Source organism: Crotalus tigris, unplaced genomic scaffold, assembly GCF_016545835.1.
Source record: "Crotalus tigris isolate CLP2741 ecotype Arizona unplaced genomic scaffold, ASM1654583v1 scf7180000018101.4720394464:4744507, whole genome shotgun sequence".
NCBI classification, from domain to species: Eukaryota; Metazoa; Chordata; class Lepidosauria; order Squamata; family Viperidae; genus Crotalus; species Crotalus tigris.
In genome coordinates, this window is record NW_024096823.1 from 858,130 (window position 1) to 1,113,996 (window position 255,867).

Genomic DNA, 255,867 nt, shown 5'->3' on the forward strand with positions numbered 1-255,867 from the left:
AACAACCAACCAAGGATGCTTCAGCTCTATTTATGCCATTGGGGGAATATGTTTTTTAAGCGACCAAAAGGAAATAGGAGAATACAGAAATCCTTGTATACTATTGGATGGGAAAATGGTTCTTGAGACATCTGAGAGAAATATACTCTAAGGAGTTGCTTTGGATAAAACCATATAGATCAGACTTCCCTAATCTTTGTGGATATCTTGGACTTTAACTCCTTAGCCATCATGGCTTAAATGTAGGCTTAAGAGCAGCCCTGATGTCTAGTCAAACGGCCAAGTAGCTGTGAATTCTGAGACTTGTATTCCATATTTTTTGGAGATCATCAAGCTTGGGAAATGCACTTTTCCTATGGGAAATTCTCACATAAAAGCTGTGGTCCCCTGCCATCATAGCAATTTCCAACAAAATTCTAAATACCTTGGGAATTTCAATGGAAAAGTATTGAGATATCAATCTCTTTCCCAATGCCTGTCCCTATATTTTCAGAATAATAGAGTTGGAAGTGACCTTGGAGGCCATCTAATCCAACCCCCTGCTCAAGCAGGAAACCCTATACCATTTCAGACAAATGACTGTCAAATTTCTTCTTAAAAAACTCCAGTGTTAGAGCACCCACAATTTCCGGAGGCAAGTCATTCCCCTGATTATTTTCACTGTCGGGAAATTTCTCCTTAGTTCTAGATGGAGTCTCTCCTTGACAAGTTTCCATCTGTTACTTCTCGCCTGCCTCCAGGTGCCTTTTTAATTTTTTTTTAAAAGTTGCCACAGAACATATTCCAATGCCAAAAGGCAGGTTTTTAATTATAAATTTTATAAAAATAGTTTATCCTTTTACACAGGTGTCCATTCTGTCTGTTGACTCACAATAGTGCATGATTAGAGCATAGTGCTTGCAATCAGATATCCATTCAAATTGTAATCTTTTTGGTAAACTGTCTATGAGAAAATTTGTCATTACATTGTTGCTGATTTCACGTACTAAGCCAGTTGTATGAAGCAGCTGATCGTAATTTTTTTCCCCCACATCACTTGAAATGTCTATGGAGATTCTCAGTTATCCAGGTCACTGTTATCCCAAAGATGCTTTTTCACGAGGCAACTAGACTTTCTTGTTTTTCTCTGAAGACTTTTCGCTTCTTGTCCAAGAAGCTTCTTCAGCTCTGACTGGATGGTGGGGAATGGAAAGATTTATACTCCTTGCAGACAGCTGGTCATTTGCATTCTTTTAGTGAGTCATTAGTGCTACCGGGAGGGTTATCTGTGTCTTTAGGATCACCTGAGTAGTGCAAATGTGTGTGGAGCTTTCTTGGAACTGTTGAAAGGACTGTGTTGTAGACTGGAGATAGATGATGTCATATCCCTCCCCCTCTGTTGAGAAAGGGTGTTCAATTTTGACACAGATGGCTTCTTTGACCCCTCTTTCAAACTAGCAGCTGTCTCTGAGACCTGAGGAGAGCAAATCCATCAGGACAAAAATCAGCAGTCCATCTGCATTTAAAAGACAAATCCACTCTTTTGAAGACAGCAAAATCCACATTTTGGACAAAGAGGACCGCTGGTTTGAAAGAAGAGTCAAAGAGGCCATCTGTGTCAAAATTGAACAGGCCTTTGTCAACAGAGGGGGAGGGATATGACATCATCTATCTCCAATTTACAGCACAGTCCTTTTAACAGTTCCAAAAAGGCTCCATACACATTTGCACTATTTAGGTGACCCCGAAGACACAAATAAGCCTCCAGGTAACACTAATGACTCCCTAAAAGAATGCAAATGACCAGCCGTCTGCAAGGAGTATAAATCTTTCCATTCCCCCCCATCCAGTCAGAGCTGAAGAAGCTTCTAGGATGAGAAGCAAAACATCTTCAAAGAAAAACAAGGAAGTCCAGTTGCCTCATGAAAAAGCATCTTTGGTATCACTTGAAACATCACTCTGACTGTAACAATAAATAATACAGGACATTCATCTTTCGCTACAGTAATTAAAAACTAAACATGGCTTTTTAGAATAATAGTCATAACATAATCATATTCTCTATCCATTTGTGTGGTGTACCTATTTTAGATAAGATACCTTTTTTTGTCATTTTTTACTGTGGTCACACTGGCACACATTAAAAATGAAATTCTGTTCCCTGCTCTCAAAAGTGTACACATACATAACACATACATAACACCAACAATGGTGAAAAAAGTAAGGTTCTACATTTAGGCAAGAAAAACCAAATGTACAGGTATAGTATAGGGGGTATCTTGCTCAATAGTAGCAACTGTGAGAGGGACCTCGGAGTCTTAGAGGACAATCACTTAAATATGAGCCAGCAGTGTGCTGCAGCTGCGAAGAAGGCCAACACAGTGCTGGGCTGCATTAACAGGGATAGAATGAAGATCACGTGAAGTATTAATACCACTTTACAATGCCTTGGTAAGGCCACACTTGGAATACTGCATCCAGTTTTGGTCACCACGATGTAAAAAAGATGTTGAGACTCTAGAAAGAGTACAGAGAAGAGCAACAAAGATGATTAGGGGACTGGAGGCTAAAACATATAAGGAACGGTTGCTGGAATTGGGTATGTCTAGTTTAACGAAGAGAAGGACAAGGGGGGACATGATAGCAGTATTCCAATATCTCAGGGGCTGCCATAAAGAAGAGGGAATTAAGCTATTTTCCAAAGCACCTGAAGGCAGGACAAGAAGCAACGGGTGGAAACTAATCCAGGAGAGAAGCAACCTAGAACTAAGGAGAAACTTCCTGACAGTGAGAACAATTAACCAGTGGAACAACCTGCCTCCAGAAGCGGTGAATGCTCCAACACTGGAAGTTTTTAAGAAGAGACTGGACAGCCATTTGTCCGAAATGGTGTAGGGTTTCCTGCCTGAGCAGGGGGTTGGACTAGATGACCTCCAAGATCCCTTCCATCATCATCATCATCATCATTATTGACATGCTACATACATACATATGTATATACTTAACCCTTACATATAAATGAATACAAATGTTAATCACTGTCCATCTTGAATACATAGCGGAAAGAAGAAACTTGAGAGTTCACAAGGTTAATACTGTATGGAACAAAATTGTGACTGAATCTGGATGTTCTACTTCGGATACCATGGAGCCTCCTCCCAGAAGGTAAGAAGGAAAACAGGTTGTGAAGAGGATGTATAGTGTCCCAGACAATCCTGCGGACCCTGCTCAAGCAATGCTTATATGCTATGTATGCTATGTCCTGGATAGAAGAGTTTTATGAAAGAGTTTTATGCATATGTCTATGTACCTGAATTTTTCAATACAGAGGGATTCCAGTTATACAGAAAATGAGCTAAAACCTGGGAGAAAGTCATTGAATCAGAGCCATAATTGGCCCTGTGCTCAGTTCCCCTGATCAGCCTCCTCCAAACTGGTGTCCTCCGGATTGGCTGCAACTACATCTCCCAAATACTACAATGGTTGAGAAACCAGGGAGTTGTAAAGGAAGCATTTGTGGCACTACTACGTAGGATATCTAGCTTCTAAAACAGACATTAGCCTAGCCTACACTTCTCCTTCCCTTAACACACAATACAGTAGTCATCTTGGAGCTGAGAAACCCAAGTTTAGGCTTGTTACACATCTATGGAAATTCTCAGTCATCCAGGTCATGGTTGTCCCAAAGGCGCTTTTTCAAGAGGCAACTGGACTTTCTTGTTTTTCTTTGAAGACGTTCCACTTCTCATCCAAGAACCTTCTTCAGCTCTGACAGATGGTGGGGAGTGGAAAGATTTATACTCTTTGCAGCTGGCTGGTCATTTGCATTCTTTCAGCTAGTCCTTAGTGCTACCTGGAGGTTTATCTGTGTCTTCAGGGTCACCTGAGTAGTGCAAATGTGTGTGCAGCCTTCTTGGAACTGCTGAAAGGTCTGTGTTGTAGACTAGAGATAATTAGTGTTTCTCAACCTTGACAATTTTAAGGCATGTGGACTTCAACTCCCAGAATTCCACAGCCAGCAATGCTGGCTGTGGAATTCTGGGAGTTGAAGTCCACATGCCTTAAAATTGTCAAGGTTGAGAAACACTGAGATAGATGATATCGTATTCCCTCCCCCTCTATTGAGACAGGGCTTGTTACTTGTGAGAGTGTGCATATCTGCAGCTGGAGTAAGTTGGCCAAATAGCTCAGAATTATCAGCTAGGACTGATAACAGGTCTCCAAATTCTCAGGTAGGCTGTTTCCTTGTCTTGCTTTCTGAAATCCCCAGAACACAGGGGATGTGACCCGGGTGTCTTCCACACACAGTGTTCTGTAGCAGAGCCATTATCCTTCCCCAGATGTAGAAAATAGAAAAGCTTTTAAAATGTGAGGAAGAATGAGATGAAAATGCGCAATATTATTATAGTGCTGAAGTTTTCCTTTGATCAGAACTCTGTTTATCAAGATGGGAAGGGACCCATGTCCAACCCTAATCAGCCTTTCAGACCAGCTGAATTCTTTCTCAGGGTCATCTGTGCTTCTAGCTAATTAACTGGTTCTACAAAGCTAAACAACTACATATTCTAGACATGGGTAACCAAGATACAATATATGGGAGGTGGATTGTCCCCTATTGATAATACTGTACTGCTGTGTTTTTTATGATACCCGCCCTCCAAATTCTAATCTTGTAAACATACAACATATTAAACACATCCATCTAAGTGGGTTTTAAGGTTTGCTGATAACTACCTCCAAATCTTATTCTGCCTGCCTCCCACAAGCATCATTCACATGTGTATCTAAACCTGAAAGGATGTCCTTGGCCTATATAGTTGATGTCCCAGCCTAGGATATCTCAAATTCTCCCCTTGCGGTTTGCAGGGGAGTTGTTTTTCTAGGATGAATGCAGCTGTCTTGTGGGAGGTGGGTTTTTTTCCTTACAGTGTCCCAGAAATATAGGAATAAAGGCAGATCTAGAAGAGGTTCATTTTGTCCTTCTTTGACTGCATTCATTGCCTCCCTCCCATTTGCTTATGGTCACTAGCTGACAGGAGTCAGTCCCATCCCACACGCTGGAGCTTGCCAAGTCCTTCCCACCTGGGCCTGGAGGAGAGACACCAAAGCGGGCAAGCTGAGTTTACATACCTAGACCAGGTGCTGCTGGAAAATAGATGGGGTTCCACAGCTTTCTCCTTTGGCTTTTTATGCTGGGACAGCAAAGTAGGTCAATGGATGCACTGAGTAAAAACCGTAGCTGTGTCTCCTATGGATCCAATGCTCTGACTGAGGGACTGGAGCACCTTCATGGCTTAATCTTGGAAGATGGCCGCAATGGCACAATCCAGTGTCCTCACAACCAGTGCTGTTTTGGCATCTGGGAACTGAACCAAGGACAACTTCAAGCCAAGATGCAAGGTGAGGACAAACGGAAGATGGAACTGGGGAGTCTTCCCTGGGGAGTGAGGGTGAAATGGAAGCAGAATATCAGCAAACACATTGTGAGTTTTCTGTTTCTGGCTAACAAAGGGCAGTGGGATATTTTTTTTTTTTTAAATGTAAGAATATGTGAGTTAGGGAAATAATTCTGACATGCTCCTGTTCAAAAGTATGAATTTCATCAAAAATCTTTTATATTTTTGCCATAAAGCAAGAGATCATAAAATACATGCTATGTTCTTCAAGTAAGGTTCTCCAGCTTAAAATTTTACTAACCAATCTTGCTAACCCAGGTTGAAAATGGAGATTAAGTGTAGAAAGCAAAACTAAAGATGCAACTGTTATTTCTGTGGTTCTTTGTCTGACATGCATCATATTTAAAGACACTGTATGTGTGGATATGGCTTCTAAGGACTGATCTGTGCATTTTGGTCAACTGATGTCTCATCAGCTGAATGGCTGAACTATACTTCCTGTTGGAGTATAGGAAGTAAAGACATGAAATTTGGAGTTGCCTCAGTGAAATGTATGTTCTTCCCTTGAAATTTGTAGTCATCAAGTATTCACTTACCTTTGTAAGTGCATGCCAAAAACAAATGGAGCCTTTTCCATTGATAGATTTATGCTTCTGGTTGCTTAAACTTGCCTTCTCTAAAAGTAAGAAATAGAGTGGGTTATAAATGGACCTTGTATCTCGTAGCTGGGCGCACTTCATTATCTTTCATCTCAGGTACTGAAGTTTCTTATTAAGTGGAACATCAATCATGTTTTATTAAACATAGTGATATTATTTGGAGAGATTGTTATATTTCTATTCGTGATGAAAGGAACTCACTTTGGCAGGACTTTTGTCTGTTTCATTTTCTCCTTATAACAACCTTTGAAGGTAAAGTAGGCTAAGAAAATAATCCCTAGTAGTTGGCTGAGGTCCACTCAATTAGTTTCATAGCTGAGTGAGGATTTGAATCTGCTTCTCTTAAGTTTCTATTCTTTTGACCGCTATCACCCAGGTATCAGCCACTCTAATAATATTTAGCTTTACTTCTTTGAAGGTAAGACAGATCAGGAAATAGAAAAGGGGTGTTTGTAACTCTAGAAATGTGTTCCCCAATAAGCATGCTGAAGCATAATTCTCAACCAAAACCAGCTGTGAACTTGGGGAATTATATACCAAAATATCTGCAAAACAGCAGACAGAAGAAGGACTCCAGGTTTGTGAGGTCTTTAAAAAAAATCCCCAACTTTATATCCTTAAGATTCACTACTTAGGTCTTAAGTGTTTGACTAGTAGTTCACTGAGCAAATGTGCATTGACATGAACAATGGGACAAACAAAGATAAACGTATTAAACAACAAGCATGGGTATTTGCTCTATTGGATGTAGAGTAAATGCGTTAATCGGAAATCTCTCACAGTAGTGAGAGCAAAATTCTCAGCCTTTTCATCCATTTACTCCTTCCTGATTTTCCTCCTCCCCTGAATCTTCCCTCCCCCACCCGCAATGAGATTCTCTTCATTTCAACAACCAGCAAAATATTTTTGAGTTAAAACTGAAAGGCCAGTCGCTTTCACATCTTCTGCAAGTCGTCTAGAGCAGTGCTTTTCAACCAGTGGTACAGGTACCACCTGTGGTACATTGGCACCTGGCAGGTGGTATGCAACCATCCTAGAAAAGTGATAGCGGGGGAGGAGAATGAGCTGAACCGGTGGCAGCACCCCACAAGCCTGAATGAGGGATGGCTGGAGCTGCAGGGCTGTCAGGGTTCAGCGGAAGCACCAGGATCAGCGCCAGGCTCCAGCTGGAGTTCAGCGCTGATCCTGGAGCTTCTGCTGAGCCTAGAAGAAGCACCGATCAGCTGGAATGTTGCAGCATCTCCAGGGTCTTGTGATTTACATTCAGATTCTTATGATGGTCACAGTGTCCCAGGGTCATGTGAAGTGACCAAAACCTGCTGCAACCACCCAGCAGATGAGGGGAATAAAAACCAAATACCCCCCCACCCCACCCCCGCTGCCAATCCTCAACAGAAATGCTCACAACAATGAAAACCTTGGACCAGGATGAAGAGCACGGCCGGCAGGCAGGCAGGTATCTTGCTCGGCTGTGGCTTGGGGGGCACTTTTTTCAGTGCATTGTAACTTTGAACAGTCACTAAGCAAACTGTTGTAAGTCGAGGACTACCTGTACTTCATCACTTTTTTCCTTTTGGGGGGGGGGTCATCAAGTTTTTGACACCTTGCTAGGCGACTGGTGGTACTCGGATGTTGCCATATCCTGAAAGTGGTACAATGGATGAAAAGGTTGAAAAGCCCTGATCTAGAAATCTGCCCAGTACATTCCAGCCTATTTTTGGCCCCTCCCTGCCTGAGAAAAAACTGCAAACTGGCTCTTCTTACAAAGATATCCAGAGCTCTCTCACTTCTCCACACTGAAGCACTCCTAGGAGCTGCAGTTACCATGGAGAGCAGCGAGGAAGATAAGGTCAGAATGCGCACTATGCAAGTGTGTAGCAAAAACACCAGTCCTACTTTCCTTGTCTAACAGCCACACTTAACACTGGGCTACCAGAGGCTGGAAGGGGTGGGGGGGAGAGAGTTTAGCATTTCCTGATCTTCCCGTTTAAAGGCCCATACTTTATTTTCTATCATGGGATTCCTTTTGCCAATTAGGCTAGGATTCCCCAAGGAAAGCTAAGTCTGATGCCACACAATGCTTCCAGAGGAGCAGGGAGTTAAGGAGAGCATCTGGTTTGAAGGAAACAGGGATACTAACAGAGGTCAAGGTCATCTGAAGAGGTCTGAGAGGGCAAGGCATTTTTGGTTGGAAAACTTTTGGTTCTCCGCTGATTGATTCCATAGACCAGGGGTAGGCAGCCTTGGCTCTTTTATGACTCGTGGACTTCAACTCCCAGAATTCCTGAGCCAGCCTAGCTCAGCATGGAAACCTCTCCCTTTCCCCTCAGCATGGCTGGCTCAGGAATTCTGGGAGTTGAAGTCCACGAGTCATAAAAGAGCCAAGGTTGCCTACCCCTGGTCTAGAGAAATGGATCTATTGTTTTCTGGCCAGATCTGTTGGGACTATGACTCTCGTAATTGCCCATCCAGAATAATCACAATTGGGATGACTAATATCAATGCATATGGATATGACTACATTGTGGAAGGCTGATCTTTTGATTTATTTATTAGATTTGGCTTTCATTCAGGAGCTCAAGAGGGCATGCACAGTACTCCCGCCTTCTATTTTTTTCTGGATATTTGGGAAGGATCCCAGATTCCAAGAGGATAGCTTTGGGGATGCGGAGGAATGAATTGTGGAAATCGGATCTTAAACATTAGCATTTGCAGTTGATTCTTGATTCTGCTCAGACAGCCAAACTCAGATCCGGGCAGAACCGCGGACTCCCTGAAGTGGCCTTGAATGTAATTTCTTTCTCTCCCTCTCTCCTTTGCAGTCTCAGTAGAAGGTTTTTTTTTTCTGGCTTTAAAATAAAAATACAGTAATGAACCAGCTATAGCATAGTTGTAAGGAATAAAATCCAATCCTACCCATATTTAATGCGAATGTTGCGGCAGTCCTGTTTTACGACCTTGCAGATCTGAAGGATTCCTTTTAATGTGAAACTGGGCCTCCAGCATCCTACATCTATGATCATCCTCTCTCCCGTGTTTCTGGTGTGTTACTGATGTGACTCTTTCCATGTTTCTGATGGTGGGATGAACTAAGGCAGTGTTTCCCAAACTTGACAATTTTAAGGCATGTGGACTTCAGCTCCCAGAATTCCACAGCCAGCGTTGCTGGCTGTGGAATTCTGGGAGTTGAAGTCCTCATGCCTTAAAATTGTCAAGTTTGGGAAACACTGAACTAAGGGATACTCCCAGATGTGGAAAGGGGAGACAGTCATAATAAGTCTGTGCATTGTTCATTTTTATCCTCCTTGACGGACAGCACAAAAGGGAAAGAAGCAGTGGGGGAATAGAGAAAAGTAACAAAGTAGAAGAAAAAGCTGGTGTTCGGACCTCTCTGCCATAAATTTCCATGAATGAAATTCACAATTGTACATCTCGATGCTTTATCAGAATTCTCCCAAAGATTCTGTGTTTGTGTGTGTGTGTGTGTGTGTGTGTGTCTTATCAATCTAGATATATTAATTATATTTTTAAGAGTGTGTTCCACAAATACAAAAATGGGAATAATAACATGACTGTCTACAACTTGTACAACAGATTCAGTCTTGTTTAGCAGTTTTCTAATTATAATATATGGTATGCTATTTATTACACTGTTATTTTATTACTTTGCTGTTTGTATATTGTTCTTATTGCTATTTTGGATGTCTGTAACCTACTCAGAGTTGGGCATGATTGCAGTGGCATATTAACCCAGTTTTTGACTCCTGGAGACTGCCTGGGCTAGTCCCTGCAGTTTTCCTGGCGAGGTTTTCCAGAAGTGGTTTGTCATTGCCTCTTCCTTAGGATTGAGACAGATTGGCCCCAGATTACCCAGGGCCAATTAAATCCCATACAGTCTTTGCTATGGAATGGTTTGTCCCCAGAAGTTGTGGATGCTCCAACACTGGAGGCTTTTAAGAAGAGATTGGACAAGCAATTGTCTGAAATGATATAGAGCAGGGGTGTCAAACTCAATTCCATTGAGGGCCACATCAGCATTGCGGTTGCCCTCAGAGGGCCGGGTGGGTGTGACCTACTGGGTGGGCGTGGATGGAGTAGGTATGGCCTACTGGGTGGGCGTGGCCAACTCTACATCGTTTGCGTCAAGGGTGCCTGTGGGGGTCTGGGCAGGAGTGGGACAGATCTGAGGGTCTCTAGCAGAAGGGGGTGGGACCAGGACAAGTGCCAAGGCATGGTCCACTGGAGGAGCCTCACTGTTCCTCTCAGGCCATGCGGGGGGGGGGGGTTTGGTGGTGGTGCGAGCTGCCCGGAGCCCTTGGCAGCAGAGGTCAAACACCCAGCCTGGCCCTCGAGCACCCGAGGCACCAAGCCTAGTCCCACTTCCCCAAGGGGCGCCCAGGTGCACTTACCTCCTCCTCAAGGCTGCTGCTGCTGCTGTGCTTGCTCTCCTTAGCCAGGTGGCTCATGATGGGTACGAGGGCAAAGTCAGAGGGAGCCCATTCCCTCTCCATGGGAGGAGATCCGGCTTTGTATCCAAAGCTTCCTTAGCAATAGAATGGCAGACCCCCAGGATAGGCCAGGAAGAGGGGGCAAGGGGATGGTGAAAGGGCAGCAGGGCAGGACTAAGGTAGGACTTCCCTCAGACCCTCCCTCTCTTTTCCTTCCTTCTTTCCTAAGTACAGAGTGGTGGGAAAATATTTGAGATGAGGGAGGAAGAGAAACAGGCAAGAAACGCAGCTGGGGAGGTGTCGCCCTTGGTGAGGAATGAAGAAATTCACCATCGCCTGGAAGTGGCCAGCTGCGATGGTGCATGTCTTCATTCCTCACAAAGGTGATACCTCCCCAGCAGGCACCCAGGGGACGGGGGCGACATGGCAGGGGCTGGTTCCTCACTGTTTCCAGATGGCCTTGTGGAGCTAAGACTGAATGCGTTTCAGCATAGATGGCCACCATAAAATTGTACATTGGGTCCCGGCCAGCCTGGAGCAGGGCCAAGGCAATGGGGGCCGTTCCCTCACTGTTTCCAGGATGGCTTCACCGGCCACATGAAACCACTTCGCGGGCCACATCTGGCCCCCGGGCCTTGTGTTTGACATATCTGGTATAGAGCAAGGGTAGGCAACCTTGGCTCTTTTATGACTCGTGGACTTCAACTCCCAGAATTCCTGAGCCAGCATGGCTCAGCTTGGAAACCTCTCCCTTTTCCCTCAGCATGGCTGGCTCAGGAATTCTGGGAGTTGAAGTCCACGAATCATAAAAGAGCCAAGGCTGCATACCTCTGCATAGGGTTTCCTGCTTGAGCAGGGGGTTGGACTAGAAGACCTTCAAGGTCCCTTCCAACTCTGTTATTCTATTCTGTTCTGTTTTCCTTTCCAACACTTGCCAGGTAAGATTTCATCTTTGCAGAGAAGGTTTCATGAACATTGTCCTCCTGAATTCCCTCCTCTCCTCACTTCCTTCTCCACCCCATTTCGGTCCTCTCCAAACCAGGTTGCTGGATTAATGAAAAGGAAGCCTGTGATTCTCCAGCTTGTGAGTTTCATTCTTCGGCTGCCATCACCTTGTCCTGTAGGTGCCGCTCTGATCTGTGTAATGCTAACATCAGCTACGCCAAGCCTGGAAACAGACCGGGTAAGAAATCAGAGGTCAGGAAGGAAGTGCTGAGTGGGATGGGCTGGGGAAGGATGGTGGTGGTGGGGGGTGGATTTATGGGTCACACACAGCAGAAAATTAAGGTGGCAGGAAAATTAAGGATATAAGAATCCTCATGCCCACCCCCACCCCCCACCCCCTAGTATTATGCAGAAGCTCTTTCACATTTCTTTCTTCTTCCTGTTTTTATCTATTCTTCTCCTTGCCCTGCAAATCTTGAGAGTTTTTGGTTTTTTCCTTTCCGCAAGCTCACCAAGAGACGCAGAGCTTGCTTTCAGTGGATAGGTGGTGGGAGAGGAGGGAGGACAGCTGTCTTTGTCTGAGAAGTGCACTTAACTCAGGAGAGACCTTGAGGATGCCGAGAAAGCCCATGCCAGGTCTCTGAGTCAGGCTGATAACTGCATGCCCAAAAGAGGGGGATCTGCCTGGTTAGTCTCAGGAGAGGCTTCAGGTGCAAGGGAGGATTGTTGCTCCCAAACAAAAGAGTACAGAGAAGAGCAACAAAGATGACCAGGGGACTGGAGGATAAAACATATAAGGAACAGCTGCTGGAATTGGGTATGTCTCATTTAATGAAGAGAAGGACGAGAGGGGACATGATAGCAGTGTTCCAATATCTCAGGGGTTGCCACAAAGAAGAGGGAGTCAAGCTATTCTCCAAAGCGCCTGAAGGCAAGACAAGAAGCAACGGATGGAAACTAATCAAGGAGAGAAGCAACCTAGCACTAAGGAGAAACTTCCTGACAGTTAGAACAATCAACCAGTGGAACAACCTGCCTCCAGAAGCTGTGAATGCTCCAACACTGGAAGTTTTTAAGAAGAGACTGGACAGCCATTTGTCCAAAATGGTATAGGGTTTTCTGCCTGAGCAGGGGGTTGGACTAGATGACCTCCAAGGTCCCTTCCAACTTTTATGATTATGATTTTGATTAAAATCTCCTCTTAAAGAAATGTGCTAAGCCCATTTGAGGCTTTTGGGTTGGCTAACATGGAAGAGATGGCATGGATTTGATTTATTTGGTTCTCCATTTCTGGAAATAAAATGGCATCTCCTGGTGGACAAGAAAGGAGCAAATGTTGTTGTTTTTGAGTTTCTGCAGCCGTAAAACACTGTAGTCCACTTTAGAGATACAATAATAAGATGCAGATTATTTCTAATTTCTTAATTTACAGCTACAAATGTCAAGGGTAAAAAAGGACATTGAGTTTTGAGCTTCAAGAGTGCAACAGTTTGAATGCTGTCTTACATTTAAAAAGAAGGATACAAATATGTTAACCAGTTTAACATATTTAGTTATGTTCATTTAAAAGCACCTGGATATATCGTTCAGTATATGTTCTCATTTTCCTTATATACAGCTAGTCCTCAACTTATAACCCCGAACTGAGTCCAAAATTTCTGTTGCTAAGTTTGAGGCAGTTGTTAAGTGAATTTTGCTCCATTTTACAACCTTCCTCGCCACAACGGTTAAGTGAATGACTAAGTTAGTCACATGGCTGTTAAGTGAATCTGGCTTCCCCATTGACTTTGCTTGTCAGAAGTTCGCAAAATGACCACATGACCCCGGGACACAGCAACCATCATAAATATGAGTCACTTGCCAAGCATCTGAATTTGGATCATGTGACCATGGGAAGACCGTGCAATGATCTTAAGTCTTTTTCAGTGCTGTTGTAACTTTGAATGGTCACTCAATGAACTGTTGTAAATCAAGGACTATTCTTTTCTCCTTGAAGGATACACGGGGAACGACCCTCTTGAGATAGAGAAGACCTACCAATAAAACTGTTTGTTTGCAAAACGAAATATACCTGGACAAAGAATAGGCCATGTAGTCCTATTTATAGGATGGTGGGGCCTTTTGAGGCAAGAACAAGAGACAAGGCATTAATATAAATGGGAGTAAATTCATTCATGCACACAGAGAAGAGCAACAAAGATGATTAGGGGACTGGAGGCTAAAACATATGAGGAATTGATTATGTCTAGTTTAATGAAGAGAAGGACGAGGGGGGACATGATAGCAGTGTTCCAATATCTCAGGGGCTGCCACAAAGAGGGAGTCAAGCTATTCTCCAAGGCGCCTGAAGGCAGGACGAGAAGCAATGGATGGAAATTGATCAAGGAGAGAAGCAACCTAGAACTAAGGAGAAACTTCCTGACAGTTAGAACAATTAACCAGTGGAACAACCTGCCTCCAAAAGCAGTGGATGCTCCAACACTGGAAATTTTTAAGAAGAGACTGGACAGCCAGAATTTCAGACAGTCTGAAATGGTATAGGGTTTCATGCCTGAGCAGGGGGTTGGACTCGATGACCTCCAAGGTCCCTTCCAACTTATTATTATTATTATTATTATTATTATTATTACTACTACTACTACTATTATTATTCAGCTTTCTCCAACCTGCTGCTCTCTGTTAGTTATGCTGACTGGAAGTTGCAGTCCCAACACCTCTAGAGGTGTTGGGACTGCAACTACGTTTAGACTTTTCACTTGGGATGACACTGAAGGGGTTAAATTTCATAGAAGAGTTTGGGAAGTCTGTATATTAAAAAGATGACTATCGTGATCTGGCAACCTAAGAATTCTATTCTGTATCTTCTCAAAGCCAACTTATCAGAGATTCTATGACATCCCCCATTCTCCCTCTCTCCTTTCTATCTTGTCTTGTGAATTAAAGACCCTTCCTATATTTGCGGGTAATGTTTCTTGCAGTTTTTAATTTGACACAGAGCCTGATCCAACTGAAAGATAAGAGGGAGGCTAGCAAAGAATGAAAGGGAAGTAGCCGCTCCTAAACTCTTGAGGAACATTTTCACTCTCTTCTTCTTGTTCCCTCCCCACAAGCTCCATCAGCCCTGTGCTTCTGAAGATGCTTCTCCTCGGCTGATAAACAACCTCCAACCATCCTTGACAGTCCCCCACCCTGATATTTAAATTGTTTAAATTGGGAATTATGATTCCAAAATCATTAAGTAGAACAGCAATTAAAATGGAGCTCCAGCTTGGACTTTCTCCTTATCCTTTGGGCTTTGCATCAAAGCCTACAAGAAGAAGGAATATTAATCTCTCGCTTCAGTATTCTGTAGCCTAAGAGTTGTCTATCATTCACTTTCTTGGTAGCTGAGCACATTTCAAGAAAAAAAAAAGAGAGAACTAGATTCTGTAATCAAAAGTCCTTATAGTTTCTATGTCCCCTTTTACAAAAACATACTCCCCACTCGGCTGCTTTACCATCTCTCCAACTGCTCACACACAAACACACCCTCACCCTCACCTTCTATAGTGTTGCAATGCCATATTATGGCCTTCAAACATTCAAGAACCTATGGGGAGGACATAGGAATGTTGGCTGCAGAGAGGAGAAGGAATGGGCTGGTTCTTATAGGGAGGGAAATGTCCTTTCCCCCTTGCTTTAATTTTAATTAAAACTTCAGAGGAAAGGGCTAGGAGAGGGTGAGAAGAAGCCGATACGGAGGATGGGCAGAGAGGTTGGAGATGGGCATGCAGAGGCCCATAGGCACATGGAGATGTGGAGGAGCGCCCAAGACTTAGAGCCAAAAAAATATGTACAGCTGTTGCATGGGAAATAGGTTGCAAGAGATGCTCTCCTTCTCTGAAACCTGAAATGTTCTCCACCCCTTCTCCCTTTATAATATGACATCTGTGATCTCCTGTTTTATCTCTGCAGCTGAGTCCTTGTCTAGTCCCCTCAGGATTGTCTGGATCGCCGTCACCTGCCTACTGATCCTCCTATGTTTCTCAGCATTTCTAGGTATTGCAATTTCAAGAAAAGTATTTTAAGAGTTGGCTACGCAAAAGCCCCTGAATCTGAGATAGGAAAAGTGAAGAAAAGCTGCCCTGCTATCTGGGACACCCCTGGAAAATGGCAACACATTTAGATGATGTACTTCCATTATATTGAAAAACATAAAACACTGAGCAAACCCGTAGGGCAGTGGTTCTCAACCTTTTTAATGCCGCGACCCCCAACCGGTCGTAAGTCGAGGACTACTCAACCGGTCGTAAGTTGAGGACTACTCAACCGGTCGTAAGTCGAGGACTACTCAACCCGTGCAGCACCGTTTGCAGAATGGGACTTTTGGCGGGCTTAGCAGGGCAGAGACAGCCTGGACAATTCCTATTGGCTTTTGAAAGCCAATAGAATTAGACTCTATTCAAGAGAGTCTATTCTATTGGCTTTCAAAAGCCAATAGAATAAAAGGGAGTAGCACAGCTAAGGGGGGAAAAAATGGCGGACTGCGTTGTTTGGCGACCCCCGTGAAATGGTCGTTCGACCCCAAATGGGGTCCCGACCCACAGGTTGAGAACCACTGCCATAGGGTGAAATTTGGGTGCACACTAGCAAAACCAAAGTACCCACTGCTGAGTGCCTCTCCTCTCCTCCTGGCCACTCCCTTTTACAGGTAGTCCTTGCCTTACGGCCAAAATTTATGTTGCTAAGTGAGACGTTAAGTGCATTTTGCCACATTTTACAACCTTTCTGGCCACAGTTGTTAAGTGAATCACTGCGGCTGTTAAGTTAGTAACACGGTTATTAAGTGAATCTGGCTGCCCCCCCCCCATTGATTTTTGCTTGTCAGAAAATTACAAAAGAGGGTCACATCATCCCAGGACACTGCAACCATCCATAAATCTGAGTCAGTTGCCAAGCATCCAGATTTTGATCGTGTGACCGTGGGGATGCTGTACGGTTGTAAATGTGAAAAACGGTCATACCGTAAGTCACTTTTTTCAGTGATGTTGTAACTTTGGTCCCTGAATGAACTGTTGTAAATTGAGAGTTACCTGTATAAAATTCACACAGGAGATTCCATTGGCCTTGCTCTTGCTCTTGGTAGTGATGATGTATGGTAGTTCTAAGGCAGGGGTCCCTAACCTGTCGGCTGCAGCCAACTAGTGGGCTGTGAGGGGTTTGCAACTGGGACGCAGAAATGGCTGGAGAGTGCGCAGGCAGGCACGTGCATCCTCACTTGCGTGAGCAGTAAACAAGCATGCACGTGCTTTTAAGTGAGCAGCAGGCGTGCGTGCACACCACTAGTGCAAATGGAGCTGGGCATGCATGCGCTTACTGGCCGCTCATACGGAACCATCCCTTCTCTCCCCCACCGGTCCACAAACCCAGAAATGTTGGGGAACTCTGTTCTAAGGGAAAGAAGCCGGCAAATGACCAAAGTGGCAATGATATGAAAAGTAGAATCTTGCTCAAGGACCCGTCAGAATCTGCTGCCCAAGCTGCAAAGATATGTCCACATCACTACACCCTTGTCTTAAGATTGTATTATATTAGAGAATTATATAATCATAATTATAACCTGCATTATCATGAATATATACGATTGTTTGCAAGAAAATACACATTTTAAAACAGAACCATGTGGCAGCCCTCCTTTTGGGCATACAGTGTAAAATTTGCATTCAGTCATGGAACGCCTGTTGGGCATGCAGAAGATCCCTGATTCAAGTTTCAGTCTACTCAAGTAGAGTTGAAAAAAAACCCGATGAGCATGTTGGAGACCTGTTGCCAATCAGTGCTGACACCACTGGGCTAAATGGACCAGTGATCCGATTCAATCTAAAACAGGGCTACCAAGAATTGGGATGCAAAAAATCTGGATGACAACTAGGAAACCGTTCGGTTGTTCAATGGGTTTTTCTAATCAAAATTTGATAGCACAACATAAGGGAGTTTCTTATATGCTCGTGGACAGATGGTACAGCTTCTCTGCCCTGTATTTTTACTTTTCCCTTGAATAGCAAAAAACAATTTTTTTTTCAAATAGGTTACAATATGCCTAATTTAGGAAGAATATAACATTGAAGTATATCATTGAGGGGAGAATCTCTTTATGTGACCTTTTAGTTCTAAGGCATTGGAAAGTTCATGCAGTGCTACTAAGACCAAAAGAAACTGGAGAACTCAACAAGGTAACTACAGGCTCAGAACTAAAGGATGAGAAAAAACTGCCCAGGCTAGAGGTTCCAGATCTTCAATTCATTCAGGTATGATTCAATTTGGGAGGAATCCAAGCTGCTAGGCCTATCAAATCCACTGCAAAAAAAACAGATGACCACTACATGGCAGGCATTGGAATTTCTGTCTCTCTCTGCTGCCATCTAGAGGTCACCTGGAACTCAGCAGGCCATATGTGGTAGTCCTGCCATAATTTGCTTTTTTTCTCTATCTTAATGGCAATGTCAAGATGGCAGCTGTTTGGGGGGCCTGCAATTCCAAATAAAGCAGTGCCACATTTTGACAACTAAAAAAACTAATCCGGCGCCAAATTATGAAGCTCTAAGAACAGGTGCTACTGACCAGAGCGTGATGCTTGCCAGTACAGGCAGTCCTTGACTTATGACCGCAATTGAAACCAACATTTATGTTGCTAAGTGAGACAGCTGTTAAGTGGGTTTTGCCCCGTTTTACGATCTTTCTCACCATAGTTGTTAAGTGAATCACTGCCATTGTTTTGTAAAGGGGTTATTAAGTGAATCTGGCTTCCTGGTTGACTTTGCTTGTCACAAGGTCGCAAAAGGTGATCACGTGACCCTGGAGAGCTGTAACCGTCATATAAATATGAGTCAGTTGCCAAGCGTCTGAATTTTAGTCACATGACCACGGGGGGGGGTGCCGTAATGGTTGCAAGTGTGAAAAACGGTCATAAGTCCCTTTTTTTAGTGCCATTGTAACTTTGAACAGTCACTAAATCAGTGGTAGTCAACCTTGGCTCTTTTATGACTCGTGGACTGGCTCGGGAATTCTGGGAGTTGAAGTCCACAAGTCATAAAAGAGCCAAGGTTGACTACCCCTGCACTAAATGAACTGTTGTAAATTGAGGACTACCTGTACTTAATTCTAAAAGTGTTGTGAGTAACAGAATTAGAGAACCTATCTCCCAACCAGCATGTAATAGTTTAGTCTTTCCTCCAGTACTATCTACTCTTTCGTCCTCTATTCCAGATTTGGGTGAAAACTAGTTTGGAATCTCTAAGCAAATGCAGATAATTATTTGCTGTAGGTCTGAGAAGATTTCAGTTATATCAATGAAAAAAACTAATTCCCAGATTAAGCCTAGAACAGAGGTCCCCAATCTCAGTTCTGTGGACCAGCGCCGGGCCATGGCATGCCAGCAACCAGTCCACACAAACAAGCAGAGCCCCATCCACAGGATGCAGGCAGCACACAAAACCATGCACTCTCTGGTCCGTGGAAAAACCTCTTGCCGTGGAACCGGTCCCTGGTGCCAAAAAGGTTGGGGACCTCTGGCCTAGAAGATGTAAGCACAAATGGTCTCTCATATTTCCTATCAAACCATGTATACATTAGAAAATTTACTTCAATATGTTGTCTGCCCAACTCCTGTGGACTCTGGTTGATATAAAAAAAAATAGAAGGTTTTATACACATATAAAAATATAAAAACTACTAAAAATATTTGGGGACACATGAAATTGTTTTTTCTGATTTCCCAAGGAATAAGAGATATTCCAACCATTTCTCAAGGAAGAATTTCCCTTAGCAATAATAGCATCATGGATAAAGGGACCCTGATACAGAAGTTGCTTCCTGAAGTCTTCACCTGGCATTTAATTGACATTTGGAAAGCTAGAAGCTTCGGTTTGCTAGAGACACGATAGTCCAGTGAAAGACAGGGCATTCACCCACGCATTTGCTACATCTCAATTGAAGGAGTGCAAGAACACCAAACCCTACAAATGGGAAGTTTTTCAAAAAAAAAATTTCTCTTTTGGAATGATTCCTAAATCATGTTTATATCAGATGGATGAGGCAGTAGAAGAGGCTTTACAAATCCAGTTTTTTTCTGCCCAGGTGTGTAATCTTCTGCAACACCTTTAAATATTTCACTAGAGTTGGCAGATCGTGTTGGATCTAATAAAAAAGAAAAGCTAATCACCCATACTTGAAGATTGCCTATCTTGCCTTAGTTCCCCCCACCAATAAAAAGTAACCCGGATATTATACTGGTAAATGTCAAAAGAGTTAATGCCACTTTACCAATACCCTCTAAAATTCCTGAGAAACCATTCATCTGAAAGTTTTAAAAAAGCATCCAAATAGGATCTTATTGCCAAAAATCTGATAACGTATCACTAAAAAGATGCTTTAGGCCAGTGTTTCTCAACCTTGACAATTTTAAGGCATGTGGACTTCAACTCCCAGAATTCCACAGCCAGCTGTGGAATTCTAGGAGTTGAAGTCCACATGCCTTAAAATTGTCAAGGTTGAGAAACACTGCTTTAGGCGGTAGACAAATATAAACATTTATATAAATAAAAAAATATAGACAGATAAATATATATATATATAAAGTTTTCCTCTATGTCAGAGAAGTATCCATACCTCCACTCTCTAGGATTCATCTGAGCACCTTTTTTTAATGTAAATTGGAAGTACCAGAGCATCTTTGCATTACAAGTAGTCCTCAACTTACGACCACAATTTGAGCACAAAAATTCTGTGGCTGAGACATTTGTTAATTGAGTTTTGTCCCATGTTGTTAAGTGAATCACTGCAGTGGATAAGCTGGCAACCTGGTTGTTAAGTGAATCTGGGTTCCCCATTGACTTTGCTTGTTAGAACGTCACAAAAGGCGATCACGTGACCCCAGGACACTGTAGCCGTGATAAATATGAGACAGTTGCCAAGTGCCTGAATTTTGATCACGTGACCCTGGGGATGCTGCAACAGTCGTAAGTGTAAAAAAACAGACATGTCACTTTTTTCAGTGCTGTTGTAACTTTGAACAGTCACTAAATGAGCCATTGTAAGTCAAGGACTATCTGTATCAGCTGGAAGCTAGCTTTATCTAGAAGAGGGAGGTCCAACCTTGGCAACTTTAAGACCTGTGGACTTTAACTCCCAGAATTCCCCAACCAGCATAGGGAATATCATAGCAGTAGGCAACCTTGACTCTTTTATGACTCGTGGACTTCAACTCCCAGAATTCCTGAGCCAGCATAGCTGGGAGTTGAAGTCCACGGAGTCATAAAAGAGCCAAGGTTGCCTACCCCTGTCATAGGGGATAGAAAATAAAATCAGTGTGCAAAGAGTTTGTATTTTCTTGGTACAGTTGAAAAACAACAGTCTCCTATCTAAAGCATTGCTAGGAACTTAACTGATCCTTTTCTCTATTTTTTTTTGGGGGGGGGGGGGAACAGCTTCTCCACGAAGGGCAACTTTCTCAACTGTGGCAAGGAACCTTCGGCCAGCAACCTGTGGCCATCAAGGCATTTCCTCCTTTGTGCCACCAACAATTTGCATCTGAGTGGGCCGTGTACAGCCTCCCGTTGATGAACCATGAAAATGTGGCACGCCTTGTGACTGCTGGATATGGGGGACCAAGTGAAGAACAAGGTGGTCTCCTGGTACTGACGCTGTACCCATTGGTAAGAGTCATGGGCAAGAATGAGTGAAAGTGATTGAGGTTAGATGTTAAAAAATAAAAGTAGCCTTGGATATGTCTGCATGCAGAGAGCTAGTTTGGTCTAGTGCAGGGGTAGGCAACCTTGGCTCTTTTATGACTTGTGGACTTCAACTCCCAAAATTCCTAAGCCAGCCATGCTGAGGGGAAAGGGAGCACTTCCAAGCTGAGCCATGCTGGCTCAGGAATTCTGGGAGTTGAAGTCCATGAGTCATAAAAGAGCCAAGGTTGCCTACCCCTGGTCTAGTGGATAAGGCACCAGACTAGAAAGAGGGAGACTGGGAGTTCTAGTCCCACCTTAGCCATGAAAGCCAGCTGGGTGATTTTAGGCCAGTCACTCTTTCTCAACCCAACCAACTTCACAGGGTTGTTGTTGTGGGGAAAATAGGAGGAGAGAGATATATTTGATTGTTCACTCCCTTGAGTAATTTGCAAAAAGAATAAAAGTGGGATACAAATAAATAAATAGAATAAGTAAAAATTAAACATGCCAGCTTTCACCAGTGTATACCAAGGCATACTTTCTAGCCTGTAATATATTCCTGTCATTACAATCACAGCACAATCAAGAATAGATGGATAGTGCTAAATTGACTGCTTTGATTAAAGAAAAGAATACAATTAATTTTGTTTCTACTTGGAAAGCGCTTTTGGGCTTTGTGCTTGAGGTAGAAAAAAAATGAAACTTTGATTCTGCTGATTAGATAGGTTTGTTGTTGTAATATATAGGCTGGTATGAATTATTATGTAAAAGTAAAAAGTCGAGGTTATATGTTATTATCTTATTCTAGAGCACCAAATGGAGTCAGAAGTAAATGCTTTTTTTTTCTTTTTCCCTTTATCCTATATTTTTTCCTCTTCCCCCTTTTCTCCCTTTTTACTATTATTTTTATTTTTCTTTGTATCTCTGTATATTTTGATAAACTAATACAGAAAATAAAAATATGTGCATTTTGAAAATAAACAAGAAAACAGTTAAGCTTCAAAAAAAAAGAATAGAAGGATAGTTTACTTTTTGCCGTGGATGTTACAGGTGTGGAATCTGTAGGCGTAAATTCAACTTTTTTGGATTCTCAGATTGCTGGGGGTGTTTTGTGACAAAGAGTACATTTCTACATCTTAAGGCTTTGCTGAAGTATTATGAAACAGAATTTGTTTTTCAGCTCTATTTCCAAATTATGTCATATAGTAGAGTGGGATGATGGGGATGTGAAGGAATTGTTAATTGCTAAACCAACTTAAGTAGGCAGCAGTATGATATTACAATAATACATTTAATAAGTAAATAAGATATGAAAATCTGAGCCATCCCCCCCAATGCTTAATTAGAACCAGATGGTCATGGTTTGCAGTTCCTCTCCCTACAATCCAGGAACTTCCATTCCTATTCATTCTTCAATAGCAATATCCCTCAGACTTCATAGTGCTTTACAGCCCTCTCTAAGCGGTTTACAGAGTTAGTATATGGCCCCCAACAACTTGGTTTTTACTGACCTCAGAAGGATGGAAGGATGAGTCAACCTTGAACTGGTCAGGATCGAACTCCTGGCAGTGAGCTGAATTAGCCTGCAGTACTGCATAATATAAACAAATAACCCTAGAGTCAAATAAAATAAACTTAGTCAATATCTAAGGAGCTGCCCTAAAGAAGAAGGGATCAACCTATTCTCCAAAGCACCTGAAGGTAGGACAAGAAGCAATAGATGGAAACTAATCAAGGAGAGAAACAACTTGGAACTAAGGAGAAATTTCCTTAGAACAATTAATCAGTGGGAAAATGTGCCTTCAGAAGTTGTAGGTGCTCCAACACTGCAAGCACCTACATCTTAAAGAGATTGGACAACCATTTGTCTGAAATGGTATAGGGCAGGGGTAGGCAACCTCAGCTCTTTTATGACTCGTGGACTTCAACTTCTGGGAGTTGAAGTCCACGAGTCATAAACGAGCCGAGGTTGCCTACCCCTGGTATAGGGTTTCTTGCCTGAGCAGGGGGTTGGACCAGAAGACTTCCAAAGTCCCTTTCAACTCTGCTATTCTGTTATTCTGTAAATCTATGTCTATAACAATGATATCCTCAACTGCAATTAATACTGATAGAATTTCTAGTTTTCTCTTTTTATCCTCAATACTTTAAGCTTTCTAGATAACAGTATGGGGAGCTGTGGTGGCACAATGATTATAATACAGTACTGCAGGCTACTTCTGCTGACTGCCAGGGGCCAACAATTTGGCAGTTTGAGTCTCACTGGCTCAAGATTGATTCAGCCTTCCATCCTTTCGAGGTTGGTAAAATGAGGACTCGGATTGTTGGAGGCAATAGGCTGACTCTGTAAACCACTTAGACAAGACTGGTAAAGCACTGTGAAGCGATATGTAAATCTAAGTGTTGTTGCTATTGCTATTTATAAATTTTAAGCGTAATACATAACTATTGCTGCACTGAAGTCTGCATTGAAATAATACAACGTATCAAGATTTATAACATTAGAATAATGGACAAGAAGCAACGGGTGGAAACTACCGTAATCAAGGAGAGAAGCAACCTAGAACTAACAAGAAACTTCCTGACAGTGAGAACAATTAACCAGTGGAACAACCTGCTTCCAGAAGCTGCGAATGCTCCAACACTGGAAGTTTTTAAGACGAGATTGGACAGTCATTTGTCTGAAATGGTATAGGGTTTCCTGCCTGAGCAAGGGAGTTGGACTAGATGTCCTCCAGGGTCCCTTCCAACTTTATTATTATTATAAACATTATTATTATTAAAAAGAAGAAAAACTGGGCATCAAAGGAGCCTATTATCCAAAATTATTCTGCCAGTTTGCTTAATCCAGATACATCCTTCACCATAGCCATTAAAAGATGAATGCTGAGGTCAACAATCTTGTGTTTGGGCCTAAACTGAGTTAGTTGCATTTTCTTGAAAGGGATCCCTACGGAACTTCCTCAGCCAGCACATTTGTTCCTGGGAGATCAGCATCCGGCTTGGATCATCCCTTGCCAGTGGCCTTGCTTTCTTACATGAGGAGAAATGGAAGGAAGGTAGGACACCAAGAATATCCAACAGGAAGCCACAGAATGATCTGTGTCCTGCAGACTTCCTGATGGACCACTGAGGCACCATCAGGGGATGGAGCTGACTGTGTATCATCTACAGGTAGTATCCCATCTGCAGGGTATCCCCATTGTCAAACCCACCCAGATGACGGAACTACCAAGATGTTAGTACAAGTAGTCCTCAACAACCTGTATTGAAAAGGTATTGAAAAAAGTGACTTGTGACTGTTTTTCACACTTATAACCCCTGCAGCATCCCCACAGTCACCTGAGGAAAATTCAGATTCTTGACAACTGACGCATATTTATGACAGTTGCGGTGTCTTGGGGGTGATGGGATCCCCTTTTGTAACCTTCTGACAAGCAAAGTCAATGGGGAATCCAGTTTCACTTAACAATCCTGTTACCAACTTAACAACTGCAGTAATTCACTTAACAACTGTGGCAAGAAAGGTCATAAAATGGGGCAAAATCCACTTAATAACTGTCTTGCTTAGCAACATAAATGTTGGGCTCAATTATCGTTGTAAGTTAAGGACTACCTGTGTTTATAAAATCCTCAATTCAATACGTAAATGTTTATATTCGACTGAGGATTTCATAATGAAAGAGGGAACAGCAACTGCAGGGAAGAGCTCTTTTTTCATATATTACTCGGGGGGGTGTCACGGGAGAAGGAACAAATAAGAAAACAGCAATTTTATAATAAGAAATAAGCCAAGAGCACAGGTACAGTATAGGTCAGTGGTGGCGAACCTATGGCACGCGTGCCACAGGCGGCACTCAGAGTCCTCTTATTATTATTATAAACCATGAGATGGCAACCGTCCCTCTTCAACCAGCCGCCCGCTAACTCGGCGAGGTCCCACATAGCTGGATGCATCCCAGCACCCATGCACTCACTGGCCTCTGTGTGCAGGGCCCGATGGTGTCAGGCAGCAGCCGCCCCGGCTTCACCTTGCCCTGTGACAATGGCACCCCCGCCCTGCCTCACCTTGCCTTGCCTCACCTCACCCCACAGGATGAGCCTCCTGCCCACCGCCCCACTTGCCAGAGACCCCCTGGATCTCCCCCAACCCTGCCCGGCCCCCACAGGCATCCCTCCCCACCAGCAACATTGAGGTGATCATTGAGGCCCACCTTGGCCACACCCACCCAATCTGTTATGACCACCACAGCCACGCCCATCCAGTGGGCCACACCCACCTGGCAATAAATAAGTGGATTTGGGGTTGCAGTTTGGGCACTCGGTCTCTAAAAGGTTCGCCATCACTGGTATAGGTAATCCTTGATTTAAAACCACAAATCCCCTGCCTGATGTCTTTTAAGTGGAAATATCTGGGCTTGAACCTTATGAATGGAAAATACCTGTCCTTCAGTTGTTAACCTATTTAAGCTCTTTTTAGCTTGATTCTGCTGACATACCACAGCAGAGGCCCCCAACCTTTTGGGCACCAGGGACCGGTTCCATGGAGAGAGGTTTTTCTGCAGACCGGAGGGGGCGTGGTTTCATGTGCTGCCTGCATCCCGCAGATGGCGCTTCGCTTATTTGCATGGCCTGGTTTTCTGGCATGCCGTGGCCCGGGACCGGTCCACGGACCAGGGATTGGGGACCCCTGTACTACAGTATGCCATAATCTGGTTTATGAAATTTTTCCTTACTAAGCGATACTAGGCATTATAGATTTTAACCAAACTTTCTTCACCATGCAGTTTCTTCTCATGATTCAGTAAGCCGTGTTTAAACAAACAATGGTGTGATGGGTGAATCCAGTCTTCCTTTCTCCACTCTAACTGCCCTCTTTGTGGTTTAATAAGGTGGCACATGATTAAGGTGACAACTTTGTTGAAACTTGTTATTCTTCCATGATGTCAGGCCTGCATAAACCTGGGGTGGCCCATCGTGACCTAAGTAGCCAGAATGTGTTGGTGCGAGAAGACAGGACTTGCGTCATAACTGATTTTGGCCTTGCCATGACACTCCCTCTGCGACACCAGCAGTCAGGAAAAGATCCTGCAGAAGCCATCATGCACAAGGTACCATAGATGACATAGGAAATTCAAAAGAGGTGCAAATTGTTTAAAATGTGATCAATAGTTCTTTTTAAATGAATATACTTACATTGAACTTCAAGCTCCAGGCATCTAATATAAAAAACCTCATAAAATGATAACAATCATCACAACACGGTTCAGTCAGTAATGACAACAAGAGATTATCCTATGATATTTATTCCAGTAGAGATGCAGAACCAGCATGTCTGATTCCAGCACCTTATTTGAGATATCACCGTGTCTTGGTAGTATCATATAGTATTTAGACTTACCTACTGCTTCACAGTGCTTTACAACCCTCTCTCAGAGGTTTACAGAGTCAGGATACTGCCCCCAACAATCTGGGTCCTCATTTTACGGACCTCGGAAGAATGAAAGGCTGAGTCAACCTTGAGTCCTCTCAGGATCGAACTGCTGGAAGTTGGCAGAGTCAGCCTGCAATACTACATTCTAACTACTGCACCACTATGGTAGTCTCTTTCTTCTCCCTCCCTCCCTCCCTCTCTCATATTGTAACTGTTTTGAGATGGACTATATAAAATTTGGGCATAACAAGTACTTGCTCCAAGCAGGCATTATACATAAACTGCCCGCATCTTTCATTGGCATTTTCTCTAGGCAGGAGCTCAACGCTACATAGCTCCCGAAATTTTGGACGAGAACCTGAATCTGCAGGATGTGGGCTCTTCACTGAGACAAGCTGATGTCTATTCCCTGGCACTGGTACTGTGGGAGATCCTGATGAGATGCTCTGCGCTTTTCCCAGGTAAACCATCATGGAATTCCATAAATCCCAGCCTGCATGGCCAAAGGCCTTGGCTGAGAATTAGAGGAGCTGATGTCCAGTCGGTTTGCCTTTGCAACCATTAAATTGCCAAGGTCCCTTCCAAAGAATGCTGGGAAATGTAGCTTGATGAGAATTCTCAGCTCCCACAATGGGCTGGCTGTAAGGAAAAGACTAAACTGGAACCTGCTGTTTGTGCCAAAAGCAATTGTGATTTACTTAGAAGAGAAACCCTGTCCAACATTTTAGGGAAAGATAAACTTGTGCTGCACAACAGATGGAGGGAGCCACTATAAGTGCAAGCTGGAAGAAAGTATGCAAACTATCATTGCCCATATCTCTTTATTCTTATTGTTAGTTATCGTGTATAGAAAGGTGGGATGTGTGTGTGTGTGTGTGTGTGTGTGTGTTTAAATTTTCTATTATAGTAAAAACAATATAGTCATGGAGAAAATGTATCTATAAACACATAATCAGTAAAAAAAAAAACCTCCTACAAGGATATATTTATGAGGATAACAGGAATTAAGTCCAACTTGAGATTTTCTCTATGTCATGGTAAAGTATATTCTTAATTTCGAAAGACCACGGATGAATGCAGAACTGTCCTTTGAAGAACAGAGAGGATGAACTCCTTCCTTCTTTATTCTTGGAAAGCTCAGAATGCCAAACTTTTCTCTATTAAACTAGTAGTAAAGCAACTTAAAAACAAGGTTCTAAGTATGGAGCTTCATTTGAATCATTCCCCCAGTGTTAGATTTCTTCTCTTACTTCTTGCCATACCATTGCATCATAGTCTATCCCTTTTTGGTATCATTATGGTGATTATTATTACTCTGCTGCTTTGCATGTACCTTGAGAGCTTCTGCACTGGAGACAAATTCTTTGTGTGCCCAATCACACGGCCCATAAAGAATTCTATATCCTATTCTATTCTATTCTATTCTGTTTTGTTTTATTTTCTGTTCTGTTCTATTCTATTCTATTCTATTCTATTCTATTCTATTCTATTCTATTCTATTCTATTCTATTCTATTCTATTCTATTCTATTCTATTCTATTCTATTCTATTCTATTCTATTCTATTCTATTCTATTCTATTCTATTTTCTATTCTATTCTATTCTATTCTATTCTATTCTATTCTATTCTATTCTATTCTATTCCATTCCATTCCATTCATTTTCTATTCTATTCTATTCTATTCTATTCTATTCTATTCTATTTTCTATTCTATTCTATTCTATTCACATGGAAATAGACACATATAGTTTATATATAGTACAAAATCATGGCTTGTTCAGCCATACTTTTTAGAGTACAGCACAATTCCTGGATCCAAACAATACAGTAACCATATACCATGCTTTACCAAGAATGAGATTGGGCAGCATGATGTTTGAACCCAACCTTAGAGTCTTAAGAGATAAGGTTGCAGGGAAAGGGAGGCAACAGACAAAGGAAAATCGAGGGCCTTTTGCTGTTTACCTTTTAATTGTTTCTACTGTACAGCCAAGCAGTGCAACCGGCAAAGGGAGATTTAAATCTCCTGCAAATTTTACTCTGCTAAGCAGCAGAAAAACAGTTCTCCCTATCATCTTTTAGCTTCATGTTTTTTTTAAATTTAAACTTAATTAAACTTAATTCATTCTACCCACCTTAAAGTTAGCAAGTTTGCAAACCCTTGTTTTAGCTGCTCAGTCAAATAACGAGAAAGTAGCAGAGAAATAAGGCGGCAGGTCCAGAGTGGGTAATTCTTGGGCAGATGGGCGTGAGAGATTGTGGGGAGGTTGGGAAAGAAAAAGATTGGAAAGGAGACCTAAACAATCAAGAAACAGAAGGCTATTCAGTTGGCAGCTTATCTTGTAAACAGCAGCTTAGTCCAGGTGGCCAGGAAACAGGGGGAGAAAGCATTGCAAAGCCTTCAAAGAGACTCTGCCTGAACGTATTCACTTCCACCGAGGGGGGGGAAATTCCTCTCACAGTTTCCCAGGTTCTGTACTTACCCAAGGTTAACATTAAATATACCTTACAGGTAGTCCTCGACTTACGACCCCAATGGAACCCCAACTTTTTGTTGCTAAGTGAGACAGTTGTTAAGTAAATTTTGCTCCATTTTACGACCTTTCTTGCCATGGTTGTTAAGTGAATCTGGCTTCCCTCCATTGACTTTCCCGCTCAGAAGGTCACAAAACGTGATCACGTGACCCCGGGACACTGCGACTGTCATAAATAGGAACCTGTTGCCAAGCGTTTGAATTTGGATCACGCGGCCGGGGGGACGCCGCAACGGTTGTAAGTGTGAAAAAAAGTCATAAGTCTCTTTTTTTCAGTGCCATTGTCATTTCAAACAGTCCCTAAATAAACTGTTGTAAATTGAGGACTAACCTGTACTAACATCTTGGCAGTTGAGTCATCTGGGTGGGTTTGACAATGGGGATACCCATTGGATTGGATACTCCTCGTCCGTTTTGAAACACAAGACTTATTCAGTGTTTCCCACCTTTCCTCGTGACTTATGGACATCATTTTACTATGTTCGCTTAAAAACTGTTTATTTCCGTTTTTGTAAGCTTGGGCTTGTGTAATGCATAGTAATAGTCAGTTACTTTCTGTCTTCTAATGGCTTCTTTTTCAATCTTCTTCCATTTTTCCAAACATCGTGTCTTCTTCAAAGACAGTTGCAGCTTCATTATGTGCCTTAAATAAATAAACTTTAGCTTCATTGTCGGTATAAGGGCAGACTATCCTTGTACTCCATAATGGGATCCTACACGGAGGACATAATACTCAATAAGTTTTAATTGTTCTTTTGGGGTTTATTCAATCCCTACAGTACTAATGATATCCAATTTTCCTAATATGAAAGATAGGGTTGATTCTTTTCTCTCAAAAGGTGAGAAAAGTTTTAACTTTGACTGGTGATTTTTTTTTCTCCTCCAGAAATGAGAATGTACAAACATCTGCTCATTTCTTCCAGGTAGTTTTGGATGAGCCTTTACCCTCCCCGAACTCTGAAATCACATCTGATACGATTCCGATTCCGTTTGAGTGGCCTAAATAAGATGTAGCCTCAGTGGAAATTGAGGTCTTTTTTTTTCTTGGTGTTTTTTTTTTAGGATCAATTCAATTATTACTACTTCCAGTAAAAAAAAATTATTCATTTATTACAGGCTGTTCATAATTTTCTGTATTGCATAAGCTATCACAATGGGGGGGGGGTGAGTAGGAGTCGCTCTTTGCTAATAAAGGATCTAGCAGTCAAACTGAGTTTTTATTTGTATCTGAATCCAGAACTCACCCCTGTGATTGTATCGCAAGTTACCCCTAACAAGTTTTGATTTCACAAATCTAGTACAGTGAGGATAAATGCATCTCCTTTGTTGTTTTGAGTGCATGTGCCTTTTGAGTGCAGTTGTGATGAGCCCCAAGGCCAAGGGTAGGCAACCTGGGGTGTTTTATGACTCGTGGACTTCAACTTCAGGAATTCTGGAAGATGAAGTCCACAAGTCATAGAAGAGCCAAGGTTACCTACCCCTGCCCAAGGCAAACCCCTCAAACTGACTGTCCCATGGTGAGAGACCTCAGGACTCTTGCTCCAACCTCTACTATTGAGTAGGAGCAGCAGAAGCGGGGGGGGGGGAGGGATGTCCTAAAGCTCCTGTTTTTCTGCTATGGCTCCAGTAGCAGGTCTGAGTCCATAGTTATCTCCCCCCACCCACCACCCACCCCAGCTTCTCAGTCTCTCTTCCTAACTGAGAAGAGGTACAGAGGAGTTTGGAGATGGCCTTGAAGAAGGGCCATTTTGTAAACATCAAGTTGGCCCAGATTTGGGATGCAGGCGGGAAGAAAAAGTCAAGCTAGTTGCACCTGGCTAATATAAAAAAGGAAAGAGAGACTCTCATTCAAGTTTTCAAAATTTGATTAGCATGCCCTGTAGTAATAATAATAATAATACTGTAGAGTTCCATTAGTTCACACAGTGTCTGTTTCCTGACGGGGTCTTCCTGAAAAAAGCTGATAAGATGAGGCTACAGTGCTGGTGTAGCCAACTGAGGGGACAGCTGGCTGTGGGGGAGCAGCGGTTTCTCTTCCTTCCCTCCCTCCCTCCCTCCCTGCTACTTGCCTGCTGCAGCTCCTATCAAGCCCCCAGGCAGTGTTTGTTTGTTTTTTGCAAGATTTAAGGCAAAAGGACAGGAGGAGCGAGGTCGAGATCCAGAGCCCCTTGCTGGCAGCCTCCAAGATGCAATCACCCTTGCCTTCGCTATTTGCCTATCCCTGGTGTGCAAGTTTAAAAAGATTTTTAAAGCCTATTTTTGAGGAGTCCTTGGCGCTCTCTAAGCTTGGTTTTCTGGCAGATGTTTCGTTATGCAAACTGGGTAACATCATCGGTGTTGATGGTGTTACCTGATTGGGATAATTAAACATCTGCAAGGAAACAGCCAAGCTCAGAGGGCACCAAAGGACCCCTCATTTCAACCCTGAGCTACAAATATTCTCGCCAAGCCTATTTTTGTTTACTAACCGGAATCGTACCCTGTTGTTCTGATCAATCAAGAGACACAGTTCCGTGGTCCTGCGCTTCTTCACAAAGGCAACCAATCTACAAATGGGTGGGGTAGCCAAAAGGCTGCTGCTATCTGGTATCTTCCATTCCCACCCATCTCCATAATCTCCCTTTGAAGGGGCACGAGAGGATCTGACTTCTGCCCTTTATCATAGTCTCCACCAGTTGCGCTAATAACTGAGATCAGTTTAACATGCTGAAGTCATGAAAAGTCAAACAGCCACCCCCTTGCCTGTTTGAAGCACCACACTGCAGCTTGGTCTGATTTCGGATAGTTGTTCCTGTTTTGTTCCAGAAGGACGAATTTCGCCTACCTTGGAAAGTCAGTTGCGCCAAAATATAAACAGGGAGGGTGAGCCTACAGTCGTGATAATGGTGTGGGGTATGCTGCCATCTGATGGCAATTGAGGAGCACATCCTGCCCTTGATCAACAACAAACGCTAACATGTTCAGCTTGAAAGAATTAAAGCAGAACTGTTGACTGCCGGGGTGGGATTATATGATCTTAGTCCTAGTGAACTCAGCCTCCTTCTGCTTCCTCTCCTCTTTCCCTTCTTTAGACTTTCCCTTTTAAATCACTCGAGACAAAAGGCTTCTGTTGCTTTGAGACATCATTTCCCCCAGTACTGTGACTCATCTCTGTACAATGAGAAGCAGTCATTGATGGAGCAGCATGAGCAAGAGCAGCTCAACCTCCCTGGGCATCAGTCAGGCCCCCAGTCTCCTAGCAAGACCCACTGCTAAAGAGAAAAAGATTGCTGAAGGAGGAAAATATTGCATTGTCCAAGTCAATACGTTGGAGCTTCTATCCAGGGAATGGGCAGTGTCCTCCAAGCAGAAGTTTTTTTCTCTCTTAAAGAGTAGAGGCTGGATTGGAATACACTAGCTGAGCATGTGTTACTGAGAGGCCACTAACATTTAATAGAAGTATGCGTCCGCAATACAAAAGTTTTTATCCCTCTACACCAGTGGTTCTCAACCTTTGTAATGCCGCAACCCCCAACCGGTCGTAAGTTGAGGACTACTCAACCGGTCATAAGTCAAGGACTACTCAACCCGTGCAGCACCGTTTGCAGAATGGGACTTTTGGCGGGCTCAGCAGGGCAGAGACAGCCTAGACAATTCCTATTGGCTTTTGAAAGCCAATAGAATTAGACTCTACTCAAGAGAGTCTATTCTATTGGCTTTCAAAAGCCAATAGAATAAAAGGGAGTAGCACAGTTAAGGAAAAGGGGGAAAAAATGGCGGATTGCATTGTTTGGCGACCCCCGTGAAATGGTCGTTCGACCCCAAATGGGGTCCCGACCCACAGGTTGAGAACCACTGCTCTACACAGCACTGTTGCTCAACCTTGTCAACTTTCAGATATGTGGACTTCAACTCCCAGAATTCCCCAGTCAGCATACTGGAAGTTTAATTCCTGAAGTTTTAAAATTGACAAGGTTGAGAAACATTGCTTGCTCTACAGCAGGCATGTCAAACTCGCAACATCATGTGATGTCGCACGACTTATCGGAGCTTTTTTGCCATTGCTGGCAATGGGGTGGGCACGGCTCAGGTATGATGAAACCGGCCTGCGGGGTGGCAGTTTGACATTCCTGCTCTACAGGTAGACCAAAGAACTACACATTTTTTGAGATTAAGGACCATCTTTGCCCTCAGCAATAAATGCAAGGCTTAACCCTTAAAAGCTGACAGGATGAAAACAGGCAGCAACACACTAAAGATTCCTTTTGCTTTAATGACTCCTATGAATCGCTTTCTCTTGCTAATACTGTATTCAGTACAACAAGCCTAAAAGGATAGCTGATCTGTGCAGGAAAGCCTTTCCTTCTGTGAACCGACTCAATGGGTGTCAATGACCATTAATATCAGGGCAACGTCCTGGGTCTACCTTTATAGGTAGTCCTCAACTTACAACAGTTCATTTAGTGGCCATTCTAAGTTACAATGGTTTCACACTGACGACTGTTGCAGCATCCCCACAGTAAGGTGACCAAAATTCGGACGCTTGGCAACTGGTTCATATTTATGATGGTTGCACTGTCTTGGGGAGGTCATGTGATCCCCTTTTGCGACCTTTGGGCAAGCAAAGTCAGTGGGGAAGCCAGATTCACTTAACAACCATGCTACTAACTTGGTCACTCACTTCACAGCTGTGGCAAGAAAGATTGTAAAATGGAGCAAAATTCACTTAACAACTCACCAAAAATTCACAGCTGTTTCGTTTAACAACTGAAATTTTGGGCTCAGTTGTGGTAAGTCAGGAGTCTTCAAACTTGGCCCTTTTATGACTTGTGGACTTCAAGTCCCAGAATTCTGTGCCTGGCTGAGGAATTCTGGGACTTGAAGTCCACAAATCATAAAAGGGCCAAGTTTGAAGACTCCTGTCATAAGTGAAGGACTACCTGTACTAACAGATTGGGACTCTGAGCCCAGGGACAATCACTTGGAAATGAAACTTTGTTATGGAATGGGTACTGTGAAGTGTGAAAAAGTCAACTGAAGCAATACTTTGCTGTTCCTGCACTAGATATGTTTGGCACAAACACACAAGCCCTGCTTTAGTAAGACAGCCCATTTTTGTCTCTTCAGAGAACAGCGTTCCTGCATTCCAGCTTGCCTATGAAGCAGAATTAGGTAACAGTCCTACATACAGTGAACTGCGAAGGTTGGTTGTTGAGGAAAGAAGAAGACCAATTGTCCCACCAGCTTGGACAAGATTTGGGCAAGTATGTTAAGCCACAACATACATAGGCTTGAATATGGGGCAGTAGGCTTTAGATAACATGTTGGAAGCCACGCTCCTAAAGAGGATGGACCAGGAGTTGATTTTAAGAAATATAATGGGTCCCTTAAATCCTGCAAGGCTAAGGGAACACAGCTTGTGCCTTAGCCCTGCCCCTCTGCCAAAAAAAGAAAAAAGGAGAGAACATTGGTTGAAAAGTTGGCCCTGTCAGTTCTGGAGGCCACAGATAGAATGCCTGTATTTAACTCTTGGGCAATATTTTTCCTGAGAAGCTGAGGAGAACAAAAATGCTGCATGGCTGCTGGAGATTTGAGGGCAAGAGCCCTGAGGCCCTTTGGCTCTTGTGGCAGCACAACAAAACCTTGGACCCAGTCTAGATGCAGTAAAAGTAATGGAAGGGATTAATATATGCTTCTAACATCTGGGATTTTAGTACAGGCCTCTTTAAGAACCTATGATACTCTAAGGCAGGGATGGGGAACTATGGCCATTTTATGACTTGTGGACTTCAACTTCCAAAATTCTTGAGCCAGGATCAAGCTCTTACGAGAACTTTAATGGAATTTTAAGTGAAAGGCAAGAGGGGAGCTCAGTAGACAGAACCATATTTTTTTAAGGACAGCAAGAGTTGAATCTGGATCCACTGGTAGAACTCTTGAGTATTTTACATTAGTTCATTAAGAATTTAATTTCCTATTTATTAGTGGCAAGAGAAACAAAATAACTCCCTAGTCCCGTGCTAAAAATAGTTGAAATAGAAAGAGCTTGGAGAAACCAACAGAGATTTTGCTTTGAAAGGAGGGCTCTTGTACACTCAACGAAACTCTAGTTTCAGAATTGTATGTCTCTTTGCAGCAGGGTGGATGTCAAGGTTCTCTTTCAAAAATTAGCTTCCTCAAGTGCAAAGTCTGCCTCACTATGAAATCAGGATTCATTTGTATTAGAGATGGGGGTCTTACTAGAATGATTAGGCGCAAAAGCCTTGTCAAAATTCCTTATTCCAGATACAGGATGAGGGGTGTCATTCCTTATTTGCACCCCAGGTCCCCTCTCCTGCAACAGCTTTTGCCATGCCTTTCAGATACATAGGATTCCCAGGGTTTCATCAGCACTGGCTGGGAAGGATGCAAACAGAGGTTCGGAACATTCTAGGCGCAGGAATTCTGGGAGTTGAAGTCCACGAGTCATAAAAGAGCCAAGGTTGACTACCCCTGTTCTAGAACAGTGGTTCTCAACCTGTGGGTTGAGACCCCATTTGGGGTCGAACGACCATTTCACGGGGGTTGCCAAACAACGCAGTCCGCCATCTTTTCCCCCTTTTCCTTAGCTGTGCTACTCCCTTTTATTCTATTGACTTTTGAAAGCCAATAGAATAGACTCTCTTGAATAGAGTCTAATTCTATTGGCTTTCAAAAGCCAATAGGAATTGTCCAGGCTATCTCTGCCCTGCTGAGCCCGCCAAAAGTCCTATTCTGCAAATAGTGCTACAAGTTGTCTGCAGCGAAGGTGAGCTGTCTGGAAGCTTCCACCCCTCCCTGCTGAGCAACTACTAAAAATGTAAGTAAAAGAGGGCCAGGGGTGGGAGGTGGGAGACCGGCGGGCATAGGGAGGGTTGCTGGTGTGCGTGGGGCCCGGCGGGTGCCTTACCTCCCTTGGGCTGGGCCAGCTGGTGGCCCAGCCGGTGGTCGGCCTGCGCCGTCTCTGCCGCTTGCCAGCTACGCCTCGGCCGGCACAGGGGGAGGCACCACGGATGCGTGGTGCTCCCGGGCAGGGAAAGTCCTCAACTTACGACCGGTTGGGTAGTCCTCAACTTACGACTGGTTGGGTAGTCCTTGACTTACGACCGGTTGGGGGTCGCGGCATTAAAAAGGTTGAGAACCACTGTTCTAGAATAAGATGTTAATAAGGGAGGAAGTTAAATTTGAGACAACAGTGTGTGGCAGCAGCCAAAAAAGCCAATGCAATCCTAGGCTGCATTAATAGATAGAATCAAGACCCCATGAAGTATTAGTATTGCTTTATAAAGCCTTAATAAGACCACACTTGGAATACTGCATCCAGTTTTGGTCGCCACAATGTAAGAAAGATGTTGAGGCTTTGGAAAGAGTGCAGGGAAGAGCAACAAAGATGATTAGAGGGCTGGAGGCTAAAACATATGAAGAATGGTTGCAGGAATTGGGCCTATCTAGTCTAGTGGAAAGAAAGACTAGAGGAGACATGATAGCAGTATTCCAGTATTTGAGAGGCTGCCATAAAGAGGAGGGGTTCAACCTATTTTCTGAAGCACCAGAAGGCAAGACAAGAAAAAAATAGATGAAAACTAATCAAGGAAAGAAGCAATCTAGAACTAAGGAGAAATTTCCTAACGGTGAGAACGGCTTGCTTTCAGAAGTTGCAGGTGCTCCATAACTGGAGTCTTTTAAGAAGAGACTGGACAGCCATTTGTCTGAAATGGTGTAGGGTTTCCTGCTCTGGGTTGCACTGGAAGACCTCCAAGGTCCCTTCTAACTCTGCTATTTATGTTCTAAATCTTTTAGTAGGAGTTCCTGTTGTCTCTTCTTCACAATTGCTGTTCCACCTTCTCTCTCCTGTCCCCCAGGTAGCTATTTCCTTGCAAGAGCTCCTGGAAGACTGTTGGGACCCTGAACCAGAGGCTCGTCTGCAAGCCGAGTGTGCCCTGCAAAGGCTGCAAAGGCTAGGCATTGAGGATCTGGTGAAAGAGTGCTGAGGTCAAAGCATTTTAGGCTTTCCACTCAGATTTGCTTGGACATTTTTGCTTAGAAGAACTTTATGTTTGGCTGAGAACAGCAAGAGGCCTTTAAGAGAAGTCCATCCAGGTCCATTTTCTCAATAGGACCCTACTGGGACATTGTCAGTGTGGATGCATTTTTGTAAGTGCTGTCTACTAAATCAACTTGATTTGCATTTGTTAACTACTGTTAGGGGGGAGACCTATACCAAACCTTTGTAGGAAGTCAGCATTCCCCCCTCCCCAGAGAATGAAATATTTTGGCAGATATTAAAAGAGGCAGAATATTATATTTCCCCAAAGGAATAATGGAGAAAAATCTTAAAAGGCAGAAACCAGTCCCCCTACCCCAAGTGGAAATTCAGGAAACCAGCTCTTTAGAAATGCAGATTTGGGGCACACCATTCATAAGCAAAATGCCTTCAGCCTCCACAGCTCATGGGATTAAGAATTTACATTCCCCCACCCAAAATCTAAAGAACATGACCTTTAGGACGTAATAGGATTAATCCTAAACCCTCTTCAGACTGAGCAAAAGACACAAAAGCCCACCTCATTGCACAACCCAGAAACATTTTCACTTCAAAGTCTCAGAGCCCTATAAAGATCCATCCACTCTCAACTCCATTGGGCAGCTGTCCCAGAACCACATGCTGCTGGTGGTTCTGCTCATCAATAAATTGGAATCAATTTCTAGGCAGTCTCCATTTTTATTTCCAGCATCTTAGCCTCCATTTTATTTACCCCCAGCTTGGAACTGGATCTGATGGGTTTTTTTTCAACACCTTTGACCCTGGAATTTTCATAATTTCAGTTCCTCTTTTTGGAACCTTAAGCACCCTTTCTTCAAAAAATAACTCCCAGTGAACCCAATGGGACATTTCTGAATACGTACTATTTGCATGGTTTACAGCATGGGTTGCCCGGATGCAAAAATTAGTTTTAAGTGAAGAATTCAGATTCCTAAGAAAGATTCTTATCTGGAATCGCTGAGAATTATGGAGGTGCAGTCCAACACATCTAAAAGTCATACAGTTGGAAAAGATTTATTCTCTTCCACTGGAAAAAAAAATTCATTCTTCTGCCTGCCTCCAGCTCAATGCCTCTACACCTTCTTTTTACAATATTTTTTTACAAAAGTTTTGTTCAAGATTGTTTAGGATTATATGTCCTAACTGATAGAGGGACTGTCATTAACTTGATGCATTTTTGGTCTGATGGGCTGTCCAGTCTATGCCTGTTTTAAAAGGAGAGAAGGAAAGAAGAGGGTCTTTAAGCAGACCATCCAGAGGGAGATTGGGAGGGAATCAAATCACCTGGTCACCTCTTATATTTGTACTATATCTGTAAATCTTTTTTCTTTCACCCAGGTTTATAAAGAAGCACATTCAGGCATGTTTATTTCTTAATTCTTTTGTTGTTTGGGGATTTTTTTTTCTTTTTTGCCATGTATTCTTTTGTGGTTCCTTCTCTTTTCTTTCCTATTTTATCTAGCTTTTGTATTAAAAATAAAAACTTCAGCCAAGACTGGTTTTAGTTTATTTTTATCTCTCCAGAATGTAATCTGAGGTCAGTGTTGAACAAATATATCACTAGTAATCTAAGGTTTACATTGATTTAAAACAAGCATATCCCTCGCTGCCATTAAGATGCTCACAAGAAGACAACAACATAAGTGTGTCAATTTTAACACGAAAACCGTAATAAAAACAATCATGAAAAACAAAAAAACCCCATTTTTAAAAAATAAAAATTAGGAAATTTATGACATTCACAATTTGATAAATCAGTCGGTGAAAGAGTGGTAGGAAGGGGATGAAGGAATTCCTCCGTGAACCTGTCCTCATTCCAGATATTTTGGGACTACCAGTTCCATAATTCCTAGCCAGGTTTAGGGAATACACTAAGTTGGGAGTGTTTTTCCATATCCTAGTTGAAGACAAGAGAGCCAATGGAATGGAGAGGTTCATGTATTCAAGATGGGATGGGGAGACACGTTTAACCAACTGAGGTTACTCAACAGGGCAGCTGTGATGGAGCCTTTGAGAATCCAGAGATAAAGAGAGAATAAACAAAATGAACAGAATTCAAATATCTAACAGGGGCAGGCAACTTTGGCTTTTATGACTCGTGGACTTCAACTCCCAGAATTCCTGAGCCATTGCCTACTCCTGATCTAGCAGATTTAACGAGAGGACACACCCAGTACAGGTAGTCCTCAACTTACAACAGTTCATTAAGTGACCTTTTGAAATTACAAAGGCACTTAAAAATGTAACTTATGAACGTTTTTCACACGACCTTTGTAGCATCCCCATGGTCCCATGATCAAAACTCAGATGCTTGGCAATTGGTTCATATTTATGACGGTTGCAATGTTCCGGGGTCATGGGATTATCTTTTGCCACCCATTGCCAAGCAAAATCAAATGGGGAGGCCAGATTCTCCTTAACAACGGTGTTACTCACTTAAGAACTTCAGTAATGCACTTTAACAACAGTGGCGAGAAAGGTTGCAAAATGGGACAAAACTCACTCAACAACTGTCTCGCTTAGCAACAGAAACGTTGGGCTCAATTGTAGTCGTAAGTCGAGGACTATCTGCAGTGTGTCGAGGGTACAATGTAGAGCATCCATCTAGCTGTAAACCCAGCATGGCGTTTTTGTTGTAAACCTTGCAGTAACCAAATGTGCAAGATAGATGGCAGCTCTGGGAGTTTGAGGCACTAGCATATGGGGCTGGATTACCTTGACTTAAAGTACGCTTTTGAGATAAGGCAGCAGGCAACGTGTGTGTGTGTGTGTGTGTGTGTGTGTGTGTGTGTGTGTGTGTGTGTGTGTGTGTTATTGTCAGGATGATGGCAGAGGCAGAGCCACAAAGTAGTTATGTCATTCGTACAAGTCTGTTCCATCTAGCAGTCACAATTACAATAAACATGCCAAAGGAAAATTTATTTCCCCAGAGACGGCACTACAACACTGTGAAATTCAATTGCTTTGGCGATAAGATCTTATGCAGTGCATCTGTTTTCTTTCTTTACCTCGCCTAATAAGGTAAAGAACCAGCCTGGATCACATAGGAGAGTTGAATAAGGATGGACAGAGTTCAGATCTCCCTGTATCCAACAGACTCGGATGACCTTCCCTTGATCGCCTTCCCCTCACAAACGGAATCGCCACACATTCAACTTCTAGGAAGGAGACTGAGGAGATACGAGAAAGTAAAAGATTCCCTGTGAGCTGTTTCAAGACCGCAGGATGAAAGCAAAAATAAAGAGCACAAGATTCAGCTGCTCAGCTTTTGTTCTCCTTTTGACCTTCAGCTGTCAAACAGAATTGCATTCTTGCCATCTCATCAGAAGAGAAAAGGCCGGATTTGTTACTATATCGTGCACCAAGCTGCTTGGCCGGATGCCAACAGCCACCAGAAATGTAAGGCCTCTGTCCTTGACGCAGATGCTTACATATACAGACTCTGCTCTTCGTACTGGAGCCCCAGATCTTCTTTATATAGCCGGAGAGAGAGGAGTGAATCACTGTTAGAAACAAACCTGTGTTATTCTGACACAAGCGGTATTTTGAATATTTTTAGGGAATATACGAACATGCACCGATTATATGGATAGTGAGTTACGAGAAGCATTTTTGGTACACATATTCACAGAATATGGAATCCTACATATTATTTTTGTAAAAAAACATTTTTAAAAGCTGTAAGTGTAATACCATACAATGAAATCATTTTTTTAAAAAAAAGATAAAAATAGAATAAAAATGAAGTAAAAACTAGAATCGTTAAAAATAGAACAATCCGGGGAGGAAATAATGACTGGAAAAGCTGACGTTTAAAAAAAAACCTGTGTTTTTAGGATATCTAAAGCACTTTAGATCCAATTTTGGTATAGTGGTTAAGGCACAAGGCTAGAAACCAGGAGACAGCAAGTTCTAGTCCCACTTTAGCACAAAACCAGCTGAATGACCTTGGGCCGGTCACTTTCTCTCAGCCCTAGGAAGCAGGCAAGGGCAAACCACATCTGAAAAATCTTGCCAAGAAAACATCAGGGATTAGTCGAGACGGTTGCCAAGACACTGACTGAAAGGCATACATACACATACACATAAGCAGCCTAGACTTACCTCTGACCGAGACAGCATACAGGTTCATTAAATACATTTTTATATATATATACAAATCACATTAAGCCAAATCCAGAGCAGGCCATTTTCTGACTGATCCAAGTGAACTCTGTCTCTGTTCTCCAGGGTAAGTAGAGATCAGAAACAGACCGAATCTGCCATCTACAGCAGTTTCACCATTGCGTAATGGTAGAAATAAGCCCAAATAGAGCATATTTTTTACATTAGCTCTAAATGACATTTGTCATTAAAGTCATCTCCCCCCCCCCAAAGTATATTCATTGCTCCTTTCTCTATCCCTCCTCCCCCTCCCTATATTCAGTCTAATAATATGGGGCAAGGAAATAGATACTCTCCTTGGATCACATTGCTGCAAGGAGAAAAAGGCGTGGATGTCATGTTGGTAGCAGGCTCCATTCCTTAACGCTGGCCAAGGTTTCAGAATGCTGTGGGGCTAAAAATAGATTTTTTGCTCCAGGATTTGTAGGAGGCAAATATAACACTTTACCTCATTGGATTTTCAAGGATTCTCCGAGATCAGAATTAAATCAGAAAAAAAAAACAAAGCCTTGAACTACATCTAAGGGATACATTTGAACAACTAGATTCTTAGTTTTAAAAATGGGAGGCATATGGAGATGATCACAAAGCACAGGATGCAGGATGCAGAAGGGAAACTGGAATCCAAATTGCTCTTCCGAAGCCACATGCATGAAAAAAGGGGTAGTATTTGATCACCTAGTCAAGCCCCTATTTTTGAAACCAGTAACTATCTCAGCAGATGTGCCATTCTTGGGCCCCAATCATAAACTGCTTCACTTTATTTATTATCTAGGTGCCTTTCAGCCTGTGTTGACTCGCGGCAACTTCCTGCTGGTCAGGTCCTTGCAGTTTTCTGGGTAAGATTTCAGAAGTGGCTTGCCCTTGTTTGATTCCTCTCTCTGAGAGACAGAGAGAGAGAGAGAAAGAGAGAAACAGGCCCAATGTCACTCAACAGGCTTTGTGCCTCAGGCAGGACAAGCATTCACAGTTTCCTGGTTTCCAGTGCCTTAACTATGATACCAAACGGTCTCTATTTATTTACCGTATTGATTAACACGCCCCAGTCCCAAAGGTCTCCTGGCCACGAACAACATCTAACAGAAAAAAAAAAACATTGTAATTAAATCTAAATCAGTATTAAAAATAAAAATTAAATATGAAAGAAAAAACAAAGAAACCCAATATAGGCACCCACTGGCAAGTAAATGCATATGAGAATAAAGCAGCATTAACTTGTCTCTCACACCCCACAAACTACAAGGTTAAAATAGGGAACTTTCAGCAGGTCTTCTCTTGATTTGTCTGGATGGACAAATATTGCCTGCTGTACAGTATCCCACCACACATCATTTCATTCAGCTTCTCATAGGATAGTGAATTCACCAAATGTAAAACTGTGGTTTGTTTAATTGTAGTTTATGAAATAAACCACAACTGGCTCCAATCGTGCAACACAATAAATCCTAAACTATGATTTTTAAATCTCAGTGCTTTGGCTAATCAGATGCACAACTAAGCCACAAACAAGCAAGGAAACTGGGTCATGGCTTAGCCCTGATGGTAAAATCAGTCTATGTTATATTGTAATTATGCTTTCAGAGCTTATATACTTTAATATGTTTGGTCTAGAACTGCCTTTCTTAACCTTTTTATCCTAGAGCAGTGTTTCTCAATAACTTTTTAAGAAGTGTGGATTTCAACTCCTCTTGAAGGCTAGGGAATTCTGGGAATTGAAGTCCACACATATTAAAGTTGCTAGGCTGAGAAAAATGCCCTAGACTAGAGGAACTGCTGGAATAATTGTCAGGTCTCAGAAAACACTTGCATAAAAATCACAAAATATGCAATTTCACCAGAGAATTCACTTCTAACCTACATACTCTGTGTTTTATAATCTTTACAACAGCAATAAAGCAGCAGATGAGCATATGAGTCACAGCACATACAATTTTTACCAAGGTGAGCTTTTTGCATTGCACAGTCCATGAAGTTCAAGAAGCAGTGTTTATTTTTTTCCATCATGAGAGTTTGCAGAACCGCTAGAGACCCTTGCAAATCCCAGTTGAGAAAGCCAGGGTTAGAGGGTCACAACTAGTTTGGGCTTGTTTTCTCCGTCATTTACTGACTTACAGTATTTCATCCATCCTTCAGGGAGCAACTTTACCCATTACAAAGAAACCTAATTCACACAAGGCATTAAACTAAAATGTGCTTTGCTTGTGCCCAAGTTAATATATGGTTATAAACCATGTTTTAAGACTTAATGTGCTAGGTCAGTGGTTCTTAACCTGGGCGATATTGCCCCCCAGGGGGCGATTTCATTTTTCAGGGGGGCAATGGAACGAAAAGGGACGATGCGGGGGCAAAGGAACGAGAAGGGGGCAATGTGGGGGTGACGGAGTGAGAAGTTTTGGGGACACTTTTGAGACTTTTTCGTACAGTTAATCACTGTATATCTGTCATACAAAAATATCAGATCACCCGCTATTAATGGATTGAATTGTGATTTCAAATGTTCCTCCAGCTAGCTTCAGTACAGAATGCCATACATATGTGAATATGCATTGCTTATCTTCATGTGCATTGCGCAGCAGCCTCTACCCATACAGTGGCGCGCCATTGGTCAGAATGGGCAGTAATGGAGGGGGGAGCGCTTCTTTTGAAACATTGCATGCTGAGTGGCTGTCCCCTGTGACATCAGCTGTAATGTCAATGTAACTGTTGAAACTAGCTTTATCGACGTCCACGTGTGTTTTTCTAGTGTTCCAGTGGAGTCAAAAATTTAATTTGCCGGTAGTGCCTTTCATTTTGAAGACCTCTCAACATGGCCGAGAAGAGGAAGCGTCACCAATATTTGACGGAATACCTAAAATTGGGATTCATTCCATCTCCCTCCAACGTATAGCTTCCATTTTGTCATCTTTGTGAGAAAACATTTTCAAATGAAGCAATGAAGCCTTCCCGACTGAAAGACCATTTGGTAAGAATTCATTCAGATAAAGTCGACAAACTGGCATCGTTTTTCCAATCCTTAAAGGCCAAGTTTGAGGGTCACAGCACTGTTGGGAAGTTATTTGGAAAACTCATTTGTTCCTATGAAGTATCTTTGTTGATAGCAAAATGTGGCAAACCTCACACTATCGGAGAAACGCTGATTTTACCAGCAGTGAAACAGATTGTTGCCACCATGTTGGGGCCCAGCGCAAGCACTATCACGCAATCGATTCCTTTGAGCAATGACACCATATCAAAAAGAATTGATGAAATGGCTGCTGATGTGGAAGAAAGGCTTATTGACACCTTGAAAAACACAGAATTTGTGATGCAGATTGACGAGTCAACGATTCGTGAAAATGAAGCCTTGTTATTGGCTTATGTCCGTTTCATCTTAGTTCCTGCATTGTGGTTTGTTCTTATGCCATTTTTATATTTCTTTTTGCATCTTAAATTTCACTTGTAATTCAATCATTAAATGTTACTGTTTTTCTTTTCGGGCATTTCACTTTCTTGCAATTGAATTTTGTTTTCAGTGGTCATTACATTTAAGTGTCTTGAATAAATAAGATAATAATGAAATACATGTATCACGAAGTTTGGGAATAAAGTGACGGGTGGCACCAAAATTTTTCACACAGTTGAGATATGGGAAAAAGACTGGAAATAAATTATTTGCATCGATATGTCCTAATGACAATTTTAAAGAAAACAAAAAAAGTGTTTGGATAAATTGAAGAATTATTTCCTATGTTGTGATTGAGAGGTTATGTTGGGAGAGGGGGCGATGACAACTTCCTCATTGGCTCAAGGGGCGATTTGTTCAAAAAGGTTAAGAACCACTGTGCTGGGTGAATCCAGTCAGTTGGGACTGCTGCAATAAGCTATGGTTAAAGAAAGTATGGTGCAATTCAATGTGTGGACAGAGGCATAGAAAGCAACCTCTTCCCTCTTCAAAATCAAGCAGAAATCCCCTCTTATGCTTATAGCAGTGGAGAACTATGTACCCTTTCTGACTTGTGGACTTCAACTCCCAGAATTCCTGAGCCAGCAAGAAAGTCAAGATGGCTGGCTCAGGAATTCTGGGAGTTGAAGTCCATAAGTCATAAAGGGGGCATAGTTCCCCACCCCTGGCTTACAGGAAGGAGAACTGGCTTCAAATAGGCAATGATCTTTAGAAAACCATCTTCTGGCCCCTAGCTCAAGTTTTATACACATCTACTCAGAAATAAGTCAGACAGGAGTCAAATGTGTATCTAGGATTTGGAGAGATAAGAATGGTTTATAATGTATCCATGCTTGCTCATCTCGTCAGCCTGATTGTACACTGTGCGGTGTATAGAAATCTATTTATTTCCTTAGGCTTAGGAACAGCTAAAGAAAAGCTTGTAACCACTTATGATTTTCCTTCTGCAGAAGCCTAGCCTTACATGTCTTATTCCACTCCTAGCGTTACTTCTCCTGCCTATTATTTCATTGCTACATCTAACTTCAGGCTTCATTATATTGTAATACCTAAGAGCTCTCTGCTCTCTTCTTTTCTTTTTTCTATAAATTAAATAAAAAATAGGCAACATTTATATGCTTCTTTCAGAATTATGCAAAGGTGCTTGTCTATTTAACTATAATATACATTGGATAAAATGCTCACAATGGGGGAAAAATGACTTACTAAGCTCTTGGGTTTTCAAGGAAGCATCCCATAACATTTTCTAACACAGTGGTTCTCAACCTTTTTAATGCTGCGACCCCCAACTGGTCGTAAGTCAAGGACTAAACCGGTTGTAAGTCTAGGTCTAAACCGGTCGTAAGTCGAGGTCTACCCAACCGGTCATAAGTCGAGGACTTTCCCTGCCCGGGAGCGCCGCACATGCGTGGTGCCGCCCCCTGCGCCAGCCGAGATGTAGCTGGCAAGCGGCAGAGACGGAGCAGGCCGACCACCGGCTGGGCCACCAGCTGGCCTAGCCCAAAGGAGGTAAGGCACCTGCCAAAAAAGGGGGAAAAAATGGCGGACAGCCTTGCTTGGCGACCCCCGTGAAATGGTCGATCGACCCCAAATGGGGTTCCGATCCATAGGTTGAGAACCGCTGTTCTAACAAATAGCTAGATTCTGTTGGTGCACATTATCCTCAATCAATCACCACAGAGCCTTAGTCCCAACAAGTCCATCAATAACTTTAACACCCCCTCTCCTTCATATTTTTATCTGTCATTGCCTGATCAGCAAAGCAAGACTGGATCTAGGAGTTGCCATTTTAATTTTCCATTAACAGTATTGCAGGACACAATGGACAATTAAGCTGGTAAATTCCAAATTTAACAACCGCTAGTAGAAGGGGCCTTTAGGGAATTATTTGGCATGACACGTGTCCAGGTATACATGTGCACACTCAAAGAGCGGACTATATGTTGCTGATGTTGGTTGTGGAGAAAAATAGATCTTCTATTGTGCTTAGATTTAGCCATATACTTAGTTCTAATAATAAGCTCTCCACTTGCTTGCCAAGAGCTTCTGAAATCTGGAGTTAGCACTGCCAGAGGAAAAAGGGGGAATAACCTGTGGGGTTTTTTTTTTTTTTTTCCATTTTTTGGATGAGTCCATTTACTTCTGGTCATGTTCTGCAGACATCAGCTTCCCTGTTGTTATTTATTTCTTCATATTGTTTGTAGTCTATGCTAGTTCTAAGACCCTGGACAATTTACAACATCCCATGTTATATACGTGATGTGTGTGTGTGTGTGTGTGTGTGTGTGCGTAAATTTTTAGTGTATCTAAAAGGCTAGGATTTTGTTCAAGGTAAGTTAATACTATTAATGTTATCATGCACTGTGTGGCTTTAAATTACAAGAAGGCATTTTATTAATCTTTGGGGAATTTACCATTGGCATACTCATTTAGTTTAATGAGTGGAAATGTCAGCTTTCTATGTGGAATAAAATTGGCCCAATAAAAAAAAATTTGGTTGCTTGTAAAAGATTGAATTATTTTTAAGAAGTTGTCAAACAAGGTGGAAAAATTTACATTTCGAGTTTAATATGGATATTGACTTGAAACAAATTAAAGTTGAAATTTTGTCGGTGAAAGATTACTTTTAATTTACCTTTAAGTTAAACCCAATTTAATAAATAGATCTGATTAACCTCATACTGTAGGTCTATCTTTACATCTGACCAATACATAATAATAATACCTCCAAATCACAAAACATTGGCTTTATTCTTATTCTTCTCCTCTGCAGTTTGAATATGAAGTATAAAAGAGATTTTCATAGACATCCCAGCCTTTGAACAACCCAAGGAACTGAAACAGCAAAGTTTCGCTGTCGGGCAAGCTTCCACTCCAGCCGCCTTTCTTTCCTCTCGCTTCGCTTCTTTTTAACCTCACACCCCACCTTCTGAAAGGGAAGGCAAAAGGCTTGCTCACCCTCTTGTGAAAGATGGCCTCCCTGTTTATGCGTCTCCCACATCACCATCAGTTTCCACACCACACAGTCTGACCCAACCAATCAAGCCACACTCTGGCTGTGGTGCTCCGGCGCATCATGGCTCCTAGAGCAGGTGTAGGCAACCTTGGCTCTTTTATGACTTATGGACTTCAACTCCAGAATATATGGGTTGTGTGTATATATGGTATGTATACATATATGGTATGTGTACACACACACACACACACACACGCATGATGTACATAATATACTATAAAGACATAATTAAAAAAACCCAACAGATTAATGTAAAATACCTCATCATTACTCTTCCAAAGTCCATTGGAATAAAATGGCTTTCATAGTCTGATCAAAAGGAAGCCATATTAAGATCATCAGGTCTTCCTCCTGAAACAGTATGTTTAAGGTTGTGGCTTAAATTATTTGATTTACATACGGTCTTTCTTTTACATTTTGTCAACTACTGTACTTAGTTTTAATCAACAGTTGGGTAGAAGAAGGTTGTGCCTGGATGCTAGACCACTGTTTCTTAAACTTTGCTCTCAGGACTACTTCCCACGTTTAAAAATTATGGAGAATTCCCAAAGAGCTTCTGTTTTTATGAGTTATATTTATATGTATTTACCCTATTAACACATGTATAGATTACTGAATAACATAAAAATAGCAATAATAAACCCCTTAGAATCAGGGCAGGCAACCTTGACTCTTTTATGATCCATGGACTTCAACTCCCAGAATTCCTAAGCCAGCCATGCTGAGGGGAAAGGGAGAGGTTTCCAAGCTGAGCCATAGTGGCTCAGGAATTCTGGGAGTTGAAGTCCACGAGTCATAAAAGAGCCAAGGTTGCCTACCCTGCCTTAGATAATAACACGAATAAGAAATATTCATGAAAAAGCCCTATAAACAAATAATAATAAGTGGCATTGTTTTAAATTTTTGCAAATTTCTTCAATATCTGGCAAGTAGTTTTGGTTTTGTGGGCACACACACACCACCGCCCCGGTATCTTGGGGGGATCCTCAAGGTTCCTCGGATCACATTTAAGAACCTCCGGACTATAGAAAAGCACCCTGGAAAGGCGGCAGTGACAAACCACCTTACTCAAGACAACGACAGGGACCTCCCCGCTAATGTTTAGAAAAGCAATTAATGCAAGTGAGGCCACAATGGCTCTGGTTTCCCCTCCGGCCACATCCGTCAGTTGGCGTTTGCAGTTTCAAACCTCTGCATTTCATACAAAGCTCTTTTCCCGCTCACTTGTAACTTCTACCCCAAGATTTGAATGGAAATAAAAGGAATGCCAATTCACTGGAAAACTTTAAACCGGACCACATCTGTTTATTGCAGCAAAACTATCAACAATTCCTTCCTTTCGCGGTTCTTTCCTCCAACTTCAAGCTAAGCGAGGAAGGCAGGGTGATGGAAACGCGATGTCTGATGGACATCGCTTCCAACCAATGGAAAGTTTGAAAAGGAGCGCGCTGAGCCAATGGGACTGAGAAATTTGGAGATGGTGTCAGGTGCAAAGGGATCCAGGAAGTGATAGTTGGAGCAATTAAGAGAGTGCCGCTGCTGCTGCTGGGAGAGGCGCTGAAGGTAGTTAACTCTTCTTTGAATGGGATTGTTTGGGGTCATCTTCTTTTCTGAAGGAAAATGGGTATTGTTTCCCCTGTGGGTGTGGACATAAGGGACGGCACATTTAGTGATGGTTAGTATAAACCACCTTTTATTTAAGCTACTTGCTGGGTTTTCAAGACGTAGATCCATAAACTAATTGCATGCATGGATTCACTTTGTACCTCTTGAGAATCCAGGGAGCGCCTTAAATAAAAGGTAGTTGAGACTGAAATGAGTTGGTGTGATTTTACCACCACGTAAATATAACTGGGAACGGATCTTGCACTCTTAAATGGAAATGCAATTTTCAGGACATCTTTGCCAAGGTTAATTCCACCTCAGTTCATATGCTGATCCAGTTAGATTTACCCAATTTAATGGGATTAATGGGAATTGTCACACCCAGAAAATGAAGTGTTGGCAGTCCAGTGCCTTTTTAGAAAGTAAAATTGGAGTTTTAGAGCCGTGTTTTTCAAACTTGGCAATATTAAGATGTGTGGACTTCAATTTCCAGAATTCCCCAGCAAAAGTACAGGTTATTAATCATCATAAGCACATTAGTATTTCAGAGCATTAACTAATAATCCTGGTGATGGGCATTTAGTAATCCATGCAGATGTGTGAGGCTTCAAGTTACTATCTAATACAGTAGTTTCATTCTAAAAGTGAAATTTTAACTGATGGCTTTTAGTTCACTTATCATCCCTTAGAGCAGAGACGGGGAACAATGGCCACTTCATGACTCATGCTGGGAGTTGAAGTCCACAGGTCATAAATGGGCCATAGTTCCCTATTTTAGTACAGGCCTCTTTAAGAATCTATGATTATCATAGATTCTTAAAGAGGCCTGTAGTAAAATCCCAGATGTTAGAAGCAGATTCCTTCTTGAGTTTATGTAGCCAAAATGATGTGAAGGAGGAAGAATCTTAGAGAAGCCTAAAAGCAGTAAAGTTACAAAAAGTGTTGGGAAACCCACTCCCACCTTGCTTGAGCATGTTCAGCAAATGCAGAATCTGGTTGACTGTTGGGGGCTGCTGAAAATTGAGAGGAGGATGACAGGGAACAGCCTGGGAGTGGGTGGGCCCAGCTGGCTGAGTTTTAACAGGCATACTATACACTATCACGTGTTGTTTCTAGTTCCTCTTGCTGTTTAATGTCAACAGTGTATGTATATCCTGTGTAAAAGAGTATAGGGAGTCTGTGTTGGGCAAATAAGAGTAAGATATGAGAGAGTGGAAAAATAAAGGAGATGTTAAAATTACACAATGAAGTCTGCAGAATCATAAATTGGAAGAGGCCATAAAGTGCTAGATTTCCAATTAAAGCACCCCTATGAAAGCTGAATAGCCTCTGCTTGAAGACTTCCAATGAAGGACGTCTCCTTAGCCATCTGGATATTTAGGCCCACTGTCAAACTGTTCTTATTGATAGATTTTATTTTTCCCACGACATTCAAACAAAATCTACTTTTCTATAGCTTAATGCAATTGTTTATGAACCTGAATTCTGGACCAATGGAGAATAAGTCTTACCTTCTGTGAAATCTTTTCAGGTATTTGATGCTATTATATTCCTTTTTCCTTCATAGGTTTTACTTTCCAGTCTTCTAATCATCCTTGTTTCCCTTGTCTGAGCTTGTCTTGTCTGCATCTTTTTAAAATATAGAACTAGTAATGTGCAGTTACTCCAAGTGGGGTCTGACCAATCAAATTATTATTTCTTGTAATATTTTTACCTGAAATTGCATTGGCTTTTTTTTCTAGCCACACAGTAGTTGATTTACAATGAGTTGCCAGTCACTATTCCAAGATTATATATAACCTTCTGCTGTAGACATTATGACAAAAAGTTTCCTCAGTTCTCATAGAATGGGCAGTTTTATATTTTTCCTTACATTAAATAATGTAGTCCAACACTTGTGCAGATTATGGAAATTGAGTCAATGATACTAATTACAATAATAGTCATTTGTGTAGGAAAAATTCTGATTCAATTTTTTCTAAAATCCCACATTTCTATCTGATCAATTCTGTGTGTGGGGGGGGGGGGAGGAAGAAATACAGAATTATAGCCTCATTAGTTTAATTATATAGTCTTTGTACTGATTGCCAGGTAACCTCCTTTATGGTCTACAAATTTCAGCTGAATTCTATACCTCTTGTTTGATACCTTCTCAATCAGAGTAAAGCTGGAAGGGACTTTGGAGGTCTTCTAGTCCAACACCCTGCTCAAGCAGGAGACCCTATACATTTCAGACAAGTGACTGTCCAATCTCTTCTTAAAAACCTCCAGTGATGAAGCATCCACCACTTCTGATTGCAAGCTATTTCCCTGGTTAATTGTCCTCACTGTTAGGAAGTTTCTCCTTAATTACAGATTGCTTCTCTCCTTGATTAGTTTCCTCATTCCATTCTCATTTGCTCAAGTATTCTTATTGTAGGCATGTGTGCTAGTTTTGTATAAGCATTTCAGAACTTCCTTAGTTTTGTGGACCTGATTGATCAAAATATGACTGTTTCTGATCTACAAAGACTCAACCTGATATTGGAAGACTCAGTGTTAGTTATTAGCCATAGCAGGAAAAGAAACTATAATTAATACAAATACTTTTTCAGCATACTGCAGAGTATATTATACCATCCATAAGAAAGAGTTGGCTGCTTTGTTCTAGCACAGTGGTTCTCAACCTTTTTAATGCCACGAACCCCAACCGGTCGTAAGTCGAGGACTACTCAACCAGTCGTAAGTCGAGGACTACTCAACTGGTGCACCACCATTTGCAGAATGGGACTTTTGGTGGGTTCAGCAGGGCAGAGACAGCCTGGACAATTCCTATTGGCTTTTGAAAGCCAATAGAATTAGACTCTACTCAAGAGAGTCTATTCTATTGGCTTTCAAAAGCCAATAGAATAAAAGGGAGTAGCACAGCTAAGGAAAAGGGGAAAAAAATGGCGGACTGCGTTGTTTGGCGACCCCCATGAAATGGTCGTTCGACCCCAAATGGGGTCCCGACCCACAGGTTGAGAACCACTGTTCTAGCATATGAAACAGGGATGAGAATAATCTGTAGTTTGGATCCTAGGTATTCCCAGGTTTTGGGAAATGGTTAAAATGTCACAATCTGATGCCTTCTGTTAGTTAAATTTTTGTACAGGGGTCAAAGCTTTGCTGGGTTTGTAAATTCTGAAATACCCAACCAGTAATTCTTGAAATTGTCTTTCCAGTGCTGCTGAAAGGCATATGTTGAGGAAGGGACTCTTAAGAATGGTTCAGATAAGAATTACTAACAAATGCAACAACTGTCCTTCCCACAAGAGATATACTTAGCTCTAGTAGCTTTTTCTGTTGCAGGTTCTAGATAGGGCTTTCTAAACTTGCCAATGGAATGCTGGCTGGGGATTTCTGGGAGTTGAAGTCCACAAGTCTTAAAGTTGCCAAGTTTGGCTAGCCCTGCTCTAGACTATAAAATAACCTAGTGTTAAGTTGAGGCTGTTTTCCCTGTTACAGAGAGGAGGGAGCTTAAAACACTTATTTTTACAACAACCCTTAAAAAAACATAGTGCTAGTTTGTAATTAGGATTATGATATCTAGGCTGCAAACATCCAGATTATCACACTAGACAGCAGCAAAGAGCTTTTGCCATCTGGATTTTTTTCAGCCCTCTTTCTTTCATTATATACAGGTAGACCTCAAGTCACAACCATTTGAGTAGGATGGTATAAGGCTCCTGCCTTGAGCAGGGAGTTGGACTGGTAAACCTCTGAGGTCCCTCCAGCCCCTATGAATCTATGATTCTAGGTTTCTATGATTCTATGAATATTATTAATTTGTATGCAATCAAGAGTTGTGATGATGGTGATGATGATGATGATAATAATAATAATAATAATAAAGTTGGAAGGGACCTTGGAGGTCATCTAGTCTAACCCCCTGCTCAGACAGGAAACCCTATACTATTTCAGATAAATGGCTGTCCAATCTCTTCTTAAAAACTTCCAGTGTTGGAGCATTCACTGGTTAATTTTTCTAACTGTCAGGAAGTTTCTCCTTAGTTCTAAGTTGCTTCTCTCCTTGATCAGTTTCCATCTGTTGCTTCTTGTCCTGCCTTCAGGGGCCTTGGAAAATAGCTTGACTCCCTCTTCTTTGTGGCAGCCCCGGAGATATTAGAACACTGCTATTATGTGCCCCCTCGTCCTTCTCTTCGTTAAACTAGACATACCCAATTCCAGCAGCCTGAAATTGATGAGAAAAGTGGTTTATAGATGTGATTAATAAACATTTCAGAGCCAAATCAAACCCAAAAGCTTACAGTGTCTTACAGAGCCTTCAATTCAGAACAAGCATGAGCATATTAGCTAAAATAAAATAGTTTGTATACTAGGCATTTCCCTTGTTAATACCCTGCCTTAAGGAAGCCTATCTTCTCATTCTCTCCACATACTTGTGGCATCATGAAGGGATACCGTTAGTTTTAATAATGGTGAAAGAGCTATTGAGATGATGTACAGTAAAGCCTTTTTTCACCGCTATAGATTTGCTTCTTCCTTACCTGCAAATAATTAATTGCCTGACTTGCAGCATTTGGGGGTTTGTGCACAAAGTCCACGGGTGTCAAACTCGTCACGTGACGTGTTGCAATGTATCACATCTTTTTTTGCATTGGCAGAGCTGGGGTGGGCGCGGCCTCCATATGATGCGACCAGCCCATAGGCTGGCAATTTGATACCCCTGATATAGTCATTCAGAGTCCAAATGTCTGCAATGGAAGCAGTGCAAATGTTCATGGAGAAGAAATGTATACATTAACAATGACCATTTCAGAGTGGATAGTCTTATTTCAGTGCAAAGATTGCTAGTGAGGGAATCATCCTGCCTATGAGAATGACGATGTGCCCGAATGGCATTTGCAGTCAGTTTATCCCTATAGCGAGGCTTAAGTAAGGAGTCTGCATATGAAGCAAATTGTAATGGAAGATCTAAATATATTTGGCAGGAAAATTGTTAACCTCTTTGGATTCAGTAAGTGAAAAAATGTGGGGCTTTTATCCTGCTTCAGTCTAATGCAGAGTAATTTATGTAGCTTTCTTGGCCAGGTTTCAGTCATGTATTCTTTTAGTTTAATTGCAATAACAAAATTGATTTGCTTTGATGGAGATGTATTGGTCGATCCATGTTCCCATCATTTGGACTTGGAACATTAAGACCTTAAAACTGGAGGATGCTAATTCTATTTTGTCTTTTTAAATGTTGTACGTATACATGGATGGGATTAGAAATAAAAGCTACAATATTTACTCTGGAATTGTTAGGGCATTGTTAAAAGAAGGTAGTATTTTGTATTTAAATCATTACAGGGATACCTTAAGGAGTTCATGGCCAGAAGCAATTGAAATAATGTATTTCTTGCCCTCAACGTTCAACCCAATATTAAATGTTTTAATCTCATTTAGATGACACACCAATATTAGGATTTCTAAAATGTGTTTTTTTAAAAAAAAGAAAGAAAAAGAAAACAAAAGTCTGTATATATGCTAAAGAAATAATGTTTCAGGCCCTCTGAGATGAAAAAGGATGCGGGTGAGAAAAAAACAAAAGGTAATAGTTCCTGCTCAGGGAAAAATATGATAGAATGCAGTGATGGCAAACCTTTTAGAGACCAAGTGCCCAAAAACTGGCCTCACCCCCGCTCCACCCCCTTGCCCTGCCCCTGCCTCTGCCCCCACTCCACCCCCATCCCCCACCCCGCCTGCCTGCAGGGCCACTCACCCCCTCCAGGGCCCGCCGCAGATTGCCCAGGCAGCCCAGCAGCGCTATGGCGGTCATGCCCTCTGCCCACGTCCTGCAGCATCAACTGTGCATGATGGGGTGTGAGGGCAGAGTCTTGTCTATGCTGCCTGGCTGCCATGTCCTTGGCTGCGCTACTCCGCATAGGCCACACTCAGGGGCGGGGCGACTCTCCTTCAGGGGGATTGCTGGAGAGGAGGGGGTCACGGGGGGAGGTGAGGCTGGGGCAACGGCACATGTGCCCACAGAGAGGGCTCCAAGTGCCGCCGCTGGCACCCGTGCCATAGGTTCGCCACCACTGATACAATGTGTTTAGAAAGAAAAAAATGGTAACAAACATAGTCAAAGAATAAGGAATGGATTGGAAAGAGGCAGAGAAAATCTAGAGTATTTGTGTAGAAATAAAACGAATTGTTTTCAAAGTGAATGAAAATGGCTAAGGAAGGAACCTTTAGCAGAGGCAATGAAATTAAAAACAAAAGTGCTGAACTTATTTTATTTAAGTAATTATTTTATATCTGGCCTTTCATTCACCGTCAATGTATAATCTCCAGGGGGTCTTCCTTCTCTTTTTTCCCACACAATAATAATTCTGTGAGGAAAGTTGAGAGAGACCCAAATTAAATATAGTGAGAGGAGGGAATGTTGGATGATGTATTTTAGAAATAAGTTTGAGAGTGATAGTGAGATGCCGAAAAGCAGAATTGAAATGTACACTGTAAATGTTTGGGTTTGAGGAAAAAGTTACTTGAAACAAATCTTGGTGCTGTGAATTTGTTGAGCAAGGCTGCAGATGTAGATAGAAAAATGTTCATTGTGTGTATGGAACGGCTTGTGCACATAATTTAAAATGTCGATGAAGGATGCCACAATTGTTCTCCTGTACTAAACGGTAGGAAAGAAGAGTGTATCCTGTAAGCAGAGTTTAATCAATGTTCTTGGCAAGGTGTTTGGCAGAAAGGGTTCAAGAGGTAACGATGAACAAAGTGTGGGAAGCGTTCTGCAGCTTTATGCCAGAAAGTTTGCAGACTTTCTGATTGTGAGACATAAAGTTTATTACATGTTTTTGTTTTGGTTCAGAGAAAACATATACTAAAATGGGTAGACTTGAATTATGGAATACACAAAACAGTTGAAAATGGAATATGGATTACAAAATAAGATAAGATAACCTTTATTGTCATTTTTTTACTGTGGGCACAACGGCACATATCAAAAATGAAATTTAGTTGCCCGCTCTCAAAGTGAAACGCATACATGACACACACCTAAACATATTGTGTACAACATATGTATAGACCCACACCCCTACATATACGTAGCAAATAAATATTAAATACTGTCCATCTTGAATATATAACAGAAGGAAGAAGCTTGAGAGTTCACAAGGTTAATGCTGTATGGAATGAAACTCTGGCTGAATCTGGATGTTCTGCTACGGATGCCACGCAGCCTCCTCCCAGAAAGTAACAAGGAAAACAGGTCGTGAAGAGGATATGTAGTGTCCCAGATAATCTTACGGACCCTGCTCAAGCAACGCTTCTGTGCTATGCCCTGGATGGGAGGGAGGGAACTGTCAATGATATTTTCAGCCATTTTTACCACTCTCTGCACTGCCTTCCTGTCTGAAGCAGTGATGCCTCCAAACCAGACTGTGATGCTGGGTCTGACTGAAAAAGGGGTGAATAATTGCCATTTATACATAATTGGCCAACCCGAGAGCAAGTGGATGAATTTCTATATCTTGGTGGACTCTGGACAAATATAGGAAAATGTCAGTGGGGGAGGCTAGACCTGCTTAACAACTGCAGCAATTCGCTTAACAAATATGGCTAAAAAAAAAAAAACATAAATCGGGCATGACTCACTTAGCCGCCTTACTTAGCCGTTGTGGCTATAAGCTGAGGACTGCCTGTATATTAAGGTAAGTGTGAAAACTGAGAAAATTATGATTGAAGGAGAGAGTTTAAAGTTTAAAGAGCAAAAGGCAATGTGATGCATATACTTAGTGGTTTCAAGGACAGAAAAGGAGAAAAGGCTATAATGAGGGGTGTTTGTAAACTATGTTTAGCTTGCTCTTTTCTGTTATCTCCTGTCTTTAATTTCTTTCGCTGGCTAGGACTTGATATTTTTCTGCACTTTGCATAACATGATTGATCTCAAAAGGGGATAAAACATGGGTAGATTTGAGTTTCTCAAAATTCAAAGTTTCTTTTTTTATAATTCTTCAAATCTATTGAGAGTTTGCTACGAAGCATGAATATTAGAAAATTTCATCTCATATTTTTTTAAAACTGCTTTCTTGTATTTGGGTGCATTTTTCTCTCCTGCTGTTAAGGATATTGTTTAAATTGGTATGAGTAAGAACTACAAATGCTAAAAAAAAAAAAAAAAATGAAAAAATATGTCAAAGAATCCTGAAATTCACACTGTGCTGTTTCTCCAAATTACGCTTTCCCATTAGATTCTTGATTAGTACTCCTTGCTGAATTTATACATCATGTTTTTCTACTGGGGTTGGGGTGGGAGGAGGTTCTTAATGAGATGTGTGGAATCAACTACAATTGTTTATAACTCATGATCTGTGGTTTGACTTTATAAATGGAACAGGTCGCTATAATTTGTTCAAAACCGTGATGAAAACAAACTGTGTATATCTAAAATATCTGCCACATGCAACCTAACCCTAGAGAAAGATTGAACGGAAAACGGCTTCATTGCATCTTTTCACCTGAGCTGGTTTGGGCAGTACTGATGGCCTCCTGATTTTATACTGTTGGTCTTACCTTTGTCTTCTCCCCTCAATTGGCAGATTGTTCTCTTGTGAAGGACCATGTGGGATCCCAATGCAGGTAAAAAGGGAAGGAGATTTAAGGGGATTTTGCTAGGATACTTCTCTAAAAGCACATTTTGAGTACAGAATGTCATTGCCTATTAAATCTTTCTGGGCAAGTAGTTGGCCTCGTGACTGGAGGCTTTAATGGAGACCAGCATTTGGCAGCTACGCATAAAGGTTTGGAATGCAAGCTCTTTGCTGAATTAATACATTTGTTGCCATGGTCTCTCTCTCTCCCCCCTTCTCCCCTCCAACCTCCGTAATATCTTAAATGCCATTTTGTTGATGTCTCCTACATTGGCAATGTAACAGCATTAGCACACTGGTGGCAAAAGTCTTGCAAATTTCCTGTGGAAAGGAAATCTGTCCAGAAGCAAGTTTGCAGGCATTTATGGCCGGTGGCAATTAACTTCAGCCAGCCCACTTCCTGCAACCGAATTAGTCTGTCTCCAGTAATCTGTGGAAGAACTTCCTGTGTGTTTTCCTTACCGCTGCCTGCCAGATACTCTTCTCTACATTGTCTGAGTGCTTTGTTCGTTCACCATTAGCTCATTTGGATTTTTCCTTTTAAGAGACACGCTTAAGGTTGAAATGCACACACACAGAGGAATCCTTTGTCCGTAGTCTCCCAGACTTGCACCCTGAATTTGCCCTAAGAGATGGAACCTGAGATAACCTCATTTGCTAAAGGCGACTTGCTTTCAGATTCGGTTATTTTTGGATAAATTCTATTTATTAAAAAAAACACCCAAACCAAAGCATCTTTATGATGTTGCTCAAAGAGCAAAAGAATTTGCAATTGCTGTTGGGGGAGAATCTGCTGGATTGAGAGGTTTTATGCTCACCACTGAGCCTACTGTAAAACTGTGGGAAAATAGGAGCTGGTGCTATTTGCATCCATCACGAGTTGAGGGCGATACTAGCCTTTCCCAGTCTGCTCTTAATCCAAATGTACTGGGGTTTCCCACAGTGTTCCGATGATGTCACGGAATAAACCAGTTTGAGATTAGCAGCATCTGGATGTAGCAGTTTAGGAAGGAATTGAGCTTTGTCTTGAATATTTGTTTTTCCAAAGCTACAAAATGCATTCTACAAAGATAGCTATAGCTGGATATGTTTCATCAAGTAGCAGATCTATTGTTTCTTCTCACCTTCCATTTTAGGGCAGCCAGGTGCCTTCCCTGGAGCAGCCCATCCCTCCAACCCTTCTTGCCCAGGGGGCTTCAATCCTGCATACCCTCCTCCGGTGAACCCTGCGTTCCCTCCAGCACCTATGCCTGCTGGCCCCTGCCCTGTTCCCCCAGGAGGGATCCCAGGGCAACCTGCCTATTTACCAGGCCATCCTATTCAGCCCCCATATCCTGGTCATCAGCCTATCCTGCCTGGTGGTCCTTTGCCTCTACCTGTTCCTGGGATGCCCGGAGGAATAGGAGTCAATCCTCTGCTGCCTGGGGCTGCTGCTGTGGGCACCTGTGTGATGGACAAGAAAGCTGCTAAAAAGATGAAAAAGAAGATGAAGAAGGCACACAAGATGCACAAACCACACAAACACCACAAGGAGCATGGAAAGGTCAGTAGAAGAGTGGGATGGCTCTACAGTTAGTTGAGCCCAAACTTTCTGTTGCTAAGTGAGACAGTTTTTGAGTGAGCTTTGCCCCATTTTATGACCTTTCTTGCCACAGTTGTTAAGTGAATCATGGCAGTTATGTTAGTAACACAGTTGTAAAGTGAATCTGACTTCCCCATTGACTTTGCTTGTCAGAAGTTTGCAAAAGGTGGCTCACATGACCTTAGGACACTGCAACCGTCGTAAAGATGCCAAGCATCTGAATTTTGATCACGTGACCCTGGGGATGCTGCGACGGTCATAAGTGTGAAAAACGATCATGCCACTTTTTTCAGGGCCATTGTAACTTCAAACGGTCACTAAATGAATTGTCGTGGACTATATTAGGAATTATAATTGATTTCCAACTGCTGCCAGAGAATGTCTTTGTCACAAATGAAGGGTCATTGTATCTTCCATTTTCTGAAAATCACGAAGGCTATTTGATTGGGATCCATATTTAGAATCTAGGATTAGCTCCTTGGCTCCTTGTTTTTGTTGCTGTTGTTAGTGGTGGTGGAGGAGGAGGAACAGAGAAACGTGTTGTTTTGGGGATAGGGAGAGGGGAAGCGCTGCTCAATGAGGTTTGATTCCCAATGTGCACTGTAGCTATGCATGAAGGAATGCTTCAGAAATAGTCAATGTACCAATTAGCATAGAAGTGACAATCTGAAACAGAGACTGCTTTTGTTGTTCTGGCTGTGTTCTAAACAACTGATCAACACCATTGGTGTTGGCTGAAGAGAGAGCTCCCCGTGCAATTATCAGTATTTGGATTGGGTAGGGCAGCTATTCATGTCTTATTGATTGGTGTCCCTTGTTCCACATCTAATAACCAGAGACATGCATAGGGCAATCTTGAAAAACCCACATTATATTTTACTTGATATCGACCACCCATTTTCTCCCAAGCACTCTTCTACAATCAAAGGACTACAGTTTTGCTTTTTGAAAAAATTAAATCAAATTAATGTCATATGATTAGGTTCACTCATCAGATCCACAGAACCAGGACGGAATGCAAATACATCTTCTAAAGTTCTCTTTTAAAGCTGTACTTTCCGGGTTGGTCTGCACTATAAAACTAGAAAAGGAATAACACTTCATTCTAGAAAACAAAAATTAAACAGTTATGTTATTTATTAATAATTAGCAGAGAAGACACCTAGAATGAATTATCTGGCTAAAAATAATGAATGATCTGATCAGATCTAGATAAGAACTCAGGTCTGCGCCTACACCTTAGAGATAACAATAGTGAAACATCAGTATTTTTTCTGCTCTTATGGTATACATAAATTGCTATCCGACTGCCCTGTTTAAAGTCACCCAGACTTTTTTTTTAAGAGAGTGATGGGCTTGGACATTATTTGCTGGACCTCTGTGAGAAATGTTCGAGATATCCGGAGGATCAAATTGCTCAGATTTGCTTGGAGTTTGCCAGCAGCTGGGCATCTCCTAGTGAGATTATTGAAATCTTGCCTAATTTAAGGTTATCTAGGAGGAGTTTATATCTGGATGAGGAAAAAGGCTCAGGCATAATCCCAGCCAGACAAGTGCCAGGAACCTTCCAAAACCAACTTGTGAGGCCTCCTGGAGTCGTGGCTCCTGCTTGAACAGGTGGCAGCTGCAGCTAGAAGGGCTTTTGCCCACTTATACCAGTGACAGCCTTTCCTGGATTGGGTGGTCTGCTCATCGCAGTCTCATAAAGCAGTGGTTCTTAACCTTATTGAATGAATCGCCCCTTGAGCCAATGAGGAAGTTGTCATCGCCCCCTCCCCCAGCATAACCTCTCAATCACAACATAGGAAATAATTCTTCAATTTATGCAAACACTTTTTTTGTTTTCTTTAAAATTGTCATCAGGACATACCGATGCAAATAATTTATTTCCAGTCTTTTCCCCACACCTCCCATATTCTGGCTAATGGCGCACCACTGTATGGGTAGAGGCTGCTGCGCAACGCGCATAAAGATAAGCGATGTGTATTCACATATGTATGGCGTTCTGTACTGAAGCCGGCTGGAGGAACATTTGAAAACACAATTCAATCAACTAATAGCAAGCGACCTGATGTTTTTGTACGACAGATATACAGCGATTCACTGTACGAAAAAGTCTCAAAAAGTGTCCCCAAAACTTCTCGCTCCATCACCCCCATATCACCCCCTTTTCGTTCTTTTGCCCCCGTGTCGCCCCTTTTCCTTCCATCGCCCCCCCTGAAAAATGAAATCGCCACCTGGGGGGCAATATCGCCCAGGTTAAGAACCACTGTCATAAAGTTTAGTCGCCTTCCAAATTGGACTATTGTAATACACTGTAAATGGATATGAAGATCACTTGGAAGTAGATCCAGAATGCCTCATTTGAAGTAGTGATGGAAACCTCTAGGTTCTGCTAGACCTCTGTTTTGAGAATACCTCTGTTTTGAGAACTACGCTAACCACCCAGGTGCAAGTTAAGATCCTGGCTGTCACTTTTAAAGCCTTATATTGCTTTCAGCCTCAATTGTCTAAAAGGACTTTCTCCCAGTGGCTCCCACCTGTCTAGTCAGATCTGAAAGAGAAAGGGTCTCTCCAGGTCCATCCTCCAAGGCAGCGGTTCTCAACCTATGGGTCGCGACCCCATTTGGGGTCGATCGACCATTTTTCGGGGGTCGCCAAAGAAGGCAATCTGCCATTTTCTCCCCTCAGGGGGCGGCGCTGCGCATGCGCACCGTGCATGGGGGCGCTGCCGTGCATGCGCACCACGCCGCACATGCGCAGAATGTTTGTGTGACGGGGGGCGCCGTCACACAAACGTTGAGAACCACTGCTCCAAGGAAAGATATAATTGTTATTGAGACCACAGGGATCTTTCTCAGTCACGGTCTGCTTCTTTGAAACAGCATTCCACCCCTGCCCCAGGTTAGACTGGGTAGATCCAAGAACATCAACAAGCTGTGGATCTGATTTTTCAAGGGCCTCCAGATTCAGAACAGATGGAGAGCATTGCTCAGCTAGGCTTATCAATCATCCACCAGCAGTACTTCCATCTTACCAGGATTAAACCTCTATTAATTTACCTTAGGCACCGATTTAGAACAGCCGTTGCAATTTGTACCTACTGTAGATTAGATGCAAAGAAGAAAAAAAGTTGGATATTACGTTCATATTGATAACACTTAAGGTTGCATCCCTGTATCATATCCCTTTGGTTATTTCTGCAGACGGAAATGATTTGGCTAGTACTGGCTTATAGATCTCTAGTAAAGTTGGAAAAAAATGAAGATAAAGGATATGAAATATATGTAGGACTGGCAGAAGAGATCTTGTGGGACAAAGAAAAAAAAAGCAAGGAATAGACACAATCCAGAGTATATGTGAAATAGGCTTCACCATCACCAAACTGTTTCCTAATACTTTGCTTCTTATACCACTGTGAAACTGTGCTTTATTCTTTTGCCATTCTGTTAAGCTGTCCAGAAATCATATTGTTGGATGGCCATATAAAAAATTGAATTCAGTTCCACAAGTACGACTGAGACTTTGCAAAATAGCTTCCTACTCTATTCAGCATTAATGTGACTTTCAGAATTGACAAGGAATTAATGGATTTTTTAAAAAAAAAAATAGATTTTTTATTATTTTTATAAACTCATGCTGGCAAACATGACTTATACTCCCCGCCCTCCTTCTATTTTCCCCAGAACAATCTGTGAGTTGGGCTGAAGGGAGTGACTAACCCAAAGTCACCCGGCCAGCTTTTATGCCTAAAGCAGGATTACAGCTCACAGTCTCCTGGTTTCTGGCTTGGTGCCTTAACCACTAAAAGAAACTTTTTAAATTTTTTCCCTTGCAACCTTTGCTTGTCAAATAAAGCCCTACTTCTAATGTGTAAAGAGTGAGCTGTTGATGTTCAAATGCTCATCCTCTAGATGTCTAGAACAGGGGTAGGCAACCTTTTATGACTCGTGGACTTCAACTCCCAGAATTCCTGAGCCAGCATGGCTCAGCTTGGAAGCCTCTCCCTTTCCCCTCAGCATGGCTGGCTCAGGAATTCTGGGAGTTGGAGTCCACGAGTCATAAAAGAGCCAAGGTTGCCTACCCCTGCTCTAGAATGTGGTAGTAGCGGTGGCCATTAGAAGGGAGAAATGTTATATAAAACAGCAAACTTGTGGTATATGAAAATAATTTTAGCTGTTCTGTGTCATAATTATCCACACTTCACAATCGAAAACTGCCTCTTTTTTTTTTCAGCATTCCTCCTCCTCCTCCTCTTCGAGCAGCAGTGACTCTGACTGACATGTCTCTCTACTTTCCAGCTGCATCCCTTTTCCACCATGGCTGATCCTTACACTGCTCTTCCTGCATCCAGAAAAAGTCCACTAGATTGGTTATTAGATAAAATCTGATCTCCAAGATGGCCGGGTCTCAAGCTTATCCCTAGGAGTGGTGCTGCTGATTAACCAGCCTGTTGTGATCAACTGCTAGGGAGAGTAGGCCACTATTGGGCTCCAGAACAGTATATCTGCACCTGTTGGCAGTTGTGATTAAATTTCTGCAGCCAATCAAATCATCTCCTGGCAGTCTGAATGTTTTATTGGGAACCAATCAAATGATTATTTTGAGGTTGGTTGGGAGGTCCAAATCCACCCAAGTGCTTTTAAAAATTATCATTCACCAAAGTAGTTCTTGAATGTTCATCTGGTGCCTGGAAAAAGGACAAAAAAAAAAGGAGAAATTGCTCAATATTATAACTGCATTTGAAAAGTGTTGCTGATTTAATATAAACTAGAATAATTCGCTTTTTTTAAAGAAATCACAAAATGTGCTGAATCAGGGATAAGGGCATAACTGTATGCATGCAGAAATTTATTATGAGATTTCCTTCTCTCTGTCACTAGGAAATATACATACGTTCATGTATTTATGGCATATTTTAGAAAACTTAAATGCTCCAGCATACAATCATTTTTGGTGGCTCATGGTATGCTTCACTGAAACACTTTGTTCATGGCTGCAACCTTAGTTTTGCCTGAAGTTTGTATTTAGTTTGTGATAGCAGCAGTGGTGGGATTCAGCTGGTTCGCACCACTTCAGCACAACCGGCAGCTAATTTTTTTTGTTGCCCAGGCCCAGAATGGACTTCCAGAAGCGGCATCCACACAGAAAACTGGTTGTTCATATATTTGAATCCCACCACTGGATAGCAGTATCTTAGTAAATTACTCCAGGGTTTTGAATGATTGTACTACATACATATTGCATAATATGTTCCAAATGTCTGTATTTGGAAAAAGGATTTTTCTCATCAGTTCGACACTGCTGATGCCCCGTTTAAACTGGCTGCTTATATAATACCTAGATACGTTTCTAAAATGAAAGGAGAAGTTTGTAGCTAGCCACTTTTTAAAGAGAACCAACCACAACCACATCTTTATCCAGCCTGGCACCACTTGAGATCTCCATGGGGCTTCAAAAGCCCCTCCAGAAGTACCCACCAAAATATAGCATTTAATGGGACAGAAAAGAACATAAAATATTTTGGGAGTGACTTTAGTAATTGTGTTAATAATCAGGTTTAAGTAGCGGAATTAGTATGTAAATTAAATCAGTTTTTATTGTGTACATTACAGCTCAGTTTGCATCTTGTAATGCATGTCAGTTAAAGACTAAACAAAAATTTCACAACTATCATTCCTGAAAATTGTGTACCCCTAAGTTGCATAATGCCCACAGGGTTGAACTAAAAGTATCATGTTTTGTTAGAAATGTTGTATTCTGTTTCATAGGTTCTTTTTCTGGCCAGTGACAATAATTACAAGTCTGATTTTTGCTTATCCCAAATATATTCCAAATTGCTTCTGCCTTGATAAAAGATTTTGGCCTTAATGCTGGCCTGAATTGTAGTGTGTTGCTTTATATGTACAAAATAAAACTCCAGAAAAGAATCAAAATCAAATTAGTGTTTGTAAAACGTATCTTAACAAATGCTCTTCTGTTCTTGGCTTGAAGTTCATGTCAATGCCCTTTTGGCATTACCTTCCAGAATGCAATTAAACCAAGGAATATGGATTGTGTGAAGTCATAATAAAGCTGGAAGGGACCTTGGAGGTCGTCTAGTCCAACCCCCTGCTCAAGCAGGAGATCAGCTTCCCCCTTTGACTTCACAAATGGCAAAAATGTCACCCCAGGATGCTGCACCCTATGGCATGTACATGCTGCTTGGCAAGAGTGTGGATTTTGATCATGGAGATCCTGCAAAAGTGTACGGATCAGTTACAAACCACTTTTTTCAGCACTGTCGTAACTTTGTAAAAAAAACGGTCACGGGTTGACAACAACATATCCTTGTTTTCTCCAGCAGGATGGCTGTAGAGTCCACTGGATGGGTTCCATGACAGCCTTCCCACCCGACAGACTAGGTCAAAACTTTGGCCACACCCTTCCTTTGGGCGTGACTCCAGTTTTGACTTAGTCTCGAAGCCTGTTAGCAGCAAAGAATTTAGCTCCTGACTTAATTCTAGAATTAGAGATAAAATCCTCCTCTCTCTCTGCCAAATTGCAAATCGGCCAAAAGAACTCACAGAGAGTCGATCTCAACTTCTGGCTCGGAGCTCCGAGCATCTGGCAGATCTCCGTTCCCTGAGGGCGTCTTTCCGAGGAGTGGTGAGAGTATCCCACAAAAAAAAATTTTTTTTTCCTTTTTTGAACAACGAGCCTGAGTTGCGGGAAGCAGCTGAATTATTTGGGAGCGCTCGCTGCGCTCTCTCTCTGATCAGCTGGAGCGCGCAAGGCTCCGGGCTCCAAAGACCGTTAGAGCCGCGGCACTACCGACGGCACTACAGGGAGGCGAAAAAATCGCCAGATAATGGCAGACAATCCCCTTGGTCCACGGCCGTCCTTTTAGCCTGCGGTGCGCGAGAATCGCTTGGGAAAGCCGTGGCATTTCCGGAGGGCCCAACACGAAGATTTGCGCCCTTTTCTGGCCACTCCACAACTTACCTCAGCCGGCAGAGCGACCGTTGGGGCGAAAATTCGCCATTTTGAACCTCGTTCTTCTTTGACAGTTTTAGTTGGAAGGCGTGGCCTTCAGTTTAGACGCCATTTTGGGTGTACTACTTGTAACCTCCATTTTAGGTGGGCCATCCACTCGGAGGTATTCCCAACCATTTATACATTTTACAATATAAAAAGAAGAGAGAGAGAGGGATAGAGAAGAAGAGTGAGAGATAGCTTATGCTTACACCCTGTGGCCTGTTTTAACAGCCACATATTGGGGAATAAATATTCACTACGCCAACAAGCGATACTTCTAATAACCCTGGGCCATTGCAATTGCCCTTGGTGAAGGAGAGGGAGGAAAATTTGAATTGTTCCAATGTTCCTTAGGGTGACCTTTAGTCACTGCCCCACAGGATCCTTCCTTCCAAAGGAACCTGTTTGTCCGGCCATTGTTTTCTGTGCAGAATAAGCCTTGCAGGCTTCAATTATCTGCAACTGATCTGCGTGCAGTTTGTTCCCCACTCTAGGTATTGCCTACTCGGGGTACCTGGCCACAATGGCAGACAATGTCTCGCATTCAGCTATGCAGGGTCCCCAACTGCCCCCCCCACAACAACAAAAACACAGATCCTCAGAATCTGAAGTGGGGGGGAAGAAGAAGGCCAAAACAAAGCACCTTACCCAAAAGGGACCATCCAAAACAGCTGAGCGAGAGGCCTCGAGGAGACATTTGGCTCTAGAAAGACAATTTGCCAGGGCCCAGAGAACCAGTTCCAATGGGGCAAACATGGTTTCCCCTGCCCCATTGGTGGCCCCTATTCCAGAACCTACTTCCCAGGAAGTACTTAGATCTTGGTCTCCTCTGGGGGAAACCGAACAGATGGATTCCTCCCACTCATCTTCACCAGCATCCTCACCAGCCCATACTCCCACTGTGGCGGCTTCTATGGACAGAGCTCAGGAGGACATATGGTCTGCCCAATTTCCCAGTTTATGGCCTCTAAAGGTCAAGTAGTCTTTCAACCATCCCTTAAGGGACGAAACAAGGCTCCGGCTACAAATATTTCTGAGACCTCCTCTCAAATAGGAGAGGGAGAATCATTAGACCTGGACATGACTGACATGCCCCTTTCGGAGGATGAGGGGACCGCTCCTGAGCAGACAACAAGCTCTGGCCTCTTTGACCCAGCTCTTCTCAAATCACTTTTAATAAAGGCAGTCTCTACGGTCAATCTGACCTCAGTTCAGGAGGAAAATCCTTCCACAAGTAAGGAGGCAAACTCCCTTTTTGCCAAAAAAGTAGCACAGGACAAGTACATTCCTTGTCCCGAGTTTTTCTGCACCTCGGTAGAGAAGCAATGGTTTTCCCTAGCAACGCCACCTACACCGAACAGTGTGGAAAGGAAGCTATTCAATGTGTCTCCTTCCTTTTCCGACATGCTAGATGTCCCCACAGTAGATAGTCCCCTGATTTCATTATTCTCCACTTCTGCGATTCCAGGAGACATGGCGGAGGCCTTGAAACCAGAGGAAAAGAAATTTGAGCACTCCCTCCGTCGTTCCCACATGGCCGCAGCCTGGACGGCCAAGGTGGCAACTTCCTCGTCATTCTTCGCCAGGGCCTGTATTATGTGGCTTCGCGAGCTGCAAACCACTGTACCTCCTGATCAGGTCAGAACTCACCAAACTTTGGCCAAGATACTGGCTGCCTCACAATTTATGGCTGACGCCTCACTTCACGCAACCAAGTATGCAGCAAGGTCAATTGCGGCCCCAGTAGCCTCTCGCAGACTACTGTGGCTCAAAAATTGGAAAACAGACCTAAAGGCCAAGTGGCATCTATCGACCTCCAAGTACAGTGGGTCACTTTTGTTTGGATCCATTTTGGATCCACATGTAAGTGAGAGCAGGGACAAGAGAAAGATTCTAGTCCACCCATCAAAGAAACTGGATAGGAGAGGCACTCAAGAATTCCGGAGACAAGGTTTCTGCCCAGGAAACTCCTGGGACTGGAGACAGCCCTTTCGATCAGGGCAATCCTGGGACTGGTCTAGAGGCTCACGATCCTTCTATTCAAGACAGGATCGTTCCCAGGATCGCCCAAACATGGGAGACAGAGGCCAATTCCAATCCAGGCGTCCCTTCAGAGGATCGGGAGGCCGACCCTTTAAACGTTCCAAGTGACGCCAGACAAGACACTCCCATAGGGGGTCAGTTAGGGAACTTCACCGAGGTCTGGGAGCACACCACTACCGACGCCTGGGTATTGGAAACAATCAGGCATGGCCTGACCTTAAAGTTTTACTCTCCCCCACCAAACCGCTTCATCAAGCGCCCCATTTCCAGAAAGACATTCAAAGCAAGGTTGGTAACCTCGGCCATTGCACACCTTTTGTCAATTCAGGCCATAGAAAGGGTACCAAAGGAAGAGGAAAGGAAAGGATTCTACTCCATCCTCTTTGTGATCCCAAAGACATCAGGAGGGTGGAGGGCGATACTGGACCTAAAGGGTCTGAATTATTATGTAACCTATAAGAGGTTCAAAATGCAGTCCCTAAAGTCCATCCTAGCCAGTATCAGGAAGGGAGACCTCCTATCCTCAATAGATCTCACGGAGGCGTACCTGCATATTCCCATCCATCCCAAATACCGCAAATTCCTCAGATTTACCTATGCACACCGGCATTATCAGTACAGGGCTCTACCCTTTGGACTCTCCTCAGCTCCAAGGGTATTTACCAAGATTCTAGCAGTCATAGTGGCCCATCTCAGGTTGATGCCGGTGCACGTACAGTTTTATCTGGACGACATTTTGATTCAATCCAGCTCACATGAGCAAGCAAAATTAGATCTTCAGACCACAATTCGCATCCTGCAGGATCACGGATTCTCAGTCAATTTCGAAAAGAGCCATCTCACTCCCACAAGGAGGCTTCAGCATCTGGGAGCGGTGATAGATTCATCCCAGTGCAGGGTATATCTTTCCCAGGAGCGTCGAAGCAGCATCTCGAAGCTGGTTCATCAGGTTCAGAGAGACAAGAGAGTGCCTTTGTTGCAGCTCTCGAAGCTCCTGGGGAAAATGATATCTTGCATGGGAATTGTTCCATGGGCAAGACTCCACTCAAGGGAGTTGCAGTGGTTCCTCCTCCCTTATCAGAGGAGGAACCTCAGTACCTCCAGCAGGAGGGTCTTGGTACCAAATCACTTACTGAGGTCCCTGAATTGGTGGATATCACCCACGATGCTCAAGGGAAACATATTCAGGGAGCCGACCCGGGTCACGCTCATGACAGATGCGAGTCTATTCGGATGGGGAGCCCATCTGGGAACTCAGATAGCTCAGGGCCAGTGGAAACAATCGGACCTCACTCACAGCATCAATTGGCTGGAACTTTGGGCCATCCATCTGGCTATACGTCAATTCTCCCACCTAGTGACGCGAAGACACGTTCTCGTTCTAACCGACAACGTGGCAGCAAAGGCCCATGTCAGCAAGGAGAGAGGAACACGATCCATGGAACTGATGTAGGAAGCATCAGCTCTAGCTCGGTGGGCGGAAGCAAATTTGGATTCCATCAGAGCGGAACACATCTCAGGGGAGGCAAATCTCCAGGCAGACTCCCTGAGCAGAGCCAAGGTGGACCACTCGGAATGGCGTCTGGATCCGGCTCTGTTCGAGGAGATCTCCCGGAGGTTCGGGCGACCGCACCTGGACCTATTTGCCACTCCGAAGAACACGCAACTACCCAGGTTCTTCTCCAGATTCCCGACTCCGGGATCGGAGGGAATGGATGCTCTCAGGTGTCGGTGGCCGGCGCAACTCCTGTACGCCTTTCCACCACTCCCATTGATACCGGCAACCATACGCAAGTTGATCCTGGAAGGTGCAGAAGTACTCTTGATTGCTTCACACTGGCCACGGCGTCCGTGGTTTGCCGACCTTGTGGATCTCTCAATATCACCCCCGTGGAAGATTCCCCGGGACCGAGTAATACTCAGTCAGGGCAAGCTATTACATCCAGACCCTCAGTGGCTGCAACTAGCCGTTTGGCATTTGAGCGGCAAAGTTTAGCCATGCAATCCTATTCCTCAGGGGTGATATCGATCATTCAAGCATCAAGACGGCCTTCGACAAACAGGATCTACGACGCTACATGGAAGGGGTTCTGTAGGTGGTGTTCTCTACATCACCTAGATCCAATTTCAGTGACTATTCCCAATATCTTAGACTACCTGTTAGAAGGACTTAATAAAGGCCTATCAGTCAACACCATTCGTAGACAGGTAGCGGCCCTCTCAACTGTCCTTTCCTGTGACAACTTAACTTCTCTGTCGCAACATCCGGCGATTAGCGCCTTTCTAAAGGGAGCAGTCAATACTAAACCTCCTGTTATACACAGGTATCCTTCCTGGAACCTGCCTAAAGTTCTTCAAGCCTTGACATCAGCCCCATTTGAGCCTCTTGACTCATGTTCTCTCCATCAGCTATCCTTAAAGGTAGCCTTTCTAGTTGCTATCACTTCAGCGCGAAGAATCTCGGAACTGGCAGCATTATCGGTCAGGAAAGATCTCTGTACCTTCTTCAAGGACAAGGTGGTCCTCAGGCTGGACCCTGCATTCATTCCGAAGGTAAACAGCATCTTCCACAGATCTCAGGAACTGACTCTTCCTGATTTCTGTCCAAATCCCAAACACAGGCTAGAACATAGATGGCACAAACTGGACGTGAGTAGAGCGCTGTGTTACTACGTAAAGCGCACTTCGTCTTTCCGTAAGTCGGAAGCTCTATTTGTTTCCTTCCAACCATCAACTATGGGGAAGAAGGTTTCATCTTCTACCATAGTAGGTGGATCAGAGCTTGTATAGCCCAAGCCTATGTCTCTCAGGCAATTCCAGTGCCCCCATACGTGACTGCTCATTCAACATGCAGCGCGGCCACATCAGCAGCATGGTCCACACAAGCCTCGGTGGAAGAGATTTGTAAGGCCGCAAATTGGTCTTCTCCCTCCGTATTCGTTAAGCATTACCGCTTAGACTCCTTTGCTGCAGCGGATGCTGCCTTTGGTAGAAGAGTGCTACAGCAAATTGTCTCTGCTCAGGATCCAGTGGCCTAGACACTCCCTCCCAGGGGGACATGAGGGCTTTGGTATGTCCCATCCAGTGGACTCTACAGCCATCCTGCTGGAGAAGGGGCGTTGTCTTACCTGAACGCCTTTTCTCAGCAGGATGATGTAGAGTCCACACCCCCCCATGTATTAGGTCTAGGCAGGTATCGAACGAGGAGCTGCTATATAGAATTCAACAAACAACTTTCGCCTCAGTCAAAACTGGAGTCACGCCCAAAGGAAGGGTGTGGCCAAAGTTTTGACCTAGTCTGTCGGGCAGGAAGGCTGTCATGGAACCCATCCAGTGTACTCTACATCATCCTGTTGAGAAAAGGCGTTCAGGTAAGACAACGCCCCTTTTCAGCTGTTAGTGGCTGTTAGGAAGGAAAGCAGCAATGTCATCAGAACAGCTATAATTTTCACTCTCTCTTGGAATACGTGGGGCTTTTAAAAAAATAAAATATATCGAACCTATCGAAGGGCTTAACACACCATTTTACTGCTTTTATTTTTCACACACACTTCCAGGTCACACCATTGTGGTTTGGAGTTTGTGCTTCTGAAATTTTACATCTGTTTTGGAAAAACTCTGGGGTCTTAAAAAGGGCTTGAGCCCCTGTGTAGCTCAAGGACTAAAAGCTGCACACTCTTTAATGAAAGGAACTCAATACATTGAAAAAAAAATTAAAAGAGGGAGAAGTTACGCTTTTTTAAATATTCTAGCATCTGTCTTCTTTTGGGTAGAAGGTAATGATTTGTCTATTTGTCAGCATGTTGCATCTTGTTTTGCAAAAAGACAAAAAAATATAAAAGACTCCTTTGATGGAGGCCTGGAAATAAAATTACTGATTACTTCTAATTAAATACATTATTTTATTTTCTTGGAATGGTTACTTTTTTCCAAAGTCATCTGGCCTTCATAAACAGACCACACAACTATTTAGCATTAAGCAAAGTAAAATTGTTCTTAAACTGAAATTGTTCCTAAGCAATTACGTACAGAATTTTTAATCCTCCCAAAATGTCTACAAAGGAAAAAGGGGAGCAGAGACAATGAAGAAGCCAAATTCGGTATACAAGCCAAATTCCTAGGTCTTACTACAGAGGGGGAAAATATCTTGTCTTATTGTAAATGCAGCCTTCTTGTTTAGGCCAAAGAGATTTTAAATCAATACTCCACTGGCAGGAAAAAAAATTACTTTTGAAATACAATCATTTTAGTCCCTGTTTTCGTCCTCCAAAATATTTTTCTTTTTAAAGAGGAAGTGTGGAGGTGGTGGTAGGAAGAGAAAAACCTAGAAGCTAGGACATGTGCACCATGCAAATATGCACAAAATATTTAAGGCAGCCATAAAAGCTATTTGAAATGCCAATATTATGCTAAGAGTATTGAAAGTACAATTTAACTGCGGTGGGGCTAAAAAATGCCCCAAAATATAGACTCTATTTTGGGGGGGGGGTGTTACATTTCTAGCAAGAAATTTCTGGGATAATTTTGGGAATAGCTTTTTTTCTAATGCCTTGTTGGCAACATGAATTTCCATCTGTAGCAAGGATGCTTGGATGATGCTTAAGCAGATTCCTAAACACTCAATGCTTGTACTAGGGGAAAGTTAGTCTAGCATTGATCTTTAATCATAGGGTTGGAATGCTCTCATGTGCTACCACCTTTGTGATCACAGCTTTTCTATTTTGCTGGTAGTGATCTGTCTGCAGGTCATTCCCAGTGAAAAGACTTATATTCAGAAGAAAGCAACTGTCCTCTTGACCATCAAATTCAATGACAGCTTGCTAGTGCAAAGGAGTGTACTGGTTGAGCAGTCAATTCTACCACATTGTCCACTTTTGCTAGAGGAACAGTCATGCTTCTATTGTTGACCCCCTTTCCAGCTTAGCTCATGAGGCATGCTTGTGGCACTGCCTCCTCAAGAAACACCAAGCCTCCAGTGGACACCACTCTGTCCCTTTCTTGACCAGCAGACCTTTCTCTGGTCTTCCCTCTGATTATCCTTCTAGCTGCTGCTTTAATTTTTCTAGTCGTGGCTTTGAGAATTTTTTTTTTAATGGCAGGTAGAGGATATCCTGAGGGATAATGCAAGGAGAAAGAGTGGATGGGAAGAAACTGCCAAGTATAAATCTATACTTAAAAGAAATTGGCTGTATTTAATATGTCTCCTAGCAAAAATATCACAGCAGTGTTTGCAGTAGCTGTAATGCAAATACAACATCACTTAATTGGAACAATTAATTTGTAGAAGTAATAAGCAAGGGGGGGAAATGTCCATTTTAAAGTGCAAAGGGGGAGCTGAAATGAAAAGCATTTGGCCTATCTCTATCCATAGGGTGATGGTGAAGAAAGAACTTACTAATTCTTATTTTGCATCTTTTTTCTCAAAAGGAAAATTGAGCTGGTTGTTGTTACACACCTGGGGAATGAGGAAACTGCAGATTGGAACTGGCAAGGAGAGGCTAACAATGAATTTAACTAATTTAAATGATTTCTCTCAGGTCAGATGGACTGCAGAAACATTGTCAAGTAATCTTTGAGAACCTCTGTAGAAATGATGAAGTTCCAGAAGACTTAAAGAATAGACAGCTAAAGAGAGATATGACAATAGTCTTCAAATATCAGGTGGGATATCGTACCAAAGGAATGAACTTATAGTCTTATCTTAGAAACAGGCCCAGACAAATGAATTAAAAGGAAGTTTTAATGGAAGGAAGGAAGTTCAAGCTAAACACCTGAAGGAAATCCTGACTATACATGCTGTCAGTCAGTGGAACACATGAAGTGGTGAGTTCTTCCTTCACTAGAGATTTTCAAACAAGCTGGCTGGTCAACACCTGCCAGAGAAATGCGGGTGGATTCTGCAGTGAGCACTCTAGGGTTCTGTGACATCCTTCTGTAATCCACAGAGGGAGGGAGGGAGGGAGGGAGGGAGGAAGGAAGGAAGGAAGGAAGGAAGGAAGGAAGGAAGGAAGGAAGGAAGGAAGGAAGCATCACACCTGTCCAATCTCGGAGCTAGCAAAAATTGACTCAAAAAGCTGCCCTGACATCTTTTGAAGTTGAACTTAAAAGCTGATTGAAATTATTGTGAAGAAATCTGAACAACTAAAGAATCTCTAATTTGAGTTCATAAGTAACCAATACAGACTCCAGTAGGGGACCATTTCAGATTTAGGTTTATGGGTGCAGGACAAATTCAGCAAAGGAACATAAAAATAAGGCACTTAAACACTGTATGATTTTCCTTGGATTTAGCTTTATGTAAGAGCATAGCTGGGAGCCATAGAGCACTCAGGAGATTATTTATGGTTTAGAGATCTGTTAGTCTAGAATGTCCTCTTCATGAATAGTAGAAAGCTAGTATAGCTTTTGCACTCTTGTCAGCCTTTTCAGCGACTGATCTAATTTATTCCCTTCATGATCCAAAGGAACGGAAAGTCGTTCCAAGATATTTAAAGGACCAGCTCTATTAAATTTCCTTGTTTTTGCCAAGAGTGTTTGAGGCTCTGGACCGCTTCTGAAGAAACCGTGACCTTCCTTTTGGATTAGCTTTGCCTCATCACAGTAGGTTGCTATAGTCCTCCAATGCTATGCAAGTGGCCAAAGGGATAGCTGCACCATTGGCATAAAAGAACATGGCTCTCTGTGCACTACCCCAGCGCAGCAGGGCGAAATATACCCTTTGCTCAAATTGGAACTGTAACAAACAATCGCTAAAGCCAAGTGCAATCTGACCCCTGGGGATTTGGAAAAAAGGTGGCAGCATCTACAAAATATACTGTACAATAACAGGCAAGGAGACATTTTTGTGCAGCTTCATAATTAGTAGTACTGCAGCAGTCTCCATCCTATGGAGGAATAGGGGTGCATTTGAACATCTGTGCTTGTTAATTTCCCAGTTTGAACCAGCATGTTTGCATCTTTATGTGGACCTTTTTGCTGAGGTTATTACATTGGTAAAACAAGGTTTCTGAAACAGACTTGCCCAAAGTATATTAGTTTCCATGGGCTGTGCTGAACTCGAAAAATAAGGCTTATTTAAAAACAAGGTGCAGAAAACAAAAAGGAAGCAGAAATGGAGAAGAAAAGAAACTTAACTGTATTAAGCTTGAAATAGTATATTTTCACTGAGGTTCATCACTCTTGTATCTAATTTAATTCTGCAGATTTTTTAAAAAAAATATACGTCATATCAGAATGTGTTATTCTATTTCCTTCCTTCAAAACAGGAGCTTCTACAAAGGAGATGATCCAGTCAAAATAAACACTTCTTACTGCTTGTCATCAGAAGCATATTTGCAATACAAATTGTATAACCCCTCTTCCTGAAGCCTACAATTACAATGATTTCTAAATTTATTTATTGTTCAACTTGTTGCCAATTCCACAAACGATGGCTAATTAAGATTGGTTTTATGAATCCTGATATACTATTACTATTAATAATGGTTTGTCCTGGGTTAATACTGTTGCAATTTGTATGAATTGTTAGAATGACCACCACTGCAAACACTGTTTGGTTTTGAAGTTTAATAAATTTAAAAACAGAACCTTGACATTGGCTACTCAACCTAAGGGGTTTCCACATATGGACGTGGTTGCTTCTATGGCCAACAGGGCTTCAAACTTACTCCATGGTCTCAAACTGCTTGGTTTCACATTTGGTATCTTACCTTCTAACCTGTGAAGCCTTTTTGCATGTTAGATTCATGATGCTTTTATATAACTGTCCTCTCCATCTCCAGCTCGTTTTTTCTATCTCTTTGTATATGTTTGACAGGTGGCAAAAAGGCTTGGCAGAATGTAAAGAGAGCAATCAGAGAATAGTATACAACTGTGAAGCAAAGACTAGGAAAGCAGAGAGTTGTGAAGCCTTAGCCCACTGCCAGTTCAAAATTGTCAACATGTTAATTACAATGTACTGGGATGAATCATATGCTGCTGTTTGCTTTAGGCTGACATTTTGCTTTTATAATCCAATAGTTGGATAACTATAATTACAGAAATGACTCCACAGATCCTCAATCTGATCCATTACTCATTTATATGTGTGTGTGTGTGTGTGTGTGTGTGTGTGTATCCATCCATCCGCTCCCTGCTTGTTTTATTTATAGATAAAACAGAGGTTTTTTTTCCTTTGTGCCTTGCTTAGTTTTTCTCACCAAAAAACCTCAATAAATACAAATGTCATGGATAGTTCATTTATATAGCCAGATTATGAATTATGGAAATATTTATATTTTAAATATATTTTGAATCCAAAGATTTAGTGAGCAATATTAGAAGACAGATGATGAAATAGTTTAGCAATAAATTTCCTGCTTAATTAAGTTTGTAAAAAAGCTGCTTGCCTATTTTACTAAGTTAAAATTATTTAGAAGACCAAGTAAGTACAATTAGCTTTTCTTGATGGAAAAAATATAGCGGGTTTGCACTAAACAGTATTAGTCCCTTCTGAAGAATTAATTTATGGCAGGCTGGATTGACAGCCTCACAGTGTTAAAACCGAAAGTCACCTGATGGTTTATTTACATGACCAGGTGCTCTCCTTATTTACCCTACGTTTGGCTACCTGGAGGCTGTGGCAAGGATATCACAACATAGGTTGAAAATGGAATTTTTATCCTTGTTTATTTTTATTATTGGGGGGGAGGCAGACGGGATTGATTTTATAAATAGACTATAAAACCTGTTAAAAACAACCTATTTTTAGTAGATGCGTTGTCTTTTAAAGCAGAAAATTGTTTCACCATAATTTGAAGCTTGGCCCTAAATTGTAGTGGTGGGTGTGCCGGGGAGTGTAAGAAAGTGTTGGTGAACTGCATTTGGCTTGTCAACTGCACTTATCTCACCTCACGTTATTTGTTGCTAGCCAGTCTTTTACTGTGTGTGTGTGTGTGTGTGTGTGTGTGTGTGTGTGTGTAATAAACAGCATCCATTCTCACAGATATGTGTGAGTAGCCAGATTATTAAAACCCTTTTTTGGGGGGTAGGATAATGGCCTTTGTGGACTTACTTGCAGAATCTAATTTAAAAGTTTATCTGGATGAAAAGGTCTGCTATGTTTCCAAACTGACTGACCTAAATGTTTAACTACTGGGCTCTATAGCTTTGTATTGTAACCTCAGCAGGTGTTTAAGAATCCTGATGCAGTCCTAGGTAATTAGTAAACAAGAAAAAAAAAGGCAACGTCTGATTAAAAAAAAAAAAGCTACAGAGCTCACTGAAAGACTGAGAGGCCTTGTTTCAAATCTACAGTAACTCTGAAGATCAAAAGCACCTAGACTTTTGGCCTTCATTTTGTGGATTGCTTTGCAGTCTGACAGGTATGCCTGCCTTCCTAACCACACTTGCTATTATCCAGAACACTTTGTCACAATTTCCTTTTGCTTCCCTCCGGAAAAAGGGGGAAAAACCTGTTGTGAGTAGAAACATTACAACGAAACTGTAGTTATTGTATGGATGCTGAACTGGAAAAGCTAATATTAGCTGAACGGGAAGCTAATATTATATATAATAGTTGTGGCAAGATTATTGTATATACAAAGATGAAAGAATAACAAAATACACCCAGTTAGAAGTCTGGATCATAACAGTAACAGAGCTCATATGGAAATGGCAGTGCTGACCATTTTGGTCAGGGGAAAAATAATATTTTTTAAAAAATACAGACCTTGTATGGATTTAGGTTGAAAGAAGACTGAATTGATTATTTACGGATTTGAGGATAAAAAGGTTTAAAGAGAAAGGGGAAGGATTAAGATGGCAATTACTTGTTGCAAAGAAGAATGGAAGTCATAATTCTATTCTTTTGCTCCTTTTTCGCTGTTTCCTTTTTTCCTGTTTTCTGTCTTTTTTATGTTTTAATATTTTATCCTTTTTTTGCACTAAAAATTCCAATATTTTTTAAACAAAAGGCTAGAAATACTTTACAATAGTAGCAGCTTGTTTGGGCCTCCTGGTTTTTATATATCTATCTTTTCACAATGCCAACAAACCTTTCCCAGCCCTTTTATTCAGGTTATGTTGAAACCTGGGAACTGTGGCTGAACTGGTCCCTGTTCCACAGCGTACTCAAGCTTTGACAGATCTGGGGGTGGTATGTGTGAGGGAGGAAGGACTGGGGAAAGACACTGCCACTATTAGCAAGGCTTTTTCTGCCCTTAATTTCTGTAATGCACAACACATTACAAAGCAGATAACCAGAGAAGCAAAATGGTGGGATACTCCAGTTGCTACAACCATGCGAGTTTGATTCAAGCAGCGTGCAGAGCCACAAATTGGTATGATTAGTTTTGACTTTGCTGTTTGCAAGTGGTTCTCACTATGAGAAGCCAGATATTGCTATAGTTACCCTATAGATCAGTGAGGGCGAACCTTTTAGAGACTGAGTGCCCAAAAACTGGCCCCGCCCCTGCTCCACCTCCCTGCTCCGCCCCTGGTCTGCCCCCCATCCCCCACCCCGCCTGCCCACAGGACCACTCACCGCCTCCAGGGCCTGCCGCAGATCGCCCAGGCAGCCCAGCAGCACTATGGCGGCCACACCTTCTGCCCGCGTCCTGCAGCTTCAACTGCATGATGGGGTGCGAGGGCAGAGTCTTGTCTATGCTGCCTGGCTGCCATGTCCTTGGCTGCGCTGCTCCATGTGGGCCACGCTCGAGGGCGACTCTCCTTTAGGGGGGCTGCTGGAGAGGAGGGGGTCGGGGGGGGGAGGCAAGGCTGGAGCAACGGCATGTGTGCCCACAGAGAGGGCTCCAAGTGCCGTCTCTGGCAGCCATGCCATAGGTTCGCCACCACTGCTATAGATTTAAGCAACTTTAATACTTATTTCCACTCCATTAAGAACTGTAATTCTGGCAGACCTAAGAATCTTTGACAGATTTAACATTCTTGTCAAACTATGATTCCCAAGCCAAGATATGGTAGCTACACTGCAATCCACACAGTCTCTAATTGCTACATTTTCTTCTTTCTGACATGTCCTACTTTCTCCCCCAAGAACCAAGCTCAGGAAATTACCAAATATGGATTCTAAGCAAATCTTTAACATACAGATACATGTAGTTGTAGTTGCATATTTTGTCTTATGTTACCCCCCTCTGGCCTAGCAACAGTTCTTATTTTGAGGCATGACAAGCATCCACATGTCTTACCAAATTGTGCTTTGATTAAATCATTGTTTGATGAAAAAGTGATAGTGACTGAGTTTGTAGTTCATGCTAAATCAAGTTTTTATATATCTTAATTTTGTAGCGCAATATGGAAATGTGTATGTAGATGATTTATATCTAATCTCCAATCTCCTAGACGGGTCGCTAATTAAGTGGAATGAATGAATAAAATTCCAATGTTTTGAAGACCAGGCAAAATACCAAATCATAGTTAAATGTTCAGAAATCATGGGTTTTCTACTGGAGACAAAGATTTTGCCAGCAGTGTGAATTCTTCCACTAGTTATGGATCTGAAATGGAGTCTTAGAGTGATTTAACCTGAATACTACAGAAATCCATTTACCCTATGACGACAAATAAAAATATTGATAAAACAATGTAATAGACTCCTAGCATTGTTTCTTTCCATACCTATTGTATATTTTCAGTTGTTCAGAAGAGGCTTTGCTCAGAATACACCAATGATCTTCTGAATTTAATGAGAAACAATAACTCCTTGGTAATCATTAGTAGTAAAATGAAATCCTAAAAACAATAAATCATTTTTTTTTCAGGAAAGATGTGGCTATCTAGTTAAACATTTGGAATCTAATACAATACAATGAATTGATTTCAGTAAATCTAAATCTTAATTATGTGAGCTTTTTTACTGTGATACGTTATTATGTCATTTATATTTTATTAACATTCCTTTTGTGGAGCGTTAATATTAAAAAAGTCCAGATTTGGTCATACATTATGTGAACCAGCCAGCATAGTTTGCAAAATGTCAGCTTATATTTTGTGCCAAGATCCAGCCTGAAATATTAATAAAAATGATTAAATTATGTGTAAAATATTTCTTTCTTTCTTTCTTTTTCTTTCTTTTTTATTTCACTGTACAAGTAACTCTAGATGGCTTATAAGTAAAAATCCTCCCAAAAATATAAAAATGTCAATATAAACTTATACAAAGTTAAAAAGATATCCTTAAGCCACCACCCTAGATTTGCCATAAATCCATGGGAGAAATTAAAAAATCAAGTCCAAAGAATGTGATTTCTTGGCAGTATTCTAGCACTTAACCATTGTTAATTCCACAGCCCATGTGATAGTCTCTTTTCTCAAAATTAGCCAAAATCTGGATTCACATTTTATGCTAAACCATGAGGGTTGTTTTTTTATTAGTAAACTAATTGTGGCTTATTTAACAGATCATGGTTAACCAAACACTGACTTAGCTCATGATGATCCCAATCCATGCTTGATGATTACAGATAGAAACTTAATTACAAATACCTTGAAACACAACTTCCTTTCCCTGTATTTATAGGTAATTGCTTTTAGACCCCTTCCATTTACACAGATTTGACCTCTTTTGAAACAGAGGTGCTGAAAAAAAGGAGGATCAATGCAATGTCCTTGAATAGCTGAATGTTCCTGTGAGAATAAATTAGCAAGCTTGAACATCACAGACACTGCAGCAATAATATGTGAAAGTTAACACCTGTTAAAATAAGGGAAGCTGTTCACACCCAACCTCCTCCTCATTTTATGCCATTTCCACTTCGCTCCATGGTTTTTAGACACCCAATGCTTGCTTCACAGGTTCCATGCATGCAGGCAACATTTATTTTGAAAACTAAACAAATACATTAGCATAGGTAAATATGCCGGAAAGATTACTTTGTTAACTTTGCCCATTTAACTTATTCTGCATAATGAAAGCTCATTCTATGCTATCCCAAATAACCTAAAATTAAGTGCACCCTGCTGCTAAAAAAAAAAAAGGCAAGTTATAGACTTCTTCTTTTTGTACCATATCCGCTATCGGATGTTGGCGATCATGTTGGCGGTCCTGTTTTTATCAGCAGCTGCACAAAAAAGTGCTGCTGAGTTTTGTCCAAACCAGTCCCTTAGATTTTGAAGCCACGATGTTCTTCTTCTGCCTGGACCTCGTTTGCCTTCAATCTTTCCCTGGGGGATTAAATGGAGTATGCTGTATTTTTCTGGGTGTCGCATCACATGTCCCAAATATTCTAATTTTCATTTTTTAATTGTTTTGATGATTTCCCTTGGCTTTCCCAGGCGGCTTATCACCTCATTTCTGATCTTGTCAACCGAGCTTATACGTAACAGCCGCCTGTAAATCCACATTTCAAATGCTTCTAGTCTCTTCAGGTGGCCTTCTATCAGAGACCAACTCTCTACTCCATAGAGCAGGATAGAAAAAATATAGCATCTGACAAGCCTGATTTTCAGTCTTAGGCTTATGTTGTGACTGCAGAAGACCTAAGTTAAAGACTAACAGACTAGAAATGCTGTAGCCTTGCAGATATTTACAGAACAAGTCTTAGCAGCCTTGGAAGGTGTTTTTACAGTATAGGTAGAACAGTGTATGTAACCACTATATAGCTGGGTCATTTATTTTGAACCAATGAATGCTTGATCCATCCTCTCTGTAGTGTATGAAATATGTGTATAAACTGCTTCACAGGTTTTGATGTTACCACTTAAAAAAAAAATCTGGAATTTTGAAGCACGCTTTAATTTGGAGACTATTAAACTTATGGAAACTTATTTTGCCATGTTATATTTCAAACATTGACCGATTATTAATCCCAAGCCCTTTAGTGGGCCACATTTTAAAAAAGTTACCAGTATAACTTAAGTCAAGGTGGGGACGGGGGAGGTAAATGTTTTGAACAGATTTATGTTTTTTCACAGGGCACTCCCAGTTTTTGTTTTCTGCTCCTATAAGGCAATCCCAGATATCTTCATCGAATCAAACGTGCTTGTAATAGAGCTTCTTCCTAGGTAAAGTATGCCATATCTTTCTCAGTCTTCAAGCAAAACAATTTCTTGTAAATGGACCTACACGAGGACACGTTGCCATAGAATACGACTTAGCAGAACCTCAGCTTTAACTCTCCGTCCCTACAATGCCTCTTAAGACTTTTGAGTTACTCTTCCTGTCAAGAATTATTGGTAAGAACAGGAGAGAGAGTAAAAAAACCCACTAAGGAACTTTTCTGGGGTGTGGCGCGCTCTGTCTCCGATTCCAATGCCTGTAAGAGGGTCGTATTTCGATGTTGGTCCTAGGTCGCTGCTGATTGTTCCGTCAAAGTTAACAAGAACAACTGAAAGCGAGCTGGATGTTTCTGCTCCCCCTTGGAAGACTAACAGGGCAGCAATTTTGGAAACCGCAGTATTACTATAGATACGCTGTTGACAAATAGATGGCTACCCGCTTTTTTTCCTATCCCTTTCCTCCTGCAGCGATTCTCCATAGTTCGTCAGTCGAACCACGCTGCTTTTGGAAGACTATACAGCAGTTCGCCTGAAGGGGGTATCTTGCACACTCCCCGCCATTGAAGACGCTCTATCCGGTGTCTCAGGCCCGCCTATCATAGCCTCCGCTCTATGATCCAAATTACAACGGCAATTGGCAGAGCCGCGCTGGCCCCGCTCTCTCTCTTGTTCTAGCGCGCAAGAGGTCCGCACGGGGGAGGGATCTTATTATTTCCGGGTCAAGGCGGGGTTGAAATCGCCCCGCTCTCCGCCTCCCCCTCCCAGACCCGCCGAGGCCGCCGCCGCAAGAGCAGCTGCCGCAGCCCCTTCCCGCTGCCCTTGCCCTCCTCCCGCCGCCGCCATCCCACCCGCCCACCCCGGCTCTCTCCTCCTCCTCCCCTCCCCCTGTCCCGCTCCCTCCGCCCGCCCCGGAGACCCACGCATCACCCGCCCTCCCTCCTCCCGCTCCCCCATCCCATCCCCTCCCCCCCGCCCGAACGAGTCAGTGAGCGAGAGAGCGAGCGGACGTGCGAGGCCTGGCCTGGCCAGCTATCCCGCCAGGTAAGGTTTCCTACTGACCCTGGATTAGTGTTGACCCTCCCCCCTCTTTCCAATCCTCGGCCTCGAGTAGTTTCACTTTTCCGTCAGCCCTCTTTCCCAAACCCGGCCTGGTCACTAAGTAAGCTGGGGGATACGCGTGCGGCCTACTGGGGCCTAATCCGGCCCGACTGCGTGTGTGAGGCGCGGTAGGGGGAGGGGCGGCCGCGTTCGTGCGGCCACCTGCGTATTGGAGTGGGGCCCGCGCGATCAGCCCTATGCTGGGGGGGGCGCTGCTGGGGAGGCCGGGGGGGGGGCGCGCGCGCTGTTGCTGCGTCACATTGGGCGGGATCTAGGCCCGGGCCGCGCGAGGGACGGTCGGAGGGAGGGGGGAGGAAGGAGAGAGAGGGAAAGGGAGGGGCGGAGTTTATGCGTTGGGAGGGGAGGGGGGGAAGGCGAGGCGAGGCGAGGCTGACGCTAACGCGCTTGGCTCTGAGTCGGAGAATGGAGGCGGCCCCGCTGGCGGGCGGATCTCTTGGAACAGGCGGAGGGAGCGGGGAAGGGAGCAGCACAGTTGCGTCTTGTGCAATTTCAAAGCGCCTCCCGCCAGCGATACAGCGTCCTCTTTAATGTTAACTCTGATTCTCTTTTAGCCCTTCTCAGGTCGCTTGGGGAGGAAAGTCGCTACACTATAAAGAACTTTGCTTCAAGGATTTTTGTTTTTAAAACCGAGTAGGGTTTAGATTAAAATAAGTGGGATTGTTTCCCCCCCCCCCGCCCCGGACACTGGACTCATTTAGGAGTAGTCAAGCATACTTTTTTTGTATATACTGCTCAAAAAAATAAAGGGAACACAAACGTATAGGATCCTATACGTTTGTGTTCCCTTTATTTTTTTGAGCAGTATATATATATATATATAAATTGAGATTGGTAATACGGAAGGTGGAATAGGCTGAAATATTATGTCTATTAGGCCTTATACTCAAATTTTGCCAGTTTACCCTGTTTTTTTTTTTTTTAAGTAGAGAAGGCAGCCGGATCTCTTAGAATAATAATAAAATTCTCTTGATAGAAACTAAACAATGATTGGAAATTTAATAGAAACTGTTGAGAGATTAAACTATGGGTTAAGGTTTTTAAAATACAATTAATTGTAAACAAAGCAGATTTCCTTTATGAGCATCAGATTTATTAATCCAGTGTGTTAAATTGTTGATGTAGACAAAAATCCTTGTGAGCTACATGAATGACATAAATAAGGATTTGGGAGAGTGTTGCATAATACACATTTAAAGATAAAGAGATTTATGTGCATTTGTGGCAGATAAAAGTGAAATCATGGTCTTTTATTCTATTCATGGTATATTTTTATCCATGCTGTCAGCAAAAAAAAAAATACTTAATCCGATTCTTAATTCTTTACAATGAAAAACAATTTCTGACATGGTCTATTCTTCTATATTCTTAATACTTATTATTTATTTATTTATTTATTTTTGATGTCTTCAAAACTGTGTGGCGTCCTGGCAACTGCCTGAGCTAGTCCTTGCAGTTTTCTTGGCAAGGTTTTTCAAAAGTGATTTGCCTTTGCCTACTTTCTAGGGCTGAGAATGAGTGACTGACCCAAAGTCACCCAGCTGTATTTTGTGCTAAGGTGTGACTATAACTCACTGTCTCCCAATTTCTCGCCTGATGCCTTAATAATACACCACATACACCAAACTGATTCTCTTTAATACTGATATATATCTTGAGCAAGTAATTTTTGACATTAATTAAAAAAAACTGCATGTATTATAACTTCCTGCAGTCCTGAATAGCATAAGAAAAACATTGCACATGCTCAGAAATTATTTAATAGATTCAAGATTGACGTTCTTGGTTCTTAAAGTTGGATATGATATAAAAGGTGATTTAAGCGTTGCATACTGATACAGTTGGTCAACCAGGCTCTACACTGAAGATTTAAATAGTTTTATTTCAATATTGTTAATGCAGAAATTGCCAGAAGAGCTAGTAATTAATGGAGAAAATCTTTGGTTTGTTGTGAAACTGAAAATGACAATTGATCTCTATCTAGTCTATCACAATTGGGAAGGGGGGGTTCTGGGAGTGAATAGAAAATCAAATTGTTCAAGGGGGGGGTCTATTTAGTTCATGGCTTGAGTATTTCAAGCACCAGACTATAATCCATATTTCTGGTAAACATGAACTTTCAATTTACCGAATAGTATCTAAATACTTTGTGAATAAACACATAGGAGATGGAAATTTATCTTAGAGTATCCACTCTTATGAGAAAGCACCTGGAAATCTATAGGTATAGAGGTTACTTTGTCCCATTCTCTCCTGTCAAACTGATGTTACTGTGAGTACATAATGCTAAGACATGTACATTATCTATAATTTGTGAACAGGAAAGGCAATGCAATTCAGGCATTAATCTCAAAGGACTCCAATGAGCTTTGACACATTGCATACTCAACCAAGCTAACGTCCAGAAAGGATTAAAATGGACACAAATTTGCATCTCTTTTTCTTTCCTTCTGGCAATGTTTTAATATTTCTTTTCCATTGCAAATAGCAAAGGGCCGTAATTATTTTTTTCCTTTGCTCAGTTGTGGCAAAGTTACAATATAAAAGGGGAGAAACCCCTACATTTCTTGGTGTACTTCCTCTGAAGCTACATTTTAAAAACTGATGTTTTCAAATAATATATTAAAAACAGTAGAAATGGTTCCAGTGAAGTGGTGGGTGATGAGATGGTATTTTTCTATTACAGTGCGGTTTTTTCTCTCCCAGCGACCAAAGATTTGACCACTGACTAAGCCTGACCTAACTGAACACAACTCAAGATGGACACCGGCGTAATTGAAGGAGGTTTAAATGTCACACTTACCATCCGCCTACTTATGCATGGGAAGGTACTTGCAGCTTTCCATGTTCTTTGTCTTGGCGTAAAACTAGGTCACAGTAAATGCCTTGGAAAACCCAGTTGTCTGATCAGATTAAAACATCTGCTTGCTCTTGGCATGCCATATATTGCTCTCTTAACCCCTAAGAAGGCAAACTAGAATTTAACTGGATTAAATATTTCTTCAAAATGCTGATTTAAATCTTTCTGTACAATTATTTCAATCCGAGCTTTGAGATTATCAAATTAAACTTAAACAATCAAGTTCCTCTTGTTAATTGTAAAAATAAATTTTTTTTGTTTGAAAAATGTAGAACTTATAAGCATGTTTGGGAACTTGTGGTTATGGGCATTTCTTAAATTATTGAAAAATATAACTTTTTATGTTTGCTGTTTCAGGAGGTTGGAAGCATCATTGGGAAGGTATGTGACACAATTTAATTTGTATTTTCTTACATATATTTGAATTGGTAATAGTTTTGACAAGCTTTTTCTTTTCCCCCCCCCCTCTGCATAGAAAGGAGAGTCTGTAAAGAAGATGCGTGAAGAGGTACGTTTCAAAGGATAAAAGTAGGAAAACAAAATGGACTTAATAATTATGGCAATATGGGCCTCCTTAACTAAGCATCATCAGTAATTACGTGGTTGTTCTTGCACTATACCTGTTTTGTTTTAACTGAATGTTGTTTCCAGATAAACATATTTGGAGTAGGAAACTTTATGGGGGAAATGGTGAAGCGAACCATAGGTTAAACCCACAAGGAGACTACACAGTCCAAACCTTAGCTTGCTTACTTAAAAAGGAATCCCAGAAACCTGAGTGCAATACTAAGAAGTGGTGCATTATTGTCTAGCAATTCATTTTTTTTTCTTTTTAGAGTGGTGCACGGATTAACATCTCAGAAGGGAACTGCCCAGAACGGATTATCACTCTTGCTGGACCCACTAATGCCATCTTCAAAGCTTTTGCTATGATTATTGATAAACTGGAAGAGGTGTGTGAATTTAATTAGATGATCCTTGATGGGTTGAGGATATGACCATTATGGTATTTTGAGTAATGAACATGAAGCTGTTTTGAGTAGGTTTAATGCTGGAGATATTTTTTTCTTTGGACCCACAATTTTTATGAAGTATTTTTTTTAAATGATAGATTTTGTTTCTTCTTCAAAAATAATGAATTAGGATCCTAAGCTGAGCAGATTCCCATTATAAGATGATGGTATTATTCAAAAAGAGAAGAAGCCTCAGTTTGATTGCACCTTTCTGACTAACAAATTTAATTAACGGACGTACACTTTTGTGAGCTGCAGCTCACTTCATAAGGTGTAGCACTTATAAATTTTGAGAAAACATGTTAGCTGGAGAAAATGCTATTGGACTTTCCTGATCCTACCGTAGACTAACGGCTCTCATCTTACAATATACTCAAAGGGGGAAAGAAGTTAATTAGTTTCCCCACACAATCCCCTGAGTTCTTAAAAAAAAATATCTGGGCGGCTCTGATATAATATAGATATATGTTTTGAAGAATAGCTTCAATTGCTCTTCAAAGCGTTGCTTCTACTTGGAGAAATCAGAAATGTGACAAATCTGTACTATGGATTTTCAATTTATTACATTTTTATCCTATCACATACATGTATACGTATATAGTTATATATAACTGACAAGAGGCAGCAATCATAGCTAATACTCTGGCCTCCTATTTTTCTCACAATAACAACCCTGTGAAGTGGATTGGGCTAAGAGAATAACAGACCTAAAGTCACCTAGCTATCTTCTATGCTTATCAGCACCTTAAGCCAGCACCTTAACTACTTCATCAAACCGGCTCTCTGAAATTATAGCCACTTGTGAGATTTTCCTCAATTCTGTCACATAAACTGCTCTGGTCTCAATAAAATAGACAAAAAGAGTAATAGTTCTTCGTAAATTTCGGTTGATGCTTCTGCCTGAGCTGCCTCAGAGTATAGAACAGGCTTGCACAACATACGGCCAGTAGCCTTATGGGTCTGCTATTAAAAAAAAGTCAATAAATTTGCTGCTGCAGCAGATGTGCTGCTTAGCACCTCCAGGCCTCTCCAGTACTGCTGCTGCTGCTTTGCTGTAGCTGATTGATTTTATAGCCCGTAGTGATTTTTACTTTGTCAGAGTACCCCTTTTCTGGCTACAAATTGTGCATGCCTGGTACAGAGTGGATTTGCACAAGTTAGAATAACAGTAATAATAAATAAGCTATCTGTCCATTTCTTCCAATGTCAGGATAAATGGAGCGAGCATTTGCTTTTGCTTCCTCTTAAACGGAAATAAATGAGCAGTCTGCTATAGTCCTGCAGTGCCTTTTTCCACCGCAACAGTGGATGGGAACATTTTCATCTCCACCCTGGATACATTTACTCTTAGCTTTGGAATTTTAGCTTGCTTAGCAGAAAACTGCTATAGCTATTGAGTTTAGTTTTTTAGATAGTGCAGGTGTCTATATCATGACTGAAGTTTCACAGATAAAAATATTAGCACAGTAAGCAGGGTTTTGTGTCTGATAACTGATCATTTTTGAGATGGATAGGAAGACTGGCCTGTTATAGAACTGACATTAAGCCTATATTTTCATATTACGAGTTGTTTCCCTATTACAATGTGTGAAGTAAAGATAATTTGCTTGTAATATGCTGAATAAGAACTTGATTCTATATATGTTGGAAGACATTTTGTATTCTTACGTACTGTAAGGAAAAATATGGGAGGAATTTCTTAAGATGGCCCAAGAATCAAAGAGCATGTATTTATCTTAGAAGTTCCCTTGTTAGGAACATTGTTAGTAATCTATTGAGGACATGATGCAGGAGAGTTTAGTTTTTTGAAACAGGAGTTGCAGAGTGTTCCAACAAAGTCTTCAGTTGAAACTTTGCTTATTTGAAGTTTGTTAACCTCTGTTTACAGGATATCAGCAGCTCAATGACTAATAGTACAGCTTCTAGCAGGCCCCCTGTTACTTTAAGACTCGTGGTACCTGCCAGCCAATGTGGTTCTCTTATTGGGAAAGGAGGCTGCAAAATCAAAGAAATAAGAGAGGTGGGTACTCAATTCTGCTAGGATTGTGAGATAGTTTACTCCTTGTTCTGTGGAAAAAATACATTCTTGTTATTTCATCTTTTGCCAAATGCAGTAAACATGAATGTTACTCATTGACTGCACCATTTTGCTTAATATTGTATAGTATATTTATATTTAATGCTCATGAAACTGATACTAGAGGATGGCTGAACCAAGTTCACTAATTTCTTTTTAGAAAGCTACTTTCTCATTCTGTTTATCTCTAGCAATAAGTTGGTGTTAAATAAAATAATAGCTTAACAGAAGAGTTATGCTGACATTCCTCTCACCCCACTACTTTGCTTAAAGAAATTAAGTACATGGCTGTGTAGATTGAAGCCTAGAACTATCGAATCATTGGTTGTAATTTCATTTTATCAGGGTGTTACCCCGGATAAAAATGTAAATGACTTGATTCTAAGAGTTGTAGATATTATCCTTTCAAAACCAGGAAAGTTCTTTTACTTTAGAATTGGGTAATTTAGTAGTAAGTTTTATTCCTACCATTCTGGAAAAGTTATGAATGTGCATGGTTTTCTATTCTTGTGCATCTTTTTGAAGTTGAGTTAGGTCTATAAATAATCTTGTCCCCAACAATTGATGTTGATCTTTGCCAAATTATTTTAACTATAGTATTCATGTATGCCACATTGCAATCATCCTTGCTTAACATCAGGTTAAAATCTACAGCTGCCTAATATTAGTTCAACGCTATTGCTGTATAGAGTATGTCAAAAATAGTAGTGCAGAAAAAAAAGTGGGAATAACTCATTCACTGTTAGAGTCATCCTGGAATACTAATTAGTTTTCAAAAGTGAAAACTTTTTTTAAAAAAATAGGACTCTGAATATTATACTGGAACTGTTCTACAATTTTCCTGCAACAATAACTTCCAATAAATTTGTATCTTTCCTATTAATTACTATCTTTGGAGGGGAAAAAGTATAAGCCATATAAATCATGAAACAAAATACCTGATTTTTTATTTTCAATCTTAAGAGCACAGGGGCTCAGGTCCAAGTGGCAGGAGACATGTTACCCAACTCTACTGAAAGAGCGATCACCATTGCTGGGATTCCACAGTCCATCATCGAGTGTGTCAAACAGATCTGTGTGGTCATGCTGGAGGTAATCTTTATTTTTATAAAGGCTTAACACTTACACATAGTAGAAGGCAGAAGAAGAGCGAAGAGGACAAAGGCATTACCTAGTGGCTAGTTGATTTCTTTATTTTGAGCAGCTGATAAAAAGATTCTCATGCTGTCAGCTGAATTGCTATTTTATTTTTGCTTCATAAAATGCAGCAATAAAGTTTCATGAAGGAGAAAGCACGTATTTCTTTTCTAGTAGCAGGATGACTCGTGTAAACGGTGCTTAAAATGTCATTTAGGCAAAGTGTTTTTAAAGGGATCATAACTGTTAAAAGACCATTTTGATTGGTTCGTTGTCTTGACTAGCCAGAAAGCTGAACTGCCTCTTCAATTATCGCACATACCTCCAGGGGAATGTGAAAAAAATATGCTAAATCAATGCTATGTTTCTCAATAAAAGTTTTTCTTATCATCACAGTTCTATGTCATTTGTCTTCATTTTGTAGAAATATTTTATTTGCTTCTAGATTTCCTATTTGTCCTGTTTTAAACTATAGCATTTCTGAGAGATCCTTGGTGCTCTCTGAGCTTGCTTGTTTCCTTGTGGATGTTTCATTATCCAAATTAGGTAACATTATCAGTGCATGTAGCATTTCTGTTTTTATACTTGTACCTGTTGGAGGAGGTGACTCTTGCCTGAGAACTTATGCCACAAGGAACCTGCTTTCAGGCAGCAAGAGCATTTTTTCTTTTGCAGAAGACTCATGTGACTACTGCTCAGTGACAAATCAAAGAATTGGAGAAGCCATAGATAGAGAGCGAGCTATCTAGTTCAGCCTGTTATTTAAGTATTCTGGCAGACACTCGAGTGTCTCTAAGAAGTCCCTATTGATTAACCATGTTTTCCCTTTGACTCTTTGTAATCTAGTCTCCCCCAAAGGGTGTCACCATCCCCTATCGACCCAAGCCATCCAGTTCTCCTGTCATCTTTGCAGGCGGTCAGGTAAGGCCATTCCTCTTGTTGGGCATGGGTGAGGGCAAAACAGCAGTAGCCTACCAAGCTTCAACACTGCCAGCACACATCAAACTACTCTGCATGCTTATCACCTGTGCTGCCCATCTGGCCAGCACAGTGCTATCTCTGCTGCTTTGGTTTTGTTCTTTGGAGGCTGCTCTCAAATGTTCACAAAACTCTGGTCTCTTTGGGAAATCAACGTAGTCAGCACTGTGGTTTGCAGGATTTTGTTGGCATTTATTATCCAATCCGAGCATAAGACTGTTTGCAATCTCTTTTCCCCCGGCCCCTCAATTTTGAGTCAACGTTCGAATTAGTGATTATTAATAGACTTATTAATTCTGCAGAACCATAGTTCAAAAGCAGCAGGGGCTGAATTCAAGTGGGCGGACATTGGGAGAGTTGTGTCCTAGAGGGCTGAGAAAGCGAGGAGGAGATGCTGGTTGATGCCACCGTACCTTTGAGCTCAAATTCGGGAATATCTGGGAAATTACTTCTTTTTTTAAAACTTTTTTCATCCTTTTAAAAGGAATCGAGTGCCACTTTCTTTTTAATTGCATATGAAGGAGTAGCTGTGGCTAGTTTAAAAAATACATCAAATGATTTGGGGGTACAATGATTTTATTCTGCTTTCAAGCACACAGGAATATGAGGCACAAATATGTTCATTTTCTGATAAATTGTTATGGCCAGTGCAGGACTTCAGTCTCTCAGCTGGCTGGAATCCTATGACTAGTTAAGCATTTTCAGTGACATTCACTTGGCGGACTGCAAGTGGTCAGATATTTTAGCTGGACTTGAAGATCCTTCCGATCATTTTAGATAGATTTGGTTTGAGGTTGAAGCATGCACTTTGGAAAAGCGGGTCTCTCAGAATTGTGTGTCCCCGGAAAGGCTCTTGAGTATGTGGAGTTGGGACATATTTAAGCACAGTGCCTCAAGGCCTACTTTTAAGCTTACTTTTTTTTTTAAAGGGCTGCATTAAATTTCAGATGGTTCAGAGAAGGATTGGGTGAAGTGGACTAAGAGATTGTCAAGATAAGCAGTGATGGCACTGGGAAGTAGATTTCAGTCAGCAGCAGAAATTTAGAGGCAGCAGCTGGACAGGCCTGGCTGCAGCGTACCCCAGTGCTTATACATTCACATGCTACTTACATTGGGATATCTTGCTGGGGGAAAGGTGCTGTCGTGATCTTGTTCTTGCCTCAATCCCTCCCTCCCTCTTTCTTCCTTGCCCCATTCATATTACCTACCTTCCAGAAGCTCTTGACAGCTTGCTAAGCAATTAATTGGCAGTGCAAAGGCACTTGGGAGGTTACTGAAGATACTTGAAGTAGGTCACTTGCATCCTAGAAAGTTGATCTTGTGGCAGAGTAGGCCTGTTAATGTCATTAGAATAAAACACTTTGTATTCATGTAACCCCCCCTCCCTCTGTCCCTGAAGAAGGTAGTTGGGGTTTGCACTCAGGGAAATCTCACATTGTCTTTGCTACTGAGTAAGAGTCAAGAGTAAGCCAGCATCTGCCTAGTAGAGGTTAACCCTTGATCAGAGTAAGTTTTATGTGACTTTGGTGTTAGCAAAAGGTTTCGGATTGACAGCCCTGGAGACTGAAGTCCTCTATTTATCCACAGGACAGGTACAGCAGCGGCAGTGCAAGCTACCCCCACACCGCCCCATCAATGTGCCTCAACTCTGACCTGGAGGGACCACCTCAAGAGGTGAGAGGGGAGTTCAGTCTCCATGGCCCATTCAATCCTTGGCCTCTTTGAGACTGCCAACAAGGGTGGCAAGATTGGTGGTGGCGGCTTGTGCTGTGAACTCCTGTTCATTGGGAATTGGATTAAGGCCACCGAAGAGTATCTGGCAGGCCGGTAGGCAGACCTGCAGGTGGTAACTGCTTGACCAATTCCAACCAGGGCCATATTTCTCCCCCACGCCCTACCAGCGAGAGATAAGTTCTTCCAAAGCTTCACTTAGTGTTAAGCGAGTCCTCACACAGTGACTGCCTTGCTGGGTTGCTTCAGTAGGGTTATTCCTAGAATCATCGTGTTTGGCTGGCTGCTGCTTTCTCCTTATTCTTCCAGATGTATTTCTGCCATCCAGTGCCTGACTGTAGTAGTCCACTATAGAATTTTAAAAGAGTATGGAGTGGGATGGGGATGAACACCCAGCTGGTTCCTTTTAGCCGTTAAAACAGTTGGAGGTATAGGAAGTAATTAAGCTTCCCTTTGAGTCTAGAATGCAGAATGCGTAGGGCAGGAGGGCTTATATCACAGTCTAGTCCTCTGCTAAACAACCATTCTTCACCAACAACCAGCTGTTAATACTAATCATTTTTATGGTGGGCAACACTTTCCCTTCAAACACTATATACACCTAGCAAAAACAAGGAGCCCCTTTAAGAGACCTGTTTTCAGGCTCCCCACCAACAATTCTCCCCTCAGCTTTCTGGCTTCCTGGCTAGTTGAACTCTTATCTGTCACTGGGTGGCTGTCCAATGGTTTTTAATAGGACTGTTTTCCTCCTTTTTGTAGGCCTATACCATTCAAGGACAGTATGCCATTCCACAGCCAGATGTAAGTTTTGTTTACACTTCTTGTCTTGAAATCACCCACTTCTCCCTCCAAAATTTCTCCGTGCTTTCTCAACAAGCCACTTTAGAAGTCTGTTTTAATTTGAAATCACAATCCAACCTAAAATGAGCCTCAAATTTTGTTCAGCAGTTCTTTATGTAATCAACCGTAAACCTCTCCTCCTTTTTCTGTGTCCTGTGACACACACTTCCCCAGCAAAACTTGGTACTCTATCCAAGTTCCAGTCTCTGTCCCACCATTTGATATCAGATCCCACAAACAAACAAAACAAAACTCCATGGTATACTGTCATTGTGGTTCTTAGTAAATGGCATAGGGCATTGGGTGTAGTGCACTTCCTGGTGGTGGAGGGGAAGCTAGCCTCAGACTTGAGCTTTCATCTCTAAACATGATGGCCAGCACATCATGTAGTCACTACAGGTGTCGTTACAAGGTGACGGGCTTTTGCTTGGGATGCCTTTTCTTGGCACACTTTCTGCTAATAATAAAACCACTAGGTGTCTTCACTTGATGTGAAAGGACTCCCCCCCCCACTGTCCTTTACTAATACCTTCTGGTGTGTGAGATAGTTGTAGTACTTCTCATGGAAGGGCACATAGGAATTGATCTCTGCTCATAGCAGGCTTAGAGAAGAAAGGGTGGGGCTGGGATGAGTTAGTCTAAGACCAAGAGCTAGTAATTTGCACTGTTTAAGATTGGGGAGAGCATCTGACTCCATTCTGGTCACTCATGATATACCTCTCCCCTCCAAACGCTTGACAGAGTCCTGCATGGTGTGGTCCCAAGCACCACTGCAAATCAGTCTCTGTGTTATTTTGCCTGTTTGTGCTTTGTCTCCTGGTGTTTGTCACAATTCACTGCAGATGCCTTCTGTTGAGCCAGGGGTTTTTGAGATGGGTGTTGGCTTCACACCCCATGGTGCTTTTCTACTGTCTGTACCCATCTCTGCTCAGGGAAGCGCTTGCTCCTCAATCCAGTTTTTCTCCTGAACTCCCCTATCCCAAGGGGGGGGCAGCACCTCATGCTCAGCTTGCAGGGTCTGTTTTTCTTTAAACTGTGCTAAACAAGTAAGTGCAAAATTCCTAATATCCATCTTTCTCTCTCTCTTTCTAGCTGACCAAGCTGCATCAGTTGGCAATGCAACAGTCACACTTTCCAATGTCTCATGGCAACACTGGATTCAGTGGTATGAAAATGTTGTTCTTTATTACATAAGCTAGCAGTCCAAGAATCTCCACTTAACCTTTTAAAATGATCGCCTTAAGCTCATTCTTTCACTTAAAAAAAAAAAAGACCCAGAGGTACCAATCTTGAAAAACAGTTGACTGTTACTGTCCTCAAGAACAAAAACATTGTGTTGATTTTAAAGAGAATGTTGATGCTGCTTCCTCCTCTTTTGGCCCTTTCAATAACATTGCCAGTTGCATCTTGCCTTCCAATTACTATGGTAGAAATAGTTGTGCCAAGTTGTATAAAAGTTTGCCTTGTTGCTGAAAGTCTGATAGGACTTCGGCTAGGACCACCAAACTTACTGTCCCTTGTATTTTGACAGGCGTTGAATCCAGCTCTCCAGATGTGAAAGGCTATTGGGGTAATGACTGAAAAAAAAACTAGTTACTCTGTTGTGTATGTTCATAACGGTAGGGGAGACTTTCCCAGTTACCAAATTCTGCTAACTGCATTATAGTGCAGGGGGGAAAGCCTCCAGCACATGATACAGGTGCAAAATCATATTTGATCATTTTTTTCCTTCTGTAAAATAAAGGCGTGCTGGAACCTATATTGGAGAGCAGATAATAGTATGAATAAGTTTATTCTCTTTTCACGAGCTGTTTGCTAGCAAAGATAGCAGGGCAGCTACAAATATCCACACAATTATATTGAGTCAATAAACATAAAAATGGCATTATATACAAGCTTCTTGAACAGTACAGATGGCACTGCTGTTTGTTTATTTGCTCAGGCTTCTGTGCAGTTCCAGTCAAAAACAACTGAGATATGGCCTCTGTCCAATTATATAAAGTAAAAACCACAATAACAAGATAAAGTGAATAATAACAGGCCACAATACAAAATACAGCACCAAGATTGCAACCACTTAAGAGGTGCCCTCATGGATCATTCGCCAGTCCCTTTGAAGAAGGCGGAACTTAATGGCCTTCCAGAATCCTAGCAGCATTCTGATAAGGAGTATGGTATTCCAGAGAAGGGATTCGGTGACGGAAAAGGCCTACATCCATGGGCCCTGGGGACAATAGTCCATCAGGTCCCAAAGAAGCCCTCTTTTCCTTATCAGATGGGTAGATATCAGAGGAAGTAAGAAGTCTCTTTTGAGAGTGTTTGTGCCATGAGGCAGCAATAATTTCATGTACAACTAAAATGTATGCTGATGAACATGAGTGTTTGCTTTGGGTCTGTATTTATTACAACTTGTTGGAAAGTATATAAAGGATAATAATTGGTTTTTTCGTTGTTTGTTCATAGGAAGAGATGGTATTACTACTTTGGTTTGCTCTATCTAGCCAAGTACAAACATTCATTCTTGTCTCTTTTATAATCAGAGTTTACAGAGGGGGGGGGGGCTTAAGTTTAACGTTTTGTTCATCCTCTGCTTGAACACTTCAATATTGTAATTTTTTCAGCAGCAAATGATAGCCTGATTGCTCTGGCATTTCAGTTTTGTGCTGTGCTGATTGTCTCAACTTTAAACTTGTTTTGATCTCTTTCTATATGTTAGCAGGTTTGGATGCATCAGCTCAGACTACTTCTCATGAACTCACCATTCCAAATGATGTAAGTATTTTTCAAACATGCCCACTTGGGATAAACCTCTCTTATTCTGGATTGTCGTGAGATACTGTTTCAGAAATTCCATTTCAGGGAAATTATGATTGGGCTATAATCTAGATAGCTGTTCTATTTTAAGTTTAGGGCATAGTTAGAGTTGGGAAGTAGGCATTTAAATTACATATCCTTGACTTAACAGCCACAATGGGGCCAGAATATCCATTGCTGAGCCATGTCCAATTTTACAACAATTTTTTATTTTTTTTGCCACAGTGGTTAAATGAATCACTGCAGTGGTTTAAGTGAATCTGGCTTCCCCCATTGACTTTGCTTGTTGGAAGCTGGCTGGGAAGGTTGCAAGTGGCGATCACGTGACTTCAGGATGCCTGCAACCATCGTGAATACCTGCTGGTTGCCAAGCAACTGAATTTTGATCATGTAATAATTGTGATGCTACAAGGGTCATAAATATGAGGACTTTTTCAGTACGATTGTAATCTCAAACAGTCTCTAAAGGAATGCTTTTAAGTCAAGGGCTACCTGTACATGAGTGATGACACCAAAGCGTCTAAGTCTAAGAGTCTTTAAGGCGTCTCTTAAGATTACGATCCTGTAACTGAAAAGGAAAGGAACAATTACGCTTTCTCTTTGTAGTCCTTTAAAACAAGCACTGCAACTTAGAATATTAAGAACATTCTTTACAGATTAAAATGTGGATTAATGATTAGTTTGAAGGGCATTAACAATGTCCTTCTGAGAAGAAGCCTTTAGCGTACAAAAATACTGAGAACTGTGTCCCATCTCAAAATTAATGCAGCTGAGAACCTTTCAAAAGAATATGGATCATGCGCACCAAATGCTGAGCTGTTTACCTTGCAGTTTGACTATTAACATTCCAGAGTGCCATTAAACAGCAAATGTTGAGTATGTGCTGCATTGAAAGACTTGCTTTAAGTCCCAATACATTTATGTTTTGCTTACTCAAGTTAACTGAACCTCTTGTAGTGACATTTTTTTGTTTTATAAAGCAGGTGCTATAACCCATGAATAATGTTGATATATGGCCCAATTTGATAGAAGGTGGACTTTCTCCCCAATTGCCATAATTTTACTTTACGTTATAGAGCATATAATGGTGCAAAACAGATATAAAATTGACAGCATTTACTCTCGCTCTGCCAAGAGTGAAATGACAATTACAGATTTTAAACTGCTTTTCCTAAGGAAAGTTACGATTCTTTGGTAATATGGGAATACTGTGCCCACTGTAAAAGATAAAGTTGTTTGTCTAATTAGGTTAATACTACAGGACAATCTTGTTCATTTGAATTCACGTATGCTTAATATGCCCATTGAAAAATCAATTTAAGAAAAGGTCTTTTAACAATAGTGAAGCTTCGTGATAGAGAACAGCATTTACATAGTTTCTAGACATCAGCCTCACCCAAGGCTGGAAGGAAAACAACAGTACAAAAGCATATTTTTGACATTTCTGACTGCAGTTTGATTAAGACTTTATTTTCTTTGTTTCTTAGCTGATTGGCTGTATCATTGGGCGTCAAGGCGCCAAGATCAATGAGATTCGCCAGATGTCTGGGGCGCAGATCAAAATTGCCAATCCAGTGGAAGGATCTACTGACAGGCAGGTTACTATAACTGGATCTGCAGCCAGCATTAGCCTGGCTCAATATCTAATTAATGTCAGGTAAGTTTTTAGCATGTTGCTTATTAATGCATGTCTTAGATGATAAAAGAAACATAATTTTTTTTATAAAAAAAAAAACCTTTTAAAAAGATGAAAAGTTCCCAATTAACCCTCTTCTCCCCCCACTCCCTGTGCAGAAGTAGTGCAAAACTTGCTGTTTGGTGCACAGGAGCTACCTCATCTTTGCAGATGTATGGGCTAAGGTTGGGAAGGTATTGAAGTTCTTGTAGGTGAAGGAGAGAAATAAGACATGCAATACACCCTTCACTGCACTCTAGACCTTGGGCTTTCTTCTTTTTAAAGGCAAACTAAACTTGGAATCATATTGCTTTTTCAAAAAGGTGCTTAGTTGGGTACCTAAATGAATATATTATGTCTTTTATCAAGAAAAAGGTAGGGGTAGTTTGCCCCAGGAATGTGACTTTGTCTACTGTCACTGCTCCTGCAGTTAGTTCCAAATATGCTTTTGCTTGCAGTGAAGTTCAATAATGGCTGCAGTTGGGCTCTGCAGCAAGCAGTGGCAGCTTCTGGGACTCAGGTCTTACAATCCCCAACTGGCAAGTAGCCTTTACCACACAATCTTGTGAGGCAAAATCCAAATTATCAGCTTAATGGAAAGTAATAGCTTCAGTAATTAAAACTCCATACCCAAACAGCTGGTATTCTATGTCTTGCCATCTAGGCTATGACTGAAATATCCATTGTAAGAACGTAAGCTAATGTTAAGAATCTACAGTTTAGTTTCAGGGCTGCTACAGAATAGCAAACAAATATATTCCAGATGTGAAGTTGCTGACGTTTTTAAAACTACCCAAAAGTCTCAATGTCTTTGAACAGAAGTGGCCATTTTGGGATGCCCAGGAAACTCTTGTTTCAGTTTAGTAGCTAAATGTTAACATAGGATCCACCGTTGGAGTGAATATTTTTTTCACTCATTACTATGAAACCTTCTAAACTTCTTCTCATTAAAGGCTCTCGTGCTCTCCCCCAATTAAATTTCTGCCAGAACTGTAATGTAATGTGGTGGTGGTGGTGATGCTAGCAACTGCAAAAATACGTTTTCTTAAGTGGCTTAATGACACTTGCAAATGGCAGCGTGGAATCAAAGGGATAATAATGCCTTCAAACTGAACTCAGGGACTTGGAATGTTTTGACATAGTGCTTAAAAAGAAATACTGTATGGGAAATAACTAGAAATAAAGTGCTACATATATAATTACGATCCTTAACAGTTGCCCTCTAAATTGTGTGTCTTATTTTGAGTTGCTCAGCCTGTTTGCAAAATGTATTCGTTTTGGCTGATCTGGTATTAAGTCCAGTTGCCTCGTGAAAAAGCATCTTTCAGAAAATTACGACCTGGATGATGGAGAATCTCCATAGACATTTGCCTCTCTTAACCAATGAAGTGTCTCAATTTATCAATAAAGAATGAATTCTATTGGTAGAGTAAGGGAAAGAAAACACATCCAGAACATAAGCTGCAATTCTGGATGAAATTAAACTTGTGAATCCTGTTTTCTAGGGAAGCACAAAGTTGCTTTAAGGCCTAAATGAGTAACATGGTTTAAAATGTCAGAGCAGCCTACAATGCATGGAGCTATTTCTGACAAAAATAAAATAAGCCCTCCCATTGGAGTTTGATTTTCTGAAATCCATTGTTTTAAACGGCCTCTCCAAAATAAGTGATTTTCTTTTAATTAATATGGAGAAAACTTAATACTGAATTCCTGGAGTTCAGTTAAGACTTCCCAGTTGGTATAGCACCATTTCATAGAACTCAGCGCAGTGTTAATGTTGGTTTTGCTACTTCAGAGAGATACTTGAATACTGCAGTCGGTATTAAATATGAAGTAACAATTGGGACGGGAAGAAAAAGAGAAGAATGCTGGAAGATCTTTTGTGACTAAACACTGACCACATTGCTTAATAGTTTTCTGTACGTTCAAAGGGTGGTATGTGGTTTAGTATTAAATAACAAAATGGCCACTTCTGAAGTCAATCTAGGTTGGAATTATTCCTAATGGGATTAGGGCTTGGGACCTTGGTACATCTAGAGAATGTTGAGATTCCCTGGCAGCCAGCATTCTCTCCCCATCCCATCTTTCTTCTGGCTATGCTATTTCCAAACCTTTCCAGACTAGGTTCATGCTATTTAAGCTGTTTTGTGTCCTGTGCTTTTTGTGTGGTGTTCCCATCCACCCACCCGTATTTTTGTTCCTTTTTTCCTCTGTTACAGTTTAGAAAGCGCTAAACCCTCCTCCCAGGCAGCCTCCGTCACGATCCCCGACCACCTCAGCATCAACCTCTCTCAACCCTCCACCCCTTCTTCTTCTTCCTCCTCCACCACCACCCCCTCGCTTGCGACAGCGGGGGTCTCCGACGCACCCTCCAGCCTCCCCAACCCTCTTCCGACCGCCCCCTGTGTCTCCAGTCTGCTTGGCATGAAACCCGTCCCTCTCCTGGCTCTAAATGTTGTGTCTGCTGCTAAGGGTGCCTCCACCACCTCAGCTGTGCCATGTGTTACTAACAAACTGAAAACGGAAAAACAGAGATTCTCTCCCTACTGAGAGTCTGCTTGTGGCCTTAGAGGAACAGCAGATTGTTTTTCAGCAATGGGGAATCCTGTAGAGGAGACTTGGAAGAGATTTTTTTTTTTTTTAAACTTCACAACAAAAATGAGCTTGTGATTCTTTAGAATGGAGTTCCTTTTTGCTGCCGATCTCCACTAGTTCAAAGACAATTGAGCAAGTGTATTAATCCGTTTTGGAGTCCAGTAGTAATCTTGATTATTATATAGCTTGTAGCTGTTGCTTTAGTAGATTTTGTTTGCATTGTTACATGAAAAAAAGGTGGGTGGGCGAGGGTTGGGTGGGTATGGAATTCTAGCATTTGTTAATAAAACTATTCATTTTGTGATACCTTGGTTTAAGCTGTTACAAAGAGGCTACTTTGGTCAAACCTGTCTCAATGTCTGTCTTGTAATAAAGCTATCACAGTGAGAATGTGCACAGATGTGCCTGAATTGGATCCAGATTATATAACTGCAAGCTGGTGGATATCACGTTGCACACCCAGGCTAAAAGTCTAAATAGATGTCAGTTATTGTCCTTAGAATAGTTTTCCTCAACCTGATAGGCCCCCCCCCCCATTGACCAAAATCTCAGTCATCCCTGTCTGCTGCTGTATTGTCTTGGGGTAGATGGAAATTTTAATAGAAAATATATCTCACACTAGAAAAGGCTTTCCTGGAGTGAAATGAAATGTTTAAATTCTGTGCTTGGGAAGCTGTAACCGTTCAGTATACAATTGCGAAGCTGCCAACTGAAGGCAGGGAGTAAGCCTTGCACACTGTGCTTCCATTCAGGCTATGGTTTATCCATGACAATTCCTAGCTAGCATGGATACATTCAACTGCTTGGTGGAAATGTGACACATTTCTTTGAGCATACAGTATGTCCTAATAGTTTTCTAGAGATTGCCCTAGGTCTCTGAAAAACGGCAAGTGCTTCAGATGCCTGGCTTTCTCCACATCCAGTACTATGTTATCACTAAGGAGATAAAGAGATCTTGGATCAGCAAGCATACTGTAAACAGCTTTAATAGTGCTGCAAGTCCAGCCTACTTTTGCTATATATTCTAAAAGTGAAATAAAAGAACTAATCCTCAAGTTGATAGATGAGTAGCCCAGAGCTATAGTTTAAAAATCTCATTATTATTATTATTGATGAAAATATTAGCTTGTGTATAGTCTCTTTTAAAAGATGCTCCTTAGGCTATGTGGTTTGTCTTGAAAGCGAGTCTTCTGCCAAAGCTAGCCAGTTGGCTTCTCTTGTCCCAACAACCTCTTCTAGTTTTAAAGACCAGGTAGTCACCTGTTTCCCACTAATAACGGCTTTTTGGAAACAGAAGGCAGACAAATAGGATAATGTAATAAAAAGCAGCACTCTTGTGTTTATCCTGGTGCTTGTATTATTTCCCCATCTGAATCAGAATAACTTGATCTTTAGCCTGGGATTGCTGCATGAACATTGCAGTTCTTCCCCCCCCCCCCAAAAAGGGAGTGTTTATTAATTTTCAAAGAGTCGAGGTAACACTGAATAAGAAAGGTAACTGTTAAAAATGATAAGAATTGTGTGCTTATCTTTTGTATTAAAATTGGAACAAGTTTGAAATGGTAATTAGATTATGGGCTATATAATTTTGGACTTTGCATTCAGGGATGTGGAGGGTCTAATCTGATCCTATTGTGAGTTATTGTGAGGGATGAGATGGCCATTAACTGGCTGACTTATGCAGTTCTGTCAAATCTTTTTTCTTTTAATAGTAGGAGTCTTTTTTAGTAATTGTTTCTGCAGTTTGACTTTCACAATTGTAACTTTTTTTAAAAAAAATCTGTTCTGCTGTAGTGTAATCACATCAAGTAAAAATTGTCCACTCTTAACCAAGCTTATGGATTGGCCGTCTGTTTCATAGTGTCTTGTAGAGACTGACTTTGTGACCAATGAGATGGTGATGTGTTGTCCAGAAGCTATTTGTTATATTGCACAAACACTAGTTCTCAATAATAACCACATAAAATTCACAGTATTGGGAAATAGATATCCGTACTTGACTTCTAAATATATATATATCTGCATTTGACTTCATTTTTTTTAAAAAAATGAAGATTACATCCATATCCACCTTTACAACTTTTCCAATCTTTAATGCTATTAGTTTTATGATGCGGCAGGAAAATAATGTTCCTCTGTCAAATTATATTAAGGCAGACACACATTGTGTGCAAAAATTACAGATTTTAAAATATTTGGCTTCATTTATAGTGGGGAAAAATCAGTAGCAGGTCTTTTTTCTGGGTTTGGGTTATGACCCCAAAGTTGCTTATTTCACAGAAATTACAAGATGACTACCTATAGAATCTTAATTCTTTATAACCTGTTATTCCTAGGTTATGACTTGTTCATAGTAGTGATTTATCAAATTCAATTTGATTTGAATTTGTCTCAACTTTTTGGGATGTGGAATCATACTCGTGTCTGCAAGGTACAGCTACACAATGAGGGCCAAGTAGCAGAGGCTATTTGAGGTTCATTTTTCAATATTTCAAGTTCACACATAAATCACCTGTTCTATATCTTGAAGGTCAGAGCACACAAACAAGAGGAGATTGGCTGTTTTTCAACACACCATAGCAAAACCCACCCTTGTCCCCAGTCCTTTACAATATAGGAGTCAAGAAAAAGTGATTGCTCTTATCACTGTGCTAAAAAAAAGCCACACTGTATTAATGCATAAGCCATTAATGGTGGTGTGCAATGAGCACTTAACTTTTTAGAAAAGAGAAGAAAGAAATTCCCAGTGCTTGTGCCAGAATATATTTTGGGGTGGGTAAAAAAGGGTAAACCAGCTGAGCTCAGATGTGACACTCTTCTTTTTCATTTTGTGAGATAGCCTTCCCCCATGATTATACTTCAGGAATTTGTACTTCCGTAGATCAGCTTAGGAAGGCTGCTCTGTAAAAACAACACAAAAATAACTTGGATGTACTCAAACCTCTTCCTGTATTTAGTTAGCACGAGCCATTCTTTGCCCTTGTTTCAGTGGATCTTACTTGGAATTCTATTTTTTGCTGGATTATCCTTTTATGTGGTCAGACCAGCCATCTCCAACCTTGGTATCCTTCAAATGCATGAATCTCAGCTACCAAGAAGTCTTAACTGTTACTGTAGGGAAAACTGCCTTGGGCCATTCTATTAATAAAGGACTGGGAATTTCCAGCTATTCAGTAGTATATACAGAGTCTTAATGTTATCATTCTGGCCTGATTTGTGGCAAAGACCCATGCAGCTGAGCCTTACCCGCTTGGGTTGCCTAACCCTTGTCCTGTTGATTTGGGTGCAGCTTGTCAGTGAGTCTTTCAGTCAGTAAGTTAGTCTTCGTTAGAGAATCTCCTTCCTAAAAGGTAAGTTTGTATAGCATGGCTTCTGCTTAAATATAACAGACCTCAGGCCCTAGATTTCAAGTGGTTGAAGACTAATGTTTTTTTTTTCTTTTGTAATAAAATAGTTTCATGGGCATTCAGGTTTTTTTAATGTAACTTTACTAGTAAAATCTCTCTATGTGTGTATATATATATAAATGGGCTTCTGATTTAAGGGCTTCTGATTTTTACAAGCAAAGAACAATTTAATTTAGAATAATTTATATTTTTTTTAACAGCAGGGGAAAAAAAACTTGCTGTAAACATCAGACAGCTGTAAAAGTTGTGTAATTTTGTTTGAATTGTATAACATTTAATAGTTTGAAAAACGAGCCTGGTGAAGAACAAAAAATTTCTCATAGGGGCTTCTAAATCAAAACCATTTCTGACAGCTTTTGATGATTTGACTTGTTCAATCTGATCTTGCCTAAATACCTGAACATGCCTAAACTAAGCATTATAGACAATAACCAGGAGACCATGAGTTCTAGTCCCAGCTTAGGCATGAAAGCTGGCTGGGTGACCCTGGCCCAGTCCCTCTCCCTCAGCCCAACTTGCCTCACAGGATTGTGGCAGAATAGGTGAGAGGATTAGGTATGTTTGCTGCCTTGATTTATTTATAAAAATAATAAAGGCAGGATAAAAAAACGAGCTAAAAATTGGCAACTGAGTCACAGTTTAATGGCAGTATGTTTGCATGTGCTAATAGCAGAAGATACTACTATGCCTGCTTCTAAAAAAACTGGTGAGCCTGAATTCTGGTGACTGTTTTGGCTAGTATGCACACGTGCAGAAGGTGCTGAATATTTAAGACTTACTGGAAGCCATGCTTGATACGGGGATGAATGTATAAAAGCTGCAGTAAAGCCTGACTGACTTTCCTTTTGGGTATCTTAAGTGAACTACAAGGTATTCAAGGTTGATATATGCGTGTTTGTAGCTGCTTCTGTATTAAGTACCATATGCTAAATACAGCTTTTCTATAAACAGCATACTTTTTATGGTTATGTTATAAAGTGGAATTTGGACATGTGTCAAAATCTGGTTCTTAAGTTTGTCTACGTTTGTTAAAAGTTACTTTAACTTTTGTTTCCATCATAGGCTTTCTTCGGAGACTGGTGGAATGGGAAGCAGCTAGGACAATGCCACCACCTCACTCATTACCCCTTTCTGCCGTTCATCCCCATGATCCATCTGTGTAGTTTTTGAGCAGTCAGCAATTCCAGGTTTTAACTAGTTTGTAAATTTTCAGTTCTACATGCTTTACCCATCCATTCATGATTTTTTTTAATTGCAGCATTTTAATTCCTTTTCTCTGTTCAGCTGTTAAAATGCTGATTCATATTTTAGTTTAAGCTTCTTCCCCTTTCTTGGCTCATGAAGTTTTTCTGTTATGTCATGAAATGTAAGAGTGGAATTAATACATTTCAGTTTAGTTCTGTAATGTCAGAAATTTTTCAAAAAAATAAAAAGATGGACTGGAGTTTTTTTCCTTGTGAATAGAAATGTGTGGTGGTCTTGAGTCTTTATCGCTGGTCTTTATTATTTCTTTGGACTTCTGAATAGCACGTCAGAAAAGCACCTTAGTATGGATTGCCAAGTTGTGGCCTTCATGAGTGAGGGAGAGGAATGCTGTAACCAGAAAAAAGAATAATTTTTCCCATATTGAGAGGTGAATTGGGAGGAGGCAGTTGGTCTTCAAATGCAGACAGCTATGCTGCAGGTTAGAGTTAGGGTTAAACCTAAATAATGGTTAACCCTTCTGTGATTTGAGAGGATTGCAGGCAGTCCTTGACTTACAACGACAATGGAGCCCAAAATTTCCATTGCTAAGCAAGACGGTTGTTTAAGTTGTGCCACATTTTACAACCTTTTTCGCCACAATTATTAAGCCAATCACCGTACTTGTTGAGCGAATCATTTGGTTAAATGAATCTTTTTTCCTCCATTGAATTTTGCTTTTTGGAAGCCAGCTGGGAAAGGTTACAAATGGTGATCCCACGATCCCCGGGACAGTGCAGCTTTCATAAATACATGCCAGTTGTCACGCGTCTGAATTCTGATCACGTGATCATAGGGATACTGTGACGGACGTAAGCGTGAAAACTGGTCATAGGTCACTTTTCAGTGCTTCTATAATTTCGAACGGTCACTGATTATTGTAAGTTGAGGACTATCTATAAAAGATATGAAACAGTTATTAAGTTTCTCTTATACTGTATTTTAAAAAAAAAAGCTTGTGTACGGTTCCCTGAATGTTATATCATAGTGGCATAATCTTTACATGTGTGGTCCCAAAATGCTGGGGGTAGTGCTTGAGTGCCTTTTAAGTTTCTTACTGAAGTCAAGGTTTCTTTTATATAAGATACAAGCTGAGAAAACAAATTGGGTGTAGGATACAGTCCTCATTACCTTTGTTTCCCAAGAGTGACCACGTATTTTAAAGCAGGGGGTCTTCAAACTTGGCCCTTTTATGACTTGTGGACTTCAACCCCCAGAATTCCTCAGTCAGCATGCCTGGCTGAGGAATTCTGGGAGTTGAAGTCCACAAGTCATAAAAGGGCCAAGTTTGAAGACCCTTGTTTTAGAATGTAAGTATTATAATCGAACAGATGGAGGCAAACTGTAACCCTCCAACTTTTTTGAATTTAAATTCCTATCAAGAAAAGTCAGTAGCAAAAAACTATGGACATTTCTGAAAATGACCTATCAGTTTTGCAAAATATATGTAGTATACTTATCTGATTGTTTTGGCATAAACCAGATTAGTGAAGTGCATATTTTTGAAAAGTTTGCCTGTAGCCTACATTTCTTCAGTGTTTTTGAGAAGCTCTCAAACTGCAGGATTAAACAAAACACAGTACTTCTCAAGATACAAGAAAATAAGTTAATTATGAAAAATTTGCATTATTATTACTCAAGTTACATTTTTATGAGAGATAAAACTATAGTTCTGCTTCCTCACAACATCACTCTGCCAAGTGTTGGGCTACATGAATATGCAAAACTTGCAGAAGTTGCACAAAACCTATTGTGTAAATCATGTAAAAATTTTAACCAGATATTAAGAACGTTTAAGTCAGCATTGGGCTTCTGTTGGTCCTCTACCAATGAGACAATTGGCAAGATCCTCCTCTTGCAGTTCTGCAAAAGACTTTATGGTGACATGACAACAAGTAGCTCTTCTTTTGATTTTCTCAAACTAGTACTCTATATCACCATTACATTTCAAACAGTAGTCTGTCCAACAGTAACTGGAGCTCTCTGCTTTTTTGCTGGTGTTTGGTTAATGGAGCAAGGAAAGCTGTAGCAATTGTTGGAAAGAGTTAGATGTAGATACTGGAGCTAAACTCAAGTGTTTAATATTTTAGTTGTAAGTTGTATTTTACTTTCCTGAAATACATTTGTATTTGCAAGATACAGGTTTTGCACTAGGAAACATTCAGATCTTACCTATTTGGACAGATGTAAAAAATAGTGATACTCAGTGGAACTGTCCTTAATATGTTACTTTGTGACATTGAACAAATTTAATAAATAAAAATAAATATCAGCAGAAGACCCATCCCATCTGGAGGCCTTAAAATATGCTTAAGACCTGCTCTGCTTTTGACCTAGCTAAAAGGAGAGGGAAGCTAGCTAGTTTCAGTTGCCGGCAATTACACTAAACAGGTGAGTAAATGAAGGCTGCCTACACCCCTACAGCAACTCTTCAAAAGGACTACATTTAGGCTGTTTGATTTTCTATCTCCCTGCTCTTAACTACACAGTTTGTGAGAAATAGCTAGATGCAGTAGCTAAGTTTCCTAATGTCTTCAAAATAAAACAGCAGCAACTGCCATTACAAATGACTGTTAACAACTTGATTTCTTGCGGTTATGGAGACAACCTTGAAATCACATTACAAATCTAACAAGATTGGAATGGCAATTGCCTTGGGTTGTAGCAAAAATTGTGTACACTTGTATAGAACTCTTTTAATAGTTTGACGTTACAACTCAAATTTTCTGCACTCTGGGCATTTGCTTGCAAAGGCTAAGCAATTCTATTATCAGAACAATATTATACCATATATGCCGGCGTACAAGGTGACCCGGCGTATAAGACGACCCCTGTCTTTATCGCCGGGCCGCATTCCTAGAACGTCGTCTTATATGCCGGAAACTACCAGTATTTCCGGCGTATAAGACGACTCAGTGTATAAGACGACCCCTGTCTTTGGCGCCGATTTCAGCGCTTGCGGAAGTCGCCTTATACGCTGGCATTTACGGTATTGTATATCAGTTGAGCCAAGAGTACTATAGTGTAGTCTGTGCAATAAGGAAGCACTTGTTTTAAACTATATTAACTTTAACTTAGTATATTTCAGAAACCAAGTAGCTTTAGCAAACATGGGGGCTCAACAGCATCCAGAAATCCCTTTAACCCTAGCGAACTCCAGAGTGTGTCTGGATGTTTTAAAAATACTTTTGTTAGTAAAATATATTGAAGACCTATACTCATATTTGCACTTAGGTGTTTAGGCTGTAGCAGGGGAGACATTTGGGTGTTAATTAGTGTAATTTTCTCTTGTTTGCTTGCTGGTGGAGATAAAGAAACTGCAGAAATCCAACAATAGTCATTTACAATTATATTAAACTTCTTTGGCTTCTGAATTTTTAGTAGGCATTACACATTCCCTTTCAAACACACTTTTGTGCATCCTTAAGGAATAGAAATGTCCTTAAGAGCAATTTAATAAATGAAAGCTGGAATCCTTAGAATGGGGAGCTCTGGTCACGTTGAGAAAATAGATGTAAAGAGGGGGGCATGTTTCAGATTTACTCTCGCATACACACTATATTGCATTTGGAAGTACAAACAAAACGAAGGGCTATATTATGCCAACACTGAATACAAAATGGTCTTTAATTGAAATCCGCAGCGCCATTATTCATCTAAGCAATGTTAGTTCCATACAGTTATGATCTATCTTACAAGGGTAGATGTTAAAAACAAGAATAGGGAACGCACAGATCCAAAGTGGTAGGAAGTATGGCTATATCTAAGGGATTGAAGACTTGCCTTCCACAGGAAGAATGACAAACTGAGCTGGGAGAGGTCAAAGTGTCTTTAACATCATGCTTGCTGCATATGTGCAGCGTTTCTACAGAGGCTTTATGCTGGCAAGGGAATGAATACAGCCATAAGGAGCCTGAACAGAAACCCTGGATTTTACAACAGATTTAAGTGTGTTAACAAAGGACAGAATCATTTTAACCTGCTCTAAAAAAAACTATAACATCTGCCAGGAGTTTGGCTTTCAGTGAGGGAGAGAGTTTGTAAGAAGTGTTATTTCCCTTTCATTTCCTATTTTTGAGAGTTTTGATTTGCAGATTGGGAGACCTGTTTTTGGTATATTAATTTTTACAGTTGGAAAATCAAGTCCAGTGTTGATTTTTTTTCTTAACCACATTTTTCCAAACATAACTTTTCTTAGCAGGGCTATCTGAAGCACCAGTATTTGACTTCATAAATTTGGAGCATGTTGCCCACAATTGAATTACAGCTCCATTTTACAGAGGCAGGCTGCGAATTCCAGAGGCTACCAGTTGGGCAAGATTGGTTTAACCCATTCCCAAGGTGGCTCACCCTCACATAAAGGAGTCGGTAACCGCAATAAACTTTTACATAATTGTGGCTTCTACTGGCTGTACATGAAATATAAAAATGCTAATTTATCAGCACTGAAATTGGCCAGCGATAGGAGATACATTCTGCAGGACTTGATATATATTTACAAGGGTTTGATGCGGAATTCTGGTTTTAATTTTGCTTGAGATTTCTACCCACATTTGAGCTTTCTCACTACTGTTACCTTACCAAATGACCTTGCGTGGATCAAATCAAAAGGGCTACCTGATGTAAAACTGAGCTGCAATAAGAATCCAATTGCCCTGGCCTATTTGTTCAGGCTAATCACTTTTGGCTTCAGTCTATCAAGTTCATAAGACACCTAAGGAAGAGAGGATGGAAAACGACATCTCTTTTCATCATTTCCACAGAAGTGTCATTTGTGACTGAAAATCTAAGGATGAATTGATCTGTAAAGCTGTTGAATGAATCTAGTTGTGTTTTCTGAGTGCAAGAAAGAAGGACCACACCAGTTGTGTTAATTCTTGCAAGTATACTAGCTAGCCATATCTATCTTTCCCTCACCCTCCCCCAGCTGTATATTCAGGGTGAAATGGAGTCTTTGATGCATGTCCAGCCGTTGTCTCTAATTTAATTTGCCACATTTGTAACTAGGGGAAGCCAAACATATATGGTGAAAAGTGCACAGGGCTTCTTTCTCAATTGTTTTGTAGCACGGGCACAAAAACATTGGGTGTCTGATTGAAACAAATAGAAAAATGCCTATCATGCTGAAGTGGTGGGAAACTAATTTTTTTTTTTTTTTGCCTAACTCCTGTCATGCTGTTAAAAGTATTTTTAAGAAGTATCCGCAAGAAACATTAAATATAGTCAGCAGAGGGCCCTTTTAATTTTGATTAGAACTTGCCTCAAAATTACACTTGATGCTGTAGTCTTGCCAAGAAGACATCGGATAACAATGCTTGGAAGACAGGCTGTTTTCTCTAGCCACAAGATCTTTTGGGTAGATGTACAGGGAGCACAAAATGACCCATGCTGACCCCTTCTGCACAAAGGAAATTGAAACGGGAAGCTCTTAAATTATGTGAAAATTCTTACATTTTCCAAACTTAAACCACCTGTTTGAGCTAGTCAGCAGGGAGGCACAAGGACGTACGGTGGTGTTGAACCTGGTTCTTTCTAACTTTCACGAGTTTGATAAATTTCTTCAGTCAAGAATTTCTATTTGAAAGGTTAGAGAAGCAGTTAGACCTGCAATTTCACATCTTCACATTCTCCCGGAGTCTTAAATCTTTATTCTCCTGCTTCTAAGGTTATTACCATTTAGCTGGTGGAGCTCCTGTAGAGCTAGGAAGCTGGAATTTGATTTTAGTATTGCCCAGAGGAGGACAGCCGTGGACAGAGGAGTGTCTGCCTCTGTCCACTAGAGCTAGAGAACATTGGTGTGCTACTGAATGTGAATTCACTGGGAGCTGCCAGTCGCCAAAGATTCATTTGTTGGCTTGGCTATATTTCTTGCTTTTCAGCAGGTGGCATCCTTTGCCTGATCTTGTTTGGGTTCAGAAGCTAAGCAGGCAGAGATCTGGTTAGTATTTGGATGGATGCTCTCCAGGAAACCCCCGGACTCTCAAAATGGGAAGCTGAAAAACATCATGGAAAAAAGCACTGACAAATGCTTCTCTACAGCAGCCTTTTGGCACCAGGGACCAGCTTCCTGGAAGACAATTTTTTCCACGACTGGGAGAGGGGGAGGAGGAATACACAACGTAGATCCCTCACATGCACAGTTTATTGTAGGGTTTGCGTTCCTGTAAGAATCTAAGGCAGGGGTTCTCAACCTTGGCAACTTTAAGATTTGTGGACTTCAACTCCCAGAATTCCTCAGCCAGCAAAGCTTTGATGGCTGAGGAATTCTGGGAGTTGAAGTCCACAAGTCTTAAAGTTGCCAAGGTTGAGAACCCCTGATCTAATGCCTAATGATCTGAGGTAGAGCTGAGGCATTGATGCTAGCGCTGGAGAGCAGCTGCAAATACAGGCAGTCCTCCACTTATGACTATAATTGAGCCCAACATTTCTGTTGCTAAGTGAAACATTGGTTAAATGAATTTTGTCCCATTTTATGCCCTTTCTTTGCCACAGTCGTTAGGCGAATCACTGCCATTGTTAAATTAGTAACACTGTTGTTAAGTGAATTTGGCTTCCCCATTGACTTTGCTTGCACGATGGTTGCAAAAGGGGATCACCTGGCCCCGGGATGTGGCAACCGTCAATGGTATGAACCGGTTGCCAAGCATCTGAATTTTGATCATGGGGCCATAGGGATGCTGCAGTGGTCATAAGAGTGAAAAACTGTCATAAATCACTTTTTTTCAGTGCCATTGTAACTTTGAATGGTCACTAAATGAACTGTTGTAAGTCGAGGACTACCTGTACAGATGAAGCTTTGCCTGCTCACCAGCCGCTCATCTCCAGATGTGCGGCCTGGTTCCTAACAGGCCACCGACCAGGACCGGTCCTTGGCCCAGGAGTTGAGGACCCCTGCTCCAGACTGCTCTCCAGCAATCAAGCCTAGCTTAGAGTAATAGCATTTAGACTTATATACCACTTCACAGTGCTTTTACAGCAGTTTACAGAGTGAGCCTATTGCCCCCAACAACCTGGGTCCTCATTTTACGGACCTTGGAAGGATGAAAGGCTGAGTCAACCTTGAGCCGCTGAGATTCGAACTGCCGGCAGTTTGCAGTCAGCAGAATTAGCCCGCAATACTACATTCTAACCACTGCACCACCAACAGCTCTTATAGGTAGTCCTCACTTACTGTGTCCTGTTTAACGACTGAAGCAATGACGGTGTTGAAAAAGTAATATTGTGACCGGCCGTGACTCGGATGACCACTGCGCATCCCACAAGTCACGGCAATTATCATTTGCGTGCTTCACGGCCAGCCTGCAGCAAAATTGCAAGTTGCGATCGTGCAATATTTTGCTTAAGGAGTGCAGGTGATTTGCTTAACAGCTGGAGTGGAAGTGGCCTTGTAGGTTCTGCACAGTCACGTGATGTTTTGCTTAAGGACCTTTTCACTTAGCCACTGAGTTGCTGGTTGTGAATGTGTTCTTTAAGTCAGGACTGCCATATAGAAAAGGCAAAAGTTCAAGTTGAACTTTTAAGTTGTTCTTTTAGTAACTAGTTAGTGGCTTTTTGGAAAAGGTCCAAAGCACAGGATTCACAGTAAGGACCCAGGCCTGGATGACTTGAACAGAGAATATTTCCACTAGTCCTTTGTTCGAGGGTTATTGTTGCTATGTGATGGTTATGTGGATCTTTGCAGCCCAGCTACCATCCTCTTACTCTGGTCTGTGAAGTCCTAAAGGAACAGGCCAAGTAATTTCTCTGCCAGTTAGACTTGACAGTCTGCATTCACTCCCTATTTACATGCCCTGCTTCACAGATGCTTGACTTGTAATAGCCTATGAACACTGCTGCTCCAATTATTGCAAGGGCTGGCTTTTTAAAGGGGGCTAGCATGTTCTTTTTGGTGTGTCTTCTGCCAGGTTACCCCATTTTTCTTAAGCTAAAGAAATTAAAAGCATTTAAGAATTTTGACTGCCTTTCTTCCCTTATTGAGAAAAATCCATGCTTGGAGGACAAGGCAGCCATCTAGGATCAGAAAACTGATAGTCTACCCTCCACTTTCCAGCTAAGAAAATGTAATCAGAATTTCATAAAGGTTCAAGCACGTCCCTCGTGCTGTGCATTCCTCCCCAACTCAGGGTTAAACAGTTACAGTTTTCCCCTGAATTAGTAGTAGAATTTCTTTCAAGTCTCCATATAGTTAGGCTGCATTTCCTTGCTACCATGTAATGGTTATTCAGATATGGTAGCCCTGAGAATAAATTCTGCATCAAAAGTTTGCACCAGTTTTTAGTGTTAAGCAGGAATGCAACGGCTGCACAAAATTTAGCGACACCCTTGAACTTCTACCATGCCTTTAAGGTTATGAAAAGAGTATGTTGGTATCATCCTTAGCCTAGTGAAGGTGTGGATTATTTCAGGATTAAATGGAGGCTCAAACAAGAGGAAAAAAAATATATTGCAGAGGCCAAAAGATGATCTCCAAAATGAGTGTGAAACCTGATTAGTATTTGAATAGGAGTCCACCAGAGTATAGGCTAGTCTGGAAAGTAAAACGTTTATAGACTCCCAGAAGACAATGGCAAAGGATTTCTCTTTTGTTGCCAAAAAAACCAACTACCCAACCGTACACAGATGTAACTAAGAAGCTGCCATGAGTCAAGCTTGACATGGAGGAGACTTTTTTAAAACAAAAACAAAAAAAACCAGTGGTAACTGCATAAATAGAGTTTGAGAGCCTGCCCTGATGACCAGGGGAGATGTCCGCACACATCTCCCAATATTGCAGAAGTTAATTCAGTAATAATGTCTGACTTGGCAGCAGGTCCAAGGCAGGATTTCTTGAGTTATAAAACTGCTTTACAGTATACGGTTTGCCAGTACTCTGCTTGACCTAGCACCATCAAACCTTGATGGGCAAATTATTCAGATACAATTTTCCCAGGAAAAAAAATGCAACTTTTTGTTCGGGAAGGGGTTGTTACCAGAAATATGGAACCCTATTTCTAATTGCCTATGTGAAACATAGGCAATTAGCCCTACACCAAGCTTGTGTGTGATTGCAGTACATTCTCCCCCAGGGTTACTGAAGATCCTCATCTATGAGAAAGGAGCACCTGTGGCTATATATGGATACATAAGCATCAAACACGCTGCAAGAACAGCATCTTGAGCACCTAAGGCTTGGCCCCTTTGAACTGGAAAGGACTAGCACCAGGGCACCTGAGGGTTGAATGCAATCCAACACATTCCTGCCAGAGGCAACAGGAACACCCAATATCATAGGTAGACAGCCAATTGCCCCTCATAAGATTTCCTTTTGACAATAGTTTTTGAGAACCTCTCTTTCCAGCACATGCTGGCTGGTTGCAATGGGGAAAGAGTTGTATTGGTTCCAACATTTTTATTTTTTTATTTTTGGCTGCTGTGCCCCTTTTCCTGCAAGTCTTCCACTGGGAGAAAAAAATATTTCTGAATAAGTTTATGCCCACACTTGCTTTTAGCCTGGCCCTGACCGAGACCAGGGGTAGGCAACCTTGGCTCTTTTAGGACTGGTGGACTTCAACTCCCAGAATTCCTGAGCCAGCATGGCTCAGCTTGGAAACCTCTCCCTTTCCCCTCAGCATGGCTGGCTCAGGAATTCTGGGAGTTGAAGTCCACGAGTCATAAAAGAGCCAAGGTTGCCTACCCCTGCACTAGACTCTCACATCCCTGGGGTTTTAACCAAACACCTCTAAAGCAACAAATGAACTGAAAAGGGAGCAATAACACAACATGATTCTCCAAGCCAAGTTTTTTCACCTGAGAAACCAAGAGGACCGGCTGGTTTGGTTTGGTTTTTTCCACACAAGTGTACATTCAAGCAACTCCCCTTTCTCTTTTTAGGCAGGGTGGCAGCTCAACATCAACAGGTCACAAATGTCACCAATCCCACTTCCTGCCCCTTATGCGCTCCCTCTCCTTCCCCCCCTCCCTGGCTTCCTCCCTCAGATGGGAACACACACAATAAGTGCAAATGTAAACATTTCTCATAATAAATAAATAAATAAAATAAATAAATAAACCGAGCACAAAAAAGTGCAGTGCATCTTGGTGCCAGCAGAGAGCAGAAGGGGGCCGCTTTCCCATCTCAACCAAAGGAGTGGGCCTTCTCAAAGGTAGGAAAGCCTGTGTGTGTTTGTGTGTGTGTGTGTGTGTGTGTGTGAGAGTTTGTGTATGTGTGTTTTGTGTGTGTGTGTGTCTGCCGAATGACTGGACGTGGAGAAGGTGAGGATGATGTATTGGGAAGAGACACGGGGGCCTGGGAGGGAGTTGAGGCCTTTAGTCTTGTTGTTGCTTCTGAGAACAGCTACAAGGTGATGGAAATGGCTCCTTTCCAAGCTGCCCATTGGGACAATGGTTCCGTGCTGACTATGGCCCAAACAGGCATCAAGTCCATCTCAGAGACAGTCTGCTTAAGCACTCAGGACCTTCGGGTGGCGATGTACATCATCCAGTCAAGAGGTAGAGCTGGGACCTGCAGCCTCCTGGCGCACCGTTGTCATTTTCCACTGGTAGATGAAAGCACGGTTTCTTAGCCTGAGCCGCCTCTCTCTCTCTCTCTCTCTCTCTCTCTCTCTCTCTCTCTCTCTCTCTCTCTCTCTCTCTCTCTCTCTCTCTCGTCTCTTCATCCCTTGGGTTCTGATGGCCATCAGGCCTGGCTGATCTTCTGCTGCTGAATTCCCAAACCATTCGGGACTTTGGAGGAAGCAAAGTGGAAGGAATCAGTGCCTTCCTGTGCGTCGAGCAAGTGGTGAGCTGTGAGGCCAGTGGCCGCCCAAGGGGAGAGTCTGTTCAGTTGCTGCCTCCATTCCAGCTGTCCAGCATTGAAAGCAGTGAGCCCTGATAATAAGGTGAGACCCTCGATCCCCCCCCCCAAACTGGTCAGAGAAAATGTGGGAGCAGGAACTGAGGAGAGGAATGAGGTGTGCTGGCTCTCTTTCCAGAGATTATGAGATAATATAGATTTATATAGAGCTTTATAATTATTTATATAAATATCTGGGGAGAAGGTGGTGGTGGTGGTGCAGGGTGGCCGAGAAGGGAGGAGGGAACTGTACAACCTGGGAAAGGAAACCCCAAGCAGTGGAGATCACAAATTCGGTATGTCTGGAAGTCTCTGCACTTCCCCACTGCCTGAATTGTCCAGTTCGGCACTATCGCAGTCCGAGTCTTCATAGGCTGCAGGATCCTAGAAAGAGATGAAGTAAGTGAGGAAAGGTAGAGCCAGAAGAGAGGGAGAGAGGGGGGGGGGGAGGGACCCTGGCAGAAAACCTTAGATCACATCTGGTCATGGATTTCAATGGCAAGGCATGTTTTAAAAAGTGCCTTATGACCATTTTTCACACTTAATGACCATTGCAGCATCCTCTTGGTAATGTGATCAAAATCCAGATGCTTGGACTCATATTTATGATGGTTAAGATCCACTTAAGAACCATGTTACTAACTTATCAACTGTAGTGATTCACTTAACTGCGCTAAGAAAATGGGGCAAAATTTTCTTAACAAATGTTTCACTTTGCCACAGAAAGTTTGAGCTCAGTGCTGGTCATAAGCCTGTAAATCTGTTTTTGCTGCTTGCCCACGCATAGGTGCAGTGGTGGGATTCAAATAGGTGAGCAACCGGTTCTCTGTGTGGATGCCGCTTCCGGAAATCCATTCTGGACCTGGGCAACAAAAAATTAGCTACCAGTTCTCCCAAAATGGTGTAAACTGGCTGAATCCCATCAGTGCATAGATGCTATTTGATCCATTTCCCCATCATAGGGAAGGAAGAACGGGGTCTTCAAACAAATGCAAGGTCTTCCATAGAAGAAAAAGGTTGGAAATTTATCCCTCAATGATTTGTGTATGTTCTTTGAAGCTTTGAGGGGTAAGAACCAGATTCTTAAAGCCTCAGAACAAAAGCCAATACGTTCCGGATGTTGTGAGTGCAGGCAGACAAGTTATGGCTTTAGGCCAGTGGTTCTCAACCTTTTTAATGCCGCGACCCCCAACCAGTCGTAAGTTGAGGACTACTCAACTGGTCGTAAGTCGAGGATTACTCAACTGGTGCAGCACCGTTTGCAGAATGGGAATTTTGACGGGCTCAGCAGGGCAGAGACAGCCTGGACAATTCCTATTGGCTTTTGAAAGCCAATAGAATTAGACTCTATTCAAGAGAGTCTATTCTATTGGCTTTCAAAAGCCAATAGAATAAAAGGGAGTAGCATAGCTAAGGAAAAGGGGGACAAAAATGGCGGGCTGGGTTGTTTGGCGACCCCTGTGAAATGGTCGTTCCACCCCAAATGGGGTCCCGACCCACAGGTTGAGAACCGCTGCTTTAGGCACTATTGGTACAAGTTGAATGTAATAGTTAAATGATGCTGAACCAACTTGAACGGTTCTCTTCCGAAGCCCCTTCCTCATAAGTGGACACCACTGGTGGTAAGTCTGTGCTTGGGGGCAGGGGTAGGCAACCTTGGCTCTTTTGTGACTTGTGGACTTCAATTCCCAGAATTCCTGAGCCAGCATGGCTGGCTCAGGAATTCTGGGAGTTGAAGTCCACGAGTCACAAAAGAGCCAAGGTTGCCTATCCCTGGCTTGGGGGGAATGTGAGAGACTCCTAGTCCTGAGAGAGAAGGGTTAACATTCACTCAGTACCCACCTCTCCAGCATTCTGCTCAGCACTGAGCTGCCGTTTCACAAGCTGAATGGCGGCTTCCTTTTCAGACAACCCATCAGAGTTCCCCAGAATGTCGTCGTCTGAGCGCTCAGCATCCAGGCGTTCGTCTGTATTGGTACTGGGCACATCAGGGGTGCCGCCACTGTGGGAAGCTGTGGTGCCCTCACTGCCAGTGCCCTCCTCACCATCACCATCTGAGAAATTCTCGGAGCTGAAGGTGGAGAGAGATTGCCGTTTGCTCCTAGCCTGAGGCCACCTAGGGAAGAGAGCGAAAGAAGAAAAAAAACTCCAGTCAGCCTAAAAGAGAAGGAAGCAAGAAGACGACACTCAGGAAGGAACCTGGGTTCCAGATGGAACCAGCACACTTGGTACCCACAAGCTTCGAGAGATGCAACAGCAGGACAAGAAGAAAGTCTCCCAAATTGTCTCCAGATCCAATCTGCCCTTTCCCATCAAACCATCCATCCCTGACTCCCTTGTGTTTCTTGACTTAAAATATGTCACACGTCCTTCTCCACCCAGGAACCTGAGATTATAAAACTGATCATTCTGGAGAGCATGAAGTTAGCGAGAATGTAGCTAGAGCAATAATGTCCCCATGGAAACAGAAGGAAATGTGCTTTGTTGATTACAGAAAGGCCTTTGTGCTGATCATGTCAAACTATGGGATATCCTCTGGAAAATGGGAAACCCAGAATACCTTCCTGTGAAATTTAAGGCAAGAATCCACAGTTCAGACTACTGGCTCCAGGTCAGCAAAAGAGCGAGTGCATTCTCTTGCTTCATTTAACCTATACCATATGCTGAATATATACTGAGAGAAGCTGGATTGGAAAAAGATAAGCATGGTTTTATAATTGGAAGAAGAAACATCAATAACTTGCTCTACGCCAGGGGTCTTCAAACTTGGCCCTTTTATGACTTGTGGACTTCAACTCCTAGAATTCTTCAGCCAGGCACCCTGGCTGAGGAATTCTGGGAGTTGAAGTACACAAGTCATAAAAGGGCCAAGTTTGAAGACCCCTGCTCTATGCTGATGACATTCCAGTGGAAACGGCAAATGATCTGGAAGCTCTCATAATGAAAGTCAAGTTATACTCTGAAAAGAATGGGACTGTGATTAATATCAAGAAGACCCAAGTTCATGATAACAGTATAGCAGCCAGATTTAGAACTGACAATTAAGATACTGAAGTGGTGGATAGTTCCTGTTTTGAGACCGTCAAGAGTAAAGGAAGCCACAGTCGAGTACTGTACTACAGGGCTTTTCAACCAGTGGTACGGGTACCACCTGTGGTACATTAGCACCTGGCAGGTGGTACGCGACCATCCTAGAAAAGTGGTAGCAGGGAAGGGGAGGGGAATGAGCTGAACCGGTGGCAGCACCGTACAAGCCTGAGCGAGAGATGGCTGGAGCTGCAGGGCTGTCAAAAGAAGTGCCAATCAGCTGGAATGTTGCAGCCTCAGTGCTGAGCCCAAAAGAAGCACCAATCAGCTGGAATGTTGCAGCCTCTCCAGGGTCTTGTGATTTACATTCAGATGCTTGGCAACTGATTCATATTTATGACAGTCACAGTATCCCAGGGTCATGTGAAGTGACCAAAACCTGCTGCAACCACCAGCAGACGGGGGGAATAAAAATCAAACACCCCCCCACCCCTGCTGCCAATCCTCAACAGGAATGCTCACAACAATAAAAACCTTGGACAGGAGGAAGAGCGCGGCCGGGTGGGCGGGCAGGTGTCTTGCTTGGCTGTGGCTTGGGGGGCCCTTTTTTCAGTGCCATTGTAACTTCGAACAGTCACTAAGCGAACTGTTGTAAGTCGAGGACTACCTGTTACTTTACCACTTTTTTCCTTTTTTTTTTTTTTTTTTTTTGGTCATCAAGTTTTTGACACCTTGCTAGGCGACTGGTGGTACTCGGATGTTGCCGTATCCTGAAAGTGGTACAATGGGTGAAAAGGTTGAAAAGCCCTGCTGTACTACACTACTAGCAATTGGCAGAGTAGCAGTGAAAGCCCTAGAAATGGTATTCACTTGCTGTGATTTGTCTAAATTTATAAATATCACTGCTTCTAGGCAACTTTTTTTTTCTGTGACAGCCTATGAAAGCAAAAGTTAGACTTTAAAGAAGCAGGATAGAAAGTATATTGATGCTTTTGGTGTTGGAAAAGGCTCTTGGGAACACCATGGATAGCCAAGACAAACAAATGGATCATGGGGGGGGGAGGAATCAAACCAGGATTTTCAATTGAGGCACAAATGATCAAGCTCAAATTATAATATTATGCAAAGAGCTAGATCTCTTGGGAGATGCATAATTCTGGAAACAGCAGAAGGAAAGATAACAGGAAGACAAACAGCAAAGTGGATGGATTAAATTAGTTTCCAATGGCAATTGGATAACTTAAAAGCCAGGCTGGAAACAGATCGTCCTGGAGAAAGTCTATCTATGTCAGGGGTCTTCAAACTTGGCCCTTTTATGACTTGTGGACTTCAATTCCCAGAATTCCTCAGCCAGGCATGCTGGCTGAAGAATTCTGGGAGTTGAAGTCCACAAGTCATAAAAGGGTCAAGTTTGAAGACCCCTGATCTATGTGATCACCAAATGCTGACACTGACTTGATGGTACATAGTCAATCAAAAGGGGGGAGGGGGGGTCTGGAGTTGGGAACTAAATGGAAGTGAGGAAGGAGGCAAAAGAAGATGTGGAAGACCCATATCACCTTCTCTATACCCTCAAGTCACTCCTCGCCAGGAAAACAGTTGGGGTGAAGATATAAGCTTTCTCCATCTTGGTGGTCATTCCAATCTGCTGGACAGGCAGCAGGTGGGAAGAATACTCTACATCCTTTTTTCATGATTAGAGGTAGAAACACCAAAGTAGAAGCACATAACAATAAACAATCTCTTGCATATCCCTGTTTAGAACATAAGACATAGAATAATAGAATTGGAAGGAACCTTGGAGGTCTTCTAGTCCAACCTCCTGCTCGAGTAGGAGACCCTATGCCATTTCAGACAAATGGCTGTCCAGTCTCTTTTTGAAAGCTTCCAGTGATGGAGCACTCATAACTTCTGAAAGCAAGCTATTCCATTGGTTGATTGCTCTCACAGTTAGGAAAATACTCCTTAGTTCTGGGTTGCTTCTCTCCTTGGTTAGTTTCCATCCATTATTTTCTTGTCTTGCCTTTTGGTGCTTTGGAAAATAGTTTGATCCCCCTCCCCATCTTTGTAGGAGCCCCTCAAATATATCTTGTCTCCCCTAGTCCTTCTTTTCACTAGTCTAGACATACTCGGTTCCTGCAACCGTTCTTCATATATTTTAGCCTCCAGCTCCCTAATCATTCTTGTTGCTCTTTTCTGCACTCTTTCTAGAGTCACAACATCTTTTTTTATATTGTGGTGACCAGAATTGGATGCAGTACTCCAAGTGTGGTTTTACTGAGGTTTGTACTAGCACTTCATGTGATGTTGATTCTATTCCTCTATTAATGCAGCCTAGGATTTTATTTTTTTTTGCTGCTGCTGCCACACATTGTTGGGTCATATTTAACTGATTATCTACTAACACTCCAAGATTCTTCTCACAGTTACTGGCATTAACTAAGTTTCACCTAATCTGTACCTATACAGTTGGTTTTTCTTGCCTATGTGTAAAACCTTACTTGTATCTATGCTGAATTTCATTTTGTTAAATAGGGCCCAGCTTCAAGTCTGTCAAGGATCCTGAGCTTGTCTTCTGGGGTGTTGGCTATTCCTGCCAGCTTAGGGACATCTGCAAGTTTGATGAGTTCTCCTTCTATTCCCTCATCTGGATCATTTATGAAGATATTGAAGAATTCTGTTCATCCCTCTTTTCATTCAACACTTTCTCTCTCATTCTGGTATTCATAATCCTAAACAATTGGCTCATTTCACCACTGCTGCCTACTCAGCACTGCTACTCAGAAGGCATTCCAAAGCATTTACAAATCTCCTTCTTGCAATGATTCTAAGTAAGCAATTTATTTTACTTCTTCGTAGACCACTTTTCTTCCATGATGAAGCTCAACAAGATGTGTGGAGTTATCAGGCAGACTCTTACAATCCCACAGATGTCTCTTCAATACAGCAATACTGAGAAATCTGTCGTCTCATTCTGTTTCCTGGGTTCCAGCAGTTTTTACAGGTGGCAGTTTTTATAACCACCATGACCCTCCCTTTATTTTACTGATCCTCAAATCATTATATTGTGCCACTGAAATTTGATGGCAATACTGACGTTTTTCTGAGATATTTTTAGGCATTGTTAAACTAAAGGAAAAGAGATATGCACTTATCTTTCCTCTTAAATCTCTGATCCACTCTCAAGACATAAATAAGAGATGAAAATTTTCCATTCTACTCCACTCATTGATCCCCAAATCCTTGGAGACTGAGTCCTAAATCAGGCAAATCCTCACCTTTGCCGGAGAGGGAGCTCAACTTCACTGTCCACTTCGCCCTCTTCTTCCTCTGAGGAGATACCACGTTTCTAAGTCAAGATGAATGAAATAAAAAGAAACTGGGTCAGAATTTGTCAACTTTTCAAAACTGGAAACAGCCGTAGCAAGGATCCTTCATTGTTGCAGGATATAATAACACAAGCTTGACGCTGCCAGAGTTTTCATCTCTGACATTTTACAATGAATAGAATCAGAATGGGGTTATTTTGAGTTTCTTTTCCATGCTTTCCCCATTTCCCAAGACTGAGTTTTTATTTTCCCTCAGCAGATCCAGTTTTGCTGTCAGGTTTATTTCTGTATTACTTTTATAGCATTATAACTTTAATAAAGGTGGATGAAAACTAACCAAACTGTGCTGTTTGCCATCGTTCGCTCCCTAGAGACTAAAATGGACGATCTGAAACTTGAGCTGGCCATGAACAAGGAGTGTATATCGGAGATGGTGACTCTTTGAGAGCTGTATGCAACGAAATTTCATTTTGATTTATGTGATTGGTGTGCATTCAAAGTGACAATAAAGTTATTATTATTGTTATTATGGATCATCGCACAGTCAGCCAGATGTTCAGACTGGATTTGGTATTTTGTCTACCTATCGAGTCCTTACTCAGGATCTGGGATAGGCAGATGTGGATGTTTGATGGTATTACAGGTATCGTCGCAGGATGGAAGCAGTTCCTAGTAAGGCCGCCTTTTGCAATTGACTAATAGCGAATTTGTCAATGCCAATGGTGTTCAAGTGGTGCTCCAGTTGTTTCGGGATTGCACCCAAGGTGCCTATTACTATTGGTACTACCCTTGCTTGCCTTTGCCACTGTCTTTCTATTTCTATTTGTAGGTCTTTGTATTTTGTTATCTTCTCCAGTTCTTTCTCGTCTATTTTGCTGTCTCCAGCACTGCCACGTCCACTTTCCAAACTTTTTTGGCTTTCTTATAGACAATTGTTTATTATTATTATTATTATTATTATTATTATTATTATTATTACCTAATCACCAACAAAGGTTTGACCTTTTTATCAACACATATATTTTACTCTGACTTTAAGACAAGCCCTGCTGAGAAATGAATGGTCCAGTGAGATTAATAATGGTGCCAAACAGGCCCACCTGTCTCCTATCTTGAACAGGTGATTTGGGTATTCAAGGCCTCTAAACAGGGAGAGTCCAGGGAATAGTGCCTGCAATCAGCCTGTGAGCCTATTTCATTTCGTTTATGCTTCTAATTGAGGAAATGGTTCAGATGGTAGAAAAGAACTGAATTTAGCCAGCCTCACAAACTGCCTTAAAATTGATCAAGAAACCAAATGTGTTTTTTCAGAAGTACTGAAGTTCCAAAACCCCAAGTCTGAAACGGTTCTTTTCCTCTAGCACATTAGCTTGCTATTTCAAGTTTGGTTTGGTTTGGTTACACACTATAATGCCATAAACCACAGGGGGCACAGAATTTTTCATCTTGTGACTCCTGAATTAAAGATGGATATACAGGAAATTGAGATAGAAATAGGGACATGGGCAGATCATAACCCTATAAAAGCGACATGGAAAGGAGTACAAAAAAACCCATGATGGATTTTAAATCAATCTATATTAAAATATAAAGAATTTATAGACTTGGCCAAAAAAGAAATGGAATTCTTCTTTAAAGAAAATAAAGAAGACACATCACTACAAAATGTATGGGATACAGCTAAAGCGTATTTTGGAGGCACAGCTATAACGTATATGGCAAAGAAAAACAAACAGAGAAGACAACAATATTTATTATTAAAAGAAGAATTTAGAAAGTTAGAGACAGAATTACAACAAAACCCACAGAATTTTTCATCTTGGCCTGGCTTAAAAAATAGAGGATGAGTTCCATGACTGGAGGGAAGACTTGTCTTCCCCCTGTGGCTGCTCTGATGTTCAAAGATGAAAAAACAGGATGAGGAAGGGTGGGAGAACATCCTCCTTTTACAGGAAGTACAGGGAGAGTAGCAGGAACTTGATAACTTCAAAAAGGGAGAGGTTTGCATCCCCCTTAGATTCTTCAGTTTCTAGGTAGCAAAAATAAATACATACACTGGGAGCATAAATGACAAGACAGCAGAGAGAGGAGGATGAAAATAAATAAAATCGAGGAAAAAAAGGAGGAGGAGGAAGAGGAAAAAATTTGGAGTTGTGAATTGTAGTCGTTGGCAAATGTTGAGATATTCATTAAAAACTGGGAGAAACAGAAAAAGATCTTGAAATGAAAAGGAAAGCCATTGTGAAATGAGAACTTGAACTGTAAAGGACTTGGAAATGTAAAAAAACCACAACTGCCTGGTAACCCATCTGTTTCTAGGATCATTTCATAGTGTATAATTTTGCTTTTGGACAGTCTGGGGTTGGATGAAATTAAGCACTTTCTTCTTCACCAATCTCAACTCTTCTCAAGGTCTAAGACCAGTCATAGACTACTGAAAATATAACTGCCTTCTACAAAACCCACAGTCTGCTTGGTAAAAAGTTCTGAGCTCTGGGACATCTTCCAGGGGCGGCTGCTCTGTCCACTTCTTTGGGGTCCTTTCGAGGCAGGAGATAGACTTTCCCTCGGCATCACTTGTGAGAGTTTTGGGATTGATTTATTTTTTTAGAAACTGCTCTACAGTTCTAGTTCTTCTTCTTCTTCTTCTTCTTCTTCTTCTTCTTCTTCTTCTTCTTCTTCTTCTTCTTCTTCTTCTTCTTCTTCTTCTTCTTCTTCTTCTTCTTCTTCTTCTTCTTCTTCTTCTTCTTCTTCTTCTTCTTCTTCTTCTTCTTCTTCTTCTTCTTCTTCTTCTTCTTCTTCTTCTTCTTCTTCTTCTTCTTCTTCTTCTTCTTCTTCTTCATCATGACATGGTTAGGTTTTATACCGTTGGCCAACTAGGATGGAAACTGGTACCGAACGTTGCTTAAGAACCACCCAGAGTTGCTGGGAGTTGGGTGGCATATAAATTTAATAAATCATAATCAAGAGATGCGATAAGCTGAACCAGCAAGGAAATAAAACAATATCCTATCCTGCTCTAATGTTGTGCATTGGAGAGGAAAGGGCCAAGGCAGTCCATAAAAGCTGGAGAAGGGCTTTCACCTTGGCAGTTGTTTACCTGTTGCACTCCGTTTCTTTCTTGCTTGTGGTATTATCAGAGGAAGAAAAGGAGAAGGCAGCCATAGCCAGCATTTCTACAGGCTTTTCAGATCACAGTGACTGTTGCCTGCCCTTAAACCCATTTTCTTCCGGTTGGGAAAGGAAAAAGAGGAAGAAGAGTGGAAAGAAAAAAACATGCCTACCTGGCTGCGGGTAACAGCCGCCCGGTACAACATGGCTGCTGGTGTGAGGTGCTGAGGCTGCTGTGGGGCCCCTGAGCGGTTACCCTTGCCCTGTTCCCGTTCTGCGTCTTCTCCGGGCTGCAGCCTTGCTTTCCCTGGTGGCCCCACTGCCCCCTGTCGAGAAGAGGGCGAGTCGGGGCTGCTGGAACAAGGCACCGAGGCAGTGTCTTCGCTGGGTGTCTCACTGCGAGGCTGCTCTGCTGGTGGGGATTCTGGCCCCGCCGCCCCCTTGCGGCCCTCGGCTCCCAACGTGGTGGAAATGAGGTCAGGGCTGGAAGACGACATTTTGCGCAGCAGCAGGTCATGCTGGAGCCCTCGGAGGGCCGTGCAGGGCTCCAGGCGCTTGGCTCCTCCGGGATCGGCCAGCTCCCCACAGCTGCCCCGTGTGCTGACCTTACGGTAGCGTGACTTAGCACGGCGGCTGCGCCCGGGGGACGGGGGCCCTTTCTGGCACAAGGGGATGGCGAGCTGAGGCAGGCTGGGGTCCAAGATGACCTCTGTCTTTAGAATGTCTGGCCTGCAGAAGCAAAACAGAGTTAGCCGAGTAATCTCGATGCCAAGAAGGGAGAGGGTACTGTAATTTTAATCTAACCCTTTAAGCCAGGGATAGGCAACCTTGGCTCTTTTATGACTCATGGACTTCAACTCCCAGAATTCCTGAGCCAGCATGGCTCAGCTTGGAAACTCTCCCTTTCCCTTCAGCATGTATGGCTCAGGAATTCTGGGAGTTGAAGTCCACAAGTCATAAAAGAGCCAAGGTTGCCTACCCCGGCTTTAAGCAATTGGCTCCTGTGTTGCTGTTCCTGAGGCTGCTTCCCCCCTCCCACTTTTGCAGTTTTGCTGTTGCTACTGCTTTGCTGTCTTAGATTAGATTATTAATTTTCTTGAAAGAAAGTAACGAGCAAACTGGAATATCTGAAATATAGAAACATATTCAAGTAACCCTCACTTAACAACTGGTTGCTTAACAAACTTTTGAAGTTATGACAGACCCCCCAAAAGTTATTTATGACCTGTCCTTGAAGTTACAACTGCTGCACAGATTCCAGGTGTTCATAGGATTGCATTTTGGCAACTGGGATTTACATTTATGCTTGCGGTGTCCTGTGCTCCTATGACTGCAATTTTTGCAACTTTTTTGCTGGTTTCCATCATCTTAATCATCTCTAAAACTGTCATAAAACTGAGTCAGGTCACATGGTGATCTGCTTAATGATCACAGTAACTGTCAACCAAAATTCCGGTCTCAATTGTGGTCGTTAAGTAAGGACTGGCTCTACTCTTACAGTACGTGAATTAGTCATCACATGATTACGCCTATTAACAAGATTAATTTATATTGCTGCCCATCTCATCTAAGTGATCAAGGACGGCTCACATAAATAAAAACAACAACAGTTGGAAATAAAATAAAATAAAAGCTATCAAAGCAATCTAAGTAATTTGCAGGAGATTGCAATAAATTACTAATCATGCCATCAACTAGCAGGCTTGGTATCACCACAAAATGCTGAATGTTTGGAAGCAAACTAAATACAACAAAGAGGATGGACAGGAAAAAATACCTAATGAGACTGGTATGTCCCATTTTTCTTCTACGTGGGAGCTGAAGTTGGGCTAAACCAGTGTTTCTCAACCTTGACAATTTTAAGGCATGTGGACTTCAACTCCCAGAATTCCACAGCCAGCGTTGCTGGCTGTGGAATTCTGGGAGTTGAAGTCCACATGCCTTAAAATTGTCAAGGTTGAGAAACACTGGGCTAAACAGACACCTAGGTTCTGTGCCCAATACTTACATTTTCTTTCCACATTGGCTCACATTATGCTACTACACATAATGGTCATTGTTAAATCGTTCCTGCAAAGGCCTTTCTCTGCAGTAGTTCACCTTTTGCTGTGTGGAGAGAGCTTTTGTGGCACATTCCTCTTCTTGATCAGCTTCTCCACTGTGTTGCCATGTAGGAGACTCCGGGATGGATGGTGCTTAAAAAGTCCAGGGTATTTCTTCTCTAACGCTTGCTCTCGCCTAGGAGAAGGATGCAAAGACTGAAAACTCAGGAGGACACAGAGGGGGAAAAAAAATCCAAAATTAATACTAGTCGCTTGGATAACGGGGTTTCTGAGGGTCTTTTGGGACAGGAAAACAGGATGTCAGGGTCCCCAAAGAATAATAAGAATAATCAGATAAAATACCAGAAAGCAACTTTAACTCGACGACTGATTGAGTGGTTGATTGATTCAACGCCATTCAAAGAAACCCATACATTTCTATTTGTAGAGGATGAAGGATAACCTGACTTTAAGGTGTGTTTGGATTTTAATTCCCCTTTTTAATTATTGCTGGTTCTTGGATTCTACCTGATATGGAGGGGGTGCCAAGTTGAGAAAGGCTGGGTAGAACTTTCTGCAACTTGTTTTTATCCAGGGCAAATAGTTCCTTCCTTCCCAATGCAAATAGTTGCAGGAGTTTGGGTGGGTACCTTCCTCTTCCCTTATTCTGTGTTCCTTGCCTTATGGCAGTGTTTCCCAAACTTGACAATTTTAAGGCATGTGGACTTCAACTCCCAGAATTCCACAGCCAGCAACGCTGGCTGTGGAATTCTGGGAGTTGAAGTCCTCATGCCTTAAAATTGTCAAGTTTGGGAAACACTGCCTTATGGGATAAAATGGTGCCCCAAGTAGAAGGTGTGGTGTTGATATTTGAGATCCAGCAAACAGGTCATGGGGTGAAGGGGAGGGTCAAGAGAGAGAGCTGGTAGGCCGAGGCTCTCTTACTGAATCTTTCCACTCTTGCTCAGTTAAAAATATATACCTTTAGGAAAAGTTAGCTCCAAAGCTTAGCAGCCTTCCCGGACTTCTGTAATCTTACCGAAGCAGCTCTTTCTCCTTCAGCTCCAACTGCAACATAAGGGAATTGAGCTCCATATAAAGGTTGTTGGCCCGTTCCAGTTTACGTTCGTAGTGCTCCCGGATATCCAGGGCATGCCTGCAGCAGGAGAGGAGAGCAAAGAAATCTTTCAAACATATAAACAGTCGTGATTTTGTTATTTATCTATCTGGTTGAGCTCAAGCTTATCCTCTCACAACTTTTATATGGGGATCATCTTATCCTCACACAACTCTGTGAGGTTGAATGGGCTAAGAGTGACTGGTCAAAAGTCACCAAGGAGCTGAAAGGTTCCCCCCAGCTTTGATCCACCTCAATCACTACATTAGATTCGATAGCATACACAGGTTCTGGCTGCTATGGACTGGAGAATGAAAACAGCGTTGTGGCGCCAGGCTGCAAGCTCCGCCCCTTTTGGAATGGGCGGAGCTTGTAACACAGGGCTCTGACAGTGCTTTCAGAGGCTGCTGTTCATTTGACAGTCCCTTGCAGGACATCAGTCCAGGTATAAGAAACTAGAGACAGTTTCTGAGATGCTTAATAGCAAAGACTCAGGTGAACTCAGAAAATTACAGGTCCTAGCATCTTTGGTATTTGATGGAACATCGCTGCAGGTTTAAGAGTCCTTAAAAAAAGAGGAAGATGCGTTTAGCAGACGTAGATACATTTATGAACTCAGATCTGTTTTATGTCTCGGTTTTCCAACTCTAAGTTTATTCTGTTCTATTTCTTCATTGTTCTTTCCTTAAAACGACAACACAAGAAATGTACTCTTGTTTTTTTAAAAAAAGATGCTTCTTAAAAGACACATTTTTGCAAGCAAGTTTGACAAATGCAAATGCATTTTTCACTATATGTATTTTCATATGCATTTTCTTCATTATCTACATTTTTTCTTAGGATTTATTTTTCTTAAACTCTGGAATACATTCCATAACATGTAAATGTCAAACAGTTGCATTCTGGTTCGCATATAGGTTTGGGAAAAGGAAAAAAAAAGTTTCAATTGAAATGCGAATTCAATTAATTTACCCATAAGATTAAGCCCAATTCAATTTACAGATAACGGCCATTAGTTTTAATAAAAGGAACGGTAGTGAAATAAAAGACGGGAGGAATTGTCAAGATTTTTGCTTCAATTATGAGGAATACAAAATTGCTTTGCTGATGGGGAACCCCCTCTCCCCCCCCAAAAATATTGGTATTTTCAGCATGCCAGCAGATGCAAGGAATATACGTCATTATGTATAAAATTATTATGACAGGTGGCAGCAGTCAGCCATTCCTGGCTCTGCGTGAAAGTGTCAAGTCTAGAGTGGGAGGTTGAAGAGTGACAAATCTCATTTTTAGTACCACTAGGAAAAGAACAGAGACATGTCCATATGGCCTCCAGAAGTGCAACTCAGCTCAACTTCACCTTTTGTTTATAAATACATATATAGGTATAGAATCTTCTCTCCATGCTTTAATGGTTTCATATTAGCCTTACCTGAGCTCTTCTCGCCGTCGGTGAATTAACTCCTCTTCCAAACGGTGTAGACATGTCCCCTCTGATTTGATCTTTTCAAAATGGAGCTTCACTTCTTCTCGCCATTCGGCCTGGGGAAGGAAAAGAGAGCTCCATAAATTCATTTCCTGAATCCTTCTGGCTCCAAGCCTAGAGAACAGAAAACTGTTTACAATGATGCTGCTCTTGTAGATTATGACACCCAATGCGTGGTATCCGTTCCATAATGTGAATAAGAAAAGGTGGAGCTATTCAACCCTCAGCAAAAGATGCATTTGTTTGTGAAAAGTTGTGGTACAATTTCAGAGATTAGTTTCATCTAGTTTGTTTTTATACTATTGTTCGTAACTGCATTGTAAACTACTTTATAACGTGAAAAGAGGTCCATACATTTTTAACGCAATTTAGTACTAATTTTGCCAAGGAAGCCCACCTGGGATTTGAAGTAGGTTTCTTGCGGTGTGGACAGCACATCAGCAGAGGCAATGTCAAGGTGCAGTAGGATCTGCCGGAAGGATGGACGATTCCGAGGTTTGCTATTCCTGATGAAGGAAGACAGAATACACTGAGGGGAAAGCACACAGTGCGGATTCATAGCTTGTTGGGTGGTATGGTTGGGCCAAGAGCAGGGAAACACAAATTCAGGTCCACCTTTAACAATGAAAGCTCATTTGATGTAGTTGTGAGTAACAAAGATGACCCTGAAGAGATACATCATGGGAACTGTGTCCTAGTCCAGGGGTAGGCAGCCTTGGCTCTTTTATGACTCCTGGACTTCAACTCCCAGAATTCCTGCCATGCTGAGGGGAAAGGGAGAGTTTCCAAGCTGAGCCATGGCTGGCTCAGGAATTCTGGGAGTTGAAGTCCACGAGTCATAAAAGAGCCAGGGTTGCCTACCCCTGTCCTAGGCAAAAGGGGATGAAGTGTTTTTAAGTCCAGAAGAATGAGCTGACATTTGGAAATGGCTCAGGCAAACCCCTTCCTGATGCACTGGAGTAGAAGAAGAGGGAAGAGACACAACACAATCCGATTTGCAAGATTCTGTTATTATGGTCAATCTCAATATAAGTAATTTTAGGCTTGCTGTGGAGTTGATTTCCAGGTCTTGTCTTCCTACTGAGGCGGACACTTGGTATATTGCAAACAAATACTACTTGTGGACTCTTCTGATAAAGTGTAGGTACCTTCTGGGAGGAGGCTCCATGGTATCTGAAGCAGAACATCCAGATTCAGCCACAGTTTTGTTCCATACAGCATAAACCTTGTGAACTCTCAAGCTTCCTCCTTCCGTTATATATTCAAGATGGACAGTGTTTAATATTCATATGTTATGTATATGTAGGGGTATAGGTCTATACACCTGTTGTATATAGTATGTATGTTGTGTACATTATGTTTAGGTGTATGTCATTATGTGTTCACTTTGAGAGCAGGCAACTAAATTTCATTTTTGATGTGTGTCGTTGTGCCCACAGTAAAAAAATGATAATAAAGGTTAACTTATCTATCTTATCTTATCTAATCAATGTTTATTGTCTAGTCCTATTTAAGGAGGCCATTCCATATAAGCACAAAAAAGTATCATCTGGATCTCTGCAGGACCAAGGCAAATAAATAAGATTGGAGGATACTCGGGTCTCAGTTTTCTGGATCTTATATTATCTAAATAGCCCGAAAAGTGCTTTCCTTCTTTAAAGGTTTATTTTCTGAGTTTTAAAATTTATTTAGTTGGGTTTTTAACTATTTTTTTTTTTAAAAAAAAGTGAAACAAGGTTGCCTTTTTTCTTCCCCCCTTTTTCCTATCCCCCCATAGTGTAATGTAATTTTTTAAAAAACTTTCCTTTCCTTTCCTTTCCTTTCCTTTCCTTTCCTTTTCTTTCCTTTCCTTCTTTCCTTTAAAAAAAAACACAGCCAGATGCAGGATTTTCTATTCCTTCAAGCTGTAGCTTGAGCAGGGGCTGGCCCTGGGCTAATTCTTCCTCCCACAGTCTATCCCAAGTTGCTGAGAGGTGATAGAACTTGAGAACTCACCAGCACTGCCTCAGGAGGATCTTGAAGCCATCTGGGCAACTGGTAGGCACAGGTAGATGGAAGCTATTACTCCAGAGTATATATCTGGAGTATATTCCTAGGGAGCCCCAGATGTGGAAAGCAATATTAATATGTAAAGGCTGATAGAAATGTTCCTGTATGGTAAATACCCCATGAGGTTGTAATGGTGAATAAGATAGACTTCAATCTATTGTTGTCTTCTGGGAGGATGCTCCGTGGTATCCGAAGCAGAACAGCCAGATTCAGCCACAGTTTTGTTCCATACAGTATAAACCTTGTGAACTCTCAAGCTTCCTCCTTCTGTTATATATTCAAGATGGACAGTGTTTAATATTTATATGTTATGTATATGTAGAAGTGTAGGTCTATACATCTGTTGTATATAGTATGTATGTTATATATAGTATGTTTAGGTGTGTGTCATGTATGTGTTCACTTTGAGAGCGGGCAACTAAATTTCATTTTTGATGTGTGTCGTTGTGCCCACAGTAAAAAATGACAATAAAGGTTATCTTATCTATCTTACCTTATCTAATCAATGTTTATTGTCTAGACCTATTTAAGGAGGCCATTCCATATATGCACAAAAAAGTATCATCTGGATCTCTGCAGGACCAAGGCAAATAAATAAAATTGGAGGATACTTGGGTCTCAGTTTTCTGGATCTTATATTATCTAAATAGCCCGAAAAGTGCTTTCCTGCTTTAAAGGTTTATTTTCTGAGTTTTGAAATTTATTTAGTTGGGTTTTTAACTGTTATTTTTTCAAAAAAAAAAAATGAAACAAGGTTGCCTTTTTTCTTCCCCCCTTTTTTCTATCCCCCCATAGTGTAATGTAATTTTTAAAAAAACTTTCCTTTCCTTTCCTTTCCTTTCCTTTCCTTTCCTTTCCTTTCCTTTAAAAAAAAACACAGCCAGATGCAGGATTTTCTATTCCTTCAAGCTGTAGCTTGAGCAGGGGCTGGCCCTGGGCTAATTCTTCCTCCCACAGTCTATCCCAAGTTGCTGAGAGGTGATAGAACTTGAGAACTCACCAGCACTGCCTCAGGAGGATCTTGAAGCCATCTGGGCAACTGGTAGGCACAGGTAGATGGAGGCTATTACTGCCCACTCCCCAGATGATGGCTGAGGAGTCCACATCCTTGTAGGGAATCTCTCCAGTCAGCAACTCCCAGAGAACGACCCCAAAGGACCTGGGAAGAGATGAATGAAAAATCAACTGAGTGGAGGAAGCTCTGGCATGAACAAATATTCTCAGAGGGCTTCCCCCTTTATACTCTTCCCAAACAGGATCTCTACCTGGGGGCATATACAGATGAGACTAGGAGTAATAGACAAATAGATGTGGACAGCACAAGATAAATCTGTGCATGAATAGGCATCTGTTTCTAGACCTTGGTGGGAGTTGTAGTCCAACACGCCTTTGTTTGGGCATGTGTAATGTGGATGATAGAAGCCAGAGCCCAGCACATCTGGCGGGCACTGGGTTGTCCCTATGCTTCGGCCACCCACTCAGACCTTCCCCAGTCTCTCCACTGCATCTCTTTTGGATTTTAGCTCCCCTTACCAGATGTCAACCTTCTCAGAAACAGGCTCATTCCGAATCACTTCAGGGGCCATCCAGGCCACGGTGCCAGCAAAAGACATCTTGGTGCTCTTGTCACTGAGCTCTTTGGAGGTGCCAAAGTCGGAGATCTTCACCACATCATCATATGTGATCAGCATGCTAGGGGAGAAGAAAAGAAAGGGAGTCCAGGGCTCCTTCTGAGATACACCCAGAGGCAAAGTGCCATCAGTTAAGGGAGATAATACATGAATATTATATGGAATACTCCTCCATGGAGTAATAATAATTTATTAAATTTATATTGTGCCTGGCTCTTAGAGACTTGGGCAATATGTTCCTTGGAGGTAGCAGATAACTTTGCCACAAAGGTTCTTAATTTGTATGGTGGCATTTTAAAGGAATCTACAGGTAGTGTATTGTTTACTTCTTTAACCTATATCTTATTGAATGGTTCATAAAGCATTATTGTTTTCCTCAGTTATTTACAACTTTGTTGGAGTATCTGAACAACCCCAATTTTACCTCCTTGTCCCCAAGCAATTCTGCTGTGTCTTATTCCTAAAACAAGATTTATGCAAATTTCTCCTACTGCCCCTAAACCGGGGGTCCCCAACCCCTAGTCTGTGGACCAGTACCGGTCCACGGCATGCCAGCAACCAGGCACAAACAAGCAAAGCCCCATCGTGGAATGCAGGCAGCACACAAAACCATACACTCTCTGGTCTGTGGAAAAACCTCTCTCCACAGAACTGGTCCCTGATGCCCAAAAGGTTGGGGACCTCTGCCCTAGACTACAAAACACCTGGAAATCACAAAACACCAAGAGAGACCAAAAAGGACAAGGCATGGTTACAGCCCCCGCTCTTCTTATTTCCTCTGCTCAGCTCTGAGTGAGTAAAGGATGCCCTCCTCCACCTGGACAGACAGCACTGCAGCCGTTGACCTCCACCCAGCTTTTCGATTGATGGTGAGGGAATGCAATGCCCTCCTTGGCAACCATATTTAATTATGGGAGGGGATTGCTCACATCTGTTCTTTGCCTTACAGGTAATCCTCAAGTTACGACCACAACTGAACACAGAATTTATGTTGGTAGGTGACAGTTGTTATGGAATTTTCCCCATTTTATGACCTTTAATGACACACAGTTAAGTGAATCACTGCAGTTGTTAAATTAGTAACATGGCTGTTAAGTGAATCTGGCTTTCCCATCGACTTTGTCAGAAGGTCTCAAAAGGTGATTGTATGACTCCAGGACACTGCAACCATCATAAATATGAGTCAGTTGCCAAGCGTCTGAAGTCTGATCACGTGACCCTGGGGATGCTGCAACGGTTGTGTGAAAAACACTTTTTTCAGTGCCGCTGTAATTTCAAACAGTCGTTAAATGAACTGTTGTAAGTCAAGGACTACCTGACATTTTGTCACCTTCACCATTGTCTTCCCTGAAGTCTAATTTACATGGTAAATCTCCTTGGAGATAAGCATTATTTTGTTTGCTTATTTAGGAAACACCACCCTCCACCCTCAATCTACCAGAGGTGCAAAAACCATTACAAGAAAGGGTTGATGACCCTGCATTGTACTCAGGCATGAAAAAGAGTTGTGGATTAAACCAGTGACCAAGAGGCAGAGCAGACTACCAAGGCTTCCCCTTAACTGTAACATTTGGAGAAAGGTTTTGAACTTTCAAAAGTGAGAGCTTTTGTTTCAGCAGAAGAAAAAATAATATGCCGCCTTGCCCTCAATAATCCCGAGTTTCTTGCCATTGCCTGCCTGGCAAGTTAGTTTCCTGGAACTATTTAGCTTCCCTTCTTACTTGGGTGACTTCAGGTCTCGGTGGATGATCTTATGCAAGTGCAGGTAGTTCATGCCACCAGCGATGCCCATGGACCAGTCCACCAACAGCGAGGGGGTAACTTTGCGTCCAGCACGTAGCACCTCATAGAGTTGGCCCTGGGCACAGAATTCCATGATGATGCAGTAACAGGGAGCCTGGGTGCACACACCCCTGCAAGGAGCGAGAAAGGACAGGGAACACCAAAATGAGGATCGTCTACGAAGGACCAGCAGGACATTTAACAGTAGTGGAGAAATAACACCAAATCCTGCAAAGCTTAGCATGCTCTTTGAAGAGATTTTGTGAATGATGATCTCTGGGGAGACAAAGAGCCAGGATTCCCTTCTGCCTTGTGTCCTAGCAAGAAAGCCTAATGTTCAATATGTGGGAAGGGCTGCTGTTGTTCAGGGACAAGGCAAAAGCTGTCCCTAGTGCCACCGCATTACTTGTGGAAAATTAGGATGTTGCACATCTTCCTCTCATTGTAAAGGGAAAGACCATCATTTCTGTTCCCCACACAATGCTCCCATTTCCCCCCCCCCAAATTATTCAGCATTCTGTGGTCCAGAACTTTTTGTTGTTATTGTTGCAACTCAACAGTGTGTTGGGGGGGGGGTGTCCCTCTGCAGTCTTCATTATGGATTGAACCATTGAAAATATAAACATTCATTCACCTATTGTAGAAGGCACAGGAATGATCTTGAAGGACAGGAGGAAGAGACCCTACCAAGGCCATGGCCAGATAAGAGGGGCTTGAGTCTGCCCCCAGGAACTTGAGAAATGTCTCAAACAAGCCCCATCCCTAGTTCACATGACGATAAAGAGAGGAAGCACATTCAAACAATCAATTGGTTTCCTTGTCTATCTTGTAGGATTGACAACGATATATGAATATATGAATTGCAGTGATGGCGAACCTTTTAGAGACCAAGTGCCCAACCCCCCACCGCCCTCGCCCCACGTCCACTCACCACCTCCACGGCCTGCCGCAGATCGCCCAGGTGGCCCAGCAGCCCCATGGTAACCACGCCCTCTGCCCGCACCTCACAGCATCATCTGCACGTGACGGGGCATGAGGGCGGAGCCTTGTCCCCACTGCCCGGCTGCCATGTCCTGCATGGGCCACACCCAGGGGCGACTCTCCTCCAAGGGGGCTGTTGGTGAGGAGGGGTGTGTGGGGGAAGGCAGGGCTAGGGCGATGGCGCACATACCCAGAGAGAGGGCTCTGAGTGCCGTCTCTGGCATGCGTGCCATAGGTTCGCCACCACTGGACTCTAGGAATATGAAATGCCATTACTAGATAGATACTCTTATCTATTCCATATTTGGTGACCACAAGATATTTGGGTCTACAATTCTTAAAAGGAGAATAAGTTTGACATAGAGTTTGAGGAATGAGTATAAAAATTGAGAGAATGTGAGTTTTAGTTCTGTGTTAGGCAAAAAGCCAAGTGGATGACCCTGGGCCAGTCACTATCTCAGCCCCAGGAAGCAGGCAATGGCACTTCTAAAATCCAGAAAAAAAAAAAACTGCAGGAACTTGTTTAGGAAGTCATCAAGAGTCAACACACACTCAAAGGCACACAGACTATCTTAGAAACAGCTAGCAGTTAGGAAATGTAAGAATTATAACCCAATGTATCTGGAAATAATTTTGCTGGTTCTACAAGATAGGAATTATGGGAGTTGTAATTCCAACATTTGAAATAGCATTACTTATTTTATACAGTATTACTGTCCTGTTTCTTTCCAGCAAGAATCAGCTAAGGTCACACTGGATTCCAAAGAAATGTGGCAGAGCCAAGATGAAACCTAATTGTGATGCAATGAGCATTACAATTCAATTTACATTTGCTCATTATAGTTAATATGATTACTTTTTGAGTATCCAATAATCTTCTCCTCCCATGTGAAAAATTACAACTAGGTGGCAACATCTAAGGAGAGGCTGAGTACAGCATCCAAGATCTTGTCTCAGAATTGGCCCTGATGTAAAGGGCTAGTACTAGGAAGTTGTGGTTCCAGAAAAGACATTATAACAGTGATGGTGAGCCTATGACATGTGTGTCAAAGATAACATGCCACAACATTTTTGATGATACGTCAGCATCCACCATCACCTGACAAGCACTCTCAAAAACATGCACCATCCTTGTACAATTTTGGGGAGGCTGCAAAGGTTGTGCAAGAATGGGGTGTGCTCTCACATAGCCTCCAAGCCTTCTGGAATTTGTGCAAGAGGGCCATGTTCTCTCAGGGCCTCCTGACCCTCTGAAAATCATGCATGTTTTTGCACAGTTTTTGGAGGCTGCAGAAGCGTATTCTCCAAAGCTATTTCAAGAACAAAGGCCTCATGCAACTGGAGCAGCCTTGAGTTGGCTGCGGAGGCCTATCCACAGAAAGAGAACATAGTCTAAAGGTAGGTGGCAGATGGTAGGTCCTGGAGAGTGCTGGGCTGTGAGGGCAATCACACCCTTCCCCAACATTTAGGTATCTTGGGAAATGGTACAAGGCAGCCTTTTTGAGTGGCAGTGGTGGTGCTAGGGCAGTGTTTCCCAAACTTGACAATTTTAAGGCATGAGGACTTCAACTCCCAGAATTCCACAACAAGCGTTGCTGGCTGTGGAATTCTGGGAGTTGAAGTCCACATGCCTTAAAATTGTCAAGTTTGGGAAACACGGTGCTAGGGTGAAGTCAAGGCCTGGTTCTCTACTTCAGGCCTAGCCTCAGTGTGTTGCCAGAAACGCAGCTAATCAACTGCTGTGTGCTGTATGTGTGGATGGGTGAAGGAGAGGAAGTAAGTTATGGTGCTTGGCAAAGACATTTGCCCTGTCCAACTATCCTCAGGAAGACTTCATTCTTAAGAAAGGCAGTGCCATCTCCCTCTTGCCAATGCTGACCCACTCACTTGAAAGTGATGATGTTGGGATGCTTGAGCTTTCGCAAATGTTTGATATCCGTCTCCTTCAGGACTCGCACCTTCTTGACTGCAACTTCCTCCCCGTGGAAACGTCCCAGGAAGACAGCTCCTTGGGCCCCACTGCCTACCCATTGCAAGTCCATGATCTCTTCAAAGGGTACCTCCCATGGGTCTGTATAGAGAGGAAAAGAAAGTGGTAGCCATGGGTTGTTCAGAGGAAAGCAGACTTTTCACCCACAGGGCAAAAATTCCTGCATAATGTCCTCCAGGAACAACTGAAGTTATGCATATTGCAGGAACACTGCAAATATGAACACTGCAAAGACATGGCATTCAATAAGCTGAGAATGCATTTTAAAAAAAATAATGCCAATTAAGCTTCTAGTCCTTGCTAGCATAAAGAGGACTTGTAATAACAACAACAACAGCAACACTGCTTGGATTTGCACATATAACTATGCAACTACATTACAAAATCTCAGCATCTAGATTTTTGGAAAGAACTTGATGTAAGAATTGCCAGCTGTGATTTCACACAGTTGTGTATATAATAACAGCAATATAATTTTATATGCCATCCAACTCCTATTGACTCTGGTATGACACTCTGGTAATGCAACTTCTTGTTTGGAGAAAGGGAAGAAATGATTTCTAATGATGATAGGGTGGAATAATCAGTCTAGCATCTCGCTGCCCATGCCCTTATAGCATCAGTCACATTTTCATACGGATGGTTCCATTTATTTTGGGTGCCATAAAAAGGGACCAGAAGAAAATAAATAAGCAGGAAATTCAAGAGTTAACTCAAAATTTGAATAATATTCTGCATTCCTCCATGTTTTTTTTCAAGAGGGAAAAACTATATGAAGGGCATTCAGTCATGATACGTATCTCTGAAGTATTTGCTACCAGTAGAAGCCACTGAATAAAAATGGAAGGTATCTCGACTTCCGGTGGATTTTGCGCGCGCGATGGCGGCTACTTTGTAGCCGTCTTTCCTGGGCAAGTGTAAGAACCGCTATGAACAGCAGACACCAGCTGTTCAGCGGTTCAAAATCCCCCTCCCGGGCAAAGGGGGGGGGTAGAGAGTGTCCGAATAGTGGTAGAGCCTCTTTTGCACCCCCCAAGTTTTTTGGGGGGGGGGTGAAAGGAGTGCTCCCACGGAGTTCGGACTTGTCTCCGCTTCCCAGCTGTTTTTGTCCTCAGGGACAAAACGAGCCGCTGCAAACACCTCCGTGCTTAAAGAGAACTGGTGAGTTTTTTTTTTATAAACGGACAGAGCTGAGTAGAGGATTTAGTTTTTGCTTTCTTTGATTTATTTGGATTTTAAGTTTTAAGACTTGCTTCTATTTTTATTCTCTCTTTTTATTTTATTTTATTTTTTTTTTCTCTGTTGAAAGGGAAAGTAAAATGGCGATCGGCAAATCTCTCGGTGTTTTTTTTTTTTTTGAAGTTAGAATGCTGACCGGCAGGCTTTTTGGTGTTTCTTTTTCTTTCCTTTCCCTTTCCCTTTTTATTTTCTTATGATTGGAATGGTTGTTTTTGGTATCTCTAAGTATTTTTTTTTTTGGAATGGACTTTTTCTATTTAATTATTATTATTATTATTATTATTATTTTTCTTCTCCCTTCTTTATATTGTAATGACTCTTTTTTGAAGGACTTTTTTCTGTTTAATTTTTTGCAATTTTTAAGAAGGAGTAAAGCTTTTTTTAATTCTTTTTCTCTTCCTTTTTTTTTTCTTTTCCCTTTTTTCTTTTTATTATAATGACCTTCTTTGGAGGGAGTTATGATTTTTGAAGGAATTTTTATAATTTTTTAAGAAGGGCTAAAGGTTTTTCTTTAAGATGGCTCCAAAGCGTCCAGGGATTTCTACAGCTTCTAAATCAACAGTTTCACCCTCTTCTGGGGGTCAGCTAATAACTATGAAGGATTTGCAAAACATGATGGGAGATGTTATAATTCAAATTAGGGCAGAAATGAAAAAGATTTTAGAGGAAAATAATAAGATTTGAGACAAGATTTTGTTTTGGCTTTAGAAGGAGTTGCTTCTGTTCTTGAAAAGGTGAACTCCCATGTGGAAGAGGTAGCTGAAAAAGTGGACATAATGGAGGGGAAAATTGAAAGTATGGAAAAAGAAATGGAAAATGAGATTCTTATGCTTCAATATGGACAAATGGAATATGCCTTAAGAATCAGAGGCCTGGAAGAGTCTTTGCAAGAGATTTGAAAGAAATGGTTGCAAAGGACTTTGCATTGATTTTGAATAAAGAAAAAGAGGGAATACTTAGTGAAATTGAAAAATTATTTAGGGTTAACTCTGTGGTGGCAGCACAGAAGAATCTGCCAAGAGATGTGGTAATTTACTTTGGTAAAAGATCCTTACGCAATCAAATTGTGCAAGCCTATTATAAGAAGAGATTTCAAATTGCTTCACAAGATGTCATAATTTTTAAGGAGATCCCATCTAAAATTTTAAGAAGAAGAAAGGAGTTTGCTTTTCTAGTAAATGAACTTAAAAAGAGAAAAATTCTATTCAGATGGGATATTCCGACTGGAATGGTGGTGAACTACCTGGGGACATGTCATAGACTTAATACTGTTTCTCAAGCAAAAGATTTTTATACTTCGGTCCTGGGGGTATGTGCATCGCCATCTATTAGGTCTCAACAAGTCCAGATTGAGGAGCAGAAGACAACTTGTGTAGCACATAACTCCAAAGAAAAGCAGCAACAGAAGAAGGTTAAGGAAGTTTCATATTCAGCGGTCTCTGAATCTCTGGGAGATGTTGGACTTACAAAGTCTTTGGAGCAATCTTCAAGGGTAGCTCTGGGAGAAGTTAGACCTACAAAGTCTTTGGAGCAATCTTCAAGGGTGGAATTGCTGCCTGAAATCGAAATTGGGAAATTTCAGCTTGAGGGGCACCAACAAGAGAGGAACGGGCAGAGGATAACTTGTACAACTTACAACTGTGAAGATCAACACAAGGAGGAATTTACTGAGGAAGTTTTACAGGTATCGGTCCCTGAGACTTGTGCAACATATAAATGTAAAGAAAAAGTAACATATAAATGTAAAGAGAAAGACCAACAGAAGAAGGAGGTTGAGGAAGTTTCACAGGTACTGATTCCTGAGCTGGTGGGTCAACCAGGACTTACAAACTCTTTGGAGCGATCTTCAAGGGCAGAATTCCACGCATTTTTTTCGATGCTTGCGGGCAAGAGAGACCAATATGGATTGTGCTTATAGTAGATGCAACTGGCTATTAGACAGAAGATTATGGATATTGAATGAAAATTTTAGATAAGAAGTTTGTGTTTATAGTGGGTGCAACTGGTTATTGGACAGAAAATTATGGACATTAATGAGAACTTTAGACAAGAAGTTTACTATTGAGATTGTGGGAGAAGTAAAACTTATATCGTTTTTGGAAAATGTCTTATGTAATGTCTAAATATGTGTTTTGGGATAATAATATATTTCAGTTTTAAGTTTTAAACCTTTAATGATAATATTTTTAAACCTGTGTTTTGAAGGGATTATAATTTGTTTATTTCAGTGAGGGGATTCTAATAAATTTGTGTTTCGAAGGGAGTATAATTTGTTTAAGTTTCAAGTAATGCTTAATTTGGTTTTTAAATATTATTATTAATATTTCTAAGAGAAAATAATTTGTTTAATTAAATGTCTAGATTTGTTTAGGAAAGAAAGTAATGCTTAAATCTGTGTTTTTGGAGAAAGTTTATATAGAATGATGATTGTATTTAGATTTGTTTAGGATTTAAAAGTGTTTCAAGCTTTTAAATATTATTATTAATATTTTAAGAGAAAATAATTTGTTTAACTAAATGTGTCTAGATTTGTTTAGGATTTTTAAGTTTTTTTTTTTTTGGATAGGTGAGAAGATGATGAAGATTGAAGGAAATATGTATTTACTTTAAGTTTTCTAAGAGTATTTAGTTTTAATGGTACAACAAAGGTTTATATGTTTATCTTTTTGTATTAGGATAAAGAAAGAGGGAGAAATTAGATTTTACATTATAGCTATAGATATTCAAAGAAAGTAATGTTTAAATTTGCGTTTTTGGAGGGAGTTTATATAGAATGATGATTGTATTTAAATTTGTTTAGGTTTTAAAAGTGTTTTAAGTTTTTTTCTCAATTAAGCCTGTACTCAGCTCTGGGAAGTCTAGGGGAGGGTTTGGGAGGTTGGGGAGGAGGGGGGTGAGGTAGGGTTGGGGGGGGTATGGGAAGGGGATTTGTTTTTGTAAAAATTTAAAAATTTTCAATAAAAAAAAAAAAAAAAAAATAAAAAAAAAAAATGGAAGGTATCTTCTGGGAAGAAACTCATTAGAATATCTTCCCAGAATTCGGAAGTCATCCCATAATTGACAAGTTGCCCATTTTAAAGTATGTTTGAGGGGAAAAAAATATCTGGAAAAGTCATGTTCAAACTGAAAAACCTACATCCAATATTTTGGCTGATTGGATCCATCTGGAGATTTGCTCCCCTTAGTGACCCTTCTTTGAGTGGTGATGATACAGATGTTTGCTAGGGCCTAGTCCAGGGGTAGGCAACCTTGGCTCTTTTATGACTCGTGGACTTCAACTCCCAGAATTCCTGAGCCAGCCATGCTGAGGGGAAAGGGAGAGGTTTCCAAGCTGAGCCATGCTGGCTCAGAAATTCTGGGAGTTGAAGTCCATGAGTCATAAAAGAGCCAAGGTTGCCTATCCCTGGCCTCGTCCAAAGGCCGGGAACCTGAACCAGTGGGATTTTCTTTGCCTACAACACCAAACTGTGCTGGATGTTACCACAGATAGGCATTTCAAAGAGGAGAATTCTCCCACCCCACCCCACCCCTTTTTAAAGAAAAGCCAGGACCAGGATTGAGAAGTTATGATTCTGGAAAAGACACAAGAACCTTCTAAGTATCTAATTTTCTACTTAATCAGAAAATGGATGCGATTGCTCCCAGCTTCCTTGGTCCTGTCCATTTTGTGCAAGGTAGGTGGGAATGATTCTTTTCAGTTGCCTCTTGGAAGAGAGACTCTGCTTTTCTTGATGTGTAGGAGAAAATAGAAAGCATTTACTTGTCCATCTGTTCCAGCCTGTAGGAGCTGAGCTTCCTCAAAAGAGACTTGCCTGAGGCTCTGGTTTTAAAAACCTTTCTGTCAGCAAGATTACCATCTCTATTTTTGACAGAATTGCACTTCCCAAAGCAGACTTTTTAAAATAATTTGAGGGCTCTCCTGGATTCTCATCTCCTGGTCAGTGAGCAGTTAACGGCCACGGCATAGAAATCCGGCATTTACAGAAATCCATCTTTTGTGCCAATAATATCCTTTCCTAGTGTGTGAGGCTATGCTCACAGTTATTCCTGCTCTAGTGACCTTCTAGTCAGACTACTGCAATACATCCTCCATAGGGCAACCTTTGAACACCTGTTACTGGTGTTCCTCACTTTGTCAATATAATGTCTCTGCTCAGCTACTAGTAAGATTCTGGCTGCAATTCAAGGCATTGACTGTCATATATAAAACATCACAAGACTTAAGATCTGATTACCTTTAGACCTCTTGTTGCTTCTGCCTGGCTAATAAGAACTGTTAAGGAGTTGGTGTGCTCCAGATCTGAGCTGTAAAGCAATGTGACTTATGGGACACAGCTGAGCTGTGTCTTCTTTGTAGTTGCACTTACCCTATGAAACAGCACCCCCCTCCCTCAAGATATGCATGGCCTAAGTATGTTAGGCTTTCATAAAGCTGTGAAAACTTGGCTCTTCCAGCAGGTTCGGGAATACAGTATAATAGTTTGTTTGTTATAGTCTATCTTGATGGTATAATCCAAGGGTAGGCAGCCTTGGTTCTTTTATGACTCGTGGACTTCAACTCCCAGAATTCCTGAGCCAGCATGGCTCAACTTGGAAACTCTCCCTTTCCCCTCAGCATGGCTGGCTCAGGAATTCTGGGAGTTGAAGTCCACGAGTCATAAAAGAGCCAAGGTTGCCTACCCCTGTTGGTTATCCCCCCTGATATAAGGTTATGTAGTATTATTGTATGTTGTTGTATGTTATATAGTATTATCGTATGCTTTGTTGCTTTAAACCCTGGCATGTGAGCAGCGTAGAATACCTTCAGTGACTGAGGTGGCATGCAAAATAAATACTGTAAATGATCATATTCTTTTTGGTTCAAAAGAGAAAATAATGAGGTTTTTTTAGATATCTGCAGCTTTTTACTTTAGAGTCATGACCCCTCCATCTGCTCTTCTCCTTAGAAGCTGCAATGTCAGGCTTTCTCTGATTTTGATAAACTTCAGTACTAAGCAAACAATAATCTAATCTAATCAGCTCAATTGTACTCAAAATGTTTAACCATCAACATATCTGACTGGAAATTAAGAGGCAAAATGGCCATGCCACTCTGGTCTGAGAATAAAAACTGGGGATTCAATTTACCCAGTGACAGGAAAAATTGAAAAAAAATCTCTGTAGGATTTTTTTTGTAAGACTAAAGTGTTAGGTATTTTTAATCTTCACAATTGCACAATTGTGCAATTTTCTAATGGCCTTCTCTTTGAGTCTCTAACAGTTCATTAGTTAACTGGAATATTTGGTATTGCCAAAGTTGATTTTACCAATGTTTTAAGGATTTAGTTCAAAGGCAATACTCTAGATTGCTCATAGAAACAAACTGGCAATTAGCATAGCAACTAGCATAGTTCTATTAAGATAGTTAAATAACGCCCATTTGGTTAGCAAATTCAAATTCTAATTATGGCATTTGGGATCAAGTTCATTTCCACTCAATATATAAAGACACTTCTTATATAGCATTTGGCCTAATACCCCAATGATTATATTAATAGTCACTAGTGCAGGGGTCTTCAAACTTGGCCCTTTTATGACTTGTGGACTTCAACTCCCAGAATTCCTCAGCCAGGCACACTGACTGAGGATTTCTGTGAGTTGGTCCATAAGTCACAAAAGGGCCAAATTTGAAGCCCCCTGCACTAGAGCTTCATTCCTCATAAGTATGGTTAGTCTGTAAACTAATTATAACTAATTCCTGACCCAGATAGAATCAGAAAATCAAGGGTTCTTGAGGGAAGCAGTGGGTGAAAAGAATCATGCTACAAATGACTGACACTGTGAGAAAGCTTAATCCAAACTGAGTCCTAAGTTCCCCATTGACTGATTGAATTGCCGATTGCATTTGGGAACTTATGTTGTAAATAGGAATGCAGAAAATTCTTTACACTGAATCAAACACCTAAACCCATATTGTTCACATCAGACTGCTATATCCTCCGGATGTTTTGAAACCAAATTCATGAAAATCCTTTCTGTTTGCTAATGTATACTGGACTGATGAGAACTGAAATTTGAAGGCTATTGGGGGGGGGGCTTCAAATTCCCTACTCCTGGTAGGCATGTCTGGAAAGAGTTCTCCGTGATTTAAAGAAGGGTCTTTCCCAGCTCCGTCTGGACATTGTGTGAACTGAACTCTTAGACCTTTCCATATGGAAATCAACACTCAGCAATGGGCTTCCTTTCATGGATTACAGTCAGAAGTCATGATTGTAGGATTCTTTCAATGGGCCACTGCCCACTCTTGCTTCCGGTGGTCTCCGTGTTCCTCACCTTCCTGTTGCTGTTTGTGTTCGGTGGAATATGCTTTGCCAATCATGGTCCAGACAGGTTTGAGGCAACCAAAAAGCCCTTCCAGAAAGCCACTTCCTGTCTGGCAGTGGATCCGTACTTGGTCAGCATGGTAGCGGGTGGGCCGGACTTCAGGATTCCCCACTCCAGCTCCTGCAGCGCCAGCTCCACCTCCCCCGCCATTACCAGCTTCATTCTCATGGAGCTGCAGCACACTGTTGGCAAACTGTTCGTGGGTCTCCTCGCTGGGGGTGGGACTGTGTCCGCTGCCCCCCCCTCCACTCCCATCTATGGGCAAGACGTCTCGCAACACACACTGTGTGGGCGTCAAGTCCTTCTCAGGGGTGCAGTCTGAGGCATCTGGATCCAACTTTCGGAGGGAACTCTCTGTCAAGATAGTGTTGAAACTGCCAAAGGAGGGGGAAGGTGTGCGGGTCTCGTGCAGGCATGCCATGATGAAGCGTATCTTGGGGTAATGTGCAGCTAGTCCCTAAGAGGCAGAAAAAGAGAGAAAATGAAAGGGTCATGGATTAGGCAACTAGCAGGAATCAAGAGACTGTGGGATCTGCGAGCCAGGTTTTCACACTGATAAGTAACTCACGGAATATTAAAAAGAATTTGGAACATGGAACTACAGATAACCCTGAACTTAAAACCATTTGTTCAGTGAATGTTCGAAGTTACAACAGAACTGAAAAAAGTCACATATGACCAGGCCTCAGACTTAATGACTGTTGTAGCACCACCCCACATGATCAAAATTAGGGCCCTTGGCAACAGGCATGTATTTATGATGGTTGCTGCATTCTGAGGTCGTTGCTCATGACTCTTTAGTCATGAGTGTGTATATGCATCCTTTTTGTTGAAAATGGCCGTACACACACATGCCGAGGCAACCAAGAGAATCTGGAAGAAGAAGTCTCTGTACATCTGAAATACTATGCGTGGTTAGAGTGGCTGAATGAGGAAAAAATGGTGAACAAGAAAATGTTTCTTTCATATTGTTTATCTACTGTAAACTGCCCACTTTTAAAAGCTGCTTTTCAGCTTTGAATAAAAGTGCATGTATAATTTGGAATTTAACATGGAATTTGGTTTTGGATCCCTTGATGGAACACGCTACTTGGGCTCCATATCTAAGACTGTAAACCTTATTTCCTCTATATCTTGTTTCCAAGCTATTAGAGATCTAGTCAAGCAGTGTTCACCTATTAAGTCAGAAAGGTGATTGGGACATATGTTACATTCCTATCTAGAGTTTACTCCAAAAAACTAAAGAGGAAATTTAGTTATCAGGATCTTGCTTTACCCAGGTTCCTGATAGAGCAGAGCTATGTCATGGCACTTATATTTCTTATATTTCCATTTCAGATCTTTCAGAAAAGCTAGAGGGTATTTGGGGATAGAGTACAGTATAGGAAACAGAATGAGAATGTGCATCCTTGTGGTTTTATTTGTTATAGGTTTATATTGTTTATGTATTTATTTATTCAAGATTGTTTTAAGCTGCTCCCTTTCCTCAAGGATTGCGAAGAATCCTTAATGAAATCTTAATACTTGAAAGAGACTTCCAAATTTGGAAAGCAGTATATAAACTTGCATATTTAGAAGAATACATCTTTTTTAAAAAAGCACAAAGTCACACATTCGGATCTTCATGTACTGCTATTTCCTGTAACAGAAATCCTAATGATTTGTGAGAAACCTTGCAGGAATACAGCAGCTAGTGTTGTACAAAAGCCAAATTTTGGTGCTTGGAAGAAATCCTTAAGCAGAAGTGAAGAAGGAAAAATAGATAACATCTTACATGAATTAAAGAAGAAAGTTATTATTGTAATATTCATTAAAAGCAGAACTCAACTCTGGTTATAGAAATATGCTTCAGGGTCTAAAATAATTTTTTTACTTAAAAGTAAATCTGGCAAAGAATTTAACTTTTGAAATGTTTTCTCGATTACAATTTTATATACAGATTTGTACCATAGCCAAAATTTTGGTTTCCTCTTACAAAAAGTCTTCATATTTCAGCTTTATAGGATTTTCTAATCTTTTATGATTTCTGCTGTGATGACGACTGTTTTTGGCATTTATATTCTTAGAGCTCAGTACTTATTTTTATTTTTTTTAAATGATATAACACAATCATGAAATAATTTCTATGATGCTTGTAAAATCCCTTTTTATATTTTATGTAGCCTACTTTCAATATCTCTTCTCTCTCTTTTTGTTTATTTATTCAATTTTTTAAAATGTTCAATTAAAAAAGAAGTGCCAAGTCTGTGAATTTTATATAAAAACATACAATTACCTATAAATTCTTATGTATGTTGACTACTGAAAATCTAAGGACAACTTTAGCAACAGGAAGTTTGAGAACAAGACTACAAATCTTTCTTCCAGTTTCAAGCAGCTTATGTTACTTCTGGCTATAAATATGTAGCCTTGGAACTTATCATAAAAGGCAAAAGGGTCTTTGATTATTAATATTCACAAACAAATATTTTAAGAATTGGTTTTTGAACTGCACATTCTTTTGTCCCACATTTCAGATGCAGCCTAGGGAAGAGGATGTCCAGATGGCCAGTTGTACCATCAGTTGACATGCATCAGAATCAGAATAGAGCTGGGGGACTGCCGGTATGCCATCGTGGTACCACGGACTCTGGAAGACGAGCTCCGTCTTTAACATCAGATTTCGTCCCACTGGGGGACCCTGGAAAGGGTTGAAAGTTGCCCTGTAGGGGTGACGAGCAAGGAAGGGACCCCACCTTGATCACAGGAGGGCGGCAACCCTTCCGTTGGATCTGGGGAAGCCCTCCAAACTGGCAGGGGAAAGACCGGCCATAGTAATATGGCTTGTCACTAAGCTGCTGACAGCCGAAATCAAAATCGCCACCAAGAACCTTTAAAGCAACATAGATGAAACTGGGTGAGATATGATCTTCTCTTTAAGCATTTTTTCCTATAAAAGCTGCCCAAAGTATTTTTCCCCTTGTGAGGAGAGAGGGAATTTCTACTCCACCCTCTAAAAACAGCGGCGATTAACTACCCAGGAGAAACAGAGCAACAATAAGAACAATTTTAATCTAATTGGATGTATATGTTTTTGAAACTTGGGGACTAAAAGTGTTCCTTTTTATCTAAAAAAGAAATAAGACTTGAAAAACTATCATAAAACTTTGGACTTAAAAAGCTTTAAATGACATTGGTGACATCTTGTGGCAAAGTGTGGTATTAAACTTGTTATTGCCTAAAAGAGACTTGGCTTGAAGCCCAGACTCCAGAAAAGACTTCTTTGACTTTGACAGCTACCACCTGTGAAAAATTCATCTGCAAAAAAGGAACTTCTGGGCGGCATATCTGGCTTGTTTGAACTATGAATGTAAACTTTTACTGACTTTCAGAGCTATATGTGGGGAATTGCTTTCCTATTTCTTTACACGAGAAGTGTATGTTATTATAAGAGATAATGGAATACCTTAGACTATAAACTCTTACTTGACAAACAATTTCTACTATAAAGACCACCTATAACATGTGAAATAGATGTCCCATACCTAGCTATAAAAAACAAAAAACTATTTTTAATGTTTGATTCTAAAGTCTTCAACAACATACTATCAAGAGAATACAGATGAAGATCAGGAAAAAATATTTTCCATGTTGAAATCAATATACAAAACTATTTTATCAGCTTGTGACAAAATAAGATGCAACATAAAGGAACAAGATGCCAGCTTAAATATACAAACCCAGATCTTGACTACAACCAAAGAACTAACAATGCAGAAAATAACAGGAGAAGTGGAACAACTAAACACTAAGACAGAGGACTCAATTGACCAACAGATCCAGCCAACCGAAAAATCAGAACAAGGAGTGACAACACTGAAAATGGAAAAGACTTTTTACAAAAATCAGAAGAAATTTGAGGGAAAGGAAGAAGAACAGATTGAAGGGAAGATAAACCTATCAGGGCAATTGTGTGAAATTGGAGTAATAGGGAGGTGATCTAATAAATACAAATGGGCTAGTTCTTTCCAAAAAACTGCAACCAAATGGTCTTTCTTATTCCAAATAATATATATAATAATAGAGGGAGAACTATTTGATGATTCAAAAGCACTGACTTGAAAGGTTAGTTGGCAAAGGAAGAAAGCCAGAATAAGGCTGAAGAAAATAAGGATTTTGATTTATTAGAGGGGATTTCATATTACTAATTAGAGGGTTGAATATGATGGAAAATAGATATTTTTTAGAAAAGAAAGTAACATTATAATTGAATAATAAGAGAAATTTTGGTCACCTAATATAACATATTTGGAAATCAGTTGAAAATAAAAATTCTGTTTGCCCATTATGAGATAATAGATATACCAGAAAAAGAGAGGGAGTATTTGAGCTTTTAAAAATTAGATCTAAACAAAAAAATTATGTATATTACTGATTTATTGGTTAACCCAGACAATACATATAATGGTTTTTAATTATTAGAGGGGATACTGTATTATTAATTAGATGGTTTAATATGGTGGAAAATAGATAACTTTTAGAAAACAGAACAAGACTACATTCAAATAGATACGATGTATATTTAGAATATTAGATTTTGTTATGAAAAGGGAAAAACGAAGAAGTTGAGATAAGGGAAACTTTGGTTACCTAAAGCTTGGAAATTATAAATACCAAATATTAATTTGAATATTGATGGGAAATTAAAGCTTGGGAAAAAAAATCAATAACAGGACATTGATTGTTTTTAAGGATTGAATGCAAACACAATTAAGATATGTATAAGCTAAAAATTATTGATAAATGTAACAAAGATGTTTTTACTTAGTTAATAATAATTGTATTAGCCTAATATGAGATAGTAGATGTTAAGGGAAAAAGAGAGGAAATATCTGATATTGTAAGTTGAGATTTATACTAAAGATTTATGTATGTTATTGAACTATTGATTAACTCAGTCACCACATTGCTTTTTAAATACTTAATTGTAAAATTAGAAAACTAATAAAATATTATATATATAAAAAGAATCAGAATAGAGCTGGAAGGGACCTTGGAGGTCTTCTAGTCCAGCCCCCTGTTCAAGCAGAAAACAGGAATGAAGCCACTAGAAAGCAATGCTTTGACATGTGAGGGTGAAAGCAAGCTTTGCATTTGCAACCCTGCGTTTTCTCCTCCTCTGATGTGCCCACGTGTCTTTTCTCATTTTTATTGCCTTAAGTCATTAGCTGTCAACTCTCTGTTTCTGTCTCCCATGTTTTGTTTTCTCCTGTAAGCCATACTCCATATCCAAGTAAACAATCCCTTAAGGATGGTGAGCATACTTGGAATTTTGAGAACATGTTCAGGGGATTCTCGTATTTGGTGCTGTGGAAAAGGGAGATACTACTGTGAATATAATCAGTCAGAAAATATCCATTGAACAGACTGCAAAGGGGTGAGGTTATTGACCAAACCCTAATTCTATCGTCTTATTATCCATTTTTTTCTGGAGAGGTATTGTCAAGCCTAAACCCAAAGGTGACACAGTGAGATCCAGTCGAGTCCATTCTTTATTTGCTTGCACCTAACTAGACCACAATCAATTGGATACTGCCAGAGAAAAAGAGGAAGGTCAAAGAAAACTTGGCACCAAACATTTCAGGAAGATCTGAAAGACATCAACCTTAAACGGAAGGATGTGGAGATTGTAGCTGCAGACCAAAAATTGTGGAGTAAATTTGTAGCCCAATGTGCTTAGCACAGGATGTGATGATGATGATGATGAATAGACAGCTTGCTCTCCCAATGCTGTAACCTTCTAACCTAAGAAATATACTCTGGGAGATCCTAAAATGTGGCTTCAGAATTGCACAATCTCCTGTTTTGGGCCTCTCTCCAGAATGTGCTGCCTCCTCCTGGAGAAGCCACAGTGTTATTGCCAATGCTCCTCCATCTGCACATTCTAGTTGCAGGTATGCACGCTCTACAAAGTATAGGCAAAATAAAGGTAAATATGCACATATCCATCACACGTTATTCCTTTTTGGGTAAACAATGTTATGCAGAGAGCAAAAAAGGAGCAAGAAATCACAAACTAAACAAATTAAAGGCAAGAGATTAAAAAAAACCCCAAGGAATTTACTCCAAGATCATCCATTATATTCTTTCATACTTTTCTATCCTTGCAAACTCTCCTTGCTTCTATTAGGAAGACTACCTAGTCACCAGTTAAGAGGAAGGGTTTTTTGTTTTGAAATATTTAAACTGATTGTTAGAATCCCATAAGTTTTACATTCTAAGAAACTAAATTTAACTTTGAGGCTGAGCTGGCATGCTTTTTTTTTTAAATGTTTATATTCATAATACAATTAAAACAACAATGGACAAACATGACATTCCAGAATGAATTTTCCTATCAATTCCTATCATGCTACAAAAGTTTAATACATCATTCTTAACCTCTATATAAGCCTCATCTTCTATACAATACAATTATATATACAATTATATGTACAGTTATATATATCTTTTAATTCTACCATTAACTTGAAGTCCGAGCAGTTCTCCTTAATTCATACCAACGGTAAAATTTGCCCCAGATTTCGAAGTATTCGTGTTCTGTCTTGTCTTTCATAATCATTGTCCATCTGTCCATCTCAGCACATGATAAAATTTTATGCAGGATCTCTTCTTCTGTTGGAGTTCCCTTATTCCTCCACTTTTGAGCAAAAACCAGTCTGGAAGCCGTTAAAATGTGTAGCATTAAATAAAGTACGCCTTTGTCATGCTTTTGCGTAGTTAAACCTAATAGAAAGAGTTCTGGTTTTGGTTCTACCACTCGCTCTAATATTTCTTCCAACCATACTTTAATCCTGTTCCAAAAATCACGAGCTCGCGTGCATTCCCACCACATATGATAGTATGTTCCACTTGTCAGATTACATTTCCAACATTTAGGGGAGACATTGGTACACATTTTAGCCAATCTTGTGGGTGGGAGCTGGAGCTGGCATGCTTTATGGTATTTGAATTCCCCTCCACTGTCTTCTTCAGGATCTCAACTACATTCAATCATAATTTTTATCGATCCTTTCGCCACATTCATTCTTCCTATATATATATTTGTTTTTCAATTCCGCCTTCATCCATCTCACTATATTATTTAACTAATTATTATTTTTATTATTTTATTTGTATACTAATAACTCAGGGTGGCAAACATATCCAGACACACCTTTTTCCTTCTATTTCCCCCACAACAACACCACTGTGAATTAGGTTGGGCTGATAGAGAGTGACTCGCTCAAGGTCACCCAGCTGGCTGTCATGGCTAAGACAGGTTGTGAACTCACAGTCTCTTGCTTTCTAGCCTGGTGCTTTAACCACTAGACCAAACTGGCTCTCAAACTACCTCAACCTTTATTTCAGGGGTCTTCAAACTTGGCCCTTTTATGACTTGTGGACTTCAAGTCCCAGAATTCCTCAGCTGGCTGAGGAATTCTGAGCGTTGAAGTCCACAAGTCATAAAAGGGCCAAGTTTGAAGACCCCTGCTTTATTTCATTGTAGTGAATCCAGATTTGTTCACACACCCCTCTTAATTCTTGATCCTCTCTCTCTCTCTCCCTGTTTTACACACACACACACTTTTTACACACCCAGTGACCACAGTGTTAGATTTACCTTTATGTTTTAAAAATTCTTTACACATTTTTTTCACCTTTAGTAAATATTCCATCAAGGTACACAAACTCATTTAACTAATCTAGTAGATGCTATTTATGTATAATTTGCAATCTCTGTAACAACCACTGGAGATCATTCAAGTTCTCAGCCAACAATTCGGCATCCTCTGGATACAGAATTACACATGTATTTATTCCCAACCGACATACATCTAACAATATCACAAATATTTCTCTCTTTTTTTTGTCCATAAGCACACGAACCCCTGTGAAAATCAAACATTCTTGCCTCTCCCTGGACACTGTTGAATCATTCAGTAAACATCCCATTTACTCTCATGCCTGCTTTACTTCCATCATATAACACTGTTATTGTACTCAGCAACTACAGTAAGTTTAGTTCTCAACATTTTTACGATTCAAACCCACTTGCTTTATCATATATTTTTTCTAAATCAGCAATGCAGTAAACTTTCTTATATTCATACATATTCAGTGACTCGCTGAAGAGCAGAAATCTGATCTGCACAACTTCTGCAAAGACATAAAGCTGCACTGAAATTCCCAAATGTCACTCATTGTCATCTCTTGCAACTTTTATATTTGAATTCTGCCAAATACCTTCACAGGCACACTTGGAAAACTAATTGCATTCTCTCTTTCTACTTTTCCTCTGGTAAGGGAACAATAAATGCATTTTTCCAATGATCAGGAATGGATGCTGGGTTCATTCAAATATTTAACAAGTCACCAAGTCACCCTATAATCATATCCATATTTTCATATTTTTCTAGCTCCACCATCTATAACTGCGGTCTTACATTTTTTAACATTCTTATAACATTTTATGATTTCCTTTTCTTAACTTCCTTAACTCTTTCCTTGTTTAGTCTCTTCACCCATTTTCAAAAGTTTATTTATTTTTTCTGTCATCAAAATTGTTCAGCGTTCTCTCTGCCTCTTTTAACCACAACTGTTTCTCACTCAATTTGAGAGCCAGTTTGGTATGTGGTTAAGGCTTTGGGCTAGAAATCAGGAGACTGTGAGTTTTAGTCTTGCCTTAGGCACAAAGCTAGCTGGCTGACCTTGGGCCAGTCACTTTTTCTTGGCCCAAGGAAGGAGGCAAGGGCAAACTATTTCTGAAAAACCTTGTCAAAAAAATGGCAGGGATTTCTAAAGTCTCCGAACACTAGACTTTTGAAAAATATTTGATTATATTTTCACAATTATCTATTTCTCTCTATACACATTATCTCCATCTCCCATGCCCATTTTTTTTTTTTTTTTGCAGCAGGCTCTTTTTTATGTCTTTTTTCTTATCCACATCCTCTTCCATTTCATCATTCTATCAGGTGTCCTTCTTTCATAATTCCCATCAGTATGGTCCACACTCTTCTGTGCACTCAATCTCTTAAATCTTTTCTCTCTTCCAAGCAGCTCCAGATCATCTTTCTCATGTCCATTGGCCATTCCTTCTTTGGAAAAATAATCTGTCTAATACGTTAACATTCTGGAGTCAAACATATGTTTTTTTTACTGTAATTACTCTTCTTTAAGGCTTGTTCTTTTTCTTCTGTGTCCATTTTCCCTAAGATCTTCTCTTGACCCAAAAAATAATGGCTAGTCACACTTCCAGAATTGCTCATTAATATCATTAATATTCTCACTCTACATCACAGTCATCAAGCAGTCGCCATTTTCATTAATTCAATGGTTTCCAAAGGGGCCAATAACTTGTTTTTGCACTCCCTCATCTCATTCCCACGCATCCATTCATAAAACCAAGCAAAATAATTTCCCCCCTTGAATGCCATTCATTCTGAAATATGTTCATTCTGTGCATATTTTTTTAGAACTCGTCTCTGCTTTTTTCACTCTCCTGTATCTTAAGCCTGTCTTCTGGAGTGTTGGCTATTCCTGCCAGCATAGTTTCCCCAGTTAATGTTAAGGCTGATTCCATTCAGTGAGGATACAATTTTGACCAGTGTGTCTTAAATACAACTGAAGTTGAGTTTTAGCCTAAGCATTATCAGATCAAATAGGGAGCCCTGGTCTGGCAATAGTTAAAGTGCAGTATTGCAGGCAAACTCTGCTCACAGCCTGGAGTTCAATCCTGATGAGGCTCATGATTGACTCAGCTTGCTATCCTTCCAAGGTCAGTAAAATGAGGACCCAGACTGTTGGGGGGGGGCAATAGGCAAATAATGCTTAGTAAAATGCCCAGAAAGTGCTGCACAGGTAGTCCTTGGCTTACAACCAAAATTGGGATCAGAATTCCAGTTATAAATCATTGCAATCATAAGTCGAGGCACCACATGAACGGACCCAACTTTTTCTACCATTTTTTATGGCAGCTGTTAAAGCAAATCTCACAGTTGTAAGTCCAATTCCACTCTCCCAAATGAGTATTTTTTTTGCCATTGAACAACTGGTCGTAAGTTGAGGACTACTTGTAAAGCGCTATGGGGCAGTATGTAAATCTAATTGCTGTTGCTATTGCTATTTTACGCAAGCTTCAATCTGTGACTGAGGGTAACTTGCAAGCCGATGGATTGTTGCCTGCATCTCGCCAGCTAGGAAGTACATGCAGCAAATCAAGATATATGGTGTAAAAGAAATCTCACAAAAGAGGCCGTCAAGAGTAAAAGGAAGCTTAAGGTAAGGGATAGATGAGAGGCGACAGCAAGGGAAAAGACACAAAGGTATCTATGGGAGTCCTAAATAAATGGCTGGATGAACAAGATGGATTCTCCAGAGGGGGGGAAAATAGGAACCTTAATAGGCAGACCGTCCCCTCCCAAAATAAAGTGGGAGGAAAAGAATGAGAGACCTTTAAAAAGGGCACTCAGAAGCTTTAAATGTAAGATACTGCATGCCACAAGCAATAAAGATGCTTCAAAAGTGCCAAGGGGATTGAATGCTTAGTATAGGGAGAAAGAAAAAAAAAGGGGGGAGGGGAAGCAAACTAGCATCATCAAAGGAGTAAAAAAGGCACAATGATAAAAGGAGAAGCCCAGTGTTTCTCATAGCTTTTGGCAGTGGCCTCCCCTACCAGCTGAGATGGGGTCAGCCACATATCTTTTGTCTTCTGGCCCATACTGTGTGTACTTTTGCTTAGTGACATTTTACGAGGAAGTCTGGTGTATTTTGCATCACGACATTAGATACTGGTAGAGTTAAAAAGTGGGACAGTAATACAATCGAGCAAAATGTTTCTAGGCAGACTGCCTTTGCACATATGTTTACCCATTTATCTGGCACACACATTAACTAAAACAAGGATGTTAATGTTTCATATTAATTAAAATGAGAATGAGGGATCTGTCACTTGGTAATAGATCTTAAGAAAAATATTTTGGAATAGCAGTTTATCATACCTCACATCCTGTACCCGGCAACATATTGATTCACCTGGCTGCAAAACTAAGCAAATGCAATTTTAGGCTGCATTAGCAAAGTACAGTTTCTAAATCATGAACTAGACAAATTGGAGAAGTTCAGAGAAAGACAAGAACAACAGTCATAGAACCAAAATCGAAGGCCTACTGAGGGATCTGGGATTATTTAGGTTTTTTTCAATGGGTACTGTCATGGTTCCGACAGATGAAACTCTTCAAAAGAACTTTGAGGCATTGTTTATCTTAAAGAATCTTTTATTCGAGTAGCATAATATCGGCACTACATAAACAAAGCCAAAAAACTAAATCCCGCCCCCCCGGCACATAGTATCAAAGCACAATTCCCTCCTCCAATTAACAGTCATAAATCACATTCCCCAATTAGCTTGAAGTGCAGGCTTCCTCTCCAGTTCTCCAGCCCGCCAATTCTTTATCAGCTCTGAGCTCAATAACCTTGATTCTCATGCTAAGCGTAGTGTTGTTATGTCTAGCTAGACCCTCATTCATATTCCCCCCTCCCAGCATCATCTAACTCTAAAAGCGAAAGGGAAAAAGATGACTACATTTCCATCTGTTGTCAATGCAAAACATCCAATGTTAGCAGTGTTGACAGGTATGTGATAATAACTGAAAGGATGTCATGCAAAAAAAAAAAAAAGAGCACAAGACCTTCGTTCCAGGACTGAGGGCATGGAAGAATACATTTAAAGAACAGGAAGGCAGGTTCTGCTGGAATGTTATAAAAGCCTCTCTAGCAAAATGTTTCTCAATCTTGACAGCTTTAGTGAGGACTTCAACTTCCAGAATTCTCAGACAGCATGGGTGGCTCGGGAATCCTGGGAGTTGAAGTCCACACAACTTCAAGTGGCCAAGGTTGATAAACACTGCCCTAGTAGCAAGACTAGTTTGGTAGTGGATGCTATTATCTGGGGCGGTAGTGGGCTGTGTTTTGCTGTCTCAAACATTATTGGCAAATATCTCTCATGGATTCTTGTACTGACTAGGGCAGTGATGGCAAACCATTTAGAGACCAAGTGCCCAAACTGCAACCCAAAACCCACTTATGTATCGTCAGGTACCAGGTGGGCGTGGCCCATTGGGTGGGTGTGGCCATTGGGTGGGCGAGGCTGCAGTGGTAACAGCAGACTGGATGGGACTAAAAGGTTCAATCAATCAATTCCAACTTTGTGAGATCTTTTTTTTCCCGCAAGAAGTTGAAATTGATTGATTGATTGAACCTTTTTTTTTTTGCACACGACAAAGGCCTAAAGCGAAAAGGTTTAATAAAACCCAGCTGAAGGCCTAGGACTGGGGCGATGGCCCGCGTGCCCACAGAGAGGGCTCTGCGTGCCACCTGTGGCACGCGTTCCATAGGTTTGCCACCAAGGGACTAGGGAGTCAGATTTTATCATCAGAATTGCCTTTTTCTAGCCCATGATTCTGTTAAAAAAAGATGTGCCGCTAAATGCTTCAGTTGTATGACTGTATTATAAATACAGGCTGCTCAGAAGCCTGATCAAAATGAGAAATGCCATGCAGGCTGCTATTAGCCCCCAAAGAGAAAAGTTCAACTAGTATATAATTAAAGACGGCCACAGTAGGATGAAGAGAGTCAGACAAGAAGGAAACATGCAGACCCACATGGAAGTCTTGTGTGTTTTCACATGGCTGTCTGGATCAGGCTTTGGGGGCAGTGGCCTGGAGCCCCGTTCAGCTGAATGAAAAGGAAGGCAGACTTCCCAGATTAAAAGAAGACACATAATCACATATAGAAGTTGTTTTTATTTCAGACGAGAAAGAAAAGATGACAGGCGTTCGTTGGGAAGAAGATAATTCAAAGTGCTCTTGGCAAACAGAAGGCACAACAGTGGGAGAGAACAGAGGGAGATATTTTTGAAAAGACAGTGGGGAACCGGCTTTTGACTAAAACATCTGTGTGTCAAGAATGCATCGAAGGAGACCCCATCGAGAGATTTTTGTTGGCTTCCCTTTGTGTAAGATCAAGGCGACTCTTTCTTTAGCTTATAAAAGAAAAACGGCATCTGTGGCTGACCTTAGATAGATCTCAAGGAGCACTGAATTTTCAGTATGCTCCCAAACTGTGTGTTGCCATTATTATAATAATATTATTATTATTATTTTTAAAAAGCAACACTTAAAGAGGAGAGAAACCTAATCTAGAAAGCTAAATGTAAAGTACCTTGGCTTTTTGAGAGAGAGAGAGAGAGAGAGAGAGAAAGAGAGAGAGAGAGAGAGAGAGAGAGAGAGGGAGAGAGAGAGAGAGAGAGAGAGAGAGAGAATATCAAGCCATTGAAAACTAAGGGCCAAATGAACACGGAACTGATAATATTTTTATAAAGTGCTGTACAAGTAAACCTTGACTTACAACAGTTTGTTTAGTGACCATTCAAAGTTACAGTGACACTGAAAAAAAATGACTTATGACCTTTTTCACACTTACGACAGTTGCAACATCTCCATGGTCTCATGATTAAAACTCAGATGCTTGGCAACTGACTCGTATTTATGACAGTTGCAGTATCCTGATGTCATGTGATCACCTTTTGCCTTTTCTGACAAGCAAAGTCAATGGGGAAGCCAGATTCACTAAACAATGGTGTTACTAACTTAACAATGGCAGTGATTCACTTAACACCGGTGGCAAGAAAGGTTGTAAAATGGGGCAAAATTCACTTCACAACTGTCTGGCTTAGCAATGGAAATTTTGGGCTCAGCTGTGGTGATAAATTGAGGACTACTTGTATTCGATGCTATATACTGCACATCACACGACATATTTTTTCACGTTTCACTTTTCTTTGGGCACAAATGCACTTGCAAATCTAGATGGCCAACTCTGCAAACCATCCCTGAAATATCAGGTTTGATTATTTTTCCTGAATGTGTTCAGTTGTCTTTTAGCATACATGTAACTCCATTCCATTTTTGCTTCAATTAGCTACATACATGAGGTATGTATACACATCCAGAGTGTGCACACGTTCTGGAATGTAGAATGTAGAAGGTGTTTTTATGTTACTCTTCCAATAGATAAATTATCCTGTGAGAAAGAACAAGAGAGAGGGGTAGCATGTTGGCGTTTCCTATTCCAGTTCCAGAAAGATTAATTTTGTTCACATGCGTGGACTTTTAACATACACATTTTATTAGTGTAGTGAACCACTTTGGGGGCAACAGTCAAAAAGAGGAGTGTAAATCTAAACTCCTTCTATATAGCACTCCAGTCTAAAATAACAATTCTCTTTCTGCAAAAGCATTAAAAGAGGCTTTGGTAAAGTTTATAGGTATGCAAAACAAAAACAAAAACACTCTATTTCCAAGGAGAATATTTTATTCCTGTGTACTTGCATCCTATGTTCTATGCAGAAAAGGAGATTTCTAGTTTTGCAATGTAGGTCACATTATTGTAAAACACAACTTATTCATCAACACACTCTAAACCCAAAAGAAGGCAGATACAAATCAGTGCTCATTGTCTGCACATTAACTATGATTCATTCAGCTCTACAGTAGCTTGTGCATCCACTCAACATCTCCTTCCCCATGTCAGCAACTATCTTAAATCCATAGCCTATTCAAAAATATGGAAGTCAACAGCCTTTTCATATTACAGAAACATAACATAGTTATTTGTAGTGCCTCTTTAGTTATTATTAGTGTAGGAGGTGGAAAATACAAAATTTCTGGACATTCCTACTGAACAAAGGGGTATGTACCTTTGCCAGGCAAAATCAATCAACACATTTTAAGCTATTTACTTTATTTGCAAATGCTCACTCAATGTGCAGAATTTGCCAGAAATGCAAGTAATTCAAGGAAATATTTATTTATGATCCAAAACCTGGATGGAAGGAGAAGCAAAGCCTGACAGCCTTGTTAAATTCTGCTGATATTCACAGATCCCAAAGAGCCAGCAGTCACTTGAAGTGTAGTGAGGTCCTTAATTCTCTGCTGGGTGACAGCTTGGGCTCTCTCCAAGGTGCTGGATCCATCCGCCATCTGCCTCCTTTGTTGCCTGCACACTCCCTGTGGGTTTGCCAATTGTTTCTGAGACTTGTCACTTCCTGTTCTCAATATACACAAACAGGCAGAGAAAGACCAAAAAATATGCACAGGTCTAAAATACTTTTCAAGCTAAAACGATCAGAAATACACATTGACTTAGACCTTGACCAGATACTTAAGAAACTATGAAGATGAACGCATCCCCATTCTTTAATATTTCCTTTTTTAAGATACAATGTGCAAATACAAGAATTTGTCCCCTCCCTTTCTCCGTCCCATTTTTGCCATCTTTACAATCAAAGTGGGTCAGGAGTGCAAAATTCCATTTGTTGCATAAGAGCAACCTTTTCCTTATCTGGTATTAAAAACTCTGTGGAAACATATGCATTTCTTCACAAATAATTACTAGCCCAGAAAAAAATGTATCACATTTCTCTTGTTTGCATTTAAGCGAATTAAAAAGCCTCCAGGATATTTCCAGCAGGAATCAGGTGCCTTGCTTCTCTCTTCCGAGTGAAAAGCCAACTGGCAGGAGATTCAAAGCCATTATTAAAAAGAATTGTTGCCATTGGTTAGTACCATGTTACTAGGCATCAATGTTACCCAGCCACTCTAATTACTCTACTTGTTATTTATTTAATCCTCTGAAATGTGAACCTGATTGAAAGATTTGAGACAAATCAATCTAGAGCTCAGAGGGGCATAGAAATTGTTTAGACAGACACCCAGGGTTGAAGCTTAAATATAGGCAGCTTAGACAAGAAATGCAGACCAGAGAATGGATAATATGTCACAAATAATCATTATTTTTTTTTCCTTTTTAATTATCTGTCTAGCCTTTTTTTACATACTACCCCCCATAGAATTTCTGTTTTGTTTATACACAGATGGAGGAGGAAACTAAATAAATTAATACCATATTAATCCCCTATTCCTATAGGGGATCCACTCTTGATGGTGCAATATTTGACCATCACCCTAGTCACCACCCTGATCAACACATTCAGTCTTTCAATTCACTCACCATACATGTTAGAGATTTTTAAAAATGGTAGAATGTAGGGCTTGGAAGGGATCTTGAGGTAATCTTATCTAATCCCCAATGGATTCCTGCCCAGTGAAGGAATCCAACACTACTGCATCCCTGAAAAATGATTTATGCAATCTGTTTAATACTTCCAACAAATGTGAGTCACCTCCCATGACAGTCTGAAGACATTTACCATCGGGTATTTTTTTCCTGATGTGAATTTAAATCTACAGTACTCCTTTATACTTTAAACCTTTTGTTTCTTTTCCTGTCTTCCAGAACAACTCTAAACAATCCAGCCCTATTTTCTACAATCACGACAGTCCTTCAGGTGTTTGATGATACAATAGCTATCATGTTTCCCCACGCTCTTCTCTTCATTGAATAGCCTTCAGCCATCCCTCATAGATACTTCTTTCCAGGCCTGTTTTCATCTTGCTTGCTCTCTGGACATATTCGAGCACAAAAATGTCCTTTTGAAAAGGTGGTACCCAGAATGGATGCAATAATCTAGGGGTGATTTGACCCATGCAAAATGGAGAATAGTTATGATTTCTCTGGATCCTGACACTATATTTCTTTTATGCAACCCAGAATTGCATTTCCTTTTTCTGCTGCTGCATGATGCCAGTGACTTAGATCCACTCCACACCCAGATTCTCTTTTGTGGATATTGTTGCCCAATAGAGTTTCCCACCTCCTATTTTTATGATTTTGATTTTTCTTACCTAAAATAAGGGATGCATCTTGTTGGTCTCTCCCTGTTGATTCTTTTGTCAGGACAAGGAACTCCTTGATACTGTCTTCTAAGGTATTTGCTCTCACCTATTTTTGCATTATCGCAAATATGGTCATCATATTTTCTAAACCCCTATCCAAGTAATGTATAAATGTATTGAATAACACAGGGCCTAGAATGGAATCCTATGGTATGCCACTTGATGCTTCATTCTGATTAGATGTGGGGCCACTGCTTGTCTTTCATTTCAATACAATTGTTCAAGTTAGCTTTGTGTGAGTCAAAATTTTGTCAGTCAAAAAGGAGTGAGCCATCTTATTCATGAATAGATTTCTTTCTAAAATTAGATGAAATTTGCTTTTTTAAAATTAAAACAATATAACATTATGCAGCTCTTGAATGGCATAGAGTTCTAACATAAAGGAAGAATATTTTCATCAATAAAAGGAGCAGTCCAACAGGTTACATAAAACTCTTCAACGGGCACAAGAAACAAACAAGTCGCGGTGCATTTTCTGTAAAGCTTTAGTATAGGAAAGCTTCTGTTGGGGAGAAGATGCACAGACAAAGAGAGAATTCACTGAATAATTATTCACATACTAAACTTGCTATATAAACAATTACACAGGTTAAATGTAGATGTATGAAATACATAGATCAGTTTATTTTGAATACTATAAAGAGTGGGGCCACCTAAAAACACTGACCTTTCAACTCAGCTGGGGAGACATTTTTCTGTCTATAATATGCACAAACTAGTCTCAATTAAACCCACTTAAATTCAGCTGAGCTAAGTAAGGAGGAGATAAAGAGATAAAAATATTAAGATTAACAATTAAAGTATCTACTTAGGGCCTTACAGAGAGCTCAGTGCTTTTTTCTTAGATTGCCTTATTAGCATTAGATTGCAAACCTTTGGTTCCTGGAAGAAAATCCCAAAGCCACAAGCTGGTAAAATCTCTTGGGTAGGTGGAGGGGTTTCCTTTAAAGGGAAAGAGATGAACTTAAAAATTCTGTCAAATAAATCTCTCCATATCTATATCTATATCTATATCTATCTATCTATCTATCTTTGGTTATTCGGGTTTTCTCCCGCGTCAAATTGGAAGTGTCTTGGCGACGTTTTGACGAAGTCACCATCTCACATCCCCATGCAACTCAGACTAACCTGAGCACAACAAAGCCCCCACCCAAGGAGAACACTCCCCCAACCAATCAGAGCAAAGCCAACCCCCCATCCAATCAGAGCACAGCCAACCCCCCATCCAATCAGAGCACAGCCAAGCTCCTAACCAATAAGAACACACCTCCATCTAATCAGAACCCAGCCAAGCTCTCATCCAATCAACTAATACCCCCACTGGCAGTTAAAAGGAAGAAACAGCTACGATCACACATTGCTCCTAGAAGCACGAAGCCGAAACACCAGCCTGAAGATGACAAATGAGACTTTGTCGAAACGTCGCCAAGACACTTCCAATTTGACGCAGGAGAAAACCCGAATAACCAAAGACCTACATACAAACACCCGCGAAAACTTCAGAATATACCTGTCATTGCAAACCTCTACATGGAACACTTTGAAACCCAAGCTCTAGAAAAATCGGATCACAAACCCAAACTCTGGCTCAGATACGTAGACGACACCTTCATAATCTGGCCACATGGGAAAGAAAAACTGGACAACTTCCTCACACACCTCAACAGCCTACACCCCAAAATACAGTTCACCATGGAAACAGAAGCTAACAACCAACTTCCCTTCCTGGATGTCTTAGTCTACAAGAAATCCAATGGCTCCCTAGGACACACCATCTACCAGAAGAAAACACACACAAACCGCTATCTGCACGCTCTCTCACACCACCACCCAGCACAGATCAACTCTGTAGCCAAGACACCCATCTCCAGAACAAAACGCTTAGCTGACGAACAACACCTAAAAACCGAACTACACACTCTCACCAATGTACTAACATCCAATGGATTCCAAAGAAATAAGATTACAAACCTAATTCAAAAAGAAACCCCCACTAAAATCCAAGACAAAGAACAGGAAAACGGCAAAGCCCTCCTCCCATACATAAAAGGCACCACAGACAGAATCAGTAAGATCCTCCATAAACACAACATCAAAACAACATTCTGCACAAACAGAAAAATATCCACCATCCTTAGAAACCCCAAAGATAAAATTGACTTAGAAAATCAAGGAGTATATGAAATCCCATGCACTGCTTGTCCCAACACATACATCGGACAAACCAACAGAAGAATAAGTGGACGCATTGAAGAACATAAGAACTCAGTCAAAAAAGAGGAACCAACATCTTCCCTGGTCCAACACCTTAAAGCCACAGGACATGAAATTGACTTTAAAAATACCAGAACCATTGCCAAAAGTGAACATTTTAATAACATAATAATCAGAGAAGCCATCGAGATAGAAAAACGCCCACACAGCATGAACAAACGAGATGATACCTCCCACCTACCAGCCATTTGGAAACCTGCCCTTATTGACAAATGACTCCCTAACACAAAAAATGACACCAGACCCACACTCATAAAAAACACACAGGATGTCACCACCACATATCCACGCAAAAAGCAAACCCAAAGCCACACCAATGATGAGGCACGACCACAAACCAGAAGCCAGACCACAGCTGCATCATTAGCCACTTTAAACCCCTCCAATCCATACATGAAGCAAACTGACACCCTCCATGAAGAGGAGGCACGACCACGAACGCGAAGCCAAAAAATAGCAAGGCAGCCCAAAATCTTAAACTCCCCTGCAACTCAGACTAACCCGAGCACAACCAAACAGAACACTCCCCCAGCCAATCAGAGCACAGCCAACCCCCCAGCCAATCAGAGCACAGCCAACCCCCCAGCCAATCAAAGCACAGACACGCCCCTAACCAATCAGAACACACCTCCACCCAATCAGAACACAGCCAAGCTCCCACCCAATCAGTTCATACCCCCACTGGCAGTTAAAAGGAAGAAACAGCTAAGACCACACATTGCTCCTCGAAGCACGAAGCTGAAAGCACCAGCCTGAAGATGACGAATGGGACTTCGTCGAAACGTCGCCAAGACACTTCCAATTTTACGCGGGAGAAAATATATATATATATAGGAGGCACGTTAGAAGATGGGTCAGGAGAATCCATAGATTTAAAGCCTTCCTAAATATGTCTCTGGGGTCTTCGCTAATCTTTGCTGGCCTTAGAGCTATTTCAACCCTTTGCATGAATTATTCAGGTCTTCCAAGCATCACAGGTAAAAATTGTTCCGCTCAAATGGATTATAATCTCATTTGAAAGATTCTCTGAGCAGATTTTGTTAAGGAGGGAAGTGTCCTACTGCCAACAGAAAAGAGCTCGGCTGGTGGGAAGAGAGTCCATGAGTACAGTATAAACCGCTGGCGCTGTTCCAGTTTGCAGGAGGTCCTGAAGCAACTTGCTTGGAAGCTGGTACAAGGCAATCTTGGCAACATCCAAACCCTCTGTTCTCTCATGAGGTTCTGAAAGGAAGCGGCTTGTCAGCTTCAGATGAGGACAGATGTTTCCCCTAGTTTTGTGTGTGTGTGTGTGTGTGCGTGTGTCTTTTACACCAATTATAAGCATTGCAGAAAAACAAAAATATACGTCTTTCAGAACTTTTGCCTTGATATGGGCCAGCAGAGATTTCATGATCTGCTGCTAATCTCGTTTAGGATAGCGCTGCCCAGTTGCAACCCTACATACAAGGGCTTGACAATAAGTGCCACTGATCTCAATGGTATTAACTTCCAAGTAGGCAGGCACGGGACTGTATTATAGGCATTTTTCTAGTGGCCTGGAAGGTTGGTTAGAGTTACTATAAATGGGATGTATGACTCTGTTACTTCTGTTCTGGGCTTGGGAAATAGTTGGATTTATAGTAATCTTTCAAATATGTACCAGGGCCCATGGAACTCTGAACCAGGTAATAGTATGTGTTTACATGGGTAAAGGAAAAGATTTAGTTTTTTCTACTTTGTATTGATATTTAGAATTTCTTATTTTGGCCTTTCCTATAGGGATCTCTTGCCCTCACGTTAATCTGCTTATACAAACTTTCATCTTCTTACAGCCAACCTGACTCATTGTTTTTAATGGATTTATCCTCATGCTCGGCTACTATAATCAGAAGCAATGCTGAGGGATATTATCACATGGTGGGGAATTGAAGATCAGCTTGACATGATTTATCCAAGGTCAGATAGGAACATTGTGGTGGGCAGGCTGAACTGAGCCTAGTCATTGGTGATTCTTTTGTCTCTTTTTTCACTGAACTTTCATAGTTGCTTACAAGCGCTGGCAGTCTCTTCCTTTACAAGGAATTTTGCAAGCCGTTTCCCCAATGCTTCTGTAGGGCATCACCATGGGGCAAACTGGCTATTGTGTGCATGTGAAATAGATCATTTTATTGACAAAGCTCCATTTAGGAATGCATTTTGGTTCATTTTTGCCTCAAGGCATCTGGTGACATGTTTGTATCAACAGAAAGCTAGGATCTGTCTGGAGAAGCTACAACTATGCTAGGACAGCAGTCCTTGACTTTTCTGGCATCAGAAACTGGTTTCGTAGAAGACAGTTCTTCCACAGATGGGGTGAGGTGGGGTGTTTGTGTGCAGCTTAGATCCTGTGCATGTGCAGATGAAGTTTCGCTCATTCACCTGTTGCTAACAGGCCATAGACAGGTACTGGTCCACAGCCCAGGGGTTGAGGACCCCTGTGCTAGGAGATCAAAATAACAGCCCTTTAGAACTTTTTCTCTTGTTGTGCATTGTGGTTGAATTGGCTGTGGACTTTCTTTCATGCCAATGTGTTTGTTCCATACTGTGCTGCTGAGGCTAGTGATTGACTAAGGGGCCCCCTGTATGCAAATGAAGCCTAATGCCCATGTGAACAACTGTGTGCAAATGTTCCCTCCTTGCAACTGGCCTTTGTAAAAGCACGTGGCGTTGAGGGTGGCACACAGCAACATCATTGCTCTCTTAGTAAAACACACCTCTCTTCCCAAAGATGTCAGGCAAGAACCTGACAGAACGACGGTTTTAATTTTTTTTTTATTCTTAACAAGGTACGAAATCATTTAGAAAAAAATGGCACAGGTGGTTCTCGACTTACAACCATTGGTTCAATAGCCATTTGACGTTACAATGGCATCAAAAAGGTGATTTATGACGCTCCTCTCCCTTATGACTGTTGCAGCATCCTCACCGTGATGGGATCAGAATTTCGAGTGTTTGGCAACCTGCATGTACTTACAATGGCTGCAGCATCCCAGGTACATATGATTGCCATTTGTGACCTTCCAACGAGTAAATGTCAAGGGGGGGGGAAGCCAGATTCACTATACAACATGACTTGTGGCAAAAAAGTTCATAATAATGGGCATGACTCATCTAAAAACTGCCTTGCTTAGCAACAGCAACCGTGGCCATAACTCGAGGATGACCTGCACAGTTTTGTCATCCAAAATATGGTTCTTAATCCCTCTCCTCTTCTCCTTATGAGCATTTCCAACCCCTAAAAGGAGGAGGAAAATCTGGCCAGAGAAGTTGCAATGGCCTGGCTATCAGAAACTGAGATGCAGTGAGAAAGAGAAAAGAGCAGAGAGAGAAGTGAGAGCAATGCTAGGTGGCTGGCCAGGAAAATGAACAGGCAAATATAACTAATGGAAACATTCTATTAGCAGGCGATGAACAGTAGGGGTGTAGGAGCGTTTGTGCATTCATAACTGTCACAGAAGAGACAGTCAGACAGATCCAACATACGAGAAGCCTACAAAATAAATGGTGCAACAGGAAACCGAAGCCAAAGGATTTTTGTCCCCTGTGCTACATTTGGTAAGGAGGAGAAAAATCCAGGGATCCTGGAACTGCGGAAACTACTCTTAGCTGAACTCCCCCCCCCCCAACCTGGTGTACTTCTGCTCTTCCCCATTCATCCATCCACCATAGCCCTGCTGCCCGTTTGCCGTGGGAAGAACTCATGAACCAGTAAACCAAACACAGAGGCAAGAGATTGCCAAACATTCAGCTGCCTTCTTTGTATAGCCCGGCATCATTCAAATTCAGGTAGTCCTCAACTTACGGCCACAATTGAGTCCAAAATTTATGTTGCTAAGTGAGAAACTTGTTAAGTGAGTTTTGCCCCATTTTGCAAATTTTCTGCCACAGTTGTTAAGTGAATCGTTGCAGTTCTTAAATTAGTAACCTGGTTGTTAAGTGAATCCGGTTTCCCTCATGGACTTTGCTTGTTGGAAGGTCACAAAAGGGGATCACATGACCCCAGGATACTGCAACCGTCATAAATGTGAGTCAGCTGTCAAGCCTCTAAATGTAAATCACGTGACCGTAGGGATACTGCAACAGTTACAAGTATGAAAAACGGTCATGTCATTTTTTTTAATGCTATTGTAATTTTAAACGGTCACTGTTGTAAGTTGAGGACTACCTGTGTGTTTGACTACAGAGCTCAGAGTTCTGGTGGGGAATCCTGAATTTATGGGCAGGCACTAACCCACAACCCAAGGAAAGGGCAACAAAGAGGAAAAAAGGAAGGGTTGAATCCAGACTTTGTCATCCTAAATACTAGAGACCCCGAAAGAAGAGGGACTTGTGCTTGTTAAAACCTATTTCCAAAGATCCATTCTAACTAGGAATGCATTTGGACTCAGTTCAGACTCTTAGGTCTAGGGCAGCGCTTCTCAACGTTAGCAACTTTAAGATGTGTGCTCTTCAACCCTCAGAATTCACTAGCCAGCATGGGAGTTGGAAACTATGCATCTTAAAGCTGCTAAGGCAGACATGTCGAACTCGCGACGTCACATGACGTTGCGCAATGTCTTGGAGCTTTTTTGCCATTGCCGGCAATGGGGTTGGCGCGGCTCTGGTATGATGAAACCGGCCCATGGGCCGGCAGTTTGACACCCCTTTGCTAAGGTTATATCCGGCATGAAAGACAAGGTCCACATGTGAAGAATCAGTTAAACTGATTTATTGCTAAAGCCTACACACAGGAATCTTCTCAACTAATGGCTGATACCTGGTTAGTCAGATAAGGGCCAACGGCATTCAAGTGGGATTGGATTTAGTTTGCTTGTGGTGACATAACAATTCTAAGCTGATCTCCCTTTTCACTCCGCCCCTCGGTCCTGCCATTCCTTCTCCTACCTCTTGAGAAACGCTGTTCTAGAGACCCAGGATGACACTGGATTTTCTCAAGAGCTCCTGTCTCTTTTTCAGTGTCCTCAGCTTTCAACCTCTTATCTAATAGCTAAACCTTTTGCTTGGAAGTTTCTGCTCTTTGGCTCTATTTCCTAGGTCATTTCAAGTTGCAGTTAACCCTCAGAAAGCTACAATTCAAATTAATTTCTTAAGGAAAATTTGTTTAGAAGGCTTCTCTACTTATGACCTGGTCAATGCAGCTTATTATATGTCAACGTTTGAACCTCAGCTTCCTCATGGATCCCTGGGAGCCAAGCCTGTAGGATGGAGGAATGTATGTGGGTCCTGCAGAAGGATTTTGAAATTATATAGATGAAAGTGTTCCTGTACTCAGTTCCCCCAAGGATATCTTCCAAACTTTTATTTGTCATTCCTAATGGATTAAGGATTCATAGATTATTTCAAAAACTTAGTGTCAGTAACAAAAATGTTAAAAACAAGGATATATAAAAGAGATGTTAGAAATAATATATCAAAAAACACAATTTACGAACTCCCGTATTGCATTGCTCCTGAACTAAATGACTATGTCAAACCTTTCAAAAGATTTGGGGCTTCCAATAAAGTTTTATTTATTTATTTAGCATATGGCATCTACAGAGGTCATGCAATCACTGAAATAGAACACTAATAAAACACATACATATAAAAACAAATATAAGTTTAAATAAAGCATCAGCGTATGAAAAGTGTTTGGACAATACAATAAATGAGATAAAGTATTATATTAAGGTAAAACCATGATAGGCTTATGGGTTACACTTCATTAGGATATGAAATATAAACTACCTCCATGATGGTATATCCCAGGCAATATTCTACTTTAACACGGTGGCTAAAAGTTTACATAGATGGCAACCAAACTAGATATTGTGTCTCTTATGGTCAAAAACTACAGAGGCAGCAACTAAATTACAACAGTTCCAGTGAAGTGGAGGAATTTCACTGTTATAGATCAACCACTCTGTGTGTGTGTGTGTGTGTGTGTGTGTGTGTGTGTGTATTTATATTTATATTTGTGGCTGTTCAAACATGATGCATGGCAATCTTGGGAGATGGACCACCACTTAGCAGTAAAGTCTTGTCCTTCTATGACTAAAGTCTCAGGTTCAATCTTTACTATCTTCTGTTTAAAAAAAATCTTGATCAAGATCCTGGAACATCACTGCCAGTCAGAGGAGTCAACACTGGGCTAAACAGACCGACATCCTAGCAGATTTGCCCAGAAAAATTAGTATGTTTTCTACTTTGGATAAATGAGTAGTCCAAATTCAGCACCAAGTCAAGCAACGTGGTCTTTGGACTGCCTGCTTCCCTTGCTCTTTTTTTCTTTCAAGTTTTCACCACTGAGAACAGAGAGAAGATGGCACCACAGACAAGAACTGGTATGGCTCACAAGGCTCCAGATGGTAAAGGTTGTTTGAGATGGGGCTCTCAACTGAATCAAACAATGCAAAGCAGGTTGGCTTTTTGGATACTGTATAGGAAACTCCTGCTTCAGTACAGCCTGCTTTGGATCATGCAAAATTCTCTTTTATCTTGCTAAAATGCCAATACTTTTCCATTGCCCTCGTTCCCAAACTGGACAGCGCTATTCTTTAGTCTTTTCTTGAGCACCACTCCTCTCTTCCCTCCTTGCCTCAGAAGCTCCTGGAATCGCATGTTCTACCCAAGCAAGGCTCTGCAAAACAAGCCTGCACAGGATTCATTTCGTAGTGAAACTCCAAAACAGAGAAGGAGAGAAGGAGAAGATCTAGGGAGCTGTGGATAACTGGTCCCGAGCTTCACGCTTTCTCTTCTGCCAAGTAGTATCATTCCATTCACTTAGGTTTTGCTCAATCAATCCAGCAATCAAGTACCTCTCACAAGGCAAGTAGTAATCTTTGTCCTTACTCAAATTCTTCCAGATTCTACCTCTCCTCCTTGCTTCAACCTCCAGCTATCCCTCTAAACTGGACTCCAGCTGCCCACAAATGAGCTATAATGTGTCGGCCAGCACCATGTGGTTTTGTTTATCTCTTTTTCAAGCTTGGTCCTCTGCCGGAGATTTCTCCGTGGGAAAACTTCAGTGATCTCTTATCACCTTTCTTCTCTTCCTCACACCTCTTCCAAAAGCCCTAAGTTAGACCCAGTTATCCCCCGGAGCTCTCCAGGGCGCTCTGCAATTATGTCATGCATTCACTGAGGCAATCTGCCCCCACCATCCCTCCCACGCTGTTCTCCCAGTTTATTTTTCGGTTGCAACCCGACTCCCCGCGTGTAGGAAGGAAAGCTTTTGCACCCGGGAGCTGTCCTTCGGAACCAAAGAGGGGCAAGGTGAGGACCGAAGCACCTCCCTCTTGAATCGGCATCCCTCGCAAGGATGAGCATGCCTACCTCCTGCCCAACCTCGCACCCCCGACACAAGCGAAGCGCGCCGCGGTTTACTTTTTGCAGACTCCGTGCCCGCCCCGCTTTCACCCCTCCCGCTTGCCAGCCTCTGGTCCTACCCATGTGCCGCCGCCGCCGCCGCCAGCACCACCACCGCTGCAGGCTGGGCTCCTCGCGCTGCCTGCGTCTTCCAGTTCCCATCGCCTTCCTTCCCCCTCCCCTCCGCCTCCCCGCTCTTCTCCCTAATCTCTCCCCTCCTTCCTCTCCTCGCCCAGCCGAGCTCTGGCCAATGGGCTGCCTTCGCGGCCGCCTCTCTTGCAGGTAGCTCAGTGGCTCGGCTACTGATGTCATCGCCGCGGAATGCGCGAGCCAAGGTGAAGCGCGCCCTGGGCGCAGAAGGAGGGGCCACGCGCCCCAGCTCAGGGCTCCTGGCGCGAGAAGGCTGGCCGCGTGGCTCTCCCTCTGTTCTGACTTGGGGCTCTTCTGCAAAGAGGGGACGAAGGAGGAAAGTTCCTTCCTTCCTTCCTTCCTTCCTTCCTTCCTTGCAAGAGCATATTTTGTCCGGGGGGGGGGAGTGGGAGTGAGGGTGGGAGAGGGATGTTAAGGGAACAAAATAAAAAAATAAACATCTGTGTAAGACAGGCACAGCCCAAAAGAAAGGATTATGGAAAGATTTCAGGATTTTTTTAAAAAAAAAATTATTTAGCACCTAAACATCATCTAGCCCAGTCTCTCCAAACACAGACCTTTCTCTGAAGAATGGACTTCAATTCTTTCTTTCTTTCTTTCTTTCTTTCTTATTTATTTATTTTCTAGCTAAGTGATTCTTGGTGATATTCAACAAGATTGTAATTTTTTGTTTCTCACATTGACTAATCTGGTTGAGGAATTCTGCAAAAGTTAAAAAAAAGTGGTAAAAACATATGGCTCTTGGAACCTAAAGACTAAATGTATTTGTTAATATATAGCCAAGGAAGGGCAAGTGGGGGTCTTGTCTCATTTCTGCCCCAAGTCTACAACTCCATATGAAAGTAAGCCACACTGACCTTCTTTCTCAGACAAAATCTGTTACATTTAAAACCTGCTATTAAAAGCTTCTGAGGAAAATGACCAACTGAAAAAAAGATCCATTTGCCATACAGTAGAGAACAGACCAGCTCAAAAGTTAGCTCCACATTTAATTTTATCAAAATGGCCTACCATAAAACAGAGCACTAAGGCAACCTTCCATATTGTTCTCAATACAGTAGCTGGTATTTAAATACCTTCTTCATTAAATTGAAATCAAGCTGATTCAACAAACTAATCCTATATGACTGAACATTAGGAAATACCTAATAATGAAAGAAAAATATAATTCTGAAAGCATTCAGCTTTTGGAACTTATAATTCTGCCATCTACTTCAAAGTTCAAAATGTAGGTTTTAGAAAACTTACAACTTTTCACACAAGAGGATATTTTATCAGTCAGACTGCATTAGTTCAACAGATACAGTGTAGTGATGTAAATCCAATATGCATAAGCTAACAGGTACCACTAATGTAAACAGACAGAAATAATAAAATATTGTTAAAGTACTGATACTATAAACCTGCATCTTGTCTTCCTTTAAATGGCTGAGCTGCTTCAAAATCAATAGTTTCCTACTGCCGCTGCTTGTAATTTACAACCGATTTAATGTTAAAGAAATATTTTCTTCAGTAGCACCAGAAAATATGGTCAAGACATCAAACAAGTACCATACATTAGTCATATTCATTCACTCAGACTCCTTTGATATATGTATAGGACTCAACTGAGCAAGCTTCAAAAAAAAATCCCAAAGAAGAAAACATTTTCAAGGACTGTACATATCTATCTTATATTCACCCTCAAACAAAAGTTATTTGGATGGATTACAAACTAAAAGAATAAAAGGAGAATAAAGAACAATAAATAGCATGAGGAGAAATAGCAAGATGTTTACATATAGAAGTCATTCCCTCCCAATTCAGACCCTTAAAACATCCAAACTAAACTTTTAACAGTTCAAAACCTCAATATCGATTCATATTTAGTAGAGGTCCAGTAAAACTGATACTCCTTCTCACCATCCCTTATTACCATTTTGAGCTTAGGTTTCATTGATGGGTCTTGAGGGTCTAATAAAATGTAGTAAGTCCTTCCAATCTGAAGTCTGTCCATGCTTGTTCAGTACAGACTAGCAATTTGTTCTTTCCTTCCTTTCTCTTCCCTAAAGGACACACTAAGAATATAATAGTCTTTCCCAGAAAATGCTAGGAACTCTGACTCATTAGATCTGCTCAGCATCTCAGCCTAGCTGCATATTTGCTCTTGCTTGATACTTAAAAGCCCTCCTCATCTTCTCCTGCTGCCTCAGTTTTCTTTCACTTTTATAATTTTAGTTTAAGTTGTTTGCTCTCCCACAATACAAGCCCAGCTAGCCGTAGGCAGGAAGATATATACAAAAGTTCCCTATTTCAATTTAAGCAACAAAGGCTTCCAAGCTTTAGTATCTCCTTGGTCCAATGTTTAATTTATTTTTAATGTTATTATTTTGCCTGACTCATTGGCTATGCTTGCCCATGATAGCTCAATAAAGGTTTATTTTATTTAAATTTGGGTTTGTACCCAAACTAATTTCGAAACTAATGACGTGTTTGACCCCTCCCCTTGGGCTCAGTCTGGTCATCTCCTACAATGCTAGGCAGAAAAGTGGTAGTGAAAGGGGTCTGGGAGAAGGAGAGTAAATGGTTTCTGGTGGATAAGGTTTTTGGGAAGGGGAAGGATCAGAGGACCAGTGGAGATCAGAGAATAAGCAAAGGATCAAAGCTGTAATAGCTAAAGGAAAGTGATGGATAGACGGTTGCAGAGGAAATGTTGAGTTGATCCCCTCTTCTGGCCCATTTGCCTCCTCTTGGGGTTCTAGATAGAGAATTTTTGGAAGCCTTGGTCTTAGATTGGTGTCACCATAATGACAGATCAATCTATAAAAAAACTGTGGAATTGGCTTGTGCAACCAAGTTTGGACTGGATAAGGATATAGGTATTCTTCTGGCTGAGTGTGCTCAAACAGATTTTAGGTGCAGTAGCACAACATGGACTTCAAGTGCAAAAAATGGGGTGGCAATGATCTTCTGGAAGAACTTGATCTGCTCCACAAATGCTGGATGTGAGACATATGTGAACAGGGGTGCATAATAACTTAGTGGAGCTGCTGGTGTTTTACCAAACCCATTGCCTAGCAGTCTCCTTACCTAATTAGCTTGACCTCATCATTGGGCTGGTGGTTGATTCCATACAACATTTGGTAGTTGAAGATTTCAATCTTCAAGTGTTGGGGACAGGAGTGACCTTTGCTCAGGGATTCATTTCTGCCTTGACTACCTTAAGCTTATCTCAATTATCTAAAATCACAGGGGGTTTACTCTCTCAATCTGGCTTTTACTTTGGAACAGCTGAAACATGGTTTCTGTCACAATCACTCTTTTATTACATTCAGGTGAATTTTTGATCACCACAAGGCAAAAACAATGCTAATATGGACATTGTTTGAGTCTCTCTGGGGAGATAATTCCATAAAAGGAGTACACCCATAAAATAATTTCTTCCCCTTGTATAGACCCAACTTGGAAGTTACCAGAGCATGAATGACGTATTTCTGTTTAAGTAAGATTGTGGTTGGTAAATCAACCAAAACTGGCAATCATGCCATGGAGGCCACTTGGATCGCTAGTGACAGTGGTGAATATAGGAGCACCACAACCTGCAAACCTGCTATTTTAGGGTGAGTATGGGAACCTTCAGGACAGGCAGGGCACTGATCGGTTCAACAGATAAACCACTCACAAACAATATTGCCATCTTGCCTGGACTGAATCTCAATTTTCTGACTCTCTTTCAGTCCATCGCCCTGCCCAAGCATTAGTTCAGAACATCAACCGCCTCTGTTGTGTTACATGAAAAGGAGTGGTAGAGCTGAGTGTCATATGCATATTGATAGTACCTCAGCCCACAATTTTTGGATTACCACCCAGTGATTTTATGTAGATATTAAAGAGTACGGGAGATAAAATGAATTCCTGAACAGCATCATAACTCAATTGTCATGAGGCAGAAGAGTTATCCCCTAGCAACATCTTTTGGAAAGGGTAATCCAAATAGGATGGAACCACCATGTCACATTGTTCCTACATTCCAACTCCCACAATCTATCCAGGAGGATACCACGGCCAACGGTACTGAAAGAGAGGTCCAGGAGGACCTGCATTGCCTGTCCTTTTTCCCCAGCACAGATCAATCTTTAGGATGACAAAATGTTCCATAACCAGGCTTGAAACTGAATTGAAACAGATTTGGAAGATCAGTCTGGAAGTCTTCCACACCAGGCCTGAGACCAAGCCTGATGGGCAGTGTGGTGGGCAGGCCAGTAGGCAGATCATGTTACAGGGAAAGTCCCAGGAGACAGCAGAAGCTCATCATCTTGGGCTCAATAGAGAAAGGCTAGGGTAGTAGTGGCGAAACTATGGCACTCGTGCCAGAGGCGGCACTCAGAGCCCTCTCTGTGGGCACTCACGCCATCATCCAAAACCCACCTCCCCCCGTGGCCCCCTCCTCACCAGAAGGCCCCCTGGAGGAGAGTCGCCCCTAAGCACAGCCAGTGTGGAGCAACGCAGCCAAGGACATGGCAGCCGGGAAGCAGGGACAAGACTCTGCCCCTGTGCCCCATCACGCGCAGACAATGCAGTGGGGCGTGGGCAGAGGGCATGGCTGCCATGGCACTGCTGGGCCACATGGGCAATCTGTGGCAGGCCGTGGAGGCAGTGGGTGGCCCTGTGGGTGGGCGGAGCCAGGCTGGGAGCGGAGTGGGAGTGGAGTGGGGGCAGGCGGGGCCGATTTTTGGGTCTCTAAAAGGTTCGTCCTCACTGGGCTAGGGTATCAGGCATACATTTCTGCATTTTAGGCTATGCTCAATTCACCTGTCTAGAATCATGCAAAATGACTTCTTATGACCCCCTTAAAAAGCTGTTTCATTTCACAATGTTGCATTTCTTCAAACTAAAAGAAAATGCAGCCCATTAAACTGTGACTCAGAATGTCCTTGATGAGCCATGAGCCAGAAAAATGCTCAGTTAAAATCTCCTTGCATGACCTGTTTGCAAGACCTCAATAAGTATGTTATGCAAGCCCCTCACACACACCCCACCTTCAGAAGGAGGCTTTCCTCTTTCCTTCTCTTCTCTGCCTGGGGGTAATATTAGCCTATCTTACAAGGCTATTGGAAGAATCAGTGACATAATGCATGGAAACTATTTCTAATGTCTTAGATTACCTGTGAAAGAGTCTCTAAATAGAGGCAGTCCTCAATTTACAACCACAACTGAGCCCAAAATTTCTATTGCTAAGTGAGACATTTGTTAAGTGAGTTTTGTCCCAGGTTACAACCTTTCCTGCCATGGTTGTTAAGTGAATCGCTGCAGTTGCTAAGTTAGTAACACAGTTGAATCCGGCTTCCCCCATTGACTTTGTTTGTCAGAAGGTCACAAAAGAGCGATCACATAGCTCAGGTACATTGCAACCGTCATAAATGTGAGTCAGTTGCTCAGCATCTGAATTTTGATTTGGTCATGTGATCATGGGGATGCTGCAACAATAGCAAGTGTGAGAAACGGTTGTAAGTCAATTATTTCAGTGTCTTTGTAACTTACTCAATGAACTGTTTTAAGTCAGGAACTATCCATATCATACAAAATACTTATAAATAAATATCTATATATGATAGTGATATCCGCAGTTTGTTTTAAATGGAAGCAGGCAATGCATTGTTACAGAGCACTGAATTCATACCTCCAAAGTAATAAAAGAAAAAATGATAAGGAAAAGAACTTGAATTTCAGAAGCCTGAAGAATGTCATGTTTCTGAAATAGCGTAAGGAGAATTGCAGATCGATGAATGTTAACCAAGTATCAATTTTCAAAGACAAAAGAGGATTTTTAGGATTTTATTTTTAAAAATGTTCTGAAAGGTTCAGAAGCGCTGAACTGAACGCCAGTTTTGCTAACCAAGAACATCGGTCCTAACATTTTAGGCGGAGAAATTTTGTGTGTTTTTTCACTTGCTGGTTCTCATTCAAAAGAAATACTTCAAAGAGAGGAGAATCTTTACAAAATATTCATGGTTTGAATTTGGTATTCTTACACTTCTCTACTTAGCTGTTGGCCAAGGAAAATGGGAGCAGAAAACACCTTATTTTCACTCTACTCCCTCCTTCTGCCCACCTAGCATTTGGAGGCGTACACATGCGAGTAGATAAATAGGTACCACTTTGGTGGGAAGGTAACGAAGTTCTGTGTGCCACGGTATATACTGGTAGTCATGCTAGCCAATGACTACAGAAGTGTCTTCAGACAATGTTATCTCCCTCAGCTAAGAAATGAAGATGAGCACCACCATCGCTAGAGTTGGACACAGCTGGACAGGGGAAACATTTACCTTTACCTCCTGTCCAGAATCTGTAGCTTCCCTGGTTATTCCCATTCAATCTGAAGGATAGATATCACACGGGAATTTCTCATTTGGGACTTTTCCAATTACAGTGCTGCTATCGGTGCTAAGGAAATGGCCTGCCCCAGAGAAGAACTCTTTGGAAATGTTCTTTTTCCTTAAGGTAATGCAGAAAAATCTACCAGTGTTCTGAAAGTCCTGTTGTGCCAGCTTTATAAAGTTAGCAATTTCAAAAGTTCCATTTCATAGGGTTTTATTCCTCAAGATATCTCAGCATTAATCAGAAATGCTGCTCTGTACCTATTTTTATGAATAGACCTGAAATGGAATTAAACAAAGACAAGCGTCCCTATGCATCATACAACTATACTTGCTAGTAACCAGTAACTGACTGTCGTTCTGACTTGAGGTTCTTCTTGGTGTGAAATCTTAAGTTTAATTTTGTACAATATGTACAGGTGGTTCTCAACTTCCAACCATTCATTTAACGACCTTTCCAACTTACAACTGAAAAAAATGACATATGACCATTTTTGACACGTTTGTTGCAGAATTTCCATGGTCACGTGATCAAAATCAGACACATGGCAACTGACTCATATTTATGACAGCTGCAGTGTCCTGGGGTCATGCGGTCTCCTTTTGCAACTGTTAACACAGCCAACATTGCATGTTCTTGCTTTGACAACATATGGAGATGCAGCCATTTTCCTTTACTTTATGTTTTACTCTTAGAGTTAGAATTAGATGATACTGGGGGGGGGGAGGAGGAATGTGCATGGGAGTTTAGTTAGACATAACAATACTGTATAAGGGTGAGAACCAAGGTTTTTTTAAATAAGAGATGATAAGAAATGGCCGTTGAAGAACTGAAGGGAAAGCCAGCATTTCAAACTAATTGGAGAATGTGATTTATGACTGTTAATTAGAGGAGGGAATTGTGCTTTGATACTATGTGCTCAGGGGGAGGGAATTCAGATTTTGGCTTGGCCTATGTATGTGCCGATGTTATGCTACTCGAATAAAGATTCTTTAAGGTAAACAATGTCTCGAAGTTCTTTGAAGAGTTTTATCTGTCGGAACCATGACAGCAACTTTCTGACAAAGACAATGGAGAAGCCAGAGTCACTTAACAACCATGTTACTAATTTAACAACTGCCGTGACTCCCTTAACGACTGTGGCAAAAAAAGATTGCAAAATGGGAGCAAAAACTCACTTAACAGCTGTCTTGCTCAACAACGGAAATTTTGGGCTCAGTTATGGCCGTAAGTCGAGGATTAGCTGTATTATGCATAGCCCAATGTATGAGAATATGCTGCTTCTTCCTGAGGTTATCTGCCCATTCCACTAGGTTAGACAGAATGGGTTCCCTTCCTTCAAATGTCATCTTCTAGTGGGATTTTGGAGACTGCCTTCTGGATACAGGTAGTCCTCAATGTTAGATCACAATCGAGACCAAAATTAATGTTGCTAAGTGAGGACTTTGTTAAGTGAGTTTTGCCCCATTTTACAACTTTACAACAACATTTGTTAAGTGAATACTGCAGTTCTTAAGTTACTAGTTACCCTGGTAACCTGGTTGCTAAGTGAATCTGGCTTCCTTACTTGCTTGTCAGAAGGTCGCAAAAGGGGATCACATGACCCCGGGACACTGCAGCAGCTGTCATAAATGTAAGTTTGTTGTCAAGCATCTGAATGTAAATCACCATGGGGATGCTGCAATAGTCATAAGTGTGAAAAATGGTCGTAAGTCATGTTTTTCAGTGCCGTTGTAACATCGAATGGTAACTGAACGAACTGTTGTAAGTTCAAGGACTACCTGTATTTGTCCGGGATCTTTGGAATACCCTGTTTCCCTGAAAATAAGAACCAAAAAATAAGCCCTAGCATGATTTTTCAGGATGCTCATAATACAAACCCCATCCGAAAAATAAGATTGTCAGCCAGAAGGATGCATTTAGTACCATATTTCCCACAAAATACCTAACCGGAAAATAAGCCCTAATGCGTCTTTTGGAGCAAAAATTAATATGAGATTAATATGTTTTCAGGGAAATACGGTAGCTTCATATTTGGTATGTTGTGAGGATGGGTATCCTTTTAGCACTTCGGGAGGTTTATTTATTTATTTATTTATGAGACTTATATACCGCTTTAAGTGCAAGTACTCTCTAAGCGGTGTATACCAGTAAGCAATGTATATATATATATATATATATATTTACATTGCTCCCAACAATCTGGGTCCTCATTTTACCTACCCCGGAAGGATGGAAGGCTGAGGTTATGAAGATCTGGCTCTTCCTCCCGACATTGGACTAGGATGCCACGGAGTATGATTTTTATGGCACCTAGGTGAGATGATAAGATGTGTTTTACGTTGTTGTCTTTAATGGTTTTGGTATATCTGCCTAGGATCACTGTGTGAGATAGGAAACCATATAAGTTCTATACATAAATACTCTAGCTCAGGGGTCGCCAATCTTTCTGGGTTGGCCGCCTGGTGGGAAAGGGAGGGACCAACACCTTTATGAGCACATGCGCACAAACGCAAATGTGGCTGCATGCGCATGTGCGCAAACAGGGCTGTGAGCATGTGCGCTCCGCAAATGGGGCTGCTAGTGCCAGCACGTGGCTTGCGGCTTGACTAGCACCAGTGAGAGCTTCATGGCTCACAGCTCAACTGGCATCAACGAGAGGCTCACAGCTCGGCTAGCTCTGGCGCAAGGCAGGGGGTGAGCATGCCAGCCACTCACGTGGCCCGGTGGCTAAGAGGCCATGGTCTGGTAGTGGGCCATGGCCCCATAGGTTGGGGCCTCTGCTCTAGCTCTCTTTCATATGCATTGCACATACCCACAAACAGACACATAACCCCTTACAGATATGTCACTTCAGCTGATGTTTTTCTTGAGGTTTAGCAACAACCATCTGCCTCATCTGGCCAATAGAGTCCTACCAAATGGAAATGAGATTAAATTGGCTAAAACTGACCAGAACAATTAATCAGAATGCTTCTATATTCTTGGCAGGCTTTCGGTCTAGCTATTCATCATTAAGAGTGCCTTGAGACTTAAAGTGAAACACAATAGCCTGGGTGAGTGATGTAAAAGGAATACGCCTCCAAGGAGCATCTTCATAAGATAAGCTGCAAACTTGTGAGAATTTCTCTATTATAACTTACGGACTGATATGATAACCAAGGATACCCAATGCATTTATAGTGATTGTGTCTTCTAAGGACTGGGGAAGTTCGTAGGCCATGAATGGGAGATTAGGCTGAGATTAGCCTGGATATCAGCTTCAGAAAAGGTGAGATTTGCCTTTTTAATGTGACTCTTGCCTCCAAACTTTGCTCTACAAAGTGGAATCATAGTTACAAGTCAGTTCTCATGGAGTGTTGTCATGTTCAATCTTTGGACAGTTGCTAACATACTTATCATATTTCATTATCATATTTGCTTGTTAGCTCCTTTTTAAAAATGATTGAGTCTGGGAGCCAGTAATACTATAAACATATAGTATTACTATATGCCTATAGCAATACGAAAACTGTGACATTATCTAGCAAGTTTTTAGAACTTGCATCTATTGACCTGGTCACTAGTATTCTGTAAGGGAAGTAGAGTAGCAAAGCATTTATTCTGTCACGGAATTGGATTCTGGTGGCAAAGAAAACAACAAAGAAAGAGGGTATCCTATCCCTCATTAAACTTCAATCGTGTCAGATCATAATCCCGAGTTGCCCACCTAACAACCTGGCAGTTGTATCTGGTACCTATAGTAGCTTTTGAAGCATCTTCAAAGATTATTTTATTTCTTTGCTTGTTTTTCATATTTCTAAACTGCCCGTCTAATTTCATGAATTGACTTATACAATGGAATTAAACTTAACATTTAATTCCATTGCATAAGTCAATTCATGACATTATCAGGGTATGGATTCTAAACTTAGGGCACCAACTCCAAGAAAGGTCCTTGCTAATATAGCAACTAAAACGAGCCATAGGCATTGAACCACCTGCTGCTCCTGGTTACTAGTGGCTTCCATGTGCAATCAAGGTGCTAATTATCACTTTAAAAGCCCTTCACAGCAAAGGATATGTTTACCTGAGGACCACCTGTCTTCATATCTTTTGGCCCATCTGGTGAGGTCAGCTTGTGGGACCCAGAAAATATGCCTTCACAAGTGATAGCTCTTTCCCTCTGTAATGACATCCCCCTGCTGATCCTTATTGCCAAAGTACTACCTTACTGATCTCTTACAAATTGCTGAAAACCTGGTTGTTCTCCCAGGACTTGGGGTAGAAAGGCTAGTTAAGCCCTTTTGATTTTTTTGCTTTAAGGTTTTCCCCCCTCCCTATTATGAGTTGGTCTTCCAGTTACCAATCTTTTTTCTTTGATATGTTGTTTTTAAATGTTATTTCATTGGAAAACTAAATTAAATAAACCTCGGGTGATGGATGATGATGAGGGCATCTATAGCACTTCCAGCTTCTCAGCCTGTTCTCTCATAATATGACCTAAGTTTATGAGTCTAGACTAGAGGCACACCAACAAAGTCATTTGTGGAACATAAATGAAAATGTTCCATCTGCTGCAGCTGACACAACTGGCACATGTTGCTCTCCAAGGTACTAACTTTTGGGGAAAAGCTCTGGAATTGAAAGAAATGTCTCTTTACGGCATTTGGATCATTCAGATCAGCATAAATTTTTAGCCAATCTTCTCTCAGTGATAATCTTTGCCAAAACAAGTTCGCTCAGAATGTTTAGAACTATGTAAAATGTACACAAATAGGTTGTATTTCACATTCAGCGATTCTTAAAAAATAGATCGAAGTGTGTAGTCAAAGTAGATAAAATAGATGATTTTCTGGGAAGAAAAGGCAGTTCAGGGGAAAAAAACAACTCAATACAGCAGAGGTCCCCAATGTTTTGGGCACCAGCAACCAGTTCCGTGGTGAAAGGTTTTTCCATGGACCTGAGAGTGCATGGTTTTGTGTGCTGCCTGCATCCCATGGTTGGGGCTTTGCTTATTTGTGCGGACCGGTTGCTGGTATGCCACGGCCCGGTACCGGTCCATGGACTGGGGGTTGGGGACCCCTACAATACAGTATTTGCTTTACTATCTTGCCCCACAAAAATACCAGCCAAATACAAATATTAATGTGTTATGTGATAAAATTGTAGAGAGTTGTAGACAGGCATTCAACAATCCCATGGGAAGCCACTTCACTTGATCCAGATGATGTTGGAGGTCACAGATTAGCAGAATTCAAATGGCAGCCCTGGGAGACTGTCCAGGGTCAGGAAAAGCATCACAACTGCAAATAATCTTCCTCTCCCTGTAGCTATATCTCTATCAAGCACCTACAAGATGGAAGTCCTCTCAGACCAAACATTAGGGTTTCCTTGCTATTTTGCCTGGATAATGTGGCTGTTGGGTTGTCCAACCTGAGAAGCAAGGAAATGCCACAGGATATGGTCTGACAGGGTTCCAAAGATTAGATTTTCTGAGTTTCTGTATGGACTGTGAGTTACTAGGTAGGCAATTGCAGGTGGCTTTTATACTTGACCTGGCCTGGGTCTGTTTTAAATAAAATATTCCACAGAAATGCAAATTGCAATGTCATCAATATGGTGTTTAGTAATTTGTGTCCTTCTTGAAGGAGGTTCCCAAAAAGCATGGGGGGGGGGGGAATCCTTCCAAACCTAGACCAAAACTGGTCCTTATTTATGTGACAAGAATAATAGTCGCTACACAAATCTACGTAAAATCAAATTGGGCAATTTTGGACCCAAGTTTGAATAACTATACTTTCAGTCTTATAACCTGATCCATCTTCAAAAGGACCAGTTTGAAATAAGGACAGAATCCCATACATAGAATGTTCCAATGAATCCTTGGGAGGCCAATGGAATTTGAGCAACTTATACACAGAAGGCCAAGGAAAACAAGATAATACCAACATTCAGCAGCTTCCAAGTTTTGTAGCTGAGTTAAGAAGGCAATAAGATTGAATAAATATAATTACTAGTTGTGGTAGAAATAGCTATTTTTTAATGCAATAGTCCCCATCCATCCATCTATCCATTCTTGAGCAATATATATTCAGATAGGTTAGCTTGTGCAACAGTGCTTTAATTGTAGGGTGCTTGGTTTTTTCTGAGCTTGGTTGTTTGCTTGCAGACATTTTATTACCCAAGTAGATAACATCATCAGTGCTTTTAATGATTTACTTCCAGTTTTCACATATTCACATTTACTTGGGCTATCTCCCAGATTAGCCTTCCACTGAGAGAGTTACTGTGAAGATAAAGCAGGGCTATAAGAATCTTGGGTGGAGTGGATGGTGAAAATCTCTTTGTAATTGACAACACCCCCCCCCCTCAGCTATATTAGCACAAAACACTTCCCTATGTGCTTAACTAACCTAATTTGTAGAGTGTACATGATGTACCGGGACCATAAACAATATGTTGTTGGTTAATTTGTTGTTCAGTGTGTTAGGCAACTGAAATTTTGGTAGCACTGAAACAAGAATACTCAAAATAAAGGAAGGCTCTAACAATTCCTTCTTGAGCTTCTTGGAGAGTGAAGATGAAATAGATACAACTGCCAAAGTTGGGATAAAGATATCAACGATGGAATGTAAAGGGTTACGAGTTGACAAAGTCTACCTCTGGGCTCTGTTTGCCCATGTTAGGAGACATGGTGCCAGAGAGTCGGCATCCAAGTTACTTCTTTCATGAGAACCTCCAAACTATGATGCTTCCCTTTTAAAAGGACTGAAGGTCAGTTGTATGATCACATCTCAACAGTGACTTCATCCTTTGCCCAAAAAGCCTGCCCTTTCCTCTAGGGAACTGGGAGGCAGGGATGATGGTGCTACTCAAGCTTCCTGGTCTGATTCATCACTTGGGAGGGGGCAGGGCTAGGAAGTCTTTTTCAATATGCCCAGGTCTAGATCTCCTCCCCCCATCTCCTGGTAGTTCTTGTCATGGACCCCTGGGATGTGCAATCTGAGCCTCTCTAACGATGTGCACTCAAGACTGGTCTTTCCTGGTGAAATCATTTCCTGGTTCCTTCTGTATGACCTGACCCCTGACTCTGATGCTGGCCAGACAGGGCATAGTGAGGATACAGATAGCTCATCAGTCAACCCATCTTGTAAATGGAGGAACATCCCCTATCCCCACTGGGATGCATGAGAGCTTCCAATGAGGTTTACAAAACAGTACAGACAGGTGAGCCTTCTGTGATCTTTTTTTTAAAAAAAGTCTGATCCTATACCTTCACCTTTAAGAATATCATCTTGCATTTTCTAAAATGCCGGGGGGGGGGACACCTTGATTTGCTATCTCTTCTATACACTAGTTTTCTGTTAAGCACCCCAGAACAGGATTTGGGTTATGTTTAGCAATATCTTTGTGTCTCAATCTTTATGTGTTATAATTTGTTCAGTTTTGTGTGACCCTGGCCAACTGGGACTTACAATTCAGCCAACTGTAGCCAGTAAACCATGGTTAAGTAACAGCTTGAACCATACAGATGATTTAACTATAACACATATTTGATAGGATCAGAAGGAACCAGGGTAATTTCAATAGTGTGTGGAAGACATTTTCGAAATATAGTTACTTTTCTCTGCATGAGAAGCCACAGCTGCTTGTTTTAACACCTTGTCAGCCTCTTTGCCAGAATTATCAAGGAATATGTTGCTTCCTTGATCCTGTAGCATTTAGCACTCAAGGCTCCTGACTGCCTTTAGCAATTGTGAGAAAACATATATTCAGCTGGTGGAGCTTTCTATAAATTGCCGATGCTAAAATGGTAGACGTATTTGCTGTATCCATGCAGCCCTTAAAAGTGCTGCCTGAAGAAAATTGTCTTCTACATTTTTATAAAGAACGGAAGTAATTCAGCTCTGCGACTAAGGTGTTTCCAGAGGGCCCTGGGAAAAGAATCTGGTTCGGGGAATTGTTTTGCAGATCATCGTTGTTATTTTATGGCCAGTTCTTCCATTTTAAAGATTATGCTGTTTCTTCTGCAGCCAAACCCGCACAACTGACACACGAGATTCAGAGATAATAAGGACTGCATCCTGAGATGCTTAAAAGGCATGGGGTGGTTGAGGAAGGCTGCATAGGTGGGTGGTGTTCACCAGTGTAAGATTCAAAGTGCCCTTCCCCTGAGATTAAACCATCTTTTTTTTTTAATTCTACAAACTGCTCTAGAAGACATTTAGGCCTCACATAAACAAAAGGGTGTGTAATTTGGGTCTGTCTACATTTGTGCATCCACTCAAGAGAGCAATCTGCAGCCCAAAGTACATCAGTCTCTTCCTTTCTTTTAATTGTGTTTGTGCAACTTTTTTTACTTCATATCTGCAGCATGTGAAGCCATGAATGGGAGCTTACGTGAATGGGAGTTTGCTTTAGCTCCAAACCTATGGCACGCGTGCCACAGGTGGCACGCGGATCCGTCTCTGGTGGCACACGAGCCTTTGTTGGCCTAGCTGTTCCCTTCTCTTTTCCGCACATGCGCAGCTCTCCACAAAGCTGCACATGCGCCACGCCCACCCTGGCCACACCCACCCACACTGCCATGACTACCATAGCCACGACCACTCGGTGGCCACGCCCCTGGCACCTGGCGATGCATAAGTGGATTTCAAGTTGCAGTTTGGGCACTTGGTCTCTAAAAGGTTCCCCACCATTGCTTTAACTTATCTGGCTCAGTAAGGGAGAAGGTGATACAATGTTTATGAAAAGGCCTGTTACTGTATGGGAGAATCCTAAAAAATGAAAATACAGGCAGAGGGGAAAAATTTGTGATCTGATTGCGTGGCATTGGAAGAACTGATTCGTGGAATCAGTGGCACAGGGTCCAAATCTGCCAGGAGAAGAAGTGGGCAAGACAGCAAAGGGAAGTGCAACTGTTGTTGTTTTCTCGATCTGTTTGAAACCCACAGGCCACAACGTGAACATTAGCAGAAGCCTCCAGTCCAGGTGAGAATGACTGATAAAGTTGTGGAGAAAGTGAAGGCAGCAAGGAAAGGTGAGCTCCACCTCCCCAGTCCCAAGTGGGAGGTTGCTTTCCAGCTCACCTCTTCCCGAAAACCACATCAAAAACAAGGAGCTGCAAGGAGTGGGGAGGGATGGAAAGCTGCAGTGCTGCCATAGCAACAGTTGAAAAGAAGGAGGGGGGCAGCCTTTGAGTATGAAGTCAGCACTAATATTAATCGCTGACTCCACAGAGTGAGTGCTGTGCAGGAAAAAGGAGGGCAGCTGGGCTTGGGGGAATGGAGAAGTCACCACATGCTTTAGGTCCAGCAGCATGAGTGAGGTTATTTCTCCACCCACCCAACCAAAAAAATAGAAAGGCAAAGATTCTTCTACCTGCATAATAGTAAATTGGGCAGGTACTTTAGGTTCCTGCTCTTCTCCTTTCATTCTGCCTCCCATCCCCATCAATGCCTGGGCCTTTAATCAATTGTGTGTATGGTTGGAAGTTGCATCTCCAAGCTGTTGCAGATGTTAAATATCTGCTTGTCTCACACAGGAGCAAAAAGGAAAAGGAAGAGATGAGTTATTTGCTATTGAAGGTAATGGTGTCTCAATGGGGTATGCTTAATCACAAGCCAAACGGTGAAAGTGGAATTCTTGCTCTTTCCGTGATGACATTGGTATCGGCTGGGGGACATTGGTATCGGCTGGGCTCATCCATAGTTGTGGTTAACTCAGTCTTCATTTATTCAGCCCATGCTCTCAGCTCGCTTGACACACTGAGCCATCAATAAACCAAAGCTGCTGGGTTTTCACCAGGTCCAAAGAGTTGGTCATGCCAAGACATCCTCTATTTGAATTTAGTTCTTCAGTGATGTAGGATAGCTACTTTTTTGTTCCTAGTTTGGATCCTGTTCTTGGAAAAGTACAGTAGACTGACATTTTAATTGGGTTCAGAAATTCCACTAAGCATGGTTGGTGAACAAACGTGATCAATGGGGTGACTCATCCTGTTTCTGTAAGTCATAAACCATAATGGCAGTGTCCAGTTTGCATGTTCACACAACTCATTAAACCCAAAGAAGCAAATCAAAATGTATGAAGCTAACCATAGATAGACCGAATTGACCTATAGATTCATCCTATGAGCTGGTTCACTGTTCTGGCATAGAATAATAGGCCGACAGAGAGAATGGGCGTTGTCTTACCTGAACGCCTTTTCTCAGCACAGAGATGGATAATCCACCAATGGGTTAACTCAATCCTCCTGCCCAATCAGATCAAGTTAGCCAAACTTGCCACGCCTGTCCTAGGCCTGTTTTCCCAGTCTTGACAAGGACACAGCTACTGACTGACAGCATGACATGTTGGCTCACAGAAACAGACCCTAGGCCTAAGGACCTAAATGGGTGGGTGTGGATTATCTATCTCCGTGCTGAGAAAAGGCGTTCAGGTAAGACAACGCCCCTTCTCCAGCACAGAGAGATGGATAATCCACCAATGGGGCATACCAAGCCCACTGTCCTTATGGGAGGGAAGTGGGCAAGTTTGGAACCATGTCACGGGGCACCACCTGTTGCAAAACCCTCCTGCCAAAGGAGGCCTCGGCAGATGCGTACCTGTCCAGTTTGTAATGCCATATAAATGGCGAAGGTGAAGACCACGTGGCAGCTCTACACACCTCCTCAATGGAAGCCTGAGTGGCCCAAGCCACAGATGTGGCTGCACTACATGTAGAGTGGGCGGTGACACGACGTGGAACTGGCAAGGAGTCGCAATGCAGGCTCTTATCCACCAGCCGATCATGGAGGCCGAGACCTTCCGACCCTTGGAGGAAGGATGAAACGAAACAAAGAGTGCCTCAGAGCTGTGGAAGGCAGCCGTCCATTTGATATAGTAACAGAGATCCCGGCGAACATCCAAGGAATGCCATTGACGTTCTAGATCGTGGGAAGGATTAGGGCATAAATCAGGGAGAACGATATCCTGAGCCCTATGAAATAGGGAGTTGACCTTTGGGACAAAGGTGAGGTCTAAGTGAAGACCAACACAGTCCCAGTGAAAAACACATAAATCATCTCTGACAGAGAGTGCTGCTATCTCAGAAATGTGCCCGGCCAAAGTGATGGCTACCAAGAAGGCGACCTTGAGAAATAAGGATCTCATGTCGCATAAACTGAGGGGTTCGAAAGGAGCTTTTGTGAGAGCCTGAAGGACCCGAGGCAATTCCCACGAGGGATATCTGTGGACAACAGGAGGCCTTGTATTGGTCGCACCCTTGAGGAAAGAACGGATCAAGGGATGTTGGCCCAGAGAGCCAACAGTGTCGCAAGTAATCAATGTCTGGGTGAATCAGATCCCCTGGGTTAGTGATACCCGGTCCGGAGGAAGTTTCCACAGACGCGACAGGGAAAGGCCAACAAGGTCAGCGAATCAAGGCCTCCGCGGCCAGTAAGGGGCTATCAAGATAACCTCTGCCCTCTCTTGCAGAATCTTGCAGATGACCGCCGGTATGAGAGGAAGAGGGAGAAAGGCATAGAGGAGGTCTTCCGGCCATGGAACCCGAAGGGCATCGACTCTCTCTGCCCCGAGTTGGAAAGCGCGATAAGAATCACGGGAGCTGTGTGTTTGCCCGTGAGGTGAACAGATCTATGATGGGGAGGCCGAATCTGTAGATCTTCCTGAATAGGTCCGGGTGCAGGCGCCATTCCGAGTGGTCCACAGTCAACCTGCTCAGAAAGTCTGCCCTTTTGTTTGCCTCCTCCGAGATGTGGTCTGCCCTGATTGAGGCAAAGTTGGTCTCTGCCCAGGAGCCCAGCTGCTGGGCCTCGTTCAGGAGGGCACGGGATCGGGTACCCCCCTGCCGGTTGACATGGGCCTTTGCCGCTACGTTGTCCGTGAGGACTAACACGTGTTGTCTCGCAATCCTGTGGCAGAAGTAATGGAGGGCTAGATGTATGGCCCTGAGTTCCAGCCAATTGATATTGTGTCTCAGGTCTGACCGTCCCTGGGCCCACTGCGACGGATAATGTGCCCCCCAGCCAAACAGGCTGGCATCCGTCATGATCGTGAGCCAAACAGGCTCCTTGAAGAGAGACACTCTGGCCATAGCGGGAGAGATCCACCATCTGAGCGAGCACAGGATTTGTGGTGGAATCCTTACCTGTCGGGTGGAAGTGCTGGTACCCTGCTTCTGGTAGGGAAGCAAAAACTACTGAAGAGTCTGTGAGTGTAACCTGGCCCAGGGAACGAATGATATGCACAATATCATCTTTCCCAGCAGCTGGGATAGACCGGAGGGCGACAGAGTCCTGTCCCTGCAGACCTTGATAACCAGGTCTCGTATACTGTCTCTGCGTTCCTGGGACAGATAAAACCCAACATTCTATTGTGTCTATTATGGCTCCTAAGTGGAGCAGTCTGGTCGATGGGACCATCTGACTTTTCTTGAAGTTGACCGAAAAGCCGTGACTTTGTAGGACCTCGATCACCCGTCTCAGGTCTGACTGAGCCCCCCGGGGAGAAGACGACTGGATTAAGATGTCGTCCAGGTAACACTGCACCTGAATCAGCATCAACCTCAGGTGCACGGCTAGGACCCCCAGGACCTTGGAAAACACCCTTGGGGCCGACGACAGCCCGAACGGGAGTGCCCTGAATTGATAACAATGCCCCATGTAACTGAACCTGAGAAATTGGCGGTGACCGAAAATGACAGGGATGTGTAAGTATGCCTCTGTGAGGTCTACGGGCGTTAGAAAATCCCTCTTTTGGATGCTGCCTAAGATGGACTGAAGTATTTGCATTTTGAACCTTCGGTATGCCAAATAAAAGTTTAGGCCTTTTAGGTCTAAGATTGTTTATCCTCCCGAGGACTTGGGGACCACAAAGAGAATGGAGTAAAATCCACAACCTCATTGAACTGGAGGTATCGGTTCTATGGCCCTTATGTCTAATAAGTGACGGATGGCCTCCTGCATGAGACTTTGCCTTACTGAGTTTTTTGATTGGGGGCAAGAAATGAACCGTCTTGGTGGACTGGAAGTGAATTCCAGGGATAGACCATGTCGAATGATGTCCAGAACCCAGGTGTCTGTGGTGGTGATCTCCCATTGAGTGACAAATAGGGACAGTCTGCCCCCTATGGGAGGATCCACTGGGGAGTCACTTCCGCCTGGACTGAAACTGTTGCCTGGGCCTTGAGGCCGGTCACTCGACCGGGCGGTCTTGTCTGGGAGTGAAAGGTCGCGAAGGTTGTGTAGTTGAAGGAGTAGGGGCAGAACGAAAGAACTGTCTACAGTTATAAGGATTAGTCTGCCTATCGGACTGTTTGGTAAGGTGGGCCAGGATCTTCTTTTTATCCTTATTTTCGTTCAGAAATGGAGCTAAGGCATCCCTGAATAGTTTGCTACCCTGGTAAGAGGCTGCGGCCAAACGCCACTTGGACTTGGCATCTGCCTGGCAATGTCGCAGCCATAGCATGTGATGGGCTGTCACGTTGGATGCCAAGGACCTAGAGGAAAATCGTGCAGCGTGTAGAGTCGCATCGGAAGTGTATTCCATCACGGCCACTAGCTTGCTCAGGTCCTGATGGGTGCGGACATCGTTCAGGGGGATTCTGGCCTGGAGTTGCCGAAGCCAGATGAGGGCGGATCTAGTGAAGAACGAGGCTGAAGTGGAAGCCCTGATAGACCACGCCGCCGCCTGATGTGTCCTCCTAAATGCCATTTCTGATCTGCGTTCCTCAGATTTTAAGGCCTCTGTCATATCCCCAGAAATAGTGGAAGGGGAGAAAAGGTGAGACAGGGGCTCATCCACCGTGGGCATGTTCAGTGCCTCTGCTAAATCTGAGTCCACGCTGAACAACTTTTTATCATTCCCATCTGGAAGAGGAAAGGTACCCGGGGAAGCCCATTGTTTCTTAACTGCATTAAGGAACAAAGGTGGACATGAAACATGGTGCTGGGTGACCACCGGTTCAATGAAGACAGAGTCTGCCTCTGAATCCGTTGCAGATGCCGCTGGAGCGGATCGGTCAGGTCCCATGTGCGCTGCAGAACTAGCCTTGCGAAGTAGAGGTAGAAAAAGAGATGGATTAAATAGACCGCCGAATGGGGGCGGATCCGGGGCCGATTCCTCCTCCTCCGACCACGAGGCGTCAAGCACCTGTTCCTGCTCTGGGGTTAATGAGACCTCACTATATGAAGAATGGGAGGGGGAAGGAGGATCGTGAGAACTCTGATGAGCTGGGCGAGAAAGAGGGAGGGAAAGCAAGGAATCCGCCCTGGGCCCCAGTGGAGTCCTGGCTGCGAGAGCCCGCTCCACCGCCTGAGCCACCAGGACTTGGAGTCTATCTTCTAGGGGAGGAAGGCCGTGGGCGTGAAGGTGGCTTCTGGGGCCTGCTGGATCCGTGGGGTGGTCGGAGACCTGAATGTATGTGCGTCAGGTTCCAGAATGGTCTGGCCAGAGGAAGTAGAAGGCTCTACCAGTGACCAGACTTCCTGAGCAGAAGATGAGAGACTGAGAAGCAAATCAAAAAAGGTGGACAGTCTGAGCAGTCTCGGCCCTGGCCTGTTTTAGAGCCTTTGAAAGCTCTTTTTCCAGTGCCTGGTGTCTCCTGCTAGTGTGTTTTTCAGCCAATTTGGAGGTTTTCCCCCCAGAGACAGCCTTAGGTTTGACCTTGGCTGAGATCCTACCAGCAGCCTCTTGGCTAAGGGACCTGTGCCTTTTCCAGATGGAGGAAGGAGGGGAGGTGTCCTTGGATTGGGAGGCCATGTTATCCTCCATGTTGGTATTAAAACTTCAGGTGCACGAGAAGATACCCCTGGGAAAAGGATCAATTGGCTAATAAGGATGTAGGGCAATGGCTGGAAAAAAAACTGCCCTATCCCCCCCGGTCACCAAACCAGTGGTTTCCAAAAGACCGGTTCTACTTGCAGCCGCTATAATTTCTCCCAGAAGGTGGATTGCGGCCTGCTAGTGAGGCTTACTGTATTGCCAGGTCAGCAATATAAAAGATGGCAACTAATACAGAGTCAGAAGCTAGGAACTACTGTGTTAATCAGCTAGCCAAGTGGTGACTAGGACTTGAGACACCAGAAGGCCCAATGAAATCAATTGGGCCTATGTCAAGGAATGAAAGAGGAAAATCCAAATGCCACAAGGGGAGTCTCTAAGGATGACCAGAGAGAAAAAAAAACCCAGGCAATCCTTGGCTACGAAGAACCTGGGAAGGGCCTTGGACAGAGGAGGCCTCAGTGAGGCCTTAAGCTGGAGTATGAGAATCTTTCAAGATGGCGGCCTTGGGAGGATGACAAAGCCTCCAAGATGATGGCTGTAGCCGCTGGGGCTCCTGACTAGGCCTGGGCCTTCTTTCTTTGTGATGCAATGCAGGAGAGATATCTAGGGATTCGAACCTGGGACTCTGCAATGGTATGCAGTTAGCTTGGCATTAACACCAGTGGATCCCCTGAGGAAGTCTATGAAAGGGCTGTAATGGGTAAGTAGATTGCCTTACAGCTGCCGGCAAGGACGTGCGGTGACTATGCAGTCCACAAAATGGCAGCCGCATCCCAAACACCGTTCTCCCCCTTCGGCTCCAATTGCTCACCCACGTAAAGAGAAGTGGCAGGTGAGAAAATGGCCTCCCCAGCTGATCCGTGGCGTTCTGGAGACCTTAAAAGCGTTGTGTGCGATCAGTTTGAGAACGAGGCCCTGCGGCCTCCACGGAGCTAATTCGATCGCCAAAAAGGCCGTTGGAGCTGCAGCCGCAAGCTCCAAGGCTGAGGTGAGCTGTAGGAAGGAGTGGAGGAGAATTTGCAGCAGCGCTGAGCCCAGCGCTGAGCAAGGGAAAATGAAGAAAACGGAAGCCTCCATTTGTTGCTGGATCCCAATGGGGATCAGAGGAAGGGAGGGTCCTCTAGAGCAGTGGTTCTTAACCTTTTTGAACGAATCGCCCCTTGAGCCAATGAGGAAGTTGTCATCGTCCCCTCCCCCAACATAACCTCTCAATCACAACATAGGAAATAATTCTTCAATTTATGCAAACACTTTTTTTGTTTTCTTTAAAATTGTCATCAGGACATATCGATTCAAATAATTTATTTCCAGTCTTTTCCCCATATCTCCCATATTCTGGCCAATGGCGCGCCACTGTATGGGTAGAGGCTGCTGCGCAACGCGCATGAAGATAAGCGATGCATCTTCACATATGTATGGCATTCTGTACTGAAGCTAGCTGGAGGAACATTTGAAAACACAATTCAATCCACTAATAGCGAGCGATCTGATGTTTTTTGTACGACAGATATACAGCGATTTCACTATACGAAAAAGTCTCAAAAGTGTCCCCAAAACTTCTCTCTCCATCACCCCCATATCGCCCCCTTTTCGTTCCTTCGCCCCCGCATCGCCCCTTTTCGTTCTATTGCCCCCCCTGAAAAATGAAATCGCCCTTTAGGGGGCAATATCGCCCAGGTTAAGAACCACTACTCTAGAGGAGTGCTGATCCCAGCGCTACTCAGAGGGCCAGGATTCAAGGAGTAATGGATAATTCACTAATAGATTAAGATCTACCTGCCTGTGAGCCAAACATGCATGTCTGTTCTGGGCAAAATCAAGTCGAGACTGGGGAAACAGGCCCAGGACAGGCATGGCAAGTTTGGCTGACTTGATCTGATTGGGCAGGAGGATTGAGTTAACCCATTGGTGGATTATCCATCTCCTGTGCTGGAGAATGAGTCCAGTTTGCACTAAATGGACAGGTGCTCTTCAGACCCTTTTACATGGGGTCTATCCAGTGGTGGGATTCAGCCAGTTCGCACCACTTTGGCAGAACTGGTAGCTAATTTTTTGTTACCCAGGCCCAGAATGTACTTTTGGAAGTGGCATCCACACAGAGAACCGGTTGTTCACATATTTGAATCCCACCACTGGGTCTATCCATAACTGGACTGAATCTCGATCCCATTAAAGGGGGAAATGTGTAATAATGACATTATTCACAGTGGCGTGCCAGATACACAGAATGGGAAATCTTAGTACGGGTCATGCTCGACTTGTCGTTGGTCACTTAAGCGATTGTACAAATTTACGACAGACCTACCTTGGGGCTACTTATAACCCAGATTCAAAGTATGAAATCACAGGACCACGTTTAATGATAGTTCTGCTGAAAACTGGCACTTATTTTGGAGTTTTGGCAAAACCTCACCCTCAGGGAACCACTGGTTTGTTTAATGACAATGAAGTTGCTTAACAACCTCAATGATTCGCTATCTTGCAGAATAGGCAGTGGTGGGATTCAAATATGTGAGCAACCGGTTCTTTGTGTGGATGCTGCTTCCGGAAGTCCATTCTGGTCCTGGGCAACAAAAAAATTAGCTACAGGTTTTGCCGAACTGGTACGAACTGGCTGAATCCCACTGATAAAAGGTAAATGTTTTCACCACCGCCACAACCTATGACCATGATGGCCAGGCTGGTCATAAGTCAAGGACTACCTGTAACACAAATAAGTTGTTCTACATTTGCTTCTTTGGAAAAGGATATCTTATAAAAGATGGAGGGGTTTTTTTTACCCATAAATAACAGTGGTGGGGGGAAATCACTAAACTTAAATAACCTTCTGCACAACAAAGGACAAGATACATGTACAGTATCTATTGGTGCTGTGATATGACTTACATTGGTGCTATGTGATATGACTTTTATAAAAACTTAAATATAGTAGCACTCAGCTAGCAGAGCTCACCCAATGAGACTAGGCTCACTCAGGCCTAGTCACTGGTATCTACAAGACAGGGCAGGGACCAAGTGATGGGATGCGACGGAAGTTTCACTTCTTATAAACTTGCATATATGATGTCAGGGCTTGCTTTGTTATTTTTGACAAAATTGTGGCTTAGGCATGGTTAAAGGTCTGTGGAACCTAACCAGTGCTTCAACCAAATAAAGACTTAATAACTATATTCCCACATGTTAAATGTGGTTAGTTGTAATATTGGTGAGATCATCATTTGTGACTTTGGGTTTTCCTAGCCCAGCCTGTTAGATTAGTTTATGAGTTAATGAACTGCGCAAAGCTAAAAAAACCAAATTCATAAATTGCATGCAAGAAAGCAGAAAATGAGAAGGAATTATAGAAAAGCATGTCATTATACACACAGGTAGGTCTAAATCGGGGGATAGGCAACCTTGGCTCTTTTATGACTCATGGACTTCAACTCCCAGAATTCCTGAGCCAGCATGGCTCAGCTTGGAAACCTCTCCCTTTCCCCTCAGCATGGTTGGCTCAGGAATTCTGGGAGTTGAAGTCCATGAGTCGTAAAAGAGCCAAGGAAGTGCTTACACGCTCCAAAGTAGCAAAATGCAAAAATGCAAAATAATAACAACAACAACAACAAGGCATTGAACCTCCATTTTTTAAAATAAAGTATGTATCAACAAGAAGGGATTTTTCCTCTTTTACAGTACATGCCTGTTACCAGGGCTTGCATTCCATGCTAATTTGTGGGAGGCTAATTACTGGATCAGTGTGTCATGCAAAGCCTGAAAGTGTAAAAACCCAATAATTGTATTAATTCAGTAAACTGTAATTCAGTTAACCATGGGCTAGAAGGTTATACAAACACAACCTTACAAATGCAGGATGTTACCATTTTTGCAACTGGTCCCTCCCAAAGCTCAAACTATAAATTCAATAAACTATAAGTCAGAGGAAAACAGAAAGTAAACCTAGATATGGTAATAGATTTGGGGTGATATGAAGCAGATCAGCACAGATTTGCTTTTAATTAGTTTAAGGATAGAAGCAATTACATGATCTTAATGATAAAATATGTGGAAGTTTGTTTTGATCATGAGAGATAAAAGCTTAGTTTCAACATTGTTTAATCCTGAGTCAACATCTTAAGGTTCTGGTTGCTAGCAAAAGGGACTTACTTATAAACATGTAATCCATCCTTCCATCTAGCAGAGTCTGTTTCTCCCATCTGAATTTGGCTGTAAAAAATAACTTTTTACTATTGGCAACTTTTGATTCAAATTTTATAAATATCCCAGGATTTAATGAACAAATGAATAAATAACAAATATAATGAATGTCTTAAAACATAATATGGAAGGGCTTCCTGCTTGTACACTTAGTTCATGGAATACATTAAACCATGATATAACTATGGTTTAAAGGAACCCCAATGGACCAATTTGAATTCTTAGAAATGAGAGTTGGATGGGTTCATGCAATAGATTAAGGAATCCATTCAGGGCTGGATTTGCACCTTGTATTAATCACAGTCCTTAATGCAAGCTGCTAATCCAGACCTGGATGCATTTATTTGCCTGCTCTATACAGCTACTATTTAAGTTACAGTCGCTTAGTGACTGTTCAAAGTTATAACAAATCACCCCCAAAAGGTACTTACGACCCAGTTCCAATGGCCAGCTCTCCCCTATGGTCATGTGATCATATTTTGGGCACTTGGCAAACCGCCCCACATGTATGGCCATTTACAGCATCCCACAATCACACGACTGCAATTTATGTCAATTTTTGCCGAAACCCTGTATTTACTTCCGGTTTTCAGCAGCCCCATAGTATAAATTTAATACAAATTTAAATCCATACGTAAAGTGTATACTGTATATAAGGCATATATAAATTTAATCAATAAATAGCGAACAATGGGTTTCCCTTAATGACAATGTTGGTTGCTTTGCAAATGCAGCATTTGCTTAACGACCACACAAAGAAAAGGTTGTAAAATGGGATCTGATCACGTGATGACTCATTTTATGGCGACCTTAATTTACGACTGTAATGGGCAGGCTCCATTTCCGTTGTTAGTTGAGGACTACCTGTAATGGAAGCATGCCTCTTCCATCGTTAGTATTACAGAATACTGCCGTAGCTAGCCACTAACCCTAGTTGGAGAGTCCAAAGTTTTTCACCCATCTGACCAAAAGGAAATCACAAAAGTTGTCATCTTTGGTGGACTGAAGCAGTGGAGTCTAGTATTTGTGACAGTAGGATGCTTTCCACAAAGAAAGTGTAATCAGATGAGTAAAAAAAAAATTTTTTTTTAAATCATACCGTATGCCTAGAAAGCCAAAGGAAGTTGTATTCTAGGTCACTTGGAAGATTAATACTGGTGCTTAACTGCAGTTTTGTCTTGAAACAATCAAGTTTCAGCAGCTAATCCCCTATGACTACCACTAAGTGTTGCATCTTATGATTTATAATGAAGTGTTGTATTTCACAATTTATGATGAATGTATTTTCATGTTGTATATGATCATGATTATCACTATTACTTGTATGTACACTGAGAGCTTATGCACCGGAAACAAATTCCTTGTGTGTCCAACCACACTTGGCCAATAAACTATTCTATTCTATTCTATTCTATTCTATTCTATTCTATTCTATTCTATTCTATTCTATTCTATTCTATTCTATTCTATTCTATTCACCCCCAATTTTAAAAAAACCCTACTTAATAGTAGGAAAACCCTTTCTCCTCCCTCCCATGTCCTTCTGTGTAAGGCCGTCTTTCCAAACCTGGGGCCTTTCAGAGGTGGTTGAGCTATTTCCCAGTTGGCATGGTCACTGCAGTAGCTCCTTCTAGTTGGATGAACCTGGAATCCCTTGGGTGGGGCTGACTCTGAATGAATCAAGCAGCTTCTCCTCAAACTGCTCAAACATCCATAAATCAACTGATCCCAACACAGTTACTGTAGGACTCCAAAGAAACAGGTGGCGCTCTAAGAGGCAATTGTCATTAATAGCTCTTGAGCGTGGGGCATAATCGATTTCGAGAGAGATCCTCCTATCCATCCACCCTCTCCCCTCTTGTATTTTCCTTCAGAGTAATCCTGTCAGGTGGCCGTTGAAAACTATCTCAAGGATCTCCACCTCCCCACCTCACCCTCCCTTTTCTCCTCTGCGCCGAACTGTGAGCTAATAACAGAAAAAGCACTTTAGGAGATGAAAAAGCGAAGAGTGATGTTCTCCTTGCATCTTGTCCAGCAAGGCATGGCCAGTGTAGGAGACCACCTCCCCTCCCTCAGCCACCATCTGGGTCCCCTGCCACTTTTGCCTCGCAACAGTCTTTTGTATCTTGCCTGACAACTCACTGTTCCCACCAATCCTCTCCACTGAAGGGACTCACGTGTGTGCCAGGCCCCAGCCAAGATGCCAAGAAGCCCCTCATCTTCCTGGGCCTGGGAGGGAAGCCAGACATGCCGTCACCTTGTTAAATGGAGCAAGACGATTCCCAGAGTCAATTTGAATTTTTCATAAGTTCCACTTTATAAAATATTAAGAGGAAGGAGGGAAAAGGAAAGGACCTGGAATAATACAGAGCAAGGGAAAGGATAGAAGCGAAATTGGTGGCCTTTATATCTAGGAAACGACATTTAAAAAAAATAAAAAAAAGAAATAAGGACTTGAACAGGATGGCAAAAAGGAATCAGCAAAATCTTGACTTGAAACCAGTATACAGTCAAGTAATAAGTGCAAGATAATTCCAATGGTTGATCACAAAGTTGGCGTTTAGTTACTCTGAGCTATGTTCAACTTACTGTATGTTTCATGCATGGGGTTCTGAATCTGATTCTACAGGGTAACAGAGGTGAGAAGAACATTGCTTTATTTTTTATGAAGCCGCCTCCACTTTCATTGTGGAATGAAATGATGCTACAATAAGGAAGAACAGCACATTCCACTTTGACATCCAGATGGTCCTCCTCTTTCCTTGGCTACCACTTTATTTTAATAGAAGTCTTTTCTCTGCTTCTGCTCGTTGTGCTGTCAATGTCAACAAAGTAATCACAAGGGCACACCTGTTTAGTCTTGCAGAATCGCATCAAAGGAGAGGTTCTGGGAGGGGGGAGGCAAAATACTCCTTTGGAAACTCAGCCTAGAGAACCTTATAATAATATCTACATAGTTGCATGCAGGTCAGCCAGGAAATTAGCCCAATTCTCCTTAAGGGGTCATCTTCCAGAGACAAATGTCCATAGGATCCAGCCTAAAGTATTCCCCTACCTCCCTACCAGTGGTAGGATTCAAATATGTGAACAACCGGTTCTCTGTCTGGATGCCGCTTTCGGAAGTCCATTCTGGGCCTGGGCAACAAAAAATTAGCTACCGGTTCTGCCGAAGTGGTGCCAACTGGCTGAATTCCACCAGTGTTCCCTACTAAGATCCTGAAAGGGAAGAGAAATTTGCATAAGTAGTGATGTAGTGGTTAAGGTGCTGAGCTAGGACAGGTGGAATCCACCCTCAGCCATTAGAAGTGTATTGGGTGATTTGAGCCTGTCACTCTCTCTCTCTCTCTCAGCTCCCTTCCAAGGTAGTTGCTGTATAGGAGAAAGGGGAAAGGGGAATGCCGAGTGTGCTGCTTTAATCTCCTAAATGAAAAGCAGGGCATACATCTGATCAATAAACTGATAGAAAGAGGCCCGCTTTTCACTTTTGTGTCCCTAACATCATTCCAGCATCTAAACATTTGCTGGCAAAATGCTTGGCAGTGTTCATGCTTTTTTCCCAAGGATGTGTAAACATCCAGCTGCTGGTTTCTGCAGGCCCAGTTGCTGGTACAGGCAAAGGAATAAAGAAGACAGTTTCTCCTTGCTAGCGTTAGAGATGTAGGCAGGTATATTTGCTCACCTGTACTATATATTCTCACCTGTACTTTAACAAATACATGTGATGTGGTGATAAGTAATCTATAAAATGGGATTCCTAATGTGTTTGTATTTCTTCTGAGCAGCCATCTCTCACTTCTGCTTTGGGAAGCTGCAAGCTAGTTTCTCTCCACTGATCTCATCTGAAAACTGTGGACACCTTTTAACAAGCACAGCAGGTGCAAAACAAACTTCCATTGATGGGATTTTTGAGAAAACGGCTATGATTTTGGGGGGGGGGAGCTTGAAAGATGCGCTGTCTAATACTGACTACAGTATCATCATATGATCAGTCTAGAGAAAAGAAGGACTAGGGTGACGTGATAGCAGTATTTCAGTATTTGAGGGGCTGCCACAAAGAAGAGGGGGTCAAGTTATTCTCCAAAGCACCAGAGGGCAGGACAAGAAACAATGGATGGAAACTGATCAAGGAGAGAAGCAACCTGGAATTAAGGAGAAATTTCCTAACAGTGAGGACAATTAATCAGTGGAACAGCTTGCCTTCACAAGTTGTAGGTGCTTCATCACTAGAGGTTTTAAACAAGAGACCGGACAGCCACCTATCTGAAATGGTATAGGGCACAGGTCGGCAACCGGAGCCGCATGCGGCTCTTTGAGCCTTCCCCTGTGGCTCTCAGCAGGAGAGAGCTAGCTAGCTCAGGAATTCTGGGAGTTGAAGTCCATGAGTCATAAAGAGAACAGCTTGAAGCCAGCTTGCCAGGTGAGCAGAAGATCGGAGAGAGGGAGAGGGGGGGAGAGAAAGAGAGAGAGAGAAAGAGAGAGAGAGGGAGGGAGGGAGAGAGAGAGAGAGAGAGAGGAAAGAGAGAGAGAGAGAAAGAAAGAGCATGGGGGAAGAGGACTGGCAGACCGATAGAGAGAGGGGGAGGGAGAGAGAGATAAAGAGAGAGAGAGAGAGACCCTTTTGACATCTAAAATGAAGATAACACTGCATATATCCTTTTTTACCTGTGTGTGTATGTATGTATGTATGTGTGTGTGTGTGTATACACACACACACACACAAACCTATAATAAAGGTAAAAAAGGATATATGCAGTGTTATCTTCATTTTAGATATCAAAAGGGTTTTGCGGCTCCCGGTGTTTTGTTTTCGCTGGGAAATGGGTCCAAGTGGCTCTTTGAGTGTTTTGGGTTGCCTACCCCTGGTATAGGGTCTCCTGACTGAGCAAGGGGTTGGACTAGAAGACCTCAAAGGTCCCTCCCAGCTCTATCCCAACTCATCATTCCTCTTGGCAATTTCCCCCAATCTCAACCGCTCTCTCAGGCAGGGGCCACAGCAGTTGGAACTCTAAAAGCATCATAATTAACTTAACCAATGTAACTGTGCTGAAGATGTGCTGAAGATCATGAAAGATTAGGCAGATTTTTCCCTAAGAAAAGGCCAGGCACATGGGATGCCTACTTTTTGAAGCTAAGCAGCTTCTGTCGTGACCAAGCCCTGCATGAGGACTCTTGAAGATAAAAGACTGCTTTGCTTTTCTTCTCTCCTAATTATACATCAGATTGACTGATGTATTGGGTATCTTCATGTTACATGTTTTGTTACTAAACACAAATGTATTTTATGAGTATTATCATCCAGGCAACCCTATTGGAAGTGCTCTTAATTCCTGACCGGTGGAGAAAGCTGTCCTCTTCCATAAAAGCCCATCAGGTTAGACAATTGGCTTATTGGGATCAAGACTATCCCATCTGAGGGCAACAGTTTTCCAAGGGAACAGCGGAGAGATTGATTAATTGATTGTATTTCTTAACCATATTGTCTCTGAAGAAAATAAAAACATCTGTTTGCCAGATGACATGGATGTCAAACTAGATGGTGATGTGGAATGGGACTGAGTTGATAATGAATTTTTCTCCCGGTCCCAGGGACCTGACAGACAGACATAACATCAGGATAGCTATCTGGGGCACAGTGCAACAGGGAGAGGAATGACTGCGTGCTACAGACAATGGGTATGCTATGCTGGTGGCCACCTTTGCAGATGGGTCCCTTCAGCCTGTGTTTAACCCTTATGTGGTGTGTAGCTTTCATTCTTTAAAATTATTTATGGACATTTCTAATAGATTATTAACTGCTCAGGGCTGCAAGGCAAACAGGTGGCTATTTAAATGGAATAATATACATTAAAAAAAACCCAGAAATGGTGGTATTTTTTAAAATTTAGGCAGAATATATATTGCATTCCATACTTATGATTTCTCCTCAAGCTAAATGCAAACTTGCACATTTATTAAGCCCAGGGGCTGAAGCCCATCTCTTCCTTCCTCCAGTGAAAACATCTAAAAGTCATTATGGCTCCCACCCAAATCGTCCTCATCACATCACAATGTGCACACCTAGCCAATATGTTTTTGGCCCACAATTTCATGGTGTAGGCTTCTTTGATCTGAAAAGCACCAGAGCTGAATACGAGGATCAATACATAAAATACTATTCCTTAATGGTAAACCCTCTTAATCATACTAGAAATACAAATACTGCACAGTATGTACAATTTCAAAAGAGGCAAAGTTATACTAATTAGCCTTTTTTTACCAGTTTCTCTGTGATTTCCCCCCTCCCCCCAAATTTGGAATAACTGGGGAGGGGGGGGAAGAATATGTCGGCCTTAAACTCATATACATTGCCTATAATATAGGAAAAAGTACAAAATATGCATTGCAAAAGAATCACCTGCTTTTTCCAGACTGCAAACATCCTGGAATAAAATAGGTTTGAATAACAAATGATGTATGGCAGTCCCACCATGGATTATCTTGCCTTCAGACCTTGTGGGTGCTTCATCACGCGAGGTTTTTAAGAAGAGACTGGACAGCCACCTGTCTGAAAATGGTACAGGGTCTCCTGCTTGAGCAGGGGGCTGGACTAGAAGACCTCCAAGGTCCCTTCCAGCTTTATTCTGATTCTGATCTCATCCTCTACCGTCCCCTTCTCCTCTTGCTTTTGGTCTTTCCCAACATTAGAGTCTTTTCCAATGAATCCTCTTTTCTCATTAGGTGGACAAAGTATTTCAGTTTCAGCTTCAGTATCTACCCATTCTGTGGATACTGCCTAAATATAAGACCTTACTTTTCTCACCATTAAACCACACTAGGACCTAGTGTTCAAGTCTGTCAAGATCCTTCTGGATCTTGAACCTGTCTTCCAAATAGTTGTCAATCCCCCCCTCCCCCAGGTTGACATCATCTGCATATTTGATGATTCCCCTTCTATCTCCTCATCTGGATCATTGATGAAGATGTTGAAGAGCACTGGGCCCAAGACTGAATCTTGAGGTATCCCAAGATTCAATCAGGGTTTTTTTTTGCACATCTTCTCTTTAAAGTATGACCATACAGCCAATAAAAGCAAGACCTGTGTGAAAACCGGGGAAATAGATTTCATTGAAATAGATGGGATAAAGCAGTCTAGTCAGAGATGATAAGCTTCTAATATTCCTGAATGGTGAAGATCTCTTTCAGATTTTTTTCATTAATTACTGCATTTCCCCTCTGTCCTTTGCTCTCTGCAACGGGAAGATACACTCACATGTTCAGTATGTAATCACAGCACAGAGAAGGTGACACAAAGAAGGATTATTGTCTTTTGCTTCAATTCAGGTCACAGAAAGTTGCCAGAGAAACAACAGCCCAGATGTACTCCAAAGATTTATCATTAGTGCTGTGAAAGGAATTTGACTTTTTTCCCCCTAACCTTCTTAGATTCTCCCTTGACCTAAATCATCATTCAAGCTGACATCCTCCCTCTCCTAATTTCCCTTGCAACAGGCTGGATCTCTCCTCTCTTTACAACAATACTCTAAATTGTGCACTCATCACAAAATGAGAAAGATGTGTCCTTTGAGATCTTTTAATGTGGCAGTTGGAGAACCTAGAAATCCCAGCCTGTGCTTGGGACTGAGAGGAAAAATACATCATCCATCCCTGGAGAAAGATGAAATTTATGGGGAGAAGGCTCTGAGGGGTCCCAGGCCTTGTTTCTCAAGTACATAGTTCTTTTGAAGGAGACTGCGTTTTTATCCTTCCGACATTTTGTTGTTTCCAAATTAGCTTTGTAGACACCAAGCAGGTAGAGCCATTATATTCTTACTATGTTACATTTAAAAAAAAACTATCATACACATAAACCTGAACTGCACATACAAGTTCAATTGCCAATTTTATGTCTGTCTGTCTATCTATCAATCACCTCTCTCACTTTCTCTCTATCTGATTTTCATCCCATCTTTATTATTTTATAAGTAACTCAAAGCAGCGAACATACCTAAAACATACTCTTTCCTCCTCTTTATCCACACAACAACAATCCTAGTCATGGCTATAAATAATAATTATCAGTAATAAAATAGTTGTTGATATATAATAATTGTAATAACTTCTTAATATTATAAATCTTTTCCCACATCTGCCTTTTCATATCCCATGGTGTCTTAGGAAAGAAATGGAGAATCAACAGCTCCTTAACAGATCAACCAGCAAGGCCAATGGTGAGCGCTATGGATTCTCAATATTTTGGGAAGTCAATGGACTCATTTGGAATTTGGGGAGAATGTCTTAAGCATTCTTGCATAAGAGCTTCCAGAAGAGGGAGTGGATTCAACTGATCACAAAATGGCTGCCATGCTCGATTTGGCTACCATAGTATGTAATACAACCTTTAACAGAAGACAAATTGATAAAATTTCTTTCCAGTTCCCTCTGAACCCATCAAAATGCTCTCAGCAACCTTGTTATATTTGTCTTTTTTTTTAAAGCGGGGGTGGGCTAATGGATACCTCTCCAAACAAACCCTGGCCCTCAGCTAGTCACTATTTTTTCTTATCTAAGAATACTCCAGGGACCAATTTAGAACCCCAAGAAATTATATTAATCAAACTTGGTGCTGGAGAGTAGAATTTCACAGCAGACCAACATCCCATTTCATTTCTTTTTAATGAAAAGAATATTTATAATCTTAAAATCAAAGGGGGATGGACAGTGCCCAAAGGAGATGTTTATGGCTCTTTGGGGGTCCACCAGCACAGTATGAACTATTTCTAATGTATATTATCCTTCAGAAAATATAGAATATATACATGTATGTATACTTTTATACATAGAAACAAACATTTACATAGTCATTCAACAAGAATTTTTCCAATGACACATTTGGTTTGTTTAGATTCTTTTAAAGGTTGTATTCTATTCTATATTGCTTTTATTTTCATATTTTGATATCATTTATTGGTTTTATTGCTAACCTCCAGATTGAGGGTCATAAAGTGAGTTATATAAATTAAATGAGTATATTAATGAATAAGAGAGTTAGTCCAAAGTAAAGCAATTAATCCCTGGACTATTCTGTTAGGCAATTTTATTTTAAAATTGAATATTAGTCAGAAAAGTGTATTTCCCCACACTTGCTATTTGATTTATTTAACTAGGTGTTCCAGGAATTGAACCTGAGACCCTTAATAAGTGGTCATGTATTCTATCATAGGTCTAAGATGACCAGGCCATAAATAAATTCCTTTCCCTTGTTGACTAAGGCAGAGGTCCCCAACCTTTTCGGCATCAGGGACCGTTTACATGCAGAGAGGTTTTTTCCCCCAGACCAGAGGGGGCATGGTTTTGTTTGCTGCCTGCATCCTGCGGATGGGGCTTTCCTTGTTTGTGCAGACCGGTTGCTGGCATGTTGCGGCCTGGTACTGGTCCACGGACCAGGGTTTGGGGACCCCTGGACTAAGGCATAAAGAGGAAGGTTTGGTTTATACCTGGGCAGGAGGCAAAGGGAGCAAATGACACCATGTGTGTCCTGATGTCCTATGGAAATGATGAAAATGCTATAATTTGCATGATGCCATAACTACCAGTACATAATTCAGCCCATTCGTGTGAATCCATCACGATTCAATGATATCCTTGTGGCTTTTCCAGGGATCTACGTGTTTCCCAGGTCCTGTGCTCTGAAAAGCATGGGAAAGTTGATTTTTCCTGCCACTGCAGAGATTTCAGCATAGACACCTAGCAGTTGCCTAAAAGCTACATTTAAAAAACAACAACCACATTTTTAGAAAAGAGTGTGGTATCTGATGCTAGGTGATTATGAGTTTTCATGGGGGGAGCTGTTTATGGTCCTCTTGTAATTGGGTTTGTTTTTATTGTAGCTTTACAGTGATGGATTGTTGGTTTTATTTTTAATTGGATTTCATTGTCACAGAGTTTTTATCAGTTGTGAGCCCCCTTGAGCATAATAAATGCACAGTAGAAATTATATAAATGAATAATACATCTGCTATGATCTTCAGTGGGAATAGTGGTCCCATCTCCCTTAGGGCAAGTCTGTGGCCCAATTTTATACTAGAGGCAGGCATCGCACTACAGTGACACTGAAGACGGATAGGATCACTGGATCTATTTATTAATAATTATTTCTTCTAAATAATGGAAAAGAAACCATGACTGCCATGACACGAACTGTGCTGCAAGATTGGTAACTATATAAATTATGAGTACGGGAGAGATTTGCTACTTCTTGGCTGTTGGCTTCAAATATGTGAACAACCAGTTCTCTGGGTGGATGCAGCTTCAGGAAGTCCATTCTGGGCCTGGGCAACAAAAAACTAGCTACCGGTTCTGCTGAACTGGTGCAAACCAGCTGAATCCCATCACTGGCTTTAGGGATGTTCTTACTATGTTTGAAATATTGCACCTGTCTTTAAGACAGAAATACTGGAAGGGCATTGTAGAAGGCCAGAGCATCTGCTTGGACATGGCCAAAAGGAAGAAAACCCACTGTCAAAAAAGAAGAAAAGAAGAAGACTCTCACCAGGTGACCTATGTGCCTGCTCAGTCTGTTGTTCAGGTGCGAAATGTTGACAAGGAACCTCTACCTGCCCTTCCTGTTAGTTACACATATACATATCAAGTCACCCTTTTAGGGTAAGCAACTTTACGCACAGAGCATACAAAGAATAAGTACTATAAACCAAAGATGTTAAAAGCATGAGATAAGAAAAAGAAACATACAGTAGCTAAAACTAGTTTATAATGATTCATAACACAACACAGCTTCCTATCTTTCTCTAGTTGCAAACCTTCCTTGCTTCCACATTTCCAGGCACCATTTTGTCCACTGCTGTTTGTTCTTTAATATTTTCACCTCTCTCTTCCAGAGGACCTCATAAATTCCATCCAACCTCAGCTCTTCCAGTCTTCCTCTTTTTCTCTGTCTATTCATTCTTCCTTCATATATTTGGCAAGAGCTAGCTAAGCCTTGGATGTTCACAGGCAAACAGCTTGATCACACATTAACACAAACAAGAAGCAGGTGGAAACTAGCCCACTTTATCATGCAAGTGGGAGAAAGAGGTACAACTTTACACCTTGATTTTACTGTACATTAATCTTGCATTTGGAAAATCACTTGAATTCTCTTGTAATAGCTTCTTTAGTTTTTCTACAGCAAACCAATTTGTCTGAAGTTTGGCGTCCTTGGAAATTTTCTTTTGGTTTCCTCCCTAGCCTGCTGAGAGACGTTTGCCATATTATTTTTGCTGTTAAATCATCATTTATGAACATACAAATCCTCTATAGTCAAACCACCTCAACATAGGTCTTTCACTAGCTTTTGTGTTCAGTCCACATTCATTCAGCGCTCATATTTCCTTCACACAACTTCTTCCTGTTTTACTGTTTTTAAGGATGTCATTCTCGTGTCATTCAGCTTCTCCTTATGTTTTCCCAAACATGCCTAAGTCTCATTTTCATATAACCAAGAGGACAGAAGCATGCTCTTATATGCAGCTATATCTGCTTCTTTCAACAAGCATTCATGACGTGACTCAGACAACATACTAACTCCAATCTCCTTTCTGCCAGCATCTGGGTAGCTTAAACATTTCTACCAAAATTCACAATTTCATCTGCTCTTCGCCATTTGTATTTAATTTCCATTCGTTCAATTTTTCCTGTAACTTTTTTGCATGCATGCTTTCTCCTTTTACCTCCAATAGGAGAATAATAATAATGACACTGGTAAACATTGTCAGGCATGGATGTAGTCCATCTTGTGCAGCCACCCTAGAAGCAAACTTCATCTACAGTAGCACTTATTTAGTTTCCTCAGTTTTCATCATGCTCGACAGAGTCAGGTTCTTTTCATCTATTCTTTTTAACATGAATATTTATAGCATTTGTTTGAATTCCACTCTTTGACATATCCTTCTCATTCAAATCTCTAAAATACTCCTTCCAGCCTTTCTTCTCTTCACTTTCATCTCAAATCATGTCATCACTTTTATTTTTAATTCCATTCACGCTGCTCTAGGCCCTCTTCACCCACTTCCAAAATGATTTCTATAACTGCTCTGCACTTTCTGTGCCTCCTTTTACTGTTCCTTCCTCTCTTTGATTACATTCCTTGTAACTTTTTTTCCCCCTCTATACATATTAGAGAAGATCTTTCTCTCATTGTTATTCCTTGCAACAGCAACGGTTGTCATTTTTTCTCATCTAACCCCTTTTTAATTTCATTCCACCTGGCATCCTTTTTTTATACTTCCCATTATTGAAGCTCCACACTCTTCTGTAGCACTGCTAACATCAAACTACCCTCTCTTTCGAGCAGCTTCTCATTGTCTTTCCTTATGTCCTTTCCTTTCCATTCATTCTACTGAGAGATCAGTCTACCTTACAATACTTCTTCATGCAGAACTTGTATATTTTTCTATCTGCAGTTGCTCTACTTCAACTCGAGGCTGTTTCGCTTTCCTTTTCTTCCATGTCCATTTTTTCCAAGATCAACTCTTGACACTACCTTCCCAAAAAATAATTATGTGCCACATTCAGATCCTATCATCACCCCTGTTTCTTTTTTCTTTTTTTTCTCATTGTTGTGTTGCAAAGAATCAAATCCATTGTGCTTTTAGGTTTATATTCATTCCATTGTAAGTAGGAATAGACTTATGTTTAAAGCATGCATTCAAAAATCAGGAGCTCATTTTTCTGAACAGAGAAACTCACAAAACTCACAAGAAATTGTCATTTATTCTTAGGTCTCCAAATGGACCAATCACATTTTATGTATTCTTTCATCTCCTTCTCCTCCATCCATTCGTGTCACCTAGCAGAATAACCCAACTTCATTGGAGTGTGACATGGCACTATCATCAGCTTATGGTTCCCTGTTTTAATGGGCAGCTTTAATAACCTAGTCAACCCCAATTAATATTTTATGATGTGCATTTTAATTCCCTCAATCATAATTAAGTTCCCTGCATGTATTAATCAACTTTACTCCATAAAGTCTGGAGACTTTCATTCAGACCTATTGCACTCTTCTCATAGCTTCTTAGGAAGGTTTTATTTCTGTTCTCTTCATTTCGCAAACAATGCATCTACTTTTCTTCCATTTGTTGCATTAGTTAACTGTTTATCATTAATTTTCTTACACCCTAATTTGCAAACCTCCGTGTCTCATGCAGCTTTCTCTGTTAATGAATGGCCCATTTTGATTTACATGCTCTCAAATCAACTGAAGCCCAGTTTTATCCCAAGCATACTTATATTATTCTGTGCGAGGCGAAGTCTAGAGATCATTTTGCAAGACAACATACTGTTTCTGCTACCTTCTCCCCATCTCCACATTAGGAGGTACAGGGTCGTCCTTGATTCACCACAGTTCATTTGGTGGCCATTCAAAGTTAAAATGGCACTGAAAAAAGTGACTTATGACTGTTTTTCAAACTTATGACCGTTGTAGCATACTTACAGCATTATGATCATAATTCAAACACTTGGCAACTGACTCATATTTATGACCACTGCCATGTCCTGCGATCATGCGATCCTTTTGCGACTTTCAGACAAAGCAAAATCAATGGGGAAGCCAGATTCACTTAACAGCCATGCTACTAACTTAACAACTGCAGTGATTCACTTAACAAATATGGCAAGAAAGGTCGTAAGAAGGGGGCAGACTTGCTTAACAAATGTCTCACTTGGCAACGAAAATTTTGGGCTCAATTTGGTTGTAAGTTGAAGACTACCTCTATATGCAGAGTACCAACACACAGATGATACTTAGGATGCCTACTCTTTTTAATGAATAACTTTAGGCAAGATTGAGTTGACTATCCTCTAATAATCTTTAAAAACTAAGGCTGCCCTTGGTAAAGTAAGACAAGTGGCAATCCCAGATATGCACCTTCAGTTATCAATTCTAGATCAGAGTATACAAATCCCAATTCAACTCCCTTCCCTTTGCTTATATGAAGAATGGGAAACAGCAGTCTCATATTAATGTGATGTTTCTTGACCAGGACAATGTCTGTATGCAACCCTCTTTCTATTGACTGAGTGAGGAAATCAAGGCTGCATTGCATACTACTTCTGGTCTGGTAACTGCCATCCCTGAGGAAAAGACAAGCAAATAAGCTATCCTCTAATGACAGAGTATGGCACAGGATGACTCCAACATTTCTCAGACCGCCCCCAGAGGTCCTTACTGATGCTGTCATATTAAGGAATCAGTGACAGAAGAAGAAAATAATTAAAAGCACAATAAATAATCTTACGATGAGAAATGAAAAATAAATATTTGCTGGCCCCATCCACTTTTCTGCTAGTTTTCCCTGTTGGAATGTAACCTCTTTTTTGCCAATTATAGACCATGTCTAGTCTCCAGCTCTAAAACGTTTGCATCACCCTGAGTGAGACTGGACTAGAGTGAACACAGTTCAAATCGTCACTAGGCCATGAAAGACAATGATGAACTTGGAATAGCTACCGATATTCAGTCTCACCCAAACCACCAGGTTAGAGACTTGGGAAAAGTAGAGATATGGATTATACCTGCCGTCTTGGGTTCCTTAGAGGAAAGGCAGAATTTGGTAAAATTGATAAACTGGTGAAAGGGAAGGAAGGGAAAGTCTTTCAAGGGTGCAGGATGGGAGCAAAAATAACCAAGTTCACCCATAACGATGGGATAGTAGCCTTACCCCTTTTTAATTGGTACCATTGCACATAAGAAAAGGCAGGGCTAAAATACATTTATGGTTGGAGAAGATGACTAAAAAACAAATAGACTTTAAACCAGAACTGTTTTTGTTAGGAATAATAGCAGACAAGCATGGGAAAGATTGCAGATATCTAATACTACATGTATTAACAGCAGCAAGAATTATATTTGCCCAATATTGGAAAAATGAAAACTTACCAACTGAAGAAGTACTAATTAAGAGTGCTGCAGAAATGGATAGATTGACTTTAGAGATTAAAGAGAAAGAAGATTCAGTCTACTTTAGAACATGGGATAACTTTTATCAATGGCTAGAAAAATGAGTCAGAGAGAAAGGAATGTGACATGTAATTTTGAATATATATTAGTAAGAAGAAGGCTACTGAGTGATTTAACTAATACTGTTTATGAAAATTAACTACATCTATTATTCTTAGCTAAATACATGTACCCAGATAATATGCTGTTTGCTAAGTATGCTAAATATTGAAAATGTTACCTTGGAAAACCCCAACCCTAGCCCAAACCCCAATCCTAATCCCAACCCCATTTTATCCCTAACCCTATTAAAACTAATAAAATTTATATTAAAAAAAAGAAAAGAAAAGGCAGGGCATAGGTTGAGCATGCAAGGCAAGCTGTTTGATTCCTTCCACAGATACTTCTCGAATCTTCACATTTTCAACTTCTACTATAGGAGCCCACCACACCTTTCGCAAAAAGAATTTGTCATATTCACAAACACACTCCTCCTTTTATCTTCTGCCATAAATTAACCAAACCACATTCAAACGCTGTTTTCAGAACTGCTTCAAGCATCCCTTGGTGCTGGAGCAGAAGCCGGATCCAAAAGGCAGTTGTTGACTCACCCCGTATTCTCTCTCACACACGCCCACACACACACGACCTGCTGTATCTGAGCTGGAAATTCTGTTAGGAAGTTCTGTGAACCTTTTCACAGTTCAAAAAGCCCAAAGAGCTCTTCCATCTTGCAAAAATCTGTTGGCTGAGATATTGCAATGAAACAAGCGGACACGTTTATGCAAGTGTATTGACCTTACAAACCACAGGCGACTTTAATGCGACAATTCTACCTCCAGGATATGGAAAAACTTTTCATGTGTTGTTGTTTTTTTTCTGTGCCTGAGATCTTGTGTTAACTACTAAAGCAGACATAGCCTTAAGCCAATCTATGATACCGTACAGCCACAATTTCTCCAACTTTCATTGAGGCTGTGGAGGTGAGGGAAAGAAATACTCATATGGTTGTTTAAATATAACTCTCTGCTCTATATCTTACATTAATATGGCTTATAACTATTTGAGAATAATATGGCACGCAATAAGGCTATGCACAGTGGTGGGATTCAGCCAGTTGGCACCAGTTTGGCAGAACCGGTAGCTAATTTTTTGTTGCCCAGGCCCAGAATGGACTTCCGGAAGCGGCATCCACACAGAGAACCAGTTGTTCACATATTTGAATCCCACCACTGGCTATGCGTAAGGTATGAGTGCACAAAATCTGTTCCGAGATTGTCTGCAAGGAGAGGCCCAAAAACTCAAGCTGGCATCCATGATGCAAGTAAAAAAACAGATGGCACTTCAATGATACCTTTGGGGTGGACATCTTGAATTTTTTGACCATGCTGATATCTTCTGTACTAAAAAACTATATGACCAATTTTACTCCAATTAAACTTTTATTCCAAAATAAAAATTGCCTTCTCAACCCCTATGGGTGATTTGTGTCTTTCTCAATCTTGGGTCCTCTCCCAGAGGCCTGCACAGAATCTGAGTTGTTTGTTCCTATTGCTGCACTTTTCTTAAGAGAGAGCTCTGATGTTGTTCCTGGGATCTGCAGCTAGAGCCCCTCTCCCTGTTTAGGAATCACAGTTCCGAGTGCTCCTACTACTGCTGGGACCACTTTGGCCTTTACTTTTCACATCCTCTCTAATTATTTTATTTGTTTAGTAAACTTACATGCTGCCCATTTCACCCTGAAGTGACTGTAAGTATGAAAAACAAGCTAAAATCTTAAAACGTTAAAAACTATAAACAACAACACTAAGATGGTTTAACATGAACCCTTACGGGACCAGCACCTTGTTAATTTAACATAAATGCTTGTTCAACCAGCATTTATATGAAAAGCATTTCAGCCTATTTCAGTAAATTTCATAAGCCACGAATGTAAAAACAACAAAAAGAAACAAGCAAATCAGCAAAACAAAACAAAACAAAAAAAACAACAACCTTGGCACACTTGTGAGAAAAGAAGAACATATCTGTTTTATTCTATAGGCTACTCATATCATATTCCAGCACTTTACCTTAATTCTTAGTTTTAAACTGTATCCTGGGCTGGCCTGATGACTTTGTTCTAAGGTCTTCTGGGTCTTGACCGATGTGCTTATGGGAATCCTTGCACATCCATGCTCCAGACACGATGAGAGGAGACTGAAGAGTCTGGAGACTGAGAACTTCTATTGTCCCCAGAAACAGAGAGATGCAGCTGCTACCATACAGAGACACAGTAGCAGCACAGATACACGCAGGGCCTAGTTCACATGATACGCTTTTTTTTGAGTCAATATGGTACATGCATTAGTGAGTTGTGAGAACTCCCAAAAGATGTTAACTGGCTTTTTAATACCAGGGTATTAACTTTCATTCTGTTCAGCTTTTGGAGAATTATCCTGCCAATGGACAAACAGGCAGATATCAGCTTCCTAAGCCCTTTTCTATTTTTGTTTCCAAAACGTGTGTTGTGCTCGAGAATAATAAAAAGAGGGTTAAAATAAGGGTGCAGGGTGCCTTTAAATCTGCAACTGTTAGTTTTTAAGCCTTGACAGGTGCTTAGGAATATTTAGGAATGCTTACTGGAATGTAAATTGAAACACAATACATTTAACTGTATTGTGGAAGGCTGGGATTTCTAGGATAGCTCAGCCTTTTTATCCAGGTGGTCAGAGCTGAAGGGCAGCTTTCCAGCTGGCACCCTGGGTCTTCTCTCTTTTTGTTTTGTTATCTTTGCATCAGACTTGGAAAAGCCTTCAGAGAATGCCTTAAAAAAGGCGCAGCCTCTGAAAAATAAGAGAAATAGCCACCTTAGAAGACTTCAGCTGATGTCCTCAATCACATCCTTTCTTCTGTGATTGCCAGTTTTAAACACTTTCAGTTGTACCAGCTATCTATCCAACTCTGATCTAAACTAACTTGCTTACTGCAGAATCCTAACTTTCCATACATGCCCGGAATTAACAAAATATTTTGTGTGGTTGTCCATGAAATACATAACTCACCGGTCACCTGCTGGGACCATTAGGCTTTACAGCAGGGTAAATGTGTAGGAGAAATGGTAAATAATAATAATAATAATAATAATAATAACAACAACAACCATCATCATCATCATCCTGGGTAAGGACTCGATAGGTAGACAAAATGCCAAATCCAATCTGAACATCTGGCTGACTGTGCGATGTTCCATAATAATAATAATTATAAATTAAACTGCTCTGGGACTTCAGAATTCAAACAGACAAGCACCTGCAACATAACACCCCGGACTTAACAATTGTCGATAAAAAAGACAAAAAAGTCTGGATAGTGGACGTGGCAATGCCTGGAGACAGCAGAATAGACGAGAAAGAACTGGAGAAGATAACAAAATACAAAGACCTACAAATAGAAATAGAAAGACTGTGGCAAAAGCAAGCAAGGGTAGTACCAATAGTAATAGGCTCCTTGGGTGCAATCCCAAAACAACTGGAGCACCACTTGAACACCATTGGCATTGACAAATTCGCTATTAGTCAATTGCAAAAGGCGGCCTTACTAGGAACTGCTTCCATCCTGCGACGATATCTGTAATACCATCAAACATCCACATCTGCCTATCCCAGGTCCTGGGTAAGGACTCGATAGGTAGACAAAATGCCAAATCCAGTCTGAACATCTGACTGACTGTGCGATGATCAATAATAATAATAATAATAATAATAATAATAATAATAATAATAATAATAATAATAATATCATCATCTCCAGAATGCTCTCTAAATCACCCTCAAGCATGTTTCCTCCGCGAAACACTGCAAAACACCGCATAAGAAGATCTAGCTTGTTTTTCAATGTATTAAGAGATACTCTGATTGCTGTAACAACAAAGGAAGAGGAAGAAAGCAGAGTTTTGTTGTTGTCCCTGGAAGGATAGATCTGGATTCTTATGCCAGTGTAACTGGGAACAGCGCCGACCTGCCACTTCTAATCCCCCATTGTTACCATCTATTATTTATTATCTGTAATGCTATATAATTCCCCCAGCTATATTATTAAAATCTGCAGAAGCGTTCAGAGATACCTTTGAATAGGATGCGCTCAGTGGAAATTAATTGCATTCTTATTAGCTTGACAGGTCCCTTTTATTCACATGCAAATGAGCGGCAAAGAGCTTCAGAGAGACTTCTGGAAAAGGGAGCATGAGCCTTCCAAGCAACAGCCTCCTTTGGGAAAGAGCGCCATCTAGTGACTCCCAAGGTTGTTAAGGTGGGAGACTTATTTCGGTGTTCCTATCCAAGGGCACCTCTTACAGACGCGAGTTCTCACAGGAGATGGCAGAGTTTAAACTGCCTCACAAACTATAAAATTAGAAGCCAAGGAGGAGGCTATTTTGGATTCTTCCTAAGATGCAGCTTTTTGTGCAGGGATTTAGAGGGGATTGGTAGAGTTAAAAAAGAGAGGCAAGCTAATGCCCACAAGAGATGTTTTTCTCTATACTTACAACACTGATTGCATCTAATTGGGATATTCTTTCACTTTCTTTCTTTCCTTTTTTAAAGCAAGGCTTCTGGAGTATTTATGAGCTTTTTTTAAAAAAAAAGTAGATCTTTAAGTTTCCTTAATTAATAAAAACTGATTTGTTCAGTTCTGCTCACCTAGAAGTATGTACATCCAATTCAATGGGGCTTACTCCTCTGCATATTTTAATCCCATATTATAAAACTGTGTTTTCAAAAGATAAAATTTCTGTCAAAATGAAACATGGATGCCAGAACTGGGCTGCAAACATCTGGCTGACAATTAGATGGCAGAACAGAGAGAGAAATTCCTGTAGTTCTTTGCCACAATTTAAATATCACCCAACTTTTTGCCCATCCATCGTTGCTTATCAGCTAGTCCTAGCCCAACAAAGGCTAGAGATCTAAAATATTACAATTATAAACCATGGCTTGTGGTTCGGCATAATGTATGAACTCATCCAATTTGGGGTTATTCAGCATACCATATCTAAGCAAACAATGGCTTATCAATCCATAAAGATCCAGCCAAATTTTTGTTACAGAAGGCTGTTCCAGTGAATTTCCTTGATAGATGCTTTATGAAAGGGATGTATCCATAGTTGCATACAATGTTGGAATTCATTGTTGGAATGTATTTCTATGCAACAACTATAGTAGTATTCAGCCAGTAGATGGCAGTATTTATAAGTTTTGATCTACGGTATATACCAGTGATGACGAACCTTTTAGAGACCGAATGCCCAAACTGCAACCCAAAACCCACTTATTTATCGCTGGGTGCCAGGTGGGCGTAACCCACTGGGTGGGTGTGACCAAGGTGGCCGTGGCAGACTGAGCATGGCCAAGGTGGGCGTGGTCACCTTGATGTTGTGCATGGGGAGGGACACCTATGAGGCCCGGGCAGGGTTGGAGGAGATCCAGGGGGTCTCTGGCAGGTGGGGCAGTGAGCAGGAGGCTCATCCTGCGCCGTAAGGTGAGGAAAGGTGAGGTAGGGCAGGTATGCCATTGTCAGAGGGCAAGGCGAGGCAGGGGCCAGGACGGCTGCTGCCTGACACTATCGACCCTGCACACAGAGGCCAGCAAGCACATGGGGGGGGACAGTGTCCATCAGCAGTCACAGCCTGCCGGCCCCTTGGCCAGCACACTCTGGGGCTCTGCAACCCACCGTCAGCAGTTCAGAGAAGCCGCCTCTGAGCTGGACAGCCAGCCGACACCTGAGGAGGCAATGCAGTGGGTTGTGCCCAGGAAAAGGAGAGCATGCAAGGCCAGGAGGGATGGGATGGGGGGAGGGAGGGAGGGAAACCAGCTGTGCTGGGATGCATCCGGCCACATGGGACCTCAGCAAGTTAGTGGGTGGGTGGTTGAAGAGGGACGGTTGCCATCTCTGGGACATGGTACAAGTGCCCACAGAGATGGCTCTGAGTGCCGCCTCTGGCACGCGTGCCACAGGTTCGCCACCACTGGTATATACTCTATGCTCTTGTGTGCTGAGTAGCGTTTCCTGTTTCCTATTACAATTAAAATAGTTGAGCAGTAAAGCACATGGTGACTGTTCTCTTTGTTTGCTCTGTGTGATGCTTTATATAAACAGAATTTCTAACATACAATCTATATGAGGTTGGCCTTGAAGAGTATCTGGAAGCTTCAGCCATGCAAGATGCAGCAGTGCAGATAGTTGTGTATGCTCCAAGAACTGTGCATGTTACACCTCTGTTTGGTAAGTTGCATTGGTTGCCAATTTGCTTCTGAGTCCAAGATGCTGGCTATGATCTTTAAAATCTTGCATGGCATGGGACTGGGTTATTTGAGGGACTGCTTCTCTCTAATTACATCTATCTGTCCTACCAGGCTTGGCAGGAGAGGGATATTATGAGTCCCATCAGGGAGTTTTGTGGGCAGGGAAGAAAGCCTTTTCTGCCCTAGGAGAAACCTCCTTCCCTCTGAGGTGAAGCTGGTTCCAGCCCTGTGGGCCTTCCAGAAGGTCCTTAAAACATGATTTTGTCAATCAGTCTGGGAATCCTATGACAGAATGAAGCCTGCTAGATGGTTATATATGAGGCTTAAGTGGGATGCACTTTCTGCCATTTTGTTTTTAATGTTCTAAATTTATTTTGGTTGTATTTCATTGAGTTTTTTAGTGCATTTGATTGCTCTATTATGTATGCCATGGGACCAGTTTGGTGCAGTGTTAAGGGATCAGGCTAGAAAGAGGGAGATGGTGACTTCTAGCTCTAGGCACAAAATCAGCTGATGACTAGGAGCCAGTCCCTGTATCTCAGCTGTAGGAAAGAGGCAAGGGCAAACTACTTTCCCCCAAAAAACTTGCCTATAAAACTGGTCTAGTTCAGTGAATGAGATGGGTGGCTATATAAATTAGATGATGATGATGATGATGATAGATGATAGACAGACAGACAGACAGACAGATAGAGAGACAGACAGACAATGTTGCATTCCCATGAAAAATACATGTAATAATGCACTTGACTTTTCTGCTATCCACACAACTTTATGAAAAATTATTCACTGACTCAGATGATCAGATAATGAAGCTAGTTGAAAATATTGTACCACTCTTTTTGCTTATTTGTTCTGTAGATGAATTAACTTAAGCTGTTCAGTCTTTTCCTTCCCCCCTTCCATCTCTCTTTTCCTCCCCAGTGGGCTACATGTCCTGGGAAAGAATAGTGTGAACAATATCAATTAAGTTATGTTGCCATCTTGTACATCAACACACATGCCTAAGCAGGGCCACATGCAGCTTTTGGTTGCCCCCAGAGACCTCTAGATGTTAATACTAGATTGTAACAAATCATATGGCAAATGCAGAAAAATATTTCATATATTAACCAGTTTGTTTTTATTAAATGTTAAGTGAAATCAAATCAAACTTGTTTTTTTACTTTGATCCGATCTACTGCTTCTTGGAGTATGGCCCTTATGCACCACTCCAAAGTCAAGGTCAGGACTTGGCTCGGTTAAGGTTGCATACTCTGACATCTGTAGTAGTGGTAATTGCCACGAAACTCAGTAGACCCTATCTACAGATGCTTGCTTTGGACTGGATTGATCGATATTGGGAAGGCAACACTTGTTTCTGACTGCTCTTCCACACTTTCTTACCAATTTTTTCCTGATTAGGTTTGATGGGAGCTTAGTCCAAAGCACTTGGATGGTGCCAAGTTGCCTATCCCTGGACTAATGAAATAAATATGCCTTTGAGTCACTGATGCCTCTCTGGACAAGTCCCTGCAGTTTTCTTGGCAAGATTTCAGAAGTGGTTTCCTTTGCCTGCAATCTAGGGCTGAGAGAGAATGACTGGCCCAAGGTCACCCAGCTGGCTTTGTGCCTACGGTGGGACTAGAACTTATTGTCTCCTGGTGCCTGATGCCTTAACCACTAGAGCAGTGGTTCTCAACCTGTGGGTCGGGACCCCATTTGGGGTCGAACGACCATTTCACGGGGGTTGCCAAACAACGCAGTCTGCCATTTTTTCCCCCTTTTCCTTAGGTGTGCTACTCCCTTTTATTCTATTGGTTTTTGAAAGCCAATAGAATAGACTCTCTTGAATAGAGTCTAATTCTATTGGCTTTCAAAAGCCAATAGGAATTGTCCAGGCTGTCTCTGCCCTGCTGAGCCCGCCAAAAGTCCCATTCTGCAAACGGTGCTGCACCAGTTGAGTAGTCCTCGACTTACGACCGGTTGAGTAGTCCCCGACTTACTACCGGTTGGGGGTCGCGGCATTAAAAAGGTTGAGAACCACTGCACTAGAGCACACTGGCTCCCCTACTTAATGAACTTGTAGGATTAATTGTGAAAAGGAGATCCAAACCAAGGGCTTCTTAGCCCCAGCAGGCAGAGAAAAGATTTCATTTTACAGGTAAGTATGTACCTTGGTCATTCTTCACTTCTCTTGACTTTGCAAGTATAGAAAGGGCATTGCTAATTCTTTTAAACTACTCAAGTGAAACATGAATCTTCTGGACCAACAGCTTTTCTCACTTTCTACTGGAATTATATCATCAGAGTAGTGCCAAAAACTCATAAAGCTTCAGCAGTAAAATATCACGATTCAGTCATCCGAGGGGAAAAAAATGCACGGATACTTCCTGGAAATCAAGAGGCTTCTGTTAACAGAAATTAAGCAGGTCTTTGATAAACATTTCCTGTACTGAGAGGAGAGAATCAAGGGGAGGGAGGACAGTGACTCATCAGCCCGGTACAAAAATTTGTCTAGTGTGTGAAGTGCAGAATACAAATGCCAGCAGTGATACTTTTTCAAGGATGAGTTAGATAAACTCTGGAGAGCTGGAAATGATTCTCCTAATGGGAAATCCAGGGAAAACCAAGTAGAAAGCAGTTTATGGGCACAATCTACGAAAGGTTTTTCGAAGACGCTTTCTTTATGGGCTAGAAGGCTTTGCATTGGCAAAGCTTTAGGTCAGGAGTGTCCAACCTGGGGAACTTTAAGACTTGTGGACTTCAACTCCCAGAATTGGCTGGCTGAGGAATTCTGGGAATTGAAGTCTACAGGTCTTAAGGTTGCCAAGGTTGGGCACCCTGCTCTTCTAGAGCAATATGAAAAGTAATCTGGGACATATTCAATGGTCATTTAGGATATCCAAAGAGACATGGCCAAGTTCCATGCCTGTGGATTCCATTAGATTTACTCATAGGAAGGATGAGAATTTCCTAATTTCCTAATATCCCTCCACTCCTCGGATGCTAACTTCCTTCAAGCTACAAATGGAACATCACTAAGACTTCAGATACTACTGAACTGGAGTTAAGCCTAAACCACTGAGGGTAGGAGATGCTAAGAAAAATGGTTCAGCAATATCTGGAAACCCCCCCCCCACACACACTGTAGGCTATATAACTATAAAGAAATTATCTATCTATCATCTAGCTGTCTATCTATCTGCCTGCCTGCCTGCCTGCCTACCTATATCTGTCTGTCTGTCTGTCTGTCTGTCTGTCTGTCTATTAGCTAGCTGGCTAGCTCTCTATATCTATCTATCCTATCTAGCTATCTAGCTATCATCTATCTACAGGTAGTTCTTGACTTACGACCACAATTGAACCCAAAGTTTCTGTTGTTAAGTGAGATACTTGTTAAGTGAGTTTTGCCCCATTTTACTACCTTTCTTACCTTTCTCGCCACATTTGTTAAGTGAATCACTGCAGTTGATAAATTAGGAACCTGGTTGTTAAGTGAATCTGGCTTCCCCATTGACTTTGCTTGTCAGAAGATTGCAAAAGGGGATCACATGACCCTGGGACTCTGCAATGGTCATAAGTATAAACCAGTTGTCAAGCATCTGAATGTTGATCACATGATCATGGGGATGCTACAAAGGTTGTAACTGTGAAAACTGACCATAAGTCACTTTTTTCAGTGCTGTAACTTTGAACGGTCACTAGATGAACTGTTGTAAGTTGAGGACTACCAGTATTATCTCTCTATTATCTATCTATCTATCTATCTATCTATCTATCTATCTATCTATCTATCTATCTATCCAAATTTGCTATAGCTAGCTTATCAACTCCAGTGGACTTTGAATGGCATACAACACCCCTCCCCCCCAAAAAATCCATAAAAATCGATGAAACATAATACCATACAGACAGCCCAGTAACAACAAAAGCAACACAAATCAAACAAAACAAAGCACACACCCCTCCCCCCCAAAAATGCAACACTAATTTAACTCCAGGCCTGGGACCAAAGCCAGGTTTTAAGTGATTTCCTGAACGAGAGAAGTTGCTATCATTATTTCTGGGGGGATGCTGTTCCAGGTGTGTGTTTCTGCATGTGTTTACATGCATGCGTTTGTGTGGATGCATGTGTTTGTGAGACAAAGAAGGCGTGCTTCTTCCGTCCTGCAAAATGACAATATTTAATAGAGAGGACCTGGAGAATGCTCTCTCTGAGTACTGGGCTGGGCAGAAAGGATTGGAGATAAGTGGACCTTCATATATAAAAAGTAAAGTAACAAACATTAATGCTTTATTTTTAAATACATAGCCTACACTACAGCATGTATTTGTATTCTGCCTTTTCTCCAGGAACACTAGGGAGCCATACATTATAATATAACCCCATAATACATGCAGTCCTCGACTTACAAGCACAACTGAGGCCAAAATTTATGTTGCTAAGTGAGAAATTTGTTAAGTGAGTTTTGCCCCATTTTACGACTTTTCTCGCCACGTTTGTTAAGTGAATCACTGCAGTTGTTAAGTTAGTAACCTGGTTGTTAAGTGAATCTGGTTTCCCCATTGACTTTCCTTCTCAGAAGTTCGCAAAAGGAGATCACATAACTCCGGGACACTCAACCGTCATAAACATGAGTCAGCTGTCAAGCATCCGAATATAAATCACGTGACCATGGGGATGCTGCAATGGTCATAAGCGTGAAAAACAGTCATAAGTCACTTTTTTCAGTGCCGTTGTAACTTTGAACCGTCACTAAATGAACTGTTGTAAATCGAAGACTACCTGTAATTCCTTCTCAGGTGAGTTGGAGTGAGAGTGGCTTATTGTCCAAAGTCACTGGTGAATTTCCATAGCTGAAGGAAGATTTGAAAGTACTCAGTACTCAGTATTCATTATTAATTGGTTCCAGGAGGTGCGATGAGCACCAAAAACAAGGAATACCAAATACATTGTTCCCATAAGGAGTAATGTAGTGAGTCAGAAGGCAGCCGACACCTACAAGTTCTTGCTTGTGCATTGAGTACCAAACAAATGATGAATACCGGGACAAAGTTTCACATCAAAATGCGTTGAGTACCAAATTCGATGAGTTTCAAAGCAGTTGAGTACCAAAGTACCACTTTAAATCTTTCAGCCCTAGTTCAACTATTGTACCACACTGTCTATTATTATTATAGTTGGTTGCACATTCAGCCAGATGTTTAGACTGGATTTGGCACCTATCAAATCCTTCCCAAGGACCTGGGATAGATAAATATTGTTGTCTAATATTAAAAATATTAATGCAGGATGTTATTATTTATATTATATCTACAAAATCACAGCTGCCAGTCCTTTGGCTGGTGTTGGCCTTCGTATAGGTTGAGTTCTTCTCAAGAATATAGGATGTTTTTATTTATCTGTGCAGTATATATGTGGTTCCAAGCAGTGCGGCCTTTTGTAATTAGCAAATGGAAATTTTATCAATGTGCAGATTTTCTAAGTGCTGTTGAAGATTTTGGGATACAGTGTCCAGTGTGCCAATTAACCCTTGGGCCATCATGATCAGTTTATGCATAATCTTTCAGTTTTGCTTTTCAGAGTTTAATACTTTGTAATCTTCTCTAATTCTTTATTTTCTATTCTACTATTTCCTGGTTTTGCCACATCAATTATCCACACACTTTCATCTGTTCAGTCACAGTTAAATTTGGCAGGTTATGGGTCAAGACTTTAACAGTTGTATTCCGAAATCCCACAATATTTTAACCTGCTCATTTTCAACTACTTTTTAAAATCTGTATTTTCACTTTGAAATATTTTATGATCTTTTAAAAAAATGTCACTTTGCTTGCATTAGTTTGAATGTCTTTTTTTTCCTGAGCAGCCACAATCAAGCCTTCAGTTTCTTTTTTTAATGTTCCACTTGTAAGCCATTGCCAGGTTTCATCTTTATCCACTTTTCCCTTGATCTTCTGTAGAAATAATGTTTTTTTCTTGCCAGCATTCCATTCACGTTTTTATTACAGTATTTCAATATTCATGTTTTGTTTTTTGCACATTCAGTAAGTTCCAATTTTTAACTTGCGTCAAAGCTTGTTCTTGGCCATCTTTTATGTAATCAACATGCTTTGCTTCTCTGACAGTTTGTCTGACTTGAAATAAACTTCTGCCTTCATTTCTGTGGGGCAGGTATAAACTATCAATATTACCATGGGGATGTAATGCATAGTGACTACAGAAACCATCAGTTTTCTTGGGGTTTTTTAATATCCAAACTGCCCAGTTCAGCTTGTAGTCAGTTAATAATTCCACAATGTGTAATATCACAGGTATAGCCCTAATATTGATGGCTCTGATGGTGTTTCTATCGCTTGATTTTGTCTTTAGCAATTTTCTCTTTGGATGCATTCTTTATTTATTACATTTTTAACTTATCCATGCTTGATGTTATCCAGATACTTGTAGGCTTCATCCTGATGGCTCCAGATAGTTTAGCCATTCAACAACTCAATTCTATTGCTGTTTGTGATTTTACCCCAAATTATTGCTGCTTGTCCACATTTTTCTAGGTCAAATTCCAATGTTATATCTGTGCTAAACATTCTTATAGTTCTTGTCAATGACTGGATTTTGATTTCTGATTTTCCATAAAGCTTCAGATCATTCATATAAAGCAAATGAGAGATTTGGGGGATAGGCAAGCTCTTATTCTCCAGAAGTTTGAAATTTAAATTTTTTTTGCCATGGTCACTGGTCAATAGAAAGCTACTGTATGACATGCAGTCAAAAATACTGGCAAGGCATTCTTTTATAAGGTCTCATAGCACTTATTCCCTATGTTCCAGAAAAGAGAATCTGAATCAGTGGGTTAAAGCTACCAGTTAGCAGCTTCAGACTAGATCTGAGAAAGAACTGTCATCCAGTGGAATTAGTACCACATCAAGTGATACATTTTCCTTCATTGAATATCTTCAAGAGAAACTGGATGGTCATCTGTCAGGATTCTGAATCAAGTGACCTCAGAGGTCACTTCCAACTCTATGATTCTATGACAGTTTTGCAAAAATAGTTTATCAGCAGTTCAGAAGGATCTCTGCTGCAGTTTATCCATTGATATGTTTGTCTTCAAGGACATGTTTTCATAGCTTTTCTTATGAACCAGAACTTTGTTTGTCAGAGTCATCATTCATGCGTCTATCTAGTATACTTATTATTTGCAGGAAAGGGAATCACAAACAAGGAAAACCACATATAGGAAAGAGGAGCAAAAGGGCCTCCTTCCTCAGGGGGAAGGCTTCAGCAGAACAGCCAAGAGATGGCCTCTGAAGGCCTCTTGCCCATGGATATCTGAATCAGTCACTTTTCTAGGTCCCAGGTAAAGGAAATGGGACAAGAGCCAGTTTGGTCTAGTGATTAAGGCAGGGGTCTTCAAACTTGGCCCCTTTATGACATGAAGTCCAGGCACACTGGCTGAGGAATTCTGGGAGTTGAAGTCCACAAGTCATAAAAGAACCAAGTTTGAAGATCCTTGGATTAAGGCATCAGGCTAGAAACCAGGAGACAGTGAATTCTAGTCCCACTTTTGGCCTGAAAGCTGCCTGTGTTACTTTGGGCCAGTCACTCTCTCTCAGCCCAAACTCACTTCACACAGCTGTTGTTGTGGGGAAAGAGGAGGAGGAGGGGGAGGAAGAGGGAGCTTTTAGGTATGTTTTTCACCTTGAGTTACTTATAAAAATAATAAAGTCGGGATAAAAAAGCCTAAAAAAAATTTAAAAAATAAAATTTTGAATCTCACTTGGAATTAACCAGTAACTACCAATTTTCACATGTTCCATGTTTCCTTCTGCTTTCCCCTCCCCCCCAACCACCATACCAAAAAAAAAAAAAAATCTTATATCTGTAATGGTCAATATCTGCAATTCAGAATCTACCTCAAGTAGCCTGTGCAGGCTGAGTCACATCCTATGACCTGTTCTGATTAACACTCTATTTCTGAGTTATTCAGTGTAAACGTTAATGCCTTGTAAATAGCTCCAATTATTATGCCTTTTTATTACAGTACCACCAAATCCACAAGATACTTTATAGAGTTTTATAACCCCCACCCACCCCAAAATAAAAACAAAAACCACCCAACAGTAAGAATGGTGCAGCTATCTCTGGCAGAAAAATCTGGGATGCCACTAAAAGGTGAGAAAAAAAAAAAACACCCAATCACTTAATTTGTTCTTTTACTTTACAGCACACATAGACGCTGCAGCCAGGAATTGCTACATCAATCATCTTCTAAAGCATTACTTAATTAATGTGCAAAGACAGAAGGATAAGGCAGATCATCTCTGTATTTTCCAAATCCCAGAAAACAAGGAATAAAAAAAGAAAATTATTATTTTCCTTAAATAACCATGTACAATAGTTGCATTTTTTTTAAAAAAAATTACATTTCAGGAATCTCAAAGAGACATCCCTGCAGATGGTGTATTAATATACATATAGTTAATTGATTATGTAATTCAATAACAATTGAAAAGCAGTTGATTGGATGTCTTTCGTTTGGCGGGTCTTACTGTTAAGAATGGGGCTGAGATTTTCTCAGTGCCTTACAATGAATGCAAAGGCCAGGTTGCAAGTGACCGACTAAAAGTGCTTTCAATATGCATCATCTTTGTGGATCCAGGAATTGGCTTTTATTCTAGTAGAGCTGCGACATGTTCCCTGGCACTCTTAAACCTGAGCTATCTCTCCCTTGCAGCTTTGTATAGCACCACTCTCAGCTGAGGATGTTAAAGGGCAGCTAATGTTTGGAAGGGGGAAGGTGGGGGAATTCTGCACGCAAGCAACAGCCACAAAGATGGCCTTGTCGCTGAGTGGCTTTCTGTGCATAGCAAGGCATGTTGCAGAGAGGGGGGGAGGAGGCAGAAGACCCACTCCTCCCCCTCCTTTGCTTCAGCCTAATTAGCCAAGAAAAGAAGATAAAGCAAGGATCCTGCAAGGACCAGCTGTCCAGCTTCACGGTGGATGGAGGAAAGAAAATTATCTCCTTACCCAACCAATCAATCAGAATGGAGCTGGAAGGGACCTTGGAGGTCTTCTATTCCAATCCTCTGCTCAAGCAGGAGACCCTATACCAGGGGTCTTCAAACTCGGCCCTTTTGACTCATGGACTTCAACTCCCAGAATTCTTCAGCCAGGCACGCTGGCTGAGGAATTCTGGGAGTTGAAGTCCATGAGTCGTAAAAGGGCCGAGTTTGAAGACCCCTGCCCTATACTCTTTCAGACAGATAACTGTCCAATCTTTTCTTAAAATCCTCCAGTGATGAAGCACCTACAGCCTCTGAAGCTAAGCCCTTTGTTTTTGGAAGGTGGACAAACTAAGGACATCCAGCCTAGGGATACACAGCTCAACTTCTCTATTTAAGTCTCCAGTTCTCAGCCTAACCCACCCCTACCCTGGGGTGTTACAATGTCTTTGGAGGAAACAGGATATATAAATACACATTTTAACAAAGAAACATCTCCAACCCAGTAGCAAAGGTCTAATATAGAAGTAAGAGCAATAGGGAGGAGGAAGTGCTGGAGAAATAGTAGAAGATATATAATGTTGAAGCTTGGGTTTGATTATGGCTAGCAATGAAGAGCTATTACAAATATTAATAATGCAAGGTAAGAAAGAAGTACTTTGCGATTATTCAGGAGGCATTTCCTACCTTCTAGATCTTACTGCAGATATTAAAATTATATTCTTGGACTGAACTCTGGTAAGACTATTTTGGATATAATTCTTGAATTAGTTAAAGCGAAGTACATATGCATGCCCATAAATGCAGCATATGTGTCCAGTTTCAGGAGTTCTAAATATAGGAGTACATTGCTAAAAAAATGGGTCTTACTTTTTTCTGAGAAAGCCACCCACAATTCTTATATTCGTTTGCTATCCCCCTGCTCAGCTTCAGCTTAACTGCAAACAAACATTTCTTTCTTCTTTGGAGTTTTGTGCTCTTTAGCCACCATCTATTCAGATTCTGTGGGAGGTCAGGATGTGTGACAATGTGAAAAACACACAGGAAATCAGTTCCTGAAAATGATATCAGAAAGCATGGCTAATGTCAAACAAACTCACCTCAAATTTTTTTTAAAAAAAATTGCCAAGCTTGATTTTAAAAAGGGAGAGCCATACAACACTGTGTTATCCCTTGGCCTCACACATAATTTCCAGTTAACAGTGACAGAGAGATTCTTAGCGTTGCTCTCCTGTTGTGTACCGAGAAAAAACTTACTCTGACTCCACCATGTGCAGGTAGTCCTCAACTTACAACAGTTCATTTAGTGACAAGTCAAAGTTGCAATGGCACTGAAAAAAATTACTTATTTTCCTCACAGCCATTGCAGCATCCCTATGGTCACGTGATAAAAATTTAGACTCTTGGCAACTGACTCATATTTATGACCGTTGCGGTGTCCTGGAGTCACGTGGTCACCATTTGCAACCTTCTGACAAGTAAAGTCAATGGGGGAAGCCAGATTCACTTAACAGCAGGGTTACCAACTTAACAACTGCAATGATTTACTTAACAACGGTGGCAAGAAAGGGCATAAAATGGGGCAAAGCTCACTTTCACAAATGTCTTACTTAACAACAGAATGTCAGGCTCAATTGCGATCATAACTGTAGCTCTGTACTACTGCTAGAACATTGGGTGAGGAGTGTTATTCTTTGTAATAGAAATCCCACATGGAACAAAGTCACACATCTTTCTACAGTATTTACCCAGAAGTAGGTCCTAGTTTGGCCAAATTTTCCCAATGTTAATTAAGCATTCTACCCATTAACCTGCATCTGGTTGACTGAAACAGGAGACTTTCTAATAAAAAGCTCTTGGATTGTTCCTTCATCAATTTCTATTTCGTGAGCAGAATAGGGTGGAGAAGGCTCCTGTTAATTTTTCTCCGATCATCCAACAAAGTACGGGTAATTCAACACTTTCCCATAATGAAAAAAAATTGAAAGGAATTTAGTCACTACAACACTGTTTCAGGTATGGAAACAGAGTTGAAAGCTTTCACTTAGAATTGCACAATTAAAAAAAACATAAATAGGTTATAAACTAAACTCATTCTGAACATGAGTGCTTACCTAAGTGAAGAAGTGTTATGCAGGTACACAATGTGAATACCAGAAAGCTTAGGCAGGGAAACCTCAAATTTTGCAGAATAGACGTTTTTTAGAAAAAGAGAGAAGCCCCCCTCAAGAACCCAGGAAGGGCTGAGCACGTTTAGATCCCAAGGATGTTGTTAGAGTAGACAGAAAACTAGAAAGTCAAGAATGAAGAAATAACTCAATAGAATATTATTGCTTTATGTCCAAATTATTTATTTCTTGTAACCAGAAAAACAAGAGGAAGAAATAAAACATAGTGGGCCCAAAAAGAAAAGCAAACGTTGACTTGCAACCATAAAAGGCTCCGATGAATAATCCAAACTGAGAAAATATGGGCAATGACCAGAAACAAACAATAACAACAAAAGTTTAGAACAATTCGATAGGATTGTTTTTTTAAGTGAGTGAATTCAGTATTTCCAGATCTTAACAATAAGACAGTCAAGGTTAGCACCTTTTAAAGGGAAGCAAAATTCTTGTGAGAGCTCTGCTTCTTCAGGTAGGTAATGAATATAATAAATTTAATCAAAATATTAATATTTTGAATAGACTGGATTATATCATATTATATCATATTATGGTTGGTCACACCATCAGCCAGGTTTTAAGACAGTGGACATTTTTGTCCACTTATTGAGTCCTTCCCAAGGATCTGGGATAGGAAGATGTTGGTGTTTAATAATATTAGAGTTATTGTCCCAGAAGGTCAACTGTTCCAAATTATTATTATTATGATTGGTCACATAGCCAGAAGTTTACCCTGGATTTGACATGTTTATCCTCCTATCAAGTCCTTCCCAAGGGCCTGTGATAGGCTATTAATACCGTTGTTTGATTACAGTTGAGCTGCTTCTATCAAAGGAGTAAGACTTCCAGATGAGTTGCATGAATATCTTTGGTGGTGATTGCATGTGTATGTGTTTGAGTGCGCACGCACACACTTTCAAGTCATTCTTGACTCCAGGTGATTTCCAGGATAAGCCCCAGCAATTTTCTTGGCAAGGTTTTTCGGAAATGGCTCATCATTGCTTCTTTCTTAGTGCTGAATGAAAATGCCTAGACCAAAATCACCCACCTGGCTTTGTGTCCAAGGTGGGATTAGAACTCATGTTCTCTCAGCTTCTTGCTGATGCCTCAATCGCTACACCGAACTGACTTTCGTTGGTCTATAAGACATCATTTTATAATAAATTATGTTTTAAAAACATATGATAAATATAGAAAATAGAATTAGTGGAGATGTATCGCCTCCTTTATTTTCATGAAGGAGAATATGCAAAGACATTTGATCAGGGATAATAATTAGTGCAGACTGAAAAACATAATTATTAATGAGCAAGGAGGACAAGACACTCTCTTCAGAATAGCTAAACTCATCTCATTGGTTTCAATATCTACAAATAAGCAATATAGCCCAAAGGAATGACAAAATTACCAATCACTTAATGATATGATTGATTTAAGAAAAACGATCACTTAAAATACATATCACTTATTGGGCCTTATCTATAACGTCCTAGGGAAATAATGATTCAAAAAGTTGAACAGGTGAAAAACTCCATGATTAAATGGATGCAGCATTTAAATATGAAAATCAGTGTGTAACAATGGAAATACTGATGGAAGAAAAATGCAGATTTGCAGAGGATTGTTCTACCAACAGTATATTGCTTCAGTATTTATTGCCAAAGTAGGTAATTCATTCTTTAAAAAACTATTGGAAATTAAATAAGGTTTTTCATTTTTCATACCTGGTGGTAATGTTGTAAAACCTAACAACTCTGGAAAACGATTTATAATAGAATCAAAAGAGGTACATTCTAAAGATGGATTTTTCTGTACAGCCTGCTATTTTTTAAATTAAATATTGCTAAATCTTACATTCCCACAAGTAATACTGAACTGATTTTTCTATACGATAAGGGTTCTCTCTGCTTCTCATTGAAAAACAATTCCTTCCCCGGAGGAATAACAAATTAAGCTGTGAGTGTATATACCTTGATGTCAAAACTAACTTCGTATTAAAAAAATTCTGATACAAAATGTAAGTGAATGTGGAAACCTTTTAAATAATAATAATAGTAATAGTAATAAGAATAATAATAGTAATAATAATAATAATAATAACTACAAGCAGCGGCATGACAAAGTAGCAACAATGGTGCATTGGAAGATCTGCAAAAAATATCATTTGCCTGTAAGCAGAAACTAGTGGATCATAAAATAGAGAAAGTCATAGAAAATGATAAAATTAAACTGCTCTGGGACTTCAGAATTCAAACAGACAAGCACCTGCAACATAACACCCCAGACTTAACAATTGTCGATAAGAAAGACAAAAAAGTCTGGATAGTGGACGTGGCAGTGCTGGAGACAGCAGAATAGAAGAGAAAGAACTGGAGAAGATAACAAAATACAAAGACCTACAAATAGAAATAGAAAGACTGTGGCAAAAGCAAGCAAGGGTAGTACCAATAGTCATAGGCTCCTTGGGTGCAATCCCAAAACAACTGGAGCACCACTTGAACACAACTGGCATTGACAAATTCGCTATTAGTCAATTGCAAAAGGCGGCCTACTAGGAACTGCTTCCATCCTGCGACGATATCTGTAATACCATCAAACATCCACATCTGCCTATCCCAGGTCCTGGGTAAGGACTCGATAGGTAGACAAAATGCCAAATCCAGTCTGAACATCTGGCTGACTGTGCGATTATCAATAATAATAATAATAATAATAATAATAATAATAATAGTAATTCAAACAGACAAGCACCTGCAACATAACACCCCAGACTTAACAATTGTCGATAAGAAAGACAAAAAAGTCTGGATAGTGGACATGGCAGTGCCTGGAGATAGCAGAATAGAAGAGAAAGAACTGGAGAAGATAACAAAATACAAAGACCTACAAATAGAAATAGAAAGACTGTGGCAAAAGCAAGCAATGGTAGTACCAATAGTCATAGGCTCCTTGGGCGCAATCCCAAAACAACTGGAGCACCACTTGAACACCATTGGCATTGACAAATTCGCTATTAGTCAATTGCAAAAGGCAGCCTTATTAGGAACTGCTTCTATCCTGCGACGATATCTGTAATAACATCAAACATCCACATCTGCCTATCCCAGGTCCTGGGTAAGGACTCGATAGGTAGACAAAATGCCAAATCCAGTCTGAACATCTGGCTGACTGTGTGATGATCGATAACTATTATAATTTTAGAAACAGGGTTATACAACCTCCAGAATTTGAGACTGCTTAACATAAGATTATAACATTCCATTTTAAATTATTTGTTCAATTTGACAAATTTATTATATCAGACAAAAAAAATTGCTACTACTTTACCTGTTTTTTAGTTTGAATTGTACTGGTTATTGCTGTTAATTATTGAATAAAAGTAAGATTTTAGTACTGACTTATTTTGAAATTGATATAAAACAAATTGATGTAAAATGTTTCAATTACAGATTTATATCAATGTCATTTTGAAATCTTTTAATCTTAATTTTGCAATGCTTTTAAATCTCCTTTTTTCTTTTTTATTTCTTTCTTGTATTTTTCTTTAATGCTAATTTTACAGTTAATAAATTAATACATTTCTTGGAGGAAAAAACCCTGGTTTCCAGAGGTAACTAAACTTAGCACAAAATATCCAACACGAAGCTTCTTATTCTATTGTATCTATTTTCTTCTGAATATTGCAGGGTGCAGTTTTGTTTAACAAACTAATCTCATCTCTGGACTTAATTCAGAAGAATTAGTCTGACTTTATTGTCTCTATTTTCAGCATATGTTAATAGGGTAAGGTCTAGATTTTTTAATAATTATCCCTGATGTTCTGCTCTGTGCCAACCAGAGATATAACTTGATACCCTCAGGATATGTTGGACTGCAATTCTCCAAAATCCCAGTTTATGTGTTAGAGCAGAAAAACTCTAACTGCTGGAGAAGAATTTATTGCTTCAGGATAATCTGCCACAATTCCTATCACACAGGCCACCAGTCAATGCAGCCTGCCTGGCCTCTGCAGAAAATGTTAGAAATCATTAACTAAAACAAGAGTTATGTTTTTTCACTAAGTGTATAAAGCATAAAACTACATCAACTATATCTGCATATTTATACTTACAATTATTTTTAGAATCAAGCATGTAGTAATTGATTTCAGGGGAAGACAAACTTCAAAAACAAAAAAACCCAAACCAACAAAACTCAAAAATATGGATGAAATCTGCTCAACATCCTGAATGCTAAACAAGTTGTAGGGAGACAATCTCACTCTAACTTTATGGATCTTTTCCAAATTGCTTTCAGAGTTTGTGATATACTGTCCACATAGGGCAGATGGTCTCACCATCATTACTTCATTGGTTGACTGTTAGATAGCCACTAAATAATAGTCATCCAATTATGGAAGTATGTAATTGCAATAAAATAAATCTATATAAAACTCGGCCTCAGTTTTACCCTCTGCAAACCTGGGAACATTTCCATATTACAACCAGCCAGACCTATTCTAAGGATTATACATTTGAAAATCAGAATTTAAACTTGCTTAGTGTTGCTGTAATTAAATGGAATCAGTTGTTTAAATTGTCCTTGCATCCACACAGATCTGCAAAAAAGTCAGAGGCACAATAGCTGGAGCTTGTAATATTAATAGCAGATTTTTTTTCTCCAGCTACTAACCTACTGGTGCTGTTTCCTTTATCCTCTACCTGCAACTCTCTATTAGTATGTCTTCCCTGAATGTCCCAAAGATGCTTTTTCAAAAGTTTTCCTAAGAAAAACAAGTCCAGTTGCCTTTTGAAAAAGTACCTTTGAGACAACCATGACCTGGATGACGGAGAATCTTCACAGCCTGAATGATGCCCACAAACTCAAGTGTGTTTGAACTGAGATCATTCTGATGTCAGAAGCAACTTAACCAATCAGTAAGTAATTCTTTCCTCTCATTTACATGTTGTGATTCAATTAGCTCCGGTGCGTCAAAACCATAAAGACAAACTGGTACGCAGGAGAATGCCAAGTTTCTGTCATGAAAAGCACTGGTGTTATCCATCTGATCCAAAACTGAGGAATTGTTTAGACGTGGTTTTCTATCACACTGGCAAGTAACGGAGAACCAAAGGGCCTTTCTTCTGCAAAGCAAGACAGAGTGTCTCACATGCAGTCCTCTCAGTAATTAATTATAATTGACCTTCAGCCTCATACAAAGCCCCCCTCTTCCTTATTCCATTTGACATGGCTAAAAATCTGTGAGAAAATGCTTCCTTCACAAGCTGAAGTCAAAGGTCACAGCAGAAACCAGCTAATCGTTGCTCATACATGAACTTATGTCTGCAAGGAGCTACAGTCCATGCTTATCATAGCTTTAAGCCATGCTCAGGAACACACCTCCATCAAGACTAAGCCATTATTGTCACAGCCAGGTTTGAACAGACGTGCCTATAGACATGCTGATGCTTTTAATTAACCCGGAAGGGATTGTTGCCAGGCAATTAAAGCAAGAAGTCAGAATGTTTACCTTCCATCCCAACTTCAAGGGGAAATGTTGTTTCAGAGTATACCTGCACTTTAAAAATTATCCATCGATTCCAATCCCAGGTCATTTCCCAGGAATTTTCTCGGTTTTCTGAGGGTGAAGAAGCACAACTGTTTTATGCCTCACAGCAGCTTTATGAAGCTATGTTTCGGGGACGCTGAGAAGACTATGCACAGTGAAGGCCGCGCTGTGGCTATGTGTGAAATGAGACATAATAATGAGATAATCAGGAACTCTGAATTGTCTTTCCAGACACTAAGAGGAATCACAAAACAAAGTGACTAAGAACTAAAGCTCATTTAGGTGAGGATTATGGTTGAGTGCAGTCATTTCTACTGATTCAAACAATGTGGAACAATGGAGTGTGAAGGCAAACAGGAGGGCTATACCACAAACTTCTAGTTGCTTTTATTTTCCTAAGTAAGATTTTTGGGAAGAGACCCTTGTATCTGGTCAAATCTGTGGCATCAGATAAGGGAAAGTGGCTTAGTATACTGTAAAAGGAATCTCAAATCGAGTGATGGTTTTGGCAGGCAATTTAGGGGTGCGGGTCATTAAAAATGCTATAATAATAGACAGATTGTCAAACTCTGGAGAGATTTGGGATTGAATCCTGCCTCAGATCTGAAACATTCCAACTGGTTACTATCTCTCAGCCTAACACAGTGGTTCTCAACCTGTGGGTTGGGACCCTATTTGGGGTCGAACGACCATTTCACGGGGGTCGCCAAACAATGCAGTCTGCCATTTTTCCCCCCTTTTCCTTAGCTGTGCTACTCCCTTTTATTCTATTGGCTTTTGAAAGCCAATAGAATAGACTCTCTTGAATAGAGCCTAATTCTATTGGCTTTCCAAAGCCAATAGGAATTGTCCAGGCTGTCTCTGCCCTGCTGAGCCCGCCAAAAGTCCCATTCTGCAAACGGTGCCGCACCAGTTGAGTAGTCCTCGACTTACAACCGGTTGGGGGTCGCGGCATTAAAAAGGTTGAGAACCACTGGCCTAACACAACAATAGGATTGTTTAGGAGATAACATGTTGAAGAGGCAGGCCACAGGAGACAGCTTCTGTGCAACCATGTTCTTGTGCATTTCCCATGAAATTCTGTGTAGCTTGCATAAGGGTCTTCCCTAATTACCTAATTCCTTGGTAGTCAGTGGGGGAGGATGCTGGATTTTCAATCTTTCTGTGACAGTGTCGATTCAATAAAATTTCCACTAGCTATGTTATGGGACCGTTCTACCTCCTTGTCTATTAAAAGCATTCATAATATTCAACAGTGAATGAATATTTACTCTGCTAACTCTTATAATGGACATCCAGGACCCAAATCTAGGCAGCCCATAGAAACTGAATTCTATGTCACCTTCCTTGGTGTAGAATACTATACATACTAGTACATACCACACACACATACACACACATAGACTTTGATGTACAACCATTCATTTAGCGATTGTTCAAAGTTAGAACAGCACTGAAAAAAAAGTTATTGACAATTGCTCCACACACTTATAGCCATCATAGTCCTCCCAACAGCTACATGATCAGAATTCAGGCACTTGGCAAGCAGCGTGTATTCACAACAGATGTGATTGCTTTTTGCAGCCTTTCCAACTAGCTTCTGACAAGCAAAGTCAATTCACAACTGCAGTCATTTGCTTAATGACCGTGGTTAAAAAAAAGTTCATAAAACTGGGCCTGACTCAGTTAACAACTGCCCTTGCTTAGCAATGGAAATTCTGATCCCAGTTGTGGTTGTAAGTTGAGGATTATCTGTACATATACATAGACATACTTACATATACTCATTCACATAGACCAGGGGTCTGCAACCTTGACAACTTTAAGACTTGTGGACTTCAGCTCCCAGAATTCCTCAGCCAGCTAATTCTGGGAGCTGAAGTCCACAAGTCTTAAAGTTGTCAAGATTGCAGACCCCTGACATCGATATACACACATTATATACATGCCGCTTAGATATGGGAGGCCCAATTTTGGTACAAATTGAATTAGATTGAAATAGAATCTCAGCTCCCAAGATTCCTTAATTTGGGATGATGACATTGATGGTGATTTATTATAGCTGCCCCACTCAAAAAGACTCTGGGATTTCAAAATTCCCCCTAGCATTCATTAGAGAGCTAATTTGGTATAGTGGTTAAGGCACCAAGCTAGAAGGAAACTCTGATTTCTGGTCCTGCTGTAGTCCCTCCAGTCCCAAAGCCAACTGGATGACCTTGAAGCAGTCACTTTCACTCAGCCCTAGGATGGCAAACCATTTCTGAAAAACCATGCCAATAAAACTGCAGGGACTTGCCCAGGTAGTTTCCAGGAGACAACACAAACTCAAATGAACAAAAAAAAAAAAGCCCTATGTTAATTGATCCAGGAGATAAGGCATCTGCTAATGCAAAAGAGGCCAAACTGTAGCATCAGTATTACCAGTCTGAAGGCTCTTGGTGAAATAATTATGGGCATTACAATGGAGCCAAACTACACATGCAGTAGTACGAATTAAGATCAAGATGCTAAGTAGACATGAATTGTATCACTTCAGTCTGTAACTCGAAATAATTTTCTGAATGCTATGTAGATTTTAAAAAACATCTGAATATCTCCAGAGAAAAGGAGCCCAACAAAAAGTAGTTTGTGAAGGAGCTATCTCCAATTCTAATTTCTTAAGCCCTATATCTCTTCTTGTCTGAAATGGTACAGATAGTTCTCACCTACTCTGCTACCTCTTCAGAGCAGACCGTGGTTAGTTACTAAGAGATGACAGCTACCCAGTCATCTGGGTAGTTTATCCAGCTACAGGGGCCTATTGAACATACAAGTTTAGGAGATCTTGTGCTGGTCTAGACTGTGATGTTGCCAAATATTTTAGATAATGCCTCCCAAAATCTATCTACATAGACCAGGGGTCTCCAAACTTGGCAATTTTAAGATATGTGGACTTCAACTCCCAGAATTCCCCAGCCAGTATGGCTGGCTGAGAAATTCTAGAAGTTGAAGTCCATAAGTCTTAAAGTTACCCCTGGCATAGACTATGGCTTATGGGAGTTGTACACCAACCACCATGTACCCATGTTTTACTATGTCACTGGGCAGCAGTCCTCACAAAAGTATCTTCCCGAAATTTGTAGCTTACCCCAAGGAGAGATCATGGATCTTTCCATTTGAAGGGCTTTTCTACTTAAGGGCTGTACTCCATGTGGTTTTTGTAGAAGCAGAGGACACTTAGAGTGGCCCACATGCACAGAAATAATGAAGAATGAAGGATATCTCTGTCTCTGAGATGGGACATCTTTTTGGACAAAGAATAAGTGACAGAGATGGGAAGAGAATATTTCCAAACCTTTCTCATAAAGATCAAAAACCTTTTATTTTAACAGGTGGAACACTTTGCTCAGTAAGTAGGACTTATTCCTAGTTAAGAATGTATAGAATTTTAACCTAATTATTTCTTCATCTGTTTTCTTTTAGGGCTGGCAGTAATTTTTTCAGCCTTTTATGTAAAAGCAGAATTCCCATTGCAGCTATCCATTGTTACAAGCTACCTTGTTCTTTGCTTTTAGTTTACTTGGATTTTGTTTATTCTTCGTGTAAAGGAAGTATTCTGCCACTAAGCATGGGCTTCCTCTAAAAACAGATTGTGATCAGATAGTAAATATCTCAGATATTTAACAATATGTATATATACAGTAGTTCTCATCTAACAAAAGGTTGTTCTGATCTGACACAGAGATGGGATTAAAAAAACCCCATCCCATCTACTGGCTACTTAGGAATCTGGTATGGATTTAATAAAAATGCTCCAAAGTTTCTAGTAATGGCTCAGTCTTGATCATTCTGACCCAAAATGACAAGAAAGTGAGATCTACCTTTGTTCTGCCTTGGAAATAAATTTATTCTTTAGCAAATTGTATTTCCTAGCACAGAGCTTCAAAAGACAACTCTGTCATTAAATTAAGGGATTTATTCGTTTATTTCTGCTTTTGACCCAACCAATAGTGAGCAAGGATGGAAGGAGGGAGGGACAGTGCCTCCTTTTGTACCATGTTATAAAATGCAGATTGATTTTGTGCCTGTTTTAAAGATAGATTTGCTTAAGGGTATTTTCCCCACATGTCTTCAGTGTATGTGTTTGGGGGAGGGCAGTGTGAAGGAGGCAGAACAGTTTCTACTAAATTTCCTCCAAACTACGGGTTTCACTACTAGCTACCAGAATTTTATACTTTCTTCCAACTTTTCAGGAGCTGGACAGCTCATTTCCCTTCTATCCTTGTAAATACCTCAGGATAAACCCTGTGCTTAATTCTCCAAGTCTCTTGGGTCATGGGGCAAATCTGTGGGGGAGACGGAAAGCCTTCAAGAGATAAGTGACTTTCCCAAGGTTACAAAACAAATGAGTAGCAAATCCAGAATTTATGTCACCCCATCTCCCAGTGGCAGCCCTTAATCCATTATGCTTCATAAATCAGACTGGGAGAGCATCTCTTTCTGCTCCAGAAAAGAAGGGGGGATTAATAAGGAAAAGCGAGCAAAAGTTCACACCGAGGGTATTTCAATCAGGGAGCATAAATCTTGTTTCCTTACTTTGCCAAAAGACACGGCCTTTCCATATCCCTAATATTTATTTTTCCATGGGGCCGGAGGATGATAAAGACTGGAGGCTATTCCCCCTAAATCAGTCAGAATGCATTTTTACATCCATTTGGTATGAAGGGACCCCCCCCCAAGCAGGGTGATTTTAAAAAAAACGTAAGAGGAGAGGACTTTAGCCCCCTCTCCCCCACACACACATACCATTTTATGGACCAAGAGGGGGTTTTATTTTGTGTCAGTGAATCTCATATAGAGTTACAAAATTCAGAATATGCTGTGGTGTCAGTCTTTAAAACCTGCTTTCCAGGGGCCCGATCTGAATCCTAATCACCAGTCAAGAAGAGCTGGAGAGAGGGTGTCATGGGGCAAACACATGGCATCTTTTCCTGCTCTTAAGCAATCAAAATGAAATGCCCAGCATCTTCTCTTTGGGACCAGGCTTCCATATCGGCAGCTGCTGGTTTCAGGCGGCCTCCCTGTTTTTTTTTTTTTGTGCAATAACTCTCAGCTAGTGCTTATTTGAAACAAGGAGCATTTCTAGCAAGTGTGGTGTTGGAGATCACAAACGCATCCCTCCTCCCCCACCATCCATCCTGTGCCTCGGGTCCCCTTTCCTCTCCCTCCCCTCCCTGCTCCCGAGCCCTGGGGATCTCTGTCCATCTGCCTCTCCCTCCTTCATTACCATATCGGTCCAGTTTCCCCCTTTTTTTTTTTTTTTAATTTCCAGCCAGCCCCCTCCAGAAGGCCCAAGACCGAGGAGGACCACTCTGCAGGCATAAACAAATAGCCAGGATGGGAGGCAGCCAGCCAGCTATCTTGGCCTTGAAAGCTGCATCCTTCTTTCTCTGCAGCCGCTCTGTCTCTAAGCAAAGGGGGGGGGGAGGAGGAGGAGAAGGGGGAGGATGCTGAGGGAGAGAACCATTCCAAGGCAGCACTAAGGCTGGCACAAGTCCATCACGAGCCATCTATGGATCCCGGTTCTTCCATTTATAGTTCACCTATTTAGCTGCAGCCCTGCAAGCCAGGCGAGGAGGAAGCGGTTGGCAACCTCCTCGCCCGCCCCCGCTCCCCCCCTCCCACCATGCCCCATCTGTCAAATCACTTCTAAAGCAAAAGACCCCCCCCCCGCGGTGTTGTTTTTTCTTCGCCAAACTCTCACCTTGATGGGGAGGGAGGGAAGGAGGGAACCAGCTGGAGCATCCTTTTGGGGAGATGCCCCACTAAGGTATCCTAAGCGTGAACTAGGATCGGGGTGGTGGGGGAAAGGGAGCCCTTTGCCTTCTCCTCATCAAGACTGGACGTTTCTCCTTCGCCATCATCAACTCTCCATCCATCCTCCCGGCCCTCCCTTCCCCCCCCCCACCGCTGACAGATCCGGGCGGCCCTTTCCCTCCACTCGCCCGGGCCCGCATCCCTTTCTCTCGCCTCCTCCTCCTCCTCCTCCTCCTCCTCCTCCTCCAAACCCCGATTTCTCCCCTTTCCCCTTTCGGCGACGGACCCTCTCCGAGCCTTACCTTCTCCGGGGCGCCTCGCCTCTCCTTTTGCAGCGGGCGATCCGGCGGCCGCAGAGGCAACAAAAGCGCCTGCTCCTCCTCCCCCGCTCCGTCAGCCGGGCAGGCCGGTCCCCATCTGGCTAATCACCGCGCTCCCCGGACACGAGCAACAGCAGCAGCAGCAGCTGCCGCCGCCGCCACCGCTGGAAGAAGGCGCATCCTCCTCGGCCGTGGCGCGGCTCAGTGCGGCGCGGCGCGGCGCGGACAAAACAAGCAGAGCCCAGCCAGAGCCAGAGCGGGCAGTAGGCGAGATACAGACGGAGGGTGGGGAGGAGGGGGGAATCTCGCTGTGCCAGCCCGGGATCGGCCGTATCCCCCGCCGACCCTGGGCTATTCCAGGCTGAGTTCTGCAGTGGGCAGGCTTCTTTTGCCGGTCTCTCCCCCCCCTTTCTCCCTCCCCCCCCCCGCGCTGGTGTCACTCTGGGGACAGACACGCCCTGAGCCTGGGGAACTTGGAGCTGCTTCTCAAGCGAAGCGGAACGCCAACCCCTTAAAGGCGAAGCACCCTTGGATGCAAGCTGGAGACAGCCTGGCTCCCAAGAATAAACACCTTGTAAAATTCAACACGGAGGAAGGGGGGGACACCCAACCCCCGCTTTTCTGATTTAGCATCACCTGCAGGTAGCCTTCGACTTACGACCACAATCCAGCCCACAATTTCTGTGGCAAAGCGAGGCATTTGTTAAGGGAATTTGGCTTGTCCTATTCTTGCTGCCGTTGTTAAGAGAATCACGGCTAGTCGTTAAGTTAGTAACAGGGTTCTTCGGTGAATCTGACTTCCCCCAGTGACTTTGTTTATTGGAAGGTGGCAAAGGGTGATCGCGTGACACACACACACATCCCGAACTCTGAAACAGTCATAAATACGAGTCAGTTGCCAAACATTCCAATTTTGGATCACGTGACCACAGGGATGCTGCAAGGGTTGTAAGTGTGCAAAACGCTCATAAGTCACTTTTTTCAGTGCCGTTGTAATTTTTGATGGTTATTAAGTGAACGGTTGTAAATCGAGGACTACCTGTATTAGGATTCCCGTATTCCCACTGCCACAAAAAAGATGGCTGGTGTACGATGCCTCCCAGGATAAAGTAAGGGGATGGGAGTGAATGGACAAGGGACCAGTGAATGAATGGTGATGGAGAACTAGCCACCACTAGTTCAGGCATCAGAAACACACTCTTTAGAACAGTGGTTCTCAACGTTTGTGTGACGGCGACTCCTGTCACACAAACGTTATGCGCATGCGCGGCGCGGCGCGCATGTGGGCGGCACCCCATGCACGGCGGCACCCCAATGCACGACGTGCATGCGCGGCGGCACCCCATGCGTGGTGCGCATGCGCGGCGGCACCCCATGCACGACACGCATGCGCGGCGGCACCCCATGCGCGATGCGCATGCGCGGCGGCACCCCCATGCACGACACGCATGTGCGGCGGCGCCCCCATGTGCACCCTATGCGCGGGGCGCCCCATGCGCGCCCCCATGCGCGGCGGCACCCCATGCGCGACATGCATGCACGGCGGCTCCCCATGCGCGGCGCGCGTGTGCGGCGACTCCCCCATGCCCGGCGCGCATGCGCGGCGGCTCCCCCATGCGCGGCGTGCATGCGCGGTGGCACCCGCATGCACGGCGCGCATGCGCGGTGGTGCCCCCCGGAGAGGAGAAAATGGCGGATCGCCGCCTTTGGCGACCCCCGAAAAATGGTCGATCGACCCCAAATGGGGTCGCGACCCATAGGTTGAGAACCGCTGCTTTAGAATAAAGATAAGGGAGTTGAATTATGGGGTACAGAAGTTTCTTACACTGGTGCAGGAATAGGCAATCTGGGCTCTTTTATGACTCATGGACTTCAACTCCCAGAATTCCTACGCCAGCCATGCTGAGGGGAAAGGGAGAGGCTTCCAAGCTGAGCCATGCTGGCTCAGGAATTCTGGGAGTTGAAATCCATGAGTGCCAAGGTGGCCTACCCCTGCACTGGTGAAAGTATGAAAAACAACTAAAGTCTGCACTTTCTTAAATACTGTTGATCTTGCTGGGGTTGCCTTTGAACAGAGATCTTTGTGATCGCAGTGCAAAATTATCAGGGTCTTAAAAGGACCTTCTGTATGTGGAAAGGTTAAAATGATTTGGGTCTTTCTAATATTATGATTAGTGCAGATGGAACTATCTCCTTTCTTTTCTGAGGACACTTGTATCCCCAAGCCAATGCCCGCTTGGCACATTGGGCTGGGACTACAGTTCCCATAGTACTCAACTTATATGGCAGACCAACCGAATTCAGAGAATGGGAGTCTCAAGGCATGTAAAAAGCATTATGTGGAGGATGAGTGACTTGCACTTGGAAGTATCTATTGGCAGTCATTAACAAACAGGACCAGTTTGAGGGCATTTTATTTACAAAGTGTTCACCAGTTCAAAAGCAGCTCTGAGCTGCTGGTGATCTACACCTCTCTCTTTTTCTCTCTTTCTCTCTCTCTCCCTCCCCTCCTCATCTATCTAATTATCTATCTATCCATCCATCCATCCATCCATCCATCCATCCATCCATCCATCCATCTATCTATCTATCTATCTATCTATCTATCTATCTATCTATCTATCTATCTATCTCTATCCTATCATCATCCTATCATCTAACTATCTATCTTTTATCATCTCTCTCTCCACCCAGTTGCAGACATGGTGGTAGACAAGGGAGATCAGCTATTCAAGCTAATAGATTTTTTAAAATACTGCAATCAGATGGTTTTACCCAGAATATGAAAAGCAAAACTTGGTAGGAAACCAGCCAGGTACAGCAAGGGACAGGACTGATCTCCATCACCTGTTTCTGCCCAATGGGAAAGTTGGCATTGTGTACAAGATAGATAAGCTTCTTCACATTTTGCCAATTAACAAATGGTGGGGACCTATTTTACTACAAAATTAGATATGTTAAAATCAAATGAATTCATTTGATGTTGCTAGCCATAGCTAGTTATTAGCCACAGCATATACCTTCGAGGAAACAATATTGGGAACAACAAACAAAAGTCTGTTCCTTCACATCATACTTATGAACTTTGCACAAACATTTTGCAACTGTAATAGATCTCAACTGATTTGTAGTCTAATCCATCAAAATAATTCCTATGATAATTCCTTAAGGAAAAAAAAGATTCTCAGATTCTTTCTCTCCCTCCCTCCCTCCCTCTCTCTCTCTCTCTCTCTCTCTCTCTCCCCTCCTCTCTCTTTTATCATCTATCATCTATCATCTATCTCTATCTGTCTGTCTCTCATCTATGTATCTCTCATCTATAACCAATCATTCTCTCTCTCTCTCTCTCTCTCTCACACACACACACACATACACACACACACACCTTTCTTTGTTAAACTTTCAGTGGAAAAGCTTTCAGTGTTCCTAAGTGAACAACTACTCATGGTACATGTTCAAAGTGCTCTCTGTTCATGCTTCATGGAGATGTGGAGTTCAGAAGGGCCATTGGTTTCAATCCTACTCAACGCAGGTGTCCCAATCAGAGCAGCTGAACTAGATGGCTGTCTTGCCTTTGAACACATCCAATGATGGATAGGATTTAGCTTTCCTGATCATCCCATTGCTCTTCTTAGCACCTGCTCCAATTTTTCTGAATCTTTTAAAAATACATTGCTCAGAACCTGCTGCAGTATGCAAGGGGGGGAGGGCAGGTGTCTCATCAAAGTAGAATACTTATGTTTTGGGGTTTGGAAATTATGTTTCTGATGATACAGTCTACAATTTCAGTCTACAATTTTTACAGCCATATATCCTGGCTCATACCCAGTTTCAAGTCAACTTCCAGTATCTTCTTACAAATAATATTGCCAGGTCATCCTGTAGCTCTGCATCTGATATTTTGTTCCCTACCTAAGAATTCTGCATTTGTATATATTAAATTTCATTTTTTAATCTTCAGCCCATTTTTCTAATCTACGGAAATCAATTTGCAGTTTAGTTCAGTGTCCTAAAATATTTACATCATCTCCAAATCTGATAGGTATTACCTCTACCTCTTTATCCACTGTATATTGTTTAGAAAAAAATATGGAAATGTAAGGGGGCCCAGACCTGATTCTTGGGGCAGCTTACATAATGCTTTGGCTCAATTTGACAATGAACCATGGAAGCCCACTCCTTGGGCATCCTTTTCAATGCATCTGTTTAATTGCTATGCCATCCGTTCCACAGTGACATATTTCAATGAGTAGCACATCATATGTTCTATAATCAAACAATGTGCATGGTGAGGAATATTCTAGGCATGATTGGAAAACAAATCACATTCATGACAAACTCTGTTCCAATGGCGTGTCAAGTCTTGTGGATTTAGAAGAAGGACATCTTGTTGTAGAAATCAAAGACTTGAATCAGCTCTTTCAGGAAAGGGAAGTTTATTGCATGCAGGTTCAGAGAGCCATCCTGGCTTAAACAGTCTGAACTCAGATTGTACTTTGATGACCACTTTTATAAGCCTTTCTGGCGGGGGTTATTTTCGGGTCACATTACATTCTATAGGTCCTTATTCTAACATAGAAAAACTACTAGACAGATCTATAATCGATAGCTCCTCGTTTACATTGGAATGTTTTTAGCAATCAGCAATATATCAAGTGTTAAGCAATTGAGATATACCATGTGACAGGCAATTAGTAATATATCATGTGCAGAGCTGGGAACAGGATGTCTGGCCATCCTAAATTTAAGAGTTGTCTTGTAAGCAAAACAAACCCACATTTTTGTTGGGCCATCTGCTTTTTATACACATCCTTTGTCGGACCAGTATTTTTCCAGGTACCACTTTATTCCCCCCTGATGAGACTTATCTCATCTATGCAGATAAGTTTCATTCCATAACACTTGGGTCTGATGTATGTATGTTGTTATACTCTTGTCTCTGTAATTCCCACATGTGAAGAACCACCCTTTAGGTAACCATATGTTTGCATACCCAAAAGACACTGTTTGGAAAGATGTGCAATTTAGCTTTTCTTGGCTCACTTTCAGGCAATGAGGTGAAGGTATATTCTGCTCACACCCTGTGACATGTGCACATTGTAAGTCTTCTGGAATGGCAACGTTAGGAGTATGTGACTGAATTCCTTAGCTGCTGTGACTGGAACACACACTGGTATTAAACATGTGGACAGCAAATTTTCCATGTCATATGCTTCAGAAAGGCAAAAATCAGTTGTGTTGGCTAGTTTAGCCAATTGGACCCACAAATTATATTGCATCCTTGACTCCAATGGATGGGGCATATCCTTATTCTGATGGGACCTTCTACTTTGTTTTCTCTCTGGGCGCTTCCTCGGGGGTCTTTGGATAGTTACTCCAAATTCCACCGGGATAACATGTACGATGCAAGTCCCCTTCCATCCCGTCTTCAACTGCGAGACTAGGTGACCCGCTCCCATCCCCAGAATAAGGGAGGCCCACACTCCAGAGTAACAGGAGGAGGAGGCTTCTTATATGGGGCCTTTACACATATGCCTTTCCTAAGAATATACCCAACATACTGACAGGCTTCGGGATTGACAGGTGGTCTTGTAATACAGGCTTCTTTAACTATTCTGTCAAATGCTTGGGGAAATTGACAAGGATGAGGCCAGCTACCATTCCAGCATTCTGGGGAAAATCCAATAGGGGTTGACCTTTACAAGTGCCCGTGCCTATAGCATAAGATTGGATAAGGCGTGGAGCTTCTTCTGGCTTGCTCCATTGGCCTAAATTAGAAAGACAAACATTATTACATGCAACAACAGTACTATCTAAAAGCAGAAGGAAGCCTTTCATCCTTTCTTCTCCCGTGCGTAGAAAGCCAGCTTCCGGGTGTGGCTTAGCAGGGGGTTGAATTTCAGCCAGGCAGCCATAGATATATGTGCAGGATACACTTGTGCTAATACAATATCTGGTTTACAAACAATAAAATATTCATTAAACATACTAAACACGTTTAAGAGTGATTTTGGTGGGAACCTTGGGGTCCCTGTTCACTGTCCACAGAGGTTCTGCAGCTGCTTTAACTCTGGTCCAGTGAATCCAAGATTTAGATTCTGCAATCTTTATTGCTAAAGGAGAGGCCATTATTACTTCATAAGGTCCTTTTCATCTCCCCTCCAGTTGTTCATGTTTCCAATGTTTCACCCACACCCTATCCCCTGGTTTAAAGGGATGACATCTTGTTATTAGTTTAGAAGGTGTTTGTTCAACAACCTAGTCCCTAAGTTTTTCCACTTGCTTATTCAGGTCCCCCCATACTCCCCCCTGATGGCCCCTTTACAATGCATAACTGAAACCTTTGCTGGCTTTTGTACTGCATCGAGAAGATGCTTTATCAAGTGTCCATGTAACCCATGTTTGCCAGCCGAATCCCTGAATCCCCTCTCCTTATCCACAGCACCATGAGCATGCAGAGTTAGAAAAGCATATTTACTATCTGTCCAGACATTTAAAGTTTCCCCTTCAGCTCTTTCCAATGCTCTAATTAATGCCCACAATTCTGCCACTTGAGCCCTGCAGTTTGCTCCTAGCGGACTACTTTCCACCACTTCCTCATCATTCACAATCGCATATCCAGAAACCCTCCTCCCCTCCTTCATGTAACTCGAACTGTCTGTATACCAATTCAGGGCAGCAAGCAGTTGTGTTCTGAATCCACTTCTGTGGGCAATAGGGTGGCAGGGTTTAGCCGGTTAGACACCACTAATTTCACTTGAGGATTTTCAATCATCATCGCCTGATACTTAAAAAGCCTTTGACTGCTGATCCACAAATACCCTTTATTATCCAAGATAGAATGAACTGCATGAGGGGTGTGGACACTTATGGGACATGAGAAGGTCAATTTATTACAGTCCTATAAAAGGACTGCTATAGCAGCAAGAACCTTCAGGCAGTGTGGCCAGCCTTGGGCAACCCCATCTAATTGCTTAGATAAGTAAGCCACCGGGCGTTGCCACTGTCCTAATTGTTGAGTTAACACCCCCAAGGCAACATTCTTTCCCTAAAGGCATTCTTTTGTTCTCCCTCCCATTCAAAAGCAAACAACGGCTGGCTAGCCTTGTGAATAGGAATCGTGAAAAAAAGCATCTTTCAAATCCACAACTGAAAACCACTTTGCTATGAACAAGTGTATACCAAGGCTTCCTGATTAAAATTGTCCACCCTTGATAAGAAATGCTAACCACCAAGATGTCCCCAAATGTCAATTTTAGATAAAAATGCCACTGGCTGCCTTCCCCCCCCCCCCTATGCACACACTTCTGGGCCAAAACCTCCTCCAACCTTTGTCCTTGTTTATAAATAAATTACCTAGCAAGGAACCAACAAAGGAGAGCTCACCAAACCCTGTTTGCATTTATTAACACAAGCTCTTTTTCTAACAGTTTTGCATACAAATCTTTACTCAAAACAGCATAGCATAGCTATTTATAATCCCAAAATTTTTCTCAACTTCATTCTAACTTCACACAAAAAAAATAAACAAGTTTAATAAGATATTCTGAGTTACTGAAAGTTTTTTTTTTTCTAAACTCTAGTATTGCTTTTAATATAAAGTTAGTCAAATTCCAATTTAATCAAATTCCATTCAGATGGAAACAGATTTCCATTAAATTTCCATTAAATAGGGAGAACATTTTACAAATCTAAGCAAACTCTCTTGGTTGATATTAAACAATTTAAACTCAAAAATTTCCCCAAAAAAGTTGTCCAACAATTACTGACTCCTCTTTTGAATAGAAAAAAATTGCAAAAGTGGGCATTAAATTTTCACAACCACCCACCCTTTCTCAAACCTGAATTCTAAGCAGGGAAAAAGTTAAAAAGATCAACCCCCCCCCCTTTTCTCCTCTCTCTCTATCTCTCTCTATCTCTCTCAAAACAACACAGCCAGAAAAAAAAAAGCAGGGGGGGAAAGGGGGTTGTGTCTGCAGATAGAGTTTGAAAAGGCATTAACACACTAACATTTGCCAAAGGGAGAGAGCAGAATAGGCAAGAAAATGGTATAGGATTTCCTGCCTGAGCAGGTAACTTTGGGCTGTTCTTAAGAGGGAGAAAAAAAAATAAATAAATAAACAAACACATCTTTCTTCACTTTGTTTGTTGGCCAGACAAACAGAGTGAGGTTATATATTTTTTTGTATCTTCTTTTCTCTTGAGGTTAGTAACAGTCATATTTACTTCACACACAAAGACTCTGCTTTCAAATCCACAACTGATCTTCCTGCTCCAGTATCCACCAAAAACGTTGTCTGTTTGCCCCCTATATCTAAAGTAACCAATGGCTCAGGGGGGGCTTTCTCCAAGCCAGGTCCCCGTCAATCCGACCAGTTAGTTCCTGCCAATCCAATTCCTTCAATCTCCCTATTTCTATTTTCATCTGTCACATTCCTCAAACCATCTCCTACATTCCTCAGACCATCTCTTACCATCCCTGGACCCCCTCTCTGCCCTTTACCCATGAAGGGGGAGTGCATGGGGGGCCCACTGCCAACACCTCCACATCCTCTGCCTTCTCTTCCTCTCCAACCTCTACCTCGCATCTGCCTTCTTGGACATTCTCTTGGACATTCTCTTTGCCAATGACCTCCCTCCTTGCAATTCCACAGCCAACAACTCAGTTTTCTTATGCATTCTAGCATCTCTTTCCTGTTTTTCCACCTTATCCCTATTAACAAACACTTTCCTAGCCACCTCCAACAATTCTGTAGTGTTCTTTCCTAATGCTCCTTCTAACCTCTCCACTTCTTTCTTATATCTTCATAACTCTGTGCTATGAACCTCTCATTCAACATTCGCACCTTGTCTGCACTCCTTGGATCAACCTGTGTATAAAGCTCATAAGCCTCAATCAGCCTTTGCAAAAAAAAAAACTTTCCGGACTTTCATCTGCCTCCTGCATCACAAAAGACGGCTTTAACACATTCACTGAAGGCTTTCCAGCCTTGCAAAGAGCCTCTACTACTAAATTCTGATATTCCTTTAACACAGTCATGTGTGCTGGATTTTGTGTATTCCATTCAGGGTCCTTTTCTGGTGCCCTGGCTTCCATCTCTGGCTGTATATCCCGCACAGCCGGCAACCTATCCTTCAAACACTGCCTAACAGCAGCCTTCCACTTCTCCCTTTCCTCGGGAGTCAACAAAATATTCAACAATTGCTCCTCTTTACTTACTTCTCCCCTCACATTTACAGAGAGACCTTCCAAATCCCCTTCCTCCTTGGGGGCTGACAGCCTCCCCCTTTCTGTTTTCGTCTCACAGCTGGCTGCCTTTCTTCTGACACAGCAGGGGCAATCAGCCCTTCCTCCGTCAGAGCGGCTGCTGGCTCTGCCACAGCCGGCACTGGGGGGGAGGGGGATAAGGTGGAACATAGGGAGGAGGTCTGAGAATCAACTCCTCTACTTCCATCCTTATCTCCTTCTTAGCATCTGACACCTTAGTTTCTGAAATCTTCACATCTTTCACTCTTTTAGTTTGTACTTGAAGCTTTTTTTCCTTTGGGTCTAGCCACACACAAATGAACCATTTCAGCTTGACATTGCAATAACTCATCAGCTCGTCCTGCTACTGCATCCCCCCACTGATCTATATACTGAAATTGGTTAGGATAGTTTTCTTAAAAGTCCCCTCTGGGGGCCACCCCACATCCATACTATGCCCCCCCCCATCCTAACACACTGCCAATGACCTACAGCGCCGGCGGTCACTAGTAGGGAATGCACTGGCTTAACCACCCACACAACCTAACACGGACTTCATTAGGATCGCCGTCCCGAGTCCAGGGGAGTGATCAGGCCCCCTCTTCTATCTTCAAGTGAGATAGGTACCATTACTTTAAACACATACTCGCCTGCCTTGTAGTTACACCCATCCTGGCCAGGAGTTGGTTCAGACTTCCTTTCCTTTCCCAAAGGGTTCTTGGACTGGCCTTCAGTACGGTCGGCTCTGCTGAGAAGCCACAGCTGTCTCCTGGAGGAAACACACCCCCATGGCGCCTGGAGAATTGTTCAGAGATGGCTTACCAGCAGGTCCGAAGGATCCAGCCGTCCTCAGCGAAATATCGCCTCACTCAAGCTTTTCCCGGCCAATGCACCAGAAAATGTTGTAGAAATCAAAGACTTGAATCAGCTCTTTCAGGAAAGGGAAGTTTATTGCATGCAGGTTCAGAGAGCCATCCTGGCTTAAACAGTCTGAACTCAGATTGTACTTTGATGACCACTTTTATAACCCTTTCTGGCGGGGGTTATTTTCGGGTCACATTACATTCTATAGGTCCTTATTCTAACATAGAAAAACTACTAGACAGATCTATAATCGAGAGCTCCTCGTTTACATTGGAATGTTTTTAGCAATCAGCAATATATCAAGTGTTAAGCAATTGAGATATACCATGTGACAGGCAGTTAGTAATATATCATGTGCAGAGCTGGGAACAGGATGTCTGGCCATCCTAAATTTAAGAGTTGTCTTGTAAGCAAAACAAACCCACATTTTTGTTGGGCCATCTGCTTTTTATACACATCCTTTGTCGGACCAGTATTTTTCCAGGTACCACTTTAATCTGGTCATGTATTTCTGGGATGAGTTAGATTGTGTTAGTCCTGAGTGGACAAGGTTTTCAGGACGATGAACTTAGCTGTCTGTATAGCTGTTTCTCACAGAATGACGGGCTGAATCCAGGTGGTGGTGAATTCCACCTGTATGAGAGAGGATGAACTCATTAATGCTTAAGGAGGCAGTGGTCCACCCTCTTCTCAAGAAGCCCTTGCTGGATAAGAAGATGTCGAGAGGATGGTCAGCCTGCAGTTGCAAAGAACCTTGAAGGAAGTACGTAGTAGGTTATCTGGACCCATTTCTGTCCTGTATCAGACCTAGGTATGAAACTGTGACATCATTGACCATGGTTGTGGATGGAGGAGGAGGAGGAGGAGGAGGAGGTGGTGGTGATGATGATGATGATGATCAAGCAGACTGGCCACGAGCCGATCTACAACTGCTGTGGCAGCCACCTGTGCTGGCAGCAGCAAACAGGCAAGAAATGCAGCGGGGGAGGGGTCACCCTCCAAGAGGAATGAAAAAAGGCAGCAATGGCTGGAGGTGAGGCACGAGGGAGGGAGATGGAGAGTGGAAGGATTTTTAATGTGCTTTTGTAACTTTGAAGTTCTGGGATTTGTGAAATGTGGGCTTTGTCTTCTTAAAGAGTGTTTGGCAATTTCTATTTGGCTGATGTCTCCAGTTAGCTTCTATTGCTTTGCTGTTGTTAGCTGTAAGTTTTGCTGTAAGGGATTTTGAAGTATTTTTCTCCTGAATGGATTTTGCCTGTAGCATTCCTTTACTTATGAATGGAGCCAGCTGTGCTCCTTACTTTCCTTTCTAGCCAGTAGCTAATTCTTAAAGGGGAATGTGCCTTTTTAAGCTAGTTCACTCAGCAGCTTGTCTTTTCTGTCTCTGGAGGCCTTTCCTTGTTTGATCAATATATGGAAGAGGGAAATATGGGGGGGGGGGGTTCAAATTCTTCCTTCAGAAGGAGATAGGAATGAGAAAAAGGAAGGCAGAGAAGGGAGGGAGGAAAAGAAGTCCCACCTTAGCACTTGGCCACCAGCAGCTCTGCCATTGATTTTGCTTGTGAAAAGGTTGCAGAAGAGGATCACATGACCCTGGAACATTGTGACCATTATAAATATGAATCAGTTGCCAACCATCCAAATATAAATCACATGACCCTGGGCATGCTGCAATGGTCATAAGTGTGAAAAATGGTCATAAGTCATTTCAGTGCAATTGCAACTTTGAACAAGTTTTTTTTTTTTTTTGGTCATCCAGTTTTTGACACCTTGCTAGGTGGTGCTCGAATACTGCCATATCCTAAAAGTGGTACAATCGGTAAAAAAGTTGAAAAGCCCTGTCCTAGACCTCTCAGCAACTTTCAATACCATCAGTCATGATATCCTTCTAGACTGGCTCAGAGGTTGTTAGCGGGGGCCATGACGCTACAGTAGTTCTTCTCCTTTTTCTAGGGTTAATTTCAGTCTGGGTTATTAGGAAGTGAGAGGTCTGACCCAAGACTGCTTAGGGACTTTTTCTCCCACTGCTTCACAGGCTTCCAGATGCAATTCAACCAGCTGGTTGCCACTTATTAAACTTTCATGGCATGGGGCTGGGTTATTTGTGGAACCATCTTTCTCCAGTTGGTTCTGCCTCCCTGCCTAAATCCAACAAGTAATTGTGCCTGTTCTGTAATAGTGTCTACCCTCTGGAACAACCTACCCTGAGATTCATTTGGCCCTGACCTTGTTAGCATTTTGTAAATGTTTGAAGACCTGGATGTTCCCTTGGCATGTGATTTTGTACTGTTTGAGTTAGAGTGGGTTTGGGTGCCACTGTGTTATTGTTATCATTATTGTATTTTTTTTCTGTTGCTGGTTTTGGGAGGAACAGACTCAGACTTAGTCCTGACAAGACCAAAAGACTGTGCCTACCTGGACCTTCCAGAATCAGAAGTATTCCAATACTGACTCTCCTTCGGGTTGCACTTCACATTCAAGGTTTGTGAATAATTTGGGGGTCCTCTTGAACTCTCAGCTCCTGCAACAATTGTATCTTTTCCTGAATTGGGAAGCTTATCAAGCAGTCACTCTAATCATCTCACAGCTGAATT

At 41.7% G+C, this 255,867-nt stretch overlaps 4 protein-coding genes across 23 annotated transcripts; 3 read left to right on the plus strand and 1 right to left on the minus strand.

Annotated features, from left to right (window-relative positions):
• The first annotated feature begins 4,070 nt into the window (after positions 1-4,070).
• Positions 4,071-39,897, plus strand: AMHR2 (anti-Mullerian hormone receptor type 2). 2 transcript variants are annotated; one of them, XM_039347765.1, is made up of 10 exons: positions 4,071-5,379; positions 11,525-11,665; positions 15,382-15,465; positions 17,575-17,714; positions 20,892-21,119; positions 24,082-24,196; positions 26,088-26,248; positions 26,885-27,032; positions 34,213-34,349; positions 36,966-39,897. In XM_039347765.1, exons 1-10 carry the CDS (start codon positions 5,136-5,138, stop codon positions 37,092-37,094), a joined length of 1,527 nt encoding a protein of 508 aa, XP_039203699.1. In that variant the 5' UTR covers positions 4,071-5,135; the 3' UTR covers positions 37,095-39,897. The 2 variants fall into 2 exon arrangements, with proteins under 2 accessions (XP_039203699.1, XP_039203701.1); XM_039347767.1 differs by having other exon boundaries at positions 5,329-5,462.
• Positions 39,898-49,250: 9,353 nt separating this feature from the next.
• Positions 49,251-65,524, plus strand: PRR13 (proline rich 13). 3 transcript variants are annotated; one of them, XM_039347769.1, is made up of 5 exons: positions 49,318-49,332; positions 50,831-50,905; positions 57,951-57,990; positions 59,138-59,544; positions 63,820-65,524. In XM_039347769.1, exons 3-5 carry the CDS (start codon positions 57,972-57,974, stop codon positions 63,862-63,864), a joined length of 471 nt encoding a protein of 156 aa, XP_039203703.1. In that variant the 5' UTR covers positions 49,318-49,332; positions 50,831-50,905; positions 57,951-57,971; the 3' UTR covers positions 63,865-65,524. The 3 variants fall into 3 exon arrangements, with proteins under 3 accessions (XP_039203702.1, XP_039203703.1, XP_039203704.1); XM_039347768.1 differs by lacking the exon at positions 50,831-50,905 and having other exon boundaries at positions 49,251-49,332; XM_039347770.1 differs by lacking the exons at positions 49,318-49,332; positions 50,831-50,905 and adding an exon at positions 56,623-57,062.
• Positions 65,525-83,525: 18,001 nt separating this feature from the next.
• PCBP2 (poly(rC) binding protein 2) lies at positions 83,526-106,351 on the plus strand. Of its 17 annotated transcripts, none has more exons than XM_039347789.1 (15): positions 83,526-83,682; positions 86,444-86,585; positions 86,975-86,998; positions 87,093-87,125; positions 87,454-87,570; positions 89,519-89,650; positions 90,671-90,799; positions 91,691-91,765; positions 93,410-93,496; positions 94,313-94,354; positions 95,486-95,558; positions 95,925-95,963; positions 97,110-97,165; positions 98,695-98,864; positions 101,102-101,541. In XM_039347789.1, the coding sequence occupies exons 2-15, from the start codon at positions 86,517-86,519 to the stop codon at positions 101,430-101,432; spliced, it is 1,377 nt and encodes a 458-aa protein (XP_039203723.1). In that variant the 5' UTR covers positions 83,526-83,682; positions 86,444-86,516; the 3' UTR covers positions 101,433-101,541. The 17 variants fall into 17 exon arrangements, with proteins under 17 accessions (XP_039203723.1, XP_039203706.1, XP_039203708.1 ...); XM_039347772.1 differs by lacking the exon at positions 101,102-101,541 and adding an exon at positions 105,947-106,351 and having other exon boundaries at positions 83,527-83,682; XM_039347774.1 differs by lacking the exon at positions 101,102-101,541 and adding an exon at positions 105,947-106,351 and having other exon boundaries at positions 83,527-83,682; positions 97,113-97,165.
• A 6,039-nt stretch (positions 106,352-112,390) lies between these two features.
• On the minus strand, positions 112,391-243,550 carry MAP3K12 (mitogen-activated protein kinase kinase kinase 12). Its single transcript, XM_039347790.1, has 14 exons — positions 243,145-243,550; positions 147,051-147,558; positions 139,397-139,580; positions 136,468-136,659; positions 134,649-134,807; positions 134,116-134,274; positions 131,464-131,572; positions 131,013-131,122; positions 129,506-129,622; positions 128,525-128,662; positions 126,598-127,153; positions 123,263-123,333; positions 118,800-119,073; positions 112,391-117,341 (listed from the first exon to the last, which is right to left on the minus strand). Exons 2-14 carry the CDS (start codon positions 147,520-147,522, stop codon positions 117,243-117,245), a joined length of 2,640 nt encoding a protein of 879 aa, XP_039203724.1. The 5' UTR covers positions 147,523-147,558; positions 243,145-243,550; the 3' UTR covers positions 112,391-117,242.
• Between the last annotated feature and the right edge of the window lie 12,317 nt (positions 243,551-255,867).

Excerpts from the sequence above, each read along its gene's own strand:
- AMHR2 (XM_039347765.1), top strand. The coding sequence starts at position 5,136 with ATGGGGTTCCACAGCTTTCTCCTTTGGCTTTTTATGCTGGGACAGCAA. Across the intron at positions 26,249-26,884 it reads CAGAAGCCATCATGCACAAG|GCAGGAGCTCAACGCTACAT; the intron begins GTACCATAGATG and ends CATTTTCTCTAG. Across the intron at positions 34,350-36,965 it reads CTTGGACAAGATTTGGGCAA|GTAGCTATTTCCTTGCAAGA; the intron begins GTATGTTAAGCC and ends CCTGTCCCCCAG.
- PRR13 (XM_039347768.1), top strand. Across the intron at positions 59,545-63,819 it reads ACCACAAGGAGCATGGAAAG|CATTCCTCCTCCTCCTCCTC; the intron begins GTCAGTAGAAGA and ends TTTTTTTTTCAG.
- PCBP2 (XM_039347789.1), top strand. The coding sequence starts at position 86,517 with ATGGACACCGGCGTAATTGAAGGAGGTTTAAATGTCACACTTACCATC. Across the intron at positions 86,586-86,974 it reads GCCTACTTATGCATGGGAAG|GAGGTTGGAAGCATCATTGG; the intron begins GTACTTGCAGCT and ends TTGCTGTTTCAG. Across the intron at positions 89,651-90,670 it reads AAATCAAAGAAATAAGAGAG|AGCACAGGGGCTCAGGTCCA; the intron begins GTGGGTACTCAA and ends TTCAATCTTAAG.
- MAP3K12 (XM_039347790.1), bottom strand. The coding sequence starts at position 147,522 with ATGGCATGCCTGCACGAGACCCGCACACCTTCCCCCTCCTTTGGCAGT. Across the intron at positions 136,660-139,396 it reads CCCAACATCATCACTTTCAA|GGGTGTGTGCACCCAGGCTC; the intron begins GTGAGTGGGTCA and ends CGCTCCTTGCAG. Across the intron at positions 117,342-118,799 it reads CTGAGCAGAATGCTGGAGAG|GATCCTGCAGCCTATGAAGA; the intron begins GTGGGTACTGAG and ends ATCTCTTTCTAG.